We start from the raw sequence: 231,053 nt of genomic DNA, 5'->3' as shown, positions 1-231,053 counted from the left end.
AAATCCCTGCTCCACCCAGAAACACACACACCCACAGGAGCTCCGGCACCTGATGGAGTGCTGGAGATCAGTTACGAACGAATTTAATCCAGGAGACAAGAAAATACCTTAGAATTCCTTAGTTTAATTTTTTTTCTTTTTTACTATTGTGATCACAAAACACGTCGTCCTTACAAAACACACTCCTAGAATAGAAAAAGCTTAATTCATTTGGGATGTAACACAAAGAAGCGCATAGCAATTTCTTCCCAGAATAGTCAGGCTGAGGCTGTGCATAGTGGTCTGCACACAGAGATACAAGTTGGCAGAATTGTTAGTGGGTTACTAACAATTTCTCTACTAGTATTTAGAGACTACTAATCTTGTGTCCTGAGTATCCAGGCCAAGCACACTGGGAAAGGGTGGTCCTTGAAGTGTTTACCCCGTAAGATGCAGAGCATGTTCCCTGACGTGCTCTGAAGTTCAAAGGCCAGCTCTACCCATCTGGGTCAGGTAAAAAACAAATTCCAGCAGAAGTAGGTTGTAGCAAACAGCTAGAGTTTGAGACAAAAGTTACCCGAGATTTTGGGCTCTGCAACAAGATTGCATGGAGACAAAGAGCATTCATCAAACCAATACCAGGTTGCAAAGGGTCTCAGGAGGCAGTGCTAGAGGAAGGGTCTTGGACAACAGATGAATGAACTTTCAGAGCACACTAGGCCAGATCTTTCTGTTGTTACTCCAGAGCATGAACACAGAGCATGAACAACAGAGATATTCCAAAAACGTGATTTGATTTCCTTATAATCAAGAATTTTTTGCAATCTGCCTAATAAAAATTGAAGTAGGTCGCTTTTGTTTTCAAATCAATTAACCATTAAAATGAACTGTCCTGAAGAACAGTGGAAAATAAGGAAATACACTTGTCTGTGTCAGATTACACAAAATCAATTTACATGGACCTGCCCCCAGGAACAATGGCATAGACAGACCAAGAAAAGACAATCATTAGGGAACAATTTTCCTCACAATAAATTAGCAAGTTGCAAAGTGCCTGGTGCTATGAGGTTATTCAGTAAGCTAAAGCAGTTACCAACCTTTTTAGTTAATACTAGGGAAGCAGTACAGAAACTAGCTATCAAAGCGTGGGGTGAAAATCCGAGAATGTGGGTGCACAGGATTTTCTGAATGAAAGCATAAAAAGATGTAATAACTATTCTCTCCGTTTAACCCTGCAAAGTCAGCCCGGCCAGTCAGACAGATTGCTTGCCTAAGAATGGTAATAATAGGCTACCTTGGTTTATGTTTGCATACTTACATAGGCTCCTTGGCTGTAGAGATGAAGAATGCCTTTAAGAGAAGACCATTGGCCAGTCCCTTAGCAATAACATCTTCGGAATTTACAAGCAAAGATGTTTTACATAATTGTCTACCAGTTACTCAACCCAGGCCATGAATTTGAGACCAAAGAGAGCGGTCAGTCATTACTTTTAAACTGAGAAGCTAATGTTTTTACCAGTTATATTTAACAGAACTGACAGAAGTGCTGTTAAACAGCATGGCCTTAAACAATCTGAACTAATTAGACCTACTTTGAGTGGGGGGTTTGACAAGATGACCTCTATACATCCCTTCCAATCTAATTACTCTGTGATTCTGTGAGCATCTGATAAGACCAAACCGGTCACTGCGATTAAATCCTTCCCTAGGACAAGTCCAGTCATTTTTCATCAGCACACCTTGACAGCTCAGTTATGGCTTCAGGCCCGCCCCCCTCCCCCCCCGCCCCCAAAGAGGCTTCTTGCATTTGGCCTTCAGAATTCAGGGGAAGCTCTAAATGAGCTGCATTTCTTTATAATTTTATCTGTGGACATGCTACACAACTTTACTGTTTTGACAAAAGAAGGTCACCAGTTTATTATCCCATGTTTTCCTTTGCCACATGAACTTCCCAGCTATGGCTTTTAATAACTGATAAGTAGAAAAACAAACCCAGAAAATCTACTAAAAGGATAGAGCCAGTGCCAGGGCTGGGAGAGGAGCCAGGTCTTTATCTTGAGCCTTGAAAAATCACGCAGGGCCAGATTTTATTACATACCCATGCAGCTTTGAGATACTGAACGTGCGGAGGCTCAGATGCTACAGCAATGGCCCCAAGCTCTGAAGTATGCTAGATCCTGCCCTGGTTGGTTTCCAAATAGTTCCTCTTTCCAGGCCCTTATAACAGAAACTGCTACACCCGTCTGAGTTGCAGCCAGACAGGTCAGCCCAGACTACTGACAACGCCCTCAGACAACAGAAGTCCCCCACTGCCAGTCATTAAAAAAGAATTCATAGCCTGTCGCCCCGTTTGAGGCAAAAAGGTAGCACACATGTACTTGTCCTCTGCAGCTGCTCAGCCAGAGCTGCTACTCAGTACAGCGAAACAGGCCAGCCTGCATTTTCTTCCAGGTGTTGCCTAGCAATCAGGTTTACAAGCCATTCTCTACATCCACTGCACAAATCCTCTGCTCCCACTCAAGACACACAGCATCTCCAGAGAGACAGGAGATCTATATATGAATTGGACTAGGCCTACAAAGAAACAAGGCACATCAAGGTAAAAGCAAATCCTTTACAGGCACCGTTCAAATTAATCAAAAGAATGGCAGCATTGTTTCACATATTTCACATAAGAGAGACTTACCGGGAGCACTAACACAGAGCTCTGCGGAAGACAACACACTCAAAACAAGACTTCTACTACATCTCTATGTCCCCAAGAAAGGGTTAGCTTGGATTTGATTTTATATTATTTGTTAGTAGCGAACTTGGCTGGTGGAAGCCAAACAGTCTGGCTCTTTGAGATACTTTCTGCCACAGCTATTATCTGTTGCAGTTAGCCCTGCAGCAGCATGCAAAATCCTAAATGTGATTCCTGTGAGCAATTGCCTGATTTATCACACACTGCATTAGCCTTTAAGGCTTCATAGACTAAATTAGACATAATGAAAATCAAGCCTAAGACCTCCATCCTGCAGACATTTCAACTCTGGCTGTCCTTTTAGCCACAGTTCAGGAGCAGAGTCACTCTGACAGAAAAATGCAGCATGGTTCAGGCAGAGCTGCTCAGTACCAAATGAGGGTACCACTTGGTTTGCTGCCTCCCTGTGAAACCTTCTGGCTGAGCTCTCTCTTGGGTAACCTGCTTTCTACCTAGGTGACACAGAATGGATTGTTTTCCCTTCTGTGCCCTGCTATTTTCATTGATTACTCAACCAGTGGTAACAGTGCCAAAGTTGGGGACAACTGCGCTGGGTACTGCATCTAACGCTGGGTCAAGCATGAAGATGACCCGGGGTCAGTCATTTTAGGTTGTCTGTCAGAGCATTGACCTGTCACAGAAACAGTTGAGGAGCAGTCAGCTCATCTGAGACAGTACCCACCACTTTAGCCATGGCTGCATGCCTTTCCCTGAAGCTGCTAGACACCTTGGGAGAACAGAATCACAGAGTAGCTGAGGCGGGAAGGGAACTCTGGAGATGGTGTAGCCCAAAATCCTTGGTCAAAACAAGGGTGGCTGGACCAGGGTGCTCAGGATCATGTCCAATTGGGTTTTGCATATCTTCAAGGATGGAGACTCCACTCCAGACAACCTGTTTCAGTGTTCAACCACTCTCACAGTAAGGAAGTTTTTTCTTATGTTCTCACCACCCTCTAACATGGGAGACATTATTTCCTAGTACAGTCCCTCCATCTGGTCTGTCCACTGGGGAAAGAATGATCCCAGTAACAGCTTCCCTTGGTATGCAGGTCATCTCCGCTGGCCTGGAGAACAGTGCCAGACTGTCTGGGTCACGACTCCACAGGCTGCAGACTGCACGTGATCCCAAGGGTCTGGGGAAAGTCAGAGGTGTGTGACAATTGCAGGCAGCTGTTTGTATTGACTTTAGAAAGAATGATCTGTGGTTAAAGGGTACCAGGCTGATGACAAGTCCTTCCTCAGGGTAGGGACTGCCCAGTGGCACAGGAGCTGAGGGGACAAACATCACATAGCAAGCACAACCTTTCAGGTTTACTGAAGGGAAGAACCAATTCAGTAGCTGATCAGGGGAATCAGATACATGCTTTGTATTTGGCGGACCTACTCAACTTTATATAAAAGAAAATAATTGCATTTTTGGATAACAAGTTCCCAAAAGCCTTTTCTCTGTCTTTACAGAAACAATTTATTTACACCTGAGAGAAAGCCACCAGCAATGAATGACAAAGTATTCTTCAAAGGAAGTGTCATTAAAGAATGGATTCAATTAAAAAAAAAAAAAACACTTTAAGATAAAGCAGATGAACTGCCATTTGTTTTGTTTCTGAACTATTCTAATCAGATGAGTTTTGAAAAAAGTTTTCTTTGCAGCAATAATGGATCAAAGACCCCAAGCAAGCTGAAATTTTGACAGCTATGTTTTAGAGGAGGATCCTGGTTCAACCACATACACAGAAAAAACATGAGTTATTCTTCTGCTCAGTTCTTCACTTCAAACCCTTTGACAGAAACTCCACCCATACAGCTCCCCCAGCCATATACAACCACACCAGCTCAACATATCCTTAGGTCATGGCACAGTTGCCAGCTGCTGAATGCTCATAAATGCTTGAAGTGTCACACACACAGCATGTGCTCTGTCAGAAACTCAGCACAAAGCAGGTTTCTTTAAGCCATAAAAAAAGAAATAAAAAATCAGATTTGTTAAAATGATGTCCTTTAAGAAGTCTGTCTCTAAGACTCCCTTTATTGTACTTGATCCAGTAAAATGTGACAAAAGGGCTACTGTTCTTCCAAATGAACAGCCACCTTCCCATCCATAGCCAACCTGGCCTGTCCTGTAATACTGCAATAAAGCTTAGATAATCTCAAATTCTAAGACCATCCCTTTGGCTCTTATGTATTATAGATCAGGATCAATGAACTCCAGCATGCTTCATTCATCAAAAGCTTGCTCTGGTAGCTCAGAGCATGGTACCAGGTTTCCCATCCTGATGGGAAAGGGACAAGAAGAAATCTGGTAAGTGTCTGCAATCTACAAGAATCGTCAGCAGCTGTCAAAATGAGAAGTCAAAGCAAACAGTAGCTGTATGCCACTGCAAACCTCCCATCCTATCAGAGTCTCAAAATTACTGCTGCTCTGTGCTATCTTGTTTGCAAGACGGCTGATGAGCTCAAAAAATAGACCCATGATTCCAACAATACCTGACAATGTGCCTTTCCAGTCTACTTTTCCACAGGACAAAGGTCTGGCTATGGTGGGGCACAGCAGCAGGCAAAACCTACTCAGCCCCTTGCTCACAGCCACAGCACCCTGTACTTAACATACTAGGGAGGCACTACAGAGAGACTTGGATAGATTGGATCCCTGGGCCAACATCAATGGGATGAGCTTCAACAAGGCCAAGTGCCAGGCCCTGCACTTGGGCCACAACAACCCCATGCATCGCTACAGGCCTGGGGAGGTGTGGCTGGAGAGCTGTCTGGAAGAGAGGATCTGGGGGTTCTAACTGACAAGCAGCTGAACATGAGCCAGCAGTGTGCCCAGGTGGCCAAGAAAGCCAACAGCATCCTGGCTTGTATTAGAAATAGTGTGACCAGCAGAAGTAGGGAGGTGATAGTCCCCCTGTACTCTGCACTGGTGAGGCCACACCTTGAGTATTGTGTCCAGTTTTGGGCACCTCAATACGAGAGAGATATCGAGGCACTGGAGTGAGTGCAGAGGAGGGCAACGAAGCTGGTGAAGGGCCTGGAGAATAAATCCTATGAGGAGAGATTGAAGGAGCTGGGACTGTTTAGTTTGAGGAAGAGAAAGCCGAGGGGAGACCTCATCACTCTCTACTCCTACCTGAAAGGACATTGTAGAGAGGTTGGTGCTGGTCTCTTCTCACAGGTGATTAGTGACAGAACAAGAAGGGATGGCTTTAAACTGCAACAGGGGAGGTTTAGACTGGACATTAGGAAAGAATTTTTCACAGAAAGAGTGGTCAGACAGTGGAATAGGCTGCCCAGGGAGGTGGTGGAGTCACCATCCCTGGATGTGATTAGGGGTCATTTAGATGAGATGCTGGGGGATATGGTGTAGGGGAGAACTTTGTAGAGTAGGGCTGATGGTTGGACTCGATGATCCCAAGGGTCTTTTCCAACCTGAATGATTCTGTGATTCTGATTCTACTTAAAGGGGAACATTTGATGCCGACTTTCTGACAAGGGAAAAGCCTTAAACTCACACAGTGCTGCAGAGGCCTATGCTAAAAGCTGAATAGCTGTCGTCTCCTCAAACTTTGCAAGACAATCGTGTAGCATCTCTGCATCTTCAAGTCAACACAGACACAGTGCCTTGTCCTCAAAGATCCTCCCTACTGAGCTGAAACAGAGCACCACCAGCAGCGAGAGCTTGAGGCTCTTCTACAATACGATTCACCCCTCTAGTGGCTGGCACGAGCCCTGGTTGCCTGCACACAGATTTGGTAGCCTCTGGCCAGGAGGGTAAATTCTGTAAAAGTCTGGCGTTTTGCTGTAACAGTTACGCTTTTCTTCCAGTTACACTCTTTTAACAAGTCAATAAAACCAGATGGTTAAGATTAGATAAACACCAGTACATAAATACATGGTGTAACACATTCAAAAACAGAGGAGTCCCCATCTTGCAGTTGCTTACCCTAACACAAGAAATTAAAAAGTACATGAAACAGAAGGCAAATTAATAGGTTTTATTAAATTTACATATAAATTACATTCCTGTGTGTCATGCATGATTGTATAGTTAGATACATCCCATTCTGCCTTGAGTGAAGATGTTATTTCCTACAAAAACATGGCTGAGAGAAGATTAAGCTTGTGACTTCATAAACAGGTGAGACTGCAGCTTAAAAGAAATACAAATCTGCTAGGCCACCTAAACCAAAGAAAACGTTTTGGCCACCTACATTGCTTCAAGTTTCCATAATTTCCCCTCAGGAAAAGCCAGACAATGCTGACAGTGTAGTTTTGCCACAAAGAAGGGACTCAGACCCATCACATCCATCTGGACCAACATTCCCAGTGGATAAGGGGTGTCATTTCAAGCACTCTTCTTGACAGTCCCCATTTATACTGCTTTGCATCACCAAGAGACCTCAGAGCATGTAAATACACTGCTTCCAGAAGAAACCGGATCAGAAGACTTGTTCCAGCTGCTATCAGGAAAACTCCACAAGGCAGTCCAAAATAAAGGCTCCCAAAACATACACCATGTAGATGTCAGGTCCTCTTCAGCCCCACTTCTCCTGGACACACTGTGCTGACACTCAGCATTAAGGTGGATCAAGGTACTGTATCTCTCCAAGTAGATGCTCAGAACTGATAGCTCCTTAAGCAAGTGACAAGTTCACTTTTTCAGTCTTGTGTGCACCCCTTTGGAGAATGATATTTACTGCAGCCTTTGATACGGAGCAAAATGCTTAAGTCCTTCTGATTTTGTATCCAAAATAAGCACAACTGAAAAGTTCACAGATGCAAAATAAACTTTTTGGACACCGACTTACCTGTTTTGGGGAACCAGTGAGATAGCTGGTATTTGCAAGCCTAAAAATATTAAGTTTCCAAGTTACCATGAAATCCAGCATGATGGAGAAACCATTATGCACCTTGAAAACTCAAGCCTAAAGTGCTTTGGGAACTGAAAATCCATGGCATCTTGTAATGATGCTTTTCTTCATGAAATTTTGTTCACTGTACTGGTAAGACAGTTGCTACCAGCATGAAAAAAAAATCATATATACTTGTCATATGTCACTTTTCAGATTCCTCCACAAGCAATACACTTCAAAGCCATGTTCTGCTTAAGGGACTAAAATGAGATTTGCTGGGCTCAGACCTACAGAACCAGTTCGACACTTTTTACTCCCTATGTAGAAATTAAGATACCAAGCTCTGTTTCTGAAGCTCACAATGTTCCACAAAAAAAGTTCCCTGAGAAAAACTTTAAGTGCCAGGTTTCCTGATACACACAAATATAGAACACACAACAGCTGCAGACCCTTGTTTTTCACGCAATCCTTCTCTGGGCATCCAAATACTTCAGTACCTCCAGTGAGGGGTCTAAAAAAGCATGGTCCTCGGTACTGGCAAGCAGCTTGATCACAGAATGCGTACTCAAAATACCTGTGTTAACTCAATGGAATGCTGTTCTGTTTGACAGCATTTGCAGCAAGCTGCATAGTCCAGAGGGAGTCCCCTGAACTGCCACTGTATCAACTGACTTGTACTCAGTTTGAACAACACTTTGATCCTAAGACTGAGGGCCCATTTCCCCCAAATCTCCTAACTATGAGCATGCTGAAAGCCTGCTGTTTGCCTTTTCTAACCTGGCGTAAGATGCTTGCTTGCCACACTGGACCAGCTCCGAGTCTTGGCAGTGTGGCTGGTATCTCCTTTGCTGAGTTCTTTCTCTTCTGACCATAGAGGGAAAAGAGAGCAATTGAGTGGCTCATTATCTAGCAACTAAGACCACAGCACTTGCTGTTGTCAGGATCAGCATCCACATAAAAGTGTTAGAAGGTTTGCAGACACACCAAGGAAAGCATCCTCACCAGGAATAAGCATGTTCTGCTGCTGGAGTGTGGAAAGTGTTTGAGATCTACCCGGCAGACTGAAACTTGGGCTCCTGAACATATGAGGTCAGAAAGAACATGAAGTTTGTGTGGCTGAGATCAAAGGAGTTAGCTGCAGTCTGGCAATGAGACACAGGCAATTCTTACTTCCTGACAGAAGAGAGAAAGAGAGATATCTTTACATAAGGTTACTGGGTCAGTCAGAAGTTCTGCCCTGCTCTGAAGGAGACAGGTATTTCCACCATATCACAAAAGCCTTTTTTTTTTTTTTTTTTTTTAAGGAGGCAGCTGAATATGCACATATTAAATTATAATGAAGACTTGAGAACAGCATTGACAAGAATAAGGAGTTTGAGAGGGGTTCTTTTTTAGCAGTGGTCACATTAAGATTGTTACAATCCTCCATCCTGCACAAAAAGCCAAGGACTTACTCAGAACAATACAATCTGGAAAGTTAAAAATGGAATTAATTCAGCCAAATGCTCTGATATGACAACAAACTGGTATGAATATAAGTGGGGTTTTTTTGGTCTCAAGTCCAGCAGTCATTCCCACAGCAAACACTGTGGTAGGGGCTGTTCATATGAAGCGATGAGTGGGCGTACATAAACTTTTTCAAAGATGGTGGACAGAAGCTGGCATTTTCCACTGATTCCTTTTTCAGGACAACTCAGCAAGGAAATATTTTCTATTCACCCAAGTAACAGTCTGACATGGTATTAGGCACCAGGACATCTCTAAGCCATCTTCTGTTCTTTGTTAAGAGTACACTTCCTGGAATGATGCAGGAAAAAGCTCAAGAATTCAAAAGTGCAACAACCTTCCAGTCAGGGGCTGGATTGTAGCTTGATGGGGCCTTGGGAGCACACAGCAAATGGGTAAGCCACATTTTAGTTATAACTTGTCTTGGATGCTGGTAAGTGATTGTTTGGTCTCAAATGCTTTGCCTGAGTATAAAAGTAGGGGCCAAGCCATTTGGCCACAGAGAAAAAAGGGTCAGTATATTGCATAGGCAGTTGTCCTTTGACAGAGTACTTCCTGAACAAACAGCTGTCACGTGGATCAAGTCTGTTCCTGTCCGGCTGTAGGCCAAACCAATTTCAAGTCCTAGACTACTCCGAGCTTGCTGGCACTTGATACTTGACCACAAGCTAAGCCAGCAGCTGTTTAGAGGGTAACCACAGAGCAGAATGTGTCAGAGGAATAGCTGTACACAGCCCATAAAACTTAACCCGCTGCAGGTTTCAGATGCCAGTTTTGGAGTTGATCCAGTTTCGATAGTAAGTCACTCGTGTGTACACTCCTGGTTTATTTGGCTTGCCACAGTCATCTCCCCAGCTCACTATTCCCACAAGATACCAGATTCCTCTGGAGTTTGCATGTACCAGTGGCCCACCAGAGTCACCCTAAAGAAAAAAATGTCAACAGGCAGGAACAAAGTAAACAGTGTTCACATCACTAATGCAGCAAGCCTCAAATTGTTCTGTTACAACTGACAGATATTTGTCTCTAGACCACATCTATAATTCAACCTCCATATGGTTGAGTGACAAAACAGAGATTGACAGCCTGTCTAATTCAGTCTCTCCCACTCCACACCCTCACATCTGTATTCTCGCACATGTGCATTATATATAAACCCCAAGGCACCTAAGTACAGACTTCAGCCCATGAGCCATGAAGATCTTAATTTACATCTGTCAAGATAATGAACCCCATAAATTTAGTCAAGATTCCCCAACGTATGTTTTATTTCTAGGAACCATCACCTCCCACCCCACCTATTTCCTTTTTACTATTACCTATGAAAAGACTTACCTGGCAGGCATCCACTTGACCCTCCAAGTATCCAGCACACAACATTCCAGGTGTTATCGCCCCACCGTATACTTGTCTTCTATTACAAGTCGCAGTACTTATAATTTTCACTTCCGCTTGTCGAAGCTGATTAACACTATAGCCTAGAAGGAGAAGTGGCATTAGCATTTGCAGACAGGGTATGCAACCTAAAATACTGAAGGCTTAGCAGTAGCCAGATTTTCCTACAGTTTTTTCTGCCATTACAGGCAATGAAGGGAGCTTCCCAGACAATGTCTCAGGAAGAAGAAAGTTTTCGCCCCGCTGAAGTCCTTCACTTGTTGCCAAACATAATCCTTCTCCATCTTCCAGCCTCACCAGATGCTCTTTAGCATCATGGACAAAAGGTTTTTTGTACATGTTTCAGTGTTGAATTCAACTGCAATCTTCTCAGATACGTGTTTGACAGGGCACAGGAAGGCAAGAGACACTCACCATCATTCTCCAAAGCTCCCCAACCTGTAACAAAACAGGAAGTGTTCTCTGGGAAAACGTGAGACGCTTCAGGAAGGCAGACACTGTGCACATCACTTGTGAACTCAATAGGAGAGGCAAGTTCCACAACAGCCACATCATATTCATGATCAAGGACAAAGTCACTGTATCTTTCATGAATGATAATTCTTCGGACAAATTTTTTATGTTTTGGAGGTCTCAGCAGAATTCCAAAGCTGGCAGTCCACCTCCGAGGATCTCTTACTCTGTAAGATATTTGAGGTTACGTCACAGCCACATAAAACAAGATCCCCAAAGGAGCTTAGCTCTCCATTTAAGCATCAAAATGCAATGCGGCCAAGTTTGCCTAAGGGACAGAGAAGACCCAAATTTCATTATCTTTCAGCAGATACAGATGGTAGTGGGCCATCAAAGGTCAGAGCACCCGAGAATCCTAAGGCCGGTGGGATCAGAAAGGTGCTGATGACTTACCCTCTAAAGCAGTGGGCTGCAGTCACTAGCCACGTATTACTGATCACTGATGCACCACAGCGATGGGTCCCATCAAGCTGAATACTAGCTTGCCACGGCCATTCCCCATCCTGCGCACGCTGCCCACCAAGTATTCTCTCCACGCCTGTGAAGGAGAATGCCTGTCTTCGTATTCCACAGCCTGTCAAAGAAAAGGCAGTTCTGCTTTAGCTGATCGGGGGAAATCAGGGTGTTTCTTTGGGAAGGGCCCTCATGGCTGCAGGCACAGGCGTAACAGGGCAGGGGTGTCAAGAGACAGCCTTCACCTAAAGCAGTGCCTTCAATAGCAGGGAAACCAAGTGTTGTGGTCACAAGCATCTCAGAATAGATGTAGGATAAACAAGTTTGATAGAAGAGTCACTACTTTTCATTAAGCCAGTTTTCAGGCACACAAGCCCATACGTACTCCCATGGGAACTGAAGGCTGTATATCTGAGACAGGGTCTATTTTCCCCAGTTGTAACTGTTTACCTAGTTTAAAAATATTGCCTCTACAAACCTTGCTTTGTTTGATATTTAACCAGAGTTGTACAGAGGGACAGGTAACATATGTAGTCATCAGTGTGTCTGTGCATACAGGTACCTACACAGATTACTAGGAACAAAGACATGCACTGATAATTAACCTAAGCATTTAGATTCATACAGCTTTCATAATAATGGCATGCAAGTTTCATCTAAAGACTAAACCTCTCTTGGTACTGTGTGAAAAAATAAAGAGCATCCTTAGTTTGGTTTTGTTTTTAAAAAAAAGACATCTTAAAAATAGAGTATGAAAATACTGAGGAACCCCCATATAAACAGCAACCAGGGCAGTTCTAAACTTTAATACACTCATCACCACCAAAATATGCATGAAACAGACACTGCACATCACTTGTGAACCCAGTGGAGGCAATCTTCCCATTATTTGTAACATCCCACCTGTATAGCAAAGGCAATACCAACATAGTACAGCTTTAAGAGTCACAAAATTGCTGAAGACTAGATTGCAAGAAAGAACAAAACCAAACAAAAAACCCATCCACAAACTAAGCAAACAAAGAATGGATTTTGTCAGGTCACCTCCAGGTCAGCCTTGACAACAGCAACAGAAGCGTCTTCTTCCTCCAACAGTTTACATATAGCTACTGTGCCAACAGCACAGTCGCATATTACTCAGCTGAAAAAAGTTAGATCCAAACCAGTTAATTCTCAGAGCCCATTTAAAGATGGAAAGCTAATGTGCACAGGCTCTGAGACCATGCAGGGGACTGATGTCCCCTGGGAAGGGACTTATGCTGTCTCTCTGTTTCCAGGGGAGCTATAAGATCTCATGGGAGAGCACAGAACAGGAGCACTGAGAACCTGCCCCTCCAGGGCTGTGCCACTGCCGTGCTGTCACTGTGGACAGCTCCTCTCCCACACTCTGGCCTTTCCCTGTATATTGCAAGGTTTAGCTCAAATCTGACATACATTTATTGCCAAACTTTTCTGCAGAGAGGGGGAAGGAAGAAAAATGTTTTTAGAAGGATTCCAGCAAGAATCTTGGCCCACAGCGACTGCAGTCCTTGTGCAAAGCTCACTAACTGCAACTCATCTACATGCCCCTACTTCCCATAACCAACATTAAAGCAAGTGCTTCCCACCACCAAGTCAGAATGCTTGTTTCTGCAAACACTACAGAGCCAGCCTGACTGCAAGAAAATGAGCTGAAGTCTTCCCTGTTTACTGCTCTAGTATCTTTAACAAGTTATTTTTTTCAACTTGCATCTCAAAAGCATAAGAATCTTGCAAACGCAGAACCTATAGCACCATGTCCCTGGACCTTTTCTATAAAGCGTTTGTACTTACAGTTGTTTAAAAGGTTGTCTCCCTTTTCCTTATTCAACTCTGAAACAAAAAGCAAACATCACAGTGAGTATATCTCGTACTGCTATGTGATCTAACACAGACTCCCTCCCTGGACCCAGTAAACACAAATTAAATGTTTGCATTGCTGCATGGAGCGACAGTATGGTGAAGGGAGTAATTTTCTCTGTTGGGGAAGTTCAATTAAGCCTCTGTTCATCACTGAAAGTATAAGGCCAAAGGATATGTCTTCCTTGCCGTAGCTCAAAGCTAACAAAAGCAGCATTGCACAATATAAATGCCCACGTGAATTTGTTCAGGTTCAGTATGGCAAGGTGGTCAAAACAGTGTTCACAAATCCTCAGTGCCAAGATTGACTGGAGCTAAACTGTAACATTCCCGATTTCTTTCCTACAAAAACCCCTCTGCCAGATTCTGATGGTAACCAGTGACAGATTCACGGCAGAGGATTGCTGCCCAGGGAACCTCGGGGGTTTGTTATGAACACTTGCTACAGCAATCTGTCAAATAAGCAAAGAAAATGGCAGGGGGTAAAGAAGGAAACCATCTCAGCCTTGCATTTTAATAGCACTACAGGTTCTTGTCCAATTCAGTGCCCCTTAAAGTAATCTGTGAAACCATGGTCACAAAGTTGGGCCTTGTTTTAATGAATTGGGGGGACACTATCCCATTCAACAGAGCTAAGTCACACAGAGAGAGCCTCTGATGCACAGAGAAGAGCTCACGCTCATAAATCAGTGCCAGTATGCTTTCGTTCTTTGCATGCTACTTCTTCCAAGTTCCCAGGCTGTCAGCCGTAACACACAATTTTGAGAAGGCAAAAGAAGAAAACAAGAACAGCACATATTTGCATACTAAAGTGAAACCCATGACACTAAGAACAGCAAAGTATGAGGAAAAAATTCCACACTAAAAACATAAACACTAAGTACTCAAAACAGACACTTGCCTGTGAGTCTAAGGGTAGACTGGTCAACATTCAAGAACGTGGAGCTTGTTTTCAGCCTTCTGCGTAATACACGGTTGACGTGGTCCCAGCTTGTTGCCTTACTGTCAGCTGTGGCAAATTTAAATACCAGAACAACAGATGCAAGCACTCCACCAGGATCTGGGCTGCAAACCAACAAAAACAAAGTGGTGTCATTCTCTCTTTGCCCACTAATCCTCTTCATTTCGCTTTGCCCTGTCTGCCTTCTTTATATGAGAACAGGTCGGGTCTGCACAGATGTACAGAACAAATAGTGTAGCTGTGCACAAGTAAAGGAAGATGATGACATCTCAGCAGGCAGGAAAAGGCTTGGTTCTCGCTATGACAATGATCAGAGTGAATTTTCTGGGAACTGTTATAAGGGGTACAGCTGAGGAGATGAGGGATCACTCCCTTTGGCCTCCACACAGCTCACAGTCAGCAGGACACAGATGGCAATAGGAACAATACAGCAAGTTAGAACCCTTCAACAGATACCCAAATAGGCTATTCCTAACAGCTATTGAAAAGACCCAGTTTAGAGCTGCAGAAGTTAAAAAGGTCTTTTGGCATTTCTTTCCATTTAAGTCACTTCTCCATTTATTGGCCAGTTAGCTCCACTGTATCTAGAGACAAAACACTCATTATACTGTTCAAGTTATCAGAGCGAGGCATGATCACTTACTGTCAGCATAAAATATTGGGCCCAATACTTTAGACTAACAGTCTAAAGGAAAACCAACTGAAGACTAGAGGGAAAGACAGCAGAGATGCAGCTGCCCAGTGCCTAGTTGCACAAGAAGGTATCTGTAGTGAAAACACATTTGGAAGTGATACACTGTTTGGTTGACCTAAAAGGTGTAAAGAGATTTAAGTCTAGCTCCCAAGTTCTGTGATTTCAGTTGATATGCAGTATGGGAGGCTTGTGGAAGAAACCAAGAGCAGAAAACAATGTAGAACAGTTTAAGGCAGGAGTTCTCAACCTTTCCTTCACCACGGACCCCCTTTAAATACCTTTTGTGGCCACAGACCACCAAGACTTAATTCAAGATTTAAAGCACTAGACTGCATCAAATATTTAGTTCAATTTTCTCATTAAGGGTCTTCAAATTTGGAGAGAAGGGGAAACAAGTAATTTGTTAATGCACACACTCCTATTATAATATCTTTATTGCAATGATTCCATATGAATTTAAAATAGCGTCAACACTCTTCTTGCTCAAATGGCCCATTTTATGGTATTTTAATGTGCTAATTCCAAATTTTATTCCAATTTTGAAATTAAAATTTGATGAAAAGTTTTAACAATTCTTCTCACCTCCCCCCTTGTTTGTCTGTGTTCAGTCACCATATATTTTTGTTTACGGGTCCAGGGCCACCACTTGGAGAAACAGACCTCAGCCCCGTTGGGGCCCTAAAGAGGGCCGTTGGGTTAAGAAAATGTCTTTAAGAGAAAAACTGCCTAGTTAAAGTGGGTCCCAGCAGCCACACTAGCACTGAATATACTAGCGTGTCAGGGCAGGCGGGGGTCGGGGCTTGAGTATGAGAGGAGCATTGAGGGGAGGGGGCTGTGGGAAAAGGAGGCGCAGTGCTTGCCGCGGGCCAGATCAAATGTTTCCAGGCTGGATGTTCCCCACCCCTGATTTAAGCCTTCATAGACCCATTGCAGCCCCCAGGGGTCCACAGACTACAGGTTGAGAACCACTGGTTTACGGAAATTACTCATTCCATCTAGAGACAGGTAAAGGCAAGAAAGTCAGAAGTGCTGTGGAGGACATTTGTGGGAAGTCTAGCATTCTTTGTTGTCTAGGGAAAAATATTCCACAGCAGAATTGAGCCTTATAGAAATACAACTTCAAACCAAAATCATGTGAAGGAGAAGGAAGTGATGGATCTTATCGCTGAGTGATACATAATTACTGCAGAGAACAGACAGACTTAAAAGCTTTCACACAGGACCTTTATACCTGCATTTCCCACTTGCCTCCTTCCCTCAACTCTATATCCAGGTATCTCACAGCGGAATCATTTACTCCTTCAGACCTTTTCGAGAGGGAAGAGAATAGTCACCTCCTGCTGTACACCATGAAGAGGGGCAAACACCAGCCTGAGCTTTCACAGGAAGCATTAAGTGGAATAATGAGCTGAGTCTGCATCCCTCAAGCCCTTAACTAGTAGTGAAGACTGGGATCACCTAGTAATTCAGTGACTGCATCACAGCCACAAACAACTGGTGTTCAGGCAATCAATCTGCGGAAGGCCAAATTTCTCTTCCTTGCTGACCTAACTGAGCCCTCAGTGTTGTGAGCACCGAAGGAGAGTGACAACTAGCCTAGATTTAGTCATCCTGCTGGTGTAATCCAAGCATAAACAACCAGGCCAACATATGGTCAAGGGGTAGAAAGAAAGGATATTTATCACATCCCTGCTTATTCCTGACCTTCACATTACTTACCTTAGACTGACAACATGGGACCTGATGTACCTTTTACTTAGAAAGGACCCCTTGAATACTTCAGATATCTGTTAAAGGAAGAGAGTGTGTTAAAATACACATGTAATATGTACATGCTCTCAAGATATAACACTCTCATGAGCCTCCAAAACACAAGAAAAAGCCTTCAGATCTCCACCTCTACACCAAAGCTACTGCTAAATTTCCGTCAGAGGATGCAGAACCAAAATAAACAGCTGAGTTGGCCAGTTTTGCTGTCCCTTCTGCTCAGTGGGTGCCTGTTTCACCACAGGGCTGCTGGGACAGACAGCACTTGTGCCTACCATCTGCTTGCGCACAGTCAGTGATACATCTTTAACCCACTACAGCAAGGTTTGAAAGGTAAGGCCAGCCACATAAGGATGAGGCACAATCACCTCTGACTCTTTATTTCCAGTCACACAGTCGCAGGACTCTTCACCATAGGTCAGGCAGAAAGAGCGAAACATCTTAGCTTACCATGGTTTCAATCTCTTGGCTCAGGTGCCTGAACTCTTCTGTGGTTTGCCTTTCATACTGAGGGTCATAGTCGACATTGGTGATTAGGAAAGATGCATTGTAATATCGGTCCTGATCTACAGAGGAGAAGAAAAGGAGAGGTGGTTGACTTCCTTCAGTACAATTCAGACATGCACAGCACTTCACAGAGCGTGGCACAAGTAAGGCTCCCAGGCTCTGGCTGTGACTCCATCAGCTGTGAAATTACAGCTTTAGCAGCACTTTGAGTAAAGGGGGCTCTGGATCATCTTGTTGCTCCATGGACCATCTAGGGGGTCTTTTCTACTTTGAGAACTATCCCAAGTAGCTCTAAATTATACCCACTATAACATTTCTCTGGGGACCATCTTCTCATCAGTCTGAGGTGAGCACAGCACGAAACACACCAGCCTATATATGTCCCTTCTGACTCAGTAGACGCACTCACTCCTCCTTAGCTGCACTCTGACATGTCCCTGCCCCTCCGAGAGGCAGGTGGCCCAGAGCTGTTTGCACCCATTAAGAAGTCAGGTTAAATTTAAAATCTGGCTCTCGGGTGAATGACAGAGAGTGGCCCCATAATGCAGTTAGCAAAAAGCAAAGCTAAGCTGTAGCTCTGCCACTGCTCTGCCTAGTGTCCTAATTCAAGCCATGGCCTTGCTACCTCTCAGTAAGCCAAGACAGCAACACGACTGGTTCCATCCCAGCAGGAAGGCATTTCAAAACCCCTCACGCTGGTATCTCAGAGACTGGGAATGGAATGGCTTGACTTCATTCATCTGCTACTGAAACTGGGCCCTTGGCAACCAGGACTAACTCCTGGGCTCCAAAAAGCCTAAACCTCTCTCTTTCTGGAATATCCTCAGCTAGAAGTGCCAGCTTCAGTTTCTGAAAAAAAACCTGTCCAAGACCAAGCTTACTCTTCATAGCCTGAGTACTAGACACACTCCTGGCTTACAGAGAAGACTGCTAGCCTTTGGTTAACCACAGTTACCAGTGGAGACACCAGGGCAAGACAAGAAACAGAAAGAGGGACAAAACTTGAATCCATGCTTCAAGTAAATTATATTTTAAGTATTCTTGCAGGTTTTCTAATCATTTCAGATCAGTTTGCTCACGTGGATTCTATACTAGGGTTGAATTTTATACCTAAATCATCAGGCAAGACCACAGTAGCAAGTGAAACACAACAGATTCCTGAAGACTTGTGACAACAAAAACAGTGGCGCACTTACCATGGCACAAAAAGAATGTAATCAAGCCAATGATGAGGGCTAAGCCCACTATCAGTGACACAACGATGACTGCTATCTTCCATGGCTCTATGCTCTTCGTTGCTCTGTCCATCTGGATCACAATCTGTATTGAAGAAAACAACATAGAGAAATTGAACTCTATTACAAAGACAATAGCACATCCTGAGCCAAACCATATCTGGCACAGCTTAGCTCAGCTAAGAAATGTCAAAGAATGAGGTAGGGAAGGACCTCTGGACCCTTCAGGTCTGACCTTCTGCTTAAACCAGGTCCCACTGCAGCAGGTTACTCCAGGCTTTGTCTAGTCAGGTTTTTAGTACCTCCAAGGACAGAGATTCTCCAGACTCTCAGGAGTCCTGATCCAGTCTTCGACTACCTTCATGGCAAAAGCTTTTTTTTTTTTTTTGTATTTAGTTAGAATTTCCTATGTTCTAATGTGCCTCTGTTGCTTCACACGCACCCCTGAGAAAAGCCTAGAATTGTGCAGTTTTGCTAGTAGAGACAATTTCCCATTAAGAAATATTACACAGATTTCAAGCACACACAGGTGCTTAAACTGAACATAAATGTAATAATTCATGACTGATGAAATAACTTCTGCAGCAGGGACACTCTAGGCTACCAGAGACACCATATAACATAGAGCTTTGAGTTATTTTTAGTTGGTATGAATAGTAACATTTATTGATCCCCCACAGGGTTTGGGTTTTATTGCACCAAAACCACACATGTTGTAAGAGACCACATCCTGTCTCCTGCCAGACAGTCTGTCAGAGGGAAGAGAAATAGCTACTCATGCGTAAACGTGATATAACAACAAGACCCAGACTTAGTGACCTGCTGAAAGCCAACAGCAGACCTGTAAAAGGGTTGGGAACTTGACTCACATATGGACGGAGGCACATAAGCCTTTCTCCTCTACTTATGTCCTCCTGTGCAGCATTAAGCAAGAGAACACTAGGAAAACTGCATTTTTGCGCATGTCCTCAGTAGCTTTGAGTAGGATGATGCAAAGCCTGAAGCACAACTATTTCAGATCCACAGTAATTCCACAGCAGACTGTGTAGTAATTGTTGTCATGCCATGCACTGAGTCTCTACATCATGGTCGGCATTAGTACAGGGTATCAGAAAATCAGATGGAATCATCTCTCAAAGGTTCCTGGAGTGACAAATGGCAGCGGCCAGCTCTGGGGAGGAGGGACTCAGCTGGCTAGTCACCATGCTGTTTTACACCCACTGATCCAAGTTTGTATTGCTGTGGACCAGACATACTAAATGCTGTTTTCCCCTTTTCAGGCCTATGGCACAGACATTTCTGAGCAACATCCAAGAAAATAGGGGCAGGAAGATGCAGAAAGGCAGGCAGGGAGAGTAAGTCCTTGCAGGTTTTCTACAAAGTGAAAAAGAGGAACTACAAGGTGACGAAGAAATTGGTGAAAGCAGAGCAGGATACCAGCAGAGGCTCCATCTTAGGAAATGAGCTGAGGGGGCAGATGAACAGTGAAGGCGAGGGTATGATGCACAAATCCAAGACAGCAAAAGACAGTGAAGTGGTGGGAGAGCAGAATGGGGTTATACACTCTGCCCTAAGGGCAAGAAAATTGAGCAAAGCTACAAGACATGGTAAGCAAGGCAAACCAGGGCAGGGGGGAAAGAAGGAAAAAAGGATAGAGCCACAGAGGAAGCAGCTGAGAGGTCTGCACACAGGGTGTGCTCAGCAAGTGACAGGGAAGTTGGAAGCAACTCAGTTTAACCTCATCACATAAAAGTTTGATTTTTGCTAGTGAGAGTGCTGGCAGGTATCCCAGTTCATTGCTTAAGAAGTAAAGCAGACAAGTTTTTACCCACTCAAACAGGTGGCATTGTGAAAAGAAAAAGTTAAACAGGGTAGCTTCAGCCAGCACCACAACTGCAGGTGGTCACAAGCAGCAGCTCAGTGTTACCAAAATACACAGGACACATCACCAGAATCAAGCCTCTGCTTCAGAGTCACATGCTCCTGGAGAAGCCTAGTACCTCTCCTTCTGTTGTGCCTGCTTTAGTGGAGCAAAGTTATGTTCTGGCAATGCAGAGCACAAGTTTTCCCCAAATCTAGCTGTCTCTCCACTAGACTGGCTCAGTTCCCTGATGGCAGGGCTCTGCAAAACAGACTGCAGGGCAGTCAATAGGAGTCTGAAAGCCCAGGCTGGCCAAGATTACTTACTGCAATTTGCAGTTTCCAAAGTAAGCACATAATATACACACACTAGAGCTCAACCAGTTCCACAGAGGCCTTGACTTCTCACTATCTAGACCTTCACTGTTATACACTATCCATTACTCCTGAGCGTTTAACAGATGCAGAGATTTGGATAAAAACTTAAGACCAGTGGGACCGTCCTACCTCCATTTCTTTAACAAGCTGCAGCCTCTCACGGAGCACTACCATCCTCATCTCACAGCTCAGTCTTTCACAGTCCCAGCTCAGGGAATCGCCACATACCTCGTGGGCAGCCAATTACTGCCCTTGAGGGCAAGCCCCTTGGCTAACCTGAACAGCCCACTACTGCAGCGTGCCTCTGCCTCTCCTTAGCTAGCCACCTCTCATGTTTTAAAGATTCTGCTTTAGCATCTGTCTTTGCTCTCCTCACTGGAGAGCTTTTGCTCTCCAGCCTGAGCCCCCGCCAGTAGTCTTGATCAGACTGGTTCCCTGTGCTTCAGGTGTCCCCACCCCAGTGGACTTCCGCTTCAACAGCAATCACAGCAACATCCCTGCCTTGCTCTTGACACAGAGAACATGCAGCAAAGCCCTGATGGCATATGGCTGACTCCGCAGATATTGAGGCAACAGTACTTGTTTCATAACCGCCGGCTTTCTTGAACTGTATACAGACAGATTTCCTCAAGACATGGCCTTATGCTTAAGCTACAAAAGCTTAAGACTCACACTTGAGAAACAAGCACCTTGCTGCCTGTGGGACTCGTGCTCTGACAGGCAGCACTGTCCTCCATTTAAATGTGTCTCCTTTGTTTCCTTTTTGTGCAAATACCAGCTACATCGACAAACACTGGCAGCACAAACCCCCTTCTCCTCCAGCATTTCAGAGCTGCTTGCTCTCCACAGGTCACACAGATGTGGAAGGGGAAACAGATACCTTAGGAACTGCTGCAGTGCTGGGAGCAATGGAAACATGGGAGATGAGGAATAAAAACCTTCTCCACTTCTGATATTGATTTCACTTTAAAATTTTTTAAGAAAACAGTTTAAAGGAAGCACTTCCATATATTTCTACATTAATATAAGTAATTAATTTGTACATAAGAGATACAAATTATAGTGGAAATACTTCTTCAAACCCAAACCAGTTTCCTCCTTTAACAGGATGCTCTTGACTTCCATCCTGCTAAGTACCAGAACAGGAAAATTCTCTTGTGCAATGAAAGCACCAAGTCTCATCGCTTGCTGCAGTGTACAACTGCCAGTATGTGTCCTTCAACTACAATGCCTGAGTGCAGGACCCAGCTGAGCAACACCCTTTTTTTTCTTTGTTTTTGTCTATTTTATCAGCAGACATGCTAGTTGCCAGTTATGCAGAAGGCTTGGGAAAGAAAACCTCTCCTGTTTTTAGCTTTTTATGAAATACCTAATCTTTTACCACCCATTTCAGGAATCAGCATGAATGCTGGGAACAGATGGTCTTGTTTGGTCCAAAATGAGTTATCCTTTACTCTCTGAAGAACAGCTCGAGTGCAGGCAAGACCAAATGTGTATTGCTTGTATTAGAGCAGCATATATTTCTCAGTGCCCAGGAGTTCTAGCCTTTGACACTGTCATGCCAGGGTCTGTATTCACAAAACAAAACACTCACAGCTAGGTCTGGTTTCGAGCCTGCCTCTGCTGAGACCTACTAGAATGTTCAGTGAAAGTTATTGTTCAGATTATGTCCACTCAATGCATTCAGTCATTAATCACACACATTACACCTCTGACTAGCTCCTTCGCCCCCCCAGCCTTTTCGCTATTATGCCATAGATTGTCATGCTCTACCAGAACAACCACCTGACAGGGACTCCTGTGCCTGGGACATACATCTCTGTAGTTAACTAGTTCAGTGGCAGGTGGATCCCTCAGTTTAGGAATCAGACTTCTGTACAGTCTTCTCTGCACTCCAGTAACCAAGAAAACTGTTCCCCAAAGCAACACACACTGGCCAGAGAAACACTGATCCTCTGCGGTGCCGAGGAATGCAGAGGCAGAGATGATACTGCCTTCATCCATAGATGCATCGTTTCTTTCTTCTTGTGGCAAAGAGGCACTGCTTAAATAGATCAGTATTCTCCTCAGAAGACCCCCAATACCACAGCTGTCTGAGCTGATGCCTTCCAGAGTTGGGTGTTTTGTACAGCTTTACATTTCTTGCTTCCTTATATCACATGCTTTGATTTTTTTACTGCCCAAAGTCCAGTAAACTGTAAATTAACACTCAGGGGGGCAGACAGGGGAATTCAGGCAACACCAATGCATTCACTGTCCAGCATGGATGAGGATAACTTCCATTCCTCAAGAGCAAACCTTAACAAGAGATCAGAAGCCAGACTCCACCAGGAGACCTTGAAGGCTGAGTCCTCTCTGCTCTGAAAACCACCTCCTCACGGCTTACATCTGGCAGCTTTCAGTCTGAAGTGAATTAGCAAGAAGTTTCAAACCCCAGATCTTTCAGTTCAGTACAAAACTTCTTATCTTGGCAATACTATGGATGAACATTAGACCTCCTCCAGCAATCCCTGTTCTCAATTAAAACATGCTTCATTCCCAAGGAGCCCAAGACAATCCATGGAGAGAGCAGCATCTGACAAGTTCGTATCACAGTTCATTTGCATCTTGAAATGCAAACTGTTAAGTCTCCTAGTTTACACACCTTGGCTCTAAGCCAAAGAATGTGTTTTGATCACTGAAAAAAATTCATCTGAATGAACTATTTTGAAAATAGCTATGTTTGTATAGAATTAAGCCATTTTAAACACAGTAAAGAGAGAGGAATATTAAATCAAGCCTTGATAAAGGATATTTAAATAAGTAAAATACATCAAGAAACAAAGCTACATTAATAGTTATTGGCACATTAAGAAGAAGAGTTGTACTGAAATTTTATGGAGCTAAAATTGTCTGGTCTTCCTTGTGAAACCAAGGAAAAAGCAGATAGGATTTCAGGTTGGATTTCTGATCAACCCCAAATTAATTCTTTACCTTGTAATTTGGAACATTTACCCAAAAGCCAAAGACAATACGCGGGTGACAAGCTGCTTTCCCTCTCTCATCTTGTACTGAACTCCCTAAAAGATTACTTATGTTCATTCACAACAGAAGTTCAGCTTCCACCTCTGCCTGATAGTATTTGCTTCACTATATTGAGCTTATCCATCTCTTCCGGTTGAGCTACTGCGCATTATCAAAGGCCTCAGTAAGAAATATACTAGAAAACTGATCAGAAAATGTCTGTTCAAGACAGGAAAAGGAACTGTAACTTACAATTTGTGTCCTAAAAAAAGGCCCTTATCCTGCTAGATAAGCAGGGAACAGCTATCTTGTTCTGTTTTACAGATCTGTCATTGACATTTTGTGACTTCTTAAACTAAGCCCTCATAGCACCTCGACCTAGATTTGCTTTTAGATGTATCTAAACCATGTTTTCTGGCACCAGCTGTTAACTGAAGGCATTTTGCTACACTCTGCATAGAAGAAAATATGCAACCTCTTCTATCTGATCTGCTGCTGTCTTCCTATAATAAATTTATTATGGTTTTTATTATTATTCCCCTGCTCATTGATATTCCAATACTCCCATAAGAGCCAGTGGCAGAGCTTGGGGGGCACATCAGCTGAGGAGGGTCTCTCTACATAGTCATGACCAGTTTTTCCATCTGAAGATGGATTCAGGCACATCCCTACAATCACTCTTCCTAGAAATGGGACCTTTCACAAGGCAACCGAATCAACTAATCTGCTGGCCTGGTAAGTACAATTTGAAAATCCAGACTAGGTCCCTGAAGCTATCTACCTTGGCAGGGTGGTTGGAAATGGCAGCAACGGGCTTAGTCCAGGAGTCCTGTAGCAAAAGCACAGGGCCACGAAGCAAGACATGCTAATTCCACTCCCACCTTTGCCGCAAGCAATCACACCAACCTAACGCTTCTCCTCCACTCTTGTGGCACACTCAGGACACACACTTCTAAGAGAATGGGACGACTTCTACCATTTTGGGTGTTGAAACAAACAGCTAGTGCCTGCCTAAGTACTGCAAGACCCTTGTTTGGATGAGGTCAGTTACCTACCAGCTTCAATCACTCAATGTTTGATATGTCCCAAAGCAATTCTGATACAATGGAAGACTTCCAAATGTTGAAGGGATCTGCTGAGGGAAACAAAATATGCGTGTTCTTCTATGCGTCACTCTGAATCAGCTTGATCTCCCCACACCCTCAAACATCCCACAAAAACAGTAGGTGCTGCATGCCACCCCTCTGCAGTCAGATAAAGCATCACTAATGTATTTGCCACTTACTAATTGAGCTCCTCCCCTTAACCATCCAATTCTACCAAAGTCTTGCTGCTTCCCAGAAACACACTTCAGCTGGGCAAAGACAACAGCTCCAAATACCCTTCTTGTCATTTGCATCAAGTTTCAAGGGCAGCATTCAGTCCTTGGGATATGTTAACTCAGAGCTTACAAGTAACTATATTCATGATGCCAAAATGCTGCTCATAGAGACTTCCCCGATTATTTGATCACCTTTGCAATCAGCAGAAAAGGTTTGTTACTCTCTCATCCATTTTGCATACATCTTTTTGGAGGTTACAAGCTCTTTAATTGTTGGGACAGCACTAACCTCCTGTACTACTACAACAGTCTGTGGGACATAATGTAATGACAGCAACTGAAATATCCTTGATCAATAACACATCTTTCTACAGTTGACTGCCACAGCCAACATCTTGACAAAGACTTCCATGTTCTGAAATAAGCTTTAGTAGAACTGGGAGGGCTCCTCACTACATAAGGACTTTACAATCTGCATGAACACGTGAGAAGCCATCCCAGTGTAAAGGAAATATTAGGTACATGGCCACCGATTGCAATCAGTTTAGGATAAGGTTCTGCAACTTGTACCTCATCTCTACCTCTCAGATTTCCACTTCCAGCTGCGCTGGTCATAGACAAGTATCTTATTCTGTTGGTTCGGCAGTCCCAGAATATAGCAATAGATCTCTGCTTTTCAGCCTTTGAAAATAGCTTGCCCTGCCTCACTTCGTCTCACTTTGACTGGTTGAAATCTAGTTCAGAAGTGAGACACCAAACAAGCAGTTATAGTCTTTGTGGGTTTTCAGTTTGATTTTCATTCCAAGGCAGGGTGGGTGAAATGGTCTGGTGCCAGATTTGGTGCGTTTCCAAGCTGATTCTGCACAGATTAACACTTCACTGGCTGCATACAAAGCCCATGAAAATAAACAAGAGCACAAGAAGTTACTTTAACCTACTTTACTCCGCTCACCCTCTTGTATCACGCTATTAGCTCAGCGGTAGTGACTGCAACATGTTCTAACCGCACTAGCACAAACAGCAGATCAGAATTGGGGCGTAATGAAGTGGCTCTCACCTGCTCCCCCACCGCAACTTTCGGGGACTACCTTGATTTGTCACCATGCTGTAGGAGCTGGGGAATTCTTGGAAAACAAATACATTTTGGGTGAGGAGAAAGGTGAAATATGAGAAGGATTACTGATGTATGGAAGGCAGCTCAAATCAGAAGCAAGCTCAGAGCTACTGCCATTCTCCCCCACACCCTTGGTCAAAGATCAAGCTGCCCTACAAATCTACACATGATATAGCCATGCTGCCCAAACTACCAAGGAGCAAGTCAGAAAGCTGTGACACTCACCTCTGGGTACCACTGAGAGATCAGCAAGAAGCTCTTCTGTCTGCGAGATGCACTGTCCCAAATGCCACAACACACTGTGCAGCATCTCAGCATAGACTTGAGGCTTTATCTCCCGAATTAGGAAAGAAAGGAGTCATAGGCAAGTCAGAACAAGTCCAGCAAGTCTCAGTGACAGAGGCTTACCCAGTAGCATGATTCCTCCCCTAAAACAATAACAATACACTTCTTTCATCACACCTTTCATCCAGGAATCCCAAAGCCTTTTCAGAGTATTAACTACACCCTGCAACACCCCAAATCAGAAGAGTCCTGAAAATTTTGCAAGGACGCAGTTTATTTCCTTCTTTGGTATAATTAAAAACAAATCAGGAACTATGGGCAGGACCAACGCAGCAAATTTGCATGATCTAAAGCGACAACGTTCAGTCCTAGGCCAGATATGGAGCTGACAAACTGATGTAGATTCAGTGGCAAGTGACTCTTAACTCCCTTGAACTTCCTTGAAATTGGTCATTTGGCCAGACAAGAACTTGCCCCCTTAACAGCAGCTACATTGAAGTTAGTCATTCTTCTTTAACTCCTTAGACATTAATTTTAATTGTGGCCATCTAGCCACACACACATTTCTTCCTGGAAAATGTCTTCTAGGTCATAAACATTTGTGATATAAATATTTGCAGGTTGTCTAGATAAGCATTTCTACTTGTGCTAGTTACAGCAAGTTAACTGGCAAGTCAATTAACACAAGCACAAACTCTAACCTAAAGTAGCATTTCTCAAGGTTTTCTTGGGAACACTTTTTACATTTTTAAGTTTTCTCAGTTCTACCAAACTTACTAGAAAATATATATGTCCATATAGCCTTACACACAGATTTTTTTGGAAGGCAAAGAAAGAAGACAGAACATCACAGCAAGGTGTGTGTGACATTTTCTTTGCTTTGCTGCAATAAAGTTTCTAACCTTTAGGGACTCTTTTCCTCCACCTTAATGACCTTCATGTGACCCCTCCACAGCTCAGGATCTCCAGCTTAGTAACACAGTGATGCAAATACATCTTCTAAGATGGAAGGAAGAGCTCCAGCCATGTATCAAGTCTACATCCAAGTAACAGGAAGACTGCCTTTCTGGGAAGGCCAGCTTCTTTAGAATGAAACATAGGCTAAAGATAAGGCTCAGCTTCTCATAACTTGGATTCAGTCAATGTCTCAGAATAATTTGTTATGAAACACAATGAATACAGTTGCTAATGATGCACATAACGTAATTGCTTCTTGATACTTTAACTGGAAGCTGCATGGCCATCCCATATAGGAATGCTTTTACTAAGTCAGTCCAGACGTGCAAGAGAAATGCAGTCAGAAGCCTAGCTAGAGGGTGACAATTTCCAAGGGTAAAGTATTAAGTGTCATATGATTACCTGACCCGTGTGTAGGTGGTGTGAAGATGTATTCATTCCAGGCAGCCCACGATCCTCAGAGATAGAGATTCTTGTGACTTGATCGTGGCATAGGTGGAAGAATGCACGACACTGAGACTTCATGGCAATCTCTGAACAAGTCTCATGTGCAGGCAAAAAACCTATTGCTGTTTAGAGAAACACGTTAAACTGAGGCAGCTTTTCAGGGCACTGAAAAGCTCTTCCAGCCCTAGTTTCATGGCAGGAAGGCACAAAACTGATTAAGTATATAATAATACTGGTCAGTGGTCCCCTCTCTGCATAAGGTGTCTGTGTATCTTCTTGCACTGACAATACTTCCCTGGGGCAAAAACCCCAGCTGAGAAAAAGGGACAGGCAATAGCCATCAGTGGTTCAGTTGCCAGGTACCTAACAGGTTTGCCTCCTGATTCCAGAGACAGTGTGCTCATGTGCCAGCTGGTGCTACACTGACAAACTTTAAAATAAGCCTGGTCAAGTTGGGAAATGCTGGGAAGGAGGCAGGGGTTCTGGTCCACCTGGGTACCACATAAAAGAAAGAAGAGAGATTCTGGAAGCAGAATGTAGGATGCTGAAGACCAGGACCCCCATCATAATACAGCTGGTGAGGAGGCAAAGTCTCAATGCACAACTAAAGCAATGGAGTAAGGAAGAGAGGCTTGGGTTCATCACGGACTGGGGAAGCTTCTAGAGCAGATTAAGCCTAGCAAAGGATGACCAGATTTCCACCTGAACTGAGAAGGAAATAGGATCCACATTTCACATCAGGAAGATCATACAGACATTTCAAGCTAACAAGTAGGAGAAAGCAGGCTGGTGCACACAGGATGCACTGTTCCAAATCCTACGGTAGACATTGCAACCTCAAGTAAATCATAGGATAGAAGTTGACATAAGTTAAATAGTAAAGAAAAGTAGAAAAAAATGTCTCATGAACAGGATACAGCAACAGAAAATCAAAATAATGATTTCCATGTTTCACAGAATTCTCTAAGATAACGATGGCACAGACTCAGAATGCCTACCTTAAACAAGGACATGGACACAGCAGGCATAAAGGAAACATGGTGGCTGGAAGGCAATGGAATGTGGAAATTCCAGGGAACTATTATTTCCAATTATTTTAATTACTCTGAAGTAAAACATGAAATCTTTACATTGACTACTCAGATAATACTAGATTTCTAGATGCTGTGAATAACTGTTTCAGGAACAGGCAGCTAGGAAACCCACAAAATGGGAAGCAACTCTTAATTCAGTCCTGACCAGTACACACAATTGGTTTATCATATTTCTGCCATGTACCTGAACTATATCAGTATCAGATTCAGCATTTCTACAGACCCCCCAAAGCCAGAAGATCAACTACTGCCACGCTCAATTTCAATGACAGGAACCACACAAAAGTAGAAAAATCAATGAACCTAAAAGGGGAACCTTAAAGAACTGCATATTTTCTTGGGACAGACTATTTCAAGACATCATGTTACTCTCATAGCAAATGCATCCTGCCTATCAAAGAAAAAAAAAAAAGCCTTGAGGAAGCCTAAAGCTAAACATAATGGTATTAAAAAAAAGAAAACACAAAACAAGACCATTGGGAGCAAGAAAGCATACTTCAGTAAAGCTGAAAAAGTGAAAGGGTTATAAACTCAGGCACGGCACGAACTGAAAAAAAAACCAAACCCAAAACCAAACCAAAAACCCAAAAGTTAGGCAGAAGCATACCAGAACCACCTAGCTGAAACTTCTCAGGAGCAAAGTATCAGCATAAGAAACTGGGAGAAAAGCCAACAACAAAGTGACCAAGACCAGGTAGCACTCAACCAGGGGAAAGGATGGAAAAACTGCATTATCGATGATGGTATGCAGCCTCTCACCCAACACTACTTTGTTGACAGAAGACTGAGGGAAATCTTTCCAAAAAAAGTATTCTAAAGCAAGCATGGGGAACCTTTGACAGTGTAGTATTATATACAAAATGGTCACATTAGCACAAGCAACTAAGTAATAAAAGTAGCAGGTATTTCTATAAATATCCTGTATGGGGTAGAATCATCACAGCTTTTGTAAAGCAAAGTGCTGCCTTGCAAGCCTACCTCAGTTCTTGAGGAGGCCAACAGCTGGTGCATGAAGCAGCTGATTGATAATGTCTGCTTGGATTTCCAAAAGAAATTAAATAAGATCTCTCACAAAAGCCTCTTAAAATATCTGAGCTGCAACGGGATACGAAGGCTTGAGATGGGAAACCACTTGAGAGAGGAAACACAGGAAATAAATGATAATGCTTTTTGTGAAGCCAGGTCACTCTCACAGGAATCTCTGCTATATTCATAAATGATCTGGAAAAAAGAATACTGAGATTACAATCATCCAATGATAACTCTCTACTCATGACAGTAGAAAGAAAAACTACATGCTGCAGAAACATCTCATAATATCGAGATTCTCTGTAATAAAACAACAGATGAACTTCAGAATTAAAAAGTATAGGTAACACACACAGAAAAAATAGCACTTTGTATCAGAAATAGCTTGGCCAGCAGGGACAGGGAAGTGATCTTACCCCTGTACTCGGCACTGGTGAGGCCACACCTCGATTCCTGTGTTCAGTTTTGGGCCCCTCACTACAAAAAGGACATTGAATTACTCGAGCGTGTCCAGAGAAGGGCAACAAAGCCGGTGAAGGGTCTGGAGCACATGTCGTACGAGGAGCGGCTGAGGGAACTGGGGTTGTTTAGTCTGGAGAAGAGGAGGCTGAGGGGAGACCTCATCGCCCTCTACAACTACCTGAAAGGAGGGTGCAGAGAGCTGGGGATGAGTCTCTTTAACAAAGTAATGAGTGATAAGACAAGAGGTAATGGCCTCAAGTTGCGCCAGGGAAGGTTTAGACTGGATATTAGGAAGTATTTCTTTACAGAACGGGTTGTCAGGCGTTGGAATGGGCTGCCCAGGGAGGTGGTGGAGTCCCCATCCCTGGAGGTGTTTAAGAGTCGGGTCGACATAGCACTGGGGGATATGGTGTAGTTGGAAACTGTCAGTGCTAGGTTAACAGTTGGACTAGATGATCTTCAAGGTCCTTTCCAACCTAAATGATTCTGTGATTCTGTAACCTTACCTACTATGTGTCAGGTGTTCAGTTGGTTATTCTTTCAGGAATAAAATTGAGGCAGAGTCTCCTATGAGAATATCAACTCAGGAGCAGTCAAAAAACAAGAAGAATGCTAGAAACTACTCGTAAAGAGAACAGAAAGGCAAAAAGGGAACAACCTTATATCACAACATTAATCCATGTTATACCTGTATTCTGAATACCGTGTTAAATTCTGTTCCATTTGCCCATCTCAAAGCTGATACAGAGGAACTGTAAAAGGTCCCAGAAGAAGCAGCACAGCTGATAAAGGGAACAAAGCAGTTTCTATGCACAGGATGCCTGAACAGACCAGGATTCTGCAACCTGAAAAAGGTATGGAAGAAGGGATAGGGGTCTAAAGTAATGTGTGGAGTAGTGAAATTGAAAGTGAACGCTATTCACTGTTTCTTCTCATACAATGACTAGGGGACTTCAAACAAGAGCAGCAGGTTTAAAACAAGCATGGAAAGATACTGTCCTGTAACATACAGGTAAGGTATGGGAATCCTTGCTGCAACGTATGTAAAATGTCAAGTATTTTGCACATTTAAAGGGAATAATCACTTTTCTGGAAGAAAATTCCACATAGAACTCTTAAATACGATAATTTCACCTTTGTGATCCAAGAATTTCCTGACTCAAATCACTGGAAGTTTAAAAAACACTCTCAGGAAGCACCATAATCTGACTGATGTGTTCTTATCTTCCCTAGGTGTCCACCATTGACTACTCCACAAGACTTTGGTTCATTTCGCTGCCAGACATTCCTTTATAGTAATAATGAAGTATTATTAACCCTGTGATAGAACTGCCAGCTTGGGATCAATGTTTTCCCCATCTGTCTCTTGATCAAAACGTGGTCTGACCTGCCTAGCTAGATCAGTAGCCACAGGAAGAATGTATTGGTGTCTTTGCTCTTAAGACAGTTAAGGAACCGTGGCAGCCCTCTCATCAGAATAGTTCAGTTGGAAAGGTCCTACAATGATCATCTAAGTCCAACTGCCAAGAAACTCTAGGCACCATGTTTCTCAGCACTCACCAGCGCATTCAGCTCAGGTTACAGAGGATGCTTTGCAGCAGCATGCACTCCTGGCTACAGATCACCCTGTCTATATGGTATCTATAGCTGATGACACATCAGACTCCAGAAAGGAGCTGTGCCCCCCCCCCCAGGTAAGCTGAATGGTGTTCCTCTGATACGAGAACCTGAAGAGGTGTCATAAAACCAACAGCACCTCATGTCTTGCACATGACCAAAATTTGCCACTGTCTTTTTGGAAATTAATTTCAGACATGCACTGTCATTTTCCTAGATTCCCCAAGTTTGGCAAGTGAGGTATGGTATACAACAGTCAAGGCAGAAAATAACTTTCTTTCACATGTGGACACTGGGATGGCATCAGTTCATCAGTGATTGATGAGCCAAGCATGTTCTTCATCTCTTCTCCTCCAAAGGTGTCCAGTTACCAAGGCACCTGCCAAGGAAACAAAAAACACTTTATTACTAAAATCCTAAACTAATATTAGGATAGAAAATTCCTGAGAGGATATTTGCATTCACAAAGGTTCTTGGCAGACAAATTGCTTAGCTCTTTTGTTGGGACAATAGCTCTTCCTTCAGGAAGAAGTCAATACTGATCTGGTGCTGCCACGCCAAATACAGCTCTTGAGGCAGCCTTCCTCCATAGAAAAACTGAAGGAAACTCAGGCTGCACCTTCATAGCCACAAGTGTAAGAGAGTCCGGTCCCCAGTGTAGGACACTGACTTTCACAGTTGTGATCTGCAGGCACATTTGGGAAAGAAAGGAAGGCTGCCTGTGGGCTGTGCAAGTTGGAACAGAAAAGCCTAGGCCCATATAGTTACAAAAAAGTTTGCAACACAGCTCTGTTGTTACCCATTACAAATGCAAGTCCAAAATTCACCGCTTACTTTTCCTCATGGTTACTCACAACTATCTTCAAATATATTAGCAGTATTTTAAATATTCAGCACAAATGTATTTAAAAATAGTTCTTTCAAACTATTTAGGAGAGGCATACTCAAACTTCTGTATGAGGAAAAAGCACAGTATACACCCAACACACCTGACAACTTAGCTTGTCCCTAAGTTTGAGTGTCCTTTCCCACAAGATGCATGTGGCTCAACTGCATCTGCCACTGGATTTCAATCACATTCATTTGCCTTTACAAACACCAATTATTAGACTTCATAAACCAGGACACAAAGCTTATCTTGGCCTATCTCTGTACAACTGGGTTTCCAAAGAGAAAAATCTGCATATTCAAATAAACCCAAAATTTCCTAACAAAGGACTCAAAACCAGGGTTCCAAACCATGATTCTTTAAACCAGATATTTAGGAGAAGGAAACTTTTAAAGATGTGGAATTTTGCAGGCTAAACTCTAGTTCGACAAACTTCACTAAACACAGAATGGCAGCCAAGAACACAGTGTGCCCACAGCCGTGCACACTGACTAGCCCCCAGGTTCCTCTGCCCCGGCTAGCCGTTCAGCCATGGGAGCGCAATGCCTTTGCATGGCAGGTGCTGAATCGTCCCGGTACAGACCTGCCTGTGCTTCTCTGAAGACCTAGCTCCAAATCCTCATCTAGTAGTTAAAATAAAGCTCCTGAAAAACAAAATCAAGTCACTTTTCTGGAAGCCATCAACATCCTTTATCAGGCCCACACAAACAATAGCTACTAAACCTCTGCTTTCCTTTCTGATTTTATTGAGGGAGTATCTTTCATTACGAAACTCCAGGAAATGAGCTTTCAATACACAAGGACCTTCATCCACTTTTTGCTTTTTTTCTTGGTAGCACTGCTGTAGCTGAGTGTCACAAGGCTGTGTTCAACTACAGATGCCAGAGGATTTGCTTGCCAAGTTTATTTTATTAATAGTCTGTTAATTCAAGTCAAAATATGCTTGGAACTTGAAGCCTTCAGTCCAATTTTGGAGCCTGCTCTGGCCTGACACTTGGTCTACCTAGTATGTTCAAACTGGATCATCTTGCTGATGCCAGGTCCACCTGAACATGAGAATGAAAGCAATACTCAGGCAGAATAACTGCAGGAACTGAAGCTGGAAGAAACCTGACACAAAGCTAGACTACTTTTATTTTTTACTTATGGTGTCTGAACAGAGACACCCTATGGCAGCAAGGCACGTATGTCACTTAATTAACCCTGGTTCTGTTATTAAAGACACAGGAAAAAAAATCCATGAAGGGGTAAGCATGTAGCTGACTCACAGAGTAGGTTCACAGCTTCATCTTAAGCACCAAAGTTTCCTATGTGGCATGCAGAGAGCAGAGTTTCCCCACAAAGAGCTCACCATTCCATCTGGTCTACAACTGCTCTTACATCTTTAGTGTCACTCAAATAATCCCAACATCCTCTGACTTCAGTCTCATTCCTTGCATAAAAGATACAGTAAGAAAGCCATAAGCAAACAAAGGTAAGTGCTATTTCAGCCTTTACAAAGGCATTTGCTAACTACCTCCTTTTGGCACACTGCTTTGATTTGTCAGTAACAAAACTCTAATAGGATTAGGTTGCTCTGCTAGAGCTGTACCAGCACAAGTTACAGAATATCCAGGATTCTGCTCAGCAACAACCAGTCTAAATACCTTGTGTACAAGCTGGAAATTACTAAGAGCTTACTGCACAAGCAAACTTAAGTCTCCAGCTGTCTTTTTTTATTGCTGTACTACCAACTTAATTGAACTCATGCACATTGCAAGCAGATGGGGGAGAGATCCAAAGCCAGTGGATACAGAAGTAATTTTTTTATGACTGTGACCCATCACATTTTTTTTCATCTTGCTTTGCTTCCTGTGCCCTTAAGAGCAACCTGTATAGTTTCACCTAGGGCTCTGAGTCAAGCAGCATTTACTCAGTCTCTCACTTAGGATAATCCTAAAAAAACTCCTCCTTATTAAACTACTGTGAAGTAATTTTCTGGTCAAAGCCTCCTGCTGCCTTGTCAATCTCTTTCCTAATTGAGAAACATACATTATCCAGAACTGCCCTGACTTGCAGAATGCTGAAGAATTGTCTTAAACACTAAGCCATTAACAAGATCTTGCTATACTAATGTGTCATCAGAATTGCTTCAACAACCCTTGTGACTCCTCCCCATCATGTTTGCCATGACAGCTCTCGTTTTCTTTCTTCAATGATATTGAGACATATACATGCCTACAGTACATGCTATCCCATATCCCATGCTCTCCTTGGGTAGCTCTTGAAACACAGAAAAGCAAGAACAATCATCTACTGTTGGAATGAATTGCCCATGTAGAAATTAGTGCAAAAATAGAAACTGATACGCAGGCACAGTTCTACAGCTGACTCAAATCATCTTCACTGGGTTACCCGATACTCAGCTGTGCTAACAATACTCACTAGCTGAAGATTTCTTCCCATTACTTCAGAGACAGCTATTTGGGTACAGGCAGTGATGCATGTACTTGGAGACTAACCTACACGTCTTGTTAAAGGCAAAGTAAAAAAGGGGAGAAAGAACAGAGATACTAAGAAAAAATATCTCTTATAATTGGTTTTTGGATTTACGTTCATCTCTAGGGGATGAAAGACAACTCCAAAGAGTAAAGCAATTTTATATTTGTGTTTTCTGTTCAATACAATTGTTCTACAGAGCTAGCATTAAGATGAAGAGAAACTTAATTACCTTATTCCTAAGGATGAAATTAACAACATGTCCATGTCAGGAGAAAATATTTCCAGATTATCATTAGTCTCTATGAAGAAAGAGACTCGAGGAAATGGAAGTGGACATGATCTCAAGCACAGCTCTAGTTTCTAAATCAGGAAAGGGAAGGTGGTGGTGAGGAACAGTAAGATGAGAATCAAAAACACTGCAAATTAGACCTTGGAGCATTTGCCCGTGAAGGCTGAGGCTGCCATAAATGACAAGGATTTAAACTCAGCTAGGTAGAGGGAAAAAAAAAAAAAACCTTAAAAAATTTGTGTCATTCTTATTCCCACTTTTAGTCTCCAGAAAAGAGCCAGGAAAATTTGAGGCTACAGCAAATTTCTTTTCAGTGTAAGAGGACCACACCACCCTGGTGCCAGTGCTGTCACATATTTACCCCAAAGTAAAGGAGTATTAATGTTTGAACTGCTGGACAAGCAAAAAGTAACAGCTCTTCAGTCCTAGCCCAGTGGACACTGCCATCTCACAGATCCAGAAATCCTCCTGCTACACTGAAGGTCATGTCACAGTCGCACTAGAGAGGTATCAGGCTCCAGGAATACAGAGCAAAGACACTGTGCACGTAGCTACCAGCATGTGAGGGGCACCACCCAGGACCTGTTGTATTTCATCACTCCTGTCCATGCTGAGCAGAGATGCACCAGACCATCACTAGCAGGAACACAATGTTGCCCCTGGTTGTACACAACTGCCTGTGCCTCCCAGCTCCAGTACTCAGGGAGGACTTATTCTTGCAGACTGATGCAAATTCCCTCCTGCACCCAAAGTGTCCCAGCAGCAAAAACTACCAGCAACCACTGATGACTTCTGTAGTAAGCCTGGAGCTTCATCCCCTACAAGAAACAGCAAGGTACAGACCATGCTTAGGGTACCCTCTAACACTCAATACTATAGTGAACACAGTGGTGGGAGACAATGCTTCTATAACCAGCAACCTTCCACTGCAAACACTGAGAGTCAGCATTTCAAGATTTTTACTAGCTGGAACACAGCATTTTAAGAATTTTTTTCTTTTTCTTTCTTTTCAGTATAAGAGGACCGCCCCCACCCTGGTATCAGTGTTTTCACATATTTACCCCAAAACAGAAGGACACATACATTTAGAATGCTTAGCTGTAACAGGGCTGCTATAACAACACAGCAACATCTTTGTGCTGAGCATATGGGTGATCTCTCTGCAGACAGGTAGGGCTTTCGGGATGTTCCACCCTTCCTGCTTGCTGAGACTGGGTGGGCCGGACCCCAGTCTGCATTGCTAAAAAGAGAAGGCTGATGCAGGGAATCAGGCTTACAAAGCATTTGGGTGGGGAGACAGAATCAGTGCTGGTGACAGCTGAGTTTCTCAGGCTGTGTCTGCATACTTCAATATGGGTACCTCCCTTCCTTGTGGAGAGATGAAGCTCTCGGACTTAAGTGAAGGAGCCTCTGTCTCCCCCAAATCATCTCTGCTATGCACAGACACTGCCAGGCAGCATGCGCTCAGGGAGCCAGGCCAGTGCACTCTAGAGCGCAGCAACTACAAGGGGAGAAGTTTTGGCAGCAATAAGCCAGCTCCTATGTTGCACCTGTGCAACATAGTCAGCACAGTCAGCAAGATCATTTCGCAGGCCATCTAGGTAACATTGGAGATCTCAGTGAAATAGTACTCCAACATTCCTCGCTTCTCTGCTCCAGGTTGACAGGGGAGGAGAGCTGGACTGAGTGGATAATCAAGGGCCTGCTGAAGGGCCTTGTTGCTGCTGCAGTCATTAATCCATGCCCTCTGTTGACAGTGAGCAAAGACAGCATGCACAGCAAGAGAGACACAGAACCCACCCTCCCCTTCTGGAGGCAGAGCCCTCAGTCATCTGCTTGTAAGCTCACATACTAAAGATCTTAAAGGGGTGATACACCCAACTGTATGGCCTCATTAAAATAGTTACTACAAGTAAGGGCAGAGGAGAAAAAAAGTCAGCTCTGAAAGCTGTTGTAAACTAACACGAGGGTACACTGAGACTGAAATGGGTCCTAGGCATTGGGAAACAAATCAGGATTTAATTCAGAAGTAATTCAAGTAACAAATACAATAGTATGCAATAGGGTGAAGCACAAGATCAAATGCTTGTAGACTAAACAACAACTCTTAAATTCTGAAAGATCATCTACTGAAAAGGGGATAATACTTGACCGTGCTGTAGGCAATCCAGAAATGACTTGGAGCCAAAACTGTTGATTCAGACATCAAAAAGGAAAATACAAATCTGGTCAGTATTGCAGATGAGTTACTCTGAGACAGTAGTATGCCATGCACAGCAACACAGACTGCCTCTGAAACATCCACAATTCTACTGCTCCAGATGAACTACACCTAGAGCCGACATGAAGAGGGTTATCAAGAGAATGAAAGCAATGGGAAGCTATTCTTACAAGAGGAGGGTAAAAACTGGAGAAGACAGTGCTCAAAGTCTATTTTAAAAGGACATGGGGGACAAGAGCTACACAATCAAAATCTGCTTGGGCTGTTACTCCACTATGACACTTGGCTGGAATTAGAAACAGCTGTAGTGTCATAAACACCAAGCCACCCAGTAGCATAACAGCCACAAACTACATGGCAAGCCATGCATTTTTCCTGGAAACAGCCATACTTTGACATTGCACCTGGTGCAATGGTTTTGTTTATGAGACTTTAAGTGCTCTTTTGTATGGCATTACTCACATTCCGAAAGACAAAAGTCTCCAGTGGCAGAGGAAAAACACTCCTTGGCTGGTTTCAGGGGATTGGAGGGAAGAGAGTATCTTACTGGTCCTCCTGGATGGTAGCTCAGCCTTAAGTAGTCAGCTCCCTCTTGACTACTCCTTTTTTCCCCAAACTCTCTGGACTTGAGTGGAGGGAGCAGAGGAAGCAGAGGAAAATAACTACATTTGGAAGGGAACAGAAATAGATATATGACGTTTAAAGAAAACTGACTGTATGGTTTCTAGTTATGTAAACTATCTTTCAGCACACAGCTGATAGCTTGAAGCCACAGGGCAGGAAGAAATCACTCCATATAAACCCGTCTCAGCTCATCCAGCAGTTTTTATTGCTGGGCCACAGACAGAAGTGCTCTGAGCTTTGCCAGACTAACCACAGTGCTTTTCAGGCAAGGAAAACATGCACAAAGGGTGACTTTTCACCCTTCATCTATAGGCTGTCTCTCCAACAGGCTGGCTTCCCTGTAGGATGGCACACAGAACAAGTTCATTTCACTGCAAGGTGAACTCAGCCCATCACATGGCCTCACAGTCAGCTGATCAACAGGAATCAGCTCGAAAGCTTTGACACAGAGTTAGAGTCTCAAGGTGAACATAAAGAATTTGTCAGGGTCAGTGCATAAGATTCATTAAAAACTGGTCTTGCACCCAATCTAGGCTTTGTAAGAACAAATGTTGCAAGACATATGTTCTAGCCAAGAGCATTCCTGACTATATGACTTAGTTGATAATATAAACAGGAAATCTCTTTCTCTCCACACTGAATGACGCTTGGTAAAGATAGTCAGTATTGTTACAACTTGAAGGCATGCAAATGCCCTCTGTGCTTGATCCAAAACTCATCTAACACAGGTGTTAGCACTAGCAGAATGCAAAAGTCTAGAAATTTGCATGATTCAGGAAGTCAATAAGACTCACACTGACATAGTCCACCAAATGCTTTGGAGTGATGGTGACTCTACAAGGGTTTGGCAGTTGACTTTGCACGGACTAGCGCTCAGCCATTGTAAACAGTATTTTAGTTCAAATACTCAAGAACCTCCCCAGGCCAAACCCTTGGGAAGTGCTTGGCAACCCTAAATCTAATGCTGGAGATGAGGAACATGTATTCCAAGATGTTCAGCCATACATGACATTCCCACAGAAGTCAGCAAGATGTGGGTTTTGGTGAAAGAAAAGTCCTCAACTAAAAGTCTTCAATAAAAAAACAACAACTTTTCAAAAGATCTCTTAAGTTGTCTCCAGCAAGACCAGAATGAATGCTGATCCATTTGAAAAAAGACTAAAGTTTTCAGTATCTCTGGCCACAGAGGGAGGGAGAAACTCTCTTACTATTAGCCTTACTTCAAACATTGACACAGGTGCTCCTGGACTGGCTCTTCTGCCTCTTTATTCAAGACAAAGGAGCCAACAGCAAGCAGCTCTGTGCCCGTGCTGACATCTGTATCATGCACAGGCTCCAACTGCTGCTCAGGAAGGGTGAGGGTCTGCCCAAGTTCTACATGCCAGACCCAAGAGGACATCTCAGATATCCCAAGCTGTCTCAGATAGTGTTAGAAGCCAATATGACGACAACTAAACCAAACCCAAAGGGACACTGCTCTTTCCAGTGCAGGGACAAGGATCTCCATTACATCAGCAGTATAACGCACTTTAAGTATTCTCCCTGAAGGTTCAGCACTGCTGGGGAAAAATTAATTCCCAGGCATGATCACAGTGGCAAGTGCTGTTTATACCTTAAATAATCCAGGATCCTTACATTGAGAGTAATCTGGGGGAGACACTGCTAAAGTCATTCAGGCTTAAATTTGCACTGAAACCCAAAGCTTTCACCTGGTAGGCATTTAAGTTCACATTTCTGTTTATCTACACAAACAGCTCCAAGGATTTTTGAAATAAACAGCTACCTTTATGCCTAGCACCTTTGAGAGTCCTGTGTTTGACCACACAAGCTTGCCTTTCAAAGCTACCCATCTTTTACCCAGTATGTTGGCAGTTAGGCTCGCAAGGGACAAGTGTTGTGGTCCTGTAAGGAGCTGAGGCTACGGAAAGATGACTGCTAACAGTCAAGTCACCACATTAGCTAGCTACCAGTTATCTGCTAAACTGTATTAACTAGTCAACTGCCAATTGCAGGGTAACCTGAACTTACTTCCATCTGGTTTATAACATGTTAAACTAATACAATCTAGCTTTGTGTTAGAAACAAGCATGCAGTCAACATGACTCAGCTGAGCTGTACCATGTTGAACAAAAACAATCTAAAAGGTCACCCCTTCTTCCAGCGTCCCCAACAATTCTTCCTGTAACACTGGGGTGCGGCACCCTTGCAGCATTACTGGTAGTTCACTATTAACCCCTTCCCTTATCCTCAATGAAAATACATAGAAAAAAATTAGAAAAGAACCTAAGAAGCCTGTTAACCATGAATCTTTTGTTCCCTCCCCTCTCCCCTCCAAGTCCTGTATCTTTGTGGTCATCCTCACAAATAGCCCCAGGACAAGTTCACTTAAATTGTATGTAACCTCTCCTAATTAATGTTGGAAAGAGGTGGAGCTGCTGTTGTAACAGCAAGAGGCAGTCTGTCACTAGCCACAAGATTGAAGATAAAAACCTTAACAGGCAGAATTCTCCCACACACTCTACCAAGGCCTGACAAAAATCTAAATATAATCAGTTCAAGGAAATGTAAGCTCATATTACTCTACTCCAAGCGTAATGCTTGCCAATAACATGGAAAACTTAATTGTGTGAGGAGTGAAGACTCATTTGTATCATTGAAGCTACTGAGTCTTCATTAGACGTTCCTAACCATTAAGTAAAGCAGCCTGCTTTGTTCTAACCATAACCCATGACTGGAGTAGTGTATGTTACTCTGTTTTATATTCCAGATAAAGGTCTCCACCTTTCTGCCTTGAAGGCCAGTCTTCCTTGACCTTCCCCCTACCTCCACTTCTGGTGACAACCACACTTCTTTTCTCTGTAGATTGCAGGTTTTAAAATAACAGCCTGATTACCAGCTACATTAAGTTGCACCTCCATGATGGTGAGGACTAACTGCTACTGCCTGAACATATGTCTAAGATGGGGTCAAGAAGCAGCCCACTGAAAATGAAGTGGAAGATAAAAATATGCTTTGGTTGAAAGGTGCTTCACTAGGACTTAGAATCTGGCCACCTAAAATTTTATTCAACTTCTATACGGAAAGGAAAACCAGAATCAGTTTGCTGCTTGCAATGGCGTCTTACCAAGGCATGATATATGTTCAATCTATACATATATAATAACAAAGTGTATTTTATTTCTCATCAGTTCTTCATTCTCTTTCAAGAAAGCAAAGCCAAACAATGCAAATCTGTCATGTGCAAGAAGCTACTTGGCTCCAGCTGGGAAAACACCAGGGCTTACTGTTGCTAGAAGATGTAACCCCAACATCTGAACTGGTCTGACTGGAAGTTGCTCCGACAGCCAGTCTCTTCCCAGGACCCCTGTGTTCTGGTACTGAACACTTTGAACAGGGAGATGCTCTAGAGTTTACAGATTTATACTGTGGATAGCTAGGCAATACATCCTCAGCTGTAACATCCTGTCAATAAACTAAGGTTTTTAAAGCTGTTGGTTTTCCCTCTCATTTCCATGCTCTACTTCCTGGGATAAATCTACTTAGTGCTCCACTACTGCACTCCAGTATCACTGTCCACAACACCCACAATTTAACAGGGAGAGTTTCAACTCTGAACCTTTTCTTGTGGCAGCTGACAAGCACCACCCAGGTCTGTTACTGCTGAGCATGTGCCAAGCATTAGCCAACTACTTCCCAGCTCTGCAGGAGCAGAGAAAGGACAGGGAAACCCAGCAAGAGCAAGTGCAATGCCTGCATCCCCTCCTTTACCCTGTAGTCCTGCTTCCACCATATACATATTTAATAACCTACCTCTCCCCAGTGCACAACAGAAACCAGAAAATATCATGCGAACACAGGCAAGCTTTGCTTATTCTTTATAGCTTCCACCTGTGCTTACCTGTCCTCAGCCACTCTAGCTGGGTATTTAAACCCTGAACCCACGCAACAGCTCTGCAAAGGATTAAGGAAGGACACGTTTACTGCTGCTACAGCTTATAGTAGGAAGAACTGTTCCTCCTCCTCAGTCTGAGCATCTTATGCATAAGGTAGAGGTGCTTTCAACATGATCTAAAAATCAGTTTAGACATATTGTGAGTCTCATCTGCACCCAAAGGAATATATTAACTTTTCCCTTCCCAACACAACAGACATGAGTCAGTTTCCTTGCTCAAATTCTCTAGTGCCACATCAGCCACACTCTTCCTGTTTCCTCCAAGTCACCCCTACCTCTTGCACATGGGCTACCACCAGTCATTCCTTCCACACCCTTATGAAGCAACCAAGGTTGTCCATGGGCATCTTTTGCCATAGTTTTCCACAGTGAGGATGCTACAAAACTGCCTGAAAGGCTAAATCAACCTTTGATTCTTCCTGACGAAGAAGGAAACAGGAAAGAAACAACAAAAAGACAGTGCTTGAGGCAAACCCCTCCACCCCATGAAGACTTCCAGACATGAGACAGTGACTGTACAGAGCACGTACCCATGTGCGTGCCGAACTTTCTCTAGGTAGCTACTGATACCTAAACCAACCATCTTAAAACACCCCACAGTGGCTCAACCCAAACAAGAAGAGAAGCAGATATATAGCACCACTGCATGTTAACTGCTCAATTTATTCCCTCAGTCTCTTAGGCAGCTCTGGCAGCCTCTACTGAGCTTAGCTGGTCAGACATCTTCCAGAATGCAGTTTAACCAATGTAATGCTATCTGCAGGATGTCTGCCACACATCCAGCCCCATGAGTGACAGCAGCATGGGTGTGTGGGACCTATTCTTAGTCTCTCCCATCAGGTTTCAACAACTAAATGTGTTAAACATTTGTAAGAAATATGAAGGTTGTTTGAGGTCACCATGCTGGAAGCCTGCACCAAGTTTATTCTCTTGTGACAAAAAGGCTTTAGAAACAAGGGAAGAAAGAGGCAACACACAGCAGAGGAAAGGAGTCTATTAAGAAGATGCCCTTCAAGAAGCTGGAGGTATGTCAAAATGCAGATAACAGAAATAAACTCTGGTTCATAAAAATGCCAACACAACATAACAAAGGCTCAGGTAAATATTCAAAGAACAGTGTGATCAAGACATAATCTGACTAATAAATCCTCTTCCAGAATGTCAGAGCAGTCAGTCCATAGGATCAACAGACTATCAGGCTATTAAAGGAGTATTGACAGAAGATGCATTCAAAACAAAAAGCTGAGGAAGTTCTTGACACCAGCCTGGGGAAGTTCATACTCTGGAACCTCTCTTCAGGAACAGATTACCTCCCATGTTCTCCCCAAAGTAAGTGTCAGCAGAACAGAATTTGATTTTATTCATTCTTCCATTACCACTTGCTAAGGTCTCAAGTAATATTCACCCAAATGTTCAAAGAGAGCTCCTTCAAAGGGGAGCAGGAGGAAGGGGAGAATAGAAGCTTCTCCTCCTGAAGACTGAGGCTTGTGAGAGCAGCTAGGAGGGAGAGTTACTATATTAAAACTTGAGCTGGTTCTCAAGATGCTACTTCTGTGCATATAAGGAAGCTGGCAAATCAGAAAACATCAGCACATGGTAATAAACACAAGAGCAGAAGTGGGACAGGCATCAAAATTTCTGTCAGATTCTTAGCTAAACCTCAAGAGGGAACGGGATGAAAAACCAGAGGCCCAAAAACCTCAGCCATCCACCTAATAAGTTGCCTCCAAAACAGCAGGGACCACACAGTGTGATAGTTTTAATCAGTCTGTGTTTTCTGATATCTCCATCAACATTTCCAAGCACCTGTAGTCAGAACAAGCTTCACCCTTCCTCAAGAAAAAAGGAAGTACCTCCTCCTCAGATTTTTCTCCTTAAGATAGCATGACACACAGGCAGAGGTATCACACTGGAGAGGAGTTGAGGAAAATCCACGCTAACTCCAGTAGCTGATCTAGACAAGACTGTACAGCATCTGGCCTTTCCCCAGACCATTGAAGAGACAGTGTCAACCTATTACAGTGTGTGCAGTCACAGACAGGGCTGGGATTCCCACCTGGATCTCAGTCTCAGAACAAGGTCAGCATGGAAACAACGTCAACTACATACACAGTCTAACAACCTCATTCCTAGCATCGTTCAGAAGAGCTAGTAATAATCCTATCATGCTAATTTTTAACTTTTATGCCCCGAAATGAACAGAACCAATATGAATTCTCACTGTAACACTGTGTGGAAAGGGGAAAACCACTTGCCTGCTCTTTTATGTCTTTCTAGAGGGTGATTACAGAGCTGCAGTGTGACAGAATCACTCTGGCTTTAAGTGGCTGAACTGTTTAGACCGAGTTTACCTCAGACATATTACTGGTATTAAGAGCAGATGTGGAAATAAATCACACCCAAACCTGGAAAACAAGCAACTGAATATAGGCATTGAACTTTACAACATGAATTGTAAAGTGCCTTTATCTAAAACACTAAACACTCCACTTTGTCTTCACGTACTAGCAAGAGACACAACTTAACCACTTGGAAAATTATCAGACAATGCAAATGCTACAGGCATTTAGTGAAATTAAAAGCAATGAGTTTATAGTGGGTTTTTACACATTATACAATTACTGCCTTGCTGCAGGATATGAATGTGACAAACAGTTTTGTAATATTTATGAAGAATATAAAGCAGTTGACTATCCGGCTTTAAATAAAAGGCCAGTTCTGGGCTGACATCACTCTTACTTGTAACTGGAGGGAATTTGTCTCCAGCTGTGCTAACACTGCAGAAGTCCTCACTTAGCATGTTGCAAAGCAATCAGCAAATGGGTCATAAAAACAAGGATCTCCCAAGGACATAACCTCCTGCACCACTGGCATTGGCCACTAAGAGACAAGATACCACATTAGTTAAACCTGGATCACTCTAAGGTACAACTGTTCTGGTCTACCCAGCTTGCACTTAGATGACAGCATTACAAAGCTGTAGAGGAAAAGAGAAAGAATAAGCAACAAGCGTATCCTTACAGTATCTCCCATGGCATTACTCCCAAAATGACCTGATCATCAGTCTATATCAACTTGTAGCATTTCCATTTTTCTTTTTAACTACAAGTGAAGTAGCAGATCTGGTTTGGGATCTGTACCAGACTGGTATCATACCCATCCTATTTGGTATGAGAAGAAAAAATACGACAGCCTAGTTTTTTTATGGGAAAAAGTCTTCCTCAATCACACTTCCTCTGTATTTACCCTCAATAGTTTGATGCCACCACGTATTAATGAAAGGGAGATGACATTTACACCCCTACTGAGAGAAAGGCTGGAGTTTGAACTCAGGTCTTCTAGACACCAGGGAACCCTCACGAGCAAGGTGATCAACGACAGCCAACACCACTGACCAAAAGCCAGTTGGATAAAGATCCGTACAAACCCAGCTTCCTCAGTCTCACTGCACACGGTGTTTTGAGAAGGCAGTAAGAATGCTGACCTTGGCTCTGTGAGCTGTGGTAGCCATCTGGACAGACAGACAGCAGGAGCTAGGACAGGCATAGAGGTATTGCTTACCGGCTAAAGCCTCTGATCCAAGAATTAAGTCTGTTAATCCACCAATAGTGCCTAGCTTCTTATTTGGAAGAAAGCCAAGTCCTACTCTCCTGTACAACAGCAAAAGGGAAAACTATCACAATGCACCATTCTTTGCCAGCATGTTCTCAAGAAGCCAGCGTCCATGCACCCCAGGCTAGCTGGGGCTGCCAGGCAGCCTGCCTGCACACTGCTGCCATCTGTAACAGGTCTCACCTGGTGAGACAGCCTCCCCAGCGGCATCTGTCTAGACACCTCAAGTAGCAAGCTCTGCAGAAATTTAAGAGACTTTTCAACTCAAAAAAAGACAAGTTTTACTAGAACCTAAATTAACTTTTTAAGCAGGAGAAGCAAAGTGCCTATGCAAAACACAACAGAAATAAAACAGATTTCTAGACGGGTCTCTAAGAGACTTCTCCCCTTTTGCAGGTTTGATTCTGGTCACACTAGTGGGTTTCTGGATTACAGCAAACCCTGCAAAATCCCTCCCCCAAGGAAGTGATCCAAAGAGCAACAAGAAGTCTGGCCACATGCTCCCCAACTCTGTAGCATCTCCCCATCAGTGGCAGGCTCTCAGGGCTCTGGCATCCCTTTTGTCACTTATCAATCAAGCAGAGATCATGTCCTAAGCATTAGGCTTCATGACCTTGTACTGTTCCTCTCTTTCTTTTAGGAAAACCAAACTTCATGCTGTCTGGATTGCCTTGACACTGCCTGTATTTGTGTACACAATCTAACTCCATCCATTTAAGAATTTTTAATTCACTGTCCAAATTATACTCCCTGCACATGATGTGATCTCCTTGGTAACACAGGAACTGAAACCAGTACCTCTCACAAACAATCCCATAAGCACACACTCTCCAGCACAAAGAGGGCAGCTGAGAACCAAGGGGTCCCCAAAACCTAGGAATGTCTATTCCAGGAGGGACAGCTGTCATCCAGCCTTCCAAGGTCAGGCAACAATATTGATCAGGAACCAAGTCTGAAGGTTCCTGGCTTCCTCAGTGTCACAACCTCCTTGTCAGATTTGAGACTAGGAGATAGCTACTTAAGTTGAGCAAAATATCCTGTGGTCACATCTCAAAATTATAGGCACTACAAGCAGAGTAAGTGAAATTAAGTTGAAGTGATTAGCTCAGATATTGAAAATTTTTTAATGCTTTTTCCCTGTAGAACAGCTCGAAAAAATAAAATTTGGTTTAAGTTTGTTTTGTTTTTAAGAAAAAATATAGAAGCCTTAAAATTGAATCTAGCATTGTCAGAATGACCTTGAGCAAATAAAAACGCCCAAGTTTTTTTTGTTCCCAAAGCAAAGTTATTTTTGCTGTTCTTTGGATTGTCAAGTTTTTATCTAGTACATCCACATTTGAAGCAACTATAATACCCAAGGAAGCCATAATTAAGATAATTAACCTATCATATAAACATAATTATTATTTCTACTTCAGTACTCTGCGGAAGAACTAACATGTTGTTACATGATGCAAATTCAAAGAGAACTTCAAAAGTAGCAGTTAGTAGGCTATAAAATAAAATAGGAGGCAATTAAAACAGTTTAACTCATTGCAGAGACTATCACAGAAAAGCATACTTGGTCTGGTTGGGATGGAGTGAATTTTCTTCAGAGCAGCCCATATGGTGCTGTGTTTTGCATCTGTGAACAAAACCATGTTGATAACACACCAGTATTTTAGCTATTGCTGAAGAAGTGCTTGCACAGCAACAAGGCCTTCTCCCTTTTTCTCTACTCTTCCCCTCCCTGCCAGCAAGTAGGCTAAAGGTAAGCAAAAGTTTGGGAGGGGTCACAGACAAGACAGCTGACCCAAACTGATCAAAGGGTTATTCCACACCACATAAAATCATGCTTGGCAAAAAACCTGGGGGGTGGTATTTTCAGAAGCTGAGAGACTGACTGGGCATCCCGCTGCTTGTGGAAGGTGGTGAATTAGTGCCTTTGCATTGCTTGTTGTCCTCCCGTCCTCCCCTCCTCCTTTGTTTAAACTGTCTTGATCTTGACCCAAAAGCTTTTCTTACTTTTGCTCTTCTGATTCTCTCCCTCATCCTGCTGGGTGGGCCTGAGCCATCAGCTGGTGGGCAATAGTTGCCGGCCAGGGTCAGCTCCTCTCAGGGTCACACAAGACTGAGTTACCAGTCATGCGCGTCACATTAAAGAACGTTTAGGATGATTTATGGCACCATAAAGAAAAACTACAGGTGAATTGAAAATTTGTTGTAATAGGTAGGGATTTCAAGAGCAGAGAAGAAAAAAGAGCATGTAGTTTTTCCATTACATCATAGCCAGCTAGCTGAATAGTTTCTAAACTGCCAGGACAAGAATAAAGCAGATAAAGTCAGTCCAGTGACACTACATATTTCTGCATTTGCTTTCACTTTAGGAAATGTGGGACAGAAGATCCTCAGACTTGTGTTAACTGTTTTCAGGAAATGTAAGGTACTTCTGGGGAAAAAAAAAAAAACAACCAAAACACAACAAAAAAACCCCCAAAACTCGAAGTACCAAAACCCACAAATATGCTCAGTTGGGTCCCATAGTCTGTTCCATGCCTGAGGAGTCCAAGACCTGCAAAAGTGTCCTAAAAATGAAACATTAAATCTTACATCAGAAACAAGCAGACAAATGGAGCTTGTGATCAAATGGTGCTGACAAACTCAAGAAAACCCCTGCAGATTAAATTAGACCTATGTATTATGACTCATCTGAATAATTGCCCAGCAAGCTGTGCCTGAAAAAAAAAAAACCATCTCAGCATGCAAGAATTTCTACACCTGGGTCAGAGAAGGTGAGCTGTACTTAGTTGCCTTGCTTTGCAGCAGAACTTGTCAGTGCCTTGCAGAGAAAGCCAGGCAGCAGAGAAAGAGCAGAAAGCAGACAGAACGAATGACAGTTCACAGTACAGCTGCAGTAGCAGATTAGTCCCACAACCAATGGACAGAGAATGAAGGCTGAGAAAAGGATAAGCAATATTTCATATGCATCAGCACAGAGCTGTATGAAGAAGTTTGATGAGTTGATGCTCCCAGAGAACATCTGAGAGGCTGAGTCAAATTCTTAAGCTTTTCATGAACCACCGTTGCCTGCATCTCATATCTCTTCTATTCCATTTCATTACCTGCTCCCACAATAACTCCTCCCTGGGCCAAACCCTGTGAAGGCACAGGAGTTGCCTAAGGCCCCTCCTGCTACCTCTGACACATGTGCCATCTCCCTGAAAATCACTGCTTTTCAGCAAGGCTTATCAAGCCCCACAGGAAGCCTTACCAAACAACTGCCACCACAGCTTCCAGCAGCAGGACTCAGTCATTAAGATTTAGCTCACATACATTAACCCACCAAAGCACTGTACCACAAACACACACCGTACAAGGAGAGGGGGTCATCCACATTGGATTCTGGTTTACAGTGGTGGGGTTGAGGAGGGAGGGGTGGGGGGTGGGGGCATATGCATAATTGGGGGAAATTTAAAGGCTCCAAATGTGCAGAAGCCCTTCAGGACATAGTTTAAAATACTATTAGTTTGAATGATTCTAGAGGGACATACACACAGGCCGAGAAGTGCCATCTCAAATAAGAGACATTTCTTGAATCCAATTCATGGACAGTTTCCTGAAGAGGATGAGCAATTTCTCTGAGCTTCAACTTTTCCAGTGCAATACTGAAACCTACTATATGACATCAAGGCTTCAAGCAGATGCAATCCTGTCAATACTGATTCTGATCACTGATTCAGAGCCTAATATTTTCCTTCCACCATTCCACCTCTTCCCACTTGTCTACTGTAGACAAGATACTTCCTGGTAATTTAGTTTCATTCCTTAAACATTTATGGTGAGGCTACTTCTAAAACTCAAAGGCAATAGAATACCCACCCTCATGAGCACTTAATTGTCCAGTCTGTTCTTCCAAGCTTCAGTTACAAAAACTCTAAAGCTTCTGTAAATAAACAATCAGGAGTATTTCTACTGTAGCTGATCATGTCTGTGGTGGAGGAGAAATCAGAAGACCCACCAATTCAGCCCCAGCCTCTATTATAGCTCTACTGTTTATCTATGAAACCTCATAGTTTTGCTGACTCATGATTCTAAGCATCCGATGAGGGCACCACAGATAACCATTTGATAAACAAGCAAACTCACGGAGAAAAAACAAAACTAAAAATAATTGAAACAGGACACAGAATGAGCAAGTTTAAACTCCAATCCTTTGAAACACAAGTATTTCAGTGGCCCTAGAAACAGAAGAGCATTGTGGTTTAAAAATAGGGTGTGATACCAGATAACAGCCATGATTCACCTGGAAGACAAGAGTACAAAAGCAAGAGACAAGCCAAAACCTGCACTGTAATGACAACACACAGAGTCACAGCCTCAACAGCTCCTTTGGTGCTGGAATGAGAGGTTAAGAACAGGGCAACCTGGCTTTCATGAGAACAAGTCATAGGAAAAACTATATCCATCACAGAAGCAAAAGCCACCACAAACACAAATGGCTATTACCAGCTTATCTGATGATAGTGATGCACACTGCAGCCATCTGCAATCAAAATCAGTAAGCCACTTTTTAAATCAGCACAGCCTTTGCAATTTGAACCAAGACATTAAGTCACAACCAAGAGCCTGACCATAAAGACTGCAGATGCAGAGGGAACAATATTGGGAGCAAAGGAATTTCCTGCCACTGTAGAACATGCATGTATGTCTCAACTTGACGATTATCCACATGCTTTTATGTGAAGAACGAGACACTAACTCCTCATGCAATTGTTAATGTTTATTTGCACACTTTTTTATGAACAATGTAACATTTGGTCCCATTCTGCTGGGGTTCATGTTTCTGGGGTCAAGAGATGGACACATACATAACCTCTACCTACAAACACAAGACATGCACGCTAAACATTTCTACAGTTATGAGATGTATTGCATTTTTTCTTAGCTGCTTCCTTCAATTCCCCTCAGATATTGCTTCTAATAGTCTAAACCTCTGAGCAGCTGCTAGTTTGAACCCCATTTCTTAAAGAAAGACCATTAATGCAGATGGTGTCTGCCAACAAACCCAACAGGCTCTGAAATTTTAAGAACTTGGGGGGTGGGGGGAAGTAGGGTAGGAGAAGAGGCTACTGCCCCTGTTGAGAGAAAGACATTTATGCTCACACCTTGTTAGACACCAGAAACTCCACTGAAAACAGATGAGTAACTGGGTTTTGCTTTGGTTAGCCTTCCCAAAGAACTACTTATTAACAGAAAACCCCCTACAAACTCACCAAACACAAGCTTCCTTCTTTCTCTAAAGATGACTTCCCAGCAACATCATCCCAATGATTATATTCAGTCTTTACTCAGACCTCCAACCCTGAACAGCTCTCTGCAGCCAGAAACTAAGCAGGAGATGTTCAGAACTGTCAGCATGCTGAAGGCCTCGCTGTACTTGGCTGCAACAGTGACAGCTGGAAAAGATGACCTTTACAGTCTGGTACCCAAGGAGCCCACTGTGCTGCCTCTCTTGCAATTCTTGTTTGAAAGTCTGTACTATCAGAAAGGAAAACCCTCTGCATTTCTTCCTCAGGACAGAACGGAGGAAAAATACACTGGCACGAGACTGGGAAATTTGACACGTGTTCTCTCCAACACGTCACTGAAAGCTATCTGTCCATCACGTACAGCTTTAAACAACACTGCTGCCAATGGGTGTGAATACACTGTGCACAGAGCACTAGACACTATTTTTGTGACAAAAAAAATTCCTTGGTTTGCATCAGGGTGCTATTCATCTATTTCAGGATAAGTTAAGGTAGGGCTACCTAGCTAATGATAGGGTCTATCATAGTACCATGTAGACACCTAGTCTTGTCAAGCCTGTTCTTTAAACCCCTGCCTAATTGGGCTAGACAGTTTGTACCACACAGTAATTGTTCATACACTTCCAGTGAGATGACAACTAAGAAGAGAGATGTACTTTTCAGCAACTATAAATCACAGCAGACGGAGGGAGTGAGTAGAGAATACCAAATACATTCCTCACCCCTTCAGTGCAGCATAGCATGTAAGCTGAGCTCCTAGTATAGAGCTCATGGGCAATAAAAAGCTAACTGTAAAATGATTCATCAAGGAGCATAATGCCATGCTTAACTTAAGATATCTGGTTAGGACTTTGTGGCTTCCATAAGGCTCAGGCAGGAGCTCTCATAGTTCTGTAAATGCCTGGCTGAACTCAGGTCAAGCAAGTGCAAATGTCAAAAACAGATCTGAGAAATACATCTCAGTGATGACCTCAACTGCAACCTTACACACTCTCTTTTTTCCACAGGAAAAGATACAGCACAAGGAGCAAAAATTTACCACTTAAAATATCACCCAGAACAAATCCTGCCATCCCCTGACAAGGTCTAGCTAGGCCAAGCAGCACTTTCATGCCAGTGATCTAGAGGGGCCCTGTATTTCCTTGTCTCTAGCAGTAATCACTGTAGACAACTTTCCTGCAACGAAGAAAATAAAGTAGTTCATATTGGTCAGGGATCAAAATACACACCAAACGCCAGATGCTGCCACCTCTTGATCAAGTAGGGGACTGACCTAGAAAACCCACAAAGCTGTACCGAGTTGCAGCTGGACTGAGTGCATCTAAACACTGCGCACTGCTGCCAAAAGGGGACAGTCGCCTTTTCTCTGTGTTCATCCTGCCTCTTGAAAAGGCATTTCAACTCACGTTCTGGAAAGTTATCCAGGAAAGAAAAATGCAACTGTTTTCTTTCAGATTAGCATTTTAAATCAGGTCAGTGATGACTATGAGAACTGGGGCCAGCACAACTGAAAGCAAGGGACAGGAGAGAAAGAAGAGGGGGTCACCACATTCTGAAGCAGAAATACACTGACTCAGCTATATCATCTAACCCTACTTTAGGGGATTTGAAAAGGCAAGTGATGGAAAAATACTCTACTCTTTAAAGTGGAAGTGCTCAAACAAGGGAAAATTGCAGCAATGATTATGAAATGCAGATTCTTCAGGTCTCTCTGCAAAACCAGAATCAATGGGACCACCCAAACTCAGCTTTGTCCTAACTTGCTTGTCACTGAAGGGACTACTCAACTCTCCAGGGTCAGTCTGTCTCACAACAAGCACTTCCAAAAGCATTTCTCAGGTTTTATTTATTCAGAAAAATCTCACCCTCCTTGAAACCCAGTGCAAGAAAACAGGTATCACTTAACACTATCAGCAGGAGAATCACATTACCCAAGGGAAGAATGGGGAGGAGGAAGAAGCCTGAAGGAAAGAAAACAGGCAACGAAGACAAACAGGAACAACAATGGGAAAATACAGCCAAACACATTCCTTTTGGGAGATGGGAAAAACTTAAGTTCTTGCTTCCAAGAACTTACATTTCCTTTTTTTGTTTTCCTCCTCCATCTTACTAACTTACTAATTAAAAATATATTTTTGAGTAATAACTATAGGGAGTTTCCTGTTTACACAGCAGTAACTCCCTGAGCCAATAAACTCAGCGGCCTGAAGTACCTGGCCTTGACACACTCAGTTCAGAATACAGTAATTAGCTTGTAAACAGGAAGCACGCTACTGCTAACGCACCAAGGCGCAGGAACAGAAGGCACACAGAAGTTGTACTTCCGCACTAGCACCTCTTGCAGCTTACCTAAAGTGCAAATCAGAAATGAAATCAAATACAAATAATGCTTTATGGCTATCTATGCCAGCAAGCGTTTGCCAGCACTCTTTGCAGCTTTCTTTAAAAATCACAATTACTTTTTTTTAAATTCTAAACATTTTCCATGGGCTGACATAGCCAAAATCTTTTCAGGTATAGCAGGGTAGCTTTAGAAAGGCTTTTAGACATGAGCAGATTAGAGCAAGGTAGAGGAAATTTTTGTTATAACCTACACCTTACTGTTGCAGGGTTGTAAGTGGGGTTAGCATGCATGCATTCTGAAAGGTATCAGACTTTGAGAATCATCGACATAGTAACACCAGCCAAATGTATGCGTGTTATCAGTAGAGACTTACATACCAGGATGCAGCTATGTGAATGGGTCCCTGCTGACTTGCATCATAAAAGTCTGCCTTTTGAGAAGAGCAGGAGCAGTAACAAGTCTTATATTCCTCATCTGGAAGGTAAATTCTGAATCAGTGAGTTTTGCGCTTTAATTTAGATAAGCTAACCTACTTTACAGAAGTGATATCCCTACCTCATCTTGGTTCTCCACAGTTCCAACTTATACAGGCTGCAACAGGCCTACAAACAAATAATTTTCAAAAACATACTTCTTGAGCAGTCAGCAACCATCCCCACTCCATCCCTTGATAGATAGCAGAAGGCCTGGACATAAAAGCAGGCCCAAATCTTGTCTCTTAACACAAGCCATGATTATTCTCAGTCACCCTATACATTCCTCAACAGTGACCCACCTCTAATACACTCTTCAGAGAATGCCCATCAGCAGTCACTTGCACAAAAAACATGGACAAATGGGCTACCACTAAGATGTTATTAAGACCATTTTAAAGGGAGAACTTCCAAGCAGCTGTCATAACCTGGTCCTGAAAGGCATTCTGCAGACACCAAGGGAATTCTTCAACATTCCTTTTAGAACAGGATTGGGTAAAGCAATTATCCATCCCTTAAAATAAAAGTGTATCTATCAAATCTCTGGCACAGCAAGTGCTGAAAGGAAACCCACTACCAAGCTCAGGACCCTTTCTCCCCTCCTTTCCATTGGGATTTGCCATATTGTAATCTATGTGGGAAGCCACAGTTACCAGCTGCTCTGCAGCACTAAGGAGTCTCTCATACCCAATAATTCTTGAACAAGAGCCCATAAATCAGAACAGAAGGATGGTTAAGGTTGGAAGGGACCTCTGGAGATGGTTTAGTCTATCTAGAGCCACTACACCCTTGAGAAAAAGCATCAGCAGCTATCCTCAGTTCCAGACTTCCACCCCGCAACATACTATACAGTAAAGGTGCTAGACTCATGCTATCAATATTTGAACTTTGTGCCACGTGGAAGGCATGAAACCCACCAAAAAGGCCATTCTTGGCTTTAAAGCACAGTCTTCTCCAAAGCTGATCTGGTGCACCTGCAGATTCAACAAGTACAGAAATGAACATAAACTGCAACTCCATTTAAGTGCCCCTCCATTTAACTCATGTTGACACCACCATCTAGTGGATTACACACTGATAATTTTTTTTATGATCTGTAACAAAACACCCAGCAAGGTAATACCACAGGGTAATTTCTAGTAAAACTAAAGAATGAAGGTATTACTTATAAATAATGCATGATAAACTTCTTGAGTGCATGCCAGTCGCTGAAAGGTCACTCCACCAGCAGCTTACTTAACTGATATGATAGGATCACAGACACAAGAATTGCTTCAGTCTTTGACTACAGAATCAAGAGGTTAAGTGCCACTAAAACTACTAGCGTCAGGTCCTGCATATTTAACAAAATAAAACTCCAGAGAATGGATAAAGACTCATGGGATGAGCAAATGTTGAATTAGTTGTAGCATTACAGCAGTAATAATAACCTTTAATCAGATCAAGATTAGTTGAAGAACAGGTATCTTTATCTCTTTCTGTAAGCTTCACAATCACCTCGCCATTTTCACCTCTTTACATAATTCCAACTTCTTTGCTGTGGAAAGGTGCTTCCTCAAGCTAACCAACAGCTACTGGTCTGACCAGACATTTTTACTAAGCTGTCCACTCTGCAAGTGCAGGCAAACACCCTAAGTATCATAAGTGAAGCATCCTGGAACTGCATTGTTCTGGAAGGAGGAATTCAAGGCATTGAGTTGACTGGCTGCACCGATCCAGCTACTCTAGATCTGCAATCTTAACACAAGAATTATCATTTAGTCTACAGCACTGTCGGGGTTTAGTCCCAGCCAGCAATTAAGCACCACATAGCCACTCACTCACCCCTCCCCCCTCCCAGTGGCATAGGAAGAATCAAAAGAAAGTGAAACTCATGGGTTGAGATAAGAACAGTTTAATAACTAAAACATTATAAAACAGAGTAACAATAATAACTGTGATGAAAAGGAATATTAACAAAGAGAGAAGTAAAACCCAAAAAAAGACAAGTGGTACACCTGCCCACTGACCGACACTCGAGCAGCAATCCACCCCTCCTGGCCAGCTCCCCCAGTTTATATACTGGATATGATGCTCTATGGTACAGAATATCCCTTTGGATAGTTCGGGTCAGCTCTCCTGGCCATGCTCCCTCACAGCTTCTTGTGCACCTGCTTGCTAGCAGAGCAAGGGAGAGTGAAAAGTCCTTAATTTAGGATAAGCACTACTTCGCAACAACTAAAATGTCAGTGTGTTATCAACGTTATTCTCACATTGAATCCAAAACAGGGTACCAGGTACTAGGAAGAAAATTAACTCTATACCAGCCAAAACCAGGACAAGCATTAATCACCTTGCTATGCATCTACTCCAGTTTAAAAAAAAAAAAAAAAAAAAAAGGCAAAACTAAAGCAAACAACAGGCAGATCTTTTATAACAGTAGCATGCCAGTTAATAGAATTTAAAATACTATAGTGGACAAACCAGGCTATTACTTGATAATTGCAAGTTACACACAGCCCTAATAAGTGGCCCAAAGGCCACTCAAGTGGCCAGGCCTCTTCACAAGCTGCCTGAAAGGGTAACTAAGATAAGGTGGCAAATTTTCACCTAGGTTATGGTAGGAATGAAGTATGTTCTAATCCCAAATTTCTTTAAAAAATAATCTGGATTGATTAACCACACTTGTTTCAGATTTGAATGGATACATTACAAAACAAGCTGAACATCACCTGGAGCAAGAAAAAAAATTGAGGAAAAAAAAAATTAACAGCCAAAGTAAGCCTGGGGAACAGCAATACTTAACACTGAGGAAGGCCGTGATTACTTTGCCCCACTGAAGACCCACGGCAAGAGCTCCAACACCTCACACAGCTGACACAATAGCGCGGGAACGTCAGCAGGTGGAGGCTTCCCCTCAGCTCTCCCCACTGCGAGGGAGCAGAAACCTCTTCCCTCACGCTACAGTTCTCCCAGCAGGGGAAACAGCTCAGGACCACCCTCTCGGACGGGCCCCACCACGCAGCAGCGCCGCACACCAGCTATTCGCAGCACTGACAGGCAAACATGGCGGGTCCCGCCAGCACCCTAGTGCCGCGCGGGTCAGCTTCACGCGCGGGGCGGCTTCACGCGCGGGGCGGCTTCACGCGCGCGCCCCCGCCCCGCCCCTTTCCTCCCTCCGCGCACGCGCCGCCCGCTCTCTCCCCGCCCCTCCGCCCGCGGCGCCCCGTGACGCGCGGAGCGTAAACAAAGCGGTGCACTCTGGGAAGAGGGAATCGTTACGTGCAGGAAGGGGGAGCCTCCATCTTAGGCGCTCGAAGCGTCGCGGCGGCATGGCGGCTGATAGCCGGGAGGAAAAAGGTACTGCGGTGGGGGCAGTGGCTAGGCCCCGGGGAGGGGGGATGGCCCAGGTAGGCCCCTCCCGCCCGAGCCATCCCCCCTCCTCTGCCCAGGGCCTGCTTGGTTGCTGGTGCTGGGCCTTCACTCTGGGAGACGTCCGTGAGGAGAGCGGAGGGGACCGCTGGTGGGGCCGGGAGGCCCTCTTCGAGGACGATTTTCGTAGTCTTTAGACGTGGCGTGTGGGGAAACGCTCCCTGTTGTGTGCTGGGGTGCTGGAGGCGATAGGACCATCGTGCCGTAGTGTGATGGCCCGGCGGCAGCGGGCTCGGGGCAAGGTGACTTGGACAGCGGGAATTAGGAGTAAGTTTGTAGGCCATCAGTTTAACGTTTTTGGCAGTGAGTTACTGCTGCTTCTTGCAGAAGGTATCTGCTTTTTTGTAATTCTGTTTGCATCCCTAGCCATATTGTTTGCAGGATTTTCTGCCGAGGAACGTAGTTACTTTAGCAAGCAGAAGCTGACGTTGGAATGTAATTCTGGTGGGTTTTGCTCGGCTTTTTGCGGTCAGTTATGCTTTCTGGGCACTGTGGGTAAATAAGTTTGAATTAAAGGAATTAAATTGAATTAAACGTTTCCAGGGTAATGTATATTCACAAGTCTTATAACTGCCTGTCAGTGTACGTGGAAGCTGAAGTGATCCACATGTTGTCTATAAGGTTATATGAGTCAGTCCTTGCAAAATAGCCCGTCTAAGAATTAGAAACAAAGTTTGGATGGAGAAGGTTGCTGTTTAGTGGTTAGTGCAGATAACAGCAATGTTATAAAAAAGGTAAAGGATCACTCTGGTTTAATTTACATTGGTTTGGATTTCTATGGAATACATTTCATGAAAAGTTTTTTGCAGGATAAAATGTCTTTTACAGAGTGGTGAAAGTTTGTTGTCTCTAATATTTATTGTGAAACTAGATCACATGGAGAAGTCCCACTAGATTTTGTTAAAACTGATAAGTAAAATTATTTTAGGTGCTTGATTCTTAACGGTGTTATTGTAAGACTGATGGGATGGGATACGATCAGGTTGTGTTGAAACAGAGGTGAGGTGCCACCTTGGATAAGCAGTGAAATTGGAATGTTTACTATTGTCATCTATAAATTTCTACTCATATAATCATTTATCCAGATGGGCTTGAATTTTTTTATTCTTTGGGGGTTTTTTTTGTTTAAATTACTAACAGTGGTCAAGTCATGAGTAGCAGACAAGAAATGTTTCTATATTTCTTATTTTAATTTGCCTTTAACTTTCTGTTCTATGAAAAGGATTAATCTGACTGAATAGCAGGTGTTAATGCGCATTGGTTTGTAACTGAACTTATTTCTACTGTAAATGCAACGTTATTTTTATGTTCCTTTTGGAAAAGAACTGCTATTTCACTGCTTTAAAAAAGTGGAAATAAATCTTGCATACCTTTTTAGTTTGAAATTGCCTGGTCTTACCTCCTCTGCGTACCAAATCAGATTTTTGCTTGGACCCTTCCTTGAATAGATTTAACAGCTACAGCCAACGGAGGAAAAATGGCCTCCCCAGGTTACTTCCCTGCTGTTTCAGGTGAGTTAAATTTATTCATGGAAGGATCCAACACACGCCTGAATCAACAAAAGATGAGTTTCAGGAGACCCCAGTTGGGAGTGTCTGTAATGAAAAGGACTCATTTGGACCTTCCTCCTTCAGCAGTGATGAACTGTAAGAAATCTCTCCTTTACCGGTTTTCTGTTTCTTTTTTCGTGCTTTTCTTGATGCTTATCTTGATCTGTGAGATAATTCAGCTTATCAGGTTGAACACTAAGTGACAGTTCAGTGGGTGGAGTCATCTTGTGGAAGTCAGTCGAGCAAGTGAGAGATGGGAACTGTGTGTTCAGATTGCCCTTTTTGCATCACCAGACCACTAAATCTGGGAATTTATTTTTAAATAAATCTGATAGATGTATCTACAGAAAGGGGTGTGAGGGGAACTCATCCTGCTCGTGTCTTTTGTGTAGTTGTTTAAGGTTCCAACTATACATCAGGCCCACTTAAACTGGAAAGGAATTATCAGAGAGTATGTGTCAGGCTTGCTTATTCCCTTATATTTTCCTTATTTTCTCATTTATTTCTGAACCAGCTGATAGATGAGTCTTTAAGCACCTCTGAATGCTACAGCAGTAGCTAGGTGAAATTTAGTTTACTCAAGTATGCTGTTGCCTCACCAAAAGGGAAGCAAAACTAAGGTTCAATACATGTGATCTGAGATGGGTGATATATTTAATACTCTAATCCTAGTGCACATCTTTTTCGTTAGTCTCCAGTAAAAAAAAATCTTGTTCTCTGAACTTGCCTAGTCTTCCGTGGGGAAGCATAATGCAAGCCAGGAAATTGCAGCCTGCATTTAGCAGTTAACAGCCATGAATCTGACTTCTGTATCTCATTGGTAACAGCAAAAATATTTGCTGTGGATATATAGGTATCTGCAAACACAAAGGGAGGTACCAAAGAGAATTATGATGTAGCTTCGTGTTATATTTAAATGCTCTCTAACTGTAAACTGCCAGGGAAAGGCTGGATCCACCTCTCTGCACTGCTTCCTTTTGCATCAGCTACAGCAATTGTGCAGTTCAGGGGCTGCTTCTATATTTTTCCCTACCACAGAAAATGTGGAGAAATGCCAGCAGGAAAGCTAGCACACATGCTGGCTTCAGATTCAGTGGTATATACTAGAGATACAATTATAGTACTAACTTTTTTTCTCATACGGATTGTGTCTTTCATTAATATCAAGCTGTAAAACTTCTCTTGTGACGCAGCTCAAGATTTTGAGGTAGACAAGTTGCCAAACTCTGGGGAACTTTGTTTGCTGCCTTACCCTGATTTTGTCCAGTACAGGAGTTCTTACCTGCTGCTTTATTATGTTGTACAATGTGTCTTCTATAGATACTGTTAACTAGCTGAATCCTTGGAGTTTGCTCTGCTTTCCTTTTCTTGAACACAGAAAGTAGAGTCAATCGTAGCAATATAAAGTGAAAAGGGCTAAGAATTCCAGAGTTTAGGAGAAGTATGAGGTTCCAAAATGAATATATTTTCTGTTATTTTTCCATTTGCATGCTTAGTCTTACTTCACTCTTTTAGTGCTTGAAATGTAGATCTGCTGTCTTTAAGCTGGTGAATCCTTTGTTTTCAGGCAAAGTGAAACAGAGTCAGAAACAGTGACAAATTTTAAAAGTTGTGTGACCAAGTGTGGTCATTTACTGCTTCTAGCATGAATTTCCTTAAACTTTTACCCTTTCACCAACGTGAATTAATTGTAGTGTTTTTTTCAGAGCAGCTCAGAATGAATTATGCAGCAAATAAGTACTACTTTCCCCTTCTTCAGTGGGGTGACCTAGCTCATGCTCTTGCTAACTTTCCCTGTTGCATTTTTTTCTACTTGTAAGTGAACCACAAAACTCACCCTTCTAATGCAGCAACAACAACAAAAATAATGGGGCAGGAAGGGAACTATTTTAAGTGCAAGTTCTTCAGGGTTTTGAGATGAGAGGTCCCTCCTCTTTGCTTATGGCACTCAGAGTATCTCCTAGTCTCCTTTATCTCAAATTTTGTACAGGCTTTTTCATTAAGCTTTCATTTGTAGGTCAGCTTTCCTGCAAAGCTAGTATGACATGAGGAGCCAACTTGGACCTTATTCAGAGGCCTAAATGCATCCTGTGACATATTTTAATTCTTTTACGGGCTTTGTTACATCCTTGCAACTGAAATTGTGGAAATACATCAAGAGGATGTTAATTTTTTCCTTGTGGCAGATTTGTAACCCTAAAGCAAATGTTTGGGCTTGTAAATAGTGCTTCTACTGGACTTTTTATAATTATTTTTAACTTTGTTTTCAGATGGTGAACTGAATGTTCTGGATGACATTTTGACTGATGCTCCTGATCAAGATGATGAGCTGTATAACCCTGACAGCGAGCAAGATAAAAGTGAGAAAAAGGGTAGGTGACTTTGGTAGTAGATGTCCTGCGGGCACATGAATGGTAAAAACCGTCTTTCTTATTAGGGTTAAAGTCTTTGAAGTAGCGACTCCTATAACCAGATTCAAAGAGTGAAGGAGTTCCACAAGTCTTTATTTCATGGATACCTGCTTTTTCACCTGACCTTCCAAGCAAACAGTTAACTAGGTTTCCTTTTGTCTCAAAAGCAATTGCTGGGTCTGGCTAGTTGTGAATTCACTTGCTGCTGCATGATGACTGTCGTTTTTGGTTTGATGAAGTGAAGTAGAAATGGAGCAAGGGGGTCCCATAAGTCTGGTTCCAGCTCAGTTCCTGATTTGGATTTAGGCCAATCCCATAAGCATTTAATTTAGCATTCCTATATATAAAATTTAGCAAATGCCTGTGAAAGCCTAAAGGATTGCTCTTTTAAAGTAAAATGTATGTTTTAGAACATGAGCTGTCCTGACAAGCAGTTTTGAGTGTTGCAAAGCCTGCAAGTGGAAGATGCTACCTATGACTGCAACAGGGAAATTAACCAAAGTAGAGAAACTAGGAGCCTCTGCACAGTTTTTGGTTTGATACACAGAATAACATTGAACTTGGTATCTCTTTCTATTTAAGGATCAAAAAGAAAAACTGACAGGATGGAAAACGCTGAAAACAAGAGACAGAAACCTTCTGTGCATTCATCGAGGCAGATGATGCCAAAGCCTCCTAGTTCATCAGTTAGCAATAACAAGAGAATAGTGAGTACGAAAGGAAAACCAGTATCAGAATACAAGAATGAGGAGTACCAGAGGTCTGATAGAAACAAGCGCCCAGATGGTGATCGAAAGACGCGCATGTCAAGCAGTTCCAGGGAACCTTATAAAGGACAACCAGACAAAACTTGCATGAGGAAGAGGGATATTGACAGAAGGGCGAAGTCTTCTACTCCAGATGGTTCAGAGGTATTAAATATTCTTGCTGCCTTATAAATAGAGCAATTATATGAGACTTTTATAAGGCACATTCTCTTAGGACTGTGTGTGCATCCTGACAGTGTTATATGACTGCTGATTCACTTTTTCTTTAAACATCAGAGAATCAGGCATGATGTGGATAGAAGACCAAGCAGATCCAGCCATTCTTCTAAAGAAGAGGTGAACTCTGAGGAATATTGTTCAGATCACGAGACTGGCAGTAGTGGTTCCTCTGAACAAGGCAATACAGAGAATGAGGAGGAAGGAATGGAAGAAGAGGAAGATGATGAAGGGGAGGAGGATGAAGAGGTGGAAGAGGATGGGGAGGAGGATGAAGAAGAGTATGAACAGGATGAGCGAGATCAGAAGGAAGGAAATGACTATGACACACGAAGTGAAGCCAGCGATTCTGATTCTGAATCTGCCTCTTTCACAGATGGATCAGTCAGATCTGGGTCTGGTTCAGATGCATCAGGTAGGTAACACAAAACACCTTGCCATTGAAAGCTTGGGTGCTTTTAAAAATAACCACTTCCTGACTATGTCAAAAGTAAGCCTTAGTAGCACAAGTCAGTAAGATATTAATTATGAAATATCATAGGCAAGGAAAAAAATCTACTGAAAAGCGGTATTTCCTTACACCAAAACTTGTGAATATCATCAGTATTACCATGCTGAGGATTCATAGTGTTCTTGATTGCTTTGTCCTTGCCGTTCAATGCTTTGAAACGTTAGAATTAGTATTTTCTTAGGTATCTAATGGCATCTTTCTCATACGATTAATTTCAAGTTGGTGTTGAGCTGTTCTGTATTCACCTAGATGAGTGACCAGATAGACTAGTGTAGTAGAAACAGCATCTCCTGAGGGAAGGATAGTTGAGTCTTAAATAGCGACTGCCTTCAGCATAGGGAATCTAAACCTAAGTTGAAATTATTAGCTATTAGGGCGAACTTAGAGAAATGTTTTAAGCAGAAACTAGAAACAAATGCTTCGCAGTTGTATATATTACTGGTCCTAACTTACAGATGTGAAGCGTTAACGACGTAAATACTTTTGAGTTTGACTGTTTGGCTTTGTTTGGTTTTTTTGGGGGGGTTTGGGTTTTTTTTTGAGAAAGTGGCTTGCAATCCTGTTAAGATCTTGTGTATCTTCCTTGTCTGAAGTCTCCATAGGTGGTCATCCTGTTTAACATAATACCTTTTTTGGCTTAGCTCTGCTGTTTGGAATTAGAGAACAGAAAGGTGTAACCTAAAAGACAAGCGAAGCTGTAATAACTGTTCTAAAATGCTCTATAGTATAACATAACCCTTTTAAGAGTGGAAATAGTTGCCTGTGTGCCACAGTGTTTTGTTTTCATACTTCTTGCCATTTTGTTGAGCTCTTAGTGAATGAGCCTCTGTCACTGTCGCAACACAGTTTGTGCTCTGTGTTGCAAATTTGGCTGAAGGCTGGAGAGAAAAGCTAAACCACCCGTACTAAAACACCTAGAAGATAAACTCTCTCTCGAAACTTTGCAAGAATTACTAGATTTGTGGCATTTGTCTTCCTTTTGTGAATGAAAAGCTTGAATAATTAGTATTTGCTTCTTTGTGCGTGATAGTTCTGGGCAGCAACCACAATTTTCACGAGCAAGCCAGATGCTAACTTCACTATTACAGATGTCATTTTACTGTCTCAGTACTTTTTATCTCAGTTCTACCTGCCACTTGATATTTGTTATGGGTTTTTTTTTAGATGAGAAAAAGAAGGAAAGGAAGAGAGCTAGAGGTATCTCTCCGATTGTTTTTGACAGAAGTGGAAGTTCTGCATCAGAATCGTATGCAGGTATTCATTCCTTTTATTGCTTGTCATCCTGACTTGCATCAAATCTTAATGTGTAATCTAAAATAAATGTAACTGGCTGTAGAGGTTTATGGGATATGTAGCTTTGTATAATTTGGTATTGACTTCTGGCATGTTGTGTGTGGAAACCTTTGGGGGGAAGTAGGCTTTCTTGTTACTTTAATGCTATTCTGTTGCTTAAGTGGAATTTTCACTTTTTTTTTTTTAAACTTGGAAGATGATGATTCAGTGACTAGTTTTCTGAGTAGGAAATTGTTCAAATACTATTTTAAAAAAACAAACCCAAACCAAACAACCCAAAAACAAAACCAAAAAAACAAAACAAAACACTCGTGCACATTGAATAGTATTTTTTGTGTGTGTGGGTGCGCGCTAGAAAGCATAATTTGTCATGAATGAAAATTGTATGTGACAAGGCTGTAGAAATTGTATATTATCTCTATTAAGGCTCAATCTGAACAAATGTACTTTGGCTAAACACAGGTTCAGAAAAGAAGCATGAGAAATTATCATCTTCCGTTCGTGCTGTCCAAAAAGGTATCATTTAAATTTGAATTTTTAATGCATGCCCCATAGCAAGCCATTGTCTCTGTTCATTAAATTACCTGTTAGTAGTAATGTTCCGATATAAATCACTTTGAGCGCATAATTGTTCTGAGCATAACAAGTGAATCTTAATTTTGCACTTGTTGAGAGCAGTATGCAAAAAGTTCAGTCACTTTGCTCCTTGCAGAGATAGCAAAGCAAAAAATAAAGTGCTTACATCTGGAAAGAGGAACATTTCAGCATTCTCCATTGGACCACTTGTGCTGATACGAATGTTACCCAGTGTTTATCCAAAGATTCTTAAGTAAGAAAATAAGTCCTGTATATCGGAACATCACTGAATCATGCTAATTTTATTTTTTTTTCTTTATCTGAATATCATAAGTTTTAGTTTTGATTTGGTTTCCCCTGGCATTTTGTGCTCTACAGCTTATGCTTCAAGTTTCAAGTTGGGTGGTTGACTGTGATAATACATAGGTAGGAACTGGGTGGGATACAGTGTATTTTGAAGGAAACAACTACCTACACTCAAAACGTTTTTGACAACTATTAAATATTTACAGTTCAGCTTATTTGACACTTTGTTTTTTCAGACCAAACAAGTAAACTTAAATACATTCTCCAAGATGCAAGATTCTTTCTCATCAAGAGTAATAACCATGAAAATGTATCACTTGCTAAAGCAAAGGTATGTTGAATTTTTTTCAAACTGATCACTTTGTCTATTTTCAGACACACCCACCTTACTATAGAAAAGCATATAGATAGATACATTCTTTTCTCCATCACTCAGATCTTGACAGAAGCAAGATGAAAGCTACTGCTCCTTGATTTTTCAAGGGTAGCTATTCTGCTTCCACTGTAACCTAGAAGAGTTTCTAGACCATCAGTCATTTATCTTGATAAGAATAGGGTTAAAAAGGGGCTTCAAGGTCTGTTTGATAATGTCCTAAGTCAGCCTCCATTGGGAATGCTGTGATGGTATTTCCTCCCTTTCATCAGTACCTGTGTTCATATTGCTGTACTGTGAGGAGGTTCAGAAGGTTATTTTGGCTTTCATCCAATGCTATAAAAGTAATTTTTTTCAGTTGATTCAGGGATCTGAAGCCATATTGCAGAAATGTGTGCTTGGCAGTGCTGATGTAAGGGAGTTTTCTGGGAGGGCTTCCAGGGCGCTGGACTTCAGCTGCTGAGGAGTGGCGCTAGGCCACTCTGGTGGTTTTGTATTTGCATATGTTATTTGGAACAGCTTGTAGAGAAAATAGCTGATTTACTGTTATACAATATACACAAAGTAGGTGATTCTATTAATGAAGATTTTCTAAAATAGAATAGCTTTAAAACGATTAAATGAATCTTAAAATTCTGGGACGGGTTTGCGCCCCCCCCCCCCCCCCTCCGTCCACTTTGGGTCTGATCTGTGCAGTGCACACCATTCTGACTGGTGTTTGCTTCAGCTTTCTAGAGGAGTGTATCCTTTCTGTGCCTCATCCACCCTTGGGACTGCAACAGTATCCTTGTTCCTAAAGTTCTTGGAGTGGATGCTTTGTCTCTCTGTGTATAGGCATCAGTGCTTTGCCACTGCACTTTCACAGATCTGGCTTTTGTGATGCCAGTGTAATAAGTTGTTCTAGTTCACAGCAGGGCTTCACAAACAGCCTAAAGCAATATACGTCTGACTGAAAGCTTGTAAAAAAACCCCAAATGCTTCTCTGGTGACTCTAATGAATTGTCAGAGTCAGGCAAGCACTAATCTGAGCACAGAGTAGGACATGAGAACATATCTAGAATAAAAAAGGAAGCGAAGGAACGTTTTCTTTGATAGATCCTAGATCATATTCTGAGGCTGAAGTTTGAACATATTAAACCAGCATAAGCTTCTCCTCTGAGTTTTCCTAAAATGGATTGGGGAGCTAATCTTTCCGAAAAGTTATGCCACAAACTGGTATTCTATAGCTCAGCTCAGTTTGGTACCTTAAAACAAATGGGGTTTTATTGCGCATGGCTACGCAATGGCTGGTGAAAGGGAAAAGGTAGGAATTAGTAGGTGGGGATGTGAGAGGCTGAGACGTTTTGAGTTGGCTTGCTAATTTAAAATGTTGGTCTGGTGTCTTTTGAGTTTCTGGCCTTTCACTAAAAGAGTTTTAAAGTCTGCAAGCTGTCCTGAACAAATCTGTCATACTAAGAAGGCTACTGAAGTCCACCTGCCCACCTTTCAGTATATATGCTGCTGGTTTTTCATGATTTGTGTGTACTATATAATACATGAACTCCCAAAGTCACTTAAAACATACATTAAAAATACTAAAGGCAAAGGTTTTCATATATCTGTCCATCAATGTAATTACAAATGAAACCTTATAGATGGTCTAAATGCATCTGCAGTGTTCAAAAAAGATTGAAAAGCCAGTGTTTTAAAAGTTTTATAATGGGGCAGGCTAAAAATATTTTCTGAAGGAACTGAATTTAGCAATACCTTTCTCTTTCCGTTATCTTCTATCCCAGAACACTAGTTTAGTCTTGTTTTCCTGATCTGCACTATATACTTCTGTTAACTAAATCACTTGAGATGAACTCTTATATTTTGGTGGTGGGGTGGGGGTTGTTTTGTTTCAGGGAGTATGGTCAACACTTCCAGTGAATGAAAAGAAGCTTAATGCTGCATTTAGATCAGCGAGGAGTGTTATTTTGATATTTTCTGTAAGGGAGAGTGGCAAATTCCAAGGTAAGGGAAAGTGAGCTATTATCAAGGTAAGTAAGTGAAAGTGAGTTTTATGTGCAATAGTTTTTCTGTTGTGCCTTTGTTACAATTCATGTGAAATCCTTTAGGATTTGCAAGACTGTCTTCAGAGTCCCATCATGGAGGATCACCTATACACTGGGTGCTGCCTGCAGGAATGAATGCAAAAATGTTGGGAGGTGTCTTTAAAATTGACTGGATTTGCAGGTAAATAATTGTTCATTTATGTTGCTGTTTAGTAACAAGACATTATAATACTATTTCTGTGTATTACTCACTCAAGTGTTGACAGCATCCTTTTGAAAACTCAATTCAACCAGAGATCTGTCCTCCAATCTCCCCAAATCAATGCCTCCATGTTACTGAGCTTAGGACTCAGGTCTGTTCCTGACCTGCATGATAGAATATATTATATTTTTTTTAATGTAGAGAATTGATTAATTTAGAGATTTTTAACACTTGATTGTGTTCCTTCACTGATCTCTTGCACCGAGACCAGAAAACTGTATTCTCAAAAACTGCTCACTTGAACAGGCAGCTGTGGATAAGAGAGGAAAAAAATCCTGTAAGGACAGATCTGTATTCATCTGATGTCTTGGCATCTGACTGAACAAAGAAAATGCTACTGCTCTAAAATAACATATGAAATAGTACAGATATTTTGCATAACATATAGGTTGTGAGCAGTATCTTCATTGATTTAACTGAGTATGTCTTACAGAAGAGGTTTTAAACCTCTCTTAAGAAAAAGATCTATATCAATCCTGTGAAATACATTGCATGGTTGTACAAGCGCTTTGGGCTACCAAAAAGACTAAATACAGGGAAGGTGAGACTTTGAATTAGAGAAAAATCTAGGTAGGAAAGGTCTTCTGGAAGTTACTGACTCCCACCTGCAGCTCAAAGTGGTTCTGGTTTCATAGTTAGGTCAGATGCTCAGGGATTTATTTCAGTAGGTACCGTGAGCTACCACCTCACGTAGAGACTGGTCAGCATATTCAGATGGTGAGATAATAAGCAAGCATGTTCTTGATATTTTACAAAGACCAAAAAAAAAACTTTAAGATAGACTGTCATAGCATGGACTATACAAGTTAATACTGGAATAGGCCAAAGTGAAATCTTCAGTTACTAATACGTTCATTCAAAGACCTGACAGTGCAAAGGGTAACAGGATTATTTTGTATGTAATGTCCTGCTTTATGCGTTTTAAATTTTTTTTAACAAAAAATGGAGGCAAAACTATAAATGATGCCACTTGCATATTTAGGCGTGAATTGCCGTTCACTAAGTCTGCTCACCTGACCAATCCTTGGAATGAACATAAGCCAGTAAAGATTGGACGCGATGGACAGGTTTGTTAATTTATTTTTTTCTATAACCCACATCTTTTAGTGCTTGCTTTCAGCTTTGTATGTACAGAAGATTTGGAATCTTCTTAGATCACTTGTTACTTGCTGTAGAGTACTGTGACAAAGGCACTTAGCTTATTTCTGATGTTGTTGCCAAAGAAGGAAACGGAAAACAATACGATGCCAATTCTGTTGTCATCTTTGTGATTAAACAGTGTTTGATGCTTCAAAACTATGTGATATTTTGGATTTGAAATGTAATGTGCCTCGCATTGTATGGTGTGCAAACTTAAATAGCATCAGTTTTTAAGAACAAATTCTGGTGTTTCCAGCTGTGTTCTGTGTTGCTTTTTTTTTTTTTTTTAATACTGTATTGCTTAGAGCATAGACTCTACCATTATAAAGTATATGCTAAGTAAATTTTAAATGGGGTGGCTCTTTGTCTTGTCAGACATACCAGAGTGCCGGTATGTTGCTGCTGTCATCAAGTAACCCATCCTTGACTAAAATAACGGGTTCTGCTTTCTTAAGGCAAGATGGGAATTGCATAATCCCCATACAGTATGGAAAAATGGAGACTGCATTATTTTGCCCACAGATGCATTCACTTTTGGAAGCGGGAGTAAAACAATATTTTTGGTCTTGTTTTTAATTTAGTGTGAACTTTAAAAAAAAAAAAAAGAAAAAAGGTATTTCAGTTAACTTTTGTTTCTGTTATATGGTCAGGGGAATAAATTTTTTAATGTTTTGTCCACTTCACTATAGAGTTGCAATCCAGATGTGGGTTTCATCTTTTTCATAAAATTGCTGTACTGTTAAGTACTGGGCAAGCATTGTCTGATGCTTGCTCTCCCTGCTTTTCAACTCGGGTTATTTCCTGAAGTGGTTGTCGTTTATCCATATAAATTTTGTGTAACCCTGAATGGATCTCTCTTCTGAGGACGTACACTGAGCTGCTTGCATTTACGACATCCTTTGAAAAGGTGTTCTGCTGCCCTGCTAGTCACCAGGTTGAAGAAGCACTTTTTTGGATTGTTTTGCACCTGGCTCCTGCTAGCTTCACTGATGGCCCTGAGTTCTTGTACCAGAAGAGGGAGTCAACAAGTTGATCTCTGTCCCTCTCTCCTCCAGACAACTCATGTTGGACTCTCCCATTGTATCCGTCTTGTCCCCTGTACCCCATATATTCCTCTTTTATTCTAGGCTGGAGAAACCCGACCTCCTCAGTCATTACATGTAGAAATTGTTGCACTCATTCAATTATCCTTGGTGCCCTGCTTTGAAGCTTTTCCATTTCTACTGTCCCCCTATTTTTTGAGATGCAGGGGTCAGAACTGCACCCAGTATTTAAGGTGTGGGTGGAACATGGACTTCCAGTGTGGTATAATGACTTTCTCATTTTGTGCTCCTTTCCTGGTAATCCTGAACACACGATTTGCTTGTTTTGACTGCTGTCAAGCATTGAGCTGGTATTTTCATGGACCTGTCTATCATACACTGAAGAACTCCCTTTTGAGTGGTAATAGTCAGCATCATCAGGCCATGGCTTTATATGTGAAGCTGGGATGGATTTTTTCCTACGTGTGTCACTTTTCTCTCTGTAATAGGTGATCATTTTCTTTGTGATGAAAAACAGTCCTCTGATTTTGTAGCAAAACAGTGATGTGGCCTGTATGTCTCATGGGAAGATATGGTTGCCCCAAGTGTTGGACTATTTTATGAAAATTCTAAGTAGTGCCTAAAGAGTGAAAGGTAATGTAAGTGAATTTTGCTCTGTCTCTAGTGATACTGAAATCTCTTCGAAGTGGGGTTTTTTTTGTTGTTGTTAGTTTTTTTTTTAAATGTATGTTGTCGATGTATTTGGGGAGAGTTTCATTTCTTCAGTTTATAAACCACTACTGAACTTCTAACTAATTCTAGGAAATTGAGCCGGAATGTGGAACCCAACTTTGTCTTCTCTTCCCTCCTGATGAAAGTATTGACTTGTATCAAGTCATTCATAAAATGAGGCACAAGAGAAGAATGCACTCACAACCCCGATCAAGAGGACGCCCATCCCGTCGAGACCCCGTTCGGGACGTGGGAAGGTTAGAAACGTTCTTTGGACTGATAATAAGCACATGTATCAGAATAACGTGATGGAGGAATATGATTCGTCAAAGCTTTCCCTGCGATAAAGAAGAGAGAAAATCCTCAAATCAAGCTGCATGGACAAGTTTGTGGCTTCATTGAGGATTTCACATGGTTCCCCGGTCTGTCATTTTTCAAGAGGAAAATGGGGATCTTTGCTTTTGCAGAAAAAAGCTCTTAAAGTGCTGTCTAGTTTAGACTAGATTATTTATTGAGCTAATGCAACGTGTAATGCTAGCTGTAGGTAAGCTTGGCTTGATTATGAGCAGGCTAGATGGAGAGAAGGAAATATTTATATGCCAAAAATGTGTTAATATCTTGTAAAAGCCTTTTCTTTCAGGTGTGTCTCTGGATAAGCCTTATCAAATATGGGACTTTTATAAGGATCACTTAGAATTTTGCAGAAGATGCCGCCTCATTTTGAGGATAAAATATTTAAGTTATTTTGATATTCAAGAGGAGCATTATTGGGACTGTTTCAAATTGTGTCACCGTGATGTGTTAACCCCATTGCCAAATATTCTCTAACATGTAACCACTGAATTCACACATCTTGCTGAGCTTCTGAAAACAGTAGGTTCTTTCCAAAAGGGATCAAGTGGCCCTTGGAGACCCGGCAACAAACCAAAAAGAATGGCTGTTGCTGTGTCTGTATATACAACCTTTCCAGATGCTGGCAGTACCTGTGGACTTAAAGTATTTTTAGAGGATCGACATGGTTATTGATCACTGCTATATGAACTTAACATCATTTTCCAGAAAAAAAGGGGGGATAACTTGTTACAGAATTGGAGAAGTCTTTGCAAAGAACTGATATTAGCCCTTCTGCCAAACACCTTTTCCCCGTGTAGCCACTTTGCATACAGACTGATGTATGGTGTGGGCTGAAACCTATGGTTAAGTTTCCTCTTTGTGGAAACATCCTGTGGTAGGTACAGATACCCAACAAGAGTCCCCATTTCCTTGAGCTTAAAAAAAGGACATTGTAACGAGTAGGTAGGAGGAAACCTGGCAGCGCCCCCCCATTTTTGGCTTTAAAGGACTGAACACCAAGATGGCTTTTGAAGTTAAGCTAAGAGGTTTCCAGTGCAATAAAGTATACACAAGTGAAGGTTTTGCAATGGACTGCAAACTATACATATAACACCACCACACCTTCTCAAGCCTGCCAGGGCCTCCATTTATGTATGTGGCTTACAGCTTAAAGTCAGTAGTTGGACTACTATATGAACTGTTTCTATCATATTTTATACCGGTCGTAAATGCACTCTCAAAACTACAAGAAAGCGGTATGTTTATTCTTTACACCAGCTTTTATTTTCCTTGATCTGATTTTGCTGTAGATGCAACTGCTTTGATTTTTGGGCTTTTTGCTCATAGTAAAGAATCTGCTTTCATTTTAAAAAGCTTAGTAACTGGGTATGGTGGGCTTTAAAGACTGAAGTTGGGAAGGGGGAGGAGAAATTACTCTATAAAACTAAAAGCTACATGAGCTTGTTACTCAGTGAGCAAGTTGCACAGTAATTAAGCCATTTAAGAAAGTGTTAATTTCTTGTCGTAAGAATTTATATTGCTGGGGTGGGGGGAAGGGAATGGATTTGTAGCTGCTTTGTGCTCAGAAACACTGTTATGTTAGCATTGGAGTCTCCCATTAATGTTTATGTACCTTGGTGGAGCAAAATTAGCAGCCAGTTTTCAGTTTTTTATTAAACATAATAGCAACTGGAATGTAACTGCTTTATACTCAAACTTCCTCCCTGAGAGGGAAGTTCTTAAAAATAACATCTCTTCCATAAAAGAGGTGTTTGTATAGATAGGAGCCCCAGTTATTTTAATTATTAGAAAGCTTAAGCGTTCTTAAACTTTCTGTAAAAGGCACAGTTGCATTGCTGGTAAATTACTTAGAAGAGAAATTGCTAGAAATAATAACATTGGTCTATCCAGTTAGAAAAACTACAGTGAAAGAAGCAATTTCACAAAGGATGCACAGTTTTATTTATAAATGTTATGGAACTAGACCTTTTATAGAATTCTTTACCATATAGCTATCAAATACAGCAATGTCCATGCCTCTGACTGTAATGATATATTTTGCCATCTATTTTCACTGTATTTAGTTCTGTAAATTATTTTGTTAACCAGTAGGTTGTTTCAAAATGTAATGTGGAAAGTGTAATGTTAAAGCCTAAGTCTGAGTTTGTTTCAGACAAATTTGTTACCCTATGTTTGCTACGAAGGTACAGTTGGGTAGAGTTCCTTCCTTAGCTACCAAAGCTCCTGTAGCCAGAAAGTTATTTAATCGGACTGTTGTTCCTGATTTTTTGAGTTCAAATTTAAAGCTGTAGAACATTTTGAAGCAGCTTAAATTCAGAATTATTGAATTGAGATCCTGGGCAGCTCAGGCTATTCCTGTGAGGTATTCTGCTGTGACGAATGCTCCAAGCAACCTTGTTTAATCTTTGATATCTAATTTGTGTAGGCGTCGACCAGAAGATTATGATATTCATAACAGCAGAAAGAAACCAAGGATTGACTATCCCCCTGAGTTTCACCAAAGACCAGGTTAATATCTTACTATGAAGATTTGTGTGCACCAATTCACAAGTGTTTTCTCTTTTAGTGTATCCTTATTAATTCAAAAGTAAACTATTGAAATGGCTGGGATATAGAAATGGGACTTGTCCTAAATGCTGCCTGCTGGTTTAACCCACCTCTCGCAGAAGTCAGTGACGCTGTTTCACTGGTTTGAGAGAGCGAGCTGAGTTAATCTGGTCTGAGCCCTTTTAAGAGCCTCAGAATTGTGTACATGTTGTGAATGATCCTCTCAAGCACTTTGTTAATACAGGCACAAGAATTGGTTTGACCCACTTGTCAATGCACTAATCGTCAAATTAAAATGTTTATCAGAAATTTCCAACTGGGAAACTCAGCTGAGATTGCTTGACTAGCAGCCTGTGATTAGAGGAGAGAATTTTTTTACGAGCTTGACATGAGGAAGGGAGGGGGAAGTTTCACTGCCTTTTACAAGAGGGTCTAATTATGAGTTTGAGAAAGAAATTTTGTTGTTCTCCATAAAGAAATGTTTGCAGCGGTAATGCAGCAACACCACTGGTAATATTGCAGACTTTTTTTTTTTCTTCAGAAAGCAATTATTAAGAAATTGTTGCATTTAATTTACTGAATCTTGCTTCACTACTATTAGAAATACATATTCCATTATTTCAGTAGTAGGTTTCTAAATCTTTCTTAAAAACCTGCCTTTATTTGTCCAGCTTGACTGCAAAGCCTATGTTCTTTGATGCAAAAAGGGTGTTGTTGCTGTTCCTTGGCATTTTAAGACCATGGAGTATGGAACAAAATTCTTTAAAATAGTGGAGCTTATTTTATTAGCATAAGCATGCCTGGTGTTCTGCACCATTTTACTGAGCTCTCTGAGGTTTACTTCCTGTGATTTACTGAAGCTATAAGAACTCTTTGCCCAGTGGGGCTTTTCCAGAGGTTTTTGGTTGTTTTTCATTTTCTGTGTAACACTGTATCCAAAACCGATTAGTAAATCAGCCTTAAGAGTTGCCCACATGAACACATTCTACTGAATACAGTTAGTAAGTAGTAACAGCCATGGGCTGACTGCCAGGGGATGGTACCCTTCAAATTTGTGGGTATTCCCAGTTCATTTAACTAAAATTCCAGTCTTTATTTGCAGATAGCCCGTTGTTTGTACTGTGTGTAAGTTCCTATGGGTATGTCTCTAGCATTTTTTTTTTTTACTACGTTATACTGTTTTTCTGTTCTGCCTACAAGAAGTTGTAAGTTTTTTGAGAGTTACTTTGAAAGTGAGGGTAGTGACAGGTAGACACAATAGCTGGCACAAAATGAAAGGATAGTTTTTAATTAGTATATTTTTTAAGACTGTTAACTTGAGATGGATGGTAAACTGAATTAATACTGCTTGATGTTCGAACAGGGTATATAAAGGATCCCAGATATCCTGAAGTAGACAGGTAAGGTGTGTTCATGTTACTCATTTTATGTCCTGGTAACTTGTCTGTATGGATAAATTGGATTTAGTTCTACAAATTTTTATTCCCAACAGACGATTTTCAGGAGTTCGACGAGATGTATTTTTAAATGGGGTAAGTTGGTGCATGCAGACTTTGGGGGAACTTTTTATATTCAGCTTTCTGCGCTTCCAAAGAACACTCATCACAAATGTTAATATTACTGTCTTTCATTTTAGTCCTACAATGATTACGTGAGGGAATTCCACAACATGGGACCACCACCACCATGGCAAGGAATGGTTTGTGTCTTGTTGAATTCAGTTTTTCTCTGTAGAAAATGGCTTTTTTTTTTTTTTTGTTCCCCTCTAGAGGAGCCTAGCATATTCGATGTGCGCTCAACTCTTCCCTTTTCCTAAAATGTATCTTTGCTGTAACTATGTAAAATTTTCAGGGGAAGAAATTATTGTGTCAAGTATTCTGCAATTTACTTAGCTCTCAGCAATAGTCCAGCGTTCTAGTAAGCAGTATGGCATCAAGAATCTGGCTTGGTTTGAACCTACAAGAAACTGAAAGCTCTGAGGAAATAGCAGAACCCTCCTTTAGCTTACACAAGAGGGTGTGATGAAACTTTGTATTCCGCTAAATATTCATAGTAATTGGCTTTCTCTCAAACAGCAAATGCTTCAGAGGTGGACTTGCTGCAGAGGCTCATGGAATAGGCTGGCATGCTCTGGTGTTGTGCAGTGGCTTGCTTTTGGCTATGGCAGTGAAGCATGCAGGAAAGTAGCAGAATGTACTGCACACCATAATCAAAATAAGTCTTGCTGTGTTGCAGCCTCCACTGAAATGCACTTTTTTCCCAGTCAGATGAGCGTATGTATGAGTGCTCGTATCTATGGCTACGTACATGGAAATTTACTGATAACTCACTTGTACAGCTATGGTTTTGTCATCATGTCAGGAGGAATAGTCATTATAACTAGTTATTTTGGTTATATTTAGTAATTCTGGCCATGAGGGTCCTGATTTTGGATAACTGTAATGAGTCTTTTGACTCTTGTATACTGTGCATGAGCAAGAGGCAGAGCCAGATGTAGAGATGCTATTATAGCCTCATTTTTCTCAGCTGAAACGCAACTCTGGTTTGTCATAACTGAAGGAAATGAACAAAGTTGTTGGACTGGGAGGAAAATGGTTTTTCAAACACAGCTAAGCCTCCAGAAACTCCCTTCATTTTTTTTCTTCCCTCTTCCCATTCTGCACGCTGTCCAAGTAATCGTCCTAAAATCCAGCACTTCCACCTACTTCCTTTGTGACAACAATGCAAACAGATGCTTCGGTAATATGGGAAATAAAGGCTTTGCTGATTGAAGAAATGGAAGAGAACAGCCAAGAGATGTCTTGTTTAAAAAAAAAAAAAAAACCCAAACTGCTAGCCTTTTGTTAAATAATTTGTCTTGCAGAGTAAGTTTGTTCATTTAAAACAGGAATATATTCATAAGGAATGGTAATGAAAAGACTCAGTAAGAGGTTTGGACAAAATTCACATTCCATATATCCAGATTTTAAAAAAAAAATAGCAGAAGTTTTACGTACAATGTCACTTCAAGGCAGATGTGGAAAGAAGGTGGGTGTGGGGAGGGTGTTGGCCAAACTCCTAAAAAAGCAGTGGTGGAGTAGTAGTAAAGCATGCTGACTTAATGAAGAATAGTCTGCCATTCAGTTAGGAGCCTGTGGTCGGATATATTTAGATGTCATGTCTTCCATCTGAGTGAAAGTGACCTCTGCTCTTAATTCCCAGCACTCAGCCTTGTGTGCATTCCTTTGTTTTGAAACACTCAACAAAGTTCCTGTAACTTTCTTGTAGCCACCGTATCCAGGTATGGAGCAGCCACCACACCACCCTTACTATCAGCATCATGCACCTCCACCTCAAGCTCACCCTCCATACTCAGGACATCATCCTGTACCACATGAAGCAAGATACAGAGACAAACGAGTAGTAAGTGTTCACAAAGACAGAGGGGGACGTGAGTCTGCAAGCCAGAGTGGGAATTTGGGGTACAGATGTAGCCTAACCTGAGATTTGTTGACTTTGATAAACTGTATTTTTAAGACCTGTATTAGTTTTCCTTGGAAAGATCACTTAGATTGACTAGAGACTTCCAGCGTCTTTGAAAAGCCCCTCTCTCTTTCCCAGGTGATGTAGAAGTGCAAAATTCTCAGAATGTACTCTTAACCTGAGGTGTGTGCTTAAAATGGCTTCCAGCTGTCTAGCTCTGAAACTTTTCATGCTGAAGCCCAGTTTGATTACAGTTAGAAGTTACAAGTCTTTAACATTGCTTGTGCTCATGCACGACAGATTGCTTTATCAGCAGAAAAGTTTGTGTGTTGTAACTTTTTACAAGTATACCAAAAAACAGGGCGGATTGTTAAATTCAGTTAGCTGGCTTTGAAGGCTGCTTAGCTTTCAGGTCTCTTGCTGGTATCTGGCATTTACACCCCAGCTTCTGCACAGTGGAAGCATAGACATGGTGCTGCCCTGAAGATGAAAGAAGAAACTTGAGCTTATGGATGCTGGACATAAAATTTATTTATTTATTAAACATTGGGCTTTCCCAATAGTTACGGCCAATACTATGGATAGGGGAAGGGAGGGGATTTTAATCTGGGAAAGAAAAACAGAGCTGTCCTTTCATCACAGCACGACTACGACATGAGAGTAGACGACTTTCTTCGCCGCACACAAGCAGTTGTCAGCGGTCGGAGAAGCAGGCCTCGGGAGAGAGACCGAGAGCGGGAACGGGACCGTCCTAGAGATAATAGAAGAGACAGAGAACGTGACAGAGGCCGTGATCGGGAAAGGGAGAGAGAGAGAATTTGTGACCGGGACAGAGACAGAGGTGAAAGAGGTAGATACCGAAGATAATCTATCTGGAACCAGTGCTCACTTAAAACAAAAAAAAAGCTTGTATTTTTTTGTGTGTTTACAAGTAGTACATTTTATTTTCAGCTGTCTACTTAAAGTTCGTTGTGTAGAAGGATTTACAAATGACCCTCTATTCCAAGCATGCAGTGAACTATAAACTGGAAAAAACTCAAATCGGCCAAAAATAAAATACGCAAAGCTGACGCTCAACTTCACGTTTCTATTGGAGCAGAATGGGAAACAGCTAAGAATGTAGATACTGATTAATTCTCAATAAGTGTTCATCTACTTAGTGACTTCATTCTAGGTTTCTGAATACTGATGGATAACTGCCATATTATTTTTTTGCTTTGATGTTTTCTTCCTGTAGTTTCATATGGTTCAGTGGGAGAATGCTGCTATCAAGTATGCAAATATTGAAGTATGATTTGTTTTTTTCGACTGTATGGCAGTGTTGTAGCAGCCTTTTTTTTGTTCCCTGCCCCCCTGTTTTTTAACCCTATCTGTAAAGTCAAGTGTTTTTTCAGTCTTCAGTAATGAAAGCAATATTAAGAAGACACTATTGATATCTAATTTTTAATCTTTTTTAAAAATCTTCCCATGTTCAGTAATATTTTGGTCAATCCTCTTGTCTAGTCTCCTTCCAAAATGTACACGTTGCTTGGAATGTTCACAACCTGCGTGTGTGGAACCAGAAAATATTGCTGTATTCTACATTGCTACCATTTTTTTTTTATAAAAATAAATTGGTAACTATTGAAACAATTAAAACCTCAAATCGGGTTTCTTGGTCTTCTGAGCTTGCCAGCTTTGATAGATTCTGGCAGTTCTATGAGAGTATTTGTGTTCAGAAATAGTTTAAAGGTTCTTGTGCTAGGTGAAATTGTTCCGAAGCCTGAATTTAGAAAGAGGACTATAATAGAAATAAAAGGAAATTGCTTTTCTGTTTCCACAGTGGAGTAGTCAACTTTAGCTGCAGGAGCTATATCGGAGTTATTAAGGCCCTATATATTCAACTTAATCAAATGGTCTTTGAGCTCTTGAGAGGCTGTCTTCAGCCATAATCATACCGGTCTCCCAGGAGTGTATTAGTCCTGCAAGATCCGGATTCTTTCCATGTCTTCTTTGTAATGATGACTGTGTCACTTGTTATTTCTCTTAAATAGGAAATATTTGAATCTAAATGCCAGTGGTAAAACTGGAAAAAAAAACAAAACAAAAAAAAAAAACACACACACACAAAAAAAAACCAAACCAAAACAAAAAACCCAAAACTTCTAGTGGAAGTTGTTCAGTTTCTCCAACAATTTCCTAGTTCTCAAAACTTGTATGAGCCTCAGTGGACTTATTCATAACCTTTCTTCGGTTTCTTCTCATGCAACAGAGCCAGACTGTAGCATGTGCTTTAAAAACCTCCCAATTCTACAGTGCCGAGTGCTGTAGCTGTTTTTATAAACTGCAATATAGGATTGGTCACAGTGTGGCAGTTGTGGAAACGTGGTTTTGAGATCTGACCATAATTTGGGCTCTGTATATTTTAGTCTGTGCAGCTGTAGTAAACATCTACATTTGCTAAGCAAAAAGTTTGACCTCCACCATCCAACTGTGTTGGGATTTTTTAAACCTACAAGAAGTTGAAAATGTTTGGGTTGCTCTAAACAGTTTACTGTCACTGGGAGGCGTGTCTGAGAGGTAGATCAGTATCAAATTCAGTACACGTACTGTGTCTTAATGAGAGAAAGGCATCATAGACCACCTTTCTCTGATATCTTTCTCTGCTTTATATACAGATTCTAGAAAGAAGAGGGGGGGTTTGGTTTTGGTTGGTTTTCTTTTTTAGTTTTTTTTTTAATTCAATGCTAGATAAGCCAAATTTCTCTTAAGTTACAGAAAAGCACCACCTCATTAAAGTGACTGCAGAGCACTTTCTCTATCCAACTTCTCCCAGCTATCCTGTCTCCCCTGTCCTTTGTTAGCCCTGTATGACTGATGTCTGTGCAGTATGCTAGGATGCTTGCTGGTCTTCTGGCAACCAGACTGACATCTCAGCAAATCTACTTGCAGAAGCTGGATCATGGAGGCTGTTAGTGATCAAGCTTGGTGGACCTGTGCCTAGGGACCCAGGTTTATGAACAGTTAGAGCCAAACCTTTCCAATCCGGGGCCTGAAAGTCATGCTGTTCCACTTTCTGTTTGCTATGCATATTTCAATGTGCATATTCCAGCATATGATCCTATCATGACCATAGGAACCGTGTACCAGAAATTACCATGAGAAGCCCTAGTCTTGTTCTAACCCCTCTTTAGTTTGGAAATGATTCGCTTGAGCTTTTGTAAATGTTGTAGTATGAAGAGATTTGAAACTGTTGACAATGCTAATAAAAAAGTTAATGTAGTGTAGGGAATTTTATTGTGTAAACACATACAACATGTTTTCTCAGCCTGTTCTGTTCGAAAACAATTCTGCAGTATTCAGAATACAGCAAGTATCAATTAAAACTGGAGCAGGTTCTTTCTTGAGTATAATGGCACAGCAGTGGAATAACCTTACCTAGAACAGGAGGGCTGAACTAGCATTGTTTTAGTAGGCTTTCATCAGTAAGTGCACCTTGAACAGTTTCAGGAGTTCTGCGTTTACTACTGCTCTTACCTGAGCCAAGAGCAGCACCATTTTCCCTCCCAACTTTTAAGGCAAGACAAGTGACTATTGCACTGTTCCCCCATGTAGTGTTACTTCTTTGCAAGTTCCATCTCTTGAGGTTCTCCTTCATTTAGCATGGCTCAGTGGCATTTGGGGGTTATAGGCAAGTTCCTGACAGGTGGTTTCAACACCCCTATAATGTTTCAGTTAGAATGATGGCCTGTGCAGCAGGACTCCAGACTGAATGGAAAAGAAATGGTTCACAGAAAAGTAATTTCTCTGCTGGTTTTAGGACTCTGGTCTCCCATCAGCCCCCAAGTAGTCAGTGCATTTGTAAAAATGTGATAATACAGGCTTCACCAGCCACTTGCAGCTCCCAGTTTTTCATTACCTTGGCCCTTCAGATGGGCACTTTTTAAGAGCCTGTGATCTTCACTTCACTGTCCAATCTGGAGAGAGCTATTCTGACAGCAGAGGCCTTTTGGTTGTGAATCATCAAGCCTGGGTGACGTTATAAGAGAGGACAGCATTATGGTAAGGAAACCAGTTGCAGATTGAGGGATCCACAGTACCACATATGGGAAGGCTGAATTTATGAAATATATCGAAGTTGAAAAGTTGCAGCAGTAATTACTGTTCTAGGGACTGTGTGTGATCAACTAACAGGGTCACAAGGGATAAAGCGACTATAATTCAGTCTTATTTAGGCCACAAGGAATTTGCTGGCTAAGCAAGAAGCTCTGCCCCACAACAGCTTTTTAGCATGACCCAGTTCAGCTGGGTGCTTCATGATATGCCCAGCTTAAAGTATATCCTAATAATTTTATTCACCAAGGAATGTGCATAAATGCCTTGCTGAATTAGCCTAGGAGAAGAAAAACTGCTGATGGGAACAGGATGTCTATTCTTTCTTCCTCTTTGCAATCCTTCCACATCTCCTACAGCAAAATAAGCAGCACTTGGCAAGAATGAAGACACCAATGGCTGTACAGGTGAACAAGAATGCCAGAACATCCAGGCAGTGGTACTGGTACCAGGTGAGATGGTGAGCAGCTGGTCTCAAGTGCTTTGCTCCTTTGTGGCGCATGACAAATTCGATCCAGAAGACAGCTCTGTCTAGAGGCTTAACTGGCTGGTCATGGTGTATCTTGGATAACCTTAGAGCATTTTCCTTATAGCTGGGGAAAAAAGAAGAAACCAAGGAGATTTGTCACTGATTCCTGAAACAACCCATTCAGCATCTGGCAGTCCTCTTGAGGAAGGTAGACAGCCTTGCTTTTACTTTCATCAGTGTTATTTCAGTATATTTGAAACTGGCCCAGTTTACTCCTGTCTGGATAAAATTGGGTTATGAACAGTAATGGAGAAAGACAGTTTTTTGCAAAGAAAAGTTACTCAAAACTATTCCAGATACTCCTTTAAAAAAAGCAACATGAAAACATTTGCAGCATTTTCTGTTCCAGTATAATAGAGTGTGCCGATTTTGGCTGGGATAGAGTTGAGTTTTCTTCACAGTAACTAACATGGGGCTATATTTTAGATTTGTGCTGGAAACAGTGTTGATAACACGGGGATGTTTTCCTTATTGCTGAGCAGTGCTTACACAGAGTCAAAGCCTTTCTGCTCCTCACACCACCCCACCACTGAGGAGGCTGGGGGTGCCCAAGAAGTTGGGAGGGGACACAGCTGGGACAGCTGACCCCAACTGACCAAAGGGATATCCCAGACCATATGACGTCATGCTCAGCAATAAAACTAAGGGGAAGGTTGGCAGGGGGGCCACATGCACCACATTTCATCCGGGTCTTCGGGCGCCTGGTTGTCCTCCAGATTGTTATAGATCTCCTCCACCATGGCTAAGTCCCTCAGATACTGGATACCTACAGCAATGCTGGTACATGTGCTTCGTAAATTTGCAAGTTCTTCCTTGAAGGGATACCTGTCCTTCACACTTGATAGAGCTTGCTGCCAAAGACTGAGGACTCCTGCCTTTTTTCCAATCCCTTTGTCAATGGCCTTATCCTTAGCAAGGGATCCCAGCTGCCAGGCTGCCCTCTTAATTCTTGACTGATAGATATAGTAACCTAAAGATACTGGTAACTCAGGGTAGGAGAAAGAATCGTTGTGGCTACAGACAGAGTAGATGTAATACAGCTAGAATTGTTACCCAGAGCCTCCAGAGGATTTATATTAGCAGAGAAGTCTCAGGAGCTGCTCTGGGCTTTCTAAGAAGTATTTTTCTTAAAGGCATCATAAAATAGAGCATAAGAAAAATCAAATTACTGATCTCTCCTTTCTGAGAAGTACTAATTCTCGGAAATGAAAGATGGGTTTAATCCGAAACCCAAACTCCAGCTACTCAGTATTTTTGGTTCCCAGAAGAGCCAGCGGACTTTCTCACATCAGCAGCCCAAGATTTTAATAACCTCATCCTACTGTAAGGCAAGGACAAAACTCACGTGGAATTATTAATGACTGTATTCAGTGCATCAACTAGGTCCTGTGTCTTCAGTGTGCTGAAATCCAGCTCAACTGCAGCTCCCTTTGCCCTCATGTGAGCAATGTTGTCGTGCTGGTCAGCAAACATGGGAATCCCAACCATTGGGATCCCGTGGTAGATAGCTTCATAGATCCCATTGGTCCCACCATGAGTAATAAACGCCTTTGTCGAGGGATGGCCTGGAACAGGGAAGGAGAGGCACATGTAACAGCAGCTGTGGCAGACTGCGTTCGCTGGGGCATGAACACTGCAAACTACCCAGGCAAATGCAGGGCTAGAGAAGGGAACAGCCGTGACCTCGGGATCAGCATCAGAGCTTGCACATCTGGCTTTCACACGTTCATGTTTATCTTAATGCAATGTGTGAATCGGCATGTTCCTCCAGACTACCCCAGAGTTACTTCAGCCCTTTTACTGTTGTACAGTTCTAGTTTTTACATGGTATCAAGTTGACAACAGCCTCCTGCTGCAGCCTTGCTTAAGTCAAGCATTTTGAAGAATGAGCCCGGGAGATTAACTGCAGAGGCCAAGCCCAGCTCTGGAGTACATGCCTACTTTGATATTTACTCCTGCTTAGAGGTGGTTCTTCGCCCTTCCAGACAACTGCCACCAAGCTCTGTAAGATGGAGGCCTTTGCTTTAGAGATCCACCTTCATAGCTAAGCTCAAGTTGCTGCTGCCTTGAACCACTGCTCCCTACTCCCATCACAGCCTGGCTGCATCTTCAGTGGTTCTTGTACAGCCACTCACCTTAAAGTCAAAAGCAGGCTGGGAAATTAAGGCTAATCCAGGAGCAAACCTCTACTGCTTAAGCTGTGAAACTAATTGTAGCTGCAAGTGTTACGTGATTCTTTTGCCTGAACAAGCCATTTTAGTGGAAGAACAAGGAAACAGTTTTTCCAAGGGCATAACGCATCCCAGATAGAGTCTGTCTCACCAAGCAGGTCATTTTGGGGTATCCAGTCATAAATCCTGGTGTTGGAACCCAGAGTTTCTGGTTTTTTTCCTTTGTACCGCCAGAGGACCTTGAACAAAGGAAGAATAAGATAAACATAATGCATGTGACACACCCTTCTGTTTTACTACATGTAATGTAGGGCTTGTTCTGAAACCCACATACCTTTTCCCAGTAATTCAAATAGCTTTGGCTCCAGTTCAGCTCTTTGATTATTTATTATGTGCTGCTTATAAGAATCACAGAGTGATTTTTATACTTTGGCCTATGGACGCACCTCCATGTCGTCTGATTCAGAGAAGGGGAAACGCCAGAACTCCCCATGAGGTGACTCGACAGTCTGCCTCTCTGCAGCACCCAGCATCCTGTCTGGGGCACATCCAGCAGAGATGCAAATAAAAACCAGGCCAGTCCAAACATAAAAGGCTCGCTGAAGGCAACAGGAGTGACAAAAAACAAGGCAAGTTGGTTTAGACTCAAAAGGAAATTCACCTTTTGTGGAAGCTGGCTGAGGGCTCTGGCAATCAGATTACTTTTTTCATCAGTTAGCTGGTAGATCATCGACCCAAGAGAGAATACCACAATGCCGTGCTCCCCTGAGCTTTGAACAAATTCTTCCATTTCCTAGGAGAGGCAGAAAACATTCTAAGAGTAATTATGCACTGCAGATTACACAGAAGAGAGCATAACCTTTTTAGTTCATCAGGGAGATGATCGTGGTGTATGAGCACCTCCGCTGACAGAAGGGCCTTACAGAGATAGACCTGGCCCTATGCAAAACAGTTTCTCCCTAGGAAGGACCAGGACAAGTTGAGGCAGGTGACAGAAGCTTTGTCTTTTTGGAAGCAAGTCAACCAGTTTCAGGACACATTTCTTTCAGAGTACAAATAACAGGAATGGATCCTGGCACTGGTGTGAGAGGGCCATACCCTATGACACCCTCCCTAGCATAGTCAGTCATGATTCTGGATTTTCCTAGAATGAGTACTTTGCATTTCATAGCTCTGCAGGAAGGGAAAGTGCTGAAAACTGACAGGGTTTTTCGGCATCCTGATCAGAGATTCATCGAGTCGCTGCTGTCACTTTGTTAGTTAGCCAGTTCTCTACTTCTTGCAATACACCCCATATTGCTAAGCAGATTTTCTACAAATCACACCAGTAGGTCTTCCTGTTCTTTTTTTCAGTTAGTGTCATGTGAAATGGAGCAGTAGCATCCAAAAGAGAATGGTTACCCATTTCCCCCAACTCAACCCCTGCTACAGGGGAGTGGGAAGAGGGTTAGAAGGTTGCTTTTAGTAGACAACTTGCACTGAATATACCCTACCTCCTCTAAGGCTCCTGCAGGAGTGATAAACTAGACCAGAGCTTGTTGTTCTGCTGTCGTCAGTACCTGTGAGTTTCAAATTCTACCTGAATATTGCCAGTCACGGCAGAGCATAGGCTGGAGATGCTGAGTATTTTACTCCCTTTAAGATGTCTTAAACTAAGCAACAATAAAAGAAGTGTTTATCACTCATCTCTTTCTGCAAGTCTTGACTCCATTTTATCTAAAGAATTTGTCCTGTCACAGTGCCTTTTTGCAGCAGGTATTTCAACATTACCCTGGGCTGCAAGTCTGTATCTTAGAATTAAATCTTACACTTAACTACTCTGAGGTAGCACCTTTTTTTCCTAAAACAAACACTATACTCCCTCCTGCTGACCTCAGCTGTACTGAACGAGTACTGACAGGTTGCTAAATGGCTCCATGCTCCCCAGTGGTAGCAGAACATCTTCTTTAAGAATGAGCTTTCTCAGGACATAGCTTGCACAGTTGATCAGGGAAAGAAACAGTTTTTGTTCTGCTGGGCAAACGACCAACCAATGGCAGAACAAAGTTGGGATACCTTTGGTAACGGCTTTGCAGGCTGGCAGTGAAGTCCTCCAACAAACTCAAAGTTGGGCAGGAAAGGGCGTGGAAATTCAAAATCCCAGTATGTTCTGATTAACCATATCTCTGCTTTCCCCATCGTCTCACACAGGGTTGTGGGCCTCCCTACGGACAAAGTACAAGGGGTTTACAACACACACGGGAATGATCTTGTTTGCTGTAGGTTGTGAAACAGGAGCCTTACCTTTGGCATTATCAAGTGTAGTCTGTAAAGTCATGCATGAAATGAAAATACGGACAAATCCAGACCTATTCCTTACCCTGTCTTGTGTTTGGTCTTGGCAGGTTGCCACGAACAAGGCAGTACAATTTTTAAAAGGATTTTGAACCTTCAGGATGAATTTCGAGCAGTACAAGAGTAAGTGGGAAGTATTTAGTTTCTGATACAGGAGTGCAATTCTTGTACCACTGAAAGTCTTCATTACCTGTGCTTGTAATAAAAACACACTTTGGGGAAGAGAACAATCACAGAAAATTTAGTTCCAAATAAAAAATATACAAATTGCAAAGTGATGATCACCAGTCAGGGAGGAGGAAAGTTTTTAAACAAAGTTCTGTGGCATTTTTCAAATGATGACTCAGTCAGTAGCTGCTCAGACTACAATAAAAGACAGGTACAACCATCCCTAGTTCTCTCGGGGACTAAGTCTGCTCCTTTGGACACATATTGGGAAAATTTGGCCAAATCCATAGATGCTTTGAATGTCATTTTATGCAAAATCCAGTGTCTCTAGAAATCTATCTATAGAAAAAAATCCGATGGGTAAAACTGGTTTATAGCTTCCCATTTGGAAAAATATATATTCTCAGGTACATGTTGCAAGTTGTCTTTGCAGTATTTTCCCCACAAAGTGGGACTGGAGGGTAAAAGGCTTAGAAGTGTTGGTAAGTGATTGTCCAAAGTCAGGCTAATGCAAGCAGGAACCAAGCAAATTAAGTGGCAAGATAGAAATTATCTGTAGGGCATCTTCTTATACTACTTGATCAGCGTTACAATTTACACCAGTAAATTTTCTTAAATATTATTTTAAGTAAAGAGCAGTGAGTCAGTTACAAAGTTACTGGAGAGACAATTAAGGCTGCATTAGAAGTAGAGTGATACAGAGGTGTAATTAATTCTTAAATTGTATTTAAAAAAAAGTCAATCCAGGGAAAAGGGGCTAGTTTGCACTGAGGTGTTCTTGGGAAACACAGGAAGAGATTGGAGGGCAACAGAATAGATGCCCTTGTGCTTGTTGTTCATAGATACTCTGTACAAGATTCAAAGTCCATTGAACTAAAAGGTCTCTTTAATAGACTTTGAATCAAGCCTGAGTTATAGTAGGTTGGAACAAAAATTTCAGGTATGTATGTAGTTTAAGGAGACTATTTCAAACTCTGAGTGAAACGGTAAGGTGACAGTTCTTAGCATTTGTTATTGGAGAACATGAATTCCCGCTTCACATGCTGTACTCATCAGGGTTGCAAGATGATACCTCCAGACAGTGCATGCAATATGAATGAAGGGTGCTTTTTTGCTCTGCTGTTGTCCAGAGACAGCCAGTGGTCCTAGTTACAACAGGGTTAACTCCATCCCTTTGTTGTCAGTGGAGTCCAGTGCCTTACACTTAGTTAAGGAACGATTTTTCCCTCCAGCCTTTAGCTACTACCATCTTAATTGTAGAAGTGCCTGTCATCAAGATGAAGAGGCAACAGCTGTCCTCTGAAAGCACTAAAATGGGCATACAGCTCACTGCAAGAGCTCACCAGCAGTATCATCACTGACAGAATTTAGAACTACATGCTCTGAAGGTCCTCAAGGGGAATTAGAGCAAAACTGCACTGGTGTCTGTTAGACCAGACCAGACCTAAAAGGGAAAGCACAGCCTCCATGTGACCAAAACGCAATTACCATCTCTGCTGGCCAGTGAGAAGGAGTTTGAGACAACAGCACTGAGCTCCCAGAACATTCAAAAGGCACAACCTGTGCAAGAGGAAAAACCATACAACAGCTGCCTTACCTAAGACATTACTGTAGTACCCGTCCCATTCGTCTCGCCAAAACTTCAAGAAAAATAAATCCATGTAAAAGTAAAAGAGGAAGTTCTGTAGTCTTTCCACAAAGGACATCTGGTCTGTCAGCCCCCTTGTGCTAGCAGGCACATAAGAAGGTGGTGATGGGAGCCCACCACATAGCCGCTCTACCACATTGCCCTCGGAGAAGCGGAAGCTGTAGACAAAAGGGATTGCTAGGATTTCTGCTACAAGCTCCCCGCCTGCAGACAGGGGGTCAGCGATCAGAACATCAAACTTGGCCTGCTTCAGCTTTGCTATCAGCTGAGGGTTCATCACCAAGGTGTCACAGACCTGCTTGGACATATTGGTAAAGACCTCCAGGTCCTCTTTCATCTTCCACATGATCTTCCAGGGAGAGACATTAGAGACCTCATTCATCCAGAAATTGAGGAAGTCCTCCATGGCAGCGTGCAGGGTCTTCTGGGTAAAGGGGACTTGCAGGATCTCAAAGGTGAAGGGGGAGGAGGTGTCTTGGTAGTCAATGAGCAGATTGCTTGAGGGCACCAGCACAGTCACTTCATGACCCCGGAGAACAAGCTCTTCCAGCAGCACTTTAACATTGATCCAGTGACTTGCATCAGTGGGCCAGACCACCACCTTCCCACAAAAGCCAGCGCTCCAGCAGCATGCACAGGCCCAGAGCAGCCAGGGGAACCTTGGCCCCATCATCTCAGCAGTCCATGTGCCACTCCAGTCTGACTGAGCTGGAAGCAGTTCAACTGTTCCAGTGTGCAACCACTTTAGTGCCAGCCAATAAGTGAGATGCCAAGCTTCACAAGAGGGCGTGTCAGAACGCGGCAGTCATGGGAGGACTGGGCAAGCAGCAAATCCCATTCTAGAGTCTCCTGCAGAGCCACCGCTGATCTCAAAATGACGGCAACTCCTATTTCTACTCACCACAAAGTGCGTTTTGCAGCATGTGAGGACCAGGAGCCCTTTTCCTATGTGGTGGTTTAATCTTCATAGGCAGCTAAGCACCACAAAGCCTCTCACTCCTCCACAGTAGGAGGGGAAAAGGGAGGGAAGCAGAAAACTCATGGGTTGAGATAGAGACAGCTTAATAAGCAAAAACCAAAAATAAAACCAAGGAAAAGCAGTAATGCAAAAAAAGAACAATTGCTCACCATCACCCAACCAATGCCCAGCCAGTCCCAGAGCAACAGCAACCCTGGCAGACTTCCCCTCCCAGCTTTTTTTGCTGAGCACAACATCACATGGTATGAGATATCCCTTTGGTCACCCAGGGTCAGCTGTTCTGGCTGTGTCCCCTCCCAACTTCTTGTGCACCCCCAACCTCCTCGCTGGGAGGATCAGTGTGAGAAGCAGAAAAAGCCTTAATGCTGTGTAAGCACTGCTCAGCAATAACTAAAGCATCCCAGTGTTACCAACACTGTTTTCATCACAAATCCAAAATATAGCCCCATGCAAGCTACTGTGAAGAAAATGAATTCTATTCCAGCCAAAATCAATATACCCTCATACCACATCTTCAAGGTGAGGATAATCCTTCCTGTACCAAACAGGAGCTCAGGCTAGGGAAAGCACGTGAGCGGCTCATGGGACTTTGTTAACAGCTGCAAGATGAACCCCATCTTACCACTTGACTACAGCCTAGATTTGTTTCTTTGCCCTGTAAGAACCAACCTGATTGTAAAGCTGGTTACAATTCTTATCTCCTCAGTTACTGGGTGCAAAATGTCTGCAGTGATTCACAACTAGCCCACAGGGTGCTCTAGTTGTGTCCTCTCTATAGCTAGATGCTGTGGACACGCAGCACTGCTGCCGGAAGGGCACAGTCCTGGTACAGAGGACTCCAGCATCAGGCCACCCCAGGAGAGAAACTGGAGGAGGTGAGGAGCACAGGTTTTGCTCACCTTGTTGCTTCTGTGCCTTCTCCTGGGAGGATGCTGCAAACTGGCATCAGTGTATCCATATCATGTAGTCCAGGACAGATACTGCCAAGACAGACCTGATTTCTCCTCTTTACTTTATCCTGCCAAGACAGACCTGATTTCTCCTCTTGACTTTATCCTGCCAAGACAGACCTGATTTCTCCTCTTGACTTTATCCTGCAGGTGTAGTGGAGATGCTTGGTCCTACTGATGTGTTCAGGGAAAAGAACAGTCAGCTGCTCTCTCCTGAGCAGAGGGCGAATGAGGCTCAGAGTCTAAAGAGCCTGTGCACTCCTCCAGAGCTCAGCACCACCCCATGAGCTCCCCTCACTGGACTGACAGTGGAGCAAGCAGTCTTCAACTCCATCACTTGAAAAAGCCTTTAGGTAGCTCTAGGAAAACAGCTAGAATAATGAGAACCCTGAAGAAGATTTTCCAAGGACAAAGAGAAGTGTGCATACACTTCAGGAGCTGAGACGTTGCCCCATTTCTGTGAGATGCTTGCCCCTTCCTTTCACACCTCCTCCAGGGCTGGATACACACCAGATCAAAGCATATCACAGTCAGGGTAGAGAACAGCTAAGCTAACAGAGCTCACAAAACAGGTATTGCACATGGGGCCTTAAATGCTATACCCCACATTCAACAATAACAAAGACAACACAAGACCCAGGCAGCTCTGAGGCTTACACAACAAGAGATCAGCAAACCATGCTTCTGCCAGCACAAAATTTTCTAGTCTCTGTCAAACATGATAAACAACACAAATAAACACACAGCCAGGTACTCTTAGTAGTAGGATATCTTAACAACTTCGCTCTCTTAGCAGAATTACACCCTACTAGTGAAATACAAATAAAAACGCTTGTCTCAAATTGAAATAATACCCATTTTATCTGCTCACCAACCGTGCATGTGTGTTCGTCCTGTTTCCTTTTAAGCATTACAATAATCACTTAGAGCAAAAATGTGAAAATAATTTTGCGACTGTTATTTAAAGAAGAAAAAAACTTATAAATGCAGCTATCTTCTAGTGTTTCTTTTAGATGCTTTCAGAAAAGCAAAGAACCCTATCTCTGCTGGGGGCCTTTTATCACTGCAAATTGGAGCTCAGCTGCTCTCCCAAGCCTTTAAAAGACCAGAGGAGGCCATTAACTCTCATTTTGAGATAAGCTAGCAAGCAAAAGGGGTACTAGGGGAAAAAGGGTAGTATTGTTGTACAGCTTTCCAAAAGCTTTCCATTTTTTACTTCTACTTCAAAAGGTTTAATTCAGCACTAGTGTTTGGTGGGTATATAGCAGTATTTTGCTGTTCTTAGTGTTTGTCATGATTCATCTGTGAATATGACTGATGAGCTCTGTGGCTTTAGCACTTTTTTACCTACCATAGAAGTATCTGTATGGACTTAGCTGTACTGGTGTAGCAGGTCAGGATTAACAGGTAACATTTGCACTTGCCTGGATTATTTGACCTGACACAGGAATTTTGGGGGAAGGAGAGTGAGTTCAGGGCTGTCTTGCCCCTGATTTGTGCCTTAACCTCTAAGCTCTGGGTATTTACTCTTGTGTGTACAGCAGATGTAATTTCTGGAAGTAAGAGCAGCCTTACCTAAAACATCACTGTAGTATTGATCCCAGCTTCCCCAGACAAGGTAATGATACATGATATCCTGCACAGTGAAGGAGAAGATGTTTTTTAGCCTTTCCAGGAAGGACATCCTATCTGTTAGGTGGCTTAGGGTGGCGGGTACGTAGGAAGGAGGTGCTGGGAGCATCCCACAGAGCCTCTCCACTGTGTTGCCTACGGAGAACCGGATGGTGTACACGAAGGGGATACCCAGCTTCTCAGCAAACAGCTCCCCACTGGGTGCCAGTGGGTCTGCCAAGAGGACGTCGAAGGTGGATGCCTTCAGTCTCTCCAGCAGCGCCTTGTTCTTCAGGACTTCATCACAAATGATTTTGGTTACGTTCTCCAGCTTGTACACCAGTTGAGCTATCCTGTAAAGGCTTGCCCAGACAGGTAGCGCTCTCTCCTGGTAAAACCAAAAATAGAAAGCCTCTTCCAGTAAAGTAGCCATCTCCTTTTTGGTGATCGGCACCTCAACCACCTCAAACTGAAAGGGTGAGGGCTGTGTGGAGTTGAGGATGAGGAAGCATGAAGGCAGCAGCACGGTCACCTCGTGACCCCGGACCACAAGCTCCTGGAGTATGTACTCCATGTTCAGCCAGTGGCTGTTGTCAGCCGGCCAGACCAATACCCTCCCCCCGAACCCCCAGCCCAACACAGCCAGCAGCCACAGCACTGCCACCTCCTTCCCAGCCATAGCCTGCTCTGCATGGCAATGCCCCCGTGGCCTTCCTTTGCCCCGAGCAGCAGCACTCCCAAGCTGGGCTGGGTATGTGTGACACTGCAGTGCTCCAGAGGGCAGGGAGCCAAGGTAGCTGGCGTGAAATCCTGGCCTGGATAACAGCATGTTTTCCTGGGGAAAAGGGTGACTGGGACCAGCTGGCACCATCTGGTAGTAAATAGCTAGCTGAAGCTGGAAGATGTGCTTCCTCTGGAGCCATGGGGAGAGCTGTCAGCCCTGGGGGGCTCAGTCCAGCGAGGATTGTGTCCTGTTGGTCATCCAGGCCCTCTTGCCTGTCTAACTACAGTCTCTGTGTTATTTGTTTGGTAGAAAAGGTGACTTTTTCATTCTTCTGACTCTTTGAAGAACAGCTGGGTGTGCAGCAAAGATGTTCACCCACTATGTGGGCACCCTTTTGCTCTATGAAGACACATTTACAGTGCACTTAAGGTGGCGATCCAGAGCTGCAGCTAAAAAGTTGCATCTCAAAGTGGATGAAACTATATGGCAAGTGACTCCAGTATCAGAGTAAGACTGTCCTCATGTGAACTTGCCTCTTCCAGAGGATGCATCGCAGGAGGCCTGCACTGGTAGGTGATGGTGTGGGCTGTCCTGCCTGCCACTAGGTGCCAATTATGCACTTTAAGTTGAACTAGAAAATCTGTTAAACAGTTTTATTTATGGTCACCCTTCTGATGTGCAATTAAGAAATAATGTAAGTCCTCTTCACTGTGCTAAAAATCGTCATTACTGGGCTTCTGCCCAGTTCTGTTACACAATGTTTTCCTAATGTTGTTGTGCAAGGCTTTTGCTTTTTCATGAGCTCAGTGTGAGGTTAGTAAAAATGGCATGTTGATCACATATGGTTAATGCTTAAATAAACATATTTTTCTACATATTCACTCAAAACAGTCCAGAAGAAAAGCCTGCAGAGGAAGACTCGTTGCGTTTACTGTTTGCTTGTGGGTGGAGGGTATGTTTTAATAAAACTTGTTTTGTGCAGAGAGGAATGGTTTTATATGACCAGTGACGTAAGTGAAGTCTCTTACAAAGTCACAATGCATTTCAGTATTGCTACTGAGGGTGGCGGGGCTGGCTCGTAATTCACCAGCTCCCCCCTCCTTGTTATGATACTCTGAATTAGAAAAACAGCTCTGTTCCTGCAAGCAATCATTGAGGGGGGGAAATGTGTAAGCTAAGCTCCCTTGCTGAGGGCCCTATATGGTGTGGAATTTGTTTAAACCTCCCCATTAAAAATAATTATGGCAAAAGCCAACTCCATCAGTTGGGATGAGCACTGATCCCTGTCTTAATGCAATGGCATAGCAGCACAGCACCCTGACAGGGAGTGGGTGCAACTGATGGACCCTGGTGGCTCATTCCCTTTTCCACATAGGGACATAATGTCAAACGTCTTGCTGACCTCTCTCAGACCTTGACTTTGCGACCCTCCCAGGTTCCTAGCTCTGCAGGTTGTAAGGCGAGGAGGCTGTGTAATGAGAAGTGAAGCAGCAGAACGCTTACCTAAGACCTTGCTATAGTAGATATCCCATTCTCCCCAGTAGCTCTGGAAAACGTAGTCTTGCAGGTGGTAAGACACGATATTTTTTATTCTTTCGCTGAAGGACATGCAGTCGGTGAGCTCAGAGAGGGCTGCAGGTGTGTAGGACGGTGGGGCTGGGATCTTGCCGCAGTGCCTCTCCACGGTGGAGGCTGGGGAGAAGCGCAGCGAGTAGATGAAGGGGACAGCCAGCTTGAGAGCCAGGAGATCCCCACAGAGGGTCACTGGGTCTGACAGCAGCAGGTCATAGCTAGACCCCTGCAGGTGGGCCATCAGCTCTCGGTTGGTTAGCACCGCATCGCACATTAGCCTGTTCATTTGGTGCCAGTTTTTGGACACTTTTCCCAGCTCCTTGTAAAACTGCCAGAACGTCAAGGTGGTTGGCCTGTTATTCAGCCACAGTGCCACTACATCTTCAATCAGCTTCTCAATGGTGTCTTTCTTGAAGGGCACGTTATAGACCTCAAACTTCTCTATGGACTCAGCCCTGGGTTTAATGAAGAGGGAAGCGTTGGATACCAGGACGGTAACGCTGTGCCCACGGCGGATGAGCTCCTGTATAATTATCTTCACATTCAGCCAGTGGCTGCCTTCTGTTGGCCAGACCAACACGTTCCCACAGAAGACAGGCCCTAGAAAAGCAACCTGAAAAAGGAGCAGCTGGAGGTATTTCTTAGAGCCAGTGGTTCTTGTGGCCATGGCAGGGTTAAGGGCTGGGTAGCCTGGGAGTTTTTCCTTCCAGTTGGGAGTGCTGCACCTCTGTTTTGTGTTTGATGGCTCTTTACTTGAACTCTTAGCAAAAACAAGAGTTTCCTGTAACACAGGTGGGGCCTTTAAAACCCACTTTGGTCTCAGGTCTGAAAAGACAGAAAAGGATGTTTGGTGATTCACTTTTCCCTTTCTGCTTTCTATCTTGTTAGATTCCCCCTGAAGGAACTCCTTTCCCTGGCTAGCAAAGTGGCAGCAATCCGTGCTGCTGTCAAATGTCTGCCTTCAAGATATTCCCTTTGCACAAGAAGAATTTCATCCTTTATTTCTTTATACCTTTTGTAGTTTTTCTGAGGAATCCTTACCATGAAATAAAAGCAAATAACAGAGGATCTCTTCTAGCTGTGTAATTACTGTATCAGTAAATGCTGGCAGATTTACTATAAGTATTAGCAAATAAGTGGCACTGCTGTCAACACTGGAGAAATACTGAGATTTGCTGGAGGATGTATGACCACATCTGATTTTAAAACACCTATTTTCAATTGCAACAGCCATGGTATCTGCGTACTGTAATGTTGCTATTACTTATGGCAGCAAACCTACCTGTACTTAAAAATGTATTTCTCTTATTCTGGGGGTTTCCCAGCTTTCTCCATCTTCCCTTCCAGAGGCAGTGCAGGGGCTTACTTAGCTGACAGGCAGCAGTGCTACAGGGAGTGCTTGCTTGAATATACAGCTAGACTTGGCGCAAGAGCCCTGGGCAACACAAGGTGAAGGGACACCTATGATGGAACTAGCAGTGGCAAATTATACCGTAAGCATCCCTAAGCCTCCTCAACCCTTCTGCTACCATATCCCTCCTGGTATATGAATTACTGGCAGTCATGCCCCAGCCCCTGCAGAGAGCTGCTGCCTCTCCACGTTTCACCATTCATTCAAGTTGGTCCATCTTTACAGAGGAAGAAACTGCAAGTGAGCCAGTCCCCTGGATGCCAGCTCTGATACTCAAACAAATTGCTTGCAATGCTCGCATGAACAAGCGATGCCAGAGGCAGGCTGAGGAAGGAGAGGCCACAGGGTACATTTAAGCCAGGCCATGGCTGACTTGGAAGGGGCATCTTTTTTTCAGGGTGAGATGTTAGAAGTGCTGATGGTTCCCATGCTGCGAGAAGACAGAAAATCCTTCATTTGGGTGTTGATAATGCCAATAATAACACGTAGTTTGTTCTGATATGTGACGGTTGGTTTCCAACTGCTCCCAGACAACTCTTAACACAGGGAGCTCATTGCTACTGTCTGGGGTGTGTCACCTGGTCATGTTGTGGGCTCAGGTCAGGTGTCTGAACATGGGTCCAGGGCCCTGCTAGCCTCTAAAGGTCCTTCTCAAAGCAAAACCTACATCTTCTAGGGTGGCTCTCACTTGGAAAATTGCCACTTGCATGTAAGGTGCTATGTCCTAGAAGGAGCTCTTGACCACCAGGAGCCAAAATGACAGCTAAAACCCATGCACATAATGATACACTCAATCCAATACAATTTGGAGAACAAATGCCATGCAGCAAAAAGATCTTACCTAGTGGAGCCTTCCAAGGTATGTAAGCATTGTGCTCTGAGTTGCAAGGTGCAAACTGCTACACTGGTTTGCTTCTGTTTCGTGCTGCTCAGCTCCTCTGTGCCTGGGCTGCTCTGGTGAGGTTGGGTATTGGACAGAAGGAGCTTAAATAAATTACCCTCTGAACTGGGCTTTTTAAAAGGAGGAAGTAATACAATATGGGATGATCACAACAAGGCATGTATTCTGGGATTATTCATTGCTTTGTTATGCTCCAGTAATTTAATAGTCGAGATGGTCTTCCCCATGCTAGGGTATATTTTAATGTTATTACAGAGCCAGATTCTCAGAAGGACTTTGCATCCTGTAGGTCAGAAATATGGTGTCTGACTGCTAAAAAGACTTTCACTCCCTTTAGGGTCCCAGCTGGCAAAACAAAATTGTTTGTTAAGTAATAGACTTGTTTATAAACTGTCTACAGGAACAAAGAGAAAACTTGTGGTTTGTTGGCAAAGTTTTTCAAAAGTTGTTATTGTTACCTGTGCTGGGTGTGTGGCTCTTGATTCTGGAGATCTAGGCAAGTTTTTAATGACTTGAAAATACAGGAATCTAAAGATGCACCTTCATGGTTTTTAAATATTGTCCATAATGTCCTGACTTTTTCCAAACCCTCAGAATTCAGGGCAATTATGCCAGTGTGTTTCAACAGTAATTTGGCCTTACAGCCAGGACTTTCACTATGAACTCCATAGACCTTTGTTTTCAGGCTAATTTAGCTTATTTGGTAAAGTTCTCTAAGAAACTTAAAGCTTTTTCAGCAACTACTGAAAGGCCATGTTCATGTGGGCTAGGGCAGATGGGAACTTGGGTTTCATTTCTAACCCCTCAGTAGCTAGTTCCTCTGTAGCAAATGAGAGCTATTACTAAGGAACCAGATGGTTAAATTTGTCTGTTTCCATGGCCAGCTTTTAAAGGTGATACTTGGATTACTCTTAATGCAGAGAAGATAAGCATTTTGAGAGGATTAAAGGACAAAATCCAGCAAATGAGAGAAAAGTGGGGCTGAAGAAAGTAGATGGTGTTACGTGTCTGTGTTTCACACATCTAGCATTACTAAGTAGAAGTGCTGAAGACACTGACACACCCTCCAAGCCTTGTAAAATAATGACAGGCTTTCTGAGGTGAAGGAGAGTTATGCAAAAGTTAGGCAATACTAACTAGTGTTTTCCACATACGGATCTCTTCACCATTTTGCTCTATGGGGGTTATGGTGTACATGGCACCTTTATTTCTAGCAAACCTTGACGCCAAGCAGCACCTCAAAAATTCAGTGCCAGGGTAGTAAAGGGAAGCTTTTGCCCTGAGAGCACCAAATGACTGTGGCTTTCCTTTCACTTACTGCAGTAAAGCACCTTCTGGACTGAAAGCAGACTTAAAAGTCTTGACTAACATTTGGGGGGGAGGGGGGGAAAGAGGAAGGCTGGATGGGGAAAATAGCAAGGTTGGCTCATCCCTGGGTACAGAGAGAAGTGAGTGGATTGAGCAATTTTGCACAGGCACATGTGCAAGTGCTTGGTAAAACGCCTACTCCCATGTAATCCCCAGGGGTAATAGGGAAACTCCAGCAAAAGTTAATGAGCTAAAATAGCCTTACCATAACCACCTTTCTCAGCTAAATTATGTCTTTATACCTCTACCTTGCAGCTGTAGGACAAAAATACCACAGGCTAGGTTTATAGTTAAAACAGTTGGTTTTTATTGATTCAGTTTAAGATTTTATGAACTCTCTTCACTGCTGTTGCAATGCTTATGGGGCACCTTGGCATGTAAACCTATAGAACTGGGGTGTCTAGCACATATAGAAACCAGGGTGGCTAGCACTGGAGCCATTTCCACTTTGCAAAGACAGGAAAAAAAAAAAAAAAAAAAAGAAATGAGAGAAGGTCCAGGCCAAGTGTTGTGTCCCTGCTAGGAATTGTGCATTTTGGGGGGAGAAGAGGTGCTGTACCCTGTCCTCACCAGCTCTGCAGTGAGGTGCAGCAGCGGAGACTTGACAAAGCTGCCTGCAGTTATGGCACACCCCAGTCTTGCGAGCATTGGTCTGACCCCCAAGGGAAAGCTGAGTGCTATGGAGCTGGTCAAATCTGCAATTACTGAGGGTATAGACATGATGGGACTCACCTAATGGCTCACCAGCCCAGAAAGGGGCAGTTGCTCTCTCCCTCCCACCCTCTCATGTGTGTTTGTTGCTCACGCTCCTATGCGAAGCCTTTCCCTGTGCCAGGTCAGCTTGACAATGATTTATTTCAGTGGATGAGTTTTCTGCTGGGCCAGGGAGGAGTTGGGCAAAGACCAGGCTATCACGGAGCAGAGGTTCCCCTGAACGGCTGGCCACCAGCCATTGCGTTCAGCCACATATAATGTATTCACATGCTATAATGCATTTGTGTGTTCATAGTTCTGCAGGGGAATGAAAACTAAATTGAAATCCCTGCTAAATTTTGGCTGAATCCACCAGTTGTACATAACTCTGCTGCTGTACTGTAGCTTCTTACTGGCTTTTCAGTCTAAAAAAGAAATTTGGAAGCAGAGCAAAGCTCACCTCTGGCCAGGGGAACTTTACCAGAAATTACTTTTTTTTTACTTGGATGTAGCCTGCTCAAGTTCCTAAGCCACATCTGTGTTTCTCAGGAGTGAGGTTTTGCTGTTTGACACTGGAAGCTGCTAGCACAAGGTTTGTACCTGGGCCTTGGTACACAAGCAGTACACCTGCCACTTATTCCTCAGGGGTATATCCATGTGGGAAGTCCGCACCTTGGCTTCGGCACGTGTCCTCGGATACAGTCTCCTTGCCAGCACTGCCTGTGACCACGACTGTTTTTGTGTTTCACCATGCAGGAAAGGCAGAGAGTGCTTTGCCTCTGATATGGCAGGTTTGGAGCTGATCCATCACAGTTTGGTCTGGGATGCAGAGGGGAGCACCGCAGCTTCTGCTGATTGGAGTGTGGAGGAGTGTTTCTGCACGTCTGTCTGGGAGGTAAGGAGAGGCACCCCCTCTGCTCCCAGGAAATCAGGTCTGCAGGTTTGGACTTGTGCTTCACCTCGTAACTGTGAGGGATGCCATTTCATCACTGGGGTTATTTCACCAGGATAGGTTTGTGTTTTCTCCTCTGTTTGCACTGGAGGGATAGGTGGGATTTTGGCTGGGGCTGCTGTATCCTGCACCTGGGGTGTTTCGAGGCTGGAGAAGTGAGAGGGAGAAACATTCTCTGCTTTGGGTGTCATCAGCCTCTGCACGAGATGTGAGAGCACCCTCATCCACTCTTACTGTGAGCCTCAAGGACTTCCCCTGAGTCCTGCCTCTAAGCCAGCAGGAAAGCCTTTCTGCAGCCCATGACTCTGCTCCCAGGCGTCTGCACGGCCGGGAGGAGGAAGGCTCCTCCGTCCCTGCCAGGGCTTTCACCCGCCACGTGTGCACCTCGGCATCAGCAAGCAGCAGGAAGAGAGGCACTTGCATCCATATCAAGGGATTCAAAGTCCTGGTTTTACAAGGGTATTTATGAAGGAGTTTGCACTCATCCTGCCTTGATTTGCTAGATGGCGCATTTAAGGGCAAAGTTACTTCTGCAATCCCTCTGACCTCATAACCAAATACTTGTTTCTTTGCCGGGGTCTTAGCAGTTTGGGCCTATACAAAAACTTCTGGGACACAGCATTTTAGCCTCCCCTAGCTGGTTACATTGCAACTCTTCAGCTGCTAACAAGCACCGTATCTACAGCAGTGAGGGCAGGTGCTGTTAGGATTGCACTTTGAGCCCAGGGACAAAAGATAGAAAAGAGATAGAAAAAAGCTGGGTCTTATTGAGAGGAAAGCACTTCTTGAAGTGTGCTTGGTGCCCCTGTACATTTCTCCCTATAACAGGAGCTGCTACCTGAATTACAAAGAGGAAAGAGGTGTCATTAGAGAGTCATCTAACAGACCAGAGGTGCTTTGGGGAAACAAACAACAGATCTGTGTGCTTCCACACAAATAGAAACATCTAAGGAGAAAAGCAGGGGTGATTGGAAGGCCAGAGAAGCTCCCAGAATCTGAGAGAGAACCAGAAACCATTTGCAATTATTTTATTATGACTTAAAATAACATTTCTTCCAAGGGGGATCATGGTTCTGTATCTTCTCTTTTTCTCTTCGTTTTCTCCCCGCACATCCAGGTAGGTAAGACCCATCTCTGCTGCGAGGCCCACGACCCCCACTTTTGTTGGGTTTGTGGTACCTAATGTCCAAACTCCAAGGATTTTGCTGAATGGTGAGATTTAACTCAGTTTTCTGTCTATATTTCCAGACAGGTCCCACCTGACTGTCAGTCTCATCCCTGGAGCACAGCGGAGCTGTTTCACATCCAATAGCTCCTGTTTCACCACTGGGTTCTGCCTGGCTGCATCCCTGTCATCTTGCCTGTCCCCCAGGTCCTCAGTCATTTTTTTTAACTTCTTGGCCTATTTCACCCGATCCTGAGAAAGAAATCACATCTTCAGAGGTGCTCTGTGCCTACAAGCAATGAATATTTCCTCCAGGTTGCAGACGAGTTTGTCTTGCACGTGTAGCAAACAGGAGAGAGGATGATGGACATGGGCAGGAGAGGACAGCATCTGAGGAACCGGGACCCAACAACCATCCAACTTGCAGTTTCATTTTCTTAAATGATTGTGACATAAAACCAGCTATTTTAAAAGCACCAGCTTTTAGCAGTGCTGTTCCAGTTACCTAGCTGCATCCCGTGCCATGGTGCTGCAGCCCTTTAGCTGTGGTTTTCCTGGCCACGGTGAGAGGAGGAGCAGCCAAGGGGACCCTTTCCTCTGACCCCCTGGGACCTGCCATACCTGATGGGTGATGTGGTTGCGGGGACACTGGCACAGCATAACAGCTTTCAGGTCCCTGGAACAGCACAAAAGCGAGTGGCAAAATCCTCCTTTTGCCTCCAGTTTCATTGCTCGTGGGTGGAAGGACTGGACTCATGCTCCCCAGGCTGTGTCCATCTCCTGGCCACTCTTGAACTGTTTTCATCCTCATACCGCTCACCTCATCTCTTCCACATGGCCCCAGCAGTGAGGGAGGCACATGGCCATCACTGTACTGTGTCTCATCCCCACCCAAAGTGTGCCATCAGCAAGGGAGGTTCTGAGGTAGGAGGTGGTGGTTGTGGGACCCCATGTGAGCCGTGACCATGGTAAAGATGTGCATGTGGAAGGTGCTAAAAACTTTTATTTGTCACGTGCTGGAAACAACTCTGTACTGTATACTGGCTTTTTAAATTTCTCCAAATAAAGCCACACAGGCATATCCTATGCATGTCCTGGGCAGACATCATGGGGCTGGGGCAATACAAGGTGGGATGAGGTTCTGCAGCTCTTTGTAGCAATGCAGAAGCTTTCACATGGGTGCAAATTTGGGAGGAAGATGCAGAAAAAAACCTCTTTAATTTGCAAAAGTCCCTTAGGCAAGGGAAGGCAAGTCAGACACAGGCAGGCTGGGGCAGTGCTGGAGATGCTGCCAGGGAGTAGGATTGGTGGGATTGGGTTGGGGGGGCATGCGACAGCACTGTCTCATATCTGGGTGCGGAAGCTCAGGTCGGTGCCCGACATCTTCTGCGCGTAGTCCTGGTCGAAGCGCTCGTTCTGGGCCACAGTGAAGTGGTTCTTCCAGTCTCCGGCAATGCCTGGGACCGGGTGAGATGGGGTCAGCGGGGACCACGAGGGACGATGTGCCAGGAGCCCCCCGGGCCCACTCACCTTTGCGCATGAAGGGGGAAACTCCCTGGTCCATGAAATGGGAGGGCACCATGCTGTAGTTGGTGGTGGGGTTGTCCCGCATGGCCTCAAAGGAGGTGTGTCGCGTGATGGCATCCAGTGCCGCCTCCGGCAGCTCCCGCCCCAGGAACTGGGCCACCTTGGCAACCTCCCGGCGAAGGTCCTGTGGGACACAGGCCAATGCTCACCCCTCCTACCACCCCCCCTAGACCCCACACCACCATCCATCCCAGTCCCTCACCTCCTTCAAGTCCTCATAGAAGAGGTAGAGGATGGGGTGATCCTTCCTCCGCTCCCAGTAGACCTTGACATGGTCGTACCAGGAGCCATATGCCACTGCGTGGAGAAGGCGGCCAGGAGGTGTCAGTGGAGGGGCTGGAGAAGGGATATGGGGTGACCCCCCCCAGGGGTGCCCTGCCCCACCTCTGCCAGCCATGAACTCCTCCAGGTACTGGGCCCACGTCCCAGGGTGCTGCTGGAACTTGTTCATCAGGTCAAAGTGGTAGAAGGAGACGGCCACGTCCTTGGCGTTGCGCCCCACATAGACCATCTGCAGAGGGGCCATGGGGTACGAGGAGCAGCCCCAGGACCCCCAACAGGGTGGGTGCTCCAGCCCCTAGGGCTCCTGACAGCACTTAGGATGCTAGAAGGAGCAGTGGGGGGGGGAGTCCTGCCCTGAGGTAGGAGGGGGACTGCTCTGCCCCCCGGGTCAGAGATCAGAGGGCGTTACCTTGCAGCGGTTTTCCCAGAAGGATTTGGGCAGGATATGTGCAGGCAGGTGGGTCTTCACCACACGGGGTGAGGGCATGGTGGCCAGCAGGTCCGTCCCTGGGGCACCCCAAAGCATGTCCCCAGTGGGCCCTCGGCAGATTTCCCCTGGGGTCAGCCCCCAGTGGGGTGCCCATCGCCAAGCCCCCACACCCTGCTACCTGCTGGCATCTCCCCGTGGGCAGAGAACTCCAGCATGGGCACCCTCTTGGTGATAATGTCCCTCTTGCACTTCTCGGGGTCACCGCCTTGCAGGATCATGTCCACGATCTCGCTGACCCAGGTGGTGCCTGGGGAAAACAACCCACCAAGGGATCAGCCAGGGCAGCATTGGGGGTCCTAGCACCGACAACCCCCCAGACCTCGACTGGGCACCGTGGAGGTGAAGGGAAGTTCAGCACGGCGCTGCCCTGACAGACCCTAATGTGCTGCATCCCTCCAGGCAGAGGATCCCAGCTGTACAACACACTCACCCACCCAGCACTACCACATCTGGTGTGCTCAGGGACACTCACCAGATTTGGGGAAGGTGACCACCACAATGTCCTCAGGGCGGCTCTGGAAGGTGTCGACTCGCTCCCAGTCGTGGGCAAAGGCATTGACCATGGGGATGCCGTGCACCATGCGCCAGGGTTGCCGCAGGTAGGTGTCCGGATTGTCCATCCTGCTGGGCACAGGGATGCCTGGGGGCTCTGGCCAGCGAGGGGGGCCCCTACCCCACCCAGGGCAGCTGCTGGCCAGGGCAGAGCAGGCAGCTGGTGCCATACCTGCCCAGGGAGTGGCAGTGATGCCACCTGCACAGTGACTGGAGGTCACGCAGCCCTGCTGCTGCACCTACCCCCAGGTGGGGTCCCATCTGCAGTGGCAGGAGCCCACCCTATACACCTGTGAGGGCTGGGGGTATCCGTGGGTTGCCGGGGTCACCCAGGCCAGGCACCTCTCGCCCCACCGCAGCACCCCAGGGGAGCAGGGAACCGCGTCCCTGGGCTTACTGCAGCCATCCCCAGCCCAGTGGGAGGTTTAGGGGTCCTGGGTGCATCCCAAAGTCCCCAAACCCATCACCCTGGACCCTGAAAGATGCAGCTCTGCGTGGCTGAGCATGGGCAGAGCACCCACAAGGTGCCCCAGGTCACCCGGCTCACCTAACCCCGTGCCGCTCTGCTTCGGGAGGGTGACGCCGGGAGGGTGACACCGGGACGGTGACACCAGGAAGGTGATGCCAGAAGGGTGACACCGGGAGGGTGACGGCAGAGGACAGGGAGACGCGGGGCCCCGCGGCGGTCTGATGGGGAGAAGGGAAGAGGCAGGGCGGGCAGAGTGTCCGCCGGCGCGGCCGCTGCCGGGAGGAGGAGCAAGGGCGGGGAGCAGCCGGAGGCCGCTGATCTCCGGGCAGAGTCACAGTGGATATCTCTAGTCCCACCGTCCCCGCTCCCCACCCACAGGTCCCCGCTCGTGTCCTCGCACGTGGGGACAGGGAGGCCACCTCTTGCTGCCCGCACCCAGCCGGCACCTTCCCCACACACGGTTTTGCCTAAATCCTCTGTGATCCCATGAGTTGCTGCCAGCAATTCCCCCGCCACGGCGGCAGAGGGGATGTGGGGGGGCACAGAGGGGATGTGGGGGGGCACCAGCTTGTCCCCAACCGGAGGAGAGGCCAGTGGCCCCACAGGGAAGGCTGGGTTGGGGTCAGCACAGGCACAAGGCAGTGAGCATCCCACTGGGGGGACAGAGGACATTTTATTTCTCTCCAGCAGTCCCAGAAGAGGGGAAGGAGCCCTGGGCATGGCGGCAGGGCCATCAGCACAGCTTGGGTCTGGGGGGTGTCAGGTGGTGCTGTCTCAGATCTGGGTGCGGAAGCTCAGGTCGGTGCCCGACATCTTCTGCGCGTAGTCCTGGTCGAAGCGCTCGTTCTGGGCCACAGTGAAGTGGTTCTTCCAGTCTCCGGCAATGCCTGGGACCGGGTGAGATGGGGTCAGCAGGGATCATGAGGGATCGTGCACTGGGAGCCCCCCAGGGCCACTCACCTTTGCGCATGAAGGGGGAAATTCCCTGGTCCATGAAATGGGAGGGCACCATGCTGTAGTTGGTGGTGGGGTTGTCCCGCATGGCCTCAAAGGAGGTGTGTCGCGTGATGGCATCCAGTGCCGCCTCCGGCAGCTCCCGCCCCAGGAACTGGGCCACCTTGGCAACCTCCCGGCGAAGGTCCTGTGGGACACAGGCCAATGCTCACCCCTCCTACCACCCCCCCTAGACCCCACACCACCATCCATCCCAGTCCCTCACCTCCTTCAAGTCCTCATAGAAGAGGTAGAGGATGGGGTGATTCTTCCTCCGCTCCCAGTAGACCTTGACATGGTCGTACCAGGAGCCATATGCCACTGCGTGGAGAAAGCGGCCAGGAGGTGTCAGTGGAGGGGCTGGAGAAGGGATATGGGGTGACCCCCCCCAGGGGTGCCCTGCCCCACCTCTGCCAGCCATGAACTCCTCCAGGTACTGGGCCCACGTCCCAGGGTGCTGCTGGAACTTGTTCATCAGGTCAAAGTGGTAGAAGGAGACGGCCACGTCCTTGGCGTTGCGCCCCACATAGACCATCTGCAGAGGGGCCATGGGGTACGAGGAGCAGCCCCAGGACCCCCAACAGGGTGGGTGCTCCAGCCCCTAGGGCTCCTGACAGCACTTAGGATGCTAGAAGGAGCAGTGGGGGGGGGAGTCCTGCCCTGAGGTAGGAGGGGGACTGCTCTGCCCCCCGGGTCAGAGATCAGAGGGCGTTACCTTGCAGCGGTTTTCCCAGAAGGATTTGGGCAGGATATGTGCAGGCAGGTGGGTCTTCACCACACGGGGTGAGGGCATGGTGGCCAGCAGGTCCGTCCCTGGGGCACCCCAAAGCATGTCCCCAGTGGGCCCTCGGCAGATTTCCCCTGGGGTCAGCCCCCAGTGGGGTGCCCATCGCCAAGCCCCCACACCCTGCTACCTGCTGGCATCTCCCCGTGGGCAGAGAACTCCAGCATGGGCACCCTCTTGGTGATAATGTCCTGCTTGCACTTCTCGGGGTCACCGCCTTGCAGGATCACGTCCACGATCTCGCTGACCCAGGTGGTGCCTGGTGAGGAGAGGTCGGGCGTCTGGCTGGCACCATTCCCACCAGAACCCCAATCTCAGGCAGCAGAGGGGCACCATCCACTGGCATTGCCTTTTGGCATCCCCCCAAGGGCTGCAGGCTCATATTCCCCTTCCCAAGCACAGCCCTTGTCTGGTGCCCGGGGACACTCACCAGACTTGGGGAAGGTGACCACCACAATGTCCTCGGGGCGGCTCTGGAAGGTGTCGATCCGCTCCCAGTCGTGGGCAAAGGCGTTGACCATGGGGATGCCGTGCACCATGCGCCAGGGTTGCCGCAGGTAGGTGTCCGGATTGTCCATCCTGCTGGGCACGGGGATGCCTGGGGGCTGGTTGGCAGCAGGGAGCATTATGTGGCCACCTCATCCCCTGGGATCCCCAAAATCTCTGCTGAGCCCAACCATCCTAGCCACGGGAAGAAAACTGTCCCCTGCTTGCTGGCATCCTAGGAGGTGGCACCTGCCTCCTGCAGGGATTTTGGGGGCCAGTGGTGGTGCAGAGAGTGTGCAGGGGCATGGCCAGCCCTGGGGGGTGCTCAGATCAGCCCAAGCTGGCAGCACTGTTCCTGGGGTGTAAAAGCTCACAGGGGCTCTTCTGCCTGGGGTTTCAGCTGCTTTCTGCCCCCTGCTCCACTCCAGCTTTTTTTTCCCTGGTTCTCTGTTGCATGGGGGCATGGGGAAGGCATGCATGGGGGGTCTACCTGAGGGTTTGAAGGAAGCAGGAATGGGGAGAGGTGCTTGCAGGACTCTCCCCAGAAAACCTTTCCACCCGCTGGCCAGGATGGAAATGCTGGAGATGCCAGCTGTGAAACACCCACACTGTGATTTTTGGAGTGCGGCTTTGTGGCTCACCTCTGTCTTCCAGGGGTTTCTGGGGACAACGAGCCCCTGTGAGCCCTCCACACCCCCCCACACAGGCCCTCCACTTGCAAGGCCAGGATACCCCAAAACAGGCAGAGCCCCCTGACCTTGGCCAGGATCTCCCAGCCTCTTCATCAGGCACTCTGGCAGGGAGGAGACAAAGCTTCACCCGCAGCTTGGCGGGGGACAGGTTATTATTTTATCTTCCCCACAAGGAAGATGGAGGCATGGGGGAGCTGCTGGGGCTGCAGGAGGCTGGGGGACATCATTAGGGAAGAGACGTGGTGTGACCTGGTCCCGGTGCTGCAAAGGAGGAGTGTAGGGAAGGGGCGAGCAGGGATGGGGACACAGCCCCCCAACCTGGGAATGGTCCCCAGATGCCTGTGATGAGCTGTGCTGTGCTCAGCACCCACCCGGTAAACACACAGATGGAGGGGGGGGGTGGAAATCACAGCTTTCCCCTCCACCCGCAGAGGCAAACACAGAGAGGAAATCCCAACCCACGTTCCAGGGGGTTTGAACATCACCTCGTCCTGATGCAGGGGTGACCCCCGTGGACGTCCCCAGCTGCTTGCACTGGCGCAGGGATCGCTAGTGGGATGTGGGCGTCAGGCTTTGGTCACTCCCTCCCACAAAGCACTCAAATACAGGTCCAAAGTTTGCAGGGTTGCAAAGCACGAGTGCAGCTGATATCATGTTTCCGGTAAAAGGGTTGAAAGGTGCCCACGGCAGCGAAATGCTCCTCCTTACCTGCTTCTCATAGGCAAACGCGAGCTGGGAGGGAGCTGGGAGGGCAGGAGAGATGGCAGCCAGGCAAGGGGAGCAGCTCGCCTGTTTGCAACCTTGAGAAAAACATCCCTTATTTGTCTCCAGGGCCAAGTTCCTGTTGAGGCAGGACACACCATCAGGTGTTTGGGTGTTTCACAGGCAGGGACATGCCCTCCCTGCCCCTCCGTCTGTCCATACACCAGAAAAATTGGCTGTGTGTTACAGGCAAACCCTGCAGGCAAAGCCAGGAGCTGGGGAAGTGCAGAGATCTCCATCAGCATTTATATAAATGCATGAAAAGGATTTATTCCTGTGGGAGAGCTCCCCTTATAGCGCTACTGCTCTTTAGGAGTCAGATCCAAGTTGCATCTCTTTGGGGATGAAACAACCCCATGAGGCTGATTTGCCAAAAAGCTGCAGTGTTGGAAACTCAAGAACAGGCTGGAAACAGGGCGTAACTGGGGGATCTGAGGTTCCAAAGCAAACCCTTGCCCCCAGTGAGACAGGGACTGGTTTTGCTCCAGCCATCCCCAAGCACAGGCTCAGTGCAGCCAGGTCAGAGGTTGTAGGGTGAGTTCCCCATCCAGCAAGGACAGCAATGTTGCCGAGCACAGGCAGGGAGGTGTTTCCTTTCGCCTTTGCTCTGCAAACCACAGGCTGACAAGCTCTGGCTGGGCTGGGGAGCCAGGGAAAGCCCCGCCACCACCCACTTTGTCAAGAAACTTGCCACAACCCAGAGGCGTGAAAGCTCCTGTGCACGCGAGCGCTGCAGCAGGGGCAGCGGGTTCACCAGCGCTTTGGGGTTTTTCCACTCTTCACCAATCTTTGCTCCCTCCCAACACCTTGGTGGGATGGGGATGGGGTGGCCCAAGGTGTCAGGGCCAGTGGTGGTTTTTGGGAGGATGCCTGCCCCCAGTGATGCCTGACAACCACTGGCTAGAAATCCACCACACGTGCTCACCCTCTTGCCCTCTGAGCATGGGGCTGCACCCAGCCACTGCCCAGGATTTGGGGGATTAACCCCCCCACACCTTTCCCCACAGACAATGGCTCACCCTCCGGTTATCCAAATTTATTACAGGGCGAAAAGTGAATCAGCACAAGGATGCTTTGTCCAGATCCACCCTCCCCACTGGAAGAGCGGGGAGCAGCAGAGCACCCCCCAAGAAGAGGGATGAGCCCCTCACACCTCCATCTGGAAGTGGAGGTCGGAGCCCTCCATGTGCTCCCGGTAGTGCCGGTCGAAACGCTCGTTCTGGGCCACAGTGAAGTGGTTCTTCCAGTCCCCGGAGATCCCTGGGGGCAAGAAAGCAAGTGGGGAAAATCCTGACACCTCTGAAATATTTGCAGCCACAGATGGGGGCTGCAATACAGCCCAGGGACACCCCTCCCAAGCCCTCCGCTGCTGGCCAAACCCCACCTTTCCGGAGGAAGGGGGAGAGGCTGTGGTCCATGAAGGCAGTGGGCATGGTCTCGTAGTTGGCGGCAGGGTTCTTCCTCATCTCCTGGAAGGAGGTGTGGTGGAGGATCCTCGCCACTGTCCCCTCCGCCACCTCCTTGCCCAGGAACCTCAGGATCTTCTGCACCTCCTGCTGCGGGTCCTATAGGGTGGCTGACATGAGGTGGCTGCCAAAAAGGCTGGGGGGGCAACCGGGCTGCCCTCCCCTCCATCCCATCCTCACCTTTTTCATGTCCTCATAGAAGAGGTAAAGGAGCTGCTTCTCCTGCTTCTTCTCCCACCAGCCCCTCACATGCTCATACCAGGACCCATAGGCCACTGCAGGATGTGGTCAAGGGGTTAGCCAAAAAGTGGGGCAGCAAGGGATGTGCCCCACACCAGCTTTTTGGGGTGGGCACCCTGGGGCTCAGCCCCCACCTTTGCCAGCCATGAAGGTCTCCAGGAACTCATTCAGTGTGCCAGGGTCAGGGTGTATCTTGGCCATCTGGTAGAAGTAGTAGTAGGAGATGACAACATCCTTGGGGTTGCGGGCCATGTAGATGACCTGGGGACAGCCGAGGATGTAGTTGGGGGGTGCAGAGTGGTTCCCCCTCCCTGCCACCAGATGGGGAGAGAGGCGTGGGGCACCCACAGCGTTACCTTGCAGTTCTTGTCCCAGAAGGAGGTCGGGAGGAGCTGGATCGGGAGATGGGTCTTCACCAGCCGTGGGGACGGGGTTTTCTCCAGCAGCTCAACACCTGCAGGACAGGGGGCTTAGCAGTGTGAGTCCCAGCACCCTCACCCCCACCCCAGCTCAGCTCCCTCCCCACCCAACCCAGGGGGGCAGCTGGGCTGGGGGGCTCACCGCTTAGCATCTCGGGGACCTTCATTTCCAGGAAGGGCACCCGGTTGAAGATGGCATCCCGTCGGCACTTCTCCACATCGCCATCGTGGTAGATCATGTCCAGGATCTCGCTCAGCCATGTTGTGCCTGCAGCATAGGGGCAGTGTTGCAAGGGCCGGCATCAACCCGTCCCCCCCCTGCACCCCTTCCCCAGGGCCACTCACCCGATTTGGGGTAGGTGGCAATGAGCAGGTCATCTGGACGGGCTTGGAAAGCCTCCACCTGCGGCCAGCCCTCGACGAAGCACTTGTAGAGGGGGATGCCGTGGAGGCTGCCCAGCTCCTCCCTGATCACGTCTTCCCTCCCCATGGCTGATGGTGGGTCCCTGCGGCGCTGACTGTCCTCCCTGCTGGCAGCTGCTGTGGTCTTGGGACTGGCTGGATCCTGTGGCTGGATTGTGTCCAGGACAGCGCCCTGTCAGGCGAAGTCCACCCTGGATCACGCGTGGCGGAGGTGTTGCCGGTGCCGACGGGGGATGCCCTGTTCCCCGACACATTTGGTGCCAGCCATGGGCTAAGCCCAAGCTACGAGGAGCCAGGAACAGAGCCCAGCATCACCCCTTCTCCTGTCCGGCCTTGCTCCCCCCCTGCTCCAGCCCCTTTCATGGGTGCCACGGGGTTCCAGAGCCACGGGGACAGCTCTGCCACCCGGGGTCCCCCATCCCCGCTGCCGGCCGTACCTACCGGAGTCCTGCGGTCACTGGTCGGCAGCGGGGCTGGCCCGGGGAGCCTCGGCACCTCCGCCCTCCTGCCCCTCCCCAGGCAGTAATGGTTAACGAAGGGCCAAGGGGCACGGAGGGTGGGAAGCAGGTTTAAAGGGCCAACAGCTGAGGCGTGGGGGGGGGGGTTGAGGTGGGTATCCCCCTGGGAGGCATCGGGGGGGAGCAGCGGGAGCCTCTGAGGCCGCCTGACCCCCAATCCCCGTCAGTCACCGGCAAGGGACGGGAGGATGGAGCCGCGTTACAGGCTGGCCCGCGGGCAGGCGGCCTGGCAGGGAGCGCCATGGCGCGGCGGGGGGGTGCGGCTGAAGGGGCCCGGGGGGTCGCGTCCGGGCGCCGAGACCGTGCCAGTACCGGAGGCTGTGGGCCCGTTCCCCCGAGGCCGCCAGGGGGCGCCGCCGCCGCGGGGCCGGGGACAGCGGGGTCCCGACTCCCGGGTCTCTGGCCGGCGGGGCCCTGCCGGGTCTCTGCCCTGCCGCGGCTGCTCCCGGGGCCGCCGCCGCGTCTCCCCGCCGGGGCGGAGCGGACACCGGCGCCCTCGGGCGTGCTTCGGGCCGGGGCCGGGGCGAGGGGGCCGCTGTGCCGGGCCCCGGCTGCGACCGCGCCGGGCCCGGGTGTCCCGTCTCCCCGGGGCTCCGCCGGGGCCGGGCGAGGGGAACGGGGGACACGGGGCAAAGCGGGGCCGTTTCCTCCCTTCGCCCCCGTCGCTGGCGCGGGAGCGGCGGCACCGGCCGCTGCCCGCTCGGTGCTGCCCGGAGTTCGGTCCGTGCCCTGCCCGCAGGTAGTGGCCGGGCTGTGGGTGCGGGTCCCGGCCCCCGCCGCGGGCAGCGCGGTGCTACCCCCGCCCCCCCGGGGCCGGGCCCCGCTCTCGGCCGGGGCCTCTCCCCGGACCCGCGGGGCCGCTGCCCGCCGGGTTTCCCGGCCGCGGGAGCTGCCGCCGCTGCGCTGCCTGCGCTGGGCTCCTGCTCCGCGTCCCCGCCGGGGCCGGCCCGCCGCGGCAGCCGGTTCGTTCTCCTCTGCCCCCCCCACCCCGGTGCGGGACCCCGCGGGGGCCCGGCTGGGGCCCGGTGACTTTCGCGGCGGGTTTCGGCACCGACCCCCTGGGGTCCCCTCTCGGGGGCAGCAGCTGCAGCTCGGCCGGTGGTGCTGGGGGTCCCCGGCAGCTCCCGATTCCCACCGCGGGATCAGCCTCTGCTCGGTCACGCCAGCGGCTCCCGCCCCTGGCTCCCACCCGCGTCCCCCGGGGGAGGAGGGGACCCGGCGGGGCTGGGGGTCTCCCAGGGCAGCTGTGACCCCTCCTGCCACCGGGCTCCCTCCTCCCAGCTGGTTTCTTCTCCCCAGCTCTTTTCCAGAGCAGCTCCCGGCAGGACAAACCCTCCCAGCCCAGGGGTGGCTCTGCCCGAGCCAGGGAGAGCTTGAACTGGTGAGTGTGGGAGCTGCTGCTGGGGCAAACTGGTTTCCACCGGGGTTCAGCCCTTCAGCCCTGCCGGGTGTCACCCTGGCAGGCGATGCCCGAGGGCCGGAGCCAGCAGTGTCACATGCTGCCATGGCCGGGCCTTGGGGCAGCCCTGGGCCCTGCATGAAGCCCTACTTTTACTGAAATCCTTCTTTTTCAGCTCAAAACCTGCCGCGGTGGGAGCAGAGGCCACTCCAGGGATCCGCACTGGCTCCTGGAGCCCCGACGGTGACATGGTGAAGCTGCCTGGCCGGGCACAGGGAGCGACGGCTGTCCCGGTGCTGCCGATCCCTTGGGATGTGCTGGTGGCACAGCCGAGGCTGCGTGGCTGTGCCGAAGTGTGGGGAAGGCTCATTCCAGCACCTTGGCAAGGGTCTGGGGGATCTCCAGTGCCACAGGAGGGGCTGGGTCCCTTCGGGGGATCCCTGGCGACGGAGGGGTGGGTAGGGGTCGAGGCTCATGTCCCCGGCCATGGGAGCAGGGTGCTGGGGGCTGCCATAGCCCAGGGGTGCTGGGACTGAGTGGGTGCGAGGGAGCCGGGCCTGCCTGGAGCTCAGGGGGTGGTTTTGTGCTCGGGATATTTTGGCTTTGCCCCTCGTCCTGCCAGCGACGTGGCAGAGGGACAGAGAGGGCAGGTGCTGTCCCCTAGCAGGACTCCCCATGGGGCCCTTGGAGGGAGAAGGCATCCCAGTGCCAGAGGGGCAGCGCTGGTGGATCACTGTGGGTGTCAGTGTGCATCTCTCAGAGCTGGTGGGTGCTATTGGAGCCCAGCCTGGATCCCACTGGCATTGGTGTGGTGCCAGACCCATCCAGCCCAGGGCTGCTGGTCATCAGTCAGTGCCACTGCTGGTGCTGCACGGGGTGGGTGGGTTTCAGCCAGATCCTGGCTCTTGCCCACTCTCCCGGGGAGAAATGGGAGTTTTCTGGTGTCCCATCACTGTTTCTCCTTCCCCTCCCATTGTAGGTGCGCAGCCCCAGGGAGCCGCTGCTGAAAGCGCTGCTGAGGGGCTGGGAAGAGCTGCCCGTGCCCGGGAGGCAGCAGGGTTTGCAGGGGAGCAGCTCCGGGGGCTCTTTGGGTCGTGCCGTGCTGCAGGGAGCTCTGACTGCCCCACATCTCTCCCTGTGCCAGGACAGACAGAAAAAGGATCCCCAGCTACACTGGGAGCCGCCCGTGCCAGAGAGACCCACACCTCCAGGAAGAAGCTGGGCTGCCTGCACCGAGGATGATGCTGCTGCCTGCCCTGCATGTGGCCCTGCTCCTGGCTGGGGACAGCCCTGCCTGTGCCCACCCGGAGACACTGCAGGGACTTTGCAGCTCCAGCTTGGTTGCAGCTTCAGGTTGGTTGCTTCTGCCCCCATTTTTTTTTTTTGTTTCTGCCCCTATTTTTTTTCTGCTTCAATTTGTGGATAACTCCAGATCGTTTATGGCTCCAGCTTGTGGATGGCTCTGGCTAATTTCAGCTTCAGTTCATTTCAGGTCAAGCTCATGGACGGCTCCAGCTCATTTGCAGCTTCAGGTCATTTGTTTCTGCCCCCAGTTTGTTTCAGGTCCAGCTCATGGACAGCTCCAGTTTGTTCTTACTTCCAGCATGTTTTAGGCTCCAGTTGGGTTTCATCTTCTATAGCTTCATTTTGGCTCCAGCTTATTTGCAGCTTCAGTTCAGTTCCATCTCCGGTGGGTCTGTGGCTCCAGTTTCAGTTCATTTCTGCTTCAGTTAATTACAGCTTGTGCTTGTTCAAATGGCCTTGGCTTTTGACAGGGTTGTAGATTGATCACTGTCATAACTTGCATATGAAGTGTCATAATTGTACACTGGTTAAATATGGACTAATGAGTTAATGATTATTCCAGCTGTTGTACACACCTTGAATAAATAGTTGGACACACAAAAATGGTGTGAAAAGTGCCTTCCCCCCGAGACTATCTCAGACATTGAGTTTGCCCCAGTGCATGCTGGCCTTCCAAGCTTCAGGAACCAGTGGAACCAGACCCCCAACCTCTGGCAAGGTTCCACACATGTGTCCCCATCCCAGTCCCCACCTCACTTCTCCCCAGCCCCTGAGCTGCTCCTGCCTGTCGCCCTCATCCTATTCCTGCCCGGCCTTGCCTCACCTCACCCAGGATGGCTTCTGCTGTAGGCGAGCATGACTGCAGCCCATGTCCTCCAGTCCTCCCATCTCCCTGGGCACCCCCCACCTGCACCCCACTGCCAGGGCATGGTGGGGCATCGCCCAGACCCTCTCCTTCCCCTGCAGCAGGATGCGCTATGGGCCATGCTGGGCACAGGGGTCTCATGCCAGAGCTGCAGGAACAATGTCCATGTTGGTTGCATTGGTGAGGAGACAGATCAGAGAGGAACTACGATCTTGGCTCCCTGGGTGCTCCAGGCATGGGACCCACAGCCCAAACCCTCCCCACCTCCAGCGTCACTCCCCCCTGAACCTTTTTGAGCACCTTTCCCAGCACTAACCACCCACTGGGCCAGGCCCATGGAGACCCATCGCCCTGAAATCGGCCCCAGGATGCTGAAGCACAAGCTGAAGGCGTCAGCTGGGACATTTCCCGGGGATGGGCTGGAAATCCTGCAGCGCCCCTGACACTAGCAGAGAGCACGGCTGGAAAAAAGGGGGGAACCCACAGGCACAGGAGTGGGCAGAAAGCTGGAGGGGCCCAGTAAGGTGTGACACCAATACCAAAGCCCCAGGCTTTGGGCCTTGGAACCCCAGGACTGTGGCATGGGGCTGGCACAAGGATGGCTTCTTGGGCAGCTCCAGGCCAGGCTCTGCCCCTTGCTGGGGCTTCCTTGTGAAAAAACAGATGGGGAGAGCAACTCCATCAGGTAGGAGGCCAGGTGGGTGCCTGGGAAGACACTCCTGCGGCCGCGGGGTGACAGAGGTAGGTGTAAGGGGCTGGGTGAGGATGGGGAAGGCGCGGGAACAAGTGTGTGCCTGGGAGAAGGGAGGGCCCCTGGGGCCGTCCCCCACAGGGGGCTGCCGATGACATGGGGACACACATGGGGGACACCCAGCACTGCGTGAAGAGGTGTGATGTTTTCATCTTCCCAAGTACTTCAAACAGAAATGGGAGCAGACCTGCTTTCATACCCATTTTTCCAAAACTTGGCTAAAATCCCATGGCATCATTATGCTTCCTGGGCAATGGAGTCAAACCTAACAGCAAGCAGGGCTGTGCTTTGAGCACCAAGCCCAGGAAAAGGAGGGGTGTCACACATGGGCTAACAGAGCTGGGAGATCAACGGGTGTGTAGCATACTTTATTTGCAAGAGAAAACTGGTATCCAGCTCTCTGTTCCTCCAGAACAGCTTCTGCCTCACCCCTGCCATCTAACACAGCCCCCTCCACCCCATTACCTGCCTCTCACCACATTTTCTCTTTCCCAATAGTCCCTTTTTTTCCCCAAGTCCTCTGGGGGATGACACAGACTCAGATCCCTGCCTTCTGGGTGCCTTGTCTTCATGCAAATAATTTGTTCCCCTTAGTAGTCCATGCAATGTAATAACTGCATGTAGATTTAAAAGCAGATTATAGTTATAGGCAAGAACTAGAAGTCCTTCCTTCTCCTCACAGAATTTATATCAACACACAACTTGTGTTTTATCTTGCATTTCTGCAATGCCCAAGCAATGCATTAACAACAGATCATTTCTGAAATCAGAGAGGTTTGGGACAGAATCAGACTCCTCAGGGTGCACTTCTGCCCCCAGGGCAGTCCCCACCGAAGAGCTGGGACAGCCCCAGGTCCCACCAGCACATCCCTTTGGCTCACCAGGGCTGAGAGGCTCGGAGCTGCTCCTGGTCCAACGCTTCTCATTTGCCCTGTGGCTTTCAGTGGCAAAACTACATCAGTGCAGAACTGTGGGCTTAGAAGAGTGAATAACTACTTGGAAAATGTAAATGGCAGCTTTGTGTGCCTAGTGCTACTCATAATAGCTTCCTGCTTGCAAGAACAGGCTTTCCCCTAGCAAAGCCACCCAGTGCAATTAGCAAATATAAATATTGCAGTTTGCATTTCAAAAAAGCCCCAAGGCTTGTTGCCCAGAGTTGTTCAAAACCTGCAAACAGACTAAATTAGGTGTCATGATTAGAAAAACTCCTTTCTTATAGTTGGATGGGTTTGGTTGGGTAGCTGACCTGTATGTTAACCTACAGACACCCTCACCCTTTTTACCACACTGACCTTTTCATTGGCAATTCCCCAAGTAATTTTGATATAGGAAAATGATTCTCATTATGTCTAGATCAAGAAGTATTTGTACTTAATTGAAGCAGGGAAGAAACCTTTTTCTTGAAAGCAGAGCCATGTGGCCTCAAACTGTGTTCAGTAGTCACTGCTGTATCAAATTATTTTTCCTTATTGCCATCCCCATCCATTTGTGCCTGCTGTAAGATAACCACTGCCCCCTCCAGCAAAATCAGGGACCTATAGGGCAAGTCAGTTCAGCTATAGGTAATTTCAAAGTAGTTCATGTTGTGGTGACTTCACTGATTTTGTTCCTTCAAGTGTTATATGCAGAATCTATTTCTGCTAAATAAGATACAAACAAGTCTGTCTTCTGAGGACCAAGCTTACACAGTCACATTTTCCTTCTGTTATGACCAAACCAGGAGTCTTCCTTCCTTCTGAAACAGAGAACGGTAGGCTGAAGCAAAATTAAACAGAAAGAGATGAATGAATCACTCCCCTATTTAGAACAGGATGAGGATTTAAAAAAAACCACACCAACAACAAAACAAATAAATCACCAACCAACAAAGACTATAAAAATCCCAAAGCCCAAGAGGATATTTTGGTAGTAACCTTGCCAGTGCAGCTGTTAACATAAATGTTTTCTTCCAAAAGTGCATTTTATGAACTAACATGTTCATGTAACTGTGTAACAGTTAACCCACAAAGTCTTGTGCAGAGAGAGTAAGGTTTGGGGAGCAATTACCTTCAGACATGCTGATTTGAGATGGGTTTGGTAATTCTGCTTTGCTTCAGCTTCTGCAAAAAATCAGAAAGCCCTTCCTAAAGTCTGACAGGGAGGTAATGGCATTGGAGTGGCTGAAACTGGAGAAATCCAGCAAAACCTGAGCAAAATACCTTCTTGGTATTGCAGGGCTTAGTTTGGCAAGGGAAAGGAAATTCAATTGCACTCTCATGGCCCATTCTCTTGGCCAGGGACGATAATTCCTGATGGTGCCTCTGCAGCCACTTGCTGCTGAGCAGAGAACAGGCTCCAAGGAGAAGCTCTTGATTCAAAGCAATGTAGTCCCACCATTTTCTGAACAACTTGGTCTAATCTGTTTTTTATGGGAAAAGGTACTTCGTGACAATGGAAATGTTCTTAGCTCATCAGGCTGTACCCTGAAGCAGCTTGTCTTGTGTTCTCTTTTCTTCTCATCTTTGAGTTTCTTGGGTTATTTTTAAAGTTACTGTCACATTTACAGTAGAGATGTGTGCAGCAGGTTGAAGAAGCCACCTCCCAGAGAATCAGCACAAGAACCACCATTCAACTTGTCCACTATTTCATTTTACACCCTCCTATTTGATTTTTTGGGGCAAATCATATCAAATGCCTATCTAGCTATGTTTGTCTATTGTTTTCTTGGAGAACCTTTCCCTCCACTGGCAGCATTGGTGGCGAGGACCAGGACTAGGATGCCAGATGGGGGTGTCCCGTGAGCCTGTTGGTGGTCGAGGTGTCACCCCCTGCACATGTGAGCAGGAACTCATGCCAGCTCTTCTCAAAACGATTGTGCTTTTATGTGTATTCATGGCCTCATGTTTCCCCTGTTAATGGTAGATGATTTACAGGAGGGCAGAGAAGAGGCTGGTCCCTGGCAGGTGATTTAAACGCTGTGTAACCTTGCTTTTTGAAGGGTCATTTAACCTTTGAATTGCATTTACCTTTATGGCTTTCAACTCAACTATCTTATATACTAGTGGTAGAGCCCCAGAAGCCTTCTTTTGGCTTCCCACCTCTCACCATTTAATTAATTAACTCTCATCTCCTATTCCTCCACAAAACCAGCTCCTATCTATCACTCCCATGAAAAAAAATACAAGCAGCAGAAAGCTTAAGACAGCCTCTGCCAGAGTTTTTCTACAAGTTATCTGCTCAGAGGTCCCACTGACATTACTGCAGTCCTTGTCTTCCCTAAGTCTGAGCTACACACACACTACTTACAGCTGGAACAGCATCAGCAAAAACACTTCTGGCCAAGTGTTGGTAATATGGCTTTCATTCAAATTTTGGGAACAGCATATGACTGATATTACAAGGACTTCCAGCTCCTGAGATCTTTACTGAAGTGACTGCTAAAAAAGAAATACTGCAAACCTCTCAAAATGCTTATGTGATTTCCCGGTGTTAAAATAGTTGGTGCTTTAAAGTGTACCTTTGGCACACAACATTATAAATTTTCTCTTACAACCAATGTTACAAGGACATTCAACTCTGCAAAACTGCATCAATACTGTAAAATTTTTTTGCTGAGTGCCCTTCCACCTCGCCAATACACTACATCCCCAGGCATGGGCAGAGGGACCAGTTTGTCACCACTGCATATGGCAGAGCACACCATGTGCTCCTAAGTAAATGCCATAGCAAAGCCATTCCCCCTCCTGAGAAGCCAGAGCAGTGTGGATGTGCTGCACACGTTCTGCTGATGGCTCCTCATGCATCATGTCTCAGAAATCCTAATTTAACTAAGGAAAGTCTTGCAATCATTACAAATGATCTCTGTGTCCCAAGAGGGGGACACAGGTAACCCAGTCAGGCAGAAGGAGTCAGGCTGGATACAGAAGATACAAGAAGGAACCTTCAAAGACAGAATCACAATCCCAGACAGGGTGAGGAAGGGCACCTCAAGCACCAAGAAGCAGTACTGGAAGAGACAGGGAAAGAAACACAGCTTAACCACTGCAGCTTTGCTTGCTGAAAAATTTAACTCTGCAATATATACCACTCTGAGCTGGGCCATATCCAATACCTTTTGTGCAGCCAAGGGCTGAGGAGGAGGGCTGACATGCTGGTGAGGTGAATTCAAGCTGCTCCCTGCTGTATGAAGAGGCAGGGTGCAGGACTCAAGCTCCTGATCTGCACTTCCAGCCAGTTCCAGCTACTCCTGCCAGCCAGAGCCACACATGGCCTCTGCTCTGCTGTAGCAAGGACACACTTACACAATGACTTTTGGCCGTCCTCTTTTCCAAGCACCCCTCTGGCTAGTGAATTGCGACTGTCCTGAAAAGTTTCTGACGAAAAACTAATTCTGCAAATCCAGAGCCAGAAGACAGAGCCTGACCAGCTGGCTGGCCTTTTTTCCCCCTGGGCAAGACATCGAGTGTGCTCTGTTTAAGAAAACCACTTGGCATTTGGCCCACACAAACCACAAATTCCTTCTCACCTGAAGGGAATAAAAGTGTTTCACCTTCCCGCATGCAACAAGTCTCTTTTGTTAAGAGCCCCTTTAAGTTTAGACATGGTGATTAATTTCTGTCAGCCCACGGAAGGTATCCCTGCTAGACCATCAAGCTCAGACCATGCCCAGAGCTACCACCCACTTCAGTTACTGTTTCAGATCCACAAAGGATGCAATCCTGGTGGTTTCTCCAAACAAAACCCACCCTGGGCTCAAAGAGATTGTCACTTTCTCTACAACAAGTAGAGCAACAACAAGTACCTTCTGAAGACATGAGTTTACCTAAAATAAGCCCCAAAATGTGTGTCCTTCATACTATCCTGTGTTGAACCAATCTTTAAAAACACAGCTCAAAGCTTAAGGGACCTATTTCTGGTTAAAGGCACTTTTCTGACACCCTGATCTGTTTGCAAAAGGCTTCTCTTTCAAGTAGTGCTTAGGAGCAGGAGGCAGTGAAGCTTAAACAGCAATCTTCTAGCAGTGTCCCCCAGTTTTGCAGTTTAACAGACAGTTCAGGTACTCCAAGGGATGAGGGACTGCTCACTAACACCCTCCCTACTAAAAGCTCTTCCCTTTCTACAGCTGCCACCCTCCATGGCTCAAGGAGAGCCCAAGCCCCTTTGGCTGCTGAGCTGGAACAATTCTGCTGTACTCAGAAAGCATTGCCCAGATGAGACCACTACCCCAAAAAAAGCCTTTTTTTTTTTTAAATCAAGAAAGCCATTTGTTTAAACAAAAGCAATACAGAATTGGGGCAGCGGATCCATGCTTCTGGAATTAACTTAACATTTTTAATAGGGAAAAGTACCCAGAGAAACAAAACAGAAATAGGAAGGCTCATCCACAGCTCCTGGTCACTGCACCTCCCCGCTGCATCCTGTCAGACAGGATGGCCCATGCCAGGCTCCCGGCGTGGGCAAGGTGCATCAGCAAGATGTGTCAGACTGGGAGCTGCCTCAGCTCCCCATCTGTGACCATCCCAGCTGTCTTTCTTCGAACCAGCTGCACTACTTGCACTCCCTTGGCTTGCCGTGAGGCTGCCTTTGATGGACAGAAGTACCTGAAAATTCCCACTCCCACCTCAAAAGCAGAGCTGAAAACCCACCCCATCTTTCTTCAGTAAAACAAGGCAGGCTGGGCTTTTGATCATCAAAGTTTTCCTCTTTGGAAGGAGGAGGAGCCGTCTAGTCATGGGTTCATTGATTCCCTGCCCAGCAGGAATGTTTGCTTGGGCACAGCCAAACCGCACCTCTGATGACTGTAACAGGCAGCGCTCTCTCTCCTTTGATATACTATCAGCTGGGTTTATCAGACTATCAGCACAACCTCCCCACTGCAGGTCTCGTCCCTTCTGGCCAGCTCTCCCTGCAGAGTGGGCACGGGCTGTGTGGGAGCTGAGCTCACCTCTTATTTCAAGGAATCTTAACAGCAGGTTTTAAGCTACTTATTTACTTTTTTGGTCTGTGCAGGAAGTCTGAGCTAAAAAAAAAAAGACACAAGTATAATTACTCTGGCACGCCTGCATTCCTGCTCCAGGCTCAGGCGGGGAGGGACTGTTGCTTGTCGAAGCCAGGAAGAGGACTTGATCCCTGGAGATCATCGCCACAAACGTGTGTAACTGAAACCTGCAGCCATGCTGAAACAGATATTATCGGACATGTATATTGATCCTGACCTACTGGCAGAACTCAGTGAGGAGCAGAAGCAGATCCTCTTCTTCAAGATGAGGCAGGAACAGATCAGACGGTGGGAGGAAAGAGAAGCTGCTGCGGACAAGGCTTCAGCAAAGAAGCCACTGCCAAGAAAAGGTATGTCTCTGCCTGCTGGCTGCTTCCCCCTCTGGCACAGATCTGGCCAAGTCAACTGCTCCCTAGAAATAGGAGGTAATGTGTCCTTAAAGTAATTTCTTCTCCCAAGGACAGATCATAGTCTTATTTCCAAACTGTAACTAAACCCACCTGCGATGGGGTAGTTTTGGCCAGACACGCAATGGTTTTACTCTCTGGCCAAGACACTCTGTCCTTGACCAAATTGTTCAAATCCCCTAGCTGGGAAGACGTGGCTTGCTTGCCACCAGGAGATGCATGTCAGTAAGATTCCCACTAAACAGGACCTCTGGATCTGTCTATAAAATAACCATGGACTTGAATGTTTGTCCTGGGGCATCAGATCTGCAGAGGACCCTTTAGACCTGGAGTCCCCTTGCCAGGATTACACAACATGCTGGCTGCTAGCAGGGTAACACTCTTGTCCCAGCTCTCCCCCACGTGCTCTGTTTGCAGGTAGTTCACCCTCACAGTTTGGGGAGGGCAGTGGCAAGGAATTAAAGCAAGAAAGGAAACAGGGGGGAGTCTTCTCCCTTGCCCCCACTCAGAAATGCCCCCTTCACTGACCTGGCTTCAGTACCATGAAATGAAATGGGAGGTGCACGCTGCACCCCAGCCGCACTTTCCCCATGTACAGCTGCTTTTAGGAGAGGCTCTGCCATCCGCAGCAGCCAGGAGGGCACAGCAGTAGGACACAGGCTCTGCATGGAGCTGCCAATCAAACAGCATTTGCCAAAGATCTGCTTCTTTTCCAGCCAACGGGAAGTCAGTGACATGGAAGCTCGGTGCTGACAACGATGTCTGGGTCTGGGTGATGGGCGAGCATCCTTCAGATAAATCGTACGCAGCGATCTGTGAGGAGATCCAGGCACAAAGGGCAAAGCGGTTAGCGAGAGAACAAGGCAAGGAGGGCAGGTAAGCACCCTTCAGATGGAGAACTCGGTGGGCAGACACGAAGGAGAAGGCATTCCTAGGCACCCAGAGGCTGGAGTCTTCTCTGTAGGGGCTGTGGTTACCACTGTCACGCTCAACTTGCAGGCAAAAGGTGCCAGCAAAGGTTGACTTTCTGCAAGTACACACAATGGTGGCAGAGACCAGCTCCAGCCTGAGGTTTGTCCTGGCTCTCTGGGCCTCCCATAATATGGCTCCTGTGTGGTAGTCTCTGCAGACCACAGGAAATGCTAACTGCAGCAGGTGGTGAGTTTGGATTGCACTGATTCACTGACAGGTGTGCAGCAGGACAACAGTTACTCACCACGAGTCATTAATTTAATTATTCCACCTACCTGATTTGGAGATATGATAGCTGCCTGTACACACGTCTCTTCATCGCAGCACTGCTCTGCTCATGTGCAACTTCTTTTCAAGATGCTCAGAGAGCAGAAAGTGAGTCCCTCATGTTCCTAAGTCCTCTCTCTCTTGCATTTCAGAGAGACTGACTCTTCTGTAACATGGTCTCTACATCCACAACCAGGAGTCCTGGGTGAGACAGATCTTTACAGGAATAAAAAAAGCACTGTGGAGGAAAAGAAGGAAGGTGGGAGAAAAACTGCCGCTGCTACAACAGGGAAAAGCCAGGAGCTCGCAAAGGTAGTTTTCCCCCTTTTCTCCGTAACTATCAGAAACGCATCCTTTGAGATCTAGGAAGTGCAGCAAGTCTTGGTTGCTGTAAATAGAAATTTGAAGGAGGAAAAAAGCCAGCTAACTGTTCAGGCTTTTCTTCTGTAGTCAGAGAAGCCGTGTTGTTACATCCTTCCTTAGGACTCAGGAGGTCCCAGTGCTATTCTCAGCTGGGATAGATCTGCTCTGTACCAATGGATAAATTACTCTGAATTACTTTGCTTCCATTCTCTGTGAGTAAAACAAGGGTCACAGTACTTTTCCTCCTGCTCTGTGGCTGGTTTGGATGACTTTTGGGGCAAGACCAGGGAGGCTATCCCAGGATCTGTACAAGCAAGGTCATGGCCCTCAGACAAATCATCTACAGATGAAGATAATTTTACCAGCATCCTCTGACATGCATATTTTAAGTTCTTTTTTTTTTTTTTTTTGTCTTCTAAAATAGTTAGAAAATAACTTATGACCTTGGCAGCATAGGACAACTCCAAATGCAGCAGCTACAGTGTCTGTTTTGCTGTGGTGTTTCATTACAGAAATATTTTTCTCCAGCAATACATTTCTAGTTTTTAACTGGCTACAAAAATCCATTTGCAGAGAATTGAGAAAAAGATGAGTTAAATTAACTACCCATGCAACCAAAGTTGAACAGAAGGAACAGAACACCCTGCCAATTTAATGGGAGAAGTCCAATTTCATTCAGCAGAGTTTTCATTCAGCCTTTTGCTGTTAACTTGTATGAGTGAATTTTTTTTTATTATACAGCTACTCTGTATTTCAGTATAAAAAGCACGATTACTGAAGGCTGGGTTTTGGCAAAGCAGCTCTCCTCCTGCTACCAAAATACTGAAGGGAATTTGGAGTGGCTGTCTCCTTTATCAAAAACCTCTGAGTCACACAGGATTTTTCTTAGCACTGTTTGCTGAGGTTGAGCAACTATGTGGGAGATTTTTTTTTCATTTCAAAGGAAGCTATTAGTCACAGCAAACAAAAAAAAAAAAAAAGGCAAAAAAATCCCCCAACCAAAAATCCCACCACCACCAAAAAAAAATCTAAACTCCTTTCAAAGTCTTGTACATAGAAATAAAGGGGAGGTTATAAACTTTACTATTGTTTTCTGTCATTATATTGTTAGTAATTTTTCCCAGGTTTCTGGGGCTTTTGCTATGAGAAGGAGGGATCCGGACCAAAGACACCTGTTGCATTTTCTAGGCCTGGAGAGAGACCTTTTCTCACTTCCCTCATTAAAGTGCTTTCTCCAAGATTTAGTTCCTATTTCACTATCTGGGCATTGTGCTTTGTCTGCTGCAGGGAATGGGGACTGACCTAAGAAAACAAACGGCTTCACACACTTTTGCACTTTTGAAGTTCCTAGTTTCTTGTCAAGGAGAGGGAAATCGGAAAGCCATGTTCATATTAAATATTAGCCAAGTAGGTGATGGAGATAAAGCGTGTCCTTGGCAAGCGGTGTAGTACAGTTAACTCATTACTCACTGTGCCGTGGGAGGCAAGCTGGGTCCAACAAGGAGGTGGGTGGGTGTTTGCTCAAAGACAGGTCTAACTGTTGGTCTTTAAAGGCAGGTCTCAGCTAGCAGCTGCTGCCAGGGTAGCTAGACTGGTTTGCAGGGAAGCATGAACACAAGATACGTAGCTAGTTGGGTCAGTTTGACAAGAGGGGGTTTGCAGCATTCTATCCACAGCAACACATAAGCACATGCAGGTAAAGCTGTGGACAGCAGGTTCTGCTAGAACTTGCTTTAGAGGGAGGGAGGGAGGGAGGGAAGGGACTGCTCCTTGGGAGCACTTGGGAGCATCGCTTAGCAAATCTAGGTGTGCTTATGACAATCCTGACACCCCTGAGCTCTCCTCCTGTGTTATATTAGGCCTAATACAATGAAAAAAGCCAATGTTTGTCAGAGAAGGCTGGCAAAATTTGTTAACATAAGTGTCACATCTCTGCTTCTGCACTAAACACCTATTGCTCCAAAAAAAAAGCAATGGTCCTAACACCACATTTATTTCTTACTGCTCTTTTCCTCTGCCCAGAAGGAAACCAGAGATGTTCACCAGATGCTGGCAGACTGCCATGTGAGGAAACATGGCTTCCAACAGGTAAGTGGCAACCTAGGATGCTCCTAACACATTGAGTAGGACCCAGACTTTATCCTAAAGCCCCAGTCAGCCTCAGAGCCTCATCTGACCCAAGAACATCCTTCCTCTTGGACCAGTTTTATCCAGCACTGCCACGTTCCTCATGTACAGTGTGACGATTTGAAGATGACACAAAGCAGGCCAGGCTGGCAAACTGGGGAGAAGCACAAGGAGATGGCCCTGATGATTTCTGGTAGACTGTTTTCCCTTACTTCCTCTGTTGTCACCCGCAGTAAAGACATTTCAACATGTTGTTGAAATCAGAGGGATTCACGATAAAGAATGGAGTTCCCAGTATTTCAAGGCTAGCTAAAAAGCAGGATTAAAATTAGGCTGGGACAAAGCTGAACGTACTGTTTCTTTCACAGGTGAAGGAAGCACAGAGGAGAAATTCAGGAGAAGAGACCACAGTCCACCAGGAGGCAATACCACAGAGCCACCCCAGCTTGGAGAGCCAGAGGACACTGCAGAAATCGGATGAGAATGAGCCTGAATGGCAGGAATCCTGTAAGATTTTAGGATGACCTTTTCCTATAGGGCTTGAGAAATCCTAGGGCTCTGTGGGGTCATCTCAGTCCTCCTCCTGCCACAGTGGAACTGAATAACCAGTCAGCAGGTGGAGAGTACTGCCAAGAAATACAGCGCTTCATTATCAGAAATATTTCTGAGTCCACACAGCAGTGCGACTAGAGTTGGGCAGGGAAACAGAAAATTTTTCTTACAGAAACTATATTAAAACAAGCAACAAATAGGAACCACATGAGTATAGCCAGGATAATTAATTTTAAACTCGAAGTTGGCCTTTTCAAAGACTTTGCAGTAGCCATTGTTTTTGAGGACAAGGATAATGGGTGACAGGGACTAACTAAAAAGGGCTTCCCGGTCATCCAAGCATGACCCCACCTAAGCAGAGCCCTGCTGCGCCATCTCATGTAATGAATCCCAACAATAGGAAGGAAAATGGCAAACAGTATGAGACTTGCAGTAGCATCCATCACTGCTGTCAAATAGTTCCTGAAGGAGAACCTTATGCATCTTTTTCCCTTGGTTCCTTCCCTGCTGTTCAGTAGATGGCAATGCTGTACTATTAATTGTTTCCACTACAGGCCAGGGTTTTTATTTTTATTACGGATAAAAAAAAAAAATCTGAAGTTGATTACAAAAGCAAGGAAAGAACTAGCCTAACTCAGACTGACTGGAGAGCTGGTTACTCCTACAGACTCCAGAATGAGCTGGACCTAGACAATCAAGGCAATTTTACAACAAAAAAAGCCAACCCAGCCAAGTTCTCCACTTTCCATAACAGTTTCAGCAAGACTCCCTCCAAACCTCAAAAAATGATCAGCACTTTCAAGGATTGATTTAGGGTCATTTCAGCAGCTTTTATTCCATACGCTCTCCCCTGCCACTGGCTGACATGAAAGTCACTACAGAAATCTATGTCTGAATCAGAAGTCAGCATCCGAAACAAAACCAGGTACTCTATATGTACAAAGGGACCTGGTGTCCAGAAAGAACTCAGATTTTTAATCTCTTGAAGGAATAAAAACTGGACTCTGCTAAGTAGCAGATGCCCAAAAAGTGATGGGAGACATGTGGCAAATGGTCTCACAACTGAATGCATCTCACCTTGTGAAACAGGTTATTCTTCCACTTCACCAAGCAGGAAGATGGCCAAAGGGCAGCAAGCTTAAAACTTGCCTGCTTGTTCGCTCCTGTAGGACTCCTTTTCTGTTCCAGTGAGGAAATCCAAGGCAGCAGATGAGAAGAGACGCTCCCTTGCACGGCAAGCCAGGGACGACTACAGGAGGCTTTCGCTGCAGGGCATCCACAGAGGGAAGCAGGCAGATATTTCCAAGGGTGCAACAGCAGGAGATCGGCGACCGCTCCAATACCCACCTCTTCCCCCCAAGCCTAAACTTCTACCTCCTGTGATGGCAAATGGGAGAACAATTAGGTAAGGAAACCCCTGTGCACTGTGGAGGGGAGAAGGGATGATGTTCTTCTGCTCTAGCATGGGATGGTTGAGATGGGAATGGTTAGCTTGCTTTCTTGCACAGAGGAGACACCCCGCAGGGAAAAATACAGAGCCTAGGCTGTATTCCAGCCTAGGTCTGTGGTGAGGCTTATTTGTTCATCCCTGGAGGGTAAGAGGTTTATTTAGTAGAGCATGCTAAACCTAGAGTGCATACATCCTCTATGCTAGGTGTCCACTGAAAACCTATAATATTGCTGACAGCTGCACTAGTGTAAGCCTTCTGTTTAGAGCTGTTCTTAACATCCTGAAAAACGGTAAGTCCTGCCAAGGACTCAAAAGCTGTCACTTGAATTTGATGCACTAACCATGGTCTTTTCTAACAGAAAAGAGGGAGTTCAGAGGACAATCTCCAATTCCACTGAAGAAAACATCATCAGGTGGTTCAAAGAGGAGCAATTCCCTCTTCGAGCTGGTTATCAGAAAACCACGGATATGATAGCGCCTTGGTTCCATGGTGAGTCCTGAGCATTTCTGCCCCAACCCAACTCTTTACAGCATTGTTTCTGCTAACAGGGTGGGCCCAGGAGCTTTTCAAAGGTGGCTAGGTTTTCCATTTTAAATATCTATGAATGTAGTTTAAATTCCTTTAGCATTATGACAAAGGGCAAGCTAAAGTGTTAGAACAGAGGCCAGATCTTCAAAATACCCTGTATCTCTGTGCCACTCCTGCCTCCCTGTACTGGATGCATGGATGCAAGATGATCAGAGGGCTGGAGCACCTCTCCTATGAAGGCAGCTTGAGACAGTGGAGTTATTCTGCCTGGAGAAGAGAAAGCTCCAGGGAGACCTTATAGTGGCCTTCCAGTACCTAATGGGGACCTACAAGAAAGATGGAGAGGGACTTTTCACAAGGGCATGTAGTGATAGGACAAGGGGTAATGGTTTTAAACTGAAAGAGGGTAGATTTAGATTAGATGTAAGGAAGAAATTCTTTACTGTGAGGGTGGTGAGACACTGGAACAGGTTGCCCAGAGAAGTTGTGGATTGTCCCTCCCCGGAAGTGTTCAAGGCCAGGTTGGACAGAGCTTTGAGCAACCTGGTCTAGTGGAAGGTGTCCCTGCCCATGGCAGGGGGGTTGGAACTAGATGATCTTTAAGGTCCCTTCCAACCCAAACCATTCTATGATTCTATGGTCACCCTGGTAACTGTTTGGACCAGGGTGAGAGATTTGGGCACACCTCATCCTTGGCCCCAGGTCATCCTCCCTCCATACGTGCTCATCACCCATCACCTTTCCATCCGGTTTCCAATGGGTCATTATGATCCCACCCATCTCCCTTGCTTTGGAAACCCCTTTTGTCCCAGACTGCAGCAATGAAAGTGTTATTGTAACTGGGCTTTCAATGCTCGCATGGCTTTCTGACAGGACCTGTGATCACTCTCTGCACAGCCCTGCTGTACTGGAATCAACATACAACACACTGCAGTGCCATTCTCTCTCATAACACAGAAACTGCACTTTTGAGCCCTGCACGTTTATCATTCACAATGGGGCGAGTCTGGAACAGTTAACATAAAACACAGTTAGCACATGGCCATAGTCTGCTACTAGCAGGGACAGTACTGTTCTTCCTAGGCTACTGGGCAAGAAAACAATGCAAGGGATGGAAATGCTGTGGACTGGTTTTAGAGCAGTAAAGCAGATTTCTTGTGAGAACTGTTCCATCCAGCCCTGTACAAATGCTTTTCTCCCTTCAGTTCTGTGTTTTGGTTTTGAACAGGTATCCTAACCTCTAAGAAAGCAGAGGAGCTTCTGAATAAAACAGTACCGGGGAGTTTTCTGGTCCGGATCAGTGAGAAAATCAAAGGCTATGTGCTCTCCTATTGGTCTGTGGAAGGATGTAAACACTTTCTCATTGATGCCTCCAGTGATTCCTACAGCTTCCTTGGAGTAGACCAGCTACAACATTCAACACTGGCTGACCTCGTGGACTACCACAAGGTGAGCATCTAGCAATACATTCATCAACTGTTTAATTGCCTCATGGCACTTCAAAATAAGAAGGAATAGATTCCGTTCTTTTAAAGTAGGTAACTAGACCCATTTTAGCTGCTGTTGGGTATCCTGTGTGCTGCTCCAGAAGGGTATGCCAGCCTGATGGGTACATCTCAGGTGACCTAGCACATCCTAAATATCTTAAACCTGACTCACTCCCCTTCAAGTGTGCAGAACACTTTGCACACAGGGCTCAAGCTACTTACACGCTATTTAGTGGAAATGCTGTTAAGGTGAGAAGTGACAGCATACTCAAGCAGACTCCTTTTTTTGGACTCTCTCTGTGGTTGTGGGGTCCTGTCAAGTTGGGTAAACAGAGCATCCTGCTTGCCTCCAGCTTCAACATGAAAGAGAATAAGGTATCTTTGTAATATCAAAGCAGGCAAGGTGTGATACTGAGCAAAGATAAAAAATAGAAGGGAAGGAAGAAGGTTGGCAGGTTCTTGCAACAATAACTGTGGTGTTTACTAGCACTGACCACAGTTATATGGGCTCCAAGGAGGGCCAGATGGACTCTTCATTCCTTTACTGTAAGATCTGCCCAGGGACAGGACAATCATTTTGCCTAAAGGTTCATTTAAAATCTGTGTTTCTTTTAAATAAGGACCTAGCCTAATACAGACATGAATAAACAAAATTGGACATGAGGAAAATATCTATGTTCATATGGAGCTCTACCTGAGCTACCTGATCTTGTTTCTTGCTTGGGTTTCACAGTGCAGGCTCAAATTGTTGAAAGCAGGAGCTATATGGCTATTGGTACCAGAGCCAGAGGATTTAAAGCCTGTCTGTGCATATCTATATTAAAGATAGAGCCATGCCCGCTGTCTGCAAAGAATCCTACAGACCTCCTGCACTACAGCAGACGTGGGCAGGGTGAACCCACTCTGCTGAAGTGCTCTAGTGGGTTCTGCTTACCACCCACTGGGTGACTGTGAAAGAAGGCAAGTTCCCACTGTGCATCTGCTACTAGGGTGGAGAACGAGATGGGAAGCAAAGACTGTACTCAGGGAGTTCACTTGTTAGAACAGGGCTTGCCTGAGCAGAGGGCATGTGCTCACTCCAGCATCCTCCCTTGTCCCTCCAACGCATCCAGGAGCACGGTCCACAACCACCCCGTCCTGCTTACGTGCATGCTGCACAGTCCTCGCTCCAGCCCTTTTTAGGCAGGGCAGCATTTCATGCCATAGAAGCTGCCATTGCCTACGAGACGAGCACAGCTCTTCCCGAGAACTGCCAGAGTCATATCACTGGGTTACTGCACCGAGCACAGATGTTGTTTTATGACGAAAGAGGTCAGCCATGTGGGTCCTTCCCCAAGTTCCCCAGGGCACTGAGCTGTATCACTCAGTGGGATGAACAAGTTCACACCGTAACAGAGGCGGCGAGACTGCTGTCCACCCCATGATGTTGTGATAGGTGGGTAGTGCCTGTTTGAAAGGTGGTGTCTGACCATATTCTGTATCAACAGGATGAACCCATCACTTCCTTGGGCAAGGAGCTGTTGCTTTATCCGTGTGGTCAAGAGGACCAAGAACCAGATTACATCTCTCTTTTTGAGTGAACCTCCCGGTCTTGCTATACAGTCCCATGCTTGTATTCACAAAGACTGAACTTTGAACTAGAGCTGCTGATGCTTACCTGAAATGGTTGCCATAAGTGCCTCTATTTTATATCCCTCACAACAAAGCGGTGGGAGGATAAGTACTGTTTTGGGCTTGTCATATCAACCGAGTTAAAGGATTTATGAGCCCAGCAAGATGCAAAGCACCTGTATGTATCCCACACAATAGAGTGAACGAGGTGATGAAGTAATCAGTTGAACAGGGAAGTACTGTCACATATTTTCAGTGGGTTTTTGCAGATTTTCTGGGGGACTTCTGTATTCGAGCTGCCTTTTGTTCTTGAATGTAAGGTTGTGTGCCATCTGGGATATAGATTAGTATCTACAGTTGGATGAGATCATACCTTCCTGAAGGCACAAAACAACTTGGAGAGGTGAATCGGTCTTTATATAGTAATTTGCATAATGTGAAGCTTAATCCTGTAAAATGCTGGGCCCTTGGAATCAAGGATGTTCAAGCCAAACAGCCAAGCAAACCCTCAGTGCCTTTCAGTGAAAGGTGTTCTCTGTGAAGAGGGATTTTTATGAAAAGTGCATTTTGTAAACTACTTTAGCCTCTGAATATAGATCCTTGCTCTTTTAACCTGTATTTAAATCCCACACTGGCCTTTCTGCACAGAGAGGGATTAACTTTTTGCAAAGGAAAGAAGAAGGGATACAGGAATATATATGAAAGATTACCACATGTACAGAGCCTAAAAAAAAATGTAAGAAGCAGTGCCTATATCAGTATTAGTACAGTTTACAGAAGAGTGTTTGCCAGTAAAGTATGCTATTTTCCAAAATGGAGCTATTTATTGCAAGTTGTGTCCAGGTTACTGAGATGCATCTGGTGTAAACTTTAACATAGAACTTGTTCTTTCAACATCATGTTCTCACTTCGTATCTGTTACCCTACTCTTTAAATACATAATTCAGAATATTGGGGGAGAGGCTGGACAGAAAGACATCACAAATTAATTCTCACCCAGATCCCCTCATGTTGTTGCACATGACAAACAGTACAGCTGAGGGTGGTGGTGCAAATCTGCCAACATCATTTTTCAGAGATGCAATCCTCAAATAGTGAACAAGAGTCAATCTTGTTTCAGTTGTTTACCTGTTCCCTTCTTTCTGTTGGATCAGGGGCAATCTGCTTAACCTGAGGAAGCAGTCAAAAACTTCAGTCTTATATTGATCTGTGTTTTGCAGAATACAGATTAAAAGAAATAGTTGTGATCATCTGGTCTTAAAATTTACAACTCTGCTGATAGGTGGTTTCCATGCAAGGAAAGAGGGGATAACTGCACTCCAGTTACAGCAGGTTTAGCTTGCTAAAGTCTTAATGTAAAGTGAGATTCTGAAAGTAACAACACTCTGGCAGAGCAAATGACTTAAGGAAATTCTTGAGCACTATATCACACATATCAAAGAGATTTTCAACATAATCTGCATCAATCTTGAGGGTGCTAGATTATTTGTAGGGGAAAAAAAATCCCACCTCCCCTCTTAATGAACTGTTTCTTTTGAAAAATATGGCCAAAATAAAAGGTCATTCAGAGATCCTAGAGAAAAGCTAACACCTGTTCTCATGTGAAGAACATGCCATAACTGTTGTCCTGCTGGAGACAAATCAAGTGTTTTGTATACCTATAGGCTGGTAAAGACAGGGGACAAAGTCTCCTTTAAAAAGACAGTTTGAGAGGCAGGGTGTTAACTTGCAGAAATAAGGTGCAGATTGATCTGGCATGGACACAGCAGGACGCGATCAGTTTTAGCTCTAAGATCTATAGTGGAATTCCTCAGGGTTTGACCTGCTGACCAGTGGACTGGTAACTTCCCATACCTTCATATTATAACTACTTATTTGCAAATGTTGGCTCCATGGAAAGCCACTATCAGTGTTCACATCTATCCCGCATGTTTGAGAATCATGCCTCAGTTTTTTAAAGACTCCCAGCTTCACTTGTCTGCTGTGAAGGAAGAAACCTGAAGTTTTGTACCTACACATCTAGATTACTGCACTGACCATAATGGCACCATCCTTGCCAGAAGAGATGCCCTCAAGACTGGCTCTTCTATTGCTCTGAAGTCTCATCACCTTGAAAGTCTGTGGAGCAACGATGATTTGCAGTGGTTGGGTATCAAGGGTGCTGGCTTGTCTTGGGGAGATTCTCTGTGGAATCTTTCTTTCTTCAAGGGATGCTGTGCAAGGATTACAAGAGTAGTCACATTTGAACATTGCTTGCTGGAGAGATTATGACATTGGGGAGGATATGGCAATTTGTTTTGCCCCATGCCCCTATGCCTTTAGCCAGAGCCTGCAATAGTCATCAAAAATTAAAGCAAGGAGTCCCATATGACCTCTCCATCTACACAGTGTGATCTTTATTCCCTCCTCAACTAACATTCAGTCAGTTGCAGTTCTGAGAAAGATCACAAGCTGTTTCTGGGACAAGAAAGGTAGAGAGCTGCCTGGCAAAAGCTACAGTTCTGTTGGCTTCTGTCTTTTTCTAACTGGTCTGGAAGACCTGTTACAGCTTCACTTGGCTCACAGAAACTTATCTAACAGCAGCTTCCTTTTCTCATGTTGTTCTTCACCTCTCACATCAGTGTAGTCTCCACCTTTAAGAGAGCCCTGTCAGACTTCTGCTGTGATTAAATTCTCCTGCATATCACTAAGGTGGCCAATGACTGCAGGCTGGTTCTCTCCATCATTGATTCAATCTCACCTCTTGCCAAACTGGTTTCTGCAGCCAAGGAACAGGAACTGCATAGACTGTATTATTCCTGGGAGGAGGAACAGCATCTCTGTGGAAAAGGACATGCAAGAGAATCACAAAGATTCTATTTAAAAACATAACTTGTGATACTCTGACAGGGGCTGGATGATGTGCTTGCTAAGGCACCCAAAGTAATAAAGTGTTGAATTTACAGGTGCCCGGTACTTAGAATTAGAAACTCATATGGGTTTGAAGGGACCTCTGGAGATCACCTATTCTAGCCTTGTTCTACAGGTGTGGCCAGCCTCAAAGTTACATTAAGCTGCTGAGATCTTAGGGAAACCTAAGGGAAGATAATGAAAAAACATCATGGAAATAGTTAAAGCTAGGCTTGAGGCAGGTTATGATTATGAAACTTTCATAATATACACCACCAAGTTTCAAATCAAGGTTAAGTGGAACTGTAGGAACAACTATCACCTTGGAGCAGCTCAGTTACCATAACTCTCATATGCATTCAACAAGGCATGCCTGTCTCCTCCTACTGCATAGTATTTGTGGATACTCCATCAAAACAAAGCCCTTTATAAACAATTTATCATGTATTCTGGGAACAAAAAAGTTCTTTGGAGGACCTATTTGAGTCATTGTTGAAGTTTTTATGGTAAGTGATGTATTTGGGTTTTGGGTTTTTTAAGCACACAGTTTCCATTCTTTTTATACTTTTGCAGTGGTTTTGGACATTTGGTGATCCACAAGGGAAGAGCAATGCCAATCATTTGCCTTCAACAAAAGACAAACACATGTAAACATGTGTCGAGAGAAAAGGTACTTACAGTAGCATGGTCTCTGTCTGCAGATTCTGCATGCAACGCTTTCGAAAGAGGTCCATAAGTGTGCTTCCTACCACATGGTGGTCTGACAAATAGCATTTTATTAATTGTTCAGTGCTATCTTCCATATTTCTTCCCCCAGCTTTTACAAGCCAAAAACCAAATTAGAATCTGGTTTCAGACTGCTTTGAATTAATCTGAAGCTGTAAAACAGAGACACCTCTTGGAGAAACAGCATTTAGGTAAGCAAATGGGATTTCCAAGCCCATGTAGTTTTTGTTGGTTAGTATACATTAAAATGATAAATAGCAGTCAGCATTAAAAGAAAACGCTTTGTAAGAGCAGTAACTCATGCTTTCAACAGTTTTAGGCAATTGAAAAAAGATCTATTAAGAAGGAGACTAATTTTTAGGATGCAACTATAATTATCATAAGAGAATTTGCAGGGTCCAGTAATCCATCACAAAAATTTATTTTGATAATTACAAAAAGCTTGCTATGCCCTGGGAAAGATTCTATATTTGGTTTAGAAGGAATCCTTTGGTATAAAGTCAGAAAATGTTCATCAGTTTTGGTATCTGACATTCAGAGTTTAAAGCCTCCTGCTAAATCAGTACTGCAAGTTGATATGTATTTCCTTTTCTTCTCCATGGTAAAGCTTCTGCCTTCCAGCACCCAGGTTATGTAGAAAAATCACTTCATTTATCTGAACCCAGTTCTCATCCACAGGAAGCACAGATCTGCAGAGCATTTTCCAAGTGTTGGAAGGCTGTAATACTTCCTAGTAAGGCTAGAAGTAGAAAACCTGAAGTATGACAAAATAATTCCCAAGCAAAACCAACTTCATTTAAAAATAAACCTTTAGATACTTACAGTATTCTAAAGCAGAAATACACCATCTGATTCATGTGATACAGACATGGCTCATTGCTTTTGGTTCACTGTCCACAGAAGAGAACAAACACTACCCTCCAGTGTTTTTGAAACATCACACTTGACCGATAGGGCTTTCTCTTTCTGAATATTCGAAAGGACTTTCTGAGATGACGCTTGCTTCTGAATGAACTGGGAATACACTGTCAGTGTACTGCTGCTGTCCCCCCACCCCAGCCCCTTAAGGGAAAAAGATTTTTGGTCACTCCAGCTTAACCATCATTAAAAATCAGATGTCATTCTCAGAGCAGGAGCTCTGTACTTATTCAAAAGTAGCCCTTTTAAAATATGTCAGGTTAGATACAGAAAATAACTCATTATTACTGGCCCACCAAAGGATCAATCCTTTCAATAACTGTACACATTTTACAAACATTTCAGTGGAAGAGCACATCCATTTGTTATTGTGCATACCACACTGGCATTTATGTAATGTTCATTGTCTCCGTGACCTTGAATCTCATCAAGTGTTCAAGTCTCCCTCAGAAGCAAATGCTGAACAGTCAGGCTAATGGAGTACTTGAAAGCCCTGTTAAGAAAAAAACCAGAAGCAGCACTTTCCCTCATCTTCTTTTGGTGCCATCCTGCTGGAATCTCCATCCTCTTTCAGTCTCACTCTGTCTTTTCTTGTTAGCAGCTCTTTTCCAAATCACCTTATAGTCCAATTCAGAGGCTTTTTGTCTCCTTTTCTGGCTTCATGTCTTCTTACTGCTCAGTTTCTGTCTGTGCAGGTGTGTCTCAATCTCTTGCTTGAAAACAAGCATCCCAAGCTGGCCGTGAGAAGCCTCATTCATGGCCTTGGACTGCATGCACATTTTGTACTGCTCTGGGGTCAGCTCATCCAGACATTGCTTTTCATGCCACAGATGGAAGAGACCCCTTACAGGCGTTCGGATCACGATGAGGTTGCTGTGAAGGTATTTGCGGTACAGATGTACATCTTCACCACCCCAGCCTTTAATGTCCAGATCAAAGCCACCTGATACAAACAAAATCCAAAATAAAACTAGAAATATATACTAGCAAACTTGATGCTATTAATTGCACTACAGCTGTTCTCTGGCTCCAGTCAGCCCTTTAAAACAGCCATACTTTCTGCCAACACCAAAGCGTCCAAATTTCTTAGCTTCAAGTCTTTCACTATGAGACGAAATTGCTTTATTTGTACCGAGCAGTGCTTAGATTCTGATAACCTCTATGGCACCTAGAAACAGTCTGATAATCTCACCAGAGCACTGCTGCAAATTAGAGGCATAGGCACACTGGCCAAAGAAAGGGAAGGTGATCACAATTTTCTATATTTCAGTAAAAAGGCAGACGTATTGGAGTGTATTTTTCTTACCTATGTTGATAAAATCAGATCTGTACTGGCAAGTCATCCCAAAACCAAAGTCTCTCCAAAATCCAGTTTCTTTTTTAATAATCTGCATGGAGGGAAAGGAATGTTTATGGGAGCAGAAATGCTTTCACTGTGAGCAGCAGACAAATCCCTGAATGTGGTCAGAATTAGGAGAAACTTCCCTTTTATTCTTTCCCATGTAAATCCATGTCTGATCCTGAACCAGTTTTTGTAGATCCTCATTGCATGTTTCTGCCCCAAAAAACCAGCCATGTCATTAGCTATCATGGATAAACCCCTGATCTGCAATGATCAGATTTTACTCTACTCCTGCCGTTGTAGACCAAGAGGACCAATATCACATCACTCTCTGGAGTTTGCTTCTTCACAGGCAAAACATGCTTCAAAATCGTTAGCTTCTGCGGGATTCAAATCTGACGTAAGAAGCATACTGGTAAACCAGGGAAGCCAGACTCTGCTGTAGAGCAGATGGTGGCATCTGGTTTGTGTAGCACAAGAGCTCTGGAAGAAAACAGTGGTTCTAATCTGATCGCACAACTGACAGCTTTTTGATTACCTTAATTTTGACAAAAGTTAGGAAAGTGGTAAGAATAGTTTTCCACTACAGAACTGCTAAATCGAGCTAAAATTGAAGTCCAGAAATGATAGGCAGTAGATATATAGCCCATAAAAGCCTTTGTTATAATGAATGTGCAGTCTACATTACTGAGATGGACCATGAAAATGTTATGCATTACAGGTGAAAAATCAGAGCAGTGAGAAATCATGGCTATAATTTTCAAAAGCAGATATCCAAGTATAGATCCCTAAGGTCATGATTCATGTGTGTGTGACCTAACCCAATCTGGTGAGATATCCAAGAGTTTCAAGGGTATTTAAATCCTCTAAGCAAGTCAGCAGTACTTCACACTCTTGAAGGTCTGGTTACAAACCTACCCCTTAGCAGCTATTTTCGAAAACTTTGGCTTCACTTGCGACAAAGTTACAGAAGATGAGGAGACAGCATTTCCATTTCTGGATTTACAAATGCCAGCATTTCCTTTACCAGAAAAACCTCTTCCAAAATAGTGTCTCCTGATTTCTCATTCATGCCTCCCCTCTTTGTTCATAACCCTTGTCACTTCAATTTTTTTTCTTTTCTTATTTCTCCTTTCCTTGAAAAAGCCAAGCCACCGGAGAAGTCAGTTAAAAGGAAACAAGATTGTATCTGTCAGGTCTGCACTGTAACAAGAAATCTCCATAACGATGCCCTTACCACAAGCTACCCATATGCGTTAGCATTATTATTTGCCATTAGTGCAAGTGGCTGCTGCACAAATCAAATTCTTTGAAAGATTTCTGAAGGCTTTTTTTTCTCAGCAGCCTGAGTACCAGGACAGAGAGCTAACACTGTCTTGTTTTAATGGCACAGACCTGGCCTCATGCCTGGGAACTAATGTGGGCTGAAAATATAAAAATCTACATAAAAATTAGATTGGCAGTACTTCTTTAAGTCAAGAAGCTTTTCTGACATATGCATAACATTTTACGACTCAAATGATAGCTATAAATTTTTGCACAATCCCGACAATGTACTTTGTGGAATTTATGCTAGTTTGAGAGCTCAACTCTATTTCATTTCCTAAGCACAGTGCTTACAAGCCTGAGGATCCCTGATGGGCTCTCATCAGAGAGAGAAGAGCTAACATGAGTCCCATGGTATTAGCAGAAAAAGGTTTTAATAAATAATAAAAAAAAGCCTCTGAGAAAAAAGCAGTGGAAAGGATTTTCCAGACTCTTTAGTAAAAGACTTTCTGGCTACCTGTTGGATAACACAGGGAGCAGTAGACAAAAAAATATTTTAAAATATTTGGGGTGGACTTTTCAAACGCTCATTCTTCATTTTTCTAGAGGGATTGCACGATGTGGGGGTGGTGATGATAGAAGACTGGAGTCAGACCCTAGTGATCTTCTTCAGCTGTGACTGTTGCTGGGATCACAACACCCCTAATTCTTATCTACTAAGAACAATAGTAGCTGGGATGCTCAGGAGACAGTGTCCAGCCTGGGACAGGATGAGCCCCAATAGGTGCAGTGCCTGGCAGTAAGAGGGGCAGCTGCAGCAGACTGGGACCTGACTCAGGGGAACCCACTGAAGTTGTATAGCTGGCTTATGCTTCAATTTGAAAATTCAGCCACTTACCAGCTCTAGCAGGCAGAGAGCTGTGACCTGGAGAGAAGCAAGAGTGGAGGGTGTATATAAAGGGAAAGCCACCACTTCTCTCACCCCTTTAGCTTCAAGACAATGCAATGCCATAGCACAAGAGGGTGGAGAATAGCTTCTGCAGCAGTGCCAAGCAATGGCTCTGCCACTAGCATTCATGTGAACCTCTTGTCTGCATGCTCTGCTTCTTCCTCACAGCAGCTTCCTCCTCGTCAAGGAGATTCACCTGGGTTTAACTACAAGTCTTAGTCATATGCCTTATAGCAATGTTTTTAAAAAGAATGCTTTGTTCTTCCACCAAAGATAAGCAGGTGAGATGGAAATCAGTGGAGTTATGCTGTGTTATAGCAGTGCCAGATTAAAGCCAGAAGGGACAGCTCCAAGCGTATCATTTGACCCCGAGACAACATGGTACACTTCAGAAACACACTGTCTGCTCACAGGCAGTTTAATCGTGAACTGTGGGATGGGAAAAGCCACTGTAGGTGTTCAAGTAAGTTGGGGAATAACTCTGACAGCCCCTGGAATTCTGTTTTCACTGACTCATCTAAGGATATTTATACTTTTTACAAATGTCAGCTCTTCAAGATGCAAGCAAAGAAACTATCCAGTGCAAGAAAGAAATGAGAGCAAGATCAGTGACTGTCACCCCAATACAGCACACCATGAAGGAATTGTTTGCTAATTAGAAAATCCCTTCTGGCAGAGGAACAGACACAGTCTAAATTCTTAGGTTCCATGTATAAAACATCAAACAAGGGTTAAAATAAGCGGTACTGAGATACTTTTCTGTGAAACTTAACAGCAGAACTTACAGTAAGGTGACTGTTGTAGTTAATTTTGTCTGTATGGTAGTCACTGTGCACAAAGAATAGGGAAATGTTACCCAAGAGCACATGCACCTTTAAAAAATGCTTTGTCCAAATAAAAGCAGGCATTCAGAGAAGCATGTACTTACCAGCTGCTGTTCTAAAGATGGGATGGAATCATGGTGGCCATAAATTATACTGGGGTTATACTGACTGAAGAGAACTGGATAAAACACCTTCTTCCCTGGAAATGACAATGTTTGGTTTTTTGTTTTTTGTTTTGTTTTGGGGTTTTTTTTGTTTGTTTTGTTTTTTTTTAAAAAAAAAAAGCTGTATAAAACACACTTCTCTCTCTTACAAGATGCTGTCCAGGGCAGACCAAATCCAGACAGTCACACAAGTTTTGAACTGAGCCTATGTTCTTTGTATGAGAATGTGAATGTGAGCATATAATTAACAAAGCAATCCTGTTCCAGAAATAACAGATGTTGAAGGCAAGAAATTCAATCACAGTGGGAGCAGAAGTGTTACAACCTTTCAAAAGCCAACCAGCAATGGAATTTTTATAGATGTCTTAATTAGTTCTCTAAGTTTCAAGCATGATTTACAGCAGCTTCATTACCAATTCAAAGACAAGAATACTCTGGTGAAGGCTGTTACACAACAGGTAAAAATCTATTGAAAGACAATACACTTCATGAGTAGCAGTACCTGGCTGTGTGTTCAATCTACAGGAATTCAGGAATTCAGCTGTGAAGTATATGTCCACGTCACAAAAAAAGAGAACAACATTGTTTCCTTTCCAAAATCGAGCACCAACGTCTAATCCTTTGCCTCTGGAAAATTCTTCATTCAACTGGATGAAGGTGAAGTTTCTGAAGTTGGCTGACCTAGGAGAAGGAAAATATTCAGCAACTTACCCTGTCCTTCCAGCTCTTCATACAAGTGGGGACAGGAACCCAGTATGAAACAATTAACTTCAAAATCTGTAGTACCACAGTTCTGAGAGCAGTTTGAGGGAAGAGATGTCCTCTTTGAGTCTTCCACTATGTCTACATTCAGAGCTTGACCTGCGTGCTCCTACACTAGCATTCCTGTCACAGACATTCTTTGGGCAGTCCTCACAAAAATCCCAACAAGGCTTAGATGGACAAAAATATCTTTAGTAGGCAAATATAAAATACCTGTGGTTGTATTACTGTATCTATACAAGGGTCTTTTTCCCACAGGGAGATGATAGCAAAAGGCTACACTGCCACATGATCTTGATAAACACAGCTATGCAAGCAAACACAATAGACCAGACCTGGCCAAAAGTTCCTGTGTGCTCTACTGAAATTGTCTGCACCTGCCTTTGGAAGTCAACTTTCAGTCTTAAAAGTTAAAGCCACTTTCAAAAACACTAAAGAAGTTACCAGTGTGGAGAAAAAAAAAAAAAAAAAAAAGCTGTACTGAGGTAAGTTCAGTAAAAGCTGCTTTGTGGTTCTAAAAACCAACATCGCAAAACCACAGATATGGGACTGTCAGGGTTAACGCTGTTTTTATCTGATACAAAGGAAAGCAAGCCGTCTTCTCCAAAGCAGTTTAGAACTTTTTGGCACAACTACAAGTTTGGACAGCTATCTAGTCTCTGATTTGTGGGACAATTGCTGTGTATGAACAGCATACATCAGATATTCAGGTACTTACCTGGAGGTATTTTCAAGTATTGATTTGACTTCATTCATTTGTTCTTTTCCAAAGTAAACTACAGTGAGGTGAATTCTCCCATCCTGCTGAATGCCCATTTCCCTAGAGAATAGAGACAGATTTGTGACTTGTCTCAGAAGTTAGCTTCCTTCAGTAACCTATATCCACCGGGGAAGGCAGAGTAGGGTGAAGCTTGGAAGGCATTCCTGAGGGCATAACTCCACAATAAAGATCCTTGTCCTGACAAAGGGGCTCACTGTCTCTATCAGATTGGACAGAAGACTATCTTTCAGGCAGATTAGGAAAAAACTCTAAGCAGTGTTAATAGGAGGACACTGTTAAAACAGGCCATCCAGCCCTAGGAAGAATGATCAGGCAGGGAATAACTGCAGCACTTAGGGCAATATGAGAAAGAGGATTTTAAAGAAGTTATACATACCATACCTCTTAACCTTGTTTTTTTGTAACAGATATTCCAGAGTTTATGTCTTTGGCATTTTGTTAAGAAACATTTACTAAAATCTAAGTATCAACCAGAGATCAAGCCTGTAGCCTAAGGGTAGGACCAATCTGAATTAATACTAGACATCATGCCTCACTTGCACAAACTTTAGTCAGCAAGAGTTCATCTATAATCAGCAGAGAGATCACCATGACCAGAGGGTGATTTCTCCCATTCTAAAACAAGCATCTATCAGATGGCTAATTTAGACAAGGAGACTATTTTTAGATGGCTGTAATTAAGCAAAATAAATCCCATTGTAAGAGTCAGTATCTGTTGCTAACACAGTCTTTTCTGGGCAGCGATTTAAAGCTACATCTCAAAGAAATTCTTCCTCCAAACATCATCTGTGTTGAAAAATAAAAGAAGTTTAAAAGTAATATCCTGAAAGTTCAAATACATTTCCTCCTTACCTCTTACTGCCTTAATCTTTTCTCTAATAGGGCCTGACAAAGTGTCTTTCCTTAGAGATGTTCCTTTGCAACTAATGGCATGAAATCCTCATGTTGCCACAGTCATGTGTGCCCCAACAAAACAGATTGAGACACATAAACCAGGTGCATGCAAATCAAAACCCTGATGACTAGAATATAATTCCTTTACTGCTAACCACAATGCATTAAGCAGCCAAATGCCTTTCAGTCTCTATAATCTCAAAAATTAATTAATAGCACAATGAAATGTTATGTAAAAGTAGCATGATTTTACTGAGCAAGGCCTTGATAACTCCTGAAATTGCATCTTACTCTCCAAGTAAAAAAAAGCAAAGGCAGCAAACCCACCTGAAATTCTGCATGAACTGCCGAAATTTGCTGGCTCTCTTGGCCAAAGGCACAATGACATTAATAAGTGTGTCAGCCATATTGACGTTTTCATTTTTCACTTTCATTACAGGACCAAATGGCCGGAATAAAACAATCTTCTTGAACTGATGTTTTGTGTCTCCTTTGAAAGTCAGCTCATACAATGTGCCTTTGTCTTTTTCTGTGCGGTAGATCCCTGTGTGAAAACAAAAGAGGAGATTTTGGAGTAAAGATGGGCTCCTAATGCAAAAAAAATGGATGCAGTCTTCATGTCTTACACCTAAGATGAAAATGCAGCAGAAGCATGAGATATTTACTTTTAAACCAGTACACAATCCACCATCGTTTGGAGGAGGCTGTCACTCTGGCAGGGACACAGCCCTGAGTTGCAGGAACTATTTAGTATTCTCGCAGGCACATTCCTAGGCTTGGCTGAGTTACAGACCCCTGAAGGTTACCAATTGCTCACACTCAGTATAACCCAGCAGACATACTGTCCTTATTTTTCAGACTGCTCCAATTGCACACTGCAGGCATGCATGGTAATGGTGATGCAGAGAGACTACAAAAGGCAGTCTGCCTCTGCATATGAGTGATTAGGCCATTTCCCAGAAAAGCAATTTCTTGATGAGCACATTCATTTCCTCCTTTCTGGGAGGTTCTCTGGAAAGTCCCCTAAGAAAACTAATGCAGCTAGGCCCCAGCATCCATCAACCTCACCCACTGTCAACCAGGACAAAGCTCTCCTGTTACTCAACTCTCAAGAGACTTTTACTTTCTTTGTGGCAATGATGCCCACTCCTGGGCAAATAATGGTCTGCAAGGATGACACTATGGAGTTTGTCAGAGGCTAGACCAAGACACAGTCCTAGAGACTGCCTTAGACAGTCTCCAAGAATATTTAATTCATACAAGTATGTACTTATTTCCTGTACAGAATGAACTTTTAACACACTTGATGGGTGAAATTGATCCCATGCTGAGGGCTGGAATGAACTATAAAAGTCATGCCCCATTGAAACACTATTCTGATACCTTAAATGAAATAAAGTTGGCAAAAAGACTATAGATTTTACCCACTCTAAATGACACTTCAGTCCCTGCAGTGCATACGGCAATAAAGCACTTTCATAGTTAGATCTGTTAGGTTTAAGAAGGAATAACTAAATGCTAATTCTAACTACTTGTTAAGCCACTGTAAATATCCTAACAACTTCATCAGTAGAAGAGTGTAATTGCATTGCCTTCCATCTCTTGCAGAAACTCAAGAGACAAGCAAAACATGTCTGGAAGAAAACTCCTCCGCTTGTTTCTTTTTTTTTTTTTTTTTCCCCCATCTGGTTCTGAAGAACAGCTTGACCAAAATAATGCTTTTTTTTTTTTTTTAAATCTTAGTCGTTCCCTGATGTGTAACATTGTTGTGCATCCAACACTGTCAGCTCTGTCTGTATTTCTTGTGAAGGTCTAGGTCAAATGTTTCTTTGAACAGCAAAGTAACATAATTTCTTCATCTTCTATTGTAGCTGTTACACTAGTAGGTCCAGAACACACAAGAGACTAATGAAGTGTGATTTTATCTGGCCAGAGTTCCATGGACTGTCTTATCTTCACTATCATTGTGTGTTTTATTCTTCCTGAACACTTCAGTTGGTGAATACTATATGTAGATTTACTGATCTGTTATTCACTTCATGTTTTATTTTTAATATAAGCTGATTCAATGAGTGCTCCAATCCTCCCTCCAGCATAGCAGATGAATCTAGTGAGATAGCAGCTCCATTATTCTTTGACTGCCAATCTTTTAAAGCTGTGACCTTGACTCCCCCTAGCTTTTTCTATATAGTCTGCCCAAGGTGCAGACCATGAGCTACATCTGTTACCGAACTTGAGCCTGCACTTCAGATCACCTGAATGGTGACCTAACAGTCCCTGCATTTCCTCCTCCGGGTGGACAGAGAATGGAAGTCTGGCCCTTTGAAGTCCGCTCACCCATTTATTTTTACAGGAAGCCTGCTGATGATCTGAGTGTGCTGCTGAGTGCACTCACTTACTCAGGCAGTTTTTGAACACAGGTCTTGCCAATGAAGTTTGTGTTGTGGAAGGTTAAGGTAGCCTTTTGACATTAAGCTAAACAAAAATCTAAATTAAATCTGATTTGTATTTTCTCTAGAGAGAAATAGATAGGACTGTTTCACGTTTGACAGAGTGAACTGACATTTCTCATAATAACAAAGATCTAAATTAAATTAACCAATTTAATACTATCTACCACACAACATCTCAGTCTTTGTCTCTATATCCTCTTCTACCCCAGCCAAGAAACAATGACCCCACAAATACCACTTCCCCAGAGATATGTACTACATTTGTGGAATAAAGGGAGCTTTGTCAAACAAGCACGAAGCACCTTAAAGCAGAACCAATGTTGTGACCTGAGGGGTCCCTCCTAGTGCTATACACACATCAACAGAGGCTGCTTCTAACTCTGCAGTTTTGTTCTTATTCAGAACTTCTACTACAGCTAAAAACAAGCATCTTCAGTGAAGGCAAGATTCCCTCACGAAAGATGTTAATCCAAGAATTTATAATCCTAACATTTTAAGAGAATTGTATGCAAGGTTAATGCATGTAACTAAATGTGGTTATTCTTGATGCATATTTAAACCATTTGTTTTTCTTTTATTAAGTACCTTCTTTCCTTTTTTAAGTGCCTTCTTTTTAGAAGCGGAGAACAAAGTGATTTGCCAAGGTCAAGCAGTGAGCTTTGGAAATGAGCCTGAATGTCTTGAGTCACTCTGGGGACTCACCCAGCAGAACATCCTGCCTTTCATAAGATTTTTCCATTTCCAAAGGCACTACTTCATTCATGCAATCAGGCCTTTCTACGTGATTCAGAAAGACGCATCAAGCAGCCTCAACTCTATGATAGGAGCTACAAGGAGGGGAAAAAAGTAGTCTCAAAAAAATAGTCTCAAAAAAGTAAAACAAAAAAACTTTATTCCTGAAAAGGTTGCTCCTGAAACAAAAGCCTGAGAAAGGCTGGATGTTCACTATTGAAAAAAGGATAATTGATCATCTACTGCTTCCATTACAGCATCTATGTTTCAGAATATGCACCATTTCTTTCAGAGGCAGAGAGAAAACTCAAAGCCTGTGTAAACAAAACTCTCAAACCCAGGGTAAACAAGTGAACAGGAGCTTTGGGTCAACAGAGAGACTGGCCCGAAAATGACAAGTAACAAGTGAAAAAAGATATGGGCTGAAGGGTTGACTAAAGAGCAGTAAGTGTCCAGTCTTCAGAGTAGCAATTCCCAGGGCTCTCTAAAGAAATGGAAAATACCTGATCTCTATCCAGCAGGGCAGGCAATCAAGTTTCAGAGATCTACATGGAACTGATAACTAGCAAACAGCCATGCAACATTAACAAAATGCTGTTGAGGGGATGACAGTTATAGCCTCAGTTCCACAGACCATAGGTTTCAGGTCCTCCACTCTCAACAGAAACACTCCCTGAGGCCGTGCTCATTATTTATATTCTGTTAGATGTTATAGGAACCGCTACTAGGATTTATCAGCATTCATTGTCCCCATTTTAACTCAATATTATGGCGGTCTTCCCACTTCACACGCAGTAAAATACAGCATCTTATCCTTTGAGGAAGAGCATCATCCCTTCTCCTAATAAGCTTCCAGGGCAAAACTGCATCAGGTAGTCTACCACCAGTAGCTGTCAATTTGAGAAAGCAAAGCTACTCCTTTTCAATTTGTGTCCAAGACCTTATTTAAAATTCCAGTCACTAGACAGCCATGTACTTCAGGTAGGAAAACTTACAATACAGCATAATTGACAGTGCCATGGCAGAGCATTTCTGAAGCAATTCAGGGATCTTCTGGAACTGTTCCTGTTGGGAAAGAGTATCACCAGACAGTGATTACATTCACTTATGGAACACACCACTCAGGCTTGTCAGAGTCTCCAAATTATTATCTCCATCTTTGAGAAAATGAATGACTTCCAAATCTATACAGCTCTGATGCTATTTACATAAATTAATGACCAGAATTGTTGTCCTCCCCACTGAGCAACTGGCATTCTATTGGAAACAGTGCAGTCCTTTGCCTGCTTATAATACACAGAAATTTCTGATCTTTCCCATGCTGTTTCTTACTAACTATTCGTGGCAGAAAACCAGTGAACTTGGTATAGAAGTGGGAGGAATAAGGGGGAGAGGGGAGGATTATAGCAGCTGAACAGTCCAAGTGCCTCTGTGAAGAGAGAAGAAGAGCAGAGCAGCAGCCAGATGGATACATTTCAGGCCCCAGGGAGAAGGTGTGGTTCTCTTGGTTTTGAATAAGAAAAAAATGGAAAATTCCACCACGTGTCAGCTATTACTCCTGGAAGGAGAACTGTCTGAGAATCCTATCCAAATTTCATGTAACAGCAAATCTGCTGAGAAGGAGTTTAGCTCAGCTATAAGGTACTAGGGTCACAGTCTAATTCCCACGCACAAGTGGTTCTGTCTAGAGACTGCAGAGGATGCAACACTTATTTTAAGAGATCCCAGCTACAGAGACAAAACATTTCTCCTTAAATGTAAGAAGTGTTTGAAGAAACATTTTCCCTCTGCAAAGACAAGAATAAAGGAACGAAATGGAAAAGAGGAAGAGATGCAGACCCTAATCACATTTATTACACCACATCACCACCCTGCCTATTGGCATATGTTAGCAATGAATCAGTCCTGAAAAAATGATAGCAGGTACCAGATGTGACCCACAAGAACAGAAAAATCAACACAAGAGGCCCAAGCAAACAAGATTAATTTGCACCACTCTGTATGCTAGTAAGACTCAGGATCAGCAACACTTGAGTAAAGCCGGTGTCAAATGCTTCACCGAATAGCATGGAAACAAAGACAAAAGTCTCACATATCAAGAGCAGCCATTCAGGCTTTGAATCTCGTCTCTGCCCCCAATTACCTGATTTTCATTTCAGCACACCCTTCCACCTGCTCAACCTTAAGATGAGGGCAGTAGCCCCACCTTTAACATAAAGGATGCATACAGCTTTTGTGTGCTGTTACAGTTGAAGCAGCTGGAAGATAAAAAGTTTACAGGGTTAAGTGGTATTACTTTCAGTGCAGATCTGGGCCACATCTCCCAGAAAGCTCCAGCTACCCTGGGCAGTTCCAGAAAATGAAAACAGCTGGATTTGCTGGCTGGGTAGCACCACTCACAGTTGCTGCGTTGCTGGATTGGTACGAAGCTGCCAGAAGCTGCCATGGAATCCAGCCTGTTACTAACTTGTTGTGTAGGCAGTGGCACCTGCAGAGCTCTGTCTCCAAAACAAGTTCCGAGTCCAAAACGTATTTGAAATGCAGAACTGGAACAGAAAACTCAGTCCTCCTTTCTCCTGCTCAAGTTATACAGAGCAACGGATTTGTCCGTGCTTTGATCGGCAGTTTTTGCCATTCTTGGAGAATGGAGGTTGGAGGAAAAGAGATTGCCAAGAGATGACAGAGACTTCAAAAGGAACTCTGCAGGGAAGTCTGCCAAATCAGCTCTTTGTTTCCAGCACCAATTCATGGATGCTTGCATTTGCAATCAAATCAGTTTTCACTGCTGAGTAAGAATGAGAATTTGTTACCTTGCAGCTACAGAAGCAAGGGCCTGCCCTGCAGTCCCCTTGGACACAAGGAAGGTTTCTGGAGCTCAGACTGAGCTGCATGCAGGGCTCCAGTTTCTTGAGCTCCAAATGACATGCAGGGCTTCCTCTCTCTGGATTATTTCACCATGCTATGTGAAAGCCAGCAAGGCCGTTAGAGCATGAAGAACCTCCACAGAGCCAGCACGTCACTGTTCATCCCTTCCCCTTGCTTTTCTGCACACCAGATTCTGCCTTGTTCCCCAAGGACAGCCCTGATACCTAGGCAGAGACCCTTGATTGTGCATAAAAGCAGGCTCTAAGCAAAAGGGTAACTTTAATGGAATATTAAGCAATGTGTGGCAGGAAATATCTCCTCCTTTCCTCTCCCGCTCTCCCCATGAAAGAGCTGGTGCCAGCCATACATGCTTGTTCAGCTCCTATAATAAACAGTAGAAACATATTTTGAAATTATAAACTGAACAACAGACAGAAAGGAGGAGACTGGAAGCACGTAGCTCCATGATGCATTCACATGCTGGCAGCCAGCAGCACTTCTCTGTCCCCTGCCCGTGCTCTGGTCCCATGTCTGAGCAAGAAGTGTTTGACTGGTGTGGAGGAAGTGCCTGGATCAGAGGGGAGCCAGGACCTGCCTCAACAAGGCCTCCACAGCCTGAACAACCCATGTCCCTGCCATGGGAGGCCCCTGCCTGACTCGCAGGTATATACTGGCACAGCCTCAAGAACCTCTCGATACCATGATCACCAGAGAAACACACACACAGAGTAGAAACGAACAACTGGCCATTGCACAACAGCAATAGTTTGTCTTCATCACACAGAGGATGCATTTTGCTCTGCTCTATTCATAAATATTAGATTAAGAAAACAATCCACAGCAAAATCACTAGTGATTTGGGATAAGCATGGGGGCTTGTGTTCAGCACATTAGAGCAGTCATCCCATAAAAGGTAGGCATCTTACCCACATGCTCTTTAAGTCTGCAGCACAAATATCTGAAGAGGAGGAAGTCAAGTTTTTCCTCCTATACTAAATTCAGCTAGGTCAGCTGTGGATTAAATCTTACTTACAGCCAACACTATTGAACAAGCAGGGAACGTGCCTGTTCCTATGAAGTGAAACTAAGACAGCCATATTACAAGTAAAAATGTAGCTCTCTTACTGAATGAGAAACAGTCATGAGCGCTTGGAAACAAGATCTGTGAAATCTTGTCTTATATCATGTTTCTGCTGCACGTGTTCCTGACCTTTCAACTCAGAGCTGCCATGCAGCAGGGGCTAACCTGAACAGGTATCAACTAATCACAATGCCTGGAATACATCTGGTGCCTCTGGCTGGCTGGGGAAAAGCATCCTGACTGGAAACAAGTAAGCACTTTGGATTTAGTGACAGAAGATGCGAAAGAAAAATTGGTTGCTGTTAAAAATGGCACTTTAAAAATCCACGCTTACTGCCTCAGTGTTACATGTGAGGGTGAAGACTGTTTAGCTTTAGGTTAAGCTTTGCTAGTCATTTAAAGTTATAGGTGATACCAGCTGAGTTACTGAGCTCCTCAGCTGTTGTTCTCAAAACCTATCTTGCCACTCTGGCAAAGCTCTGCAGGTGGAAGTAGGGTGATGTTGGAGTTTGGATTTGAACTGCAGTTGTCAGTCTTAACACTGGTAACAGATCTGGGATTGCAGCCTGGTCATTCACTCCTTGCTTTATCAGTTCTGAGGCAAGCACATGACTAGAGACCTGTGAGCACACATTGGTGGTCACTACAAGAGACTGGCAGGCTCTGTTGTCACAAAGTCCCGTTCCCCAGGAAAGCTGCCATTCTGCAGTTGTGCCCGAGACAACATTGCTGTGTCACAGTACTAACACTGTCCCAGACATCTGTGCTCTGAGATAACACCCATCTCTCTCAGCAATGCAGTCAGACCCCTCACCAGCACTACGTGGGCCTTCTAACCTGCTGTCTGCATACAAACCTTCAACGAAGTCGGAGGCTGTGTATACACGGTGTTTTGCATTGATGTCCCCTTCTGGATTGTTCAAACTCCCAACAGCTAACTCGATCACCTCTATCAACTCATCCCGCTTATCCTTCCTTACAGGTTTCTCTTCTGGGTGGCGTGTCAGCCCTGTCTCCAGCTGGTACACCTTCTGCAGGGTAAAGCTTTCAAAGGGCACGGCTGCATACTCCGTGGAGAGCTTAACGCCGCTGTGCACTTCTGCTTTGTCTATCTGAGAATGAAGGAAAGCCAGCAGGTTAGCCTGGGCCTTCTCCGGGTTATTGTGGTCAAGCCGAATGTCCAAGGGGTCTGGGTACTGGTCTTGCACATTCTTAAGCTGCTCGCTCCTGCCCTGGAGCTCAGCCTTCAGCTGCGCAATTTGTTTCTTCAAGCTGATGATGTAGTTGCGGTGTTGCTCTTCTCGCTCTTGCAGAATAGCTTCATATCCCTCCTTCACAGTTGGACTGTGCACCCTGGGCAAGGCAAACTGCTGGTTGTCACCCTTGGGTGTGCAAGCCAACATATAAACAATAGACACTGAGCAACAGGCCACCACCAGCAGGCCTACAAGTCGGGGAAGAAATAGAATAAATCCTCGTCGGAGCATCATCTCTCAAAAACGGTCTAACCCCACACGTGCAACAGTTCTTACATCCACGCAGTGACGCAGAGGCCCCTGGACTTGGAGTACTCTTACACAGATGCATGTATGTGCAGGAACTGGCTTGTCAGCTCTCTTAAAACATGTGCTCTGCCTCTATATTGGGCTCTCACTGGTGTTTACCCAGCAGGACCAAAAGACAAGCTGCGAAGCAGACAGGACACCTCCTGATCCTCATGGCAACACCTACACTGCTGCAATGTGATCAGCTGGGGGCTGTTGGAGCCTGAGGACCTGAAAGACAAATGACAAGGACAGTCATTCAGGCACATTAGAATTTGGTCATTCAGTCCACACCAGTGAGAGTGTTCTAAGAATTTACCTCATTTTTTAACTGCTCTGGCAGATCTCAGAGCTGTGAAGTGCTTGTGCTAAGACCAAAAACGTTCCAAGACCCTTACACAAGAAATACCGTATGCATGCATTTAATTTTAATAACATGACTTAGCCCATGAAAAACTAGCCCAGGCCTCAAAGTTTTCCATGCTTTAGAAATATTAGGAAGTCATCATCTATTACTTTCTGGTGAGATGTTTAAGGTGCTCAGTTCATCCGACAAATAATGGCCCTCCAAGCATTCTCAACCCTTGGAGCACTCAGATTCTGAAGGCAGTCAGTCCCACAGCTACCGCATACATTTCAGCTTCCAGGAATGTTTTTCCAAAACACCATGTGGCAAATGTGGTTCCATCTGAACACACGAAGCCTGACTTGGAGTAGAAATTTGATAACCAAGAAACTAGGAACTGTTATCAAGGCCAACTGCTACAACTGACATTGTTTGACATAACCTACCAGGTGCTTCCATAAAAACCAAAGAACTAGGGATAGGATTTTTTTCAGGAGCTTTCAGACCAAGTCTTACTCGAAATCAGGGGAAGCTTTGTTTCCATCTAGGAGGCTGTCATCATTGCACACTATGTTATCATTTTAAGGCCCTCTTCTTTTTCTCATAACGTTATAAGAAATCTTGCACCAATGTACAGTCCTACTGTGTTTTCCACATATGGTCCCTGCCCAGGAGTGAAGACCACAGAGAGGGTTTAGGGAAAACTGACTTAGGTATTTTTTAAAATAAGAGAAGTTAAAACTGTGTATGTTATCATTTTCAGTAAGACTTCCTCAAGTATACTTAGAAAGAGGAAAGCAAAATTAGATGACTGAACATGAATATTGATCTAGCTGTAAGCTACATCAAAACAATTGCGCTGAGAACATTACCAGTGGGATTTTCAAAATCCCTCAGTTTTGGCCCACATCCATGCTGATGCAAGGAACTTAATCATTTACTCAGCTGAGAGTAGACTTAGGCCAAGGCTGAGTAACATCCTAGATTACGCTGTAACACTGCATTGTTAGACTCGAACACAATCAAATTAACCCCTTGATGCTCTCCCCTTGGATGCATGCATGACATTACGACACTGCTTTTGAAAATAGATATTCATAGTCCTTTTAGTCACACATCCTTGCTGGCAGACTCTTAAGTAAAAACAGTTTCTCTAAGAATAAGAGTTTCAGAGTTATTTTCAGTTATTTCTAGTCTTGAGCTAGTCTTCTGTAGGACTTATCAACTGCTACATGACTTGCCCCCTGTGTCTTGATTGACTATTACTCTATTTACAGCTGTTCTGCAGAGACATTTCTGATCTTTGAACTGTTATCAATGTTTTATCAGGCTGCAGAGCCTCTAGAAAAAAAACACTTTTAGAGTAGGAATTAAGAGGGCTAGAGTGAGCCCTCTACTGAAAAATACTACTGTATTTTTCTCAAAATAATGTTGAATGGCTATTATAGTATTTATAGGATTCTGCAGAAAATGCCGGCGTTTTCAAAGGAAGAATTGTCGAGGTTGAAGAAAACATGCAAGCAGCAGGAAAAAGGACAGGATGAAGTTGGCACCCTTACCTTTTTGCTGTGATCTTCTCTTTGGAATATCTTGGTCTGCTACAGCTACTTTTCAGCTTGACACAATCTTCTGTTTATCTCCCTTCTTATGCCCTTCCCAGAAAACGCGCGTACTATAAAAAGCACTGTCAACCTCAGAACACCTCTTCATTGCTTTCACATTTGCCAGCTGCCTACATCTTCAGTCTGTCTCCTGCGCGGTGAAAGGCTGTAGTGGAGACGCTTCCTATGGATGCACTATAAAAGCTGGCCTCCTGCAATGTAAAGGAGCTTGTCAAAGCAGGGAAAATTAATCTGGGCATTTCTAACTCTACAACAGATCTGGCTAGAAGACTGCAAGAAGGTAGTGTGCAGTGAGACAGGGTCAGGAAGTGGTAAGATGTAGTACATAAAACACTGCTGTGCTTGTATGCTTCACTTCACACAATTAGTCCATTGACTGAATTGGCAGAAGCTGAACATCACTGAAAGGATTAGTTGTGCTAACACAGTATAAACTGAAATTACATCTCAATGGCTTAGATAAACACACAATTTCATTTCTATAAGCAGCAACAGATTCAAGTTTTGGGTAAAGAGCTTTTCAAATGTTGACCTTAATATCTGTGTGTATATATAGCTATCTTCACTAAAACATACTGGGTCTCTCTTCAGGGTACTCTTTCTTTCCTTAGCTAGTTTTCTGGTTTGTACTCTCACCCATCAAAGATGCATCTTTAAAAACACTTCAGGACAGCAAATTAACTGAGCTACTTTGTCCTTTGAACCACCATTCTCATAACAAGAAATTCAGGCCATGGGGATTTCCACCTTCTTCACGGGGATTTTACCATCACGACTGGAGGCATCCTGACAACAAGCACCCATTACTTGCCCTCTGTTGCTAGATCTGTCTCATTAAATTGTACTGTTGGCTTCAGTAGCATTGCCTTGCAGTGACTGACATTTAAATATACAGCTGTTACTGTACTACTATCTCATGGGCATGCTTATGAAAGCAGTCCCAATCCATGTCAGTGCCAAAAAAACCAGATTAGTTTAAGTCAACACTGAAGGTGGTCACAGCTAAGGCATCTCAGCTGCACAGACAGTACCAGAAAGCTAGGGATGGTAACTCCTCCTAACAACTGTTCTGTTGATTTCACCAGACCTACACAGTTTCACACCAACTGAGAGAGCCTGAGATGAAGGGGAGACAAACTGAAATGTCAGTTTTTTCCAGGAACTGACAAAAACACCTCTGTATTTCACAGCAGTCAGCTGCATCAAGTAGCATTAGTCTATTTGCAAAGAGAAGCTTTAATGAATATGCAGTGGTTAGTCTGATAGCCAAGGAAAAGGACATTAATTCTAAGAAAGCCTCTGTTTGCAAAAACATCTTCAGCCTCAGCTCAACCTCTTAGCCCAGCCAGAGGTCAGCCCAGCTCACAGAGGTTCTTTTCAGTTGTTTTCAAGGATCCTGGGCTCAAAAATGATCTAAACACAGAATCAGGTTCTATCATCACTGTGTAAACAGCTCTGCACAGTGGAGGATGCTGCACCCAGTCATAGGGAGTGGCAAAACTTATGAAAGTTGTTTGGTTTGAAATTTTGGATGGTATGCACCCACCACTGTTACTCACCAGCATCTGGATTTTTAATGGACTATAGAGATAGAGGAAATTCATCTCTGCACAGAAAAGACAACATATTTCAAGCCTGAATTTTTGACTCCCAAAACCAAACTGAGAAGTTGTGCAGAAGAAAGGGAGTCAAAAAAAATATATCTCTGTATATGTATCTCCCCTCTGAGCTCTACATTCTCCTTGCTCTTCATGTTGAGGACAGAAATGAATGGCAAAATAACAGTCACATTAGCAGAGGCAGTGATCTCTCAGCACATATGGCAGGGGCAATGCCAAATAATTCCATGTTTTCAAGTACTTTTTGCCACAGCTTCCTATTGCAGGTGTAACTCAGAGTGGCAACCACCATCCATTTTATTTCACAAAACTTTTTGAAATTCCTTTTCTTTTGTTAATAGAGGCAGTAAATGGCAGAAGCTGCAATTAGGTTTTGTGTAGGTGTTTGAAACATCTTCACTGAACAGCGGCACACGTCGCAGTGAGATTTCATTAGAATCATATTAATCTCTGAAATGAGCTGTGGAGAGGAGGAAACAGATGTTTCACCCAGACTTTAAGTGCATTACAGAAAAAAAAAAAAAAAAAAGAGACATTCTGCAGCCACTTGGTATTTGCCTCAAGCTTTTAATTACAAAGACTTCACATAGCACTGCAGACAATTCAGCCTGCTTTAAATGTTAGGGACAAGATTTTGCCCCTTTAGCCCTGACAGAAATTCAAGCCACTCAACAGAATGGGACATGTCACAGGGATTAAATCTAGTCTCACACAAAGTGTTTAAGGTGCACGTGGAGGGAATGCAAAGAGAAATTGTTTCTCCTTAATGTCAAATCATGATTTCTCAACTAATTCTCAGCCCAGTTCATCTGCCTGGGGCTGAATTAAACAAAAGGCTGAATAAAGAAAAGAACCTGTCTGATAACCTGACTGGGTGCACCTTCATAGCCTCCCTGTATTGTCCCCTGCTAAAAAGCACACCACTGCTCCCTCTTGGGTTGACATTCACACATCCCATACAAACCACTTATAATTCTAACATCTGGTTTGCAATTGATAGAGCGCTTGAAACAGAAAGATTGTTAAGAAATAGTGTCCAGAATCAAAATGTGAAATGCCAGTACTTGAAGACATTAGCAATTTACTGTAAAAAGCTTCATTTCCTAATCTTTGATTCCAGAGGCATCTTTAACACAAAAATCTTACTTGCATTGCCAGGCATAATCTCAAAGAGAAAAGTCTTGGTATCTAATCCCACCCACAGAAAGACAATTACATTGTTCCCCTCTATAATTAACAATTACAATCTGATCATCTTGCAAATGGGTTACAACAACTATTAGAAGCAGTCTTAAACAAAACAAGAATCCCTCAAAAGAATGAATGTTCCTGGAAATATGTTTTCATCTTGTGAGGAAGCTGAGAAGTGGCTGGTTTTACATTCAAGATTCTCGCTCTGAAGGTTATAAAACCAATGCAGAAATTGTAACTACTCTGGACCCCAGCGCTGCTCATTTAATTGGTTTCCTCTTATTAAGGTAAATCAGCACCATCTGCCATGCCACTTCAGCTGAGTTCTGATGTCCACGTGTACTGGTGTTAGACCATGCACTTACATGCAGTCTCAATGCTCGTGAAGGTGGCTTTCCCAAAGACAGTCTAGAACAGAAATCAAGAGGCACTCTGAAAGCCTTCTGCTGTTCTATGCAGCAAATGTGCCAGAGTTGTTTCAACTTTTACAGTAGTCATTATTTCTATTACAGTAGAAATCCAGTAATAATTATTTCTTTTACAGTGTCGTATTTCTATCAAAAAAAAACCCTCTCAAAAGGAGTATTGGGATCCCTTTGTCTTCCCAGTGCATACACATTCGGTGTGTGGGTGTATCAATGCGGATAGACATATGAGTGAAAGCACCACTGCTTTCCACTTTCCACTGTAAATCAAATTAGTTTTAAAGTAAAAAAACACAGAACTTGAAAACATCAATTAAATTCTAACTACATCTGAAAAGAACTAATGTAACATCTAAAATTATCTTCACACACCAATAACATTGCTGTTTAATATAAAAAAGAACTATTACTTTAAGTAACTGCAACAACACTCCCAGAACTACTTTCTCTCCCCAAAACAATGTTATCTGTGAAAGACTTGGCAGTTTTACACAGATCGATAACCAGCATTTGCAGGAGTCTGTATTAGGAATGTTATTTTTTGTATGAGACACTCAGATTTCCACCTTACAACCACAAACACACTACCCCTATCTGACTTGTAGGTAGACACACTGACTTGTAGGTATATCAACCCGTACACCCTCAGTACAATTGTTAGTTGGGGGTACTATAGGGCACTTCCAAAAGCCTTTACAGGACTTTCCTGGAAATTTCCACCACCCTATTTATCTTCCAGCAGGCAATGTGACAGATGCATGGCCCTGTCAAGCTCCAAAGAGAAAATGCAGAGAAGAGATGACTCACAAATTCTGTGACTCACAAAGACCAACTCCATGCTACCGCAGGAATGATGATACGACGATGCTTTTCTCTAAAGGACCACTTCTTATTATCAAGCTCTGACCTGAAGTTTTAGGAAATCAGTTGCTTCAAAAGTGTTTTGAACTTTGCTAAAATGGAGATGAAAAATATGCATTTGAGTTGACCTGGAGTTCAGCTTGGTCTTTTAAGAGCAATTAACAAACCATCATAGTTGCCAGTCCTAAAAATTAATGGTTGGGCTGAACAGCTGAGATGTCCAACTTATCTGGAAGACCAGCACCTTCTGAACATGACCTTCAATTTAATTTCATTTAGGTAAGTGCTATCTCAGTTTTGTAGATGTGTTGAAGAGAAGCATTTTACTCCAATCATGTGATGCTGCAACAGCCCTATACAACATCAAGGATAACGGCATGCTAACTAAAAACCATTTCTTTTTGCAGGAAACTACCCAGCAAAACCAGGACAAGCTACAGCCAGGGAACAGCTAAAAGATGTTACCCTAATTTAATTCATTTTAAGATCTAATTCAACAACTGCTCTGCATATAGAGAGCTTCCAGAAAGACTAAACTCAGTTTTAACATGACCAAGCAATATCAGCTTCTGAAATGGCTGCGAGTCAGCATAATAAGATGGATAAAACACAAAATCCTTTAGTATTTCCTTGTTAAAACAAATAATAGGATAAATTTTGCTTATCCATTTAAGTCTGGACCTGGAAAAAATGCTGTTATTTCACTTTGAAACGTTTACACACGCACACTCAGTGATTTACACAACCAAAAGAAAACTGACTGCCACCAGAGGAATGAAGAGTCATTCCTTTTAAGAACAAAGATGATCACAGCCTTACAAAAGTAACTTACATCTGCAAGCAGCAAGGCCTGTCAAAATGAAGGGATCTACACCTATGTAGGGACACATCATGAATGTTTGTTGGGTATAGACCCATGTCTTCATGATTGTGTCACATGACTGTTATTTAAAATATTTTTTGTACAAAGTACATACTAATGTCACTTTATGCCAGGAGCCCTAAGGATTCTGCCAGATGTACATCACACAGTACCACAGCCAGACTTTTGATGAAATCTAGAGCCCAGTGCATGTGCACAGGCCTGTGACATAGGTCATGAATCAGTGGAAGGTTTAGCATGTATCTAATTAAGCAGGAGAGTCATTTATCCATTGATAAAAATGCACAAACATGCATGACTAAGTTGTGTTCAGAAACAGGAAAACCTAGCTAGGCTGAGCTGCGGAGTGGAAAGCAGTTTGTGCATGTCACAGTATTTATCTAGGACTGCTTTAGTCAGGGCTATATAAGCACTCATATGTTTAGCTGCCATCAGACCAGCCTTTCAGCTGCACCTGCAAAGTGCAATGGAAGTCCACTGCTTTGAGAAAAGCTGTTAGGTGATAAAGTACAGTAGCAGTGACTTAAGGTCCCTATCCTATCAAAGTCTTTGTAAGGTAGCAATATAGTTTTAGGATGTCTGAACAATCCAGTCTGACCTGGAGACTCCCTCCTCCTCTCCTTGCCAGAAATCCCCTGGTACAGCTAGAAACCCCTGTACCAAGCTAGATGGTGGAATCGAACTTCATTCACTCCAGCAAGAATTGACAGCAGAGAAGGTTTCCTCCCTCCTGAGTCCAGCAGGGAACTGAGGAGACACATCTGGGTCCCACAAGTTATATTCTCATGGTAATGCAGAGCCCTAAATTTTGTGCTCCCTGTACTTCAAATGAAATTTGCTAGGTAGTGTGGTATCAAGACAGTGCTTCAAATAAAATAATTAAGAGTCAAGGGGACAAGAGAAAAAACAGCTTGGTAGACAAGGTATAAAGAGTTTGGTATGTCATCTAGGCTGAGCAAGAATTATCAGGATAGGGACTAATATTGCTGACCAAGACTACTGTTCAGCTATGGCTTACATTACAAAAGAAAATCAAGTTTCATACTACAAATTAATAACCAAGAAACCAAAAAATAACTGCAATCCAGTTCAGTATAGAGACAGGTTACCCAGGCTCCACACACAGCTCTAAGATGTGCAGCATTAACAGCTCTCATAACTCACGTACCAACCCCCAAGCTCTGCTGACCTGCATTTCCCTATCAGACTGGTCAGTACTGATTGACAGGAAGAGACCAGTCCCCTGACTCAACCCTTATTTCCTTCCTCCTCCAGGTTAGCACTTACTATGAAACAACACGTGCCACGGAGTCCCATTTGGTTCATCACCACTGTTTTGAAATGTGGTTTTGGACAGAGACCTAGCATTTCCTTGGTATATCAGAAATGAGTCTTCTAGCAATTCTTCAAAAAGCCTAAGCTTTTAAAGTCATTTCAGTAAAACAAGTTTTTCCTCTTTCTAGAGAAAGTTTCCTAATATCTTTTTCATTTTTTTATCTGAGGCTCACATAATATTTGAATCTCACCAACTTCACCTTCATCATTAAACTTGCCAATTCTTTATTATAGGAACTTGAAAAGATAAATCATGGCAAAGTCTCCACAGAAAAGGTCCAGGAAGAGGGGAAAAAGAAAGGAACGTTTTCTACATTTAACGTTGTACAGTCTATCTACTTGATCATTAAATTCTTCAAAAAAGGAATTGAAAAAAACCTGCAGACAACCAAAAGGTAAAGAACTACGTTGCGAAACACAGCTGTCTACAAAGGTTTACTTAGGTCAATTGATTTCAACAGAATGAAGATGTTTACCTTTTTATGATACTCTGTCACTTATACGGATTTGTTTTTAAATAAAATATTTCAATAGGTTGAGAATGTCTACTTTGTTTTAACTTTACAAATCACAGCACTTCAACTTTCCCCTTCATGTTTGGTTTTACAGGTTTCTTTGAAAATGCCAGAATGTACACAGGCCCACAGAAAACATCAGTTTTGATCAAATGGCTATAAGAAAAAATATTTTTTTAATTTTATGAAAAATGTCATCACATTTCTACATTCTGTAGTTAAGTAATCCAAGCCACATTTCCAAGTGTTAACGAGACACCTGTTCACAGTTACTTGAGTTTCTAAGATTTTATCTCTGATACGCAAATCATATTAAAAATGGGATCTGTGCTTTCAACTTCTTTATAAAATACCTCAGTTCAAACAAGCAGTCTGATATACTAACTTACAGCTGATATACTAATTTACAGTCATAAAGATAATTTAAGTTGTCATTGGTCATCAAGCAATTTCAGTTCCCTCATTGAGGTCTATTGTTATCTGGGATTAAAACTGTGGTTTATTATGGAGATTTTAAATGCAGTTATTGCACAGATGTCAAGAACTCTTAAGAAACAGCCATTCAGCTACAAACATGTTAAATGTTAACAGTTCACACAAGAGGCATCCTGGTTCTCTAACACAGAGATGACTGATGACATAAGTAAAGCCAGTTTCCCTTGCCAGTAAAAGCTATCTTTTTTTTCTCCCTTTTGTTACACAGGAGAAGTACACCCTGCAGACAGGTCAGCATTTCCTGAAAGGTTCCAAAGAGCCTATCTCTTAAAACAACAACTTCAGGCTTCAATCAAAAGCAAAACATGTTTCACGCAAAGTTATGAAATAACACACACAATATGAACTTACACTATAACATTTCATTTTTATCATTGTACAATAGAGGTATCTGGCTTGGTTCGGTTTAACAAGCCATATATTAAAGTTGATGCAAACTCAACTTTTGTGGTTGTTTTTTTTTTTTTTTTTTTAAAGGATAGTTCATCTTTTTAAAGAAAAGAGTTTCCTGAAATTAGGTGCATTTATAAAGATTTTCAGAAAACAGGAATAGAAAAAAAAAGTACAATTCCCAAAACCTACCAGAATATTTGAAGAAAAGAGATTTCCTTATGAGATAAAGCTTCATGCTACTGCGTCTTTGTTTCTGTTCTTATGGAAACCTGCCTGCAAATGATAGCATTATTTTTTATTTTAACAAAAATTGGCTAGAATGTGTGCTGGCACAACTATGCAACCTAATGAAATAAAAAGAAGAAACTGCTGCTGTGCCTTTACAGATTTCTTCCTTCCTCTCCTTTTAATACAGTTTTCTGTAGAATATGAAAATCATACCATTTCCAATGAGAACCCATGACAGTTTAACTCAGAGGAAGATATTCCCACCCCCAAGCCAATGTCCTCTAGTCTGCCTGTTTTCTAACCCGTGGAAAAGGAAACGTGGCTTTTTTTGTAGTCTCTTACAAGTGTACATTGTCTCATTAACTTCTCTGAAGGGTTTACTGTAATCGTGCAATGCATTCTGGATTACAGGTCTAAAGACTTAAAGTCCTTATACTGATAACTGACTACATTGATTGATTTCATTGTTAATAAGCTGTAACACTTAACAGAGGAGCACATATGAATAAAGTCTCTGCAATCTCACATGCCAGAGATGGAAATCCTGTCACACTAATGACATACCTGATGGATTCCATATAAACTAGGTGAGACCTGTATTTCTTTTATCATTATACCTCTACCAGCTTCTTTCTGTATATTGTTCTATTATCACCGAATTAGTTCAACAAGGGCTATTAGAAACAGCAACAAAATGCCTCACTGCAAGTATTTCAGTGGTCCCTAAAAGAATAGTGGTTCTCCCATTGATGGGAAAGCATCTCCTTTTTCTAGCTGCAGTCAGTTTAACAGGCAGAGTTTTCCAGGACTGACATATTAAGAACAAATGACAAGAGAATTTAACACTTCCTTGCCTAAAAGAGGAAGGAAAACAGCTGTCGGTGGAAGACATTTATTGGAAAACACCAGCTGAAAGATCCTATAGGAAAGAATGAAATATGAGCAAATGGTGTCAGCATGTGGATGTGAAGCAAAGTGAAAAAAGGCAACTCATATCTGGTTTAAACAAAACTCCCATAGAAAGAGAATTTTTAAGTGCTAGGTAAGAGCATGCACAGGGGATTGTGGTAGTTTAATTCTCTCTTCTGGTGTGTACCCTTGACAACAAACTTGGCTTGACTTTGGATTGAAAGCATGACAAAAAGAATCATCAGTAAAATTGGAGCAGTTGAGGGAAATCCCTGTGCTTTTAAAGGAAAATACGGGTGAGAGAAGCCACTTGACAGAGCAGATCAGATCAGCCACCCATTTAATGGTCTACATTGCCTCTCTCAAAGGATACCAAGTGCTTTGGAAGGCACAGAAATCTAGTACAGCAGAGAAATATTTCTAACCTTTGTGATTTTGACGATCAACCTATTTCCTAAGTGTAAATTTGTATTTTATAACAGACACGCACAATTTTCCTATTTGGAAATATTACATTCCTTCATTACTCCTCTGGATTTTTAACACAGTTTTGATCCTTCAGTGCTTCAAAATTGCTATTCTTCCATCTCCTCCCTCGTCAGAGAAGCCATACACTTCTAGGTGTTTAAGTACTGGTTTTAGCTATTTCTGAAAGAGGAACAACCATTTCTAACAGCTACTCTTCTTGATTAGTACTTCAGTCAGTTCTGTTAAGTTGTAGTCAAAAAGGACAAAGTGTATTCCCTCAAAAATAACTGGAAAATTCAAAGAACATAATTATCTCATAGATAACCCCACCGGGACAAGGATGCAATCATAGGCAGAACTCTCCTTTATTTACTGTAAGAGACATGCATGCTAAGAGATATGCTCACATTACCCAAGGTCAGGCTCCCACACTTAGCTACTGAATTATCTGCCTGACTGCATCTACACACAGCAAGAACCATGTTCCTGCTGGGAGCGAGGAAATTCACCTGGCTAACTTAACCATCTAATCTGTCAGATGCCTACAGATGGCTAGGGCAAATGTTCCCCCCAGACCACCTATTCCACACAATTATTTCACTGAAGAGCTATGTGCAAGCATCATCACACTAAGCCAACTAACTTATTTTACATAATTACAGCATGTTCATTACTGCTGAAGACCACAGATCAACAGAGGGAATGTGCCAGGAAGTGGGAAACCTCCTCATAACTTTGATACATTGACTTGCCTCCTGTAAGACTAATCCAGTGTCCTACTCTTTATTCATTTTATTTCTGACTTCAGCCACTTGTCTGGGATTACGGGACATCATGCAACCTGTGCAGTGCAACAGTACAGTATGTCTGCAGTAAGTCCAATACACCCAAGATGCACTCAGCAGAAAAGGGAAAGAATATAATGCAAACCAGCTGTTCTTGACCTCCCCTTTAGTTTTATACACCTGCTTCTGCTTTATCGCAGCTATTCTACCTCAAAATGTATAGTTGACTCAAAATATAAGAAATGCAAGAACCAGGCACCAATCTGAGTTAACAAGCTGCTTACTAGCTGAGGAGTCATGAATACATCCATTATTACAGGTCTAAAAATAGCAATCCTTTGAGAAGCTGTTAGAACAGCAAAATGTGGCATATGGATATAAAAGTAATCTGTGGATAAAAGATGGTGACAATCTATTGCAAACAGATGGTTAAATAAATAAAGCCATTTCAGCCCAACTTCAAGTAGCAAATATTGCCATCATTATCGAAGATGTCAAAGCCAACTGCTCCACGTGGGGCCTCGCTGCATTCCCTTCAGAACATCCAGGCTCCCAGGCTATGGGGTCTGCTCCAGATGAAAGCTATGCAGATTCCTGGCACTCTCTGAGTATACTTTAGGTCTTCTTTCTACCCATTTTATATCTCTACACAGTAAACCTCTCCAGAACAGTGATGCTCCTTACTGTTCAACACTTTGCACAGTGGAAGTCAGGTCCAGTTGGGCCCCTAGTGAACCTATTGCAACAGCAAGGCATCAAATACCAGATAGTGGCCCATAGCTTCTTCATTCTCCCTAACACGCAGAGGCCATTTCAGAGGCCTCAGCAGAACCAGCCTGGCTGGTCTACTGAAACAGCATATTAGTGCTGGCAATTAGCCCAGAAACTTTAACTATGGAATAAACTATGGCTCCAGCCCAGAGGAAAAGGACTAAGAAAATGGTAAATACCTTAAAATTAGGATTTCTCCAGAATCTTGTCTTAGCCTTCAAAATTAGGATCCTGAAACTAAATACTGTGCACATATTGCAGATACACAGCAAGGTTCCTCAGCTGTTGGCAGATCTGGAATTTCACATGAATCTGTCACACAGGGGGAGAGAGAAGGAATTTGAGGAGTAGATGTGAGACAAATACCTTGGTCAGGATCTCACAGAATAATTCTATATTTCCTTCTTTTAAGAAGCGCACACCCTCAGGATCACTGTTTTGATGTGTGCAGCTTTTGCTGGGTGGAGGCTCTACCCATTCTTTCTTGACTTCCAGAGGAGATGCCCTATGAAATTTGCTCCCTGGGAAACTGTGAAGGAGTACAGCTACAGACAAAAACCCCAGGTTGCAGTTATAAGATGGGCCCTTCTATATTCATTAGCACAGGAAAAAAAGGATTCACAGTCTAAAGGAAGACAAGAGGAGCAGCTGAGAAGTGGCTTCTTCAGATGCTGAACTGCACTAGATATGGGTCCCTAATATCCAACCAAAGGAATGCAAAAGTAGAGACAACCCACTGTAATGGGTAGGAAGACTTGCTTTTAGGCAACCTCCTTCTCCAGAGTAATTCAAGTTAAGAGTCATTCCATGAGAACACACTCCACTAGAGGCTCATGCAATACAGCATTTTTTAGCAGCGCACTTTATGGCCTGCAAAGATATAAACAAAGTTCAACCTCTCATGCTCCAAAACACTGGCAAAACACAGCCCTCCCTCAGCCCAAATCCACACTTTGCCACCATGCCTCAGAACGCAGGCTATATTCATCATACAGGTCAGTTCTTAGGCTTGATACATTTCAGATTGCAAAGCTGTCAAAAAAAAAAAATCACAAAATGACTAGAAAACACTTTTACCATATCCATAGAAGACAGCCCAGCTTGTTCAGTTTAAAAATTTTCTATACCAAAAGCGTGTGATTTTAAAGCCCCCAGCACGCTCATTTCCTGGTGTAATAAACACCTGATCAATCTCAGCTGGGAAACACCATCACCGGGATCACCAAGGCTCACACCACTTTTTTCACCAGTGTAGCAATGATGTAACTAGATGAGGTTTCTCACACAACTAAAACACTGCACAGTCAGGCTACTTGAAACAAAGGACTTGCTAAAAGTAGATGAAAGCAGAGCTCGAATCTGCATTTCATTAGAGAGAGACATAGAAACATGTAACAAAAAAAGAGTCATTCCACAAAAAGGATATTACTGTGATGGTCACCGGAAATTTTTTCCTTTGGAAAAGGGAAGTTCCCCAAGAAGTTAAGGTAATGATGACAGGATACTAGAAGAGAAACATTAGTAACGGGTAGCACTAGTTCTACTGCAACAGAAAACCGTCAAGGCCCACTTCCCTGTGCCATAGATAAAATATGCTGGACAAGCACCTCTGTCTCACTCTTCAAAGAAACATAACATCAAGAACACAGACACTACAGCTTATTAACACTTGTCAGATAACATGAGGAAGTCACACAGATGACTTCAGTAACTCCTGATAAATCAGATGGGAAAGAATTTACAAATTATAATTTCCTACTGAAAACAACAGTCAGTTGTAGTGATGGAAAGCAAACCTTTTCACACCTCTGATTTTATGCCTCCTAGGTAGATTTCAAAGGCACAGTAGACACAACATGAAAACTATTTTCAGAGCCTTACAGCTCCATACATTTAGTTACCCTTTGCTACTTTTTTTCCTGTAAATATGCACTTTCTCAATAACTTTCCCATTTATTCTGGAATGCCATCAATCTAATCAGGCATCAGGACACTTTGGATTTGTCTTATTTCCCAAATCACTTGGAAGAAAAAATATGGAGAGTATCTATGTATGAGCTATATGGAAAAATTAAATTATTACTAATGTCATAATGATTTACTGTGGAAGTTCTAGTTTAATTTTAAAGGAAAAAAATATTGAGGTTCTTTACAAGGCTTAGAACATTATTAACTGCTGAATCTCAATATGTTTTTCTGGCACTGATTCCTTGTAAAGTATTGTGTCAGTCCAAAACATCAGTACAGTAGTAGTAACTGCTATTAATGAACATTGCAAGTAGACCACCTGACAAGATACCACAGGCAGGAGCCATTATTTAGACCAGTCCACACCCTATCTTCATTGCAAATTACAATAATCATTTTTTTTTCTCCTTCTCTGTTCAGTCTCAAAATGTCATACCCCTCTGATTACATACACTGCAACAAGACATCTGAAAGCAGCTTCAAAGAACACCAACTTGCTTTGCACCTTTATATCACATGCGCACGGTCACTAAAAAACAGAAACACAAGCTTTAAAATTCATTGCCGAGCCTATGCCATTTAAGCTCAGCAATCAAATTAAAAACTTTGTGTATGCAAGAGGGGAGATCTATTGCCTGCCAAGATGACATTTATACTCAGTAAACCAGCACAGCCTAGACTTCCTAATGCGACAGGCTGTTTACAGGCTCTGATTTTCAGGTGCTGAACACTCAGACCACATGCATGCAAACAAACCATAAGCTTGTGAAAACACAAACCACATGCTCCAACCTGAAACCTTCATTCTAGCAAAGAGAAGGAACTGGGTTAAATTGTAGATTGTGCTGTCCTCAAGCATTCCTCCAGTCTGGCTATTAGCACTGACATACCCAAGCTGGGGACACAAAACTCCCTTTGCTTTGCTGAAGGGATGGAAAAATGTGTTTATAAGGAAGAATTGAGGAGTAAACATGAGGAGACAAAAGATGAGGGTGTTTGTGGGAACCACTTAGAATCATGTTGTTGTTAAAATAACCTTGCAATGTGAAGAAATTGGCTGCAAGTAGGTTCGCAGCTACAAAGAACCACAAAATCTCAACACGGTTTGAAGCAGTTTTGCTGAAGGGAAGGAGCTGTAGCAGCTGGCTTGGATTCTAAAAAGTGTTTGGGGAAAAAAAGAAAACCCCCACGTGTTCAAGACATATATATCTGCAGAGAACATCAAGAGAGTCTTAGAGAGCACAACAGGGCCCAGACTAGAACCATACCTCTTCTCATGAAGGAGTGAGGAGTGGACTGAGAGCCTTACTCAAGTGACTCTCCTATTTTCCCTGTGCAGCCTCTACCAGCAAGTGACTCTCAAGTTTTACTCTTCCCAAAGGCAGGCTGGGTTAGGAAGCTTTTAACACCCCTCTTTCCACTAAGTATATTTATCTCAGCAAGTCCCAGTGGGCCTGAATCCAGCTACAACAAACTTTCTGGGCACTTGTGACTGTTATGAAATGGAGTGACTCAGCCAAGCTACATCAAAAAGAGAACATCTTTTATTTGTTCACAGGAACTTAATAAGCCAAGGGAGGAAAAAAACTGAGTGACAGGAAAGACACATCCCTATGTATCTTCAACTTACAAAGCTTAGCCCTTCTCTCTGACTTTAGGCAGGTGTTGCTATCTGGTTTTCTGTCTCCCCATACACTTCTGACTGCTCTGCCTCCCTCCCCAGATCCATAGCTCTGTGCTTCAGAGACTCTTAGCCATCTGTCCAGTGAAACAGTTGAATCAAAGGTATCAGTGTTTATTTACCACCAGCATTTCCCCACTTATGTTCCCATTGCCATGGTGAGCAGCAACAGAGCCTGAAAGATAAGGTCAAAACATAGCCTAGATATCTCCCACAAGCCATCTGGAAGAATCGTTTCCTGAGGAATTCTCTGGCATGGATTTGCACTTGCTCTGTGACCAAAAGCCAAACTCAACTCAGCACTCTGGACTCCTAACTGAGCTCCCGGGTCATCCGGGAACAAGAACCATCCCTAAAAACCCTGAATCCAGATTCTTCTCCAGGAACTGCAGAGGAACTTCCACATTCCTTATAGGTTATCAGTGTTACCTTTTTGGTCTGTGTCAGCCTCTTTGTTTCTTCCATAGTGTAGGAAGAGCCTAAGTGAAAGGTTCATTTTAATCTGGATCACCATCAAGATGCAATGCAATCAAAAAACCAGATCAAAATTAAGAAAAAAGACACAGTGTGCTGAGGGAAACAATTAAATATTTAGCCAGACAATAGGTATAACTCAAAGGAAACTGCTCCAGGTAATAGAAAAGGTGTCGGTAAAGAGTTGTGAATAATTCTTGCCTGCTTTTCAAGTCAAAACCACACTTCAGTGCTTTGTTGCTTCAGTCCTAAGAGATCTGAAATGCTTGCCTTGAGCTACTACTGACCACACGAACCAGTTCAATGAAAAAGACCACAAGATTAGTAGAAAGTGCATAGCATAAGCTTAGGAGCAACGACTCAAGAGCTGTGTTATTCAGCAGGCAAAGATTACACTATAGCCCCTCATACTTGGAAATAAGCCCTCTCTTGAAAAAAGTCCCATGTAAGTAAACACAAAAGGACACCGTAACGAAGAGCAGAAGCTCTCTCACTGCACTGAGGTGACTAGCGTGCAGCACATCAGAGCCTCTCCAAAACACTACTGTACTTTCTAGGTCAGTGTGTGCAGGTACCAACATCTTCCCCAGGGCAAAAGGGTCTGTAAACTGGCCTGGAAGACAGCCCTGATCAATTTGTAGATGACAGATATATACATCATTATGTTATAGGACTGAACAGCAGCGTATGCAAGCAAAGTCTCCTTCCTGGAGGCAATATGATCCTGTGCAAGTAATTTTCACTGTCTGCTTCTTGATATTTCCAACTGTAGCAAAGACAATAATGATGATACACACTGTAATTATGCATTTAGATAAGATGGTGAAAGAAATCAGAGGTGGGTATGAACTTAAGATGAAATCACTCTCTGTGGCTTCTTCTTGTCACTGTCATGGAAGCCCAGTCAAGGACCTTTAACTAGACACTGAATTTAAACTCATCTGGAACTTGACAATCCAAATCCAACCCTAGCAATGTAAGAATTAGCATCATTATTAATATGCTGAATACCACTTTCCCAAAAATCTCAATGTGAAATATCAGAATCCTCCAGAAGGGGGGGGGGGGGGGGGGGGGGGGTCCCTCCCCACTGGGTATGTTATCATAGACATTGCTTGGAAAAAGCCTATTTATTTCAAATATGAAAGGGGGAAAAAAGTGCCAAGTCTGGAGTTGCCCATGATAGTTGCAGCGAGAAAACAAGAAACTAAAGAGGCCTATACCAACATGAAAGCTTTTAACATGACACTGTAAAGGTTAAAATGTCAGTTAGGTTTCTTCAAGAGTCTGATAATTTTCTTACAAATCACCACAATGGCAGTGCATACTCAGCTAAGAGGAACTGTGGACACAATTTGGTTCTAATTCTTTAAATTCACAGATTTTTTAATTTTTTTTTTTTTTTAGAGGCAAAATGCAGGCGAAAACAAAACTCTTAAAAGAAGCAGAAGAAAAGTCTTACTGAGGAGGACAGTTTTGCAGTGGTACTCCAGCAGGTGATGCTCAGCTGACCAAGTGTGATTCTACTAGCATGAAATCATGCCTACCAGCTAACAATCTGGCCCAGGGACTCCAGAGAAAAATGCAGTTGTCACTTCAAGCTGATGTTCACCTAAACAATAGCACCCAGCAGCAAGAAATTAGCATAGCACAGATATTTATCACACCAGGACTCTGTGATCGGTCTCATCCCCACCTCCTCTCTTTCCTTGGTAACTCTGGAAGAGTTTACCCTTCCCTTGGAGTCCCCTTGATAGCAGTTAGCTCTTCCCAGTGGAAGGAAATTCTCATGGACCTAAGGCTTCCCATAACAACAAAGGCTCACCTATTCTCTCTGGTTGTCTGGAGAAAAGCACATTAGTCAACTAAGATGAAGATTATAATGGATGCAAGGACTCCCTGAAGACTTTCCCCTCACAGCCAATTCTCTCCCTTGCTGTTTTAGCCAAGCAGAAATATTTCTGTGGAAATGTACCAATACCAAGCTTTCATTAAATACTTTTTAACTCCAGGATGGAACTCTGGAGGCAAACTAAAGAAATGGACTTAATCTGCTCTGTGAATATCAGCACTTCTGTAAATTAAATACAGCAGTGGTTAAGGATGTCGCAGGACCCAACAGCTTTGTAACTCAGTCTCATACAATATAAATACAGTCCCATGACTCATCCATCCTCTTTCCTACACCTTCTCCAACTGATTACATTTGAATCATGCATATTAGAAAAAACATCAAGACAGTACCGTTAGCTGCACTACAAGTTGCAGAAGCACAAAATGGCATGAAATGCCTAATCCTTTTTAATAATGATACTGTTCTCCACTGCAGATCACCTGGCACGCACAGCTTGGCCCTCTGAAAAAATAATGCAATCACTCCCTGATTAAATTACTCCTGGAGTGGAAAAGACATTGAGCAGCCTCCCTGTTTCGATTGGCTGTATAGTGACAGAGCTCAATGAATATGGAAATAATTGGAAATCCTAGACCAATATAGAGGAGGAGGAATATGACCCATATGAAGGGCATGCTGGAGTTGTCTGAGAGTAAAAGCATAGTGTTGTATCAAACAAGTGAAAAATCCTTGGTATCAGGGATAGGGTTAAAAAACAAATAAAGATGACTTCAGTGAAATGCCAGCGGGCTCCAACAGGGATGCAAAGCCTTTTCAAAAGCTCTTTACAGGCTGTCATTTTAGGGAAGAGGTGAAACTGAGAATTTGTTAAATCCTAATTCCTAACTCTAATCTAGACCTTTGTGTTTCTTTTACTGTTGAGGTTTAATAGGTTTACAGGATTATTAAGCAATTGCCAGCCAAGTTTCTTTGACTTGGACTCTGAAGCTATGACCTTTTTAGTAGACAAATAGACAAAATAGTCAATGTCTTTCATAGACAAAAGGATTCTAATCAGAATATAAGAAATGCACAACTACCTTAGGAAAAAAAAAGCTTTACCAGCAGATGAGTCTTTTTTCACCAACTCAAGCAAATGAACTGCAAAGAACGTAAGAAAATTACAGCCCTGCACTTACTGGAAAAATCTGTAACATAACTCCCTTAAATCTCTAAAAAAAGCCTACATTTTCCTTGGACAAGGCTCACTTGCCCACCTGTGCTAACCAGGAATAACTAGCACCCCAGTGTAAGAGGTGTTTCTGGTGAAACAGAAGTGGTCTGCTTCCCACATACTCCCTGCAGCTGGAGTACAAGGCACGTTCAGGCATCCCATATAGCTCTGGCCCTTCTGGCATGTATACCACTCCCTGGAATTGCTGGCAAACAAGGGATGTTACAGCAACCTTCTTCAGCTTCTTCTACTTGGCTATCATAGCAAAAGGCAGATCCAGAATTAAGGGAGAAAAAGGAAGTTTAAACCACATTTGGACAAATGCAAGCATACATGCACGCACAGTTCTGAACTCTTCTTGGCCACGTCTAAAAATTAGGGCTACTGACTCATTACAGTGCTTTTAAAGAGGTTCTGAGACGTGCTCTCAAAACACACTTTTGCATGTACTTTACATTTGCAATGATCTAATTTCTTAGCATAGTTAGTTCTTAAGGATTTTAGAGTGAAGCTTTATTTCCCTTCTCTAATGCTAAGAAATTTTCCTTTCATTCTTTTAACATTACATAAGTGCTTTTCATTTCCTGAACAATTCTCAGAGAAAGCTAGGGTATTAGTGGAATAGCTTACTAATTAATTCATAAATACATATACTTGGTTCAATTAAGCATGAGAAAACTTCACCACTGACTTTTATCTCATAGAATCACCTTACACTCTCCTGCTAGTTGGAAGGTAAGTGATGTGTACTTTAGGCCATTTCCCATCCCTGTGGCTCAAACAAAACTCTACACCAGTTTCTAAGCTAGTAACCACCACTTCCATAATAAGTGTATCTTTCTAAAATACTTCTGTTTCAATTTGTTAGGATTTGAGTCAATATTCTGACGTATTATAGATTTGCCTCAGATAATTGTTTGACTTAATAGCAATCTGATGAGAAAAAAAACAGTGCGGGCAACCTGTTTCACAATATACACCACTGTATATTTTGCTAATAGCTTTTTACAAGCTTTCCAAAAGTTGATTTAAAATCTATTCCCTGAAATCAAGAGGCTTCACCTTCTCACAAATAAACTAATAAAAAGATTCCTGTGAAAAGGGTGTTTCAAAACTGTTACCTCTATTTTCAGACTATTCTAACTGGAGAGGAATGGTTTTCTTAAATACTTGCTGCACATTAAAAGTGCATATAGGAAAGACTGATGTGCTGGAGTAAAGCTCCTCCTTTACAAATCCATACAACTCTTACAGTTTCCCACTGTGAAGGATGTCATCCTACACGTTAATGAAAACATCAGTTGTAGGACACATGAAGGCAAAGAACTCAAATATAGACATACTCTGGACTGGATGAGTTGAAATCTAACAACCCTAACAGGGGTTGGGTGACTGATTACAAAAGGTAAAAAATAAAAATGCACACAGTGCATCCTTCATAACTGGAAGCTCATTTGTTCCAACACTGAGTGATTACCATTGATCCCTGGCACATGTAACTCTACCTAATCATGTTATGATCACCATGGCCAGCACTTTCATAGCTATATTCTCTGAAGTAAATTCACAGGGAAAAATGCTGAAAAAAACCTCTTAAATTATATAAGGACTAAAATCCCATTTTTAAGATTGAAATGTTCTGCCTTGTAAGCCCTCCCAGATGCAGCTGAAGTACCACTTTGGTAGCAGAAATAGCAGTACAGGTGACATAATGTCTCCTTACCTTTTATCATTCCCATCCCAGCAAAAGATGTGAGTGAAACACAAAGCGGTGAACATCAATGTTGGGCTGAGTAATATGTGAAAGTCACTGAAGCCATCTGCTTTAGTGCATGTGCCTGGGAGCCCTTTGGATATTCAATCACTCCTGTGGTTTGAATATTCTACCCTGTAATTCTTTATCACCCTAGCTTGCAAAAGCAGTGGCCACTTAATAAACCATGTCCAAACCAGGTGGAGTTACAGATGGCTCAACTGTTTTGAAAATTAAGTGATTCTAATCTCTAAATATGGATATACAATAGATTATCTAGTAGGCAGAGTTCTCAGCTGAAATGCAGGAGTCTTAAGTCCTGCTTCTGGTTCTGTCACTGGCCCGCTGGAAAGACTCTGGGTGAGTCTTTTCACCATACACAGAACAGGAACAATAAGAGAATTCCCTCAAAATCTGAGCAACATTACAAACAGATGATTAATTGGGGTATCTGGCTGCAGGCTTTTGGCTTTGAAAATCTTGATCCAGTTTCTCATCCGGGAGAGGAAGAGAGGATTATTAAATTTAAGAACTGTCAACTATTTATAGCCTCAGCTATAAAAAAAAAGTTTTGCACAAAGAGCACGCCAGAAACCTATTGCTGCTTCAACCCTCTCCAGTAGAAACAATTCCCAGGGGTATCTGCACACTGTTCCAAGGTTGCCAGAGTGCATATTGTTCCATGTCTTCTTGCCAGTAAATTCCAGGACCACTTTCAGTCACACAATGGAGAGGAAAAAAGAAAAGAAAAATTTTCCCCAGGATTTCACTTCAGTAGAGTTTCTATCACTGTTCTGTTATTCTTCACCTTCTGAATAGGAAGATGATGCCCATGTCCAAGTGACTGGTTTGTGTTTCTGTTATCAAGGCAATGCAATATGAAGACAATGGCTATTCATGTAAATGGAGGGGTAGCCCACTTTGTCACAGGGACAGACTTGGAAATGAAAGCTATCACCTCTTTTCCTTGCAATTATAGATGAAAACTTCCTGCAAAGTTTTTCACTATTGTTCTCCACCCGTCATTGGTAGATTTTTCCTAATCTAGCTCACAGACATCACTAGCAAAACTAAACTTACTTGGATGCTTGTGTTACTTCATGCAGTCCAGTTGTCCCTACTACACTCATACAACCTCAGCAAGCCCCTTCTCTTGAGATGGGAGCAGGCCACCAGTTAAACTGGTAGAATGGCTATATGGCTTCAATGGGACAGCAGAATGGCAACTTCATAGAGTTTAGGGCAGACTGAGTACTGCATTGAGCAGTACTGCTGAGTACTGCAGAGTCCTTCAACTGCAGAGTCCTGCGTTCAGCTCTGGGACCCGCAGCATAAGAACAACACGGGCCTGTTCGGGCAAGTCCAGAGGAGGGTCAGAAAGATGATCAGGGGGCTGGAGCACCTCTCCTATGAAGAGAGGCTGAGAGAGTTGGGGTTGTTCAGCCTGGAGAAGAGAAGGCTCTGGAGAAACCTTATAGCAGCCTTCCAGTACTTAAAGGGGGCCTATAGAAAAGATGGGGAGGGACTTTTGCACAAGGACATGTAGTGATAGGATAAGGGGTAATGGCTTTAAACTGAAAGGGGGCAGATTTAGATTAAATGAAAGGAAGAAATTCTTTACTGTGAGGGTGGTGAGACATTGGAACAGGTTGCCCAGAGAAGTTGTGGATTCTCCCTCCTTGGAAGTGTTCCAGGCCAGGCTGGACAGGGCTTTGAGCAACCTGGTCTAGTGGAAGGTGTCCCTGCCCATGGCAGGGGGGTTGGAACTAGATGACCTTTAAGGTCCCTTCCAACTCAAACTATTCTGTGATCCTGTGAAGATCTCAACAATGTTTAATGCTAATGTAGTCTTAAGAATACTCCCATTGGCTTTAACGGTGCTTGGCATGAAACAGAATTAGCATATTACAATTTAGCTTAAAAAACATAAACCTGTTGATGATGAACGTGAAAACAGAATACAGAACTGTAACTGTTCTAAAACTGAGGAGAGCTAAGCTTGTGCCTTTAAACAAAACCAAAAAAAGGTATTGTTTTCAGTGTAAGGAGAAGTACTAATTTTACAGAACTGAATATTTCATTTTTTCCATAGATTCTAGTAAAGACATGAAGCTATGTGGTCTGGGTTGCCTTTGACAGTCTACAGAGAAGATGTAAGTAATCTGCAATCCTCACTGTCAGCCCATGTAGTTAAATGTAGTTAGAAGTGGTTGCACTGCTGACCCTTCAAAGCATGGACTCAAAGTAGTACTTCTGAGAAAAAAGCAGAAGAAACCTGTAAAGTCTCTACAGCCTCATCATTGATTTCTCTGATAACTTCCAGTCACTAGAAATTTAACAACAGGCATCCATACAAAGAACATCACAACTCAGAATTCCAAACACAGTGCCTGAGAGACCAAGCTGCTGTGTCTGTGTTTCCTAATGAAGGTGTGAAACAACAAGATGGGCTTGTGGTATCCCATAGCAGTTACTACCTACAGGTGTAGCCTAAGTGAGTAGTTAATGAACCGAAACAAGTGGAAACCTCCTATTAAGGCCCTAACTTTTGATGTTTTGCTGCAGCTGAGGTAGAGCACAAGGAATAAAGTTCTTTTGACTTGATCAACAGGCTCATGGCATTTCCCGAAGCAGATGCTGACAACTGCAATTGAACTAGTCAAGCTCCCTGGAGGCTGCGGGAGACATTCAGTGTGTGGTATTTTTATCCAAGTCTTTTTTCTCAAGCCTAAATGCAATCAAGTTGCAATGAAAGGGTCCCACTCAATTGTATGAATAAGCAAAACCACTGGGGTTCACTCAAGCCCTCCAGCAACATGGCATTCTGCCAAAGGCCTCTCTTCAGACCAAGACATGACTTCAGACATGACTCCTTATTAGCAATATTATAACAGTGCTGAGAGGCCCTCACAGAGACTGCAGTCACACACTAAGTTTAAAATGTACACATAACGAGATAATCTCGGTGAAATATTTGCACCCTGAAGAGTTAAAAGAAATGCAGTTTGCTGAGTGCGCTACAGATCCATTTCTCTCCAGCCCTTGGTCCTTAAACTCTTCAGTTTATGCCCCCCAAGTCTTCTATCTTGTCACCTACTTCAGTGGGCCCATCCTTAAACAATAACACACAGCTCTGTGCTACCTTCTGACAACGAACCTTCTGCCTCAGTGTCAGGAAAAAGCCAGTCAGAGCTCTGCACAACATTCAATATGTTAATATACTCATTGGTAGAGAATACAGCTCAACATGAAGACATTTTTTCTGAAAACTAAGTCCCAAAGGGAGGTGAAAAGATTTACTCTCTTTTTGGTTAACCAGTCAAGTATAAGAAGGTAAAGCATACACTAATAAAGGTATCTTTCAGTCTTTAATAATGAAATTATTAAGAACAATGGTGACACCTTGTCTGGATAGACACAAAGAAAATGGGTTTGTGGATGAAAGACTAACAGTGCAGTGTCTGAAAAAAAATTGTAGAAAAGACTGAATAAGAAATGAGAGGTTCCTCAAGAATCAGAAAATGGCCTGAGGTATGCTCCCAAAGACATGGTGTGATGGAGCTTTCTCTCATCAGAGGGGTAACTAACTGATGGAGGCTCATGAACAGGCTTTTTCCAATAAATGTGACCTGAAAGGTAAGCTATGTGCAAATAAGAAAATCTTGTCAGAAGAGGATCAAATGAGTAGGATGCAGTAAAAACCTTTCTACTATAAGCTAGGTATAAATTGATTAAGCATTTTAGCCTTTTTTTTTTTTTGTTTGTATCTTGGATAAGTGTTTCTAAGAGTGTTGCCTGTTTTAACTATTACAAATAAAAGTTCTTACTGCATTTCCTCTTAACGTGGCTTGAGCTGTGTGTGATTTAAACTAACTAGACAACACCTAGCCTTTTCTTATTAAGGGCATGGCAACCCATAGGTCAAGTCACTCGGGTAATAAAACAAGTACCTAGCTAACCTGACACTGTTCAGGGCATCCAAGGAGAAACACAGCAAGCCACAAGCTCTGCTACATTGGCTAGGTAGAAAGCTGGCACCACAAACAGCAGGAGAAACAAACACCTTCCAGTAACCACTGGTAAGCAAGAAGGCTGGAATCCAGTAAGATATTACAGCATATGCTTCAACTGCAAAGATCCCAAAGAACACACCAAGGCACCCACATCATTTATCCTCCTTCCCCATTCATGCTTTCTGGCAAAGTAATGTCAGGTGAAATGTCATCACACCATGGTGTGTTACTCATGAGATTCCCTTTGAGAAGCAGGACTCACAAACTAGAGATCAGAAGGGATGGAATGCAGCCCAATACACCCTCTGCCAGTGATGGTGGATCAGAGAAGTTATCCAATTTGTTGAGAAAAAGGTTCAGAAAACATGTTATATAATAAACACATTAGTTTATTATACTGCTTAATTTTAAGGTTTTTAAGGCATATTCAACTTGAGATAACTTCAACAGTAGCGAATAAGCTTTTTTTTTTTTGACAGTAGAAAACAGGTTGCAGACATAAAATGTGTATTTGTACTGTGACAGGATATGGATTTATAACTCCCAAAATTAGATGACAGAAAATGCTAAGAAGATTTGGTGTAATGCTGATTTAAAAAAGTTAAGCCTCAATGGGTTTTAAAACCACCTTCGAATGAATTTATTCATTTGAGTATTATAAATGCTTATAGTAGTAAATATTTTTGCTCTGTAAGACTAAAAATAGTTCACTGTAGCTTTGTAACTCTACCCTGTATCATTCCCTACCCCATCCCAAGTGAAAAGCCTCTTGACAAACAGTTAAAAGACAAATCTCTTGAATGGAGCCAACACTATTTGGAATTCAAACAGCAAACGGTTTCAGATATGTGAGGAGCCAAACAAGATTTAGAACATTTTTCTAAATTAAAAATGTTTCTGGACTGCAGTCCAGAATGTCTGCCTTAAAACATGCTTCCCCTTGTAAGAGATGTCACAAAGATTCAGATGGATTGATTTAAATAACAATAAAATTATAGAAAGCATGTGTCAAAATCTTGAATTATAAAAACTGCAACCTTGCTACAGAAAAAAGAAAAATTAATCTTCTTTGAATGGCAAGTTCTTAAATTGCTTGAAAAGGAACATAAACAAGAAGTAGTATTCTCTAATTTCCCAGGCACTAACAACTCACCAAGAGTGGTATCCCATACAAATTCCACTTTCAATGCAGTTGCATATGGCCAATGTTGTAGTGACACCTTTCAGCTGTACTGATCCTCATGATTCAACCTTTTAAAGTTATATACTTCCCATAACAGGCAACATTAAGTGGAGAAGGAAATACAACAGTCTGAATCATTATCTTTCTATTTTATTCTGGAGTGCTCTTAAAAAAAGAATATACCAAAAATGCACTGTATATGTTTGAAAACAATTCTACTCAAGTTAAACATTACCATAAAAGTCATCATCTTACAAGGAAAGTGATTCACAGTGGAAACAATTTGTAACTCAGTTTTACAAAGTTTGCATAAGAATTGCCTACCCAGGGTAAAAAATCCAGTCACTCACACACTTAACATGATAATAATAGAGAAGAAACCCGAAGCAATTACAAAAATGATCTCTCATTGATCTAGGGTACACAAGCTAACAGAAACATGCAGATACGTAGTAGATATTGTTGAAATAAAAATACTGGATTTTAAGAGTCACATAGACAAGCAACAGCTTTATCACAAAGATATTCACATCTTATCAACAAGAAAGACAAATAGCAACAGGATAATCTTAGTAACTATAGATGAAAAGAAATACTACATCTACTTCATATTCTAAATTCAGAGATAGGGAAAGAAGATCGCCTTACCTCAAATACAGCCTGAAGAGAGACATTAACAATATGTCTACATCCTTTCACACTTCCCTTGATAGCAATCTAAGAATAAATACAAAATACCAAATAACTATCTTCCCTGCAGACAGCACGTGCCCAGGAGTAACATGCTTCCCGGTAAAGTGTGCTGAAAAGAAGTGAAAAAAAATTGTAACTCAAAAAGACAATCCTTGCAAAATAAAAAGGCAAAAACTTTATACTTGAAATTCACAATAAGATTTATTGCATTTTGAGGGAGTAGAGACATTCAGGAATTAAATAATATAGACATAACTGTGATGTCACCTCAGTTCTCAATAAAATATTAATTTGGTACATTTGTCTACAAAAGAAAGACAGTAAATTCATCTGCACAGAACTCAGTCACTGAAGACCTGAAAAGATTCCTATTCCAGTAGTAGGCACACAGGGGCTCACATGATAAAACCTTGTTAACTTGCTTTTTCCTCCCAAACTACAGTGCTTGCTAAAGCTACACTCAAATGTTAAATGATTTGGTCAAGAGTTCATCCACTGACCTGCAATGAAAGCCGTGTGTTCAGCTCCAACATTTTCTAACAGCAAACAAGAAAAAAATGGTTTCACGGAATGAACTGTTAAAAAAGAAAATCCTCACATAAGCTTTCCCCGAGGGGGAAGAAATATCCACAGGCTTTAAATTGGCCAGGCGGATTTAAGAGGAAGCAAAAAAAAAAAAAAAAAAAAAAAAGGCAGCTCCTTCTGTTGCGTCAAAGAGCCCACTGTGCAATAGGAACAGTGAACAGAGTTGTTAAACTGGCAAGCTTTTACTGAAGACAGCTTTTCAATATGCTCTCAGCATCGTCTCCCAGGGCTGGCTGGAGACAGTCCCACTCCTCTTATATGAGCTATGCTTCTTCAAGAGGCAATCACTCTTAAGGACACTTTCTATAAACATGCTGTTCAACTGGTTTTGCTGCACATGATGAGGGTAATTACGCACATACACGTACCTGCTTTCACGTATGAGAACTGCATGCTCTTGGGGAAAATGCAGGCATATTCAAACCAGTGATCATTACATCCACTTAAGAGCAGGATGCTATTGATAACTGCCTGCCTGCTAAAACTCTGTTCTCTGCTTATGCCATTCAGTATGCTGTTGGAAAGCAATTTTGAAAGGCACAGTGCTTCCAGAGGAAACCTCTAATGCAATTCCATCGGGACGTGGTAGTCCAAGCAGCGCTTGCTGATTAAAGGAAATCAGTAGTCACATGCTGCTGACTAGTTTTGTGTTCAGTGCAGAGAGCTTGGATAGCCACCAGAGACTGTAGCTATGAGGGATGAGTTAACTGTCCCTCCTGGGAATGACCGCTATATGACTGAAGACATCTTCAGAGGCTGAAGCAGTGTATTTACTGTGAACAGAGCAAGGAAACTGAGCACTCTGGTTAAACGTGAATAAAGCCACATTCATCACCACATACAGAGTTACTACACAGATCTCTGCAGCGGAGGAGATCACCCTGCATCCCTTTTACAAGCCACGGAGACCTAAGAAAAAGCATTCAGAGCACAGTTCAACCTACTCCAATTCCTATCTAGTCAGCTGAATCGCCTTCTGGGCTTCACCGCCTACAAAGGGAACCTGCGATGGCTTTCTCAAAGGAAGGTTGTAGACACCAACATTTATTGAGGTGAGTGTCACTCCAAGTGACAAGGCAATGCACACCTGCAAGATGTGCGCAGAAAGAACCTGCAAGGAAAAAGAATGGGATTGGTAAGAGACAGGAATGAAAAAGGGGAAATACAAACTGTGGAACACACTTTTCGACCTGACTGCAGGAATAAAAGCAGGGACAAACATATGCAGATGGTTAATTTAGAATTTCTTTTCTATTTCTACATCTTTCAGAGTTGCCACAGGGACATTATGAGCCTGAATATGTGGGAAGGCAGCAGGAGGAAAGGAAGTACATCCAGGAGATAAATTCTCCCTCTCCATGTTCTTTCTCTAGTAAGAAAACTTCTACGGGGAAAAAGTATTTCTTTAACTGCTTCTCTTCAAATCCTTCCAGGTGAAAATTAATTTCTCCCCTAAAAAGTGTTTTCATAAATGGCAGAATAGGTTTCTGGATAAAGTACACCTGATTTGCCAGTGAAATACTGCATTTTCTAAGCTTTTAGCCCTGTAAACTGAATGCAAGGTCCTATTTGTGCACCAAGCAGTGTACTGCTCTGTTATGTTCTCACCACACCGGACAACTGACTGTGTTCAAAGCTCCAGCTGAGGTGTCACTGGATTCACCAGTGTATCTTTGGCTGTATGAGAGTACGGTGATTAATAATTCTATCCCTGCTGTGTGGAAGATAATTACAACCTGGTTCAGTTTCCCAAACCTAAAAGCTAGGCAAGTATTTTAACACATCTCATAATAATACCTGCTTATAAGACTACCTGTTTCCCCAATAAATGCTGACTCTCTACCCCTCATCACTGTCAAATCGCAGGCTGAAGGAAACTGATCACGTTTACTCTTTGCTTGAAATGGATTTTTGGTTTATCTTAGGACCATAAAAGAACAGTTATTTGCACTTTGAGCAGGTGGCTGGACCAGATGATCTCCTGAGGTCCCTTTCAACCTAAATTATTTTATGATTTTATGAAAATGAGGTCAATTATTAAAAGCTGCCTTAGGCTGTTACAGAAATGAAGTGGATTGTGGCCAACTTTATAGTGTTTTGAAGCCAGAATTTGGAATCAGCTGTGAAGACTATAGCCCCGGAGTCAAAGGTCCCCATTCTGTCGTTTCATGAGAAGCTAACAGATATGCCAAAACACATGCATTTGTACTGCCATTGCCACCTATGAGGTCATTAGCAGATACCCCTCTATGGAGAGGGCTGTGTTGAATCCCACACATCCCATGCTGTTCCACTCTTGGATTCCCAATCGCCTTTTGTTTTTCCTTCTGGTCTGTCACTGAGACATCCAATCTACTGTCCTTCAACTCCAAGGGACAAAGAAGACACTTGGTCTCAGACTCAAATTCTCAGTGACTGGCAGCCCAAACAACTCACCTCAGCTGTAGAAACTGCTCTGCACAAAGCCCAAGGACACAGAATTGGTAAAAAAATCCACAAAACCTGCATGATCACTAGTTTTTGTGTAGACCGCACCACACTTGTAGCTCCACACAGACTCTCTTCTCCAAGATACTCATAAGTTACTAAGGTACTTAGTACTTACACTAAGTCACTCATAAGATACTAAGGACACTGGTCCTTTTCAGATCTTTTCAGTATCTACGCAAAGCCTTAGAAAAGAGAGCAGCTTCCCTGTTGACCATGCCAGACAGCAGCTCCTGGTCTCCAGGCCTAAGGAATGGCAAGCAAGTCAGGCTCACATCCCACAGCACAGCGGTTATCCTAACCTATGCACTTCCACAACATAGACTGCTTTATCCCATACCACAAACCCGACTTAGACTTGCCCCTAGCACTTGTTAATACGCCGGTCCTGCATAAGTGACAACAGCCTATGGGACCAAGTCAGGAAAGCCAATACAGAATGGATGCTGTCTGCTAGGATTATACCAATCCAGAAATTTAGGAGGTGGAGAATGACATTCAAAGCCCTCTGACACAGTTCAGTAGCAACCTAATGCCTTCCGAACACTCTCTGTATTGGCTAGAGTCACAGCCACCCTAATGGAGCCCCTCAGTTGTGGTGCAGAAACAATTTGGTGTGCTACAGCCAAGGTCTGCAATACTGCCTTTGCATGCACCATGTATCTCTGTCCCTCTGCTGCATCGACTACAGTGTCTGAACCCACCGCATGCGTTATCTCTGTTACTCAGAGGCCTTTCTCGACAAACAGGACAATCTTCCCAGGGAAAAACCAATCTTCATACCATCAGATGACTAAACTGCCTTGAGGTCAACACTGCTGATTTCCTGCTACAGAAGGTTACAAAGCCTCTTCCTGGTACACAAGGTTCATGTAGGCATTTCAGCTGGGTCCTGAATTCCTGCAGGAAAGAGGCTGTGTGCACTTCTAGTTGACTGGCTAAAATGTTGAGACCTTCAGCATGCCCTGCACTGTGGAAATCAAAACAGCACAATCTGTGCAAGAACTTGGGAAAGCCACTTTAGGTGGAGAGGAAGCTTCAGACCCCGACATACCTAGCCTAGCCCCACCACCTACGGGCTTGGCTCCTGGGATGGGAGAGGAGTAAGCAGTGCCATTGGCACATCAGCAGTTCAGGTTTAGTACAGTGACAGCTCTAAACAGAGCACATGCTCAGCTGAAACCTATAGCTTATGTTCCCAGCACCTTCAAACACTACTCCTATCTCACCTGATAGAGATTCAGCACCCATATTCTCAAAAACCACAGTGCTCCCCTTCCTCTCATCCACAAATAAAATATAAGCGGTGTTTCCCGCCCTCTCACTAACATGGCTTGCCCCAATCCCCTGCAATTCTTCTGATCCCACTACCTGATGAAAAACTTGAACTTTCATCACCTCCTTGCCTGGAGGGGCTGAGTAGACTGGCAAACAGGTGTAGCTTTAGGAATAAATGCAGAGGCAAGGATTTGACAAATCTCTGCAAGAGGCAGCAGAGTACTTCCTTTGAAAAAAAGATTATTCACAGCTTTAAATGAAATTAAAAAACCCAAAGTGTCTAGCTAACGTGCAGTCAAAAAAAAAAAAAGAAAAAAAGAAGGGGTGTTCCTAATCTACTGGAGGCATTCCCCTTTGTCTAGGTCAGTGGTTCTCAACCTGTGGTCTATGGACCTCTGGGGGGGGGGCCGTGATGTCGTCACAGGGGGTCTGTGAAGGCTTAAATCAGGGATGGGGAACATCCAGTCTGGAATCATTTGGTCTGGCCTGCGGCAAGCACTGCGTCTCCTTTTCCCACAGCCCCCTCCCCTCAATGCTCCTCTCATACTCAAGCCCCGACCCCCGCCTGCCCTGACACGCTAGTATATTCAGTGCTAGTGTGGCTGCTGGGACCCACTTTAACTAGGCAGTTTTTCTCTTAAAGACATTTTCTTAACCCAACGGCCCTCTTTAGGGCCCCAACGGGGCTGAGGTCTGTTCCTCCCAGTGGTGGCCCTGGACCCGTAAACAAAAATATATGGTGACTGAACACAGACAAACAAGGGGGGAGGTGAGAAGAGTAAAAACTTTTCATCAAATTTTAATGTCAAAATTGGCATCAAATTTGGAATTAGCACATTAGAATACCATAAAATGGGCCATTTGAGCAAGAAGAGTATTGACGTTATTTTAAATTCATATGGAATCATTGCAATAAAGGTATTATGACTGTGTGCATTAACTGGTTAATTTATTTCCCCTTCTCTCCAAATTTGAAGACCCTTCATGAGAATATTGAACTAAATATTTGATGCAGTCTAGTGCTTTAAATCTTGAATTAAGTCTTGGTGGTCCATGGCCACAAAAGGTATTTAAAGGGGGTCCGTGGTGAAGGAAAGGTTGAGAACCCCTGGCCTAGTGAATTAAATACAGCTACATCTTGCTTTCAGGACACCTTGTGAAACTGGTTCCAAAACTGTCATCTCTCTGCCTAGCTGGTGTCTTAGGGGCGATTCTGCAGCAGAAGTTTTGCAGGGGACCCCTCACACATCCATTCCTCTTCAAAAGCAACTTCTGATAACCCACTGCCATCTATTTCGCTCTTGTAGCACCCTGATCCTGGCCTCACAAGCAGCATATGGGGAGCAATAGCCCATCCTTGTTGGGCAGTTTCTGAAGAGACAAAATTCACAAAGTTTGTTACTATATCCAGCCCCACAATGCAAAATTCTTAATTTTTTTTTTTTTTAACTCAAATTAGGATGTATGCATCTACACAAGTACATAGGGAAGAACTCTGGATAGACCTATAGTGATTAACATTGCTGCATTTGTAGGGGATTCCAGGGCTGTGAAGTAATTTCTCAAGACCTGTGCCATGACACAGCATTTTATAGGTTTGTTTGATAGCAGGGACAGGAGAGGAAGAGCAGGAGGCATCTGTTTTACAAGGGACAGCTGACTTCCTGCTGTGGCTTTGTCACCTCTCTGAATGGCAAATTAAACGCATATTTTGTGTTCCTTCAAATAGCAACTGAGCCCTGTATGGTGAGACCCTGAAAAGGGGGCAACGAACAGGATTTCATTGCAGCCAGCATACACTGCTGGCTATTGATTGATAGGGTCAACTGCTTTCAGTGAGGCACTTGGGCAGTAGTTGTCATTGCTGCCATTTGTCAAGGATCCTTAATTAGGACTTGTTAGTACAGCAGCAGGAAATCAAAAGATGGGATGGAATAATGACGGTTCAAAGTTAGTCTGGACTCAGCCCCCTCCTTTGCCTTTGCAAGCACACCTCTTGCGGAAGTCTGCCAATTTTCACATGACATCTCTCCCCCAAGCACAGCCCAATATTGCAGCCACCAGAGTGAAATCAAGGTAGGATTCCCACCAAAAGAGCATGGAAAGTTCCTCACATAACACTGCTAGTGGTTTTGGAATAGGAGAAATTGACAACAGAACAGAGAAGACAAGACGAGAAGCCAAGTTCCTAACCCTCACAGGGACTTGACAGCTGAAAATCTGTGGCAGCCTAGCACCATGAGAACAAATTTTCACCTGCAGCAGAATAATGAGAGGCATCTGTGGGCCTTGTGCAATAACTGAGAAAAAACAAGGCAAAAATATACCACAGACTCCTGCGCAGGAAAACAGGGCCCTTGCCTATAAAAGAGGTTAAGAGTCTGTTAAAACTATTTGCTAATCAGATTACTACACCAACTCTTACATGTGGAACAAACTAAGTGACAAGGAAAAAAATGGAGAAATCTACAGAAAGAAAAGACAGGCTTGTAATCAAGCATCTTAACACTGAAAACTAATGATAAGCAAATCTCAGTTCCATCTTGTTGAGGGCTAGGTGCATTTCTGTGGTAAAAGGTCCTGGTTTTCCTTGGCATCTTCTGTTGGTGATCTTGGTACTGGGCCATAAGACCCTTCGAGAAATACAAGCCCAGGCAGTAGTGCTATGGCCTTGGACTTTTTAAAGTGGGCTTTGATTTGCAGCAACACCAACTTTAGGAAGGCAACACCAATGGCAACCAACATCAGTGGCTTCAGTTGCCTCTAAGCATCATTATACCCATGACACTGTCCACTGGGCCAAATAGACAGGTTTCTTGAAGGTAGCTTGGCAAGTCTCCTACCAGCTATCATACTAGCTGCCAAAGGCTGAAGAGCAGGCCCCTTTTACCTTGGTTCTCAAAATTCCCTATGGTAAATTGCAAGTTTTAGGAGCCCAAACTATTGCCTTGGGCTACATGAAATCACTGTAGTCCTCCCTCCCAACTCCCAAACTTCCTGCTCCACAGGTCCTCCTCAGCCTACTCCCACCTGTTATTGTAAAAGCCGGCAGAGGAACTCTCTAAGACTCATTTTGGAGTGTTAGACAGCAGGCAGTCTTTATTGCAGCACTGGGCACACACACAAATAGCTTCACAAAAGTGAGCGCACCTCAGATCTATAAGCGGCAGCCAATATACAGTGAGATGATACATATTCATAACTTTTCCGAGAAATGAGTTACATATGCATTAGACTTCCTGGAACTAATTATAATATCTGCATCGTAGTAACACATGCAGTTTCTTGCTGGGTGGTGGTCTCGAGGGGTCCCTGGTGGTCACCAGTAGTCTTCCTCACCGTGTCTGCTGGTTGACCTCAGTGCTCACGCATGCTCACAAAGGTCTGTTTAGGAGATGTTGTGCGGCTGTGTTGTGTCTTGAGCTGGTTTGTTTTAATTTGCCCTGTCCTTATTCCTGTTATCTTCAAGAATAGGCCGCACCTGCCTTATTTATTAGCCTTATCTTCAACCCCCTTTCTTCTTCACGAAATCACCAACCTGCAGCTGTGTCTGCACATTCCAGAAGCTACACTGGCACTGACCTACTTTATTCTCAGTAAAAAACGTTTAGCAAAACGAAAACCAAGACGAAAAAATGTTAGCAAGACATCTTGGCTTACACACCCTCAAAGTCTTTGCAGCCCCTTGCCAGCCACTCCGGACTCTTTCCCCTTCCCTAGCTCCGACCCAGCGGCCACCACAGAAAACACACACATCCCAGGACCGGCACAAAGAGTAACGACGGCCCAGCGGAGCCGCCCCGCTGGCACGGGAGCTCGCCTGCCCGCTTCCAAAATGGCGGCAGCCGCGCGCCGCCGGGGCGGGGCGGAGAAGCGGCAGAGACCGCCCCGGAGCAGCGGGGCGCATGCGCGCCGCCCGGCGGCCGGGCCGGGCGCAAGATGTCGGCGCAGGGGGACTGCGAGTTCCTGGTGAAGCGGGCCCGCGAGCTGGTGCCGGGGGACCTGTGGGCGGCCAAGGCCTGGCTCATCACGGCGCGGAGCCTCTACCCCGCCGACTTCAACATACAGGTAAGCGCCACCGCTGCCGCAGCGGCGCAACGTAAAGGCGCGGCGCCCCGCTCCCCCACACGGCCTTGCGGCGGGCGCTGCCTGACTGACTGGCGTTTCGGCCCATGGGGGCGGAGGGGCGGGGCGGCCGGTTGCCGTGGTGACGGGGTCCCGGCAGCGCCTCGCAGCGCCGCCGTTCCGGCCGTTCCTCAGCCTAGCGGCTGCGGCAGACCCCTGCGCGGGGTGCGGAGGAGGGCGGCTCCCCTGGCAGGGGCTAGGCCCGGCGCCCGTGGCGGGGGCTAGGCACAGCGCCCTGACAGGCGTCCAGGCCTAGCACCCAGCGAGAGGCCTGGCCCAGCATCGCCAAAAGGGTCTGACCGAGCACCCGTGACAGGGGTCGGACTCAGCATCTGTATTTTGCTGCCCAACACTCTTGCCGACTTCCTTCGTCACGTTTCACGCCTCCCTGAACGCACAAGACGTTGTCGGGAAACGCAGAGCCGTGCAGTGGTGGTGCCGCAGGTGCCCAGCCTCTCACTGTGGTGTCCAGTGGTTAAAAATAAAGTGGCGAGCTTGTAACTGCTCGTTGTGTTTCACTGCACTAAAATCCACTCCAATGAGTACTTTGTGAAAGAGGTGAAAGTGTTGTTTTTTTAATAACTGAGGGGAAGGTTCCTTTCTGATTCTTGTATTTGCACATGATGAAACATTTGGGTTTGCTGCTGCAAAAAAGCTATTCCTAATAGAGATTTAAAGTACCTCTCTGGCTTTTGTAATAGCTTGGGTTTTTGCTTTGCATTTGACTGGAAACAATCCCTGATCAAAGAACTCTTTGAATTCTCACTAAGTTTTTTATTTGTGTAAAAGTAAAGCCAGCATGTTAATATTAGAGCATTATCATACAGAAGTTTATGCCTAATTTAATGTGGGATTAGACAGTCTATACTCAGCTAATTTCTACAGCAAATGTTGCGGGCCTTTTTCTGTTGTTCAGACTGCTGTGGCAAATTGGGGACAGTGGTTTAGAGTGGAAGGACTAATCTGATTCATAAATGTATTCAAGAAGGTTGATGTTCTGTTCTTCCATCTTGCAGTATGAGATGTACACTATTGAGAGGAATGCCGAAAGGACAGCGTCTGCGGGCAGGCTGCTCTACGACATGTAAGTAATCAGGGCAGGAACTCTACAGTTATGCCAGGTGCTTGTTTCCATAAACGTCAGAGTTTCCAAAAATATAATGTGAGTGTTCTCGGAAATCCGTGTGGATAAATTAAGCAGAAAAGGTCTTATTAATTAAAAATAAACAGCAAAAAGCAAGGTATTATTTTGCATTTGCCCGTGCACTTTCTTTCATAGGAAGGTTTTGTCTTGGAAAAAGATTTTGAGATCACAGTGCATTCCTTCCCTCAAACTTTATTACAGGTTTGTGAATTTTCCAGACCAACCTGCTGTATGGAGGGAGATTAGCGTTATTACATCAGCATTAAGGAATGACTCACAGGACAAGCAGACACAATTTTTAAGAGGTAAGGATTCTATTTAGTGAATCTTGAAAGACAAGACCTCTGGTTACACATCTAGTGTGGCAAGTAAATGTCAGTCTTTTTAACTTTGCTTGTGGGCTGCAGATTTTTTTTCTCAGTTCAGCCTTAGAGACTTCATTTGGTGTCTTAGGCTTAGGAAACACGAAGGGACACAAGAAGCTGATTCCCATTGCTTTGTCTCCGGTATGGATAGACTAAGTCTGCCAGAACAACAGGCACTTAGAAAAGAGATTGCATAGGGAATAATGAATCATCGTCTTACTGATTGCAGAGAACAACAAATGATCATAAAACCCAGGTGAATTCATACTATGAAGTGAGGGTTATGAAAATGAATGGTGACCAGAAAGGCTTGGCATTCACTGCTGGCAACCACAGGCAGTTTTGAAAGCAGGATTTACACCTGACAAATTATAATCTACTGTTTGAATATGTGCTTCAGAAGCTCTAAGGATAAGCAGTGTGTAACTGCATACAGGCAGTGTGTAACTGGATACAGGCTATTCCAGTTAAGGAAACATGCTTTTTCATGGTGCGTGTTTATTTTTCAAAGAGAATACATAAAATGTACAGGGGGAACATGTTGGTTTCTTTTTAATGTCTCACTGGAAGTTTAAATTGAAAAAGCTACCTTTTAATAAAGAAAGTATTAATCATAGAAGTGTATGTAAGTAAAAAAATAAATGAACATTCTTGAAAAAGCATCTTAAAATGTCAAATACTTAAGTATTAGGATTTTCAGTATTCTACTTATTAACAGTCTTACTTGCTAATTCAAGTTCTGTGCACCCGAATAAACACAGATAAATATTGATATGGTCTTCTCTGAAAGAAACAGCCATTTTTTTTTCCAGGCATAGATACTAAAAGCAGGAAAAAGTATAAGGAAGTCTCTTTCACTCTGCACATCAAGGTGATGTTGACCAGTCTTTTACCCTTTGTCAGTCACCTTTACAATTCAGACATAGTAAGATAAACATTTTAATTTTTTTTTTTTTTTAAGGATTATTTGAAACCCTTCCTGGTCGGGTCCAGTGTGAAATGTTACTGAAGGCCACAGAGCAGTGTTTTAACACATTAGAAAGGGCAGAAATGCTATTACTACTTCTGCGACGTTTCCCAGAGACAGTGGTGCAACATGGGGTAAGAGAAGAGAAGCTCATAGTAACTATTCAGGATATTAGTGTTCTGTTTCTTGAGATTTTGCTGAAATGTATTTTCCTTTGCCTAGTGAGAGGATGAGTCTTTGTATGCATGTTTAATTGTGGTAATAGTTCAGATTGCTATATTTTGAGGTTACCACCAGAAAAGAATTGGGCAGAAAACAAATGGAAGCAAATAAAACAATTTTTTCGTTTTTAAATGCAAAGAATATTTCGTGCTTTTTGAAAAAGCAGAATAGCACAAAAAAGAGTGTAGAGGAGTATTACAGACTAAGAAAGAATATTGCTTCAGCTTGTCAGTAAAGTCTCATTGAGGGCAGAGTGCTTTGAGGTTATAACTAGACTCTAACAAGCAGTGTGTTTGACTTACAAAACTACAGCTGGAGCTCTTTAAATGATGTCCTACTGTAAGGACAGTTTAAGGATAGTTTAAAATAGTTTAATGACTACAAAATCTGATAGTTCTGAGACTGACTTAACACTAACGTGTTCTGGCTCGTACTAGCATCAGGCAGAGTGCAGAGTCAATTACTACAACTCAGTAACAAGCTGCAACTTTAAGGCCTGGTACCTCCATCACTTTCACCTGTCTGTGCACATCTTTACCGATACAGTTGCATGCAAAGTTTTTTCTCTTGGTCTTGTTTTACTATCTTCTGGCATTGCTTTTCAGTAGGGATAGTTTAACTATATATTTAGAGACTAGCACATGCAGTTGCCATGTAGTGAATTGCTACTCATGCATCCACTGAATTATTGTTCAATTCCATTGAATTGCAGTTCAAAAAGTTTCTAAAACCACTGGTCCAGTGTTTGATTTTCACCTCTGCTTACACAGGTAGGCCTTGGAGAAACGTTACTAGATGCTGAAAGTATTGAAGACCAAGAATCCCCAGTGAATTGTTTTAGAAAATTATTTGGTAAGAAAATATTAATGTTCTTGTTTTATTATACAACCTTTTAGTGTGGCAAGATTCTGAGTTCAGTAAACTACTTTCAAGATATTAAGATTAGAAAACCGCTTTAGTCAGAAGGGGCTCAGGTCACATTAGGCCAGACTGACCATATGGTACAAATTGGTATTGCAGTCATTCATGTGAGATTCTTTGTGATCCCTTGTGGTGTATGGTCAGCCACGGGTGGAGGCTTACATTGCTGATTGAGGAACATTACTTAGGACAAACAGAACGAAAAACCCCACAAGCCTAAAGGAATTTTTGGTTTGTTTTCTATTTTAGTTTGTGATGTTCTCCCTCTAATAATTAACAACCCTGATGTTCGACTTCCTGCCAGCTTGTTATATAAATATCTGAATAAAGCAGCAGAATTCTATATTAACTATGTAACTAGATCTACACAGACAGAAAGCCAATATCAAGGTAAGAATATTTTTACAAAATTAACTTTCTTAGGATGTATTTTAGTATTACTGAAGTGATGTCCATAAATGAATTTATGTAATGTATCCCGTAGACAAGAATTAATAGTATTTGATGTTTCTTAGTTCTTTGATACCAAAACACCTCACAGTGCTTCAACCGCTTAGTCATGATGCTCATGATGCCTCAGCTTATGTACTGAGAGGTAGGACCAAATTCCAAGATCTCCTATGGAGCCTATCAGCACTCTTGTACGAGGAGGCAGAAAGGCCTACTGCTCCCTGTTAGCCTTCTCAGTAAAGAATGGTTACCCAGAAAGCTCCGATGTACATTTTTGCATGTCTCCTTCTTGAAAATAAATAAGTTGGTTTGATTTCTTTATGAAGAGACAAATGTGCTGGTTTTCCTAGGTTCACAAGATTCCTCTGATATTATGTCTCCAAGCAAGCGTAGCTCTCAAAAATACGTAATAGATGGTCTCACAGAGAAATCATCCCAGATTACAGATCCTTGGGAGAGGCTATTTAAAATATTGTCTGTGGTGGGAATGAGGTGTGAATGGCAAATGGATAAGGGAAGAAGGTGAGAAATGCATACTTTTCCAGGTATTTCTTCTCAAGGAGAATTTGGCTTTTTAATTCTTAAAGAGATGTGTTGAAGAAGGATTTTAACATGATGGCATTTTGTGTAAATTCAGTGTAACTCTTCTTTCAAGACTGTACAATGTAAAATAAAAACATGGATCCAGGGAGCACTTTCAAATTAGTCTCAAAACTAAATCTTTGTTGATGAAAGTCGTGCATAAGAACTATAGTACTGTGAGGTATCCTTCCCCAGGTGCCTCAGCAAAGAGAAACATGGTAAATGTTTAGTGAAGTTTCACAGGTGTGCATTCCTAGCTCCCCCTGACTTGCAGCTGGGGGATTCCCTCATTAAGTTTTTCATATTCACTATGCATTCTTTCCTTTAGTTTTGGAGTCTGTGTAACATCCTAATTTCTTTTTGTCTCTCTTCCTCAGAAGTTTCGGTGATATTTTGCATCGAATGAAAGACCTCTGCAGATACATCAGTAACTTTGATAGTGATGCACATGCTAAATATAAGAATCAAGTAGTGTATTCCACGATGTTGGTCTTCTTCAAAAATGCATTCCAGTATGTCAGCAACATCCAGCCATCACTCTTTCAAGGTTAGTTTCTGATGTTTCAACTTTTGTAAAGAGTTCTTTGTGATTTCATCGCTAATGTCTTGAAAGACCTTTTCTCATTAGTCTTTTGAAACAATCATCTTACAAAGTGACATGGGTCTTTTTTAAAAATCTCCCAAGCCATTAGTCCTGCCAGCAGAAGCAGTTCATGACAACTGTTGTAGTGGATCAGACCAAAGATCAATCTCACTTAGCATCGTGGTTTCAGCCTTGGCTAGCAGCAGTTAGTTGTCTAGCAAAGAGAAAAGTAACAGACAAGATGTTATGAGAAACATCCATAGGGTTGGTTCCTACTCTTCCATGAGCATCACGTTTGTTTCATTTTCTCCTCTGATTCTGCTTCTTTGAAGCTGATATTTTCCTGGCTTCCTTCAGTCAAAAGATTGTACAAAAAGCTTCCACAAAATAAGTGAAGATATTTTTGCATTGGGAACACACAACAAATTTATAATTAATCAAATAAAAACTGAATAGGAAAAGATTTCCTGAAATTCTTAAGCTTTCTTTGGCTTTCTTTATATAGTTTAAGCATAATCTCTAAGGTGTGCTTTGCACATTAATCCTAATCTGTAATTAATTTGTAAATTGGACATTTAAAGTATGAATGTTATTTGTGCTTTTTCCTACCCATTGAAGTCTGCATTTGGGGCATGTCACGTCCCGCTCAAACAAGGGAGGCGAGTGATTTGGATTAGAAAATCCCCAACAGAGTGGACAACGGTGAGACAGGTCTCAAAGTTCAGACATTTATTAATTTCCCACAATGTTCTAATTGGATATGCGATAATTGACTAAGTATACAACAAATTACGGCAAGCAATATAGTATGCCTTGCATTACTTAATGATAATAATGAAAAAGGGGAAAAAAAAAAAAAGAGAGAGAGGTAGAAATAGAGATCACTGGTCCGGGTTGCTGCATTGGTCCCACCAATGAGGGTTCAAGGATGCGTCCATTCTCTTCTCTTCACTACTTCTTTTCCTTTCACTCCTCGCCCTCCCTCAGTTTATACACACTTTCCTTGGGTCACTCCCCTAGGCTGACCTACCTATCTACGTATCCCATGTATGGGAAGGGGTAAAGTGCATCATGGGATGATGTAACTAGCGTGATCTTGTTAATTTTCATTAGCATATGCAGGGGTGTCAACTTTAATATGCATTTCATGGATAATGAAGCAAAGGTCATTCACCGAACAGAAGATTCTTGAAACTTTACAAGATGCACCAGAGCAGAACTGTCCTGTCTTCACAGGGCTCCCTCCTCCAGCTGCATCCTGTGCTCTCCAGGCAGCCTTATCAGCTCCAAACTTCACACTATCCTCCCTGTGACTATAGTTTTGTTACTTGCAAGTGTTTAGAGACACTCCTTGGCTCAGAGGGCCTCTGCTCCCCCCATCCTTTATCTCTTTCTCAGGCTGTTTTTCTCAGTCTCCGTTTCTCACAGGCCTGTTTCTCTCGGGCCCTGTTTGGGGGAGTTACAAGTCATCTCTCACAGGGCATATCAGATTGGTTGGAACACCCTGGGTTGCCTCTTCAGGGATTAACTGGACTTTTCAGCGATGGCCCAGAAGCTGAGGGAAGTTCTTTAACCTCCAGTTTGTTTAGAACTTGCTGAAATAAACAGCATCTCAAAGAGTAATTTTCAACTCTTCAATAGCATGCATTTCCTGCTTCTTCACTTACTGCTAGGGAATTCCTTGCAACAATAACAATTGTCACCATAGGTAATCAGTACTTACTAAGACTACAATTACTGATCCATGGTAAAATTACAATTTTAATTATATGTTGTGTTCATAAGTTTCATCACAATTTCCTGCATGGAGCAAATGATCATTTGAGTAATGAAGCACTCAATACAAATGATGGGTTTTAAACAACTTTACAGAAAGTTGGATAAGCAGTTGAACAGTGTCAGTAGATAGCTAAGCTCAGAAGACAAATGACATGGCAACTTGTATGCAAAAAATGTGTGTCGCTTTAACAAATACAGGAACTAATTGAGTTGAGTTTTTTGTTCTATCCAGAGGAAAGAAGAGTTATGGTGGGGCAGTGAGATACTTTAGCTGTGCATACAGTTTAAGCTGCTTGATTCTGAGGTGCGGGAGAAAGGAAGTAAAGCACTGGTGAAAATGTTCCTTTCTAAGCTGTACAATTAAGTATGTTAAAGACCATGTTTTCAGACTGAACCACCAAAAAAGGAATGTATACTGAGATAGCAGAGTGCAGTCCCTTCGGTGCAGCATTTCTGGACATCAAGACATCCTGGATGCCGCATTTGTGGACATCCTCTGTCATTTTCTGACATCACAAAAATATCTCCAAGACATCTTTTACACATTTCTGCTTTAGCATTAAAGTCCAGTGGTATTCAGTGCCTTTCGTATCCTTTCTATCATCAGGGTTTTTCCTCCTTCTGTTTGGAGGGCTCACTGTAGTAATGTAGAATCCTGTGTATTTTGGAAGTGTAGTGGTGGGGAAAAAAGCTGTCTCCTCCTTAATCCAGTAGCTCTGAGCTTTGATCTGCGACTTTCTCCTCATGTGCATGGATTTGCAAGAAACCTCTTGAGAGAAAACTTTTCAATGCATTTCTCTTACATAATTCATTATCTGCCTTGCTGGAGACTTGAGAAATGAATTAGGCAATTCACACCTCTCATAACTCAGGCTGCCTGCAGGCTTGGCAGGAGCTGCTGTTTGGACTGATGCTTTTAGGGTTTATTTATAAAACTCTCTGCTAGAAATCAATTAAAAGCTCTGTAAGCTTAGATTCTAGAGCTCAGTTAGACAGAAAAGCACAGAACTGCTCTTTGTATGGCCTTGTAATTTTCAGTAATGTAAGAGAAGGTTTTCAGGTCAAGGGTGAGGTTAGGTTTTGTTTGGTTTTAGGACTAGAGGTTTTGGAATCAAGGCTGCAGTGCACTTGCCTGCTACTGAGAAGAGAACATTTCTTTGGAAAGCAAAGCACTTACTGATTTGAATGAACACCAGTTATGAGTAAAAGAAAAACCCATTCTTTTCTTCTCAGGTGTTGGAAGTAGGCAGCTCTTGAGATTCTAGTGATAAAACTCTTCCAGCATCCCAGTTGTGGTACTTTCATATCTGTTTCTTACAAATGCAGTTTTCTACATTACGATTTGGCTCTATTTTCAGTTCATACAAGTTAAATTCCAACACAGTGGAATACACGATGGTACAGGAGAGTTGATTGCAATGTGTTGTAGCCTTTGTGTAGGGGACATTTCAGTGGTGGTATTTATTTTGAACATAGTCAAAGGGGAGGTAACATTATTTGTTAAGCATGACAGGTTGGTTGTTTCTTGTAACATTAACTTCTGTTGTAGTGGACTCCTTATACATCACCTTTGTGATGGGAAAGGCTTAATGTAAGTTCTTTTATGTCAAGAGATTAAATGGATTGTCATTATACTAAGCTCTCAAATGAGTTCTTTGCAATTATGAATGAGACCTTAGCCTCATATCTCTCTGCAAATAGAAACAGAAATGCATGTACTGAAAACACTTGTCCGCGCTACTGTCTTGTCTGGTGGAGATTTCCAAAAGGGAACACAGATTAATGGGTTTCCCCTTTCCTGTATATTTCTCTTTGTCTGAGCTTTGCACATCTATATACAACTTGATTGTGCAAAAGGAGAAAATGTTTTAGGAAGGAAAGCTTTCTCATTGGTGGCCATGTACCAATGTTGTTTGAAATGAAGAAGTGTTGTTCCTATTTTATATCTAATGAAACTTCAGCACTGAGGTCTGAAATAACAGATACCAGATCCCACCGGATTTTCTATGACACCAGTGGAAGTAGAAATTATGTCTTCTCTGCTTCAGAGTGAGGCTTCTCTAGAGGCTTTGAGGAGTTATGATGGGCTCTGGCAGTCAATTAAAGGTTTAATTCTGTACACTGAAATCAGTGGGTGCAAAGCTGACACTGAGTGATCCTACTGGGGAAATCCTGTGATAAAATACACTCTTTGTATAAAATACACTTCTTTGAGACATCAGTGCCTGTCAGCATATTGCTTTGGTTTCTCATGAGAATGTTTTGAGAATATTGCTGTGCTTTGCCATGTTCAGAGCTGTTTGTTCTGTTCACTTGTTGAATAGTTGTACTTACATAAAAGCAAATAATGCTTGATGAGAGAACACCTGCTTCCTGAGTATATCTTGTGACTGCTCCATAAGAAAAGGATTCAAAGATACTCTGAAGCTCTCAAGCAAACTCTTGTGACATCTGGTAAATGCATTCTGACCTTTACTGTAAGGCTGCTTTGGGAAAACCGTAGCTTTACCAGCATAGTTTAAGCTTATGCAACTTTAAGTGAATTAATTTCAGATCGTTTTCTCTAGCATTATAATCATTACTTGGGAAGGAAACAAAACCAGCTTGATGTAGGCATGAGACCTTTCAGATCAGTTTAGAGCAATCTTGAATTAATTTGTCTTTAAATCCAGGTCCAAATGCTCCAAACCAAGCCCCCCTGGTTCTTCTTGAGGATGTGACCAACATCTATGGTGATACAGATATTGATCGTAACAAACACATACACAAAAAGAGGAAACTTGCCGAAGGAAGAGAAAAGACAATGGTAACTTTTCTAGACTTTGTCGTTCATAACAAGAAAGGCATTGGTACAGGAATTTAGACAATAGTGGTTTTGACACACATGCAATAGACATATTTTTAGAGCTACTCTGGAATAGCTGTTTATGACCTCAATTTGCAAACAGATTTGTTTGGCTAAAGCCAGCAAGAATAAAACAACTTGTGTAGTAATTCCTGTAGACATGTGTGCTGGATGTGAATACTTTAACTTGAAGGAGTTCAGCAGAAACTGCAGAAGCCTGTTAAAAATCGTAGCTATAGCCATCAGATGTCCTACAACTAAACCTCCAAATGAATTGATTTATCATGATTGGAGTTGTGAATACATCTATTTCTTTAATAGTAGAAACCCACTATTTTATAGAATTTCTCTGCTGGTAGAAGTACGCACTTACAGAAGAATTACATTTCCTTTGCATAAGCCACTGTAGGCTTAAACTGAGTGATAGTGTAAAGTGTAACAGATAATCTGGCTGAAGCTCAGTGGCGGTACACTGTGTTTAACAGAATCAGTTCTTTCGGGATACTGTTTATCACACTATACCACTGAGTTTCTTGGTAGCAAATCAGATTGTTCTAAATATTAAAACAAGCTAAGTGAAAAGTCACTTAAAGGCACCTAAACTAGGACACTGGCATCTCTAGTACAGAATTGTTTTCTTGTGTTCAGTGGAATTTCTGTGACTTTAGAGTCCTTTGAAATAAGTATAAATTAAGAAGTGAATCTTTTTGTTTTATATGGACTCTTAAGCAGAGCTCAGATGATGAGGATCCTTCTGGGAAGGCACGAAGTCGTCATATTACAGTAAACAAGGCAGATCTTGCAAACTCTATTGAAGTATTAGAGAGCTTTAAACTGGCAAGAGAGAGCTGGGAGCTGCTCTATTCTCTGGAATCACTTGACAAAGGTAAGGCTAACTGCAGGCAGAGTTGCACTTAGGCTTTATTGCTGTGCGTAGAAGTAATTTTACTATTGTTAAAATAGAATTCCTGTCATTTACTTTGGGTCCTGAGTTTTTTTGATCTAAGCTCCAATAAGTTTTATCAGTTGTTGCATTTCTGATTATTTTGTTCCTGGATTTTGTTTCACTCTTCATGCATCTTTGCTTATTCACCCCCACACCTCATGGAAGCAGGTTTTACTGAAGGAACAGTTGGTTAGTAGTAGGGCTGGTAATACTTGGTGAGGATGTACTGCTAATGGCTGCTTTACTTCATGCTTAAGAAGATGTGTCTTTACTGTGTCTCTCCCTTTCTGATAATATCTGGTGTGATAATCTTGAAAACAAATTTCTCTTCTAAAAAGCAGACAAATAGTACCACCTAGCTGCTTTTAGATTTGCTGAACACTGTGAAGGGAAGTATAGTCAAAATATGATTGTATAGGAAGAGAATGTCCTATATTGGAAAGATTTCACACTCTTACTGTTTCCTTTTTTCATTTTTAAATTCTGCTTTTCTTTTTTGCTAGATAATTGATTTTTAACCCAAAGCTGTGAAATGCTTCATTTTCTCTTTTATTTTTTCTTCTCTGACCACTTACACAGAGTTCACCAGAATTTGTTTGTCATGGAAGACAGACACCTGGCTTTGGTTAAGAATCTTTCTTACAGACATGATCATCTACCAGGTAAAAAAATAAAGTAAAAGCTAGTAGAAATGACACCATTACATTGCTCTTCCTCTAGTGAATAGCTGTTTTGATTAGTCAGTTTGACTGCTTTAAGTGTCTACTAATTTTATCCTTTAAAGGATGACCCTTTTGGGGATGGAATCATACCATTCTTACCACGAGCTGGGTACCTACTTAGGATATTCCTGTCCCAATAGCTGTTGAGTCCAGCTAGTTTTGGCATATGGAAGAGACCTCTGTGTTGGCGTCTTGACCAGCACATATATAGAGTGTTATGGAAGAAAATTGCATTTTATTCCTCTGTTGGTGCGTTATATTGGAAGACAATCAGAAGAATTTTCAAACAGCAGAAGATTTTAACATCTCGGTTAAAATTTATCATTCTTCTTAGAAATTAGGCTGACTACTCATTCCAAATACCATCTATAGAACAATGCTTGGTTTTAAATATTTTTCCTTTGGGGGTCTTTTATTTTTCCTGCACTTGTATCTGAACAAGAGCTATTTCAATATTAGTCTAGATAAAGTAATTACTAACTCTGAAGTGCGTGATCATTTGTTCCAGTTATAAATGTGGCTTTTTAAAGCAGAATTCTGGCTTTTTAAAGCAGAATTCTGTTCATCTTCTCACTGCCTTGCAAGTCATTTATTCACACTCCTGTACACAGCACATCACTGCAGAGTGTTCTGCTAGATTAAAATTGTGAAGCCCTGTTACTTGGACATGCTCTGTTTTAAAGCTTTCTGTAAGGAAATTTTTATTTTTATCTTTCAAGCCATTGTATACAGAATACCCTAACACTGCCTTTGTCTTTTTTTAAAGGGGCAGTACAAAAAAGCAATTAGCAGCCTACATCACTTGGCAGCTCTTCAGGGCTCTCATTCTCCACAGCAAATTACAGGACAAGGGTCACTAGAAAATCAGAGAGCACTAATCCAGTTAGCAACATGCCACTTTGCCCTTGGAGAATATCGGGTAGGTACAGCATTTTATGCACTGGTCCTTCATCTTACGGCCCTGTGCTTCCTGTTTGTCTTCTTCCTTTGAATTTTCCCATTAGCCTGCTTTCAACAGGGTATCGAACACAAGCCAGGGTCTACTGAAAAATCCATGCTTCACAGGGAGGAGAATTGCATTCCTGGCACATTAACTGTCCATTAGCATCTCTCTTACATAGTCTATTAGGTAGTTATGATTTGAGGGGGTTATGATTTTCCATAGCTACAAGTGTTTGAGTTGTCTGTAAATGTAACCTTAAATTTGAATTCCTTAACTTTACTGAAACAGGTTTAATTATTGAGGGTAAATTCTTAGGTATAGGCTTCATGTGGCAGGGGAAAGAAAAGGTTTATTTAAAAGAAACTTCTGTGATCATCTTAGAAAAGCATTAGTTATCAACTGACAGTGTAAGAGACTCCAGAACAATATTGTCTGGCCTGACCTCTGCACTTGCTTTACCTTTGCAATACATACTTTGTGTTTTTTAATATTACAGGAGTGCATGGTGGTCTGAGGTCAGTCAGTGTCAGCACTAATAATAAAGGCTGGTTCTCTTAGGATCTAACATCATCCTAGTGCTACTGGACAAGTCTTTTTGTCCCTTCCAGTTTACTACTTTTTCATTGGAAATGTGATAATGTATACCCACAGACCTCTTATTGTCTCTAGGAAATAGCATTAAAAATTCATTGCATTTCTGTATTTCTGTCATGCTGTCAGATTGCCATTTTCCTTTCTATTTTTACCATGGACAGAACAAGCTTTTAAAAACTATTCTAAGAATTAATTTGAAAACTTAATCCTTCAGAATAAAATAGTTTTTGATTGCAGTTATATTGATCTTACACTCTTGAAATAAGGAATGCCAATACATATTTTTTCACAATTAAAATTACTTATGTGGGCTCTCAGAGATTGTTTAATGAGAACTACGTATTTTTGCTCAGCTAGACTAAGTTATGCATTAAGTCCACTCAAGTTCTAGCAGAGAATTTTGTGATTGTTTTTTCTTTTTCAGTGTCTGAAATTTTTAATTAACATACCTGAATTTTTAGAACTTTAATTTAGACTTAGCATTATCACGTCTCTCTTCTTTTTATAGCAAACATGCGAAAAAGTGCTTGATCTCATGTGCTGTATCCTACTTCCAATACAAGAAGGAGGTAAAGCACAAGAGGAGCAACCTAAAGTCAAGTCTAAATTCAGGAAAGGTATGGAGTTGCTACTACCCTAAACTTGGTGTCAGCTCAATTTTAGTTCACGCGTTTTGGCTGAGTATATAATTCTTCTCTTTTTGAATTACAAAAAGAGAGGAAGTTCTTTATCCCTGTTTGTGAGTGGTTTTCCTGCTGGTACCTATTAAAGTATATTGGTAACAAAGTCCTACCAAAGCAAAAGAGAAATGAAGCAAAAATTTTTAAAATGTGTAACTTCACTTTTTGAATAACTTGTAATTTACCTTCAAAGTTTTCCTCCCTACCTGAGATTTGACAATTGCAGGTTTGTTTTGCTCTGTTCTCATTTTTTTCAAACTTAAACAATCATGAGACCCCTAAAGAAGTGTATGATAAACTATTCTATTGCAGGGTCTGATTTGAGGCTTTGGCCATGTACCAGTAGAGCTATCATGCCTTACTGCCTTCATCTATTGCTAGCTTGTTTCAAGGTAAGCTATACTCAAGGCTTCAAATTCTCTCATGTCTAAGGTGTAGTTTATGTATCTGGGGTCCTGAAACTATGTGGCCTTATCCCAGTGGTGGGACTAGGTGCGAAGGGCTGTGCCTCAAGTGCTTCTCACCTAAAGGGGTTTGTGGAGAGTCTTTTCTGGGAGAGTGGGGGGGGAGTGTTGATGGAGGAGGGTTTGTTCTCCCTTTTTTTTCTTCTATTCATTTTAGTTTTGGTCAGGGGAGATAGAATTAATCTTAAATTATTTTTGTCTGTACTCAGACTTCCCTTATAGGTCAGTGGAAAGAATTTGGTATTTTGGCTGGAAATTTCCAACCTATTTTAAATGTATATATTAGGGCAGGATGAAATACGCTCCTGAGGAACTTCTTTTGTATTTGCACAAATGTAGGTGACATGAATCCCATATATTTATGAAAGCAACATGTGTTTCCTGATTGTCTCAATGTCATTTCTTTCCCTGAAGCTCAGAGCTTTCACAGACAGCAGAGATGATATGGCGCTGGGCCACGTAGTTGTTCTGCTTCAGCATGAGTGGCCAAGGGGTGAGAACTTGTTCCTGAAAGCCATCAACAAAATCTGCCAACAAGGAAACTTCCAGTATGAGAATTTTTTCAACTATGTCACGAGTATCCTTTAACCAAGAATGTCTTTCACATCTAAAACTATGTGCTGGTGTGTTGAAATAGCTGTTAATTTCAGCAGCAGCTTTCTCTGTATATCATACTCTGTATTTATTTTCATACCATGCAAGCCTCTTGTAATAGGTGGCAGTGCACAATGGACTATAAATATGCCTTCTGTCACTGTTCTGGCACTTGAGAGTACCCGTAAGTACACTGCAATTGCACTTCCATTCTGAAAAATAGGGCATTATACTACAAGACTATTAACAAAAATGATAAAGCAGTACTTGTGCTTCGAAGAGTTGAATGATTTTGGCTATTGTTTATGAAATGCTTGTGTGGTAAGATTTTTGGGTTGAGTAAGCAAAGGATGTTTGATTTTTATATTCAGATATCTGACATACGCTTTGATCAGCACACACACATGTGGACAGTTTAGTGTGTAACCTAAATAGACATCTGGCCATGGTACCTAGGAAGCAAGGGGTCTAACTTCTATCTAAAAAAGCTCTGGTGTTAAAAGAAGGGGGAGTAAAAATAAGCGTCCAAAACATAAAACTAAAAAGGGTGATATGTGCCACCATGGTGGCATTTCCTTCGTTCCCAGCCTCAGTATGCGCTGCTTTGATGACCTGCAATGCAGTAAAAGGAAGTAAAAACAATCAGGGAATTTGTTTGGAGAGATGAGCTTTCTTTACCTCTGTCTGTCTGTACATATGAAGAAAGAAAAGAAATTGACAGATGTTTGTATTTAGCACTTTAAAAAGCTGTTTCTCATGAATTTGTGGAGGATTAGGAACACATGCTGTGGCCTTTATCACTTCTAAGAATGAGTTACTTCAATAGCTGTTCATTTTGACTGTCCTTTCAGCAATGTGGCTTCAGATGTGAGGGATAAAAAGGAATATTCTCTACCATTTTTTCCCTACTCAAATCTAACATTTTCTTCAGATATTGATATGTTGGAGGAATTTGCTTATTTAAGAACACAGGAAGGAGGGAAAATTCATCTGGAACTGCTGCCAAATCAAGCAATGTTGATCAAGTAAGGATAAAAAAGCATTTACTGTTTTCTTTGAAAGAAGAAAGGGAGTATGTTCTGGTTGTCTTTGCTTTCATGTAATCTTCTGGATAGTGAGTTTGTCATGTCTTTGAGTTTCAATTTAAGGAGTTGGCTAACGAGTTCAAACAAGGCCGTGAGTTTTTTTTTCTGACTCTCCTGCTGATCTGTGAATTCTTTTTGGGGGTTATTTACCTTTAAACTCCTACTTTTACAGAAATTTATTTTTAAGTGTGGCATTTGCTTTAGAATGATTCATATTAAAGTGATTACAGTATTGCTCTTTCAAGCAGACACTTGCACTTTGCAGGAATTCTTTAAATAATTAGGCATGAATGTAAGGTGTTGCTAATTTTTCTGAACAGTAATGCTGAACAGAAAGCACTGTTTGTCGTAAACAAAGTTATGAAAGACCACTGAATGATGAAAAACTTAGGTATAAAACATAAATTAAATTACACTGTAGGCAGACTCTAAGAACCTTTCTGTCTGAACTAGCAGGTCATCTCTTGCTATGTACTGAACAAGCTTATTCTGCTTAGTTTATTACGAGATGCTGAAGGAAATTAATAATTTGGATTAACTTCCTAGGTGTTCTTAGTATTGAGTCAAGACTGAACAAGCATCTGATGCAGGGTTTTAGTAGCAGAATGTTTTGGAATATGCTGGTTGTTTATTAGAACTTGTGGTATTTTGCTTTATAAGAGGGGGACTGTTAAAGTTTGTTGAAATTCCAGTTTGGATCACTGTATTCTGGCTATTCACTAACTAGAAATGGGCTAAAGCTTTCAAAAAATGTGAGCCTAACATTAGACAACTGAATCCAAATTTGGACTAGTAAATAGATTTTCCAGAGTTCTAGGTAATCAACACAAAAATGAGATATGAGGTGTAATTAAAGAAAAAGAAGAAATACGAATGCTTAATTATGTGACAGAGAATCTTCTCTTTTAAGTTCTAGATTTTCAAACTCTTATCCTTGCTATATGTCACTGCTTGTAACCAGCTGTATGAAAACAAGAATCAGGGTATGCTACACTACGTATTATGTTAAGTAATAGGCTTTGTCAGCAAGAGGGCTTAGCACTGAAGACTACACCTGCTATCTCGAGTTAGTTGCAATAGTTCAGCGCTATTTCTCTGCATTATGGCTTTTATTTTGATTGGCATGTTAGCTGTTACTTACTGTTCTGACCCCACCAGCCAGGAAATAGGTAGCGAGCTTGCTTGTTTCTAGCAAGACAGAAATCTCTCTTTGACCTCCTTTTGACCAGTATTATGTTTTCTCAGTGATGGAAATGCTTGTAGAAGAGAGGTCTATTTCTTAGTGCTTATTGAGCCAACAGTCAAATATCCCATCCAGCTGGAAAAGCTGTGTACAGTGTCTTTTACGTGGCTGAGATGTGTAGGACAGGAACCACTTCATCAGAGAGTTGATGGGAGGGAGAGTTCGGGGCATAGTTCACTAATCGGAGATGACATCTACTCCCCTGGTACCCCAGATACTGTTTTAGCTGGACTGGCTGTGAGGCTCAGGGTTGGTGTGACCCAGCAGTGTTGACCTCAGCAGCCTCCCCCAGCTAGGGTTTTAGTTGAAGTGCGCCAGCACAGCCCTGTTTCCTGGAACAATGGTTGGTAGGCTCAAAATCTGCAGGCTGGCTTTCATCTTCCAAACCTATCACCAGTTCTGGTTGTATGAGCTGCTGCATGATCCTCCCAATAATTAGCAGGGGCAGCTCAGATAGTGTTCAGTCATGCACAGGAAGACTCTGTGAGTTTGCCACAACAGCCCAAAGACGAAGCAGTTTCTCCTTTGCCTGATCTCTCCTCAGCATAAATGTATGTAGCAATCCTGCATCTTAATTGATGGGAAATGTATTACAGATATTATATGTTTTTTTATAAGGACAGCTTTTTGTTTCATGACTTGGAGGATGTTTTCTGTTCAGGTAAATTCCATGTTCTTCTTCAGTACTTTTCCTCAGTTCCTTAAACTTTATAGGAAATTAGTATTCATTTTTTCTGAACCCAGGAAAGCAAACTGCAGTGTGGTTTTCAAAAGCTCAAGTAAGGTCTTGGTAGCCTGCAGACTTATAATTGGGTCCTGCAGAATATATATACAGCTTGTATCCATTGTGGGAATATGAAGGTCCATGGTTTTGGTTTTCACTGGTGATACAGCCAGCTCATTCTGTTTGCAGCATCAACAAGACTTCTACGATGAGCTCTGAATTCAACCACTACATGCTTTTGAACTCCATTCTAGACAAGCCAAGTTTCATAGTTTTACTGATTATACATGTCAGTAGCAGCAGTGTTAGCTAGTGAGGTTAAAGAGGAAAAGAACAATATGCAAGAAATGACTGATTAATATCGTGCTCTTCTTTTTGATAAATCTTACTCTAATGAGTCTAATCTTAGCCTACCAAACTGTGTAAACTTGATGTGAAAGCTGTTGAGTGTTCTGCCTCTACTCACGTTCCCATCACATCTCCCCTTGGGGACAGAGGAGGAAAAGCTTAGTTGGTTTAAAGTGAAACAAAGTATCCTGAAAGTGTAATTTTTATTCTGATTGTGCACTTGGGTATGTTTAGTTCTGACTGCAGATCTTGCAAACAGTAATGAATACACAGTTGTGCGGAATCCCTTTTGCAAACATCTGCCACTCTGAGACCAATAACATCTTTCTCCTTTGTATTTTCTGTTCCCTGTGTCCCATTTTTGCAAGTACTGGACTCATTCATGCCAAGAACTCTTGAAAAATTATCTTGTTTGATTGAATAATTCTTGTGAATAGTTTATTTCAGGTTATTGTAGAGTGTTTATGTACTACTAAAATGTCCCATCTTTATTTGACTTAGCTCTCCATCCATATTCATCAATAAATTATAGAAACTAACGAAAATGTCCTCCTGTGAGATCTGAAGGTAGGCACCTAACGAAATATTATAGGGATGTAAGTGCGAGTCTTGCTTCTCTGCTCCCTTCTTAGCATCTATGGGGGTGAACGATGCACTCAGTACTTAGATGCCTCATAAGATTTAGGTGACATTTTGAGAGACTTAGGTTAAGGAACTAGGCCTGTTCTCTATATACCAGATTTCTTATTTCTCCTTAGGTGGGGCATTGGATTTGCTCTAGGCAGGACACGTGAGGTTATTATCTTGTGTTACAGATAGCACACAGAGATAAGGACTTAACTTCACAGAGAAGACAAACTGTCTTTCAGCTGAGACACCTTTTGGTGGCTAGTTCATGTGGCCCTGGTCATAAATGGGGGGTTGCTCTGAGTGGGCATTTGTGCTCTGACATTGTTCCATCCTCTAACAGCCATTTTTGTATGCAGTTTGAATTTGAAAAGGTGAAAAAGGCCATCTGTGGGCTAATGAAAGATACTTGGGCAACCTGTAACAAACACTGTCATGTACTCAACTTGGCCGATACCCGCTGTGCATGCACTTGGCTTGGGCTCAGCAGCAAATCCCTGAACTCCCAAGTGGTGGGCTCTCCCGGGTCACTGATGCACTCTTGCCAGCTCTGCAGGGCAGCTGCGGTATCTGCAGTGCTCCTCTGATTAAATCTTTTCTGACTGACACGCTTCCTGGGGAGAGCTACGACAGTTCATCGTAGTACAACTGTGAATTGGTTTTGCACCTACTGCTGTCCCTTCTCCTGGTGTAACTGTCCAAAAATATGTGTATATATTTAGACCACAGTTGCAGAACAGCCTTGCAATGAAATCTGGGGATATTTGCATGTTTGATGCTGTTAAGTCCTGCACCCCTTCGGCTGCTCGGTGGTCATACCGCTGTGTGGTCTCACTCTAGTTCTCTGTTGCTCCTTTTTCTGGAGAGTTGTTTTGCACCGGAGGGGGAGTTTGTGTGTGGGTGTTTGAATGCTGCTGTTTGCTGTTTTTTAAAGGACTTCTAGCCCTCCCATGGGGTTACTGCAGCAGGAATTCATACCTGTGCTACAGCCCAGCATACAGACTGCTGACAGGTACCAAGTGGAAAAACCCCGCTCATAGTGTGCTGTGTTTTGTCAACATGTTTTACTGCCCATGGTTTTCAGCAATTTGTTACTCAATATTTATCTTTTTTTTTTCTCCATTTGTGCCTACATTGCCTGGCAAACCATGTTGTTCGATTATAACATTTATTTTCCTTTTTCCCATAAGTTGCCAGTATCCGTGTCCTTTCAATTTAATAATCACTGTTGAATTTAAACAAAAATGTAGAAATCCCCCCAAATGATGCTGATGTTCAATCATGTATTAGTAAGAGTATAACACTTTTCAAAATACTGGTTACTGCATCCTTTTGTAGCTCCTTTTCTTCTTTTAAGTTGTTCTGAATTCTGTTTTCTGTTTTCCAGCTGTTACAGGACACATCTTTAAAAGTGCTGCTGGTTTGCTCAGTAGCTGCAGGTTGCACATCCTCCTTTAGGTTGTGACTGACCATAGCACTCGGCTGCCAGCAATGGTTAAGAGAGTAAAGATGGAAAACAGGGCTTTTCCCATAACCACTGAATATGCTGGAATACTTTCAGTGCAGTTTTGCTTCACTCAGCCTAGCTCATCAATGAATTGCCCACTAGACTCCAGGCTAGTCTCTTCTTTGCCTTTTCCACGTGTTACAGAGGTCTCTACTGTTTTGGCAGAGAAGTCTCTTCTCAAATGCTGGACTTGCAGATTTAAGCGAAGGTGGGGTAGTATTGTTGGTGAGGGTAGTTCCCAGACTTTTTCCTTTCTTGTTTCCAGCATCTCTGGATTGGCACAGATGCCCTCACCCTTTATTTTTTATTTCCTTTCTGTCTTTCAGGGTGCTTGCTGGGTTCAGCCCAGCTCTTCCCTTCTTACCCATGACTCAGAACTTGTCTTAACGTTAGCATTATGCTTTTCTCTCTAATTTAATTTACACTGCTCCTTTAGTAGTGCTAGGGTGCTCATTTCAGGGCATATCTTTTGCTTCCCTTCTTAAGTAGGTCTTACAGGTAGGTGGTACGAAGTCTTGATCTTACTTATCCAGTTCTGGACCAGTGCAAGTAAAGTGTAGTGCTTTGGTGCTGCAGAACATTGTCTTAAAGACAAGATTTAGGTATCGAATGCTACAGGCCAGCGTGAGGACAAAGAACTGTTCATAAGAATGGCCTTTAACAGGGCAATATCCCAAGAATTTCCCCAGCCAGCATCGCTTTAGCTTGCTCAGTAGCTGGACCTTTGTTCTGTTTGAAAACAGGTCCTGAACTTCTGCTCAGAATAAATGTAATCCCTGCCTGGTGTCTAGTATCTCCACAAAAGCTGGCTTCTACTGACGTGGACTCCAGCCTGGCTTGATGTGGGCTTTGCGTTGGCCTGTGAAGTGTTCACTGCGCCTTTTGTTAGTCAAGAGTGATCAGTGCCCACAGGATTATATAGCTCCTTCCTGTGCTTTCCTACTGGTACAAGATGCCCTCCGCTCTTTAGGGTGGCAGCCATCTATCCCCTTCCTCCAGAGAAAGCAGGGTCATCTTTTCACTCTTCTTTCAACCCCAACCATTTATAGAAGTGATTACAAGGAGGAAGTGGCCTGGGCAGCAAAGGTGGAGAGAAAAAAAAAAAAAATTCCTTTCCCCAGGCGAGAACTTTGTACATGCTGGGTTAAGAGAATAGATCTTCCTGTTAGCCAGAACAGCAACATTTTTTTTCCCCCCCACAGTCATAATCAAAGCAGTGAGAGCATAGACTTTTATGAAACTTCTAACTGTTGAAAGACTTGTAAGCTACTCAACACATGATTTTTAAAAAAAATAGCATAGCACACAAGCTATTTGGGTCTCCTATAAACTCGGGTATAGTAAGTGACATGCAGCACCTTTTAAATTACTGTAGTGCACCAAATAACCGTTACTTGATTTTGTCTGTCTCTCTTTGCTTCATCACTTAAGGCATCATACAGTTACCCGGGGTATCACTAAAGGAGTGAAAGAAGATTTCCGCCTGGCCATGGAGCGCCAGGTCTCACGCTGTGGGGAAAATCTCATGGTGGTCTTGCATAGGTTCTGCATTAATGAGAAAATACTGCTGCTTCAGACTCTTGCTTGAATGAACCGGATTATGATGCAATGTCTCTTACGAAGAGAGGGCGAGGCTCTTAAATTGCATGAACAGCAGTGTGGCAGTGGAAAATCACTTGTCCAGAGAGTCAGAGAAGCTCCCTGTGAGTTACAGGTTCTGCAATACACAAACACTACTCAGTGTTTGTTCACTGCTTAGTTTTCTTATGTGGGGAGATCAAACTTTATAAATAAAACTTTGTTTAAGAAGTCTTCTGTAATGTCCTATTTGTTTTGGGTTTTTTTTCTAGACCATTATACTAAGGTGTGCATCTTGGTTCTTTCTGTCTTTATACATACACAGAAAACATAGCAGGGTCTTTCAGGCTTTTTATTAGCACTAGTTTGGAAATCACAGCATGAGTGAATTTCCTGAGTTTCCAAAAACTATTGTCTTACATTGAATTGGTCTGCTATCTCTTCCTTTTTGGCTGAATTCTACCTCTATTGCTGGTTTTCAGATTCAGGGCCCTTACGTAAATCCATTTATAAAGAGGATTGCTTTGATCCAACTTTGGTAATATCCAAGTGATTATACAAAGTTTGCACTCTTAGAGTGTAGCACGTGAAACTCAGACCTCATCCATGCTAGAGGTACGTAACACAAAGGCCCAGAACATGCACAAACGGGCTGCTAAACCTGTAGCAGCAGTGTGCTGATTAATAAGCCAATGGAAGAGATCTTTGGCAGCAGGCTTCAGCAGGGTCCTAAACCTAAGGTTTTGATCTGAGACCAAATTGGAAGAACACAATGAAGAACGATCAGTTGAGTCACCACGTTCCGCAGCACACTGTAGCACAGAGGTGACCCTGAGCTTTCTCAGTCACAGCACTGCCAACCCAAGTGCAGGGCTGAGGATGCTGCCAGCGTTCCCAAGTCGAGAAGATGGCCAAGTTAAGTGTGTGCCAGTAGCCAGCGTGGCGCAGGCATGCGGCAGGTGCCAGGGGTATGTACAGACCCCAGACTACGTGAGTTAGGGGGTGCCTTGGCAGGTGCAACGGCTGTTACCACAGTCCTGTCTTGATAACCGCTCGCAGTCACCACCCAGATCCCTTACAGTTCCTTTTGTAAGCACCATCAGGCTGTCTTTGACTGCCCAACTGTTGCAATATCTTCAGTTTCTCTATATGAAGGAGGGAGATCAGTAAAATATTTACAAAATACAGAAAACAGAAGGAGCAACTGCAGAAGACTAGTAAGTATTTGCTAAATAGGAAAATACTGTCCCTTAAGTCACATAAAAGTCTTGATGTCAACTTCCATGGCACTGTAAACTTGAACTAGTATCCCTTTTTAGTAATACAGCCTAGCATGAGTGGCAGTATTTCTATTGCAGGCTAATCCACCTTATGCACTTGTCCCATCAGAATCTAGGCCCGCTACGCCTTGACCACCTCTATCAGATTTTCAAGAATATCCTTCTCCTGTAAAGCAAGTAAGATATTATGACCCAAAGAGTTGTCGCAGTGAGGTTTTGAGTCAGATGCTCTGCGTGGGATTGACTGTCTTGCATCTTCCACTTGAAAGGGAAATAGTTCTCAAACACTTCATGTCCAATGTAGACCAGGATTGAGTTCATTCCTGAAAGTAAGCACAGGTCATACCATCTGAAAGAACAGGTATGAGCTTGCTTTGGAGTAAGCAGGCAGAGGCATGCCAGGCTTACCAAAGAGAGTAGTACCGAGACAACAACAGCTAATCACAACAGCTAATGTTACTTGCCTCAGACACGCTACACGTGTTTTCAAATAATCTGATGGGTTTTCTCCTGCAAAACGTTTATTGAAAAGAAATATAGATGACCTATACGCTAAATTGAAAATACAACCAAACTGGCATCCTGCAATTTTACTGACAAGGAGAATAATCACAGTTATTGTCTTCAGGGTGGCCAAGTGCCAACCTATTTGGTCAGACCTATTGCCTTTGCAAACAAATGCTGACTGCCCTTCAAAGCTCTGGGATTTCTGGTAGGAGATATGATACCACACTGTCGCCCTCCCCATCTTCCTGTCCAGACACCAAAGCTACTGAAAGGTTCCCTCTGCTGTGGGTTTGCATTCTGCACTCAGATGTTTATCAAGAGCCCAGTGTGGTTAAAACCACAGTGGGATGCTTTGGAAGACAGGCTTATCTAAAAACACAGACATAGAACCTACACAGCTGCCCAGAGGATTTCATCTTCCATGTCTTCAGAAGTGGTATGACTCTGTTGACAGGCCTTTGAGTTTCCCATTAGGTTACCCAAGTCTCAGCAGTCCTCTCCAAAACCAACTACAAGCCAGCCGTGGTGTTTTGCTTGGTACTAGGCAGCTGTTCCCTGGGACCTTAACTCCAGACCAAACTGAGAACAGTCATTGGGCAATAGCAGCTCCCAGCCCTCATTTAAAAATGTGACAGTCCTTCTCTCCTAAATATCTGGACTCAAGTGTCCCAGTTCTATGCAAAGATTCAGCTCAAGTAAATCATTTTGGCATCCTTCAGGTTACTTCATTCTAAATTCCAACTCTTTTAAAGACAAGGGAAGCATAGAAAACATAAAAGGATGGTACCAGTGCAGAAAGAATTGAAAGGAATATGTTTTCTGCCATGATTTTACTGACCTGGGTAGAAAAATGGAGCACCTGACCACAGTCTCTTGACATCCACAAGGTAATATATGAGCAATAAGAGGATGAAGGCAAAGCAGCTCATGGTTGTCACATAGGATATTGACCTACACACATTTTCAGTAGAAAGATTATTTAGAGAACTGTGACACAGACATCTCAATATAAGAAAGGTAAAACAATTCTCCAAGGTAAAATAGTACTTTCACAAAATCATGCTAAAAGTTGTATCTTGTTGCTTACCATAAGTTCTTGTTTATGGGAATAAACCCTTCTTCTTTAGAACATTTTGTCAAAATAGCAGAAATAATTCCCTGAAATAGAAAGTTGCTAAAGTTTATATAACCAGTGCAACATGTTTCAGAAATACTAAGTTTGCGTTGCTTAAAAATACACGTCCATTACGGAGCTACATAACTATCTGCCTTACCATTACTATGCTCCATATGACGAACCGACTCATGATTTGTTTGTGCTGGTCTCTGTAGAACAAGATTATTTTTCCTGCCTAATGTAAAAAGAATACAAAAAATGAATTAATGCCCGTAAATGTAACTACATTTCAAGAGCCAGATATATTTGTCACCAGCTACCTGTGCTAAGACAGAGAACACGAATAGGATTTATATAAACCGAGTGGCTGAAAGGCTCAGAATGCGAACTCTGCAAAGAATGGACACAGATGGCGAAAATACTTAAATGCAACCCACTCAGCAGCAGAGGTGCACCTTTGCTCCCTTCCTCACTACTTTACCACTGAGGAAGGGGATAAGCAGCTGTGTTAACACCATGTGACTGGAGATCCATCTCCCTCAGCAAGGACTGCATAAAGGAACACCACCACATCGACTCCCCAGCCAGCCCCAACAGCTTCTCCACAGCGCCACGTCACACCCTGGCCTGCTCGGAGCACACGCTCCTTTCCACGCACCACTAACCAACATGTCCTGATGACTCACTCATTCCTCAGAGCCACGCTTCTGTTCCCAGCTCTGTCCCGCTGAGATTCCCTGTCAGTTTTTACCCAGTGCTACATGCAGTAACATTCCTTTCCCAGGACAAGAGTTTCAGTTTGGTTACAACTGTTGCATAAACACAAAAGCCAGCAGTGACTAACTAGAACTGCACTCAAAAGTGTCACAATACCCTGTTTTAAACACATGAGCTGTGAGCTTTTGATGTTAGTAACAGTGATGTGAACCCCTGCCTCCCTTGTGCCTGGGAAGGTGAGCACGCCCACAGCACCTATGCAAGACGGCTAACACTGCATGTCAAGCGGAAAATTGGCAACGGAGAACATGTACAGCTGTGACCTTTAAAACCGTATGTTTAAAATGAAGCTGTGAAGTCTATGCATCTCTTGGCCCTATTTTCCAATATGCAGAGCCAGCTTACTCCCAACATAAGCCCAACCTTAAAACAAGCGAAGGAGGTTTCTGGGTGGAGATTTTGCAAGATTCTTGTGTCCATCCCTTACAAAAACTGCAAAAAAGTCTTAGTTTATCTAATGCAAGCTACTGCCAGGTTAGATTCCACTTCTCTGACACTCATCTCAGGCTAAGTCAGCCTGATAGCATTGCTCTGGAAAAGGTTTTGTTAGAACCAGTCTCAGCCTTGAATAAAGAAACCAAGTTGCCTCCCTGCTTCCAAGATTCCTTCAAATCTTCCTATTATAGCACACAGCCAGAAAGAAAAAAGGTACCTGCAGTCCCAGAAATGCCATAAAAATGGTATTTATGGTCCCCAGGATCCCTTCAGGATCATATGGCATCGTTGTCTGGTAAATCACCTTAGGGAGAAAACAGTTGTTACAGGGCATCTGAGCAACCAGTCTCCTTTCTCTTCCATCCCCCTGCACGTATCATTCCCCAGCCCCTCCTGACAGCTATGTTCAGTGCTTGCCTGCAGCTTCATACTGCAAACCAAAAGCTACTTACACTCGAAGAGGGATGCTGATATATATGCTTTTCTCCAAGAAGCAAACGATCAATGTAACCAGCCGCTCCTCCAGTGCAGTTGGGATAGTTTCCAAAGTCTCCAATGCCCCCAGGACCGAGATAGCCCCTAGGACAGAAGTAAACAGGTTATGGCACAAAGTGTTGGTACGCTGCACCTGAATAGTAGCTGGTCCACTGGCCAGCACACTAAATGCCCGATGTTCTCCCTGGCCAGAAGCACACAGTGAAACACAGGTCCTGCATGACAGGTGGCCACCCTGTTTTGATCATCCCAGTGCCATGAGCAGCTGGGTTGTGAGGGGACAGGCACTAACAGGAGCCTAAAGCAATGCTTCAGTTCAGGCCTGGCTACCCAACCAGCTGCTCCACCTGTTCTGCAGGTGCTGACCCTTTAAAGGGGCAAAGATAGAGACAGGGATGACATTGAGATGATCAGATACTGCTGTACACAGACCTCGGGGAGATTTTAATCCTCTTCTTTATATAGAAAGGAACAACGATGTCACCTTTATGACACCTAGTACTTTAGTACCAAAGTAAAGAAAGTTTTTTCACATGATGAATGCTTCCCTTAACCCCGCTGGCTTAAAAGCTGTCCTCTTCATTCTTTCCCTATGGCTTATAAAACATATTTTCTACTCAGTAGAAGAAAAACAATCTGATGCCCCATAGAAAGTAGTCTGAGTGCAGAGTCTTACCTGGGACAACCTGGCACTGGTAACAAAAAGGTCAGGCAGAGCCAAATCACTTCTAACATCAGAATGAAAATCCACTGTGGCCAGTAGGGGAGAATATCCTGCAGAGCAGGACAGGGCGTCTCCTGTGTGAGATGGAGGGAGCGGGGTATTAGCTTGGCAAGTAAAAAACATGCCCTTGGGGACATCCTGTACTTCCTGGCAGACAGTCCCCCAGATACAAGAGGGAGCTGTTGTCATTACAAAACTGGGTTCTACCAATGGACCTTTCATCTTCACAAATGATTTCCAGACACTTAATTACTTGGGGGAGGGGGAGAAACAAACCAAAACAAAAGGCCACAATGTTTTTTAGCTTGGAAAATGTCAAAAGGAATTTTGATTCATGAGTAGAACAAAAGCCTTTTGGGCAAACAGACTCCAGAAGGGCCAAAAAGCAGTATTACTTTCCCCTGCTGTGAAAACACACTGCCAAAATTAACTGGACAAAACACGGGCCACGGGACTCAGCATAGAGATGCCTGTCCCTGGCGTCCTTTGGCGGTGGAAAGTCATCAAAAGTGCCTGGGAATGCCTGCTTCTAAGTACCATCTGAATGGATCAATGAAATCCTCAAATACAGCAAAACTAGATGTGATAAAATGCAGACTGGGACACTGAAGGGTGCATGTTCCCTGAAATTTTTGCCAGGTCACGCTGCACTACACATCAGGTAAGATGGCACATGTTTTCTCATCATTTCTCATGTGTTCTTTGTGCCCAAAGAAGAGCAAAAGCTCCCAAACCGTACTCCTGTATCACTTGTCATCTCCCCACGTAACTTACCAAGGCCCTGCTCTCAGCCCCAGCTCTTGTAAACAGAAGTTCTAGAGCAGCAACTACCAGGTATGTGAATCCCAGCCTCTGGAGCACCCCAGGAATACGCAGATTATCCCAGGACACTGGAAAACATGCAAGCAATGTGGAACAGGAGCAGACATGGGCTCTTTAATAAATGCGAAATCTGCCCTTCTCCAGGGAGAGCTGAGACCCACCGTACCTGCAGGTACAAGGGACACCACCACTCTGCCACTCCACTTTCTGTAAATCACAACCCTGGGCATGTCACCAGTAAGATGATAAACAGTGGTCGGCACAGAGGTCAAACAGAGAGAACTGCGTCAGTGCAGAACTGAACTGCATTCTACAGGGAGGATACCATCAAACTGCCCCCATGCAGTTGGTCAGTACAGCAAGGCTGACACTGTTTTCTCAACAGCCCCGCCAAGGAGGCAAGAACAACAGCTGCAGAAATGCAAGGAAGAGAGCAAGTTCCACTCACACGGTCCAAGGCAGTAATTGGGATTCACAACTATGATTCCCAGCAGTATTAGCAGAAAACTCCTCCAGAGGATTTTCCCAAGCACCTTCCGCTTGGAACTTCCCCACCTCAGCATGGAGCTCAGTGACAACGATATTGATGTCCCCATGATGAACACAAACCTGGAGAAGAGAGCGGATGGGAAATGGAGCTGGATGATGTCTCATCACACATGTGCGTGACAGCAAACACTAAAGCTAACAGAGTAGCCTGCATTGCCCCAACAGAAATGCATGCATTGAGTGAAATTAGAAAACCATTTCCTCTGACTGCTAGGAATTCCCAGACAACTGAGCTTGCACATTGGGACCTTTCCACCTCTTTCAGTGGTCAGTTGAGGCAATAAAGTTCAGGGAGGTAATTGCATTGGTCTTTCTGCAGCAATACATACGCCACCAAAAAATTCCATTACCCAAAATTAAATTAGCTTCTTCAGAGCAGTAAAACACAAGCTGCAAATCTATGATTCAAACTCAGAACTGACCTGCTCCTCCCCTCTACATTAGGTTCACAGTCCCAAGTCCAGCTCCCATCTCCAAGAGTAACCACAACCGGTGTGTATTTTAGAGAAGCATGCTAGGGGCAGATGGGTTAATTGCTTTCCCACAAGACTGCTCTCTGGTTATAGAGAGACTAACTTAATCCAAAATTCCCTTGGCTATTTTACCTCTGGACACACATCGGTCCAGCTTTGAATCTTGCCAGATTAACTGCCTTCAACACAGTAGCATGGCAATGAGCTCCTCAGGGATACTGCACTTCCACTGCCAGCGTAGCCCTGGGCCTCCCACTGACATTCTGTGCGGGGAGCAAGGAGGATGCTGGGCAGCCAAAAGCACTTAGCTCTTCTACTGGTTCATAAGGATGATGCTGTTATCTAGAGGGGCAGACTCCTATCCACTGTTTAACACAAATTCACCCCTCCAGATACATTTCCACATGGAGGCAAGGTGCACACAATGTTCTCCTCGCTTAACATAAAGAATCACTTGACACAAGAACTATTCTTCGGGAAGACTTACCATGGAAACACCAGATCTGCCACTGTTAATCCTACAGAGAAATACAAAGGAACACATTATTTACCTCGAACCCTCCCTAAATTTTAACAACATTATTGTTGAGTTTCCAGAGGAATTGCAGGCTGCTTGCAATTATTTGATGCCCCAAAATCTAAAAGATGTTATAAACAAAACTTACAAAGAGCTAATCATCTTGCTTCACTGCTTTTACCATTCTTCAAAAACAGGGTCAGAACTGATTGCCATGTCTTGGAAAAGATTTCAGGGATGGGATCCTTGCTATTCTCTACTAGGGCAGCACGATGCCCGACCCCTTCCTCATCAGGTTGCCAATTAAGGCATTATGTTTGTACAGCATCGAGCACCATCAGTTGACTGTTGTCATTATGCAACACAAAAAAGTTAAAGATACGAACTGGTGTCAAAAATGAAAAGATCACACAGACTGTGATCAGAAACCATCCCGTCCCTGTGACGAGCGGGACTATAGACTGCTTTGCCCGTTAACCTGACAGGCCAGAAACCCTACTGAGGCAAACCGGCACAGCGTCCCAGCCTTCAGCTGAGCAACAGCTCGCTGCAGCAGCTGCAGAGCTAACCATATCTAGATACTGCTGCAGTTAAAACCCAGATAAACTGTTTCAATTGTACTTTACCATTCCAACTCTCATGCTTGAAGAACCAGTATTTTCCTCCTCCATAGTTAACAAACACCATAATTATAAGAGAGAGCCTAAAAAGACAACAAACACACACACAAGTATCACATGTCAATGAAATACATATATATGAACACATAGTTAATGTTTACCCCATTAAAACATTTCTAACTGTGAGATATGGTTTATTTTATTTTTAAAGCATGATTATATACAAGGTTCCCAGATTTGCCAACCAGGAAGCAGCGTTTCAAAGATCATGGGTGGTGGTGAACCAAAGTAAGCTCCTTCACATAACATTTTCGCACTGAACATATGTTGTTCTTTTCCACCCTCTGCCACAACTTTAATGTTTCCTCAAACTAGATCAACTGCAAAGTGTTTCGGAAAATCCAAGAATTAAAACCTTGATTATCTTCCAAGTAAAACAGACCCCCTTGAACCATCCATCTGCTATATATTTCCATACACTGTCAAACCACCATTGGAAAAATCTCATTCCCCTTGGAAGAGCTGCTGTTGAGCAAGGTCTTACACTCACCCTCGGAATGTGTCCAGGGAACGCAGCCGCTGCCGAGAGGCTGTGCTCCACAATCGCGGGGTGGGATCACTGCTAACGGAGTCTGTTGTGTTCGGGGACCCGAGCTCCTTCGGGAACAAACCAGACACATGAAGGGCATATCAGCAGCTGCATCAGCTGCCTAGGGAACAGAAGTCAGCAAACCGCATACTTTCACATACTGTGTTTGTCTTCGTTCTCCCCATCTTCCTCTTCCTTTTGTTTCCCCACTTGCTACTTCTAACCCCTTCATGGCTCCACCATACTGCAGTAATATCTGCAGATGCTCCACCCTCCACCTCTGACCAGGGTGGAAACAACAAACGCAGTGAAAAGAGCCTGTGTTTGAGACTCATGAGAGTTGGGTCCAGTCCAAATCAGCCATAGACTTGCCATCACTGTGAGTGCTGCTTTACAACAGAGCTGAGCAGATCCAGACTCTCAAACAGGATCCATCCCATCCCGTTGGCGCTTGTCTGACACCACAGAGAGGCTGTTTAGAGAGCTAAACTAGCAGAAAATGAATCCTTTTAAACACAGGAGTGGCTAATTTCCAATCGAGTTCCCTAAATCACTCTGATCAGCCCCAGTGACAGCATAAAGAAGCAGACATTGCTGTAATGCAGCTATGGAGATGAACAACTACAAGAATTGCTGCAGAGCTCTACTTCCAAGTCTTTTGATTCTAGACAGGTTTGGACCTCCTAGATGTAGAGCCCAAACTGTGATGATCTATCTATATTCTAGTACAAAACATGGCTCACCCAGAAATGCCAGCTCTAGGGCTGCCAGAGAGGTCTTGACTTAAGTCCTGCTAAAATTCCTGCTGTACTGGAAGCAGACATGAAAGATGGCATTTCTTCCCTTCCTTTACATTGTCTATGTCAGAAGGAGACAGTGTTTTCACCAAAATGTTTGCTTCAAGGGAACTAAAGGCGGCACAAAATTGTATGTGGAAGACTTGCAAGAGCTCTACTGGGAATCAATCCACTAAACTTGCATGGAAACCCAGGCTAGCACTCCCCATTGATACAGAATTGCCTGTCTGGCATCAGTAAAAGATTTGCCAAGAGCAACATGCACAGGGCGAAGATGATTAGCCATAAACAAGTCCCTAGATATCTGGATAGTGTGTGTTCCTCAGAGGTGAAAACACTGTGGAATGTAAATTAAAGATACTGTGGTCACTCACAGAATTAATTGGACGATCAGTTTCTCTGCGGTTCAGTTTCTTGTAAACCCAGTTTCTGACTGGATCAATTCTGAAAATTAGTAACAGTTTAAAACACAAAACAAAACAAGAAGTATTTTATAGCCAATTTCATCTTAATATCAACTATTTAGCAGCATAAATCAAAAGTTGGGACAGTCCCCATTTCTGTTTTCCCAGCTCACATATGTAACGCTGAGATTCAGCCAGTACCTGGGACCTCAGTTAAGTCCAGCTATGTAATTACACTGCCACAAGCTCAGGTTCGGGGCTTTATTCTCGGGTTGTTTACAGGCAGGGATGGCTCACGTCATTCAGTACCCAGGATGGAAGGCTGCATATGCTACACATGCTTCAGTCCCACTGACTTGTATTGTGGATTCAGGGCTAGACCCAGGAACAAGTCACGGGAGGCTGAGGCAGGGTGTGCGCGAGCTTACAGTGGACGTCAGCTGCTCTGCAGTAACCGCTCTACACATAAGCTAACAAGGCTGCAAGATATTCCTCAAGGGAAATCGTAGCACTCTATTTATTATTATTTGGACAGCTACCACAGCCTTACGTGTACATGGCAACCTGATAACAGGATCTGATCTGCAAGCAGGGCTATGGTGGGACTCTGAAGCATTATTCACATGCGTGTTTTGAAACTGGCGGGCCCACTTCACGTGTGAGGAGGTATTACAAGACTGTTCACTTACTTCATAAAAAGGCGCCCAACAATCAGGATAGCAAGGATCCCCATGTAAACCAGGAAAGCAAAGAGAATAGCTATGTGAAAGAGAGAAGAACACGACTCTATAAATGACCTAACAAAACCATTCAGCAGCTGGGCTTGGCCAGGCAAGACACAAACATGACAAAAAACCCAACTCACCAATCACCACACCACCTTCTCTATGCAATACATATTCCCAGCCCAAGTCCCAGGGAAAAAAAACCAAAACACAACAAAACCCCAAAACAAAAGCTGGCCAGTTTAAAAGTGCAGCTCAGTGACTGCACATCTCAGTATAAAAAAGGCAAAATAAAACTGCACTGCATCACAAGGCAATGGTGAGAAAAGAGTCAATGTGCTATATGTTCTGAAGAAGAAACTAGAGATTTAGAAACAGCCTCAACATGAAGATGACAGGGTAGGGGGTAATACACCAAGTTTGTGAGCATGGAGAATTTTTCTTTACAGCTGGAAAAGTGGAGGGACTGAAGAACAACCTAACTTAAAGGAAAAGAATGGAAGAGACGTAGATGAGAGTTTGAAACAGCCCTGGAAAAAAGATGAACAAAAAAGCAAGATGTGACGTTTAAAACGAAACGTGCAACAAAAAAAAATATGAACACTATATGAATTGTATCCCATTTTGTGAGAGAAGCAAGACAGAGGGAAGAAGAGGGAGGATTCTGTGTACATACATAAACATGCAGGGAAGCAGGAACTAACTATGAAAATATCTCCCTCTGGACACATACCCACAGATTTTTCTGGGCTAATCCCTGCTGCAAAAAGGTTGTGGTCATGCAGTATAGCATGTGAAGAGGCCTGATCCTGGTCAGGGCCTCAAGACAGATGTATAAAACATAAAGACGTAAGATGCTGACAGAGAAGAGGAGCAAGCCCATGACACATCTTCAGCACAGCACGAGTGGCTGCACAGACTTTTTAGGAAGTTGGTTCTGCTGGGAGACATGCACGTGGTAGAATGAGAGGGGAAAACAGAGCATTACATACGGAGGTAGCTGTTGATAGGGCCTTCATTGATGACTAGGTCACAAGAAACAGTTTTGGTGCTTGTACTTGGGGTCTTTACCACAAGGGAATAATTGCCAAACTCTCCAAAATGATACTGAATCCTGCAAAAGGATAAAGGAAATGAAACTTGCTGAGCCATCCATCCCCACTATGTGCAGATACCGCAGCAGCATTTGGTGGGCTGTAAGCCTGAATGCCTGTAGGAAAAGCAAGCTGAAACCTTGGTCTAACAGCGTGATCGAGCAAGGAGCTGCCTGGCTCTGCCTTTGCCAAGCATTACCCTCCCCTAAACCAACACAGATGCTTTACCACACGTGCGCTGCCTACTACATCACTTGTCTTCTTGGACTACATACTCTCTGCAAGAGATACCAGGTGCTTGCCCATGCTGGCTCATTGCATACCACTTCAGCTCCTGCTTGCGCCTAGATCCTTCCAGCACAATTACAATGTACGCCACAGTTACAGCAGTGGGGGGAAGACTGAACTCTAGGTCTAAACAGTCAGGAAAAAGGAGGCAATGAGCGGGCAATGAACAGGTGCACGACTTCAAGAAAGAAAAAAATGTAGGACAGAGCTATCCAGGTGTTCCCTGGGGCTGGGCCACGTACTTGCAGAGCTCTCTGTCACCCACAGAGCTGTTGAGCAGCAGGGTGAGCGGATGCTGGGTATCGACCATTACCGCCGCCGTGCCCGGATTCCTCAGGCTCCCGTTGCTTGGCGGGACAAACGCCAGGAACTGATACAAGCACTGTGGAAGAAGAGGGTGAAGGGAGCTCGTTAGTGCCAAAGGAGACTGAAAGGGGGTCCTGCTTCGCCCAGCGGCAAAGACTGGGAAGGTGCCCAGAGGCTGGAGCGGCTCCCACTGCGGGGCCTCCCGGCGTGCCGCTCGAAGGTACAACCGAGGCGGAGCAACCCAACGAAGCCACGGGGAGACGACAGAAAAGCCAAGCAGCCCGGCCGAGGGCCGGGGCAGGGCTGTCAAAAGCGGAGGCCGGGGGGTGCCCGCCCCACACGCACACGGCGCAACCCTCCGCGGCTCCCTCCGCTCACCTGGTGGCAGGAGCCGGAGAGGGCGGCGAGGCGGAAGCCCTGCGCGGGCAGCTCGTTGCGGACGAGCAGCAGGGCCTGGTCCATCCGCCCCGGGGGGCGCCGCGCTGCCGCCGCCCCCCCGCGGGGCCCGGGCCCGGGCCCGCTGCCCTCCGGCGGGCCCTGCCCGTGCGGCTGCGTGAGGCCGGGCGCCATCAGCAGGGCGCCCAGCGCCGCCGCCGCCGCCGCCACCAGCCCCGCGGCCGCCGCCATGTCGCTGCGCTCCGCCCCGGGGCGGCGCCGCCGCCGCCGCCACCGCCCTGCGCGGCCGGGAAGCGCGGCCGGTCTTTCCCCCCCGCCCCGCGGCTGCGGCGTTTTCCGGGGTCAAGCGGCGCGACCCGGGGCGGCCGGCAGCCCGGGCCCTCCTGTTCAGAGCACCGGGAGGATGAAGGGCGAGGCGGGCGTCGCGGCTGAGGCCGCTGTGAGCACGCACCGCCACCATGCGTGGCCTTTCTCGTAGGCTGCCGTGGCTGCGAGGCAGCTGTGGAACCTGCGATGAAAAAGCCCCACAGACGTTCATCCCCGGGCTGGGAAGAGGGTCCTGCTTAGCCTCCCTCAGTCACGGAGAATGCAGAAGGCACGGCCATGGAGAAGAAACCACACTTCGTTAGGAGGGAGTTTCCTCCCAGGGAGGTGTCATCCCTCTCCTTGGGGTTACTGCTTGCAGCCGTCCTGATCCTTAATGCCCTTCTCTACCTGTACCTCAACAAGTTTTACGTCTCTTCGGGACGTGCCGAAACGGACCCTGGCCTCTGCCCTTTTGGGTACTTCAAACTGGGAGCGGTGAAGAATTGTTCCCCGTGGCTCTCCTGCGAAGCCATAAATAGGGAAGTCAGGAAACTCAAGTGTGTTGGTGAAGGCGCTGTGAAAAAGGTGAGTTTGGTTTCCCTTTCTTCTCTCCGGTGGATAAAGAGCTTTCACTGTTTGCTGGCTAATTAATGCCCATACTGCTGTTATAATTATCCTTGCAGCAGCTAATTACTGTAGACATCCAGGGACATACGGCTACTGATAAGTGCACAGAACTGGTAGGAGAGCGCGACCGGAGCCCTGGGCCGCCTCCCTGACACCGAGTGACATCAGCTACACAAGCGAAATCACAGAGATCGGTGAAGCGCTTGTGGAGCATGGTACAGTCGTGGCAGAGTAAGACTGGCTGGTTGGGTGATATGAAATAGTTTAATTCATCTGCATTGTTCATTGCAAAGAAAACTTAGGAAATCATGATGTAATTATGCCATCGGTGAGGGCTTGCTGTGACAGGTACATGGCCCTACCTAAAGGCTTGACTGTGCCTGGTGACTGCAATTTGCCGTTGTGATTAAGCAGTCACTCAGAGGTCAGCGGCAGCTGGTAGCGGCTGGTGGAAGAAGGCTCTCCATGTGTCTTACGTGTCTCTTGTGTGTTCTCAGGTCTTCCTTTCTGAGTGGAAGGAAAACAAAGTGGTCCTTTCACAGCTCACCAACTCCGAGCTGAAGGAGGACTTTCTCCATGGACTGAAGATGCTGAAAGCACTTCAAAGCAAGCACGTTGTCCGTCTGCTTGGCTACTGTGAGCAGCAGTTCACAATCCTCACTGAGTACCATCCTCTAGGCTCCCTGAGGGGCCTGAATGAAACTCTCCACATGCCCAAGTACAAGGGCATAAACACCTGGCATCGCAGGCTGATGCTTGCTATAGACTATGTGAGTGTCATTCGGTACCTGCACAGCAGCCCTCTGGGCACCTTAGTGATGTGCGACTCGAATGACCTGGACAAGGTCCTCTCTCAGTATCTCCTAACAAGTGACTTCCACATCCTGGTGAATGATTTGGACGCTTTGCCTCTTGTGAACAGGAGTGCCGGCAGGCTGGTGAAGTGTGGTCATCGGGAGCTCCGGGGCGAGTTTGTAGCTCCTGAGCAGCGTTGGCCGTATGGAGAAGAGGTGCCATTCGAGGATGACCTCATGCCTCCCTATGATGAGAAAACAGACATCTGGAAAATCCCGGATGTCTCCAATTTTTTCTTGGGCCACGTTGAAGGAAGTGACATTGTGCGACTGCATTTGTTTGACATCCATGCAGCATGTAAGAAGGAGGACCCGGCTGAAAGGCCTTCTGCCCAAGAGGTTTTAGACACCTACAAGAAGGTTTTAACTCTGCTTATTCGGGAGGCAGCCATGCCTGGTGCTAGGGAAATGTTATAGTGAATCATGAGACAAACAGAAGACTAAAGTTGATGTCCTTCCTATTTATTTAGCTTGCCTGAAGGACAAAATCTCTGTCCGCAGAACTGAGAACAACTGAACTTGTAACTTTTAATCTAAAAAAAATAAAATCCGCCCACGCTGGAGCTGTGCAAGCTTCTCATTGACATGTTTAATCTATCACTGGAAGAGGAGGGAGAGAAATGAAGTTGTGTGGGTGCGGGGGGAAATTTGTTCCTTAAGAAATAAAACATTTTTTTGTCACAACATTTACACAAAAACTGTCGTAAAAAAATTATAGAAAAAGAGTTAAAAAAAATTGGTCCACTTAAAGTGATTGGCAGATTACTGGAGAGCAGAGACCATGGCACGTCCTCCACAAGCTTTGTGCTGATTCCTGTGGCTTTGGCCCATATCTTATCCACAAAGCCCTCCCCCACGTCCCCCTGGAGTAAAAGCAGTGGTCACTCAGAAAGGAGTACCCCAGTTCACTTCAGATTTTGGTGAACCCCCATGCCAGAGCCCCAACGGCAGTCTCTCTCTGCTGAATAGCAAATGGGTTGCTTTCGGAGCCGTACGGCCATTGCTCTGTGGGCCCTGTGTCCCACACCAGCAAGCATGTGGCCACTCTGTAAGCAAGCAGATGATGCAGATCCCGAACAAACTGCTTACAGATACATGCTCTTGGTTTTCAAGCCTCTGCCCTGTGGTATTCTCAGATGGGCTCTTTGAAGATAAAGCTGTAAAACAGGGGCCTCTTGATTTTTTTTAATCCACAGAAATCCCAAGCTCTTTGGAAAAGAGCTGAAGCGTATCATTTTTCATTCAATTATCCTTGCTGAGTGTCATCGTGACTCGATGGAAGCAGGGAGAACAAGGAACTGAAAGAGAATGTGACTTCCTTCCACAGCCATTAGCATTAAACGTGAGCTTTGGAAAATAAAAGCCCTATATTCAGAGCATACAACTCTATTGGGTCTGAATTCAAGCATAAAGAGAGGCTGCTTTTTTGTTCAGTGTGTTTAGGATAAAGTTTTTGGTACCTACATGGATGTTACAGCCTGGTACCAACGGCTGGAGACGAAGAATGATGATGCCTTAATCCAGTAGTAGACTGGTGGGATTGGGATATATTTGTTCTCTCGGTGAAAAAACAAGAATAGTATGAATGAGACACTTGGACTCTACCATTACGCACCTGAAGACTTTGTTATGCGGACAAGGTCTCTGAAAGACCTAAGGGCTTGAGACAACTTCCATGTTTTGACTTGAGAGGTGATCTGTAAGCAGAGAAGTGCATGGTCCTTTCTGCTGAAGAGTTTGGTTCTGTTCTTTCCTCTTCATCTAAACAAGCCGTGTTATGACTGCACTGAGAACATGCAGTCAGTTTGTATACATAACGTTCAAACACATGTCTGTTCTATTGCTACCAAGATTTTATTATAAATGGGAAAACTTTCCTGCAAATGACTAAATTCATACCTGATTTCATACAATGCCAGCAGGGGTCCTTTAAAGGCTGCTCATTATGAGTTTCCTTTCCCTCTGGGCAGTCTCCATTTTCTTAAATTAGCTGATTTTTGCCATTTTTCTCTTGTGCAGTCCTTCCTGGCAGATTTCCTGCTCAGGTTGTCAGGAAGCAGAGCTCAGAAGTCAGGGTCTCCAAAAGAGAACAATGATTTTGGATGCTTTGTGTTTGTTTTGGACTTTGACTCAAAATACCTTAAAGAATCCTGGGGAAAAAGAATGCGCTCCCTCTGTTGTAATTGCATCATCCAGCCCATGAACTCTTGAGTTGTTATTATTATTAGGGTTAGAGTTCTGCAGTTCCAGCATGAATCCAGGATGTGCAACAGTTGGAAAAGCATCCTGTTACAGCTCCTCAAAGCCAGGGATCAAGCTTTGAAGGGCTAAGAGTCAAATCTTTTGCATTGTGCCCCCAGCAATAACTTGTTACTTCTTGTTAGCCATCATGTATACTTGAAAGAAAAATCAGCATCTGATGGCTGTGAAGTAAACATACCATGCGTTTTTTATGAGAATAGCAAGGACAGACAAGAAGAATCTGACAAACTTCTTGTGCTGGTCTCTCTTGGTTAAGATAAGGTTCTGCTTGGATTCTTGCTTTGGTGTGTACTGTGGCACCTTGCAAACAGCCATATTATTTTCACAGAGTGAAAAACAAATGAGGGCAAATTCTGGTTCTGAATAATTATCTTGCCATGGAGATGTCTCTCTCTGTTCCTGGATGAAATAGTTACAATTTTTTTTAAGAAAAGGTGTCTCCCTAAACATTCACCCTGAGCACTGGGTCCTTCGCATGTCTCTTCCCCATTCCCTCTCCTTCAGCTTGTGTGTTGTCCAGAGTGTATTTCAGCAGGAATAAATTACATTTGTTCTGAACACAGCATTATGGAGCTTCAGTTTCTTTTTTGGGATGAAGAAAACACTAGATGGCAGCATGAAGGTCAGCTTAGTAGTTGCAGTCTCTCATGCCCAAACATAGCCAGGGTACGGCCTTGGAGCCAGTATTTTGCTAGCAAACTTCCATAAACCTGTAGAAGATCTCATTGTGCTTGCATGAGCAAGTCTGTAGTAACAAGACAGACAGATATAAAGGCTGTCAGAAGAGCCACACATGCCAGTTGAAGGGGCTACCTCCCCTTTAACTTGCTCATGGTATTTCTGTACTTTACTGTCCCTTTTAATCTCAACCTGGTGCAACCTCAACTGAGTTTGAGTGTCACCTCCTTCCAGTCTTTCAGTAAAATCAGAGCCCTCTCCATCTTTCTGTTCTTCCCCACTAACCCCTTCCACAATCTCAAGATTGCATGAACCCCATCCTTCCCACATTTCCAGCTTCTTTTCCCTTAAAGAGGCAAGGCCTCACCAAGAGGGAAAAAGGGGCAGGGCAGCCCCGCGTGCAGTTGCCTCCTTTCTTTCCAGTTCTCTCTGCTGCTGGGCATTCCAGTTTTCACCACCACGACAGCCTTGGATAAACTTTTGGGGGCTTTGCTGCCTCAGTACAAGCAGCTCTTATATGTCTGGTGGAAAACATCAAAGGATAGAGAACAGGAAGAGGCCTGTACACAGCTGGAAGCCTGCAAAGCCCTTCTCTCCTCATCCCCTCCCCAGCCAGCTCTAGACCAGTGGAAATATGCCAAGACCACTGCCACAGCTCTGTCTAACCTCAACAACAGTTGCTGGTTCTCATCTCAAGCTTAAATCAAGGGCCCCACATTCCCTGTCCTTTCCCACAAAAGATGCTTCTCCTGGGATGGTTATTTCTTCAATATGAGGGTGGTGAGGCACTGGAACAGGTTGCCCAGAGAAGCTGTGGCTGCCCCCTTCCTGGAAGTGTTCAAGGCCAGGTTGGATGGGGCTTTGAGCAACCTGGTCTAGTGGAAGGTGTCCCTGCCCATGGCAGGGGGGGTTGGAACTAGATGATCTTTAAGGTCACTTCCAACCCAAACCATTCTATGATTCTGTGATTGCCAGGTTTCCTACTGTATCCCTGTTCCTCCATCCCAAAAGTCCAGCCAAAGAAGCTGCAAAAAGATGCAGGTGACACAAGGAGAAGGACTGCTACTGGTGCTCATCTCCTTCAGAAAACTTCAGAGGAGGTTCCCCAAACCACCCTAGGTGGTCAGTGTCAAGGCAGATATGGTCCCAGTGGTGCCAGAGCTTTTGTTTGCTGCCATCACCAAGATGAAGGCCACGGGTCTGGCATCTTGCCCAGGGACAGGACAACCCTTTTGCTGAGGTCAGTGATCTGCACCACCTTGCCCTTCCTTTTTGGGTAGTGTCTCCTCTGCCACCACTGCAGCAGTCCCACAGCACACCCTGCCCACCCTATCCGACCAGCTAGACAAAGAATTAAAGCAGATACCATCTCCCATACTCAAGAAATAGTACCTGATTCCCACACTGAACCTGCCTGGGAACACTGCTGTGCCAGCATTGGAGGGGACAGGGAGACCTAGGACATGCCAGCTGAGCCAGTCTGGCTGTGGGTGCCAACTATGTCAGGGCAGCTGGATCCACTACTGGTATGGTATGGTATGGTATGGTATGGTATGGTATGGTATGGTATGGTATGGTATGGTATGCTATGCTATGCTATGCTATGCTATGCTATGCTATGCTATGGTATGCTATGGTATGGTATGCTCTACCCTTGGTGCGATGCTATTGCCAAAACAAATTCCCAGTGGATTTCCTGGTAAAGTTTAGCCCTTAGCAGATAGGTTTGTACCACAGAATATGGAATGGAAACAGCCTGTCTCAGAGCAGAGTCCCAGATTCAGTTCAAACCCACTCCTTTCTTTTTCTCCTCAGACATCCAAAGAATAGCACTGTCAAGGTTATGCTGTTTTCCTTTCCAAATTGCCTGCTGCCTTCAGGCTTCTAGGTGGCTCAAGTCTGACGTAGTGTGTTTCCCTTTGTGTGCTGTTGGTTTCAGACTACATCCTAGAAGTACTCCTACAACACTAAATCCTGCACAGGTGAGCCTTTATGGCAACTCATCTGTATGTTCAACACCATCAGATGTAAAAAGTATTGCATGCATATGCACACCAGCTGCTATGTAGGCCTGGGTAAACACTGAGGAAATAAAATGGACAAAACCTATTTAACTGAACAGAGTTTCTATTTTTTTTGTTTTTTGAAGGATACTTTTAAAGTCCGTGTTACTCTGTATTTATTGGAGTGGTAACTATTAAGTTTATCAGAAATTCAGAATACCACACAAACTTTTTGAAATTCTATCACAAGCTCTAAAACAGTATTTTCCTTTGGTGCCACATAAACAAAACATCAGATCATTATCTTTGTGAAATAGAGGCACTGTTGTTTGCCAAATATAATTTGTGAGATATTTGGCAGAATTTGCAACTGTAAACCGATTCTATCATTATGACTGTAATGTCTTACCAACAGTCAAGAGACCCTGGGAACAAGAAAAAAGTGGTTCTCAAGTTCTTCTAGCATGATATAATGTGTATATTTGTAGAGTTCATCCAAATAAATTATATGCTAGATGGTACTTTTAAAAAAGAAAAAGGATTTTATGGTTTTATTTTAATTGAAATACTGTATACTTGAGATGACCACATGATTTCCAATAATTGTCAGTCTGTTCTGAAGTCTATAATCCAGTATTTATCAGGATTAAATGGTGAATATATTTACATTACAGTGATATTTATGTCTCAGCAATTTCTGATTCTGTTTACCTCTGGGTAACTCAAAATCCATTAAAAATTATTTATTTATATATAGCAACACACACAGATTCTTGGGCCCTAATTTTCAAAAGAACAAGCTTACTGTTAGATTCCAGCATTCACATTTTGGATAGAAAGTAACTGCATTTTCAAAACTGATAATATTCAGCAGCTTTCGGTCAAACTTACAGTAGTTGCTGGATGCTAAGGACTTTTGGAAAGTGAATTCTTTCCTTGTACAGCTGGAAGACCCTTTTAGCAATTCTCTTGATAAATCTATGGGACTGAAGTGGGTGCTTTTATCAAGTACACGCTAGATTTCTTTATGGAATGAACGAAGTTCCCACTTTTGTAAAAGTTGGGATTTTTTTTTTTTAAATTAAATCACACAGCTATGTGTTTCTCTCCCTGAGAGCTGGTTCCTGTGGGGGTTGTGTCTGACCCACAGTTGAAACTCCCCAAGCTTATTTGCTGCTGTGTAATGTTGAAAATCTAGCCACTAAACTTGGGTCTCCATTAGCTATGTTTTGCCGGAATAACTTATGCCAATGCCATGTATTATTGTTATATATTGTTTGGTGTCTACATGCTCTGGTCACACGCCAGGATCCTGGAGGTCAGATATACAGGCACAGCACAAAATGACAGTCCTTTCCCTACAAGCAACTTTAGTATAAGAAAACAGGAAAACAACTTATGTCCTCATGAATTAACAGCATACACAAGTGTTGGTTTTCCCATCCCACCACATCCAAGCTACGCATAAATATGCTACATAATCTACACGGACAGGTCACACCATTTCTTGTGCACATAACGACAACTGCAAGGCCTGACTTTGCTCTGGCCAAATTCAACAGCAGCTTGCATTCCCCTTCTGAAGGTGTTTCAGGAGCCTAAGACTGAAACAAAAGCCCAAGCTATAAAAATAAACAACAGTGTACCAGTACAAGCTAACCTAGGCTTAAAAGTTAACCAGCTTTGGTATTTGAACCAGGTTCCTCAAGGAAGTCATGCAGAAGGCCTATGCCCCCAGAACTCCTATTGCCACAGGCCAGCAAGTGGGAGATCACCCCTTTTACTCAGGTTTGCAAGGGCTGTCACACTCACTGCAGCGCCAGATGTTGTGCTTCTCAACCTAACCCTGTCCTACCCACTGCTTAACATTTGCTAACTTCAGAGGGGTATGTGGGGAAAAAAATCTCTCTGCTGTCTTCTAGGTTGGGGGTGGGTGGATTATCTGAGCCTCAAATTGAGCATTTAATTAAATCAAACAAATCAGGCACCTGCTGAGCAAGGCAGAGTCTGTTCCTGCGTGCTGGAGGCTGCAGAGAAAACCCTGAGACCTGAAGTCATGCTTTGTGGATGCGAGCCTTGGTTTCCTCTGGACAGAAAGCTGGGTGCAGAGTCCTGGGGCATTCCAGCCCCTTCCCAGGTCGTTCAGAGCAGAGCTGCAGGGTTAATACAAAAAGCGCCTTTAGATGCAGCTTAAATACAGCTTCTCTACACCCCATACAAGGGAGCCTGATCTCAACTGAGGTCTAGAGGTAGTAGTGAAATATAAAGCACACTCAAGTTTACGTTTATTCTTTCCACTTTTCATCCACAGATGTGCAATGCTTTCCTGTCAGGCCTGTTAGCAGAAAAGTTCAACATAGCAAAAAAACCATCAAAAAGCCTCAACTTCACCAGAAACTGTTTAAAATCACTTAATTAACTGGCTTGTGTCATGTTGCGTAAGTGATAGATGTTTTTTTTTTTCTCTT

At 43.8% G+C, this 231,053-nt stretch overlaps 12 protein-coding genes and 1 long non-coding RNA gene across 31 annotated transcripts; 4 read left to right on the top strand and 9 right to left on the bottom strand.

Moving 5' to 3' along the window:
• Positions 1-8,956: 8,956 nt before the first annotated feature.
• Positions 8,957-27,837, bottom strand: LOC141922316 (transmembrane protease serine 11E-like). Of its 2 annotated transcripts, XM_074821451.1 has the most exons (12): positions 27,802-27,837; positions 26,879-26,881; positions 26,393-26,491; positions 18,443-18,566; positions 17,190-17,305; positions 16,692-16,759; positions 14,219-14,382; positions 13,252-13,290; positions 11,380-11,560; positions 10,888-11,153; positions 10,414-10,556; positions 8,957-10,001 (listed from the first exon to the last, which is right to left on the bottom strand). In XM_074821451.1, the coding sequence occupies exons 1-12, from the start codon at positions 27,835-27,837 to the stop codon at positions 9,840-9,842; spliced, it is 1,401 nt and encodes a 466-aa protein (XP_074677552.1). In that variant the 3' UTR covers positions 8,957-9,839. The 2 variants fall into 2 exon arrangements, with proteins under 2 accessions (XP_074677552.1, XP_074677553.1); XM_074821452.1 differs by lacking the exons at positions 26,393-26,491; positions 26,879-26,881; positions 27,802-27,837 and adding an exon at positions 24,778-24,859.
• Positions 27,838-57,441: 29,604 nt separating this feature from the next.
• YTHDC1 (YTH N6-methyladenosine RNA binding protein C1) lies at positions 57,442-90,363 on the top strand. 8 transcript variants are annotated; one of them, XM_074823295.1, is made up of 21 exons: positions 57,446-57,560; positions 57,653-58,076; positions 59,081-59,278; positions 61,453-61,554; positions 62,176-62,504; positions 62,637-62,991; positions 64,252-64,341; positions 64,843-64,896; positions 65,499-65,593; positions 67,522-67,630; positions 67,735-67,852; positions 68,916-69,000; positions 70,918-71,084; positions 73,607-73,689; positions 75,092-75,128; positions 75,221-75,260; positions 75,365-75,427; positions 76,996-77,130; positions 77,833-78,040; positions 86,367-86,439; positions 90,212-90,254. In XM_074823295.1, the coding sequence occupies exons 2-21, from the start codon at positions 57,845-57,847 to the stop codon at positions 90,237-90,239; spliced, it is 2,601 nt and encodes an 866-aa protein (XP_074679396.1). In that variant the 5' UTR covers positions 57,446-57,560; positions 57,653-57,844; the 3' UTR covers positions 90,240-90,254. The 8 variants fall into 8 exon arrangements, 7 of the variants coding, with proteins under 7 accessions (XP_074679398.1, XP_074679402.1, XP_074679403.1 ...); XM_074823297.1 differs by lacking the exons at positions 57,653-58,076; positions 59,081-59,278; positions 86,367-86,439 and adding an exon at positions 81,876-81,959 and having other exon boundaries at positions 57,442-57,560; positions 90,212-90,363; XM_074823296.1 differs by lacking the exons at positions 86,367-86,439; positions 90,212-90,254 and having other exon boundaries at positions 57,447-57,560; positions 77,833-78,835.
• Positions 80,090-94,708, bottom strand: LOC141923020 (UDP-glucuronosyltransferase 2A2-like). Of its 3 annotated transcripts, none has more exons than XM_074823304.1 (6): positions 93,900-94,708; positions 86,038-86,186; positions 84,644-84,775; positions 84,134-84,221; positions 83,157-83,376; positions 80,090-81,875 (listed from the first exon to the last, which is right to left on the bottom strand). In XM_074823304.1, the coding sequence occupies exons 1-6, from the start codon at positions 94,633-94,635 to the stop codon at positions 81,599-81,601; spliced, it is 1,602 nt and encodes a 533-aa protein (XP_074679405.1). In that variant the 5' UTR covers positions 94,636-94,708; the 3' UTR covers positions 80,090-81,598. The 3 variants fall into 3 exon arrangements, with proteins under 3 accessions (XP_074679405.1, XP_074679404.1, XP_074679406.1); XM_074823303.1 differs by lacking the exon at positions 93,900-94,708 and adding an exon at positions 88,082-89,420; XM_074823305.1 differs by lacking the exons at positions 80,090-81,875; positions 93,900-94,708 and adding an exon at positions 88,082-89,420 and having other exon boundaries at positions 82,341-83,376.
• LOC141922903 (UDP-glucuronosyltransferase 2A2-like) lies at positions 91,342-92,501 on the bottom strand. The gene has a single exon (XM_074823006.1). It carries the CDS (start codon positions 92,499-92,501, stop codon positions 91,563-91,565), a length of 939 nt encoding a protein of 312 aa, XP_074679107.1. The 3' UTR covers positions 91,342-91,562.
• A 6,733-nt stretch (positions 94,709-101,441) lies between the features above and the next one.
• On the bottom strand, positions 101,442-107,357 carry LOC141923017 (sulfotransferase 1B1-like). Of its 2 annotated transcripts, none has more exons than XM_074823294.1 (8): positions 107,279-107,357; positions 103,290-103,464; positions 102,936-103,064; positions 102,737-102,834; positions 102,430-102,556; positions 102,248-102,342; positions 101,989-102,169; positions 101,442-101,915 (listed from the first exon to the last, which is right to left on the bottom strand). In XM_074823294.1, exons 2-8 carry the CDS (start codon positions 103,435-103,437, stop codon positions 101,803-101,805), a joined length of 891 nt encoding a protein of 296 aa, XP_074679395.1. In that variant the 5' UTR covers positions 103,438-103,464; positions 107,279-107,357; the 3' UTR covers positions 101,442-101,802. The 2 variants fall into 2 exon arrangements, with proteins under 2 accessions (XP_074679395.1, XP_074679394.1); XM_074823293.1 differs by lacking the exon at positions 107,279-107,357 and adding an exon at positions 103,917-104,043 and having other exon boundaries at positions 103,290-103,438.
• LOC141923016 (sulfotransferase 1B1-like) lies at positions 104,493-107,409 on the bottom strand. Of its 3 annotated transcripts, none has more exons than XM_074823290.1 (8): positions 107,279-107,409; positions 106,046-106,194; positions 105,746-105,874; positions 105,547-105,644; positions 105,240-105,366; positions 105,058-105,152; positions 104,799-104,979; positions 104,493-104,725 (listed from the first exon to the last, which is right to left on the bottom strand). In XM_074823290.1, the coding sequence occupies exons 2-8, from the start codon at positions 106,191-106,193 to the stop codon at positions 104,613-104,615; spliced, it is 891 nt and encodes a 296-aa protein (XP_074679391.1). In that variant the 5' UTR covers position 106,194; positions 107,279-107,409; the 3' UTR covers positions 104,493-104,612. The 3 variants fall into 3 exon arrangements, with proteins under 3 accessions (XP_074679391.1, XP_074679392.1, XP_074679393.1); XM_074823291.1 differs by having other exon boundaries at positions 106,046-106,220; positions 107,279-107,369; XM_074823292.1 differs by lacking the exon at positions 107,279-107,409 and adding an exon at positions 106,859-106,962.
• A 1,167-nt stretch (positions 107,410-108,576) lies between these two features.
• LOC141922315 (sulfotransferase 1 family member D1-like) lies at positions 108,577-110,653 on the bottom strand. Its single transcript, XM_074821450.1, has 8 exons — positions 110,545-110,653; positions 110,026-110,251; positions 109,823-109,948; positions 109,618-109,715; positions 109,396-109,522; positions 109,202-109,296; positions 108,940-109,120; positions 108,577-108,815 (listed from the first exon to the last, which is right to left on the bottom strand). The coding sequence occupies exons 2-8, from the start codon at positions 110,168-110,170 to the stop codon at positions 108,703-108,705; spliced, it is 885 nt and encodes a 294-aa protein (XP_074677551.1). The 5' UTR covers positions 110,171-110,251; positions 110,545-110,653; the 3' UTR covers positions 108,577-108,702.
• A 10,192-nt stretch (positions 110,654-120,845) lies between these two features.
• Positions 120,846-131,579, top strand: SH2D4A (SH2 domain containing 4A). Of its 2 annotated transcripts, none has more exons than XM_074821448.1 (9): positions 120,846-121,268; positions 122,042-122,201; positions 122,717-122,876; positions 124,953-125,015; positions 125,423-125,561; positions 126,795-127,011; positions 127,416-127,546; positions 128,814-129,034; positions 130,560-131,579. In XM_074821448.1, the coding sequence occupies exons 1-9, from the start codon at positions 121,094-121,096 to the stop codon at positions 130,650-130,652; spliced, it is 1,359 nt and encodes a 452-aa protein (XP_074677549.1). In that variant the 5' UTR covers positions 120,846-121,093; the 3' UTR covers positions 130,653-131,579. The 2 variants fall into 2 exon arrangements, with proteins under 2 accessions (XP_074677549.1, XP_074677548.1); XM_074821447.1 differs by having other exon boundaries at positions 124,950-125,015.
• Positions 131,580-134,649: 3,070 nt separating this feature from the next.
• CSGALNACT1 (chondroitin sulfate N-acetylgalactosaminyltransferase 1) lies at positions 134,650-150,819 on the bottom strand. 2 transcript variants are annotated; one of them, XM_074821446.1, is made up of 7 exons: positions 150,186-150,819; positions 142,526-142,742; positions 141,242-141,343; positions 140,264-140,442; positions 139,702-139,796; positions 136,523-136,604; positions 134,650-136,159 (listed from the first exon to the last, which is right to left on the bottom strand). In XM_074821446.1, exons 1-7 carry the CDS (start codon positions 150,817-150,819, stop codon positions 135,876-135,878), a joined length of 1,593 nt encoding a protein of 530 aa, XP_074677547.1. In that variant the 3' UTR covers positions 134,650-135,875. The 2 variants fall into 2 exon arrangements, 1 of the variants encoding a protein (XP_074677547.1); XR_012622949.1 differs by having other exon boundaries at positions 136,121-136,159; positions 139,559-139,796.
• A 229-nt stretch (positions 150,820-151,048) lies between these two features.
• On the bottom strand, positions 151,049-178,593 carry LOC141922312 (uncharacterized). Its single transcript, XR_012622948.1, has 3 exons — positions 178,508-178,593; positions 152,779-153,032; positions 151,049-151,104 (listed from the first exon to the last, which is right to left on the bottom strand). It is a non-coding gene; the product is annotated as an uncharacterized LOC141922312 (long non-coding RNA).
• Positions 178,594-186,813: 8,220 nt separating this feature from the next.
• INTS10 (integrator complex subunit 10) lies at positions 186,814-209,171 on the top strand. Of its 4 annotated transcripts, none has more exons than XM_074823274.1 (18): positions 186,814-186,970; positions 188,044-188,111; positions 188,373-188,476; positions 189,498-189,637; positions 190,496-190,577; positions 190,896-191,036; positions 191,447-191,618; positions 192,056-192,225; positions 196,713-196,846; positions 197,618-197,771; positions 198,411-198,493; positions 199,320-199,472; positions 200,599-200,707; positions 201,083-201,162; positions 201,649-201,811; positions 202,760-202,853; positions 206,790-206,867; positions 208,794-209,171. In XM_074823274.1, the coding sequence occupies exons 1-18, from the start codon at positions 186,842-186,844 to the stop codon at positions 208,948-208,950; spliced, it is 2,211 nt and encodes a 736-aa protein (XP_074679375.1). In that variant the 5' UTR covers positions 186,814-186,841; the 3' UTR covers positions 208,951-209,171. The 4 variants fall into 4 exon arrangements, with proteins under 4 accessions (XP_074679375.1, XP_074679374.1, XP_074679378.1 ...); XM_074823273.1 differs by having other exon boundaries at positions 197,615-197,771; XM_074823277.1 differs by lacking the exon at positions 206,790-206,867.
• Positions 209,172-209,275: 104 nt separating this feature from the next.
• Positions 209,276-221,953, bottom strand: HGSNAT (heparan-alpha-glucosaminide N-acetyltransferase). The gene is made up of 17 exons (XM_074823284.1): positions 221,838-221,953; positions 221,396-221,535; positions 220,764-220,885; positions 219,736-219,805; positions 219,017-219,086; positions 217,807-217,913; positions 217,263-217,339; positions 216,607-216,637; positions 215,546-215,706; positions 215,050-215,165; positions 214,228-214,349; positions 213,509-213,635; positions 213,274-213,360; positions 212,002-212,079; positions 211,815-211,885; positions 211,566-211,678; positions 209,276-210,543 (listed from the first exon to the last, which is right to left on the bottom strand). Exons 1-17 carry the CDS (start codon positions 221,919-221,921, stop codon positions 210,362-210,364), a joined length of 1,758 nt encoding a protein of 585 aa, XP_074679385.1. The 5' UTR covers positions 221,922-221,953; the 3' UTR covers positions 209,276-210,361.
• Positions 221,954-222,146: 193 nt separating this feature from the next.
• POMK (protein O-mannose kinase) lies at positions 222,147-226,469 on the top strand. The gene is made up of 2 exons (XM_074823286.1): positions 222,147-222,746; positions 223,286-226,469. Exons 1-2 carry the CDS (start codon positions 222,459-222,461, stop codon positions 224,057-224,059), a joined length of 1,062 nt encoding a protein of 353 aa, XP_074679387.1. The 5' UTR covers positions 222,147-222,458; the 3' UTR covers positions 224,060-226,469.
• The last annotated feature ends 4,584 nt before the right edge of the window (positions 226,470-231,053 follow it).

This window comes from Strix aluco, chromosome 4 (assembly GCF_031877795.1).
Source record: "Strix aluco isolate bStrAlu1 chromosome 4, bStrAlu1.hap1, whole genome shotgun sequence".
NCBI classification, from domain to species: Eukaryota; Metazoa; Chordata; class Aves; order Strigiformes; family Strigidae; genus Strix; species Strix aluco.
Note: the sequence above shows the minus strand (reverse complement) of the source record. Positions and strands in the feature narration are given on the sequence as shown.

Excerpts from the sequence above, each read along its gene's own strand:
- LOC141922316 (XM_074821451.1), bottom strand. The coding sequence starts at position 27,837 with ATGAATACATCTTCACACCACCTACACACGGGTCAG. Across the intron at positions 14,383-16,691 it reads TCCCATGTTGTCAGTCTAAG|CCCAGATCCTGGTGGAGTGC; the intron begins GTAAGTAATGTG and ends GTTGGTTTGCAG. Across the intron at positions 11,154-11,379 it reads GCAGCCCACTGCTTTAGAGG|AGTAAGAGATCCTCGGAGGT; the intron begins GTAAGTCATCAG and ends AATATCTTACAG.
- YTHDC1 (XM_074823295.1), top strand. The coding sequence starts at position 57,845 with ATGGCCCGGCGGCAGCGGGCTCGGGGCAAGGTGACTTGGACAGCGGGA. Across the intron at positions 59,279-61,452 it reads TCCTTCAGCAGTGATGAACT|ATGGTGAACTGAATGTTCTG; the intron begins GTAAGAAATCTC and ends CTTTGTTTTCAG. Across the intron at positions 75,129-75,220 it reads AGATATCCTGAAGTAGACAG|ACGATTTTCAGGAGTTCGAC; the intron begins GTAAGGTGTGTT and ends TATTCCCAACAG.
- LOC141922903 (XM_074823006.1), bottom strand. The coding sequence starts at position 92,501 with ATGCTGTTATCCAGGCCAGGATTTCACGCCAGCTACCTTGGCTCCCTG.
- LOC141923020 (XM_074823304.1), bottom strand. The coding sequence starts at position 94,635 with ATGGCCACAAGAACCACTGGCTCTAAGAAATACCTCCAGCTGCTCCTT. Across the intron at positions 86,187-93,899 it reads CTACTATAGCAAGGTCTTAG|GGAGGCCCACAACCCTGTGT; the intron begins GTAAGCGTTCTG and ends CTTTGTCCGTAG. Across the intron at positions 81,876-83,156 it reads ACAGTCATTAATAATTCCAC|CTATAAGGAAAATGCTCTAA; the intron begins GTGAGTTTTGTC and ends TTTTTTCCCCAG.
- LOC141923017 (XM_074823294.1), bottom strand. The coding sequence starts at position 103,437 with ATGGACAATCCGGACACCTACCTGCGGCAACCCTGGCGCATGGTGCAC. Across the intron at positions 103,065-103,289 it reads GGTCACCTTCCCCAAATCTG|GCACCACCTGGGTCAGCGAG; the intron begins GTGAGTGTCCCT and ends TGTTTTCCCCAG. Across the intron at positions 102,343-102,429 it reads GGAGTTCATGGCTGGCAGAG|TGGCATATGGCTCCTGGTAC; the intron begins GTGGGGCAGGGC and ends TTCTCCACGCAG.
- LOC141923016 (XM_074823290.1), bottom strand. The coding sequence starts at position 106,193 with ATGGACAATCCGGACACCTACCTGCGGCAACCCTGGCGCATGGTGCAC. Across the intron at positions 105,645-105,745 it reads CCACGGGGAGATGCCAGCAG|GGACGGACCTGCTGGCCACC; the intron begins GTAGCAGGGTGT and ends GGGGTGCCCCAG. Across the intron at positions 105,367-105,546 it reads TCTGGGAAAACCGCTGCAAG|ATGGTCTATGTGGGGCGCAA; the intron begins GTAACGCCCTCT and ends GCCCCTCTGCAG.
- LOC141922315 (XM_074821450.1), bottom strand. The coding sequence starts at position 110,170 with ATGGGGAGGGAAGACGTGATCAGGGAGGAGCTGGGCAGCCTCCACGGC. Across the intron at positions 109,949-110,025 it reads TGCCACCTACCCCAAATCGG|GCACAACATGGCTGAGCGAG; the intron begins GTGAGTGGCCCT and ends CCTATGCTGCAG. Across the intron at positions 108,816-108,939 it reads CTCCCCCTTCCTCCGGAAAG|GGATCTCCGGGGACTGGAAG; the intron begins GTGGGGTTTGGC and ends TCTTGCCCCCAG.
- SH2D4A (XM_074821447.1), top strand. The coding sequence starts at position 121,094 with ATGCTGAAACAGATATTATCGGACATGTATATTGATCCTGACCTACTG. Across the intron at positions 122,202-122,716 it reads GAACAAGGCAAGGAGGGCAG|AGAGACTGACTCTTCTGTAA; the intron begins GTAAGCACCCTT and ends CTTGCATTTCAG. Across the intron at positions 125,562-126,794 it reads GCCTGAATGGCAGGAATCCT|TGAGGAAATCCAAGGCAGCA; the intron begins GTAAGATTTTAG and ends TTTCTGTTCCAG.
- CSGALNACT1 (XM_074821446.1), bottom strand. The coding sequence starts at position 150,819 with ATGATGCTCCGACGAGGATTTATTCTATTTCTTCCCCGACTTGTAGGC. Across the intron at positions 142,743-150,185 it reads AGCCTCCGACTTCGTTGAAG|GGATCTACCGCACAGAAAAA; the intron begins GTTTGTATGCAG and ends GTTTTCACACAG. Across the intron at positions 139,797-140,263 it reads TAGATTGAACACACAGCCAG|GGAAGAAGGTGTTTTATCCA; the intron begins GTACTGCTACTC and ends TGTCATTTCCAG.
- INTS10 (XM_074823273.1), top strand. The coding sequence starts at position 186,842 with ATGTCGGCGCAGGGGGACTGCGAGTTCCTGGTGAAGCGGGCCCGCGAG. Across the intron at positions 188,112-188,372 it reads GGCAGGCTGCTCTACGACAT|GTTTGTGAATTTTCCAGACC; the intron begins GTAAGTAATCAG and ends ACTTTATTACAG. Across the intron at positions 196,847-197,614 it reads AAGGAAGAGAAAAGACAATG|CAGAGCTCAGATGATGAGGA; the intron begins GTAACTTTTCTA and ends TGGACTCTTAAG.
- HGSNAT (XM_074823284.1), bottom strand. The coding sequence starts at position 221,921 with ATGGACCAGGCCCTGCTGCTCGTCCGCAACGAGCTGCCCGCGCAGGGC. Across the intron at positions 219,087-219,735 it reads GTTGGGCGCCTTTTTATGAA|AATTGATCCAGTCAGAAACT; the intron begins GTAAGTGAACAG and ends ACTAATTTTCAG. Across the intron at positions 217,914-219,016 it reads CTGATCGTCCAATTAATTCT|GAGCTCGGGTCCCCGAACAC; the intron begins GTGAGTGACCAC and ends TTGTTCCCGAAG.
- POMK (XM_074823286.1), top strand. The coding sequence starts at position 222,459 with ATGGAGAAGAAACCACACTTCGTTAGGAGGGAGTTTCCTCCCAGGGAG. Across the intron at positions 222,747-223,285 it reads GTGAAGGCGCTGTGAAAAAG|GTCTTCCTTTCTGAGTGGAA; the intron begins GTGAGTTTGGTT and ends GTGTGTTCTCAG.